General features: G+C 32.8%; 5 protein-coding genes across 6 annotated transcripts in view; 2 read left to right on the forward strand and 3 right to left on the reverse strand.

The window, feature by feature from the left end:
* Window positions 1-30,320, forward strand: part of LOC124359085 (growth hormone secretagogue receptor type 1-like) — a 459,143-nt gene extending 428,823 nt beyond the window's left edge. The window contains exons 6-7 of one of the 2 annotated variants that reach the window (XM_046811520.1): window positions 11,948-12,128; window positions 27,235-30,320. In XM_046811520.1, coding sequence (XP_046667476.1) covers window positions 11,948-12,128; window positions 27,235-27,961 — 908 coding nt within the window. In that variant the 3' untranslated portion in view covers window positions 27,962-30,320. Of the gene's footprint in view, window positions 1-11,947; window positions 12,129-19,880; window positions 23,967-27,234 lie in introns of those variants that run through there. The other variant, XM_046811519.1, reaches the window with a different exon arrangement.
* Window positions 30,321-62,428: 32,108 nt separating this feature from the next.
* LOC124359086 (WD repeat and FYVE domain-containing protein 3-like) lies at window positions 62,429-240,957 on the forward strand. Its single transcript, XM_046811521.1, is given in 61 exon segments — window positions 62,429-62,576; window positions 67,138-67,347; window positions 71,897-72,145; window positions 75,131-75,283; window positions 78,756-78,948; window positions 83,793-83,979; window positions 86,704-86,870; window positions 89,423-89,481; window positions 89,483-89,626; window positions 90,824-90,972; window positions 94,318-94,439; window positions 95,352-95,417; window positions 95,420-95,518; window positions 99,785-99,900; window positions 101,302-101,541; window positions 103,831-103,979; window positions 108,320-108,464; window positions 109,793-109,945; window positions 110,070-110,141; window positions 111,632-111,774; window positions 114,144-114,448; window positions 114,551-114,772; window positions 115,389-115,561; window positions 118,224-118,452; window positions 139,774-139,901; window positions 146,973-147,156; window positions 147,877-148,148; window positions 148,951-149,174; window positions 149,778-149,993; window positions 150,517-150,734; window positions 152,424-152,605; window positions 155,233-155,381; window positions 157,385-157,565; window positions 159,363-159,530; window positions 159,928-160,129; window positions 163,179-163,383; window positions 164,471-164,563; window positions 164,966-165,116; window positions 166,433-166,591; window positions 166,916-167,193; window positions 167,498-167,618; window positions 171,749-171,911; window positions 173,105-173,274; window positions 174,116-174,354; window positions 177,583-177,699; window positions 178,126-178,264; window positions 179,880-180,091; window positions 182,002-182,134; window positions 184,226-184,379; window positions 186,366-186,600; window positions 188,348-188,562; window positions 189,832-190,085; window positions 225,870-226,097; window positions 228,762-228,953; window positions 229,342-229,522; window positions 230,974-231,173; window positions 231,782-231,998; window positions 232,693-232,804; window positions 234,006-234,203; window positions 239,170-239,284; window positions 240,101-240,957. Coding segments are annotated over 60 exon segments (10,350 nt in total). The 5' UTR covers window positions 62,429-62,567; the 3' UTR covers window positions 239,276-239,284; window positions 240,101-240,957.
* LOC124359088 lies at window positions 125,992-135,580 on the reverse strand. Its single transcript, XM_046811524.1, has 5 exons — window positions 135,428-135,580; window positions 131,157-131,247; window positions 128,867-129,086; window positions 126,781-126,892; window positions 125,992-126,261 (listed from the first exon to the last, which is right to left on the reverse strand). The coding sequence occupies exons 1-5, from the start codon at window positions 135,448-135,450 to the stop codon at window positions 126,162-126,164; spliced, it is 546 nt and encodes a 181-aa protein (XP_046667480.1). The 5' UTR covers window positions 135,451-135,580; the 3' UTR covers window positions 125,992-126,161.
* LOC124359087 (probable E3 ubiquitin-protein ligase sinah) lies at window positions 212,105-220,387 on the reverse strand. Its single transcript, XM_046811522.1, has 2 exons — window positions 220,243-220,387; window positions 212,105-213,466 (listed from the first exon to the last, which is right to left on the reverse strand). The coding sequence occupies exons 1-2, from the start codon at window positions 220,243-220,245 to the stop codon at window positions 212,750-212,752; spliced, it is 720 nt and encodes a 239-aa protein (XP_046667478.1). The 5' UTR covers window positions 220,246-220,387; the 3' UTR covers window positions 212,105-212,749.
* A 22,571-nt stretch (window positions 240,958-263,528) lies between the features above and the next one.
* LOC124359089 (E3 ubiquitin-protein ligase sina-like) lies at window positions 263,529-281,273 on the reverse strand. Its single transcript, XM_046811525.1, has 2 exons — window positions 281,220-281,273; window positions 263,529-266,327 (listed from the first exon to the last, which is right to left on the reverse strand). The coding sequence occupies exons 1-2, from the start codon at window positions 281,220-281,222 to the stop codon at window positions 265,614-265,616; spliced, it is 717 nt and encodes a 238-aa protein (XP_046667481.1). The 5' UTR covers window positions 281,223-281,273; the 3' UTR covers window positions 263,529-265,613.
* Window positions 281,274-288,358: the final 7,085 nt, after the last annotated feature.

Below are 288,358 nucleotides of genomic sequence, written 5' to 3' on the forward strand. Positions count from 1 at the left end.
GCCTGGCCGTTGGTGGTGGTCCGGAAGTCACCTTTAAGCCGTTGGTTCCCAGGTTAAGTGTTAGAGAGGACTTTTTAAGCCATAACTTCGCCTGGTAGAAAAATACATCTTTAATTTACTTTATTATCGTTATAAATGCCATTTACATTTCAAAATATCTTGCATATATCAAACATTACTATTTTTCTTGTGTCTAAATTTTTCATATTGTAAGCACTACTAAAAATGAAGGAAATATAATATAAGGAAATAAATTAAGGAAAAAGGACATAAATGAAAGAAATGTAATATAAATATGTAGTCCTGTGATCTTTTCAATGTATATCACACCACTAAATATGATACATTTATCTAAGAGATTAAGGATTTCATCAGGACATCCTTTGTACCTTCATAAGAAATATTTTGTCGGCCCCGTCTGACTACCAAGAACGTAGTTTCGACTGAAATTTTTATTAAATGAATATCTTAATCTCAATGAAAGAAGATAATCGGATAGAAAAAAAGGAATCTTCATCCTAGTACAACGAATTAAGGATGTACAATAAACATTCTTTGTATGTTATGCTCGGCCAGTACATCTGTCGAGTCATCAACAGCAATATTGTTCTATTGGGGAATACATAAAACTCCTACGTAATGACACGTCGACCTGAGCGCCACCCGTAACCGGCACGAGCACGAACAATCCGCCGCAGCTCCGATAACAGATGACGGACTCTCTACCAGTGAATAGCACACAGACAGAGGAGATCAATGGGTAAAACGGCACGGGGCACTGGCAACGTGACGTCTAGCGACAGTTTTATGTGCCGGAGTGAGGCGTTACAATGGCGTGTTTAGTGATCTGGACAGATAAATACGCGGTCGTGACCAAGGTCGCACACGCGCGGGCACACACACAAGTAACCTCCCACAGCGTCGGCTGAACTACTGCTAACTGTAGTCCACAAAGCTAAAACCTCGCCCACCACAAAGGTACCACAGCCGTGACTTCGTAAGTCATAATTCATTTGTCGAAGAACTGAAAGAGCCCTCACGACCACCTAGGAGTGGTTCTGCGTCCATCAACTGCCTTGCTTGGCACAGCCACGCCGCGCAGCCGCTGGTTAGGTCTGACAATCAAAATATCTCTGAAGAATACACACAGTTCAGTATAACCTTCACTGGTAGATCTGTTGGTGTAGAAGCAATGTCACCATGTATTTACGTGATATGGTATCTATAATAAACCTAACTAAATCCTTGTTATTGCATAAGTACTACCTTAACCCTTTACATACTAAGTATTCATTTGGATACATAATAATCACTATCTTTTGATTCAATTTCTCGACACATTCTCCACATTCTGTGCAGTATGCAATTAAACACCAATTCACTCGCACATTTTCGGCACTTTTGACTGCTGTTTATGTGATATATGAATTATTAGCATTTATAACAATTTGTGTGTCTAATACATATTTGAGGGTTGAAATTATTTACACTGCAACTGAGGGAATTTTGGGGAATCATTTACTACTTTCCATGTCCGGAATGACCACACGTAACGTAGCTGGTGGAAAGGGTTGATTCAATGTGGTTGTTAGCTTCAGTTCACCTTCCTCTTAGTGCAACGATGGGGATCTGACACTATCACAGGCTGGATTGACTCTTGGAATCTGGAGTCATGTTCGTCTGAAGAGATTAATAAAAGTCGGTGACGATGGACTTTGCATGATTAAAGTTCAGTGAACCGCAGGTACACATACACTCAGTGAATTCACTTAAATTTTATTAGGGAAACTCATTTATTGCTTTACAAGGTAAATTAAAGAGTCCCGATTTCACTGAGGGGACACGACCTTAGCGACCGGCCGAAAGCAGGATTGGCGAAAAAGGAGCGTGACCTCCGACCCCATTAAGATTGCAGCTCAACACACGCTCTCCCAGTGACATGCCGAATTTGGAAATTTTGAGTCTGCAGGAGTTATCGTAAAAAGGGAGGTGATTCAACCTTTTAAAGAACTCTAGTAATAATGTCACTTTGGTGCTCAACTAGAAATCCGCTTAAGAGTAACAAGTATGAAATCAAAGTACTGCTGTTATTAATAGCTCCATTGATATGATTATTCACATTTGGCGGGAAGATAAACGTATAAATTTAGATTAATCATTTAGACTTATCATAGAATACATCTGTAGTGAAAGCGATGAGGTACGGCACCTCGCAATCCGAGAAATCCTTTAAAATTTATGAGTTTGCATCAATGATTCGTGGATTCTAATTTTCTCCAGATTATCGAAAAAGATAATGTTCACTTCATTTATGATTGATTCAACGCCTACTTTACGTACGGCGAGAGGAATAAATAAGCACAATTTCTGACCAACACACCATTACCAGAGACAGCTCAAACATTAAAGCTGACTCAGAATTCGTGGTGCTGTGGCGGAGATTTTATCTGATGGTAGTTGAACTATGACACAAGACGAGGGACGCCATAATCCACTACGGTCGGCAATAGACGCCGTTTTCACTTTGTGTCGTTTCCACTGGAACAGTAAGTAGATAGTCTGTGTCGTGTGATAGCAAAAATGTCGGTTCGAAATAACTAGTCTTTGAGATAGTAGTACAACGTTAGGGCGAGTAACACTGTTCTCTCATAGCGCGTGATCTCTTGAGGCTAAATTCCACTGTACGGTGCACGGGAGGTCTGTTTAGTTGTGTTTCACACCGTAGTTTGTAGGCGGATGACAACTAAGATATTCAAGAACAGTACGTGTAATGCTAGGCCACCGTATCAGGTGAATGTGTAATACGTTCATTATAAAAATTACTGACATGGATGGCCATTGATAGTTTTGCTCATCCTTTGCTTCTAATCGCTGCAACCCACCCAACTACACGATTCCCAGGTTGCGTTTCTAATAGTAACCTTGGACACCAATAATTGGGATCCACAGTTTCACATGAATTTATAAACTTCTCCCCTTTTTCAGAGCCTTCCTGATGAAATTAAAAGAACTCAGATATTAAAAACTCGATTTTTTCTCTCCACTCTCACGTGCATAAAAAAATATTAACACTAATGTTATCGCACTGAGTACAAAGAGTCTCGTCAACTTATGGATGATTCCGACTTCATACAGTTTAATCAGATCAACCATTTGTAAATACGAGGTGGAGAAAAATTAAAATCAAGCATATAAATAAAAGTACAAGAGGCATTGCACAGTATTGCACCACATTTCCATGCGATAAATGAGTACAACACGTAATGAAGTACATTAAAGGCCATTGGCATCAAAGTATTTGTATAAGGTTCGTTTCAGTCTGCATGTCTGTGGCTGGCGGCATTTAATCTTTGGAAATAGTAGAGCCCATTTATCGCTCACAATAATCGTATTATTTCTTCGTTAGCGTCTCCCGCTCTCTTTAAACATTTGCACTGATTTGTTTCCCTCTCACTGTGTATTTAATGCCAGAACTCAAGAACTGATAATGAAAGTCGACCGACCATTATGTAGTTGTACTCTAGCAACAAACCTTAAATAGTAGTTTTAACAAGTATACATAAATTATCTTTAAACTTGCAGAAAATCATTACAAATAGTAAGGCTGAAGGAGAGATTCAATTCTGTAATTCTTGTTACAACAATTGTCTAGACGTAACTGATGGAACGGACCATGCAATAAACATATATTTAGTATAAATACCTCGGTGGCGAAATATAAGTGTAAATTAAGTATGGCCCAGGACATAAATCAATCACTGCACCTTTTTTCAATTCCAAACCTTTTTTTTAATGATATTTTAAAAGAAAAAATGTTTTTGTTTGTTACTGAGCTTTATTATCGCTATCAATTATGGATCCGTACTCGTAATCGATAGTTAGTACCAAGGTACTTACTTATGGATGTCTGGTGAAATTCGCCTGCAGTTTGTTACAAATCCAGAAAAAGGTATTTGCAAAACTTCACTTAAATAAGCACAGTTTGAATAATCGTACTCTAATTTGTTATTCATTGTAAAAAGGGTTTTATTTGTTAGCAAAGCTCATTTCCATTCTTATTATGTCAAAATAAAATTAAAATTAAAATAGTCTAATCGTGTTGTCCATACAAATTCACCTCCTTTTAGTCATTCTTAGTAACTTGTTTATTGCCTTTTAATCTTAACTTGTAAGCAAAACCAGCGCAAATGATCTCTTCTGAAGTAGATTTAACATAAATTTAGAAAGCTTCTGAAAATTCGAATGTTTTCATTTTATCTTGTATTGAATATGTTATATTGTTATCAATGTTACATAATTTCAGAAAGATTTTTAAAGAGCTTAATTGATACCAGCTTGTGAATGCAATGTATAGGTACAGTACTACCAGTATTACTCCGCAGTAGGCAATAATATCAGGCCATTAATATCCCATCAAATTCTATTTTTATCAACACATTTCAGTTTTTATTTTATTTTAAACAGTAAATTTGTTCTACTTTTGGTATTTTTAACGTTGTGGTCGTATTATCATGTTTAATTTATTAATTTGTTAATAATTAAGGGAATTTGTTACTTCCCTCATTCATTTGATTTATTACAGGATTTGATTGAAAAAATATTCTGTTCGCATGGAATTAATGGTTTAACCCTTTACTTAGCATTTATATTTAGATACATCATCGTGACGGTTACTTTTGTCTGTATTGTCACAAACTTACTATATACTGCCAAGAAAAGAGTTAAATGCAGTTCAACAGAATTAATTATAAATATATTTGCTTAGAACTCCATCTGGCACTCTTTTTATGTCAATGTGAATGAATAAATAAACACGGACTATTGTATGTGTAGTCAAGAATCAGTTTTGTGAGACGAGGAAGCTCATCGAGAGAGCGTCGACCCGATGATTTCTCGATGTCCGGCACATTGTTTCCTACAACAGCGGCCCTTGTAGGGACCGGGCCCCATAAGGCACGGGCGACAGTGTACACTACTGTACACACATTGTCAGCCGGTGACAAGCTGGACAGGAACAATGGTCTCATTATCCGTCGTCTAAAGCCCGGCCCGCACCGGCTCTACGCTTCTCTAATAGGTAAATCAGAGTCGGTTCTGGTCCAGAGATCAAAGAGTAGCGTTATCCATCCGTGCTATCGGCATGCAAGCCCTTCTTTGATGAACCGATAGGAAACTAATTTCTCTTTGTTTGTTATTTGAGTTGTATATTCGAGCTTGTTCCGGATTGGGGTACTACCAATCCCCTCTATTTCAGCCTAGTTGACAGTGCTTATGAATGAGCAACAATGTTCTATTCAGCAATTGTTGGTTGTATAAAACCCTACAAAAAGGGGCATAATCAACTGTTTACGTTAAAAAGTTGCAAAACCTTACCAAGCATGAACCTGAACTAGAATTGAAATATTCAACGTTTACTTATACTTTCTAATGTGTTAAAGTTAACACAACTGTTACAAACTGTTGTATTTTAATAACCGCTAATTTGAATAAATTACGTAGGCACTTACACTATATTTTTAACAAAACACAAAAATTGTTAGGATATTGGTATCATTTTTATAAAACGTAAATAGAGATTGGAAATACATGAATTTACAATACGTGGATTGTAAATACATAGAATTATATGTATTAAAAACACACATAGTATTTATTTTACTAATAATGTTTTATTCATATGGTATCTGTGAAATCCTTTATTTTTATGTACTTCATTTGTTTATCGTTAAAGGTTTTGATTTTTATAAAATATGTTGTGAAAATATTGTTGTGGTTATATTTTAAATTGGGATAAGTATCGCATTGAGTTTTATTTAAAATCATTTGTATTATTAGTAATAGTATCATCTTGGCTCCAATTTATTTTTGTTGATCATGATCACTAGGAATTTCTATGTAGTGATCTAGATAATAATTTCCTTTCTTGTATTTATTTTTTAGCCATGAACCGCACTACCTACATCCTGCACTAGCTACATCCAACAGTCTCTAACCGACCGCAAGCTCGTAGCTACTGTGCGTGGTTTTTTTACTGCGGCTAACTATAAAAAATCCTCCGAATTTACACACACCACGTTATACCGTTAATACCTATTTAGATATAAAATATACTTTACATTAATGAATGTGTTATATGGTACTCTACAATGGCCGCGTGAGCTCACCTTATGAGTTGCATTTATAACACGAAGTAATGATAACAGACCCTGGATCATTAAAGCTTTTATTCGCGGATGGATTGGAGTGAGAATGCTTGTACCCGACTTCATATTGCTGATGCTGCCCGGGGTGATGTCTGATGCTAGCAGTGTAGGTGAGGTTAAAGGTCAGCAACTGATGTGTGTGACTCAGCAGCTTACCGTGTGACCTGCCCTTCCGACCTGGATCATTAAAGCAGTGATAGGCGAATGGAATAGAGTGAGAATGCTTGTACTGAGCTCTTATTGCTGATGTTAAATCTCGTGAGATCTGATGCAAGGAGTATATGCGAGGTTAGAGTTCAGTAACTGATGCGTGTGACTCAGTAGCGTACCGTGTGACTTGCCCTTCCGACCCGGATCATTAAAGCAGTGATAAGCGGATGGAGTAGAGTGAGAATGCTTGTACTGAGCTCTTATTGCTGATGTTAACCCTCGTGAGATCTGATGCAAGGAGTATATGCGAGGTTAGAGTTCAGTAACTGATGCGTGTGACTGACTTGCCCTCCGACCCGGATCATTAAAGCAGTGATCGGATGGAGTAGAGTGAGCTGAGCTCTTATTGCTGATGTTAACCCTCGTGAGATCTGATGCAAGGAGTATATGCGAGGTTAGAGTTCAGTAACTGATGCGTGTGATAGCGCAGTAAGCAGTGATAAGCGACTTGTACTGAGCTCTTATTGCTGATGTTAACCCTCGTGAAATCTGATACTGATGCGACTGTGACTTGCCCTTCCGACCCGGATCATTAAAGCAGTGATAAGCGGATGGAGTAGAGTGAGAATGCTTGTACTGAGCTCTTATTGCTGATGTTAACCCTCGTGAAATCTGATGCAAGGAGTATATGCGAGGTTAGAGGTCAGCAACTGATGCGTGTGACTCAGCAGCGTACCGTGTGACTTGCCCTTCCGACCCGGATTATTGAAGCAGTGATAGGCGGATGGAATAGAGTAAGGATGCTTGTACCCGAGTTCTTATTGCTGATGCTGACCCTCGCAAGATCTAACGCCAGGAGTGTTGGTGAGATTAGAGGTCAGCACCTGGTGTATACGACTCAGCAGCGAATCGTGTGACCTGCCCATCCTTATCTTTAAGTATTTTAAGGACTTCATACGTGTACAGTGTACTTCCCGTGAAAATAATTAATTTGGTATTTGTAAAAGGATTATTTGTTGGTACATAACAATCTGAAAGTAAGATGAAAAGAAGGAGACCAAGGATTGGGAATTTTCTTTATCTAACAGAGGTAAACTGTTGGAATTATCCCACTCCTATGGTTTTTCTTACTTAATTGATATGTCACAACTCTAAACATATAAAGAATCGAAATTATAACTTTTCAGATGTTTTCATTAATTACTTACCAACAATATAATATGAGCGTCGCTATCGCTGACTCACATGGAATGTTTGCATTACGTGATTGAGTTTTAACATTGTAATGAGATAGAGATTGCCATTGTAAAGTACAACTATACTTATTTCCAGATTTACAGCCAATTCTATATCTGATCAAAACGTTTTGATATATAATTTGGATGGATGGATAAGTTCACAATATTCACCTTTGTCGCACTAATTCTTTATCCTTTAAGCCGTTGAGTATTCATCTGTTAACGTATTGCCACCCGACCACAAGGGCCAAAAAATATTTTTAAACTGTCCCTCTGAAATCAGGACAAAAACTTACAGATGTTTCTGTCAGACTCAAATATTACTTTTAAACATTTGATTTTTGTGACTGGAAAGTTCTGAAACTCAGATTTCCGTTGTTTTCAAGATGTGTTATACAGTTGAGACAACCAAACTCAAAAACTTTACAACATTTCTTATAATAGTAGAAAAATAACCCCGCTGAAACTGTTTTTCTCTTTATTTAAACATAACATTATGTGAATGGGTCATATATTTCTAAAACGCCATTATTTATCATTATTATGTTAAATTAGTATACCAAATGTTACGTTCTACTTCGCTCGCAAGTTTCTACCGTATATCAAGAGTGTCGTAGGTATACAAATTATAAATATTTCCTCTTCTGAATTCACTTTAAAATAATTGGAGCTTAGGTTTGCAGTGCAGTTTGTCGAAGCCCTGAATTCGGAAACAGTTCCTACGAATAGTAATGAAGAAAAATAAACTTCTATCTAAAATTTTATAAACTTTAATTTAACACCTTGTTTTAGATAATCATACAGAAATTGTATACAATTGTATACACCAACAGCATTTATAAAATAATATCCCTATTTCCTTGCAATAAACAGAAATCCTGGCTCAACAGACGCGAAACATAAAGCTCTTGACAATTACTGTTATAAATATTAAAATATATAGTTTGCTAATATTCTGTTGGCGTCAAAGAACTGTATTTTATATCAATTACTGAGTCAATATTTATCTTTTACTGTATAGTTAATTCGATCGTAGACAACTTGAATAGTAAAATTGTATTGTGCCGAGCAATAAAATATTCTGTACCAGACAGGAAAGAGCTGAGAAGGACAATCTGACACTAACAAGACTGTTGGCTATTAATTAGCTAAGAGACACTAGTAACCGGCGCTGGTGCGGGGGTTATTGTGGGGGGGATGTCGGGTCAGTGGCACGGCACGGCCCCTAGCCTAACTAGCGGCGTAATGGCACCTTTGCACCCCCTCCCACCACTCCTTACCTTATAATACAATCTTTAATCTTGCAGCCACCTTTTATATAAGGTGGATAAATATTTCTTTGTTTGGAAATTAATTATTTTTTATTTGATTTTAGGTGGTTATATGTAGTGTGTTTTGGTTTCCACAACTATTTTGATCCATAACTATTAATACATGTGTGTGTGTGTGTGTGTGTGTGTGTGTGTGTGTGTGTGTGTGTGTGTGTGTGTGTGTGTGTGTGTGTTTATGTGTGTGTGTTTTCATGATTGTGTTACTCAATCACGTAAAAACTACTAGACCGATTGTACTGAAAATTTACATGAATATTCTTAGGGCCTCGGTTAACCTATAGGCTTCTTCTGCTTAGAAACACTTTTTATGAAGAGGACTCTTCATGATTTGTCACCCAAGGTCAAAAAGGAAAAATCTATTACAGTTTTTCAATTTTTTTAATTTTAAGAGCACAACGTATCGAAAAAAGTTGAATACCCCAAAAATTTCATTATTTAAGTAAAACACTACCAACTTTAATATTTTACCCAATTAGTGATATATATCTACAGATGTAAGGATAATAAAAAAATGATAATGGTTCCATAAAATAATACTTTTTAATCATTACATTGAAAATAATACATAATTTTTGTGTAAAATAATTATCCGGATTTTACTTAAGCCTGAACAGTAACGAAGAAAAAATAGCAATTTAACAATAAACTGTATGTTTTAAACTTAAATTGTTTTATTAGTACCAAAAATATGTACAAAAAAGCACTTTGAGATTTCTTTTAATTTTCAAAGCCGAAAGACAATACAATGATTAAATACTGAATTTGTATAATATTTTGAGACAGAGAAATGTCATACATACTCGACATGCAGACGTTGTGAATTTAAGTTTTTCGTTTTAATTAGAAATAATAATAGGATTTCAAAAAATTACCATAGTTATATGTTGAAATTTTTGAAAGCCGCGTTTTTTTTTAAATAAACTGCCTGGTCTTTATCAATGAAAATTATGACGTAAGGTAAATGATTAACATACCAAAAACATTATACTTCCCCGTTTACCATCTTTAATGTATGCAACATATACTGTGGTGCGGTTTTGCTTCTTCTAAGGATGCTGGTTTTAATTATACGCGTACTTGATTTTTTTACGTACAACATAATCATGTTTTGTGGTAAATATTTACAGACCGAAATAATGACAGTGCAAATAAGAAAGTGAGTGGGAGTGCCGATGGCCGAGCGGTCTAAGTCGTTGGAGTTTGGGTCTGAGTTAGAGATAGCGCTGGTTCAAATCCTGTCTGTGACATGATAAGATCCTCGCATAGGACAGTGGCCCATGAGGACGGACAGAATAAGGCTTAAAAGGGGATCTGGAAAAAAAAAGTTCAAAATTGCCATAAGAGATTAAAACATATATGCTGATCTGTTCGTGCTGTACAATTCATGTAATTAAGGTCAACGTTAAATCTGTGTAAGAAATTACAGTACTTCTGAGAACTTGCTTAACGCAATAAAGCAGAGTATACAACAGTTGAATTAACTAGATTACTCGTTGACCTGTAACAGAGTGACCACTTTGGCTCTGTTTCAAGATTTTGTCTCATTAAAACTTTATTTCATAACTTTTAACTGCATTTCTTCATGACATTACACCAAGTTCAAAAAGTTTGCTCTTGATTAGAAAAAGCAATCGCTGTAAAGGTGAAGAGAAGGTCACCGCGAAAGTAAAAAACTGCACATTTTTTGTAATGTTAGTTTACATCATCTTCCATCCTTTAATATCAACAATGCATGAATAATGTCATAAAATTAAATTATACTGTCGTTATTGAAGATATGTAATTCTTTTTGGACTTATTTTAGCTAAAATTGTAAAGACAAAGGCTTGGCCATCAAACGATACCACGCCATTTGTGAGCCTCTCAAGAATTGTTATGTTTGTAGCAATCTTCGAGCCATGCTCTAATCTTCCTGTTGACTAATGATTGTTTCGATTGTTACAGACAAAGCAGTGTCATTTGTATTGGTCATGGCTCACGCTAGTGCCATGGTCCAAGCTAGAGTCCTCACGATATTAGCCATGAGTTTCGAGCGATACTAGGCCATTTCGAGCCTTTAAAATCTTGCTATGAAAGTAGCAAAAGATAAGCCATGCTCTCATCTTTCTGTTGACTAACGAATGTTTACATTGTTCCAGGCAAAGCAGTACCATATGTAGTGACCATGGTTCAAGCTAGAGTCCTCACGATATTAGCCATGAGCCTCGAGCGATACTACGCTATTTGTGAGCCTTTAACATCTTGCTATGAAAGTAGCGAAAGATAAGCCATGCTCTCATCTTTCTGTTGACTAACGAATGTTTACATTGTTCCAGGCAAAGCAGTACCATATGTAGTGACCATGGTTCAAGCTAGAGTCCTCACGATAATAGCCATGAGCCTCGAGCGATACTACGCTATTTGTGAGCCTTTAAAATCTTGCTATGAAAGTAGCAAAAGATAAGCCATGCTCTCATCTTTCTGTTGACTAACGAATGTTTACATTGTTCCAGGCAAAGCAGTGCCATATGTAGTGACCATGGTTCAAGCTAGAGTCCTCACGATATTAGCCATGAGTTTCGAGCGATACTAGGCCATTTGTGAGCCTTTAAAATCTTGCTATGATAGTACCAAAGGATAAGCCATGCTCTCATCTTTCTGTTGACTAACGAATGTTTACATTGTTCCAGGCAAAGCAGTGCCATATGTAGTGACCATGGTTCAAGCTAGAGTCCTCACGATATTAGCCATGAGTTTCGAGCGATACTAGGCCATTTCGAGCCTTTAAAATCTTGCTATGATAGTACCAAAGGATAAGCCATGCTGTCATCTTTCTGTTGACTAACGAATGTTTACATTGTTCCAGGCAAAGCAGTGCCATATGTAGTGACCATGGTTCAAGCTAGAGTCCTCACGATATTTATTAGCCATGAGTTTCGAGCGATACTACGCCATTTCGAGCCTTTAAAATCTTGCTATGATAGTACCAAAGGATAAGCCATGCTCTCATCTTCATGTTCAATAATGATTGTTCCCATTGTTTCAGGCAAGGCAGTGCCATTTGTAGAGCTGACCGTAGCCCACGCTAGTGTCCTTACGATATTAGCCATCAGTTTCGAGCGATACTACGCCATTTGTGAGCCTCTAAAGGCTGGCTACGTTTGTACCAAAGCACGAGCCATGGTCATCTGTTTACTAGCTTGGGCTCTCGCAGCACTATTTACAAGGTTGGTACTCACATGTATAGATACTGACAACAATGCACTATTACTCTTCCTATCGCTTTCACATTGCTGTCTCTGTGCTTTACCTCCTTCCTTTCCTTGAGTTTTCTTTCAAAAAAGACAAAGGTTGATGATATTACAAGAAATATTCTCTAGTTGTTTATCTTCTTTTTGAAATTTCATTTTGAAACTTTATACAATATACATCGTTAAATGTGTGTGCATAAACTATCACAATAGTGCAAATGTTACAAAAACACAATTTGAGTGAGTATATAATTAATAGACTCAGAAGTGGGTTTTTTTATTTTCAAAGTCAACACAGCTTGAATTTATGGTTCATCAAATATCGTTTTTACCGCAGTTCCCTAAAACTTTGTTTGTTGTAAAGACAAGATCTTTCACATAATTTAACTGATTTCTGGACTTACTTTCTTCTTTTTTTGTAAATACACTTATTTGACAAAAATATCAATTCAGTGCACTAACATTTTTTCAATATCTAAAACAATTTTATAAGTTTGTACTAGATTTCTATCTAAAGTCGTGGAAACTTATGTTACATTAAACTCATAGCGTTGATGTAGGTGTGCATGCTATTTAAATGGCTATTTGAGACTGATATGTTGGTAAGTTTATAAAGTCGAATCGCAACTCAGGACATCTGGCCTATAATACTGTAAGTATTCGATTTGTCGAATTAAATATATATTGCAGCTGAAGCCTTACACTTCACTAACTAAATAATTAATTAATGTTTAAATTCCTCAATATAATAATTTTAATTGGCTATTACTCAATCAGTTCTTCATAATTTTCGGAGTAGTAGTTCCTTACTTTCAAACCGAATATGGTGGGTACTTTCACAAATAAATAGTTTACAGCTATTAGGTTTACTTAAAAATATACGTATTTATTGTTTAAGAACCATCCCAGTGACTGTAATATAGTACTTGTACTTTTATAAGTAAATATTATTTAAGAGATTTACAATATTGTTATGTTTATATACATAGTTTTGTATAGTTAGTTTCAAAGTAGTATTGTAATGGTCATATAAAGTTACGAAACATTCTTATTACGTACTTGGTATTTATTAACGAAGGTAAAAGCTAAATGTGTACATTAATACCTATTGTTATTTTATATTTTTGCAAGAGTTTGAAAAATGTTTTTCTTGTATCACGTCAATATTTAGATCTTCTTAACTAACTAAATAGGTGTGATGAAGAAGTAGCATAAGTATGACTTATGTCAAGTGCTTTTAGAGATTAGGCCGTTTGAAATTTATGTTAAAAATTTAGTGTAGTGTAATAACATAAATTATGCGTTTTTTTTACAACATAAACTGTTGTTACTGTACTTTTTTATAAGAAATAGTCATACAATCTATTCTTTACCCTTTATAATTGTAAAACAAGCAAGTCTGTCATCGATAGTCAGCCTTCAGTCGTTTCCTGCAATTTATACGCATGCACTGTTAGTTGTATTGCGTTCTGAAACCATAGGCAGCCAACACGCTTGCTATAATATTAATTATGTGAACATCAATCTTAATAATACAATTGCATAATAGTTAATGTTTGAACAGAGTGTGTTTCACAAACCCTGTAAGCAATATGAATAGTACTATTAGCACAGAGAATAGTCGTATTTACCGCGTGATCTTGTCTAAACAAGTGAGGTAATTCCGAGTTACATACGACTCAACGATATTATCCCATTACTGATCATGCGACGGTTCCTCTTACCGAATAGTGCAGAAAGTTTAAAGATGACCGAACTGACGTGCACGATGAAGGAGGTCAAGGACCCAAATCTGTCGCTACAGACGACCTTGATGAACAAATTGACGAAGTGCTTACAGGAAAACCCCGTACATGCACAAAACGTGCTTTATCTTTGTAATTTTCAGAATTGTCAAAAACTTCTCTCTATTGTTACAGAAAATTTAGGCTGCAAAAAGATTTGTGCGCGCTGGGTGCCAAAATTGTTGGCTGATACCCACAAAACTTGCCGAATCGCTTCAGCTTTAACATTCCTTGAATTGAGTCTTAAATCTAACATTCGGCCATCTTTAAACTTACGACGCGATTCACGCACAACACCATCACTCACAAGGTTTTCCCCGTAAACACGGCACATTCTCCGATGAATTTTTCCTGCACTATTCCCTTCTGCTTTCAGGAAACGAATAACATTTCTCAATTTACATTTGACCGGCCTCTATAGAGGTAGCCATGTTTATGCGATTGCAGCTCAGCGCAAACTGACCACTTGAACTCGAAGTTATAAAACCACTTGTGTAAGAAACTTCAGCGATAAAAAACTGTGTAAATAGCATTTGATTATTATACTAGTCATAATAGGTACCGAGATGAGAAAATCTTGCACTACAGCTATTTGTACTTAGTAAATTATTTATTTCCATATGTTATATGCACTTGTAAGGCTAGTAAACATACGTTCCTATGGACAATGCAATTAGTTATAATAAATGTAATACCTTCAACACGGTTCTATATACCATGGAGGTTAGTAAGGAAATCTGAATAGCATTATGGCGTCACTCACAGTTAATATATAAAAATTTTATTATAATTTCAACTCGATCAAAAGTAGATGCACGCATACTGTAGACTATTTATTTGCTATGGCAAATAATCTTCTGAAAATATTATGAGATATGCTGTATATTTCTGCAATCTTAAAAACTAAAAAACATAAGAAAATACTTTGGGAATCGTCATAGTACTAATGTTGTGTGGAACAGGTTTGAATTCAAATGTATCGAATCTATATATATAAAAATGAATGTTTGTATGTTTGTCCTTTATGGAATCGTGAACTATTGGACCGATCATGATGAAAATTTGTACGTATATGTATTTTTCCACGGAGAAGGTTTATAAGCTATGCCCATCCCTTTCCCGATTCAGGATTCCGCCCCACTGGTTACAGAAATACCCATAAGAAATGCATTGCAGCAAACATATGTTAACGTCTTTTCAAATTTTTAATCAGCTGTTCTTTGTAAACATATATTACACTTATAGTTTTAAAGCATAGAGTAAGCTTAAGAGAAACGACAAATTTTGTTTAAACTGTTTTTGCAATCACTGTTTAAACATAGACTTTACTATCCAGATAATACAATTCAAATTTGACGTAAAAATTCACCTTTAACTGCAATATTTATTTAATATAAACCATGCTCATGCTTGATCAGAAGAGTAATGCAGATATCATAATTACTATCTTACGTTGGCTACAAATATAAAGAATGTTATAAAATCAACCTTAGTTGTTTTTTTTGACAGAAGTATGGTTCTCAAAACTCCGTGTGTACATATTCTCTCGATCGAGACAACAAAGCAAGCTCAATCGTGGCATCGGAGATATAACTAATTTAATCTAAAATTTATTATAGTAAAAAAAAATTTACTAAGTAATATAAGGACTTCGGTTCTTAAGATTTGCGTGCGAAGCCGTGGGTAACAGCTAGATAGAGAGGCAGGAATATGGTACATACCTTCATAATACGCCCAAGAGGCTCACGATGGAACGACTATCAATTATCTCAGCAATGTTTAGAATGTGATAGAAAAAAGAATAAGTGAATATAGTGTACTGTTTTCAACGGGAAATTGCGTGCGAAGCCGCGGGCAACTTTTGCAAAAAATTATTGAAATGCGCAGCAAAGCGCGCCGGGCCCGCTAGTAATTTATAAAATCCGTCACTCATTTGAAATTAAATTTTAAAATACAGTATGGTCTGCGAGCTTGAAGCCGATTTATATTACAAGCAACAATCGTTTTTCGTGAGATCGATGAAGAAATTTTTTCTAAGAAAAAACTGTCGCCAACCGCGATGGTTTTGTTAAAAGTCAAACAAGGAAAATATTGAGAGGAATAAAGTATTTCACAGCCAGGTTATATTTTATAGCGTGACAAACACTCAAACTGTAAATGAAAAGTAGGGTATCAATGAGAAAAGGAGTATTTGACTAAACTGAAAATGCTTTTTTCAAACTATTTGTTTCACGAAACATTATTTTTAATGGTTCCTATTTCGAGAATTGTGTGTAACCTCTCTTGTGCTAGTACATTAAACACTTCTTAACAAAATTACGTAATCAGATAATATTTTGAGAGCAGTATTAGTAAATATTGTTATTGGTTAAACAATTTTGGCAACGTTTCAATATTTGGCATTTATAATAATAATAATGCATGAAGTTATTAAATGCTTATTATTACGTGTTGTTGAGTTATATACTCTACCAGGAGTATGTTAGCCCCTGTGAGATTACGACACTCGCCCACCAAGCGCTCTCACAGCCCTGATGGTCGCACTGTCCTGTATTAGCGTGTTGTTGAATTATATACTCTGCTCGGAGTGTGTTAGCCCCTGTGAGATTACGACACTCGCCGACCAAGCGCTCTCACAGCCCTGATGATCGCACTGTCCTGTATTGGCGTGTTGTTGAATTATATACTCTGCCCGGAGTGTGTTAGCCCCATGAGATTACGACACTCGCCGACCAAGCGCTCTCACAGCCCTGATGATCGCACTGTCCTGTATTGGCGTGTTGTTGAATTATATACTCTGCCCGGAGTGTGTTAGCCCCTGTGAGATTACGACACTCGCCGACCATGCGCTCTCACAGCCCTGATGGTCGCACTGTCCTGTATTGGCGAGTTGTTGAATTATATACTCTGCCCGGAGTGTGTTAGCCCCTGTGAGATTACGACACTCGCCGACCATGCGCTCTCACAGCCCTGATGGTCGCACTGTCCTGTATTGGCGAGTTGTTGAATTATATACTCTGTCCGGAGTGTGTTAGCCCCTGTGAGATTACGACACTCGCCGACCATGCGCTCTCACAGCCCTGATGGTCGCACTGTCCTGTATTGGCGAGTTGTTGAATTATATACTCTGCCCGGAGTGTGTTAGCCCCTGTGAGATTACGACACTCGCCGACCAAGCGCTCTCACAGCCCTGATGGTCGCCCTGTCCTGTATTGGCGTGTTGTTGAATTATATACTCTGCCCGGAGTGTGTTAGCCCCTGTGAGATTACGACACTCGCCGACCAAGCGCTGTCACAGCCCTGATGATCGCTCTGTCCTGTGTTGGTGTGTTGTTAAGTAATATACTAGTTTAATATATTATTAAGTAAAATTTTAATCAAGTAAAAACCATTTTCATATTTGTAATAATATTTAATTGAAGTATGTATGTTATTCCCTTAAGTTCCAATTCACCAATACACTGTAAAAAAACTCACATAATTATCCAAGTTGTTATTTATTTATAATTTCTTGTGGATTTATACAAATGTACATTTTCCTCGTCTTGGTTAAACTAACTCAAGGGACTGTCTGTAACCCTGTTATATAAAGCCTAACCTTAAATCGATTGTGCCACCTTACATGTTATTTTCCTGAGAATAAAATTAAGCTTCTCCTTATGAGTTTTTATTTTTTTAATATACTAAATAGGAAATATCACTAAAAGTGACATCTCCAACTGTTACCTAAGTAACCTGGGCCAAATACTTCAAACAAATAAAGCACTGAAATGTCATAAATGCGTACGTGCTTGTTTTAAGCCATTTTAAGAAAAGCTTTTATTATTGTTTAACTTAACTGTAAATATGATCCGATCGTTGATTCGAATATTTTGCTATCGCTGATCGAAGGGTCGTGACATTGATATCCCCCTATCTATTGAAGGTTAGCTGTAAACCATGAGTATCCTGAGTTAACCCCAGCCTGAGGCTGTTTATTACGAACTATAGCTGCTCAATCCAATTAACTAACTTTTTATTTCTCGCTAACATCTTATGGCTTGATCAAAGAAATATTTTATGAACCAATTAAAGGAACTACTTCGTTACTGGGAGCAATTAAAGATAAATCGTCAACTTTGTCTTCCCCGTACCTTTGTCCCTGGCCCGTTCCTACACTTTTACTTCTCTGTGCTTATTTTAACTTACTGCCTTCCATCTAACACTGTCAATACCTTTTTTTCTATTTCCTGGCCGTGAAATTAATGTAGCTATTTTATCTTTTGAACAAAGTAGTTTACTGAAATACGTTATATATTTTCAATTTTACTTTACATTCCAATATTGAAAACCCAGTCAAATGTTTCTGTATAGATAAAAGGAAGTGAAATTAACACAAGGCGTCAAATCATTAATATGTCTTCATTAACTCTATATATGCTATTTTCGCACATATAGATATGGATAAATGTTTATAATCAGTTGAAATCAGTGAAATAATTAATTTGCATATTTGTCTAAGCAAATATAGTTTCTTGATATTTGCTTAGTTGTGCTTAAAAAATCCATGTAATGAATTTATATTTATAAACGTAAATAGATACTTAAGATTTATCTTGTATTTTAAAACCTAAATCATTGTATTTTGCTATTAAGTTCATAATTTATGTTTTCGTAATTTTTAAAATGTTTTAGCTATACTATACAGGCATTAAATTTACTGATCATAAATTTTCTAATTTGAATGAAATAAAACAATTAAGTAAAAAAGTTTAGTCTACTGAAAATATAAAATTGTTATATACTTATAACCATAATATTTGATAACTTAAAATATTAAAATTTCAGTTGGTGGAGGATTTGACATACACTGTGATAAATATAGATAAATTGTAACTCTTGATTAAATTTTTTAACTTTGGGTAGTTCTGAATTTATTTTGAAAAGTAGCTAATTAAAAGTGCAGTGGTCGCACGAACGTTTATTATAAAATATTGCTAAAAGCGTTTCTTTTTGGAATTATAAAACAGCGTTTCTATAGTCATGATTATTTTGAAAGCGGGAAGTCATCAGCCACACATGTATTACATAATTTATAATTTAAGTGTAGCTCCGACAGCAATAACATTGCTAACACCAATCATCCTTTTTCGTGTTTTCTTTTAAATTAAGTATAGAAATTTCTACTGACTATAAATCGTTTTGAATGATAAACTTTAAAATTGTTCCTTACAACTTATACTCAAATATATTACTCCACTAGCTACAAACAAATCCATAATAATTTGTATTTGGGTCATAACGAAACCAAATTCAATCTCTTTGTTTTTACAACCAAACATTAAATCGAAAGTCTGTCAAATAATTAAAATTTTTCAAATTTGCACCACTATACGTTTTAAATAGTTTACTGTTTTTCCTTTATTAATTTATTCAAGTCTTTTGTGCACCTATATTCGTCTCAATAGAGAAAAAGCGAATACTTTTAATTACATTTACTTGAATTCATTTTCGTTTGCATTACCTATAACGTTTATTTTGTCCCAGTTATGCATACACCTTGATCAATAAGATAACTCTTGTGGCTGAATGTATCAGTTTTGTACAGTAAAACTATTAGTAGTCATGAAAACGTCATAAATTAATGGAGACAGGAATCGTGCAAGCTGCTTTACTTGCAACTTTGTTAGATAAATTTAAAAATTAAAATTTCGAAAAATGTTTATTAATCCATTATTATGAAGCCTTCTGGGTTAGACGAACATTGTTTTTTTTTTTTTTTTTTTTTTTTTTTTTTTACCTTGAATGGAAATGGTTCATCGGGTTTCTCTTTTCTTTTCTAGCATATAAACAAAGTGTATTATATTGTTTATTCCTGTTACTACATATAATCAGAAAATGAATTGTTAAGCATAGTTGTAGAGTATAGGGCCATGTTGTAACTTGTACTGTCACCATGTTGTAGCCCCATCACCGTGATCACGAACTACAACAGTACGGCCGAGTACAGGGACGGCTCGCTGGTCCCCGTCTGTCTCACGCACGCCCTCACCTTCTGGCCGATCGTCTTCTTCCTCATGATCATCTCCTTGTTCTTCCTGCTGCCGCTGGTCGTGTTGATCATTCTGTACACCGTGATAGCGCGGCACCTCATGGCCGACCCACAGACTTGCTCCACCAGCGACTCCTGCAACAAGCGCGCTCGCCGTCAGGTCGTAATGATGCTCGGCACGGTCGTACTCTCCTTCTTCCTTTGCCTGCTCCCCTTCCGCGTCCTCACCCTCTGGGTTGTCATCCTCCCCAACAGCATCCAGAGCATGGAGCGCTACTACATCTTTCTCTACTTTTCCCGCATCATGCAGTACACCAACTCCGCCGTAAACCCCATCCTCTACAACCTCATGTCCTCCAAGTTCCGCCACGGATTCCAGAGTCTGTGCGGCTGCGGAAGGAGGGCCCGGCGGGACCTACTCCTCCGACACGCCATGACTCTCACCACCACCCTCTCCCAGTCCTCCACTCGCACCCACCACTACCGCGCCTCTCCCGATCTCTCCTGGAGATCCTCCTCTATCGACTCCAGAGGACCCATATGTAGCACTAATGGCTCCTTTAGGAAAAACGTCATAATGAGATCGTCCCTTCTGAAGAGAGACTCTGACCTCCAGGCCAAGATCGACAACAGTGTGCCAGAAAGTTATGTGTAGGTGTGGACGTTCGCCAGATTTCCAGACAGGCCTATTTGTGTAGTAGTATGTGATAGTGACTTGACATTCCTCTGTGTAAATATGCTCCTTTCAATCAGTTGTTTTATGTGTGTGTTATCTTACAGAAGTACGAATTAACTTGCCAATACGTATTTTAAAGCTTGTTTAGAGGATATAGCTGTACAGAACAAAACAACTGTTAAATATCACAAATAAAAATTAATCGATTCAAATAAAAAAATTGGAGGTAAGAATAAATAAGCTACGACTATTAATATCCTTTATATCTTTTCGTTTATTCCAAACATTTAAATAACTTTTAAAAATTAGAAGCAAGTAAGAGAGTGAATAATTGTCAGTGGTAAAATGTATTAAAATATTATTACTTCCAAATTAAAAAGAGTCGTTTACTCAGTATGAGATTATATGCAGGTCCGTATCAATTCGTAAATTGTTTCGTCCTACAAAACGTATACGATTAATGTTCGATTTAAAACGTGAATAAAATATAAGTATGCCAATCAAAATTTAATATTTATAAATAAAATACTTTAAATAGAAAATATATGACTCATTTCAATTGTAATATAAAAAGCGGCTATTTTTACTAAGTTCGTAAACAGGCAGATGTATTTAAACAATTGATATGTAACAGCTTAACTTATATATGTGAGTAAATGTGTATTAATTATATTTTTAGATAGTTTAAGTGATATGTGAGCATTGTGTCTATATTAATACTTGAGAATAAGTATATCCTGTTAGTAAGTTGTTGAGGTAACTCACCTATTCCTGCGCATTTATCATGTGGTTGGGTAATAATAATTTGTCTAGAGTAAAATTATAGCAAACTAATTATATAGTATTTATTTTAGATCAGTATTTTAATTGCAAGACTGTTTAGAATAATAATTATATGTTGTAAGGATGTCACCGCACCATAAGGAGCTAAGCCTTACATAAGTTAAATGGTATTTTGAAGACAATAATGTCAGCCACCGCAGTTTAGAATTAGTTCGTAAATGTTTTTGTAAAATAATTAGATTCAACCAGAGTTTCTTATTATTAAAGGTTTTAAACGCTCTTTGTGTTAAAGAAAAATATATTTGTGGTTTTCTAAAGGAATCTTTTTTAGGCACAGGAGCATGATTTAGCAAAGATAGTGTATTTAAAACAAAGGATGCTTTAAAATCAGTCGTAGAAACTTTCAGGATAGTTGCTTGTCTTTTAAGACCGATTGATTCGGTATACAATTTTTCTTACTGACATCTAAATTTTTGGAACAGTGTTAAAAAATGTTGCTTCCAGTTTTAAAATTATAGTAGTTTCAAATCTGATATCCAATTTCATAAATATCTACATGATAATCAAAAGTCAAAAAGATTGGTACCTTATATGTAAAGACTGTATTGTATAAATAGACGTATTTATTCACTTGAGTGCATAGGAGCGACACAAATGCATTTTCTATACTTTTATCTGGTTTTTTCGAACACTTAATTTTTATTAACAGTTATTCCCTTGTTACAGCCTTCTTGAATTTTGCCATTAATTATTTAAAAGAATCATTATGTTTCATACGATTTAATCTAATAATAATTTCAAACCGACCCAGTTCCTAAATCCATGTATGACGGGTAATCTAAAATGGAAAGCCCACTCAGTCAGCAGGTGAAGATTGATTGTAGACTAATAGACATACTTAGTCTATTTTTAGTTTTTTTCGCATGATGGAACCATATTAAAACGTACAAAAATGTCATAAATACACGTAATATTTTTAATTTTTTGTATAAATATTTCGCACGCTATTGAATGTCCCTCATTGTCAATAGAAAGTAGGTAAAATGCTGATCAACTGTTTTGAACTTCGTTGGAGTTCAGATGACGAAGGACGATGACGATAATCTCTATAGGGCAAAGGCTTGAAGAAAACATATTTCATTTTAACTTATGAATACATATTTTCAAAAATAACACATTTATTTGTAGTTATGTATTATACTTATATTATAATGTGCATATAAGGCATTGTGCTATATAGTTTTTCGGTAAAATGCTATGAAGTCAGGCACAGTTATTGAAAAGGCAACCCGAAATTTCAACTGTTAATTTTCTCAGATTAAGCTATTTAATAAATGAAATTAATTAATTTTTGGTGTGTAAAACTACGCAAATCAACGTGAAAGTTGTATTTACAATAATTTAAAATATAATTAAACACCTACATTTTTATATTAGTACAAGCACAAACCTTATAACTTATTATGATATTTGAATATTTTTTTAAATTAATTAAATAAAAATTAAAAATATAAATTGAAATGTTAATTTTCTTATTTTAAGCTATTTAAAATATTAAATTAATTAATGTTTTGGTGTTTAAAACTATACAAATCAATACACAACTAGTATTTCCAATAATGTAAGATATAATTGAACACCTACATATTTATATTAGTATACGCATAAGCCGAATAATTGTGTATGGTATTTAAATATTTGATGTTAAATTGATGCCTCACTTGCCAATAAATTAGTATAGGTTTTGATATACATGATCAGTAGCATACAACGGGGTTAAACAGGCATGCGAATATTAGCTATCTTCTATGTTAAAAGTTTATTTTGGCAATAGAGCATTAATTTTGTAAGAAGGTTGTATAATGCATGTCCAAACATAAGATTTTACGTATATATATACGTAAAATACGTACGATAAGTTACAATACCTGCAATCCTGTATCTTATTAGTAGGAATTATTTATTTGTTCTACTTAACTTTATTTGTTGGTATATTAACTGAACTCTAGCAACATTTACTATTTTTTTTAATTTGTAATATTTAGGATTTTAATAAACAAACTCTTCAATGACGTACAAGGATTTGTCTAAATTTAAATTTTCCTGATTTTTATAACATATTACAAGTATTAGATGTGTTTTCTAGTGTTTGTAAAAATTTAAATAAAATAACATTTTCCATGTTGTAACTAAACAAATTTAATATTGACGAATATATAGTGTATAATATAAAAATATAAATATTGTTGTTGTTTGCTATAAATTATATGGCCTAATAATATTAATTTTTAAATACTAATGATAGTGCATTTTAAATGTGTATATGGAACTTTTATTGAATATATCTCTGTAATGTCCTCGGGCTTCCCGTTTTAAATACATTCTTAAATTATGAATAAAATATGGTTGTTGAATAAGTATAAATGGTTGGAGAAACAAAACCAAAGAAAAAGTTTAGATGAGTACTTAGCAGTGTAAGCAGTTTGCAGTTAAGTCCTATTGTATTTTATTGTAATTTTAAAATAAATACTAGTCTATTTCTTTGTTTTCATTATTCACCTTTTTTATAATGTTTATAGTTTTAATCTATAATATAAAATTAATTCAATCCAGTACATGACGTTAGTTTAAAAAAATTTTATTTCATATTTAAATCAAGAGTGTGGGATTTGTATATTTCCCTTAACAATTACAGAAGATACAGATTTTGATGCTGATACATCACAAAAATATTAACATTCTTTCTTGGTAATTTAAAATAAGTAATGCTTAAGACAAGTGTAAATAAATTTAGACTCTGGATTAATGTGCATTGCAATTAATTAATATTTTTTTATTAATATGTCCTGATCACTCCTGATAAATATGAACAATTACTTTGCTTCACTTTTTTGTACTGAAATTATCCACCATGCTTTAATCAGACGCACTAAATAAATATTTCAAATAAAAATAACACAATTATTTAAAGTATCACAGGTTAGCATGAGCTATATTTTTCTAAAGTATGAAAGTTCATGAAGGTTTCTATCGTTTTCTTTCAAGTTTTTGTAGGAAATCAATACGGGATAACAATCGTTTAACAAATTTAACTAAATGAAATTTTAGAAATATTATCTTGAAGAATGTCGATATTTTATAATAAATCCGGTATTGTGCATTTATCTATAACATAGTCACTAAACAACAATTATTAAGAATCAGTTTGTCCAAGCCCACTCACTGCATGGTGAAAACAACATTGCATGACAAAGGTAAGTTTGAAAAATGTAGTTGTATCTTTGTATTTTTCACAGTCATTGCATGTGTCGTTTTAAACGATTAAAAATTTAATCGAAAATTGGTTTATTAGTTATGTTCCATGTGCATCTTTAACAGAATTTTCATTTCGTATACATTACCAATTACAAACTTTAATATGTTTTGTGTATTGGTTTGTAAAAGAGCTGTTTGCACATACATAATAATTATTTGCATACAGTTATAGTTTGCATATATTTGTAGGTCTAAATTTCTACTAAACTGTGTAATTCTGAATGTAATATGTAAAGTCAGTTAGGTTTGGAGAGTTTAACGTATTTTTAAAATTCAAGGATTTAATGGCCTCACATGAGTTACAACATTGATTGTAATTCGCGGAAACTGAAATGAAAATGGGAACCAAGTTCACAAACGGTGAAAGAACGTAATCATTAATATCGGTATATCTGCAAGATGGTGTAGTAGTAAATATATGAGAATTATTATATTAGATTGGTCAGAATCAGTTCCTATTTCTTATTGAAATTATATATATATATATATATATATATATATATATATATATATATATATATATATGTGTGTGTCGACATCTTTCGTCTGATCTGTTACTCTACCAAGGATCTGTAAGGTATTGGTGTTCATATCTTCAATGTTCTGCTACCTGCTAAATGAGTTTAAACGTAAATTAAAAATTCTTCAAATAGTTCGGGAAAAAATAAACTCCACCCACGGACTTTTCCCAAAAACCGAATGAAGAGAACCCATAATGATTATATTGACGGTTTATTCATGACCAAGTACACTATACAGTTTAATAATTGTCAATGTTTATAACAAATAACTAAGTATATTTCCATTATTATATCATAAACAGTCACAAGATAATAGTGAATATATCTTGTACTTTCGTTAATTTTTCTTGAGAATGTATTAAAATTTCTAACAATTTACCTCAGTTTGTATCTTACGAGTTCAAAACTTTCATTCAGATGAATTAAATTAGCCTTAATTTGCATTGTTAAGACATATTTTTAAGAGGTTAAATGTAAGAAAGGACCATATAATTTCGCCTCAATAAAGAAGTGTTTCTTTCTTTCTTTTTTTCTTTTTTTTTAAATAAGACAAACATTTATTACACTTAGTTCTTTATGAAAACGAACTGGAAATATTGTGCTTTATATATGAATACAACACTAGTTCTACCGGTCCGCACATGTTTCGGGCCTCATTGTGGAAGTTTAAATCTTGGTTTAACAGAACATCCTTCTTTCTAATTAAATCTATTAATAAACTAAGAAGAAAGGTGTGTATAATTGTCTCTAAGTTGACTCTACTTAACTTCGCGGTCATTTGACGTCAGAACTTTATCTTTGTTCACATTGTATCCATTTTGGGATCATAGTGTTACCAGGAATAGTTTTTCTTTGTGTCAATAGTTTTAATTCATCGAGGTATTTAATTTGAGATATTATTTGATTGGTCGTCTCTTTTACAATCTTTTTGTTATCCCTAATTTTTTGTAAGGGGAATAATTTTTAAATTGATAAAAATGTCCACATATAACGTTATTATTCATCCCCACAGGAATTGTTTTAATTTCTGTAATGTAATTTGGAGATTATGGGGCTTTTGAAACAACCTTGAATAATGGACACATGAACAGAATAACTATTGTTATTCTAAATTCAGCCTTTTACTGTTTTATATCGTGATCAAGTATACTTTTTATTGCCACCAAGAGATCAATTTATTTAGGTATTCGATTATTTTAATGAAGGTTTAATGTTTACCGACTCCTTGCTTGACTATCGCTTTGAGAATAATTTTAAAGTAGAAAACTTGAAAATAAAAATTGCACTCTCGTATTTATGAACAAGAATTGAAATTGTTGTTGGAATATAATCACTATAAGTATCACATTTCTAAACACACATTGATTGTTTCATAGTACCCCGCAGTAACAGAACTACTGCAAATTTTGACATGAAAAAATGTGGCATGTAGTAAAATTCAATGTTATTAAATTTAAATATCTGTATGACCTTATTTTTAGATCAAAGTATGGGAAGTGTCTCATTTTAGTATACAATTAATATGTATGTAGAAGCTTTTTAGATTTCTTCTATTTAATTTTGAACATTTAAATGACGAATTACAAGATGCTTAACATTGTTTTCTGAGTAACCAATACAAATATTGGCACACCGAAAAAGCGTAGTCATATTCCTAAAATTTACGATTCAATGTAAGGGACTAAATGGGTTTGAAGTTGAACATTATTTTTATGAGGATATAACCGTAATGGCCACCAAAATTAATAATCTAATTCTTAAGTTAGATGTCTCAAAATTGATCTTGAATTACCACTACAACAAATGTTGTTCAAACGCTGTTACTGTTTGTCATTAGTCATTAGCTGTCTCAGTGTTGTTTCATTATTTCAAGTTCTTTCAATGATATACAATGTACAGTTTTAAACTGATTTATGTAGCTATGTACGAGTATTTATGTTAGATGAATATTTAATGTTTCGATTGTTGGCAGTCCCATCCTGGTGGTGGCGGAGTACCGGTATGCAGAATATTTCGACGGCTCCATGGTGCCCGTGTGTCTGACCCAGGCCGACTCCTTCTGGCCCGCATTCTTCTTTCTCTTCATCATCTCACTGTTCTTCGGTTTACCGCTGGCCATCCTCATGATCCTGTACTCCGTGATCGCCTGCCACCTGATGGCGAATCCCGGCATCGTGGCGCCCTCCGCTCACAGCGCTGCGCTTCGATACCGCCGCCAGGTCGTCATGATGCTGGGTACCGTCGTGGTATCTTTCTTCCTCTGCCTCCTTCCCTTCCGGGCCTTCACCCTCTGGATCATCATCGAGTCCCCGGAGACCGTCCAGTCCCTCGGAATCGACGGCTACTACAAGATACTGTACTTCTCCCGCATCATGCTCTATCTCAACTCTGCGGTCAACCCCATTCTCTACAACCTCATGTCGTCCAAGTTCCGGGACGGATTCAGGCGTCTTCTGGGCTTCAAGGCGACAGGAAAAGATCTCCTAAACAGGAAAGGAACGATTACCACGACCACCACGACCGTGACGAACAGTTCTCAGAAGAGGCTCTCTACTGACGGCCGCTCCCTCAAGAGGAGTGTTGTCAGAGTCCTCAGCAAAGAGGACCGGAAGCGGTCCATAGACTTAGGTTTCACCACAAAAATAAAACGACTCGGTCAGACTAAAGGTTTTATCAAGTCTGACGAGAGTTTTGTTTAGTTTAATACTATTGGGTGGAGTTTTAATATTACTGTAATCTGAGACAGTATTGTCTCAGAAAATGTAGATATTGTATATCACATATTTTAAGAAGTATTTTAAGGAAGCTTTTAATGGGTTTTATCGCTTGAAATGGGCTTATATAAGAAATAGTGTAACGACATATCTCTTAAAAGTCAATCATTTAAAGGTTTATTTGCAATTGTTTCTTTAAATTTTATTTAAATGAACTACTGCAGCTTCAAACAAACTTTGAGAGAAGAAATTATGGAAAATAAGATTTGAGCAAAGTAACATTGAGTGACATGATTATTAAATGAAGTAGAATATAATTAAAAAATAAACAATAATTTGTGCTAGACCATACTATGAAGGCAAAAACTATAAAATATTTTCTTTTATGTGATTTGGTTATTGATAAAATTATCAAAGCACAATTCTAATATCAGTACAATTGTAATAATCCACAGAATGTATATAAGTATTGTTTATCCAAATGTTTATTCATATAGATATGATGCAAAAAGTACGTAAATGCAGATTTTAATCGGTCACTCAATTGCTCAATAATTGCAATGTGATTATTTTTCAATTCAACTTTCTTTTGTTTTTTCTATGCGTATATATTTATAGAGTTTGATGCGTATTATCTATTTTATATCAATTTTACACCGAAGTCTAGGGCTTTTAGAATGTTTTATAAAAATCTTAAAGGTTTAGCTAGGTTTATCAATAAGATTATTTTATTACAAATAATGCAAGTGTCATGCCAATAAATTTCTTTACATTCTTGCACCTTAATTCATATTTTTTTGTCCTATCATAAGATAGAACCATTCACTATTTCGTCCCAAAACAAGGAGACCTTATTTAGGCATAATACTTTAATTTCTTTAGTATATCAAAATATTTAAATCCAAAACTCGAATTCGACAAAAAATTGTGTTTGGTACCAAGCGATCGAATATAGAAAATGTCAATCATAGAATAAAAAAAAATATAAACGTACACAAATGATTTTTCTTTTTTTTCATTTTGATAAGTATACCTTAATTATTTAATATTAGTTCAATTAATATTTTACAATTAATTGTACTACAGATACGAGACAGACAGGGTGTCACACTGCCGCTGCATTGTGATAGTTTACTATATTTTACTCTCTGTGTAGTTTAGATAACGATTTTCGATGTTATTGTTTTATTTTTATCTGCCCTTCAAATTTCATCTTCCTTAAAGTATGTGTGTATATGTCTAGCTCTTTTATGTGCATTATCATACAAGCATTAAACCAATTTCACTTGCTGTGTTTAATTTATTATTGAGACCAGTTTTGTATACCTACAAGGATGATATTAGTTTTATAAACAGTGATATTATATTTTGATTTGAACTTTTGCAACGATATTCTTTATTTTTTATTCTGAAACAACTGTAAACTTATTCAAAATGAAGATCCTTAAAATCAAAATCAAGGATTTAGAATTATGTTTGATAATCATTACTGATGACAACTAATACATAAAAACGAATACATTGATTTTATTTATTACTGGCCGATTACTGAATATTGAATAATGATGAATAGATTAGTGTTGTACTACAATACTAATCAGTCTTATGGTGGCAGTTAGTAGTCCCAAAGCTGTCTCAATTGAATAATGACGAATAGATTAGTGTTGTACCACTATACTAATCGGTCTCATGGTGACAGTAGTCCCAAAGCTGTCTCAATTGAATAATGACGAATAGATTAGTGTTGTACCACTATACTAATCGGTCTCATGGTGACAGTAGTCCCAAAGCTGTCTCAATTGAATAATGACGAATAGATTAGTGTTGTACCACTATACTAATCGGTCTCATGGTGACAATTAGTAGTCCCAAAGCTGTCTCAATTGAATAATGACGAATAGATTAGTGTTGTACCACTATACTAATCGGTCTAATGGTGACAATTAGTAGTCGCAAAGCTGTCTCAATTCCCCTTCCTTTCCACGTCTACTAATCTTAATTGTGTGTGTGTGGCAACATGTTAAATGACACCATACAGTTTTGCTTTCCTGATTTAACTGCCAAAGTAAATATGTTTGCTCATGTTCAGTGTTACCATGTGCAGTACGTGTACGCTAGCTGCTATCGAAAGTTACCATATATATGTCAAAAATGTGTTTATTTATTTATTTTATACGGAAAGATTAAAGATATTCCTATACGAAAGTAGTGCAGTAAGTTTTGCTCAGAGAAAATATAATGTGTTGTGTAAAATTTTATGTTTATGTTGAATGGAGATGTTATATTTATATAATTAATGTTATTTATTTGTGCTGTTTGTAAATACAGATTTTAATATTGTGGACATGTTGTTTCCTTTGCACCCACCCTGTTTATCTGGTGTAGTGTAGAATTTTCAGAGTAATTCATTTTATTTTCGTATTCAAAAATCGGGTTCCTTCTAGAATTGATTGAAACTACACGGTACTTCTTTAAATCATGGATTCTTTTGGCGCATTTTTGAGTGCTGCGCACTATACACGTGGTGCGAACGCGGTCGACCGAAGGAAAATAATATATAAGCATTTGTCCAGTCATGAAAACACTTATAGCACTAACCAAATGAATACATATAAAGATAAATGTGTACTAAAGATACAATTTACGCAGAGGTCATTTACTCCAAAAACGTCGCAACAAACAATGCGATTTGCCTAAATCTTGGAATTCTCGTATTTGTGTAATCGTACAGTCAGACACGCGCATTTTATATTTTTATTTACACATCATCTCCCGATTTGTTCACAAAAAATATTCTTCATAGGAATCGAGCCAGTCAATTCTAAATCGTGGAACATACATACGGCCATAATTAGACAGTCACCCATACAAAAATACAAAGCAGATACATTTTTATGTATCGTCCAATCTGTCATATGACTATTCGTAGAAGAACTCTTGATAGTCGATACTCGTTTTTGTTCGTTATGCCTGGAACTGTCGGCCATAAACATGCAGTCATACTGATAGTTATACTATATGTTTGCACATACGTCGGTGTTCGCATCAGGAATATTAAAAAAAAAAAAAAAAACGCTTAAGTGGTCAACGTGATTGGAATATGAGAATCGTTATATCAATCATAGTATGAGCATAGAATTGATCAGCATGTTTACAAGAAATATTCATTTAACAAATACATTTACACGTTCTAATATTATGTAGAGTTTTGTAAAATAGATACATTTTTGTGACAATGTAAAATTAATTAATTAGCAGTCGCTGAAATACTGCAAAGAGAAACCAATTGGTAATTTTTAAACGTAGCACAGTGTGCTCAGTATGTCTTTAATTTAATCGTAATATTTGCAAGCATCCGTGGGAAAAAAAGTGCATGGAACATGCATATAAATGTATAGACAAAATTTTGCTTTTAAGGGCACTTTTTTATTTTTTTTATGTATGAAATCCACTCCTGGGAATAGGACATGATAACAGGTACACTCTGTATATGTTTCTTCTTGTTTATATGTATATGACTGAATGACATCAAGGGCACAGACATAACTTGTGACGAAACATCTGTATCTAAAGCTGTATATTTATGTTTACCTATCAATATCATAGAATACAAGATATCTACACTATGACTTATGTGGTTCGGTCTCGATGTGAAATACAAATGCTCTGTTTGTTAATTCCTTTTGTTATTAATAGTCAGTCAACTTGTATAACTGCTGAACTTACGTCATATAAACCAACTTATATTCATTTTCTCGCAACAGACCTACATTTAAAATTAAACCTTTTGGAAAATAAATTAAATTGGGAATGCTATTTGTGTGGACTTCATCAGTGATTCCGGTGTTGTATCAAAGTTCTCATTATGTTAAACTGCATAATGGAAACTAACAAAAATGTATGAAGAATTTGTGCCAACAACACAAAATGTTTCACGTTGCAGAGATGAATTTCATTTGATAAAAACACGAAATTAACAGAACGCTGACGGTGATAGGGCTGTCTCTTGATACCCTTGTCACTCGTCACGCCGGGCCGGGTTTCCGAGATCTTTGCTCTTTTAAAATATGCGTAAATATTTTTAAAGTTACTGTGAATTACAACATATTTACTGAGTGTGTTTGTAAAGAGGTTTGTTTTGATTTAAAACCCCAAACACTATTACGAAAAAAGCAGCAAACATAAAAAAGCTATTACATATTAGTTGCAGCAAACCAACACAGAACATTTTCAGCATGTACACAAAACTGTTATAAAATATTTCACCAGATATAATAACCTTCGACACCAAACACATCATACAGTTATTTGCATGAGTTATTTGGCATACTAATCACTTATTATCATGGAGATTGTTTGTCTTCAATGAGTCGACGCTTTTTCTCCCGAAAGAAGGAATATACAGTTATTTCATCGATTAGGAAATAAAATCACATTTTTCGATAAATTAGGTTTCATAGCAGTCTACAAATAATAAATGTTTTGGAACCTAAGAAGGATACTGCAATGCAAAAGTACGCTGAAATCAAATCTTGTCACAAATGTATTAACGTTGACTTTCCACTCCATAATATTTTTCTTTTGCCTCTACGAATAAAAATATCACAATGTGAAAACCTCATATTGTTTAAAAATTTATTTATTCTGCTATTTTCCCGTTGTCATCATAGTTGCGCATAAGTCAACTTTACTTCACTTCATATGAAGTTTCATGGACAATTTCAAGTCATTAGTTCCGTTTGTCTTCGAGATATCACAGGATAGACAGACAGACAGAAATTAATTTTTTCCAGACTCACTATTTATAGGCTTCGCTAACGCTCAGTCAATGGAGACTGCATATACTGATCAAATAGTGAACTCCATAATTTTGATCTGAAATTTGTTTTTACGACAAGCATATACTTCATATTAAGGGATCTCAGCAAGATCCTTTATACCAACATGTAAATACATTTCATACAAACAACACGATTACTTCTTGTAACTTTGTATAAATAAATATTCAAATCCATGTGAAAAATGGATGGTCAATAATAAATTTAATAATACTTGAAAACCGATTTAAAGTTTGAATAATACTAAAAACAAGATACTAAAAATATAAGAAGTGTCGGAGTAAATGAAAGCGCAATCTTCTGGTCTGGTGTCACTTAGGGGGACGAAATTTATTCTGCATTATCAGAGATGCCACTTCCTTGTCACAATATTTCAAGGGGAAATATATCATCACGGTTTATTGTAAGCCAGGCGTTCTCGGCGTTTCGTTTTAATTCACAGTTTGTTCTTTACTCCCAGGATTTAGTTTACGATTTAACTCAATCAGATCAACACCTTGTGATAACGTTTACAAACTTAAGGTTTCAAAGTGAAACTTTAATATTTAAGTTTGGTATTGATCAGAATAGTTAAATATAAATTTGTATTATATACAAAATTAATGTTTTCTAGGAAGGTTTAGTAGGAATATATGTATATTTAACTAATTTAATGTATTAATCAAATCTTAAGTTTAACAGAAATTAAAATTAAATTTTGTAAAAATAAGATGATAAAAATATGAACCTTATTTATATAGTCTTTCAGAAATTCGTTTTGACCCTAATTATCCAGAAATTTCCTACCCATCACACTAGTGACGTAAGATTTTTCATATGGTATTTTGTATATAAGGACCGATTTTTGAATCACTAAGCTCTGTAGTTATAAAGCTATCGAAATGATAATTTTTAAGTTGTTATAACGTTGACAGTACAACTGTAAAGTAAATTTGTACGACTACTTATGGAACATCATAGTTACAATTCAGTATATTCTTTCGATATAAAGTGAGTTTATGTAGAATTATTTTTAAATCATTTACTTTCCATACTCCATGATAATACATACATTTTAGTATCATATCTGATCTTAGACTTAGATATCTGCTTAGGATAGATTTTTGTTCTTGGTTCGGTTGCGATATAACCGAATCAAACAACGTCGAGTGTCGCTACTACTTAGATGGGTGACCACTGAGCGATCTCGTACTTGCAAGCAGCCCGCCTGCCCGGCCATTGGTGGTTGTTCGGAAGTCACCTTTAAGCCGTTGGTCCCCAGGTTAAGTGTTAGAGAGGGTTTCTTACTTGATGGATTTTCTCAATCACCTTTACAAATGACAATATAACCACCCACGTATCTAAATGTTATTATTTATTTCAATATCTTATCGTAATTCTAATAATAATATCATATTGTATTGTATTTCTAGTAATATCATTTTGCAAGAGCACAAAACACATGGAGCACAAAACACAGGAGCTTCACACAAAAACAATGCCAAATAATAAACCATTTCATTTCTTTGTTTTTTCTAATATATTTTTCTGTATTTTGAATATAAATAAAGGAATTTTATTTTTTCGAATCTTTTCCCGGGTTACCCAATTTTAAGGCGAGTATTTTAGTTATTCCTAGACATCAGAGACATCTAGACTACAAAATATAGTGTAATCTAGGAGAAGAGGTATTCTCACTGTTTCATCGGGTTCCAGACGCTGCACTAAGACGAAGGTAAACTGAAGCTAAACACAACATTCACAAGTACTCATCGGTTACAGTTTTTTTAATGACAATTATAATGAAACATTCTTCCAGACCACCTTCCCTATAGGTAATGACTGATAATTCTTTGTTTGTGGTTCAATATGCATGGTTAAATTTAAAACAATATCATAACTACGGACATGTTCTACCGTTATTTAATTAATAAAATCTGCGACGAGACGTTTCGATACGATATCTGATTATTGCTTCAGGTGTCAAAGCCTAAAACATAACGTTAAGGATAAGTAATTGTGTGTTGGCTGTGTTGCATGATTGGTCTCACAATTTAGGCATACCTTAAGTCTTGTTCTCTACTAAAATAGATTTAAACTAATGCCAAAACTGAAATTTAAATCAAATAATGTGCAACCTTTTTTCATCACAGTTTGAAAAGTGTAATAGCCTCAATATCTATTTCCGAGGTGAAAATCGCGAGTTACCTAACAATGTAATGAATATAGTTCTACTAATATATTACAATGAGAGTCAACAATCTCGACTCTAAAAGGATTAAGGGTATCTTATAACGTCAGTGTTTAAGTTACGGCTTTTACCTTAGTCAACAATAAAGTTGCTCTTTCCTGTTACATTGTTCTTTGTTTGCTCACAATAATAAAAGAATCCGGATTTTGTGATAGTCTTCAAGGGTTTCTTATAACTCAGTAAAACTTTAATATTAATGTTGGTGGCTTAATTTCAACATTACATAAAATAAATGTTAAAGTTAAATAAAAATATAGACAAATTTACAACCTGTACTAAAACATTTAAATATTTCTGTTCTCTTCCACTTACTTCTGATACAAAAACATCTGCAAACATTGCAAAAAATGAATAATATCTTACATTTTTTAAGATACAAAATTATTTTATTCAAAACATTGTAAATATATATTACTTCAACACTTTTAATATCCTTTCCTGCACAGTTGTAGGAAAGGTTGATTTTACATGAGGCTGTCATATCTAAATGATAAACTGAAAATGCAGTTATTTTAGACTTTTAATTTGCACAACATTGGTGGGACAATGACCATCTATGTTGATACGTTAGTATAACCACTTCCAAACCTTTAGAAAATCCATAATCTTGAAATTTAACTTGACAAAAACGTTTTCAACCATATACATTTCTTTGTAAAAATTTTGATGATTAATTCAAAATTATGCTTGTAAACATATTCACTTATAACGGTTTAATTGTACACATAATCTGAAATGGCTACCGTCATGAAACCTTAAAAGTTGTCAAAAAATAAGTAAGAGTAATTGTTGGTTGAAATTGTTTGAAAATTTGATAAAAATTGTGAATTTTTACTACTTACTTGCCTAGTGAAATACTTGATCCAAATTTTGACCAAATTGACCGCAATCTTGAAATGTTTAATTGATTAAGACTGTTAATCGAACTGATCCAAACTATATACAAATGATAATAGGGCTTTACAAAGTTTAGTATTTAGTAAGAACTAGGGTAGTTATAATGTTCTAAATTACTCCCGTAACGTTGTATATTAGTTACAACATTATACGCCCGTTATCTGGAAACTATAACGTGATATCAAAAAACACATCGGGAAATAATTATTGGACGTGACTTGATAATGGCAAGTCTCTTTTTTTAGCTATAATGCACAATAACTTATATAATCTTTCCTCTTTCAAACTTTGAATGGCAGCCATCTTAAAGCTTAAGAGATTTTGAGAAAATTTAAATACTACGAATTGTTCATATTACGTAATATAATGTAAAAATTTATCCGTTTGAGTCTATGTTGGGAATTAACTGAGTTAAAATTTGTGTTCGAATGTGAATGGCCGCCATCTTAAAACTTTTCATTGACCAAGACTGGCTAACAAAATCATAAAAGCTGTGTGTAAATACTGCCCTTGTATCAACCTAAATCTGGATATTTAAGCAATTACGATTACGGCAGTTATCGTCTTTACAAGCTCGCGTTATATTTCATAAGCCCAACACACACGCGTATATATGAAATCTACCTAATACACTTCCTGATCAGAATATATCCTAAAACATTATTAATTGTACAGAATAAAATATTGAAAATGAAAAAGTAACAAGTGTTACTAAATTTATAAGTAACTAAATTATAAACTGTGAATTTTGGATTTCAGAATCAGCCCTCATTCACAAGCTGTATGCAGAACGCTCGCCGCTAACGACTTTTCAATCTCATGACCCCAATGTTGAATGTTTTGATACGTTTAATTGATTTATTCAACAGCAAGTTTTATAGAAATCTGCACATTGCAAACACCTTAATGACGCAATATTTATAAGATTTTTGCTCATCATGGTCCCTACAACTCAAAATAGTTTAACATGAAAGTTTGTAAACATGTGATAACTTGCAACGAACGACTACTATTTCATAAATATTGGTTCACTGTATAAAATACAACTTATTTTTCAAAATGCTTTGTTTTCCGTCCGTTTTTCTTACTGTGTTTTGTACAAAAATTTGTTATTTTAAATTCAAGCCACACCTAAATTTGGTACTTAAATTGCGAGTATTCTTAAGTTTAATAGTAAAGATAAAAGTTTTATTTAAAAACTATAATTAAAACTGTTAGAAGAAATTACGTCTTAAATTTTCAATGAATATGTTTATAGTATAATATTTAAACTATTTCAAAAAACTCATGCTATATTTTAAAAATCTTTTAGAATGATCGAAGCAAAATACCCTGCAATCTCGAATGAGTTTAAATCTATATTCTAGAAACGAATATACCATTCAAATCCATCGCAGCCAATACCTAAGATCTGTGTGATAATTCTAAAGCATTCAATCAGCGTAAACGGCAAAAACGTCTAAGAAGACGATTTAAGACCAAAGACGAAATTTATGAGAAGAATATTTGCCTGGAAGTTTTAACAATTCATTCATTGCTAATTTATGAGTTGCATGAGGGGCTTAGTTAGGATGGAACTTTTATGAAAATTCAGTGAGCTTGTCGGCAAAAGGAAAGGCGATAACAAGCGGCAATGTAGAGGTGACCAGACAACGCCACCGAATGCACAGTGAGTGAGTCTGTGCTTAGCATGCAAATTACAGTTTGGCACCAGCCTTCCGCTTTGAGACCCGTACTTCATTACCCACACTTTCACCACCATTTTTCATTTTATCAAATACCTTTTACCAATACTAATGCTTAATGAGAGGACAGTTTGGTCTAGTGGTCTTGTATTGTTTGTGACTATTTTAAAAATCTACCAATTGGTAGGCCGTGACTACTTAAACACGCTTCTTTGTAAGTGCCTGTAAACTGAAATATAGTTTTGGAACCAAACTGGTGGATTTTCGAGAAAGGAACTCAGGTAGCAACGCTATTTTTCTACAATGCAACACGGACATTAATGTTATAACTTTTATGCCTATGCACATGCACATGTAAATTACGGATTTTCACTGAAATCATTATGAAAATGTTGAATAAGGAATCCAACTAGTACAGCAGATCAAGGGCTTAATGATCTAAAATGCTTACATTCCCAGATGGCTGGAAGTAGCAATAAATCCTGGACTGGGAACTTTCAGAAGATTGAAACGCCCAAAGCTCAAAAACACCAAATGGTGGGAAGCTTCAGAGGCCGAAGCTTTTAAAACTTGGAATCTCCAAAAATCAAGATGTTTGAATTTTGAAACCTCCAAGAAGCCGGAAGCTCTAAGCTCGAGTATTGTGAGAAGTTGAGTGATCTTTTTAACCAAAGACTTCCTGATGCTGAGTATGCAAATTAGACTGAAATCCTCTAGCGCCTCGGAATCCATGGCTCTTGGATTTTCTCAGAGGTTGAGAGCACCCAGTAGCTGTAACGTTCGAGGCTGAGAACTCGCATAGACTAGGCATTGTCAATAGCCATGGAATTCAATGTGCCGAAAGCTCCCAGAAGCCAAGAGCTCTCAGTCTTGGGAACTCGCTGGGTATAGGAGGTTATATGTTGAAAACTTCTATAAACTAGAAGCTTCCAGAGGACTGTGCTTCCAAAGATATGAAGTTCTCAATGGCCGGAAGCATTTACAGTCTAGAGGCCTATAACTAGACTTGGATTTTCCACACAGAGAAAGTGAAGGTTACAAAGTGGAGTCAGGTGGAAGTAAACACACATTTTACATATAAACAGATACATATATACTAAGAATAACGAGATTACGTATTTACTGAGTGCAAATTTGCTCTCAGCTTCTGGAATATTACTATTTATTTGTAAATATACAGTATTACTATCAACTTCCTTAAATTTATTATATTTCATGTCCTAGTAAGATTTATAGTTATTTATTTTTAGAGCATCGTATTTTATGAATAATCTACGTTTAATAAATTAATAATTGTCATATAAAAATATTTAAAACACAAAAGAGTTAATTTCGTAAATTAATATGTTTACATTTAAACCATCTCTAACCCTCTAGACAGAAGTTCGTTTCGTTACAGTAGAACGTGCACAGAGATCTATAGGAGCCAATATTGTTTGTATGCATTTGCCTGGAGCGACTTCAAGTCAATATCAGTGCCAACCAAAGTTCCCAAGCGACAGTCTGCTAACCACAATCTCCCTTTGTTGGAAAATGTTTAAATGGCCGTTCTCTTCCCACGTGACGTTTCCCAGAGTGTATCCACTCCCAGGTACAGCTGATTTAGTGAGTTTCAATAGCCCATTACAAAAGGTGATGCTTGAATGTACCGTATGGATGAAAAATACCTTGGAAATGTTAAAAAATTTCCATGTTACGAACATGTAAACAAAGCATTCAAGGCACCGCAACAAGAAAAGAGCTCAATGAAACTTATGTTCAAAAACGCTTTATATATGTCTGTCACATTGTTTATTAACCTTATTATATGATAAATTTTCATTCGTTTACTGTATGAAATTAATTTGTAAAAAGATTACTATTGGCGATAGATGATTTGCCAGGACAACAGGTTTTCTGAAATTTGGAACTGTTAATTTTACACAAATAAAATACTACGTTTCTAGAATTGGAATCTATCCTCTTAATCAGTTGTCAAAAAACCTTAAGAAATAAAGTTAAGCATGCACTAAGATTAAAACATTTAGTAAATATGTGAGGATGAAGTCATGAATAACAACTGAAAAAGTTGTACCATTTATTGTAAAAAGTTGTCACCGCTCCTCCAAGACATTCCTGATATAAAAAATTAAACAAATAGTAAAAAAGATCTAAAGATAGGTTTTATTAGAAACAGGAGTACACTATAAACATTCAACTTTAGCATTAAACAGTAATTAAATACAAACAACAAATCAAGGACAGACTGATAATAAATGTAGACTAATACAATTAACACATTATTAATACTTTGCTAAAAATTATATTACTCTCCCCAGCTTAAATTTGTGGCGTGTTCTGCAGGTAGCGTGACTAATAGTTTGATGTAAGAACGTATATCTTAAGGGGAACAGGTAGTCCTAATTGAATCATCAGTAGACAATGGTGAATGTATCTTCGCGGCATGGTCCTATGGTGTACCTATGTAAATCTTTGATCAACAACATTTCTGACTGGATCTTGATTTTTCATGTGACTACTACTCTGATGTTGGAGCTAGGTCTCTGATTGGTACTGCTTTCTACCGGTGGTCTGATAATCTGAGTTTGCATACCCAGGATTCGCTTGAATAAGTTTACTTTCTTAGACTAATCGAATGAGGACGGGACCAGGTAGGGAAAGCCATGTTGGAACTGAGTTACCATAGTAAGGTCTCCTAAGGTGCTCGAATATCAACTCTTGTAAGGTGGTATTCGTAGATGTACAAAGAAGGGATCTAATCGAATGGATGGCTTCTGACAGAACTTATTCACAGTGTTTGATTAAATCTTGGCTGCTCAATGCAAATGAGATTATTTTCAAATTATACCATTATGTAAATGCCTCTTAGTGCAGAATCTGACGCTGCCATAGACTTGACTCCTGGAATCTGGAGTCACCTTCGTCTGACTGGAGCTAAACTCGACATTTACATTGGATCAACCCTCCCTATCATAGCTACGTTATGCAGAAAACGCGGTTGTTCCGTGTTTAGAGATCGTATCTAAAATATCCAAGTGCACTCAATTGTGAACATAATGAGACAATGAGAATATCTCTTCACGTAGACTACGTGATCACGTAGATAGCCTGTTCTTGGTTTTTTGAACGGAATAACGTATTTCTGTAGATATATATTTAATAAACATGAGAAAATTAGGGAGAATGAAATTAAAAAAGTATAATAATAAATAAATTATTTTTTTAACAAGCGTTTTACATTTTCGTATACACTAAATACTCTCTTCGACTTAATATATTTTATAATAGGTGAAGTAATGAAGCAACTATTAACGCTGCATTGTGAACATGTTCCGGTATCTATACGCAGCTCCAAATTCATTTTCACAATTAAACAATATAATTTGTAATATATAATCCAAAGCAGGTAATGGATTCATTGTTATTGGGATGTACATGTTATTGGAATACTTCCATATAACAATACATTTTCAATATCTACGTCATGTCCTAACCGTATCTGGATTTACAGGTACACTATTGTTAATTGTTCAAATGCTGCATCAGATGTTGGCGGTATTGATTACAAAATAACACTTGTACTTTTGACACTTTTGACTGTTGCTTTTATGAAAAATTAAACCTGAGCATATTCAAATCTTTAGTGTTTGTTGAAGCTTCCATATAAACCCATATAACATGCTACATTCGCTTGAAATATTTTATTGTAGTCTTAATTTATATATTTAAATCAGCTACTTATGCTGTGTCATGTACATCATTCCGTTTCTCATAACTTCTGGCAAACTTAATTTTTTCTTTATTGAAAAACGCAGAAGTAGTAACACAACCCGTGAAAGCATTTAAAAAAGATTATGTTCTTAACATTTCGGTAGCGATTTTTATAAACTTTTCAATGAAAATATTTTTATTTAACTTTGCCTCGAGATGGTTTTAGAAAATATATTTTACAATCCACATCCGTTATTTTAATGTCATTAATAATACCAAGACATCGATATCGTTTGAAACTATAACATTTTTATTCCAAATTAATAGCTATATCAGCAATAAATTTCTTAGCATCGCGTGCTGATTGGTATGTAAAAATATTGTTGTTAGCTAATTTTTACAAGCATTTCTATCAAGCGACTTTTATTTTTATTATTCAACAAAAATTTCTCTTGAACAATTTGCAGAGGTATATTTTCATCTAATTCAATATCTGCAAATTTATTTTTTAATGCGCGACTCTTCCTTTTAGAAGATTCAATACTGCTTTCTTTATACCCATCAAATACTACGTAAGTGTAACTATTATAAATAATCTTTAAATATCTTAGATAATAGTGACATATCATTGACAACATTTTATTCATTTGCCATCATTTACAACGACACAGTAACATGCCTTCGTCAATCACGTAATGATCATTTTCTGAACGTTTTAAATTAATAGACATTTTCCGGAAACAATTGATAAAAAATGGATCCTTTTGTCTTTTGTAGGTTGCCATCTTCAAATAGAGCAAGCGGATACGGTGCCAGTTCACATAGTTTTTATCAGTTCTTCATCAATTTTGTTTTTTAAACATAAATACGTTCAAACAGCAACATTGGGTCAACAGTTTTTCCTCATAAATCGTTATAAATTTTAATTTTCGCCACCTTTTGCTATTAGAGAATTGATTGAATTTTTAATAATTTCAATTTGCGTATATTTTGTCTCTCTGTTTTCTTCACTGCTTTAGAATTTTCTTCAAAAGCATCGTAACAATTTATCTCCAGTAATTCTGGTAGGAATAATTTTAAAATCTGTATTAGGAAAAGTGTTGTGTTATTTGAAGAAGTCCTCCAATATGTTTACATTGGTATTATCCCTTTCAATTCAAGCATCTGTCGAAGTGTTGATAACTTTTATTCAAAGATACATAACATACTTTTCTATGGTTTTAATAATATCTGGCTATAAATAGCTCTCCTGATCCATTTATATACTACAATTTCAATGGCACCACGTTTAAAAGTACCTCCTTCAACGCTCATTCGTTTCTACAAGGTTTGCTCAATAGCTTGATCACTAGCAATACCAGAAAAAGAATTATCTAAACGTCTAAACGTGAAATATCCTTCCGTAAATTATTTAAACTTTACGTAGGGTCAATTTTATACTGTAATTCTTACATATGTTTCTTACAATAACCAAAATTATATACAAACTTCTTGTACTGCAATGGGAACTAGAATGGCCCCATCTTACGCAAGTCTATTTATGGGCTTATTTGAAAAAGAATTTTTTAGATACACAACGCGTAATACCTTTTGAAATGGCTACGTTATATAGATGATATTTTTTTCATCTGGGATCATGGAGTCGATTCATTAACACAATTTCTTAATGATCTTCAAGATTTCTCTTCTTTAAAATTTTCATGGGTATATTCTAAATCTAAAGTCACGTTTCTAGATTTAGATGTTTTTATTGAATCTGGATTTCTCCAAACTAAATTACACGTAAAAGAGACTAATACTATGAATTGCCTACATTTCTCCAGCTACGTCAAAAAAATCCATTCCAAAAAGTTTGTCATTAAGAGCAAAGAAACTATGCAGCAGCCAATTCTGATTTCTTAAACTACATTGAAAAAACTGAGTAAAACCTTCAAATATTTGGATTACCCCGAAAAAATTTTTTAAAAATAAAATTAATAAACCGAAATGTCAAAAAAATTCATATGATTATTCAAAAGAACCTAAATTTATTACTCAATTCTTCCCTAGTCTACACAAAATTAATTCTATTATAAAAATTGGATTTAATATTCTTCAAAGTTCCCCTGACACTTCAAATATTTTATTTCAAAAGCACCTCGAGTAATTTTTAGAAGACCTCCAAATTTGAAAAACAAGCTTGTTAACACACTAGTTCCAAAATCTATCAACTATACAAGAAATGGATGTGATCCATGTAAAAAATCACGATGTGGAACATGTAAAATTATGAGTTCTTCAAGAGAATTCAATAGCAGTAGTACAGGAATGACCTATCCTATAATTGGCAAAACTGACTGTAATTCAAAAAATGTAATATACCAAATTAATTGTAAGTTTTGCTCCAAACAATATATTGGCCAAACATCGAACCATTTAAGAATCCGTATGACAGGGCATAGGTTTAACATATTCCAGAAAGATGAAGATAAACCATTGGCAAGACATTGTCTAGAACACAAACAAGACAAAATTGAAGAGTGTTTTAAATTAAAAGGAATACACCAAACTACAACTGATTAAAATTAAAGCACATGGAGCAAGCTCATCAAATTATGTTGAAGACAAAAAAATCCATTTGGTCTAAATTTAAGATAACTTTTTAAATAATTTTATAACATTCAAAATTTTCCATAAATTACAAGTTGTATTCCACCCTTTATAGTGCAGTCATTGAAGCATTATTGCTCCGAATTTTTTTACTGTGAACCGAATTGCATACAATTTTGGAATTAGGTTCATCCTACCCTTAAATTCAAAAGTGAAAATGATTTGAACTCCGCAACCACCCTGGGGGTGGTTGCCACCCCCTTCTCAGGGGTGAAGTTTTTCTTTTTTAAAATAACCTCGGATATCGATAGAAGGTCTAATTTTAAGCTTTAAAATCATCTACAAAGTTTTTCGAAAAATTTAATACTTTTTCAAGTTATTGGCAATTGAAAAATTCGCAATTTTTTCACGTTTTTCATCGGTTTTTTGCAAATTTTCTCCAAAAATAAACGTTTTATCGAAATTTTATAGAGAACAAAAGTTTAGTAGGTTAAAAAATAAACAATTTGGTTTTTTTTTTATAAAGATTCTAAGTGCAATATTAAGCTAGATATTAAAGATCAAAGCCGATTTTTATTTTGTCTGAAATTTAATCGATGTGGTCAATGCCATCTAGCGGCGAGCAGATGCATTTTAGGCATTCTAATAAAAAAGGGTTCTGTAGTGCTTGAAAATAAGCTTTAAAATGAGCACTATTAAAAGTCTTTTTGCACGTAAAATAAGTGAGCTGTATTGCAAATAAGATGAGCATCTAATGTTTTTTCTTTTTAAATCAATGGGTTTCATAAGTACAATTTCCGCCAAAATTAAAAGTAATCGTATTCCGTCTAGAATTAAACTTTATTATGAAGAGTTTGATGGATTTTATCAGTTTGGCTGCTTCAGGACACACATATTTTTCAAAAAAGTCACGATTTAAAAAAATTCAAATTTTTTTAAAAAAACCACCTTTTTCATAATATCTAAAAAAAATGACGACAGATACGTATAAAAGTGTAGGGTGACAAATTTAGGTATGTTTCTGACAAACAATTTGGTCTTTTTGTTTTTTATGTCAAACAATTGACGGATATATGATTGTTTTAAGAGCGCGTGGCAGCGCAATCACAGCCTCTCTTAAGCCTTTTAACCCTTCACCGTTTTTAGAAAAGGTTTTTTTTATTATATATTGCAATAAAGGATGTAGCTCTCTTAATTAACTTTACAATGGTTTTTTTATAAATTGTGGATAGCATGAAAATTGAAGGAGTTATGGTCCAAAAACTTATATTTTTTTCTACTTAGTAACTGAACATTTCGGAGTGTGAATAATTTGGAGCAATGTGAAAGTACGCAGTATAGATAGAGACCCAAAACTATTGTAATGTGTATCTATATACATAATATGGCTCATATATTTTGGAAACCTAGGCATGAATACATACCAACGTTATATAATATGTAGGCTATATATAACACATTTGAGTGAATTTTTATAATTTATAAATATTTTATTCAACAAATGGCAATTTTTTACTCTAAATTAATTATTTTTTAAATATGTAATCATATATATTTACTGTTTTAATTTAGGGGTAGTTTTAAGGGTAGAAAAAACTTAAAAATATGATAATCATATTCGAGAGTGTGGGATAAATATTTATATCATTTTCATTTTATCAAAAAAACATTTTTTAACAATTTTTTATCAAGGGGTAGTTTTCAAGGGTTGAAAGGGGGCTAAAAATTAGATAATTATCATAGAGAATATAAAATATTATTTACTCCATACTTACATCTTTTTGTGATCATACCAAAAAGTATGTTTTTTTGTGATTTTTTTCAATTTAGGGGTTTGTTTGCAAGGGTTGTAAGATTTTCAAGGAGTTGAAAATTATTTAAAAATATGAGGTAATTGTGTTAGAAAACACTTTACAATTTCACCACCTTACTATTAGACATGTTTTTTTAGCGATAAAATGGCTCAATGTCAATTTTTTCCATTAAAGGGTTGTTTACACCCCTTAAAAATAATAGGCGGAGTTCAGATCATTTTCACTTTGAAGTTAAGGGTAAGATGAGCCTAATTCCAAAATTTCATGCAAATCGGTTCACAGTAAAAAACATTCGGAGGTAAGACCGTATTTTTCGCTTCAATGACTGCACTATTATAAAAATCAACTGTTCCAACAAGATTGAATTAGAAAAATTTCACGTCAGCTGGACTTTATCAAATGTTATGCACTGTGTTTACATTTATGTTTTATTAATTCTTGTTTACATGTTATAGTTTTTATATTCATTTTTATTTAAAACTTCCTGAAGACGGGGGTATTAAAATCCCCCGAAATATAGAAGTGAAAAATAGTTTTTGTTTTCTTCTATTCAACACAGTGATTAGTAAGTAAGCCATTTGGCAGATACGAAAATCGACTTATGTTTCTGATACATTTGCAATTTACATTATCAGCTTCTTGCCCATAAATAAAACAGTTTTCCCCCAATCGAAGTTAGGTAAATTCATGCTACTTCGGAAGTTTTTTCCGAGGAAAAATAAATAAATTTGATGTACCTTTCTTTATACATTACAATACCATTAATTTATTTTTGCCTACAACTTGTAAGTTTCACAAGCAAGTTTCTTTTTAATTTTTGTTATAAACAAATTCAGTTTGTAAGTAAGGTTCCAATACATCCTGTTACTCGCTTGAAGCAGCTCTTAACGAGATCGCTCCACTACTACTTTTTATAACTTCAACAAAACTTGAACTTGGTTCGCAATATGAACGTAGTTGTTTACATATAACGCAGCTATACTCATCAGTTCTGCTGCTAGTCATTATTTTATTCACTCTTTTAAAACTACTGGAAAAATTCATAAAATAATAATTAATTCATTGTATTTTATTCATTATAGTTATTTTTAAACTTAAATTGATTTTTAATCATAGATTTATCTATTATTTAATTAATTATCCAATAATGAACTGCAGTTATAAATCAAATTAAAAACTACAATACAACAACGAAGCAATACAAAATGTTTTGTAAAACTGTAACAGAATAAAATCGTTTTGAATACAATCTCTATTAAACATATACAAGAATTAGACGTCAAAAACACAGATTCTTCACTGTTATCCGAGTATATACATAACATATACACAGAATGCATCGTTTTATAACTAAACTAGGCGATACATTTCGCTGTACTTTCCACCCATCGCTCCGCTCTCCCCTCCATTTTTACTACCTTTACAAGGGCCCTACGACCCTTAATGTACACTGGTATCCTTACTAAATGTTTCTCTGATTCTATTTAGGTGAAATTACAAATATAAATAAATAATATACTATTTAAAGGAAAACTATACGCTCAAAGATTCGTTTTTATAGTAACTCGTTTAAACAATGTAACGATGGAGAGCACAAACAAAATTTTGGTAAACATTGCAATTTATAATTTAAAAAACAAAATACCACTTCGACCTTAAAAATTCATTCACTGTAATTGTAATCCGAGGTCAAAATCCCCAAGCGCTCCATTATAAAGAGTTCTTTTGAGCTTCTTCGACGCTGAGTTTTTTGGATCTCTTCAGACCAAGATGGTTCCAGATTCCATGAGTGAAGCCTGGCGACAGCGTCAGATGTCCAGCCGCTGCACTTAGCGAGAGAAGAAATTGATCTAAACTCAACATTCACATTAAATAAACCATTCCCAACACAGCTACATTATGTTTATTACAACTATTGACTAGGTTTTTTGGTCTTTCTGAAGAAAATTTTAAGAACCTATGAGGACCTCAAACATACCATAGACCCTACAATGATACATTTTTGGTGAAACAAAAGATTATCTGAGAATACATAAAAACACTGGTGTGCCCATTTTAAAACATTCTAGAAGAACGTTCGTGTTGAGATTAACTGACATTAACTACCAGACTAACTGAATGTGTGGGTCATCAATACTTTAACATACGATACAGGCTCTCACAAAGCCACTTATAACACTTATTTTCATGATTAGGAGCTATAGGTGGACACAATAGTAATCCCAACGCATTCCAGTTCGAATGGGCATGAGGAAACTCGTGTTTAAAAATAATGTATTCTGCTAAACAACAATATCAATAATGTTTTGATGGGTCAAACTAATTTGAATTTGATACACATAAAATATATCCTTTTATCATATATTCTAAAAAAGTACAAGTGACCACAGAAAATAAGATGAAAATAGTAAATTTTTCCACCAGATTATTTTGGAAAATTTCAAGGTTACATACTAGAAAGAACATATTTTATATGATATTGCTGTATATAATTAGCAAGCTTACATCTAAGATAGAATGCCTAGTTCTGATTTTCTAAATAATATAAATAAGGGCAAGTTATTGTCTCCCTCTGATAAAATGCATAAATTAACAATGTACAAAATCTTAAGAGGAATATGATGATAAAACGGAAAATGTTTGATACGAAAAATGTATCGTAGCGCCAATTAATTATATATTATTAGTAGTATGGTGTCATATAGTCTGGATTCGTGACTAAGCAATACTCTTGTGACAATTTCAGTTCATTATACGTTGTTAGGTATCATTTTCCTTGATATGATGATTACAATTTACGTTTACTTCACTTTAGGATAAAATTACAAATAATAAAAATCTGGGTGTTATTGGGGAATTGCACTTCTAATTATTAGAGTGGGGAACGCGGCCGGTCTTAATCTCCTGCACTTTTTAATTTGTGACACACCTTTCCACCAAAGAATAATTTGTCCTTATTGGGTGCCTTGGTTATACTTTCCAGTTAAGTATGTGCATAGTTTAGTGTAAGAAGTGACCTTCATCTTAGCGTAGGGTTAAGGCTGTAGCTCTTTAACCGGGAAGTCACGGTTCCTATTCCAAGGGATATCAATAGAAACTATTTAAAAGTGAGCCGTTTTCTCATAAAAACGTTTAGTGTGATCAATTAAAATAAAAAATTGTTGTATAAAGTAAAATAAAAAATAACATAAAGTTGTTTAAAGAAAAAGGATTTAGAACACACACTTGAATATCACGAACTTTTAAATTTAAATATATCATTAAATTATTATTCATTTAAGATTCATTCTATAACATAAGCCTGGTTTGTTAAAATAAAAATATCAATTTCCACGTAGAATTTTAATGCATTAATTTAACTGTATCAAACTAAAAATTGAGATTTATTACACTGAAGAAACTTTTTCCTACCAAAGTTAAATTATTTGCTTCCTAATTACTTGGACACAAATTCATATGCAAGCTCATGCTCAATATTGAACCACATTAAATGATTAAGTCGAGGTTGACGTAAAGGGGTGTTCTTTATCTTACTCTTATGCTGGATCTTACTCTATACTCTCTCAGCAGATGCTGCGATAAAAGTCGAAGGGATGTAACCTACAGGGAGTAATCATTGTGTGCTGATGGTCAGAGTCCCTTCGGTCCGTTTACATACAAATTGCGCCGATAGTCAATTTACAAAGACAGTCAATGTGCGCCGGCGGTCACTTTTGTACTAGTGCACTTTTAAATATACGAAACAAAATCTTGAAACCCTAGTGTGAGAACACCATTCCCCTTCCACTACATCCCTGGAGAGGACAAATCCACATGATTGAAGAACTCCCATCGGTTTAGCAATTGACCGATAATACAACGTGACACTTTTGGCCAAAATGCTATACTGACTTATTTGACAATTGTACAAAACTTTAATTTTTGCCAGTTACCAAATGCAATCGTGGCCAAAGACAATTAACGCCCATTGGACCATATTCCACAATTTTTAAACTGGCCGCAATTACAAGAGAGCACACTTTAGAGTAAACAAACTTAATTGTAAAAATCAGTTAGGAAACACTGTTACCCATCCATTACAACTCTTCGGAGGACAAACTCACCCGATACGGGAAATCCCTATTGTCTTAGAAATTGCAATCGTGGCCAAACATATAATTCTAGTCCATTGGACAATGTTCTACATTTTTAAAATTGTCCAAACTTACAACAGTACACGTATGTCTTGTAAGGTTTCTAAATATTTGCACGTATTTTGAGTATGTGCATATCAATATTGAGCGTCCCTTACTCTCAGTGTGGTGCAAACTAATAATGCATCTACACTGTGGCATTTTAAGATAACCGGCATATGTGAAATCTACCTCTCTTCCGACTAAGCTGGAATCGAGATTTTAATTCTATTAAGTGCTTAACGTAGGTAGTGTGAAAGGTATAATCCATTGTGAAGTTTAATTCAAATTTATTTTGTCCTGACTTACACCAAAACTTGATCTAAAACTACTGATACAGTATATAAGTTTTTAAATTTATTCCAAACGTAACTTAAGTTCTCTGGTTTTCTCCCGGATAACAAATAAAATGAAAATTCGTAACTGATATCTAAATAAACATGTAATAATGACGACATATATAAGTATTAATTATATATTAATATTGAAATAAATGGCGAATGGAGTAATTATAGTTCTGACATAAATAGTCTAAATAGTCATATTTTCGTTATAGCAAAATAATTCATATTGAAATAAATTTAGATTAAACTGATACAGTAGCCTATACAGTTTACTTATACAGTATACTTTCACTCCTATTTTGAAGGTCTTATTTCAGTGGGGAATTATAGTAGAAATTCTGCTCGCATTTACAAGAAGCAGGGCAAGCTTTTGACGTACACTCAAAAGAGGGTTTCGCTTAAAACATACAGCATTTATACATAGTCTAAGAAACTTCAATAATCGTTGTTACTCAGAGTTGGGTCACATCTGGCGCGCCACGGCCGCCGCCGGCACAGTCGGGAGAAGCAGCTCGTCCTAGGCATATTGTAACGACAGAAACTGACCATCGGCATACTTTACTACCTATATCAGTGAGGTCTTCCACAAACCTACCCCAATTAAAATTCTATCAGCAAATGATATACACCCAGACTATATATTTTTTGAGGAAATAGGCTACACATCTCAGTAAAATCTTTTGCAAATTAAGTTGATACCTAATATCTAATCTTGACGGAAAGTTACTGAAATAAGCCTCTCTTACAGATCATTTTTGTGAAGTATAATGGTTAACAAACAATATTTCTTGACCTTAGTTTTTTGATCTGTAAAAGGTGTGGTGCCATTCCCTTATAAATTGTAATATTTCTCTTCATCTTTAATATATCATGGTGCGGTGAAAAATTAAAACAGTATTAAAAACTAAGATGGTTGTTTAGCTAAGTCGTTTTGTACATTCAACCTGATACTAAGGACAGAATGAAGCACTTGGTCTTCCTTATGGTGAGAAATAGTATTCGTCTTTAACAGATTAATTTCTTTTCTTTTCGTACCCTAGTCATTTCTTGCTGAGGCTTTACTGTTTTACTGCAAACATTTTTCATTCTTCAAGAAGATGAACTCACGCATACTTTGAATAATAAACCATAAGTCATTTAAACTGTTCAGTAATTAAGGTAAGCAAAGCTTAAAACTGTATGATCTTATTACTTACATAAAAACGCTTCAAAAGCTTGTACAAAAGTGATGTTAAAACAATGAATTCATAACAACGCTTCAATGCATTGTTTTAAGTTTGTTTTTGATTATGGAAGAATTATAGAAGAAACATGATTTTTTCAGAACATTTGTCAAATCAAATCAAATCACGTTTATTTTCACACAAAAAAATGAAATACAAAATAAATCTTTACATTGAAATGATAACAAATGTAGCATTTGTATATCTAATTAATATAAAACATACAAAAGTATTCTAGTAATACAATTCAAAATAACTCAAATTAAATAATTAACGTTAAAATAATATAAACAAGACTTATGTCACATAAATAAATCAATATAATGAATAAAGAGATGAAATATACATATATATATATATATATATATATATATATACATATACATGTATATACACATACATATCCATACACGCATACCTAGTAAAAACAGCATTGAATTTGCTACATAATTTCTGGATAAATTCAAATAATGGGAAAAGAGCCTACATGGCCTGTGCGTAGACTCGAGTTGAAATTGTTACGATTCGAATTTTATCTCGAGCAGAGTGTAGATTAATTTTATAAAATTTGTTAATTGAAAGAAGACATCTAAAGCAGAATAAACGACGGATATGACCTGGAATTCCAATAATCAGCAACATAGTGGAGAAAGTAGACAAAAACAAATAAAAATATTGAGTGAACCAAAATTACAAAAAATAGGCTAATTACTTAAGTGAATGGATTTTAGAGTTTGAAGAGGAGAGGAGAGGGGACAGTGCCGTCAGTCAGTTGTCAGACAATCTAGGTCCGTCTGCAGTCAACAGAGATAAGTAACTGGGCCCTCTCACTGCTTATGAGAATCAAAAACTCCTTGGCATGTTTCTTAAAAACCTCAAGAGAGGGAGAGTCGAACAGCTTTAAATTTCTAAAACTATTAGAATAATTTCGATATAAAATGTGTGCTAGATAAAAACTGTTTGTTGTCGCAAATGATTTGTGTTGGTGAATAGTGTTAATTCCGACTATATTTGCATATCTTGTGTTATAAAAATGTGGGATTGTAGAAAAAATTGAGCTGAAATGTTTGTAAATATGACTAAATAAGACTTTAATATAATTTTTTTTAATTGGCAGAATTTCTGTTTCTTGAAACAATAAATCAGAGGGATATCGTCTACACTTCGCAAAACCGGCTTTCAGAATAGATTTCTGAACTATATCTAAACTTTTAATATGTGAAGGAAAAACACACCCCCAAGCTAGAATGCCATAAGAAAAAAGGGATTGCACATAAGCAAAATAAACGATTTTAGTTTCATCAAAACTCAAAATGCTATTTAACTGCCTAAAAGCAAATATATACTTTCTTGCTTTATTTTTTAAGAAATTAATGCGATCTATCCATTTCATTCGAGAATCAAACAACACACCCAAATATTTGACGGCACTTTCTCGATTTTATTACAGGCACAGGCATTGTTATAGTGATTATTACAATTATGAATAATTATCGATTTGAACTTGATTTTATAATTATAACTTGAATTATTGATTTATAATTATAATCGTGTAAGTTGTAATCTGAATTGACATCGTTTAGTGATACAAGAAAGAAATCAGTAACGCTACGTTTTGAGACCTGCAACCTGGTCTCTTCTACATGAGGACAATTAACATACAATACAATGTATGTTAAAATAATACACCATCATCAAACTCTAACCATCATCGAACTCAGTAGGTATCGCTAATACAGAAATCAAGGCTCATAAAAATAAAGTTCCATGCAACATTTCAAGTCTATATAACGTAATAGGTTTTTCTAACGCTAAGCCAATGAGTAGTAAGAAGAGTTCTGATTATTAAATTCTGATCGTGATTTGGTGATGTTTCCCGTTTTTGTAATAGATAGAAACAAATGATTAAATATTAGGGAACTTAACATTTTTGTTAAATATTGAGGTGAATACGAGCTAGAAAATCAGCGGCGCAACGACGAAAGTCTGCAGCTGGGCGCCGCGCCGGTTGCCTACCGTAATTATCAAGAATATAGCATATATTGTACAAAAAATAAGAATACGTTCAATAAGCTCGCACCCCAACCATGAAATTTTGATAGACAATTACTAAACTCCTAACAATTTGCAAACTCACTGCTTGCTGCTCGACTACGTAAAGTTTCTACTAAGGGTGGTACAACCCAAGTTTATTTAACATGAAGTGGTTCTTAGCTTATGTCTTTGTTAAATAAGGGTTTATTTGAAATCTAATTTGATTTTAATAAATAAAACCTCCATTGTTTAGCTTAGGTTTTTAATTATGATTTATTGCCATAATGATTTCGAGTAAAAGTCATGCCATCTATTGAGACATTCAGATTAACGTAAGTATAAGCTTCTTCCTTCACTTTTGTCCAAGATTATGTCAGCGGTATAGTCAAAATCGTGTTCTGTAAGGCTTTCTAGTGGCATTACAAAATTGTTAAGATAAATTAAATTCGCCTTATCATCCAAAGTCCATATTATAATAGTAGTTAGTATTCAGTAGCCATTATAATTAGAAGTATTCTAAACCTTCTTTGATAAGAACTTAAATTATAGTTTAAAATTAAAATATTTGGACAGTTAAGCTTTTTGGTCTTAGAGAGTTGAACTATGCAACATAATGTGCAGGATTTGTTCTTATGATACAACATCTAAAGCTTGTTCTAAGATTGTATAACTGTAATAGTGCCCACTATCCTTCCTCGTGATGGCTATACCATAGAATCTCTCCAGGATGCGGTTCCAACCTCCAATTTAGCAATACTTTTTACTATATTTACCTTAGCTACTCATTTGCCACATTTGTAGGCAATAAGTAGGCTATATACACTTTCAAAGGTTCTCTACTAACACAGTTATATGTTGCATGTAGTAAAATTATAATTATTGATCCCATCTGGCTCACTGAACTGACGAAGTCGAGTACTTTATTTTTAGAAACATCAGGCTGTTAAACATCATTGGTTTAATTCTCATGAGTTTTTGATTTACGAAATTATTCGGTCAATCATCTCATCTTCTTCTATAACCAAATATTCTGCTCATCTTTATCTGGATTGCAATACTACTAAAAAAACTCATGATTTTTGTTCCTGATTTTATGACTGCATTTTACAAGGACATCCTAAAACTAAACAGTTCTTGTACCTAAATTGATGTACTCAACTTTACTATCCTTTAACTGCAATAACAAACTTACAAATTATTTAAATAAGATACAATTATAAATGAAAACCTGACAGATGAAATGCCCCTTCCCCCAGAAGCTACAATAAAGACAAGTATAGTTAAATACTTGATATGGAATATACTGTGGCAATAGCGTAGAGAACACCTACATTTTAAATCTAACTCATAACAATGTTGACCTTGGTATAGGATTAAAATGGATTATAACACTACACAAAGGATTTAGTATGGTGGTGCTATCTTCGCATTACAGAACAGAACTATCACTACCTCAAAAATGTCTACTACGCCACACAATCCTTTTGCAAATGCGTTGTAGAAGATGCTATAAATAAATCGCACGTTTAACGTTGCTACATAATTTTATACATTGTAGATACTCTTTGCTTACCATTGTATCCAAAACTGTATGTAGCAGATTTACCTTTTACCTATATTGATTTCGAATACACAGCATTTTCTGATATATAACTGATTCTCCTATAGTGTTATACAATATTTTTCAAACATATACGAAATGTACGTACATTCAAACACAACTCTAGGGCACGAGTATAAAGTCTAATATCCTACAACTACCTATATTTCTATTACTCGCTATATATGAAAATATGATATTTATATTATATAAGAGTATTTTACACGTGTATTCATATTTGTTAAATATCTTAGCAGTTTCTAAACGTTTTGTATGTTTCATATTTTTTATTCATCTACTGGCCGTTATTGTAATACCCGATGTATTCGTTTCGGCTTATTTTGTAAACATTCATGGGTTTATGTCAATATGGCGAATGGCAGATCAACCATCAGCTGTTGCGTTTGACAAGTGGGCGTGTTTAGTGTAAAAATGTCATCAATAGGATTGTAATTAACAAATAGGTAAGTTAAACCTATCAATAATAATTTTTTTAAGCACAAATATATATTACTGGCAACTTTTCCTTGTGGAACAGATAAGTGTTTTCACTAGTTGGAAGTAGGGGTGTGATAATTGATTTATACGCTTGGGACAGACAGACATAGTCGGTCTGCTAGTACACAACTTATTATTTTAACGCAATTTCAAATTGCAAAAAGACTGCGTTAATTAGGGTTTATTCATTTTTCATCAGTGGAAATGCTCTCCACAGCAATTTATAAATTTTCAGAAATATATTTCATGTTATAGAGCAAAGGAAATGGAGCCATATTAGTGCAAGTGGTTACATTATTATTGTAACATCAGGTTCAAATCAATATAAATAAAATAAAATAGGCTCTAAGAATAAACTAAGGCCTCTAAACTGTTCTAAAAATAAAAAAAATAGCCTGCCATAAGCAATTGGTCATACTTATGGTTCATATTATTCTTGACTTTCGTATGCTATCCCTCTTATGTATTGATAACTAAGCTATACAACTTAGCAAAATAATGGATTTGTGGATCTATATAATTGGTTTGGTGTAGGAATATTCTGATATTTAGCAAAGAACTCACTATACAAAGTTTTATGATAAAATATATTAGGCTTACTTATACATTTTACTTTATATATTCCAAAACCAATCTATTTTTACGTAAACAGTAAGCCCTATACAGCCCTATAGTTATAGTTAAATAATAAAGGGCTGTATATTTGAATTAGCATAATCTGATGAAAATAACAAGATAAAACAATATAAAAATAAATATGAGCTAGGTTATATCAATATAGGATGCTGTGAGTAAAGTACATATAACACATACCGTTAATCGGGGGTTACTTTGCTCCATTTCTTGACACTCAAAATGGAAAATGTTAATTTCTGTTAATTTTTAAATTTTATAAAAATTTTTAACCAATTTTTTAAAAATTATATATGAGTTACTTAATTACTTTATGATAATCTCTTTGTATTATATTTTTAAAAGGCTGATTTATTAATTGTTGAAAATTGGAGCAAAGTCTACCAATGGAAGGGGGTGTACTTTGCTCCAACATATAAAAGTATCAGTAAAACCAACCAAAAACTTATGTTAGGTGCATTGTAGGGTGATAATAGAGTATAGAATGCTCCAGATGTAATTGTAATACTGAATGTATTTTTGTTTTGATGACGAATAAAATAGTAACTTTCACAAATTAATTAGTTGAAAACATAAAAATAGTTTGAAAACAACATCAATTAGTTCCAAAGACTGTGTTTTAGCTCTCTGGTACTTCATAGAAAACCACGCTTGGAAATTTTCTTTGGTGCATTTATTCCTCCAAGTATATTTCCTCCCATGAGTAATTATGGTTGTCTTCTGGGGTAGGCCATTTCCAGGACTTCAGTGAGCGTTTCATCGAACTTATGTTCACTACCTTGTCATTATAACCAGTTATTTTCCCTGGGAAAATTTCACCCTCATATGTGAAAATTACATGCTCACCAACTTCTTTTACAACCTCTTTTCCAACTGTAAAAGCTCAGTTATAGACTTATTTCCTTCAGCCACAGAAATTAGATTATCTTCATCCACCTTCTCCGAATCAAATATTTCTACTTCATTTAAGAGGTCGTCTATGTTATCATCATCGTCGTCATCACAATAGTTATTTATTTTATTTTTCTTTAAGAATGAGAGCTTAGTTGATTTCTTCATTTTTATAGAACATTCCCCTCCATTTGTTTCACTGGCAGATAGTTTTTCTTTTTACACTCTTGTCTGATGTAGAAGGGGAATTAGTACTATTTGGAGTGTTCAAATCATTTCAAGCCAATACTCTTTCCGGCAGGAACTTGCAACGCCTTTCTCCTTTGCTTTTTCCTTGTTGTTTTTTCCGTCCACTGCTTACGTTTTTCTTCCAAGGATTTCAGAAAATGAATCTTCAACTAATCCCTCAGGATCTGTAGTGGTTTGTGGAAGCCTTTTTAATAGTTCTTTCTAAGCTAATTGGATAGATTCCACATTTTTCTAAAACCAGACATCAAATTGTTTTTTTGAAGTTGGTTCTATTTCATCCATAAGCTTTTTCAAAAGACGAGGAAACTGTGACTTTTCAAGATTTCCACTTTTATACCAGCATTTTCCCCTTCCATTCTGTTAAAATCTTTCGCCAAGCTTTCTTCATTGGGGCAAAAAAATGCCACATCAAGTGGCTGTGTTTAGATGTGTACTATTACAGGGTAAGCACACAAACGATATTTCATTTTGTTCACATAGCTGTAATACTTCAGGAGTAATGTGTGAAGACAAGTTATCACCAATAACAATTTTCTTTCCATCTAATTTCTTCAAATGAGGTAAAAGTAAACTTTGGAACCAATCTGTGAATATATTGGAATCAAACCATCCAGAAGTGCTATTATTGTAACGGGCTCCAGTTGGTCCATTTTCAGTCCACAAATCCCATAGTTTACCTGAACGGTAAACAACGTAAGGAGGAAGTAGATCACCTGCGGCACTTCCACACATCATTATTGAAAATACTTGTTTTGCCTGCTATTACAAATCCGTTCTGGATATTTACATCCTCTTTTTGCGATTACTCTTTTCTTTCCAGGGTCGTCTGTAAGGTTTGATTCATCGTAATTAAATGTTCGATGGAGGTACACCAGCTGCAATAGGAGTTAAATTGTCAATGTATTCACAGAGAACATCAGCATCAATCTGAGCCCTACTTCTTTTTTATGTTAGAAGCCAACCTGGAGCCATTCAGTTTTGGATGCCGTTTGAGAAAGGACTGCACCCATTCATTGCCTGGAACATTGTTCTTAAATCTCTTAATTACTCTACCCATTCTATTTAAATATGAATGTACTATCATCCGTAAATCAAAACTTGTTAAAGGAAAAGCCGAATTCACAAAATCCAACAATACACTTTTCAAAAGCATCTACTTCTTCTTGTGAGAACTATTTGTTGATATCCTGGTTTTTTTCACATGTTGAACACCGGTACCTGTTTTGAGCTTGTTAATTAGAGTTCGACGGGGTATTTTATAGATTGCCTCCGCTTCTCGCTGAGTAATTTCTTTATTTTTTAGTGCTTCTAGGCAATGGTTTAGCTTATCTAAACTGTAATCACAATATCGCCTCGATCCTTGTTTTCTTTTGTACGTTCTTGGCATTCTGAAACAAAACCAGATTTTTAGAACTCAGTAGAAGTTGACATCGATTGAAAAACATCCATGTTAACATTGGTGGGTAATATTGACCACATATATCGATGGCTCAGTAACATTTATGTTAAATGTCGATGGTTTTTACACCCGAAAACATCAATGCATATAACATGTTTTGCAAAAAGTAAAAAAATGTAGTGAAGTGGGTAGACTTTGCTCCAAAAAAAACCGTGGAGCAAAGTCTCCCCATAGAATGAAAAATCTAACCTCTCTTAACAAAAAACATGTGCTTAACCTGTATAATGTAATACTAGGCTTCTAATAAGTCAATAATCTTAATAATGCTTAAACTAAGGTAAGAAAAACATAATACTTACTTGAAAATGACGAATAAGTTATTTTGTAGATGTGAAATTTGTTTGTTGAAAATTTAACAGAATAATAATATGATTTTAAAGTCATAGCTGAACAGGCCAATGATGATACAGCTTCATAAGAATAGCTTCAATGTAAAGACAGGATAGCCAACTTACAAAAATCAAATATACCACACTATAAATTCAGTTTGTAATAATTCCCTCAAAATCAAAACAAATGTCTCCCACGGAGCAAAGTCTACCCTGATAGGAGCAAAGTAACCCCAATTTACGGTACATAATTTTAGGAATAGGGGTAGAAGTTATATATCAGGCCAACAAAAGAATTTAATGTATATAAATTTATCGATATCTACCAACAAAATGAAAACAAAAATCACATGGATTTTATCATGTTGTAGCCTAATTTAACAGAGTGGATTTTAGTATTAGTTATTATTTTACGTATAATTTGTAAGTAGAATATACTGTGTGGAAAATTTCTGTTTAAAATGTGATTATTCATCATCTTATATTTTGTGATGTGTTTTAAAATAACCTGGTACATTTTACTGTGTCAAGGTTTTGCTCCAAAAGCTGTAAACTGTAAGGTAGGCCTATGTAAAAAATATGAATCTGGGTAATTCTAAGCAATATATGGGTCAACCTCGATTTTTCTCATATTACAATATAATGTTCCAATAGTCAATCAGAAAAGGAAATGATTAGAATTTCTTGCCGGAAAGCAGTTATAGGGAGCAGGCAACTCATATTATAATATAATGTTCCAATAGTCAATTAGAAAAGGAAATGACTAGAATTTCTTGTTGGAAAGCAGTTATAGGGAGCAGGCAACCGCGAGAATTACCTATTAGTGATCAGGGGCACTGACGTGATCTGGGCTTCAAATTTGGAACTACTCGAGTTAATTTTTTTTCTAAAAGAGCAAGCAGCGCGAAGCGCTGCGCAGCGGGCAAGCATCGTGCGTGATCTTCGTATATACTGAATTGATTCAGGCCAAAGGAATGACACAGATTCCTTTACCAGATTTTTACGGAGATTTTGTATTGGGCGGATTATATTGGTTTACTTTGCTTTCCATCATGTAATATGTGTTTAAAATTGTTTTACATACATTACCTACATTATATTGTAATATGTAATAACAATTTATCAGAAATTTGTAATAAAAAAAAGGATCAAGCACGATGCCTGCCCGCTGCGCAGCGCTTCGCGCTGCTTGCTCTTTTAGAAAAAAAAAATTAACTCGAGTAGTTCCAAATTTGAAGCCCAGATCACGTCAGTGCCCCTGATCACTAATAGGTAACTCTAAGCAATATATGACCGTCTGGCGGTTGCCTGCTCCCTATAACTGCTTTCCGGCAAGAAATTCTAGTCATTTCCTTTTCTAATTGACTATTGGAACATTATATTGTAATATGAGAAAAAATCGAGGTTGACCCATATAAGTATTGCTTAGAATTACCTGAATCTGAAAGTCAGAGTTTAAACAAACTGCTATTTACACATAAAAAACTGTAAACCAGTTGTTTTGTCTCAAAACAGAGATAGCCTACATCTATTTTGATCAGACCTGAAAAACCGAATACTGTATGTACACAATAAAAGTAAATTTATCTCGCAAGGTTCAATATTTTGTTAGTCTCAAAAAAGTGTGAATACAGCCCCGGAAAAAAATAGAAAATCAAATAATTTTATTTGTGAATGTTTTGTATATATATTTTTTTTAATGTAAATAACTAACTTTACTTATTTTGATGTTGTTATTTTACTGTTTTTAATTAAACTAGGCGTAATTAATATGTTTAATATAGATTATTTGAATTACTTATAGTTTTTATTTCATTATTCTTTTTAGTTATGTAATAAACAGAAAAAGAAAACAAAATTATATACCTTAAAATAAGTTAATCAGTAGGTACCGTAAGATATATAAAACCAATTTTCTAAAAAGAATATTTAAATTTAGAAGAACAAAATAAAGAATACAAAACAAAAAACAAAATAAAAGATATTTTACTTTCTGTTTGGATAGCTTGGTATCAGTATTCCAAGTAATAGTATGTAATGTTCGATATTTTACATCCTGCTTTCATGGCCATAAACAAGATGTATATAGTCACAGAGGAACAGTCATGTTGCGTCTAAGGATTGCACTTTAATAACACATCTCTTTACAACACTCTTGGTGATTCTATATAAATAACTTTTAAATTATGACAAATACCTAGACCAGGCAATTCAAAGTGCGACTTCCATCAACCTGGTTTGTACGTTATTCCTGTTTTATAGGTTACTTATTGGTATCGTGGACGTTATTCAATAATAATATTGTGGTTCGAGCAATTGTAATTGAATATTATAAATCTGATCTCAAATACAAAGTAGCCTTTTGTGGGATTACATTACAACTGCATAATTGTGACAACATGTATCAGAAGTAGGCCTATTGCATTAGTTTGTATCACTTATAATTCAGTAGGTTCAGTATAAGAAATTGTCTGTAACTCTTTTCCAATTTTAGCTTAGTGCTGAAATTACATAGAATTAAAAAAGACTTTTTGTAGTGCCTATCTGAGCTCACTTTCTAAACTATTACGCATTTGTATATACAACAAGTAACCTGTAATGGCAGTGTTATGTTACAGATGTCAGTGTGAGACTTCAAGTCATAAACTAAGCTCTTATTCAGGAGTATCATCATAGAATGTATTGGTAATAATGTCTTCAGAACCAAGTGAATTATTGTCTGTCCATTCTTCTTCTTCCTGCTCAGAGTAGCTGTGGGTCACAGAGCCAGGCTTTTTGCTAGCCCTTTTTAAAGTAATAAAGAGCAAGACTTGTCCCAGTTCTGAAATAGTAGCTTACGTTATCCTCATATTACATTGTTAATAATAATTTATTTTATATATTATTTTGTTAATACATTTGAAAAAACTTGTCAGAAAAATTTGCATATTCTTCTTCAGCAGAATGACTAGGCTATCAGGTTAAAAAATATTAAGTGGGTTAAAAATATTAAGTTCAAAGGGATATTAAACTAATTTGACAATTACTAATATAATATTTATCTCCATTTAAAATATGTTTTGAGCTATAATAAGTCGATATAGTATTTTTGTATGTATAAGATGAACAAGTATTCCCTTAGTCCTCTTCAACTTGTCAAATATTTAAATAAACATGGTAGATAGAATATTATAAAATAAAAACAAAATTAATTTCGAGAAGTAATTAAAGTCAGTAATCATTATCGATGGTGATATGAATTCAATAACAATGTATCTTTATCACATTATATGATGGCATGACAATAATGAATCAGTCTTCTATATTAGAAACTGGATTTTTCAGGATCGGTAACGTTGAGTGGGATGTTTTCCATTTTCAGGTAGACACCACACATACTGCCTAGACTGTCACTGATGCCAGAGGTAGGAAGACATTACACACTCTTTTTATACAATTTAGCACTTACATCTTAGAGAAAAACGGGTGTAACGATATTTGTCATAACAATTACAGAAGTTAACAATCTAACAACCGACTGTAACCATTTGATTCGACTAGGCTCTACCAAAAATTGAAAAACTTTCCTCTCAATGTTACCAATGAAGTTAGTTCAATAAATATATTAGGCTATATCCATGTTTTGAATCAGTTTTGTTTGTGGGCTATGACATGTGACTGTTAAGTCATTAGCTTCTTCCAACACTCAATTAAATGTTTAAATCTAGATTGATCGATCCTTAAAAAAGTTAAACTAATCAATCAATAAAGAAGGTCTTCATTGTTGCCATTGAATCAGGTTCATGTGTTGATAGTAGTAGTAGTAGTAGGCATTATAAGTCAGTAAATATAGTGTTCCTACGGGTAATACGACAAAGTTTTCTATATTCTTTTATTGTCTCAATATATTTGTTGGAAACAGCATGAGAGATTGCTCACAATAATAATGACACCACAAAAAAATACCGTAAGATTGCAATAATATCTAGTAGCCAAGCAAACAAAATGATGTACGGGGTCTCTATGTAAAAAGTATTAATTGTTGATTTATGTTTTAAATTATTGTACTCTTTAAAATTATGCTAGATTACATTGTTTCTATAATGCCTGGAAGTGGTAAATAATAATTTTTGTGCTCAGAAATATTTCTCACTTTTGTAGTAGAAAACATAGAGATGCAACTGATTCAAATTTGATGTATTTTCTGTTTTGTTAACAATTATATATTCCTTTTAAAATATAATTGTGGTTCCTTTTGAATATTCCCTTGTAAAACCTCTATATTGTGTGTGACTTCTTTCAGAATATAGATCAAAATCTACACTACCATTTTGGTCAAACAAAATTGTTATACCAAATTGTTCTGTTTTTGAATATTTAAGGTTAGAAAATTATGAGGTTTAGTAGGGAAGTAATAGGAACGTACCAGTACATAATTTTTTGCATGGTGTAAGAGAGTGAAGACATATTGGTACATCTTTAAAAATGATTTGAATCAGCTGCTGTTAGTCACATTAAACAAGAACAGGCTTTTTATTTAGGATTGGCATTAATTGGGGAATGGGTACATTTATGCAGTGAGAAGTGTGCAAGAGAAGCAAGCCAAAACAATAATTCTGAGCAATGACTGGGTCATCTTCAATCTCTTTCATATTTTAGTATGATCAGGCAGTCCATAGAAAGTAATAAAATATCAAATTAACTGGTGTAAAGCCATCTTTGATCTTGCCAAGCATTAAGAAGATTCATTATCCATATGCTGCACATTTTCTTACATTGTCCAACATGAAAAGAGTGAGTATAGTAATATAGCACCTTGAGTTGAGGTGCTCAACTAATCTGAGTTTGATTTTATGATACTATCTTGGAGGATGTTTTTTTGTTTTTCTCTTCCTCCCAGCAAAACAAGGTGACAGCAAATGCACCCCCGTAGCTCGCACTGATGGCCGGGAGAATTTATGATCGGTACTTCCCTGATTTTTGATCATGTTAAATGATTTCGGTTTTATAAGTACCGATTGCCAATGTCACTTGCCAGTAGTGCCTGCAGTGTTGCTAAAAATAGTTTTTCTGCATTAAAATACGAGCAACCCACATGTTATAAAACGTTTTATTTTATTCTCATTATAATATCCTAATAACATATGTATTATAGATATATTAATTTTTTAACTTATTAAAACTGTTTAGATCCAAATTTGTTGAAACCATTTTTTATTGATGAATGTAATTTTATGAACATTGCTCACTCCTGAGTTGGTGTTGCTGATGACGTACCGGTACGTTATTACTCTTGAAATGGTTAAAAAAACTAAGTTTACACTACTCTCCTCTCAATCAGAACAGACTATACACACTTCATGATCTTATCATTCAGAATTGTGACAATTAACTGATTACAACACCTGTAATATTGAAAGTAGTTGCAAGTACTCTAGTGGCTCTATTGCTTGGGGTGGTGTTTATAATACAACACTTTAACTACTAAAAAGTTGTTCTTCTGGAATTGTTAAAAATATATAAGCCTCTATAGTTTCCTACTGACGTTATTTTGAAAGAAACTGAGACGTTCACTGTCTGACAACTATTTTTTTTTAAGAAGGATTCTCTTATTGTTAGAAAAAATATTAAAAAGAGTAGCTGATTAATTTATTTTAGTTTCTTTTAATTAATCAATATGTTCCTCTAGGAATTTTGTACGTCTAGAGCTTCTGAAAGATTCTTCAGGTTTAAATCAGAATTTTCTTGGATAATTTTTTGTAAGTTTGTTTGTATGGTCTTCCCTAGTTTATGTAGGACTAATTCAAATCTGGTGGACTTCCTCCATTCACTTCCAAGCGATGCATCCAATGGAGTACTAGCTAAACCACATGGGATAGGGAGAGACCGGTCCCACATTTATTTGTTCATTTATTTCTTTTAAGGAACAGAACATCAAGTTATAGGCAAATACTAATCAAATAATGAACTATGTATAGAATGACTTGAGTTATAAAAACCTATATGTAGTCATATTTGCTATATTTATGGTCAATGCATTCTTAGATAATTTTATTAAATAGTAGTCCCACTCGCCAGAGGAAAAAGTGATAAACCTTCAAGATCCTATAAAATATTATCCATTTGTGTGGTAGAGGGAGTAGATAGTAAGGTACTCTTGTCCATGGTATTACTAGCAAGAAGAATAAGCTATCGCTGCTCCTGCCTTTTGAATTTCAATTAGGCATAGTTTTTGCTTATTTTGCATTCAAGCTATGGAATTTATTATTAATATATAAAAACACATTTTGTGTTTATAATGTAAGTAAAATTGGAGACAGGTGCAAAAATGATATACAGAATTGTAACATTTCATACAAAAACTAAGTCTTCTGTTTACATATTTGGATGACAGTGTGGTAGACTAATAGAAACATATTTCCTCATTTTGCATTGGCATGCAAATGTCATCTTCTTGTCATTATATTGTTGTCAGAGCAATTGATTCTATCATAAGTGAACAGAATATAATCCCTAGATCCTAGATTGTAAAATAATAATATATTTATCTGTTGTAAGGCATTGTAAAATCATGTATTAATATCGCCATAAAAACTACATTGAAATAAGTTTTGCTTTAATATATTAAAACCAACTAACTAAAGAGGAATTCTCATATATGTGCAAGGCCAGAAGTGTCCAAGAACTGTTACAACAGTGACACTAAGACTTTATTGGTAATAAAATATAAAAGCTCTTAATGAAATGTTTTGAAAATATTAAATCATAATAAAATTGTATTAAGGTATTTAAGAAAAATAAATAAGCAACATATCGTGCAACTATGGTAACAAATCCGTTAGTCTACAGGATAGCTGCAATACATATAGGCTATACAGTGTTTGATTTCTAGATAGCAAAACTGTAACCTCTCAGGGATCTGGAAAAAATTTTGAAAATATGGTTTCTCTAAACAGTGTTTTTATGCATTTCTGAGGTGCAAGTTGATAGTTTCTTGCATAACCAAAAATTTTTAATGAGGACCTGACAAGTACTTCTTAAAACCGTTTCATCTATCTGTGTAATAACTTATAATCAAATGTTGCTAGAGACTTGACTCTTTATACCTTTTTTCATTTAGGACAAGAAGCTGAGAAACCTCTCATTTCACTTAGTCCTAAAAGGATCTTTGCACTTACTTCCAGAGTGACAGGATATTTAGGATAGGTAAGGTTTAGGGTAGGGGTCACATCCTGTTGAGATCCCATAAAGGAGGATAGCAAAGAAGATATAGCCTCCCATAAAGCAGGGGGTAGCACTCCCTCATGTCCAGGCTGACAAAAGCCTTTAACACTAAGGGTGCTCCACCCACTCAAAACAGTTATCTACTGCAATATACCTGTATTAAATTTATCAATTCACTCCAATGTCTCGACATTTGCAGTTAGTGATGTGCTGCTCCTGAACCTCCATAGAGTTACCCAAATATATTGTAAGAGACACGTTAGTTTTTGCTGTACCCTATGTAGGTTCAACTGGAAGTTATAAACCATCCAGAAGTTAACTCTCCTGGGAAAACTTAATACACAGGTTTCTCTTGCTCCAAGGAAGAACCCAGTTGATTTTAGGGTTAAAAATTGTAAAGGCTGAAAAGCTGCAAGTAACTCCATAAAGAAATGCTGTGTTGGCATTACATTCTGTTGTGTTTTTGGATATTTGCTGTATTGGTTTATTTCTCTAAGGTTCAAAGGGCTATAAGTAATGGCAAACAAGAAAAACGCAGATCCTTTTCTGACAGATCCTTTTACAACATAGCTAATGCAACGTCTATTTCTGTTCTTGTACATAACACACATCTGCAAGAGTTCAGATTGTAAAGTTCTCTTTGATTCAGAAACTTTTAGTTTTCCTGGTAAGATTACCAACAATAATGTCAATCTTAAGTGACTATACCATAAATTTATATTAAGCATGGTGATAAACTGGCAAAGGGAAATATTTTTCCAGGAGGAAATGAACATAATGCGCAAGCTGCGCGGGGCTGGTGGCACCAACACCACCGCAGCGCAGGATGAGGCAAACTCAAACCCACAGCACACTGCGCTAGGACTGATGCACCTTAAAAAGCTGTTCTCCGAATATACACATCCTTCTCACCCCCTCACCGACAAGGAGCGGGACGACAAGCTCTATAACATGTTGCCTCTCTTCTGTAAGGTTGGTGTAATATTTTGTTCTGGTAGAGCTGTAATTCTGTGGTGGGATGTTGTGGTATGAATATTCTAACATCAGTAGCCTATAATTACAAGGTACTTGTAACATTTGTTTGGCTCAATTTGTAGTAGTTGAAAATGTCAAGAATATAATTTTTTTTTAGAATTTGAATCTTTTGTCTCACTTCTTTGTACAACTGACAGTAGTTACAGATTCAAAAAGCCAAACTCAGTGCCTTAATTTAGTAGCAAGATTGAAATTATGATTTTAGGTGTCATCTCAGAGTCAGACCAGCAAGTTACAGTTTAATTCTTGATTGTGTGCAGTGTGTTTATGTTGTCTTCCAGTAGATAAGCGTGTCATCTAATCTTCCACTGTTTCAATGGGATTTGTGTACTGACTGAGAAGTTACTCAAACCAAAAATATTAAATGGCATTTTGGAGAAAAATCATTGTCTTTATTTATTAGATAACAAAAATACAAGTACATTAAGCAGTGTTTTTACATGCTAGAGATGGCAACCACAAATTTAAGTAAATGTTGAATTTCTTTATAAATTTTAGCAGCTTAAGTATTTGTCTTATCACTTACACTAGATCTTTCAGCACATGAGCTTGAGGTCAATATTTGACTCGTGGTCATTTTGTTTCTAAATAGTCTGATTAATTAGTCTATGCTCTGCACTCACTTCAGCAGTGTTCAATTTTACCAAAAATATTGTATAACCATAAATATAGTCATATATAATATTATAATCAGGTTAATATTTAGTCCATTTTGCATTTATTATATAAATTTTCCTTTAAATAATATATACATTTTTATAAGAATACTTAAATGTAACTTGAAACAATTTGCCAATATATGCCCACTTGTCTTGTTTAAATTTTACAATAAATCTTAAAATAGCTTCAATATTTTTTATAAGAACAGTTTGATGTGTATAGGGTGATTATATTAGTACAAGTTGTAATACAAACTTCTCATAGGTTTTATAGAAAAGATTTTCCATCAAAACAAAGTTAAATGTATACAAAAAGTGTGAGTATGGGTTACTTAGTTTGCCCATATCATCATCATCATCTGACGTTTCCGTTATCACGGGTCGTCGTACACAGCCTCCTCCACTTTTGTCTGTCATTCCAGGTCTCCTCTTCCTCCACCTGCATTTTCTGTAGTCCCTTTCTCTCTATGTCTTTCCACTCTTGGTCCTCCCATCTTCCTCTCGGTCTTCCTCTTGGTCTTCTTCCTCTTTCCTCCCTCTCCAGTGCTATTCTAGGCATTCTATTATCTCCCATCCTCTTCACATGCCCCATCCACTGTATTCTTCTTCTTTCCATTGTCTCTTGCAGTGAAACTACCTTCAATCTTTCTCTGGTTATTTCGTTCCTTATTCTATCTCTTCTTGTAGTCTTCTCTATCCCTCTTAAAAATTTCATTTATGTAGCTTGCAATCTACTTAAATCATTTTTAGTCCACGTCCACGTCTCTGCTCCATATAATAAAATTGGTTGGAAATAAGATTTATACATTAATACTTTTGATTCTTTCCCTATGTTCCAACTCCACACAATCTTCTTCACCATATTGAAAAACTTTCCACTCTTCCATATTCTGTTTCCTATCTCTTCTCTTATTGTGCCCCTATCTGTTATGATACTTCCTAAATAACAGAAATTCTTCACCTTTTCAAGTCTTTTTCCTTCAACTAACACGTCTTTGTTATTTCCTTCCCTTCTCTCTACTTTCATTACTTTACATTTACAAGTTTGCCCATATATGACCTCTTATTTCCAGAAATTTGTGTGATTATTGCAATTTTTATGTACTATTAGGGCATTAAAACTTTCATTTGTTTGTATTTTTTTCAATCCTTATTAGTAAAACTAAAATATATTTTACTATTTAACATTTATGAATGTAATTAAAGAATACTTTAAGGTTTTTGTTACACTATCTTTTTTGTTATTAGTTTCAATTGTAAATATAGCATTAAAGTTTGATATGTATGTTATCGTTAGGGTCAATGGTTGCGTTCAGGTTGACTGATAATGTCAATCAGCAGTTGGTTACAATAATTACATTCTTACTCATGATTGCTCACACATCAACAATTGTTTAGGATGTTGAAACAGTTGCCTGTCAAAAACAAGGACACATTGTATTGCATATAAGTCAACATCACACTTATCTGTTGGATTAACAAAATATTAATTGTTTGCACTGTGCGTTTCATAACAATTATATGGATGAAGCATAGTATGATATTCAATTGTCTTTTGGTAAAATCAATGTCTATCATTTCTTTATAACGATTTATACAGTTGATTTCACAAAAATTATTAAATTAGTCTAAATTTTGTTATATAAATGTAAGTTATTCTGATTTATGTGTTTATTGGCAATTTTAATGCTTATTAAGAAAAAACAAATTAATTTTGCTAAAACTGTTTAATTTAATTCATTTTAGTATAAATTTCCAAACCATTGAGTTGTTGTAGAACAAAGGTATTCCCAGACAATTATTAAGATTTGTTGAAGTGGTCTATTTTGGAGTATATGTCCACTACTTTTGTACATTGAATTTAGTTTGTTTTATTTTTTTATGAGAACTTGTGTGATACTATAACAGAACTCTTAGATTATTTACTAAGGTACTTTGGGAAGAATTGATGAGCAGTACAACAGTTAACTGTTCTTTCTTTCACAATTGGCATCAGGATTATGTTGGTTTTTCCATTTTCCTGATATTGTATACAAAAATGTTTTTTGAACAAGAAGCAGTGGAAACTTTACTGCTCTTAAACCTATATAATCTTCTTCTGAACTGGTTCAGGAGTGGCAGAATATTCAGGATGGTTAAGGGTAGGGGATTAGATCCCTTAGTTCCCTCCGTGATGTGCAGGAATAGTGGGCACTTTTTCAGCCATGCAACCTTGGGAGAAGTTGAGGTTAGATCTGTTTTTATTTATCTATTTATTCATACTGTAATGCACCATTTCACATATGTGTCTTATATTGATTCAACTAAGAAGAATGCAGTTAGAAAAACTACAATTGGTAACAAAATGAAAATAACAATTGAAAATATAACTAAAGCTAATGTAAGCTATAAACAATAGCAACAATCAAAAATGTACATACAGTACAACCCCGATAAGTCGGCCCCCGTTAACCCGGAAGTCCGGCTAACCCGGACCGATTTTCAATTAAAAAATAAAAACATCAGACAAACATTTCAATAATAAAAACGTAATATGTTTGAGTGGTATAGTATCCGTGAATCTATTTTGCCTCAGTATTTGATGGGACTGTAAGACAGTGAGTGTGTGACTCATGGCACACGGCGGACGAGTGGCGGTCATTGTCCCGGATTCTCGGAAACAATAACAGACACGTATTTCCCTAAATCCTCTCCCACGCTACCGCCACGCCTGGCCCCTCAGTACCGTTCCTACCTCGCTCCGGAGGTCATGGAGATGCAGTGACCAAACTAAACGAACTAATGGCTTATTTCGAGCGGCAGGCAGAAACATCGCCGGCTGAATTGCTCATGTTGAAGAGACTGCGGGATCGCACAGCATGCAAGCGGCAGACGACATTGGCACAACCAAAGCTGACTGAGTTTTTTACCAGGAAATGAAGTTATAAATGTACTGTAAGGATTAATAATAATTAAATGTGCATATGTTTGATGTTTTTACAATTATAATGGGGTTTATCTATAAGTATACCGTATTTTATTAATTCTTCGGCTAACCCGGATTTTCGTTAACCCGGATCGGCCGCGGTCCCGATTAATCCGACTTATCGAGGTTCCACTGTAAATAAATACATGTAATAATAATAGTAATAACAATGATAATATTGATAGCAATAATAATAATAGTAATAAACATGGTAACAACTAATTATTACAAGGATAACAACAACGGTAATAGTGATAATAACAACAACTAAATTTATCACCCAACAGCAGTGATAGTAATAACATTAACATTACATTGTGACAAATATTAATTAATTAGCAGACAAAAAGACAGCAACCATGTTGGAAGGACAATTTAATCTTTGGTGCATAAGAACAGTGTGGCTCTCCCAAGGCCCCATCAAAACACTAAAATCAATGTGACCCTTTAAAGTTGCCAACTAACACCATCAACCACAATGCACTTCAGATTAAGATGATAACGGCCTTAAGATAGCTGCACGTAGATTCCTCCTGAAAGTGTGAAGGGACAGATTAAAGATGTTCACATCAGAATAGTTGTTTCTGTCTCTTATCACTCAAAGCGACTAGGGCCAAGTTCTCACTTACGTTTAGGTTTACTAAAATTGTTAACAGAAGAGAGCTCCTTCACACTAAAACAATCATTGCTCACAGTAATTTAGACACATATTGAACAAGTTATCTCTTTACCCGCCTACATTTCGATGTTTGCGATTGTGATATGCCATTCCTGGATATGCACTGAGTTTAATTCTATGATACGTACATAGTACAATATAATACAATTCTAAATAGATTAAGATATCCACGTATGTTACCAGGTGTTCAGTAACAGCCCCTGTACAGACATGAGTGAGAAGTTCCGTGACATGTCAGCATTCTGTCACCAAGTGTCGCGGCTGATGGTGAGTGAGATACGGCGGCGTGCCAGCAATCAGTCGACTGAGGCGGCTAGCTGCGCTATTGCACACTTCCTGGAGATAGAGGGCAGTGAGGAGGTCAGCAATGGTTGGATGCTGCTGTCCACTCTGAACTTGCTAGCAGCGGCTGCCGACCCGTCACTCATACAAGTATGTACTAAACTACATTCACTACGGCTGTATAAAAATTGTACAGCTTAAAAATGGGTAGTAAATCTTTTTGTGTACATTTATGAGGAAATGTTATTCCATCATAACAATTATAACTAATTTAGAAGTTTATTTTCAGTTACATAACATAACTATATTATAAATAAAATTTCGGTTTGTACAAAAATTAAATTAAAGTAGATCGAAACAGGTTGGCTGTAAAAGGGTTTATCAAGTCAGGACTAATGCTAATGAAAGTTAAACTATACATAAAACAGTAAAATTTAACTAAAAAAACAACAGTTTACATGAATTTCTATGCTGGTAACTCAAGTCCAGTAATTGTGACAGGGCACAAACACTTTCTGAACAGATTGCAATAATGAATATTTTGTAGATTGACAAATACAAGGGCTGCTATTTATGTTTCTGACCTTGGTAACACTGTTTGTTGCTAGGCACCAGCTGACATTTCAAGTGCAAAGTTCAGATTGTTAAACATAACCTCAACCAAAACTTTTTATTATTTCATTGTTGTTAGTGTTATTGACACAGGTTGAAAAATTTATCTTAGGTGAAAATGAAATTAAATCGTGAACATTTTTGTGTAATAATTTTTCATAACTTTCAATGTGGCCTGACACGATGAGAGTACAATTATGGTAATGAAGTGCCTTCCTATAGCACTGTAAAAAACTGGTGTAAAGAATTCAATCGTGGTCGATGATCACTCCAGGACGAATCCCGTGAAGGTCATCCAACATCGGTTATTGTGAAATGAAACATTGATGATGTACATGAGTTGTAAAGCATGATTGTCATGTGACATATCGTGAGATTGAGGCAAATCAATTAGATTTGCATATGAAAAAGGTTTAATTGTGTTGGATACCGCATAACCTGAAAAACGCTCAAAAGGAGGCTTGTGTTGAATGGTGCAAGAAAATGTTGAAGAAATTTGCTCAAAATGCATCAAAAGCAGTTTATAATATCTGCATAGGTGACAAATCATGGATATACTCATATGATCCTGAAACAAAATAGCTATCCCCATATGGGTCTTTCAAGACGAGCCAAATCAACCGACGTTATTCATGGAAAAAAACACATCAAATCATATGATTGCCTGTTTTTGTTCTTTGCTATTAGAGCAACATAGGACAGTCAATTCAGAATGGTATACCTCAATTTGTTTGCCAGAAGTCTTTGAGAAATTTCAAGAAAAGTCAAAGAAAAGACGCATCATTCTTCACGAAAATGCAAGCTGCCACAGACTGACTGAAACAATAGAGTTTTTGACAGGTCAAAACCTTGAATTGATGGGTCATCAACCATACAGCCCTGACTTGGCACCTAATGACTGTTTTTTGTTCCCGAACATCAAGGAAAAACTATGTGGGTAACGGTTTCCTACACATTAAGAAGCAGTTGTTGCATTCAAAACCCATGTCTTAGAGTAGAAGTACCTGAGTTGGAGTGGAAAAAGTGCTTTGAAAATTGGTTCCAACGCATTCACAAGTGTATCATTGTTGTATTTCTATACTTAGGCCAAAAACATTAATAGCAGCATAAGGATAAAATTAAAATTTTTATGTAAAAAATACAATAAATAATTAAAATTCTCAATACAATTTAAGAAACATAGTTTTGTACTAATTTAACTACTGCATTTCAATTTTCAGCAAAAAATATTTCTAATTATGTAATTAATTTCCTAGGAAGTATATATTTATTAATGAAGTTAGAAGAGAATGAGATGAAATAGACAGTAAACTATCATACACTTACAAGTGAATTTAGGTTGAGTCTAAACCTGCCTCCTTCATAGAGATTTTATACCTTACTGTTTATTTGTGTGTTTGTCCTATGTTCACAAAATAATGTCTAACCGGATAGAGTTAACAATTTGGAAATTCTGTATGGACGACTCTTTTACACAAGGAACACACTAATCAATGTTGGTAACTTTTCCACCAAAAGAAAGGCACTTTTTACTGGTAGTAAAGGTGTTTAACCCTTTGAATGCGAAGTGCTTTGGACAGGCTTTTTATATTATTTTCTATATAAATAAGAACAAATATATCGAATTACAAAAATCTGCACCCGTATATAATATTTGGCAAATAGCATTATACCAATCCCATACACCACAAACGTATCCAGTGTATGTACAGTGGTATCCACAGGATATCTAAATTTCCTGATTATGTATATCCATTGTATGTATATTCTCTAACTTTTTTGTGGATATTCTATATACATTCGATAATCCCTTAAATGTATATACAGTGTATATACATTAGATCATCCATGAAATACTTAAATATCTTAAATATCTCACACAAAAGTAGGTTACTAGTAGTATATGTCAGTTATACTCATTCAGTAAAGTCTATATACAATATACTATTTACAAAAGTAAGTTTTTACAAAAGTTACAATAAGTTGCACACGTGAGCAGGCACACTGCCATTACCTTCAAGATATCAGCTGCTGCACATCACCAAATACTATGTAATAACAAAATGTGGATAGGTACATTTTATTGTAAATTTCTTTATCTTTAAGGTGAGACTAAGTACAATGCTGTATGTCAACAATTAGTAACAGAATAATAAAAATATTCAAAAAGTTGATTTAATCGGTCCTCAGCATTTTTCAGACATTTTTCAGACAAAGGGTTAATACTAGGCCTACATGTTTTATATATCTATCAATTAGTACAGTATGCCATGTTAATTTGATGCCTTTTAATGTTGATTTAAAAAAATTAAACCATTTTGAACAATGATACACTGCAAATAACAAATCAACACATGTATACTTGAAATATCAACTACACATACATCTACTTTGTCAAAAATTGTAAAATATTTTAATTTTATTGCATTTGGTTAGCCTCTTTAAAGAGATATTTCATTTATAAAGTTTCTTTGCAATCAATGTAGACTTTTACTGACTCTCTAATCTGTTTATTCTGTACAGATGATGACTTCAGTTTCGTTACCTTCAACTCTAGTCAAATGTCTTTACCTGTTCTTTGATCTACCAGAGATGACAGACCCAGATAACTCTCAAACAGATTGTGAATTCACACCTCGAGAGAGAAGAATCCTTCTGCAGAAGATATTTGTACAGGTATGGTTTTGTCAGTAACAATTGTTAGCAAGACCAGATTTTTATTGCTGCATAATTTTTTTATGTACTTTTTAACCCTTTGAATGCCACAAGGCAAAAAATTTAGTACAAAAGAAATGCACTAGCAACTATATTGCAAGTCATATGCGAAAAATGCCAGGGAATAATAAGAAGTATTACCGGGCTTCCGGAAAAAACAATATATTTTTTTTATTTTTCATACTATTTTTATGAAACAGGTATCAAAATGTTTGTAAAAAAATTGTATTACAATAAAATGTTACAAAACAAATGAAACAACATAAAATAATATTAGTTTTGGCATGTCAAAACCAAAAAATGTATAAAGCAATTTTTATTTTTTAGTTTTTATTTTTTTTGACAAATTAATAAGAAACAATTTTACTATGGGAAGAATTTTTTTAATATTCTTTATAACATTGTTAATGTGAAAAAAAAATAATGGTTAACTTTTTTATATAATTACTATAGTTACATAACAATGCTTGAAATTATGTACATAATGAAAAAATTATTTTTCAGTACCGGTAACACAACACTAAAACAAAAATAATTAATGCATTACTTACATTTATCCTTTGGTTCTAAAGTATATCTAAAATATGGTCTTCATATTTTCCCAAAACATATGTACACACACACACACACACACACACACACACACACACACACACAAGCGCGCGCGCGCGCACGCAAGCACGCACGCGCACGCAAGCACGCACGCACGGGAGATATCAATTTAACAAAATCATTTTAAAGATCCTAACCTCAAAACGATGTAAACACAACCATTTGACCGAACGTATTATTTTAGATATTACGCATACTATACGTAGCGAGTTGTTTACGCGTCAACGATGTTACGCGCCCGGTTGATCACCGCCAGCTGTTGTTGCTTCTATTATTCTGTGTTTTTTTTATCTTCACTAATATAAAGTACTATGTGAACTATTATTTATCTATTGCAGGATAGTTAACAAATAAAACAATATTGGTTGTGAAAAGAATTCATGAAAAATAAAGCGTTAAAAATTACGATAACAGACGGCGACGACGGATCGTCGCCTGGCACTTTTCGCAAAGTAAGTCGGCGACGATCCATCGTCGCCGTGGCACTTTTCGCAAGGGTTTTTGGCGACGATGTATCGTCGCCGTGGCACGCAAAGGGTTAAAGTTAAAACATTTTATATAAAAGTTGTTCCGTTCACCAAGGAAATAGAATATGCAGCATTTTCAATTTCAGGTATGACAAACTCATTTTGCTTTTACATATATTATGGTTTTTGAATCAGGGGACCATTATGTAGTTATTTCTAACATTAAGAGGTATGGCATAGGTCCATGTCTTTGTTTGATCAGATTATGTCTTCAATAAAGAAAAGAAAAGACAGTGTATATTAAGTGCTCATTAACCCTTTGAACCCCGGCAACGAAATATCGCCGCCGAGAAAATACGCGAAGATCCCCGCGGCGACGATGTATCGTCGCCAATGAATATGCGAGAATCCCCGGGCGACGTAATATCGTCGCCATGGTATATGCGTTTAATACATATTTATTTGAAACCGTAAAATACTTATTTTACGAGTATTAATACATATTTATGAGTATTTTAGTAAAATACAAATTTTTTGTTAGTAATATAGTGTATTTAAAATAACATCTATGCTCAAAAAAATATATTACTCTTTGTTGCTACAGCTGTATTTGTTTACAAAGCGGTCTAATGTTACGTATATTGTCTTTGTGCTTGTGAATTGAGTTAAATGTTGTAATTGAGGACTGTTTTTAGTCACTTTTTCTTTAGTTTTAATCTTATAGTAATAATCAGTTCTGTGAACAATGAGTGACAACATTGTAAATCACCCGAGTGAATTGGACAGACAACTGGATGTTGACCTATCAGATATCTGACGTCTCATCAATTTTCAGTGATGACACTGATGTTGATCCTACCTATAGGCCAACTATCTCGGACTCAGATGACGAAGAAATGCCATTTAGTCAGCTATCTACTTCTCGCGGTAACGCCGCCGCTAGGCCTACTCCGGACAATGACCAACCGGCCTCAGTGAGATCGCGGTTGCAAAATCTTTATCTTTAGAGATATCAATATAATTGTTTTTTGTACATACATAAAACTAAATTTAGGAAAATAAAATGTGGGTGCCCATAGTAAAAATCTTTCTTATTTTTGAATTAAAAAATCTTAAAATCTATTTTTTTACCTAAAACACTATAAACATATATTTTAAACTTATTTTAATGTTGTTAAACAATTTTTTATACTTCAGACTAAACTTTTTCTGTGTACACAATTTCATTCTGGACATTTTGGTGTGTAATACAAGACAATAGCATAAAAAAATAGCAAAAATATTAATTTTTACGAACAGTATGGAATATAGCTGTTTCTGCTCCGGGATTCTCTGTAGTTCTTAGGTCAAATGGTTTTGGTACGTTTTTCCCACCATCAATATTTTGGTCTGGGGTTCAAAGGGTTAAGTATCATTTGGAATGGAATCAATTCAAATAAAAACAAATTATTGATTTTAATTAATTAATTTTGTGTTCCATCAAAAGACTAATTTTTCAAAATGTTTCCCTTTTAATTTGTTTATATAGTATTCCGAAAGTATCAACTTTGTTTGCTGTCCGTACAAAATCCATTTATAGAAAAACTAGAGATTTCAACATTGAACGTAATAATTGTCAGTTTTTAAGATAAGTGTATAATTTATAATTTTAAGCAATTTCAAAGTTAAAATAAAATGGTGATGAAACTTAAACCATTCTTTTTTTTACAAGAATTTTATGAAGTCAAACCATTTTTATTTTAAATTAAAATGATCAAATTTAATTTTACAATGTTGCTGTGTATCATGGATTTAAATTGTAAACAAGACTTAAATAATATTTTTTACATTAAATATTTTTAATCTGGATGGATTCGTTATAGATCATCTAAAACTAAACAATGTGTATAAGTGGACTCTAAACAGTACGCTCTTGTTGTAGTTACAATATTATGGGCAGACAATTTCTGATCCACTGAATTGCTGTTACAATTATATAAAACATATAAAAATTATTCATACCAAATTGAATGTATTGGCATTCAAACAAATTGTATAGCCGTAAATATTTGCATTACGTAAGTTTAAGTTACTCAATACAAAGTAAAAGATCACATTAAGTAATTTTTATACAATATTTATATCTATTTGCACATTTCTGGCAGAAAATAGATTTTGTGTGAAACACATTTTGATATTGTATGCTAGATGCTGAAAAAGGAATTTTTCAGTAGATACATTCATAATCTTTTTGTTAAATTGCAGCAGTTTTAGTTCACTCACTAAACAATAAGTGCACAAATTTTGAAACATTATTAACTTCTTCCAATTAAAAAGGTTAATATATTTTCTGTTTTTATGCTTCAATGTGTCAGGTACTAGTGAGGCTGTGCAGCCATGCTTCCCCAGCAGAGGAGCTTTCACGCAAGGACGACTTGACACTGCTGTTCTCTGCCATCACCAGCTGGTGTCCGCAGTACAATGTGTTGTGGCGCAAGTCCGCATCTGAAGTGCTCATGACGATATCCCGACACGGCCTAACGCAACCTGTGGTCAATTATATACACAGTGAGTCAGTTATGTAGGCGTACACATAACTTTACAAAAACAACATTTTTCTACGAACACTTTTTCTTATTTGTCAGGTTTAGTTTTTAGTAAGTTTCTGTTTGAGATTCTTAATAAATAAATTTTTTGATAACTTTCAGAAGTGTGCACAAATAAAATTTGTGAAACCTTTTGTTCTGAATCTGTATTTTTGTTTGATTAATCAAATACCTATAGCCTATTTGCTTTTAGCTGTCAATCTTGGTATGAGTTATGCCTTTCAATACCAATGTCCGGTGATCTGGATGTTTGCTATATGTTCCAAGAATCCCAGTGTCCGGTTTTCCGGATGTGCCAAAAATAAATATTGAGTAATATTTGTAAAGCTGAAATATTTATGTTAGCCATATAAAAATGTTTAGAAAGAAATTACCTTTCAGGAAAAAATTGGTTGTTGGTGATAAAATGTGGATGTCTTTGTTTTATTTTATCAGCTAATGTAGTGGTTACTTAGCTGTAGTGTGTTTCGTGTTTTGTGTAAAGTTCAGAAGTTATTTATCTTCTTGTGAGTGTTGTGACCCAGAATTATATTTTTGCATGGTTTTTATTCCAAAATGAAATACAATAAATCACCATTTACTGAATACACTGTAAGAGGATATGCTTTCGATAAAAATAATATATCAGACAACAGTTTTGAGTAAGATGTGAGTGAGCTCATCTGATTTTGTGGATGGTTCTGATGCGGACCCTGATTGGGACCCAAATCAACCTGAAACATTAGGTGCAAAGCCATTTTACAAGATTTTTCTACTGCTTGACCTTGTCTGTTGAGTAGTAGCGACTCTGATGAATTCAATGATAGTGTTATGATCCCTTATGTCCGCAAGCCCAGAGGTCGTCCATGCATACAAGATATGCATGATTTGAGTGATTCTAATGCTGATGTTGGTTGGGCAAATGTAAATGAAGATGATCAAGGGTTTATACCTAATTTCCCCTTTCAAAACTGGTGTAAAACATTGTCCCCCTCACAACTCACTTGCCATTTTCATATTTAAAACCTTATGTTATTTCGTGCTTGCTTCAAAGAATGATGAAATACATAATCCAGGTTCTCTTGAAGAAAAATTGAATACCTTGCAAACCACAAATGGTACGCGAAAGGTCGAATTTGTCATTATGGGTACGATTATTTAAAAGAAATCACAACAAATATAATTCTTACACTAATTTCTTTCAAAATATACCAACATTTAGAAAATTATATTCACTACAAAATAATAAATAAAGTGGTGGTATGTACCTAAATTTGTTATTATGGGTATAATCATTTTCAAAACTTAAAATTAAAAAAGTTAATTTTGTAATGGATATATTTTATTTTATTAGATTAATTTTACAATAAGTAAGTACTAATTTTGAACTGTTACTGAAATATTGGCTTAGTTTTGGGTTCCAAAAAACATAAAGTGAAACCTAGGTGTCACTGTCAAGCCTAGGTTGTTTGAGTCTGACAGCCCAACAAGTTCTCTAATGTCAAAAATCAGCAAAATGTATGGACATTATTGAATTGAGAGCCTAATACAAAGCTATAATTATCTATAAACTAATATAATAAATGATAGCCACGATATATCACTAATATTGTAACTCCCAAACACTTTTACTACACTATTATTGCTCAATGATCTAGATTGATGCAGGCTTAATGTTTACAGCATATTACATAATTATAAAACCATGAAAATATTTACAAAAACACTACATAGTGATTTTTTTTTTATCCATCATAAGCTCATTTATGAGTAATTAATACTATCTTACGAAATAAATACTTCTCGTGACTAAGTCTAAAGACCTAAATAGAAAGACACCTGTTTCAAAATGGCTAGATGAAGACGATTGTTCTGGAAAGCTTATGACATCACTGTTGCTGAAACAGTAAATCAAATTTCACCATTTTAATTATTAGCAATCCTTTCTGTTTAAAATGGCATATACATAATGGTATATGCTGATATATTACGCTGATATATTTATGGAATTAATACATATGTATATGTGTATAGTAAATGTTCTTTAGTTTATTTTAATATATAAACTTTATTATTTGAGCCCATACTATTGTTTTAACAAATACTTAATAACGTACGTTGTCATCACAGCACAGTCTTGTGATCAGTGTTTTGGTACCGCAATAAGTGGTCAATGGGTTAACACATTGACTGTGTGTGATAGATGCAGCTTACTACTATCCCAGCTGTCGTGCTGGCCCTAAATGACATGCAACTCTGTAGAATGCTGGGCGTTTTTGGTGGTTTTTTAAAATTTATTTGAAAAAAAACAGTAGCAGTCGTGGGACTGCCGATAGAAGTGAAAACGGAACTATTAAGTTGAGAGTAATTAACAATACGTTATAGTAGCAGTACATCTGTAATTGTAAATGTGACGCGTTTTTAATTTTTCAATTTTAAAATCCACGAAAAAATATTATCAAATAACTAGAAATCTATTTTACCACGCTAGTAAGATAAATCTTATACCGTAATAATACTCATTTCATGATGAAGAGGTTAAATATTAAAAACATAATTAAAATGAATAATGCAAAATTTTAAATACAAATATTCGTACAAATATTAAAAATTTTTTAAAAATATATTCGTTGTTTTCATTATTCATTTATCTGTATAAAAATATTAATATGTTTCATACTCACTTTTGAATTTCCCACGTGGTCAATTTAACTTTACTTACGGATAAAGTATATAATTGCAATAACAATTAAACCCACAATATTTTTAAAACTAATAAATTAGTTAAATTAACTTGGTTCTTTCGTAAAGGTATTTATATTGCACAATAAACTAATTTATTGAGTTAATACGGTATCAGTGAGCCAATGCGCCAACTACAGTTCCGGCAGAAACGTTCACTCATCACTTCATACGCTACTACAGGCTAAACTAAACTTCCAATAAAAAAATGATAAATTACAAAAAAAATATTCATCTATTTTCACACAACTTTCTCGCTGACAAATTTTGTCTGACCAAAAAATAAAAAAAATCCTCGCTTACTACTTTTTTCTTGTCATTGTAAACGCTATGTAAAATGTAAACAATAATCAAAATTATTTCAAAATTTTTTTTAATATTTAAAAATGTAACCAATAGATTCCCAATATTAAGAGCTTTAATTTGACGCATCTTACAGAATTTTACGACATTGGCTTCACTTTTAAATCGCGAGAGGAAGCCGTAAAGGTCACTGATTTTCGCAGTCTGTTTTCATACTCCGCTGGGACAGTTTTAACACAGCGAGACTGACTTTTTCATGCAGGTTAGTAGTCCGCGGCCAAGTCTACGGTTAAAAAACACAGCGAGACTGACTTTTTCATGCAGGTTAGTATCATTAGCATGTCGGTGACGCGAACCGAGGATTTTACCCTCTACCAAAACGCTCAACGCGCCTAAAGAAGTTTTCACTTCAAAAAAGTATTTAAGGTATGAGAAAAGTAATAACATGCCCTAATTCAGCTTACTTTCGTCTTTCTTTTAACGTGAGATTGTTAGTGGTTTTTTAAAAAACTACACATAAAAAATGTTTTTGAAAAACATATATTTTTGGAAAAAAAATTATTTTTTGAGACAGTTTTTTTATCTAACTAACTAAACTAAGCATATATACAATTGTTTACAATGACCCATTTACAAATATAAACTGTCCTTTGAATAATACAAATCATGTTTTTATGTTTTGTAGTTTTTTGATAAAAAACTATGCCGTCATATTGATGCGCCGCCGTCATCACTTTCGCTGTCAGCACTGTTTTCAGCATTTGTAACATAATAATATACTATGTAAAATATGAATATATTTTCATTTTATTCATATGAATAGAATATTAGTTGAATAAAGTTAATTTATTATAATACAAATTATAGTTTGATTCACGAAAACAATAACATAACCAAACTTTTAGACTGATGTTTATGTGATAAATTCTTACCTGAAGTATGTGTCTAATCTTCTTCCTTTAAATCAGGATCGATGTCAGAATCGTCAAAAATACTATCAACACCAATAAAACTATCTTCATCTAATACATCACTGATCGCAACGTCGTTCAAGTGGCGAGAAGCCATGATTGCGACATCGACTGCCGGCTGCAACGAACGTCACGTCAGCGGCACGTAAACAAAGCGACCGAAGTTGTTTTGTCATCAAGCTCATACAATACATCTGACGCTTTCTAGCGGTGAATTGTGTTACTAAAAACCCAAATAATATTGTAGAGTAGGCAAAACCCGTTTAAATACGGACAATGTAATATAATACCAATTGAAATGACAACCACGTAAAACTACGGGATTAGCATTCTTCGGAAGTTTCGCCGTTCCGTAAAATTACGGGATTAGCACTCTAAGTGTTAAGTAGGTACATGACATGTGTCATAGTGAAAGTGTTAAAACTGTCTGTATAACTTGATAATCAATCAATCCAGAAAGTAAACTGTGAAATTAAGTATCAGTTATCAAAACATGTCACGATATCAAGATTGAGATAGTTTACAAGATTTAATATATAAAGTAGGTTACATAAACATTTTAGGTTTTAATTCCTGCCACAATCAATTTAACATTGGTCTGCATTAGAAGTGAGTTAGAACTCATAATTTGGTAACTCGACTACTCTAGACCTCATTTCCTTTTCTAATCACGATATTGCAACTGATTTTAACTCTGGTATTGGTCTTGATCATTATGAATAATTTTAATATTATTTTTCAAATTAAGAATTTAAATTGTGTTTGTTATTTATTATTTTTTGTATTTCTAATATGTGTTTTACTACTTCAGGTAAGGGATGTGTGGCGCTGTGTATAGACAACATGCAGAGGGGTCAGGACTTGTCACCCCTGGAGATTGTGGAGATGTTCGTTGCTGTCTTCTGTTTTCTCAAGGACTCCAGTGAAGTGTCTCAGACTCTCCTAGAAGATTTCCGTACCTGCCAGGGCTACATGTTTCTGTCTGATTTTCTACTTAAGTAAGTTCACAATCACTTTTCTTGCCTTACTGTCATAATTCTGTTCCCATTTTGTTCAAAAAATTTTTTATTTTTTTAATTGGTATATTATTTATTAACCCTTTGAGATCTATGGCATCTACTATGTCGACTATATAACACCAGCATAAAGTGCTAGTGTCAACTGTGATGGTGATTCGTATAATAATCTGTATATAAATCAAAAAGAAGTTTTTCTTAAACACACTTTTAAAAATTGTTATAATTTTGTTTTAACAATAACAGTATATGTGTAATATTCTTCAATTTATTTTCAATGAGAATAAAATAATTTTTAATATCTTGTAGATAGATAGCTGTATAGTTGCTTTTCCCCCCAAATGGTTGCAAATTTATGGAATGCATCCCGTACTTTGTGAATGTTATTTTTTGTGAAATGGGACTCTAAAGAGTTATAAACACTATGCAATAATAAAAACTGTAAATCAGTAAACTTTAGCAATCAACTTCACTATATCATAGCAGAGAATGACCTCTTTATGAAAAGAAAGCTTTTTATTATTAAATATAGATATATAATTAGTGTCTCTAAAATCAATGGTACATCTAAGCTATTATGTAAAACTCTAATGGTATGTATGTTTGTATGTTTTACTCAATTATGTAAAAACTACTGAACCGATTGTATTGAAATTTTACATGGTCATTCTTAAGGTCTCAGGTTAACATCCTATTTTGAAAATCCCTCTGAGCTATGCCCCATGTCTTTAAAAGTTGCAAAAAAATCTTATCTTGGTCTCTAAAGTTGCATTACAGCAAACAGATGTTATTAATTGAAAGAGCCTTTTAACACATTGGCCTTGTATCACGGAACGGTTCCGTGACAGCTAGTCTGGGCTCAAAATTTATACCACGGAACCGTTCCGTGACAAGTACAGCTCCATCTAAATAATTTTTTTTTTAAACTCCTTTTTCAACCAAATGTTAGTATAAATTAGACTAATATTGTTGTAACACATAAGACAAACTGCAATACTACAGTTAATTGAAATTTAAATTAATAATAAGTTAACATAAGAATATTAGTGTACTACAAGAGACAGAACATACTATTGACAGAAGTTGTGTCGTTAGCATAAAATATTGTATAACTGCTTAAAATTAATAGTAGATCACTAACTATCAAAGTAAATAACAACAGCCCCAATACAGAATCCTGTGGTAACCTATGTTTGATATAGGCTATATGTGATTTTTCTTTACCTACACCCACAACTTGTTGACGATTTCTAAGAAATGATTTAATTAGATTAAATTTACTCCACTAAATCCATAATAAGCAAACTTATGAAATAGTGTTATGTGATCAACAACATAAAAGCTTACTCAGATACTCAGATTGCAAAATGTTGTCTATGAAAAGGTCTTTGGTTCAAATGCCTCAATGATTGGTTCAGTTATATTGTGAATAATGCTTTTCAGAAAATTACAATTACTTGAATTTTAACAATCATTCATATCAATACTATCAAACTTATGAACAATATTTAGAACTACTACTTCTTGAAAAATAAACTTTTGCATATCAGTTTGATAAGGACTATTTTTATTTAGAAAATAAGATACAGTGTCATTAGTTTATGTGCATATATCACTGGTTATTTTTTTCTATAGACTGAATACAAAAATTATTAAATTCATTTGGAGATAATCCAACAGTGTCTCAAAAAATGTTTGCAACAAAATTTATGATTTTCCAAGCACCTGTGCATTTATTGTTTGATTTTTCTATCTTTTCTACATTATTTGAATACTTGGCCTTGTTGATAGCATACTGATATTCTTTCTTGGTCTTAATGTAGAGCAATCCAGTTGAATCTGTTTTGTATAGTCTGTATGCAGAAAATAAATGCGCATAGATTTCTTACAACAATAAAAGAAAAAGACTTCATATAATTCTTTAATATTTCGACAAATGTCGTTCTCAAAAAGGATAAAAATATGTATCATATATATATATCGTGTGTGTGTGTGTGTGTGTGTGCACGCACGTGTGGGTGTGTGCGTGTATATATACTGTGCATGTTTATATCTTAAAATATTTTATCATAGCTATATATAGCTATATTTTATCATAGTGGTTTAGTGGTTTGAGATTTTTTGCTGGATGCTCCTACTGGCCAGATTTGCTTTAATAATAACAGAACAAAACTATTCAGTATATTACATTCTTAGTTAGTATTTATGGTTGAAGGGAACAATGAGCTAGATTTTAATATTATAATTTAGATAAGATAGGAAGAGCAGGATTACCTTTACAAAAATGGTAGGATATTCCTCTTCTTCATAGAGGGTGTTCTTTTTAATGGCTCTATGAGGAAGAAGAGTAATATTGTTCCAGTCTGGTAAAGGTAAGCCTTTTTATCCTTTTCTGTCTAAATTATTTTTACTATTTAGTTATTATTTGTATAAGAGTCAGCTTTGAATCCAGAATTAAAACCACATTTTTTTGTTGGTATTTAATTTTTGTTTGTATTAGTCCATATGTAATAAAAATAGTGATTTTTTTACTCAGACTATATTCTATATTTTTAGTAACTACAAATAATACAGGAATTGGAGTCAAGACTGCAACTTTGGTACTAGAATTAAATTCTTTTTGGAATCAGCCCATCACTAAGTTGTAACCTTTTTGTAGAAAATAAGTTGTCAGTAATTTTATTGATCTAAATGAATGGGTTGTAGGCTGGAACAGGATAAGTCTGCCGAGGCAGGGGAGGCAATCCGCAACCTGGTGTTGATGGTGGCAAGCCTGTGTATGTGTGGCTACACGGAACTGCGACCTAGCCCCGCCAGCATGGGCTCTCTCTTCCAGATGATGGGCTTTACTTTGCCGCAGCCCCAGGGTAGAGGTGCGCCTTTTGGTAACAATTTTTTTACTCTCCTTAGGGTGTTGCTTCTTGGATGGCTGGACACGAAATGATTGCACTCTGACATCACTAACCAGGTGACATTAAATGCCTCAGGGATATCATGTTCTGCTCTGATTCTAATGAAGAACTGTTAAAAGGTTTTCCACTTGTAATTTCTCCCATTCTCCTAAATGCGACAAATTCAATAGCAACTTAAACCCTGTCCTTTTCACAATTAATGTGAATATCACATTTTATTATTGACAATGATTTAGATTGAGTTATTTTTTATTATTAATCTGCATAAATGGCCGCAAAGAATTTTAAATGATATTCTAAATTAAATTTTTTACTAGAATTTTTTTTAAAATCCCTGTTAGCAGTTCCTCTGTTAAATAATAATAACCATTGAACTCCTTGGGAGTTCATTTATTTAACAACTTACAATGAGGCATATTTGCGTAGTTTGAAATATGTACTTTTTTGAACATTTTTATTATAACTATATGCAACATTTTCCAAAAGTTATCTGCACATCTATGAACTGTAAATAATAAATTATTAGTTTCCAAAACATTGCTGATACTACCTTTTTGGAACAATTTCCATGAGTATGGAAATACCAATATTCAGTATATTGGTATTATAAGTTTTTCATATTAAATTAAAAACCAAATCTCAATGGAAATTGAATCCTTTGTGTTTGGGATGGCATTTAAGAAATTTCCCATCAGGCTGAGTGGCCAGCACTTATGTTTCAGTAGCAACAACTTAGACTACAAAACATTTTTTTTAATGGCAAACTGTGCAAGTTATATGGAAATAAGAAGAAATCATTAGTGACTAGGTGTAGCTGGACAAAGCAAGTTACTGAATATAACTGTGCTGGCAAAGGAATGGTGGCTATCCAAGTGCAAAGTATTATCTTTTTGTAAATAAAATGCAACTTAGCATCTATTATCGTTCTGAAGACAAATCTTACGTAATGCACCAAACAAAAAATTTAATTAAAAAAATAAGTTTGATAAAATATATACGTATAAATTAAAAATACATTTATTTGACTTCTACACTATTGAATAATTGAATAATTAGGTGTAGTAAAAGTTATTACTTACCAAAAAAACTTACCACTTCAGACTAAAGTCCTTTTTTTTACTTTTTACAAATTATATTGATGAAATACCATATTAATTCAAGCATATAAAGAGGCAATAGTTCACTGTTTCCTTTATTGGTGCTATAATCATGACATATTCATTATTTGTGATTCAAGTTATGGTTTTATGTAGTAGAATTAATATTTATGCTGGGAAAGTTGTGTGTTTTAGTTTGCACAGTGAATATATTGTGGGGAGTTACAATTGTTCAAGTTTGTCATGTTTCGTTTTTATGTGTTAATGTCTGTGTTGGGCACGATCATACCATAATGCACCTGAATAACTTACAAAATAGTGTAATGAGGCAAAAAGTGGAACGAGATTTAATTTTGTCAATAAAGTTTGGTAAATACTTGGAATATGTACTGAGAATCGATGCATCTCTAGGTATATATATATCGAAATGACAAGGAAATGAAGTATCTAGCATTATTCCCCCCCTTAAAACTCCCATTTCTAAAGCGATCCCTCTCCTCATTAATAACTCATGGTGGGAGGGGGTTGGGGGATGATCTTAGACATTGCTTACAACAACTAAATTTAAAAAAATGTATACATACTTTTATTTGAGTTTTGTAGAAAAACAAACATGGCTGTGTGCAATTTTTCAACTGCTGAATTGGTTTTGATATTTCTAATATTATTTTTACATAGATGACAAGAATTAACTTTTGGTATATATTCAGTGTTTTGTTATGCATAGATTTTTAAGGTTTAGTTTGAAAAAATATAAAGACAGCGTAATTGTGCAGTGATTTAATTTTGTTTTTTATATACCTACTTTTTTGTCCTAGAGGGTGTGGTTTATTACAGTCTAATAAAGAAGAGGTAAAAATTCCATAACTGCAGTTTTAAAAGTTAAAAAGCCAAAAAACCTTTTATTTATTATTTAAAAATATCAACATTTGTGATGTGATAATAGTGTTTGTAGACTAAACTAGTTGTGACAGGCACCACGGAAGAGAATATTTTGTACAGAGAGGTATTTGTAATCTGCAGACACTTTATTTACATATTATTAGCATGTGGAGTTCTAGTAAATATTCAACTATAGACTCCATAGACCCTATGTTTAATGCAATTAGAATTAGTAACATACTTTTAAAACATAAAAGTTTAATACTTTCATATTGATCAAACATTTCACACTTATGAAACTAATTGTTATGACATATATTGTATTTTTATAACATCTTACCAACTAAAAAATTTGGATTTTTTTAATAGTTATTTTGTAATATAGAATTCCCTAATAATATAAATAGTTCTTTTTCCGATTTAGTCTTCTACACATATTGTTACAATTTGATCATAAATTTTAAATAAAACTATACAGCAAAGAATTAACGACATTGTATTCAATGAATTGATCTAGAACTGATTAACATGTAGGTGCGAGTGTACGGAACATACAAGCGTTCCTGGTACTGCAGACGGTGTTCATCAAGTCCAACTGTCCCAACCCTCTGCTGTACCATCCTGGACGCCATCTCCAGTGTCTATCACTCGGACAACGCCAACTATTTCATCTTGGAGAGTCAGCACACGCTGCCACAGTTTGCGGAGAAGATACATCTTAAGACACTGGAAATACAGGTTTGTACAACATTATATTATGTTTTATTATTATATAGACTATGAACGGGATTTGTAAAGGATTTACGATTAACAATAAATAAATAATTACAACCCATTATCCCAAAATATTCTGTACTAAACTAGACTGGTGCTGTGAGATGGTTCCAGTTCCAACAGTTCTTGCATACTATTATTTTTTAATACATATAACGTTTCGGAATACTTTAATAATTTATTGGAAATTTAAGATATTTTTGGTCATAAATACCCCAACAATATTTACAAATTAATCATAAATGCAACTTCTCTGCTCAAGTGATTTTCATCCATCATAAGTATCTGTTTTGATATGCAGTATACTAACACAAGAGTTATATTTTGTGTATGCTTAGATTCATGAACAGCAATTTAAACTGTATCCCCTCACAAAAGTTACTCTCATTATAGGTGATCAGAGTAAATTATACAATTCAACCAATCAAATCAATCAAAATCACAACAAATACAATAAGTATCACTTCTGAAGTACTTAAATTCATGACTTTTTAAACCATTATATAAAATACAATATTGAAAACTAAAACTTATTGAAATAGTTAATTTAAAAGAGTAAAATAAAAAAATATATTTACAGACATGTGTTTTTATTATACATAACCTTTTAGGGCTTAGGACAAATGACCCTTGTCAATCCCAAATGAACAGTCCCTCTAGGTTTGAAAATCTAATCAATGTCATATTGCTCGATATAATATTGTAATCTAGATCAGAATTGCAACGTTTTCCACTTAACCATGCCAAAACTTCTTGTCACATTTAGTAAACCATTCCAATGTAATTATGAGTTCTAAATAAAATTGTTCCAGTTGTTTTGGCACATGTCCACTGGAGATACAGGTTTTTACATCTTTACGAGGTCTGTAGTCTCAAAACATGCTGTGTATCATTCTGTTCTGGTGAATCACTTAGACGATACTCCAGGAGAATGAACATATAGTTTTGCAGACTGTGGAAAAGATACACCTCAAGACTTTGATTTAGTTACTAAACTTAGTATGTTTAGCCATTTTTATCTTATAATATGTTTTTAACTATCAAATCTTGAATTTTAAAAAATTGTTGTGCCGCTGAATTAACTTTTACACTCTTCAAAAGTGCAAATTACATGAAATTTTCCATGTCCACACATTTAAAAGTAAAAATTTTTGTTTGCAGGAGAAGTTCTTCCAGCTACTAGAGTTTATAGTGTTCCAACTGAACTTTGTTCCATGCAAGGAGCTGATCTCTTTGTCTATACTGCTGAAGAGCCAACACTCTGTCAGCTGCAGCATTATCTGCATGCAGACACTACTCAACATTGTCAAGTGAGTGGCACACAGCAATAGGCATTACACTTGAGGTTATTATAGGGTCATCTACTGCCTGTACAGGAGTATTATCTCATTAGGACTGTATATGTACCTGATGGAGGTTGGCAGAACAAGACTGAAAAGAGATACACTTTTCTAAAAGGTTTTATCAGTATCACAAACTAGTATGTTTCACAAAGTTCTGCATAAAATTATTATTGAATTATTAATTGTTTTGCCATTTACTATTTATGCTAGTAAAATTCTAACTAACAAAAGGGTGTAAAAATTTGTTCAATAAATGCAGATTTTACATGGTGAAACTGCATAAAAATTAAAATTTCAATTATATATTTATTCATAACTATCATAAACCCCTTTTTGAAATAAGATAAGAGTTTAGATCTCCTCCTTTTAATAGCCACATAGCACTATAGTCCCAGTTATTGCAGTTTGAACACAATCCTAGATAAATTACATTAAAATACAAAACCAATATTTAATACATATTATTGTGAGGCCTTTCGATATCCAAGATACCTTCATCAGACACATCACAAAGTATTGTGATGTGTCTGATGAAGGTATCTTGGATATCGAAAGGCCTCACAATAATATGTATTAAATATTGGTTTTGTATTTTAATGTAATTTAACAGTGACCAATATAAGCTCCATCTACAACAATCCTAGATGCTTGTTCCGCCTGTCAGTAGATTATAGAACTATTGCCATCTATAGTTTTTGTTTAATTTATTTGTGATAGTGAAAATTACAAAATAATATCATTAAAAGAACATTTTATTTTGAGAAATTGTAATATATCGTCAACTTCAACTTGGAAAATACTTAGACAAATTAAATTATGACAACTTAAATTAAGCAAAACTTACAACTTCATGCATGTTTGTGAACATGTGTGTGTGTGTGTGTGTGTGTGTGTGTGTGTGCGTGCGTGCGTGCGTGCGTGCGTGCGTGCGTGCGTGTGTGTGTGTTTTCTTTTGTTCAATTTGTTAGTTGTAGTTGGTTTGTGTTCCAAGTGATTGATTTCATTGCTTTTCATTACTTGTAGTATTTAGAATTTATGTTGTATTTCCCAATAGACCAGGGTCTGAGAGCCATTTTGTATTGGCTAGTGAACACACTACCTGGTTTTACCTGAAATCGATGAAGGAATTTCTCGTGAGAAACTAACTATCAGCCATTTTGGTGGAGGATTGTTATGTTCTTAGATCATATTTTTTTGACTTGACACATTTAAAGCTTACCATCAGACATGTAAATAAATTTTATGTCAGCGTAACCTAACCGAATACATGCCCTTAAGCCGTGATTTTCAGTCTCTTTATCTAGTTGTCTGACGATGATATACGATGTGTGTCAAAAAGTATCCGACCTTGACGTCAGGCATGAACTTACGTTACTCAGCAGCAACGGCAATCTGGTCCCCTTCAAAGTACTCCCCTCCACAAGCCACTACCTTATTTCAACGCTCCTCCCACTTCCAGAAACACTCCTTAAATTCATTTTGCGGAATGGCTAACAGGTCCTTTGTCGCATTTTGTTTTATTTGCTCAACATCATCAAATCTTTTTCCTTTCAAAAGAATTTTTAATTTCAGAAATAGCCAGAAGTCACAAGGAGCTATGTCAGGACTATAGGGAGGCTGTCGTAGTTGGTTGATGTCCTGTTTGACCAAAAACTGCTGAATAAGATTTGAGGAATGAGCTGGCACGTTGTCATAGTGCAGGATCCAGTCACGGCTTATCCACAGTTCAGGTCGTTTTCTTCGCACTGCATCTCGTAGCCGCCTTAGGACCTCAAGATAATACTCCTTATTCACTGTCTGGCCTCTTGGAGCATATTCTTGATGAACAACGCCGTCCTGGTAAAAAAAAAAAACTGTCAGCATTGTCTTGACATTGCTTTGACGTTGTCTTGCTTTTCTCAGCCGTTGCTCTTCCACTGTGAAGATTGAGCCTTTGTTTCAGGATCGTAGCCATAAACCCATGACTCATCACCAGTAATAACTTTTTTAAATAGCCCTGGGTCACTTTTTATTAAATCCAGATTGTCCTGTGCGATTTCAAGTTGACAGTTCTCTTGGTTTTCTGTCAGCAGCCGAGGAACAAATTTTGCCGAGACACGGTTCATTTTTAAACCTTCGTGTAAAATTTTACAAACTGACGATTTTGGTATTCCTAAATCTTCTTCCAGCTCTCGGACAGTCAATTGACGGTTTTCATTAATTGCTGCACGAACACGTTCAACATTTTCAACGTTTCTGGCAGTTGAAGGCCTGCCGGATCGGTCATCACTCTCCACTGATATGCGGCCATTTTTAAACCGCCTAAACCACTCTTTTATTTGTGAATCGCCCATAGACACGTCACCATAAACTTTCCGTATCATAGTAATCGTCTCTGATGCGGAATGGCCAAGTTTTTGGCAAAATTTAATGCAAATGCGCTGCTCAACACGTTCAGTCATATTGAAATGCAACGCACACACACAACAGTACTGTACGGAACAGAGTGCTGTGACTCACTGAGTGACCGGGTCGTATTCAATGCCTAATATGGGAAGGAGTAGGCTCGCTCGCTCCTCCCGTCCAATAACCAGTTCGAGCTGGTTGGTTAAGCCGCGGCCGCCTACTGGTCGGCGGTTGGATACTTTTTGGACAGACCTCGTAATTATTATTTTTGTGTTTGGCTTTCAGTTTTAAGTGTTCAGGCTCAACCATAAAAAATAATTTTAGAAAACAAATATCGTTTGATATTCTTAACCGTTTCAATACCCTAACTAAAATACTTTCAATTTTGCTTTTATATTATATATGATAATTACACAAGGACATTAATTGTGTCATGTACATGTTATGTTGTCTCAAGATGGGTTGATAGACAGCTTTCATTAAAAAATTAATTTCATTCATTCATTTAAAAAATTTACAAATGTCGTCATTACTATAACCGTTCTATGAATTTTCTTCACTAAAATGTTATTTACAAACGCAAATAAATCTTTTTGATAACATATTTATGATACAGTAATTGGGAATAAGTTTTGGTAATGGATCAGTACTGTGGCATTCCTTTTAGTTATTGTAGATGACAGTTATTCCACCATGATGTTATCCTATAACAAAATTGGAAACAATTCATCACATTGAGCTTTAAAGGGTTAATCATAAAAAATTATTCTCCTTAAATTTTTTACAGATCTCAGAGAACATCACTGGACCATTTTAATGTGTGAAAAATTCAGAGATTAGAAAATTATTCATTATATAGATGTATATTTTGTTTTAAAATCTATTAACTTGATGGTAAATTGATGGATTATACTGTTTATTTTACAGGCACAATTCTATCTTCAAAGATGTGTATAGAGAAGTTGGTATTCTAGAAGTGTTTGTGACCTGCCTCCAACGTTACGCTAACATCCTCAAGCTTAAAGAACAGGCTGCAGAAAATGGAAATGGTAATTCACTACACGAAACAGTTACTCTTACATTTTATTTTCAGTATTTACTGAATCACTGTCGAGATGTCGAATCTAATTTTATTAATGAAATCCCATTAATTGAAATTTGTTATGAATTTAACAAAAATGCCAGTAGATTCCAGGATCTTTTTACAACTATAAAACATATGTGCTTAGTATGAACCGTTAGCTAGGTGACAGCAATTTATGGTTAATTAGCTTTCTTTGTTTATTCTGGTCACACTAAAAATTTTATATTTCTAATTTTATTTAAATTATGATTTTTCAATTTAGCTCTTTGTTCCATGACATTAATTACGTTTGAATTAAAGTACTCATATAAAGCATCAGTTGTTTACCAAAAAGTTTACTTAAAAAGTAAAAGTATAAAAAGTTCACACAGAAAATAAAAGTCTTATCCTTCTATATTTTTGTAATAATATAGTGTATTTGAAAAGGAAATTCTGTGAATAACATATAAGTGACATGTAGGTTAATAAAATAAATTCTTGGTCCTATAAATTAAAATAAAATGTATGTGGTCTTACATAGACAGGGCACCGGAAGTGACACTCAACATCCGATAAGTTTTACCATCTATAGGGATGGTAAATTATCTAATCACAGCAAAAACTTAAAAATCCCTTTTTTCTTGATTCTTTGTTCTTCCCTCAACATGCCATATAAGACGGCACATGAATGGCACACTTTTTATTCACTTTTGCTAAGATTCTTTGAACAGAAATGTGTACTTTATTATGTTGAAGACAATGAAAATAAGAAAAGAAATTTTAAAATGGTTTTAGTTGACTTTTCATTATACTAAGAAAAGAATAATATGTGCAATAAAAGTTAACTTGAAAATTGAAGTCTATTACTTGTTGTATACTGTATGTCATGTCTGGACAGAATACATAATACGCAGTGATGATGAGCAATTGGCAACCTTGGTGATGAACTGTCTACTGGTCCTGCTCGGGGTAACACCAATAACGCTACAGTGTTCCGAGAATGTGGGGGTTCCAAATGTGTCCATGGGTTGGTTCAATACTTGGACAGTCGACACCAGGCATTAGGTAACATCATATTTAACATTACATATTTAGTTAACATTATATTCTTCACTTAGATGTAGTATTTGTACGTTAGTAAATATTTGTGCATACCCACCTAGTTTATCCATACTTTGATTTTGCTTAAGACTGCTAATATCTAATGTGCTGGCCTGCTATTTGAAGAACAATACTTCACTATTTTTGTGCATGACTATAAATTAATTGAGATTGTATATTCCAAAACTATTTGGCCGAAGTGATGTCTGGTGAGGTTATGCTACTTGACAATGATAGTCAAAAAAGTTACCTTGTTAAATTCTTATTTTAAACAAGAAGCTATCCATTCCAGGATTTAGTCTAATCTAGGCAAGTATTGATCAAACTCTGTAATGTCTGTCATCTAAACTATACTTTATGTAAATTCAGTTCTACCTCTTAAGATGTTCATTCTGTTATAAGTATTTTGTGGTGTATTTTATTGTAAAAATATGTTTTTCTCAAAAATAAATTGTTACACTTTAGTTCAGTGTAATATCGTGAGAGATATTTGCTGATTGTAAAATAATTCTAATACAAATTCATTTTTGTATGTAACTAAGAATACAGATTTTATCACAGATCACCTCTGGGAAGCATTAAACATTTTTTTAACAAAAATACACAACAATTCTTAGTTTGTATACATTCACATAAAGAATATGGATCAGTTATCCAAGGTGAGATCAGTTAATGTAAGTTGAAAGGAGGCAATCATGGATATTTTTAAATTTTGTCACTAAGAATTTTTGTATAATTTTTCAACATATAATTAATTAGATTAACATACATTAAAAGAACTATCCAGTATGAATAAGCCACAATACTCAGTAACAAATATTATTGATTACTATTTAGTATTATAAAATACAAGCTTTGCAAAACTGCCCAGTTTCAAACCAGGGATATTGAAAGTTTAATCATACATGGAAATTTTCATTTTGACGGAAAGAAAATTACATAAATATTATTTTAACAATTATTAATTATTGTAAAAGCCATTTTACAAGAGTTAGTAACAAGGTGATATGTCATCTTCTTTTATAATCATATATTTACCAATTTTATTATAGGGGCCTGAGCCAGGTTGTGGGATAGCCTTCTCCAACATTAAAGCTCTGATCAAAGATTGGGAAAAGAGGACAAGACCCAAGAATTGGAGTAGAGCCTCAGGTTTAAGAATATCCAAAATGTTTATCTCTCCTTACGCAAAAGGGTGGACAGCTCTCCTAGACCAGAATAAGGAGGATATAAGACAGATATAAGACTGATATTAGGAATGTTGACAGGACATGGCCCTCTGAGGAAGCACCTTTTGAAAGTAGGCCTTAGTCAGAGCAGCGAATATAGACTCTGTGGAGAAGAGGAGGAGTCAGCGGAGCACATTTGGTTGGATTGTCCTGCCATCGCAGAGACTCGGAAAAGATACTTGGGAGCATATCTCCTCAGCCCCAAGGACATTAGAGAACAGGAGCCCTTAAATCTGATTGGTTTTTGCAAAAGCCTCGGTCTTTGAGGGCACAAATTAAAGTAAGGGAGGCGCAAAGGTCCCTTTTAGGACTAAGTGCGGGGACAAACTGTCCTTTTCCCTCAGGAAGGAAAAAAAAAATTTATTATATATATATTATTATGTATTACACCAATTGATTTCAACACATACCAATAAAACTGTGTCCTCTTAAAATAACACAAAAGCACAGAATCTTTAGTAATTCTAAATACACATATTATTAAAGAACACAAATAGACATATGTTTTTACTAACTTAAGTAAATTAACGGTTTTAGTTGTTAATTCATTATTTAAGACTGAATTTTCCAACACAACACTATTGTAAAAACACACAGAACATACATAATAAATAAGGTAGTTAAATTAGATTCATGGTTGTGTTTATGTTTATATTTACAACACAAACACACTCCAGCTAGCAGACTATACGAACTGTCCTCTGATCTACAAAGAGATAAACCTACAATCCCAATGATGGGTTAGTGCTGTTTGCAGAATAATGGCAGGACAATCAACTTGTACTGTTAAGTCATTAAATCTTCACTTTTGACATTGCTTATCTTGTTCCTCTATTTACTTAGCGTACTATTGTTGTTATGGTTTAACACTTTTTTGTTTTGAATGGATTATTTATAATTTTTGCATTATTGTTTCAACTGTATAATATATGATTAGCATAAATATATGCAAAAATTAACACCACACAATTTGTTTGTTCTAAACTAATGGCTGTCATTACTTTGTATATTGTATATTACTGTGTAGAAGCCTGCCCTAAACCATCCAATTTATGTAATTTGATAATATGTTTTCTCAATGTATATTTATATGTATATGTATTTTTTTTAACAAGTAAAAATATTTAAAAGTTCACATGTTTGATATATATATATATATATATATATATATATATATATATATATATATATATGCGTGACTGGCTAAAGGTTTTTCTATATCGCTATGGACAATGTCAAATCGATGGCCAGTTACTCGTATGCGTAAAGGATTCGATGTTTGGCCGACTTACTGTTTTTCACAAAATTTACAGTCAAATTGGTAAATAAGGTTTTTAGTGTCACAGTTGATAGTTCCTTTGATAGGATATATACATGATTGGTTACATTACTTTTGAAATTTTGACTTGTAGACATGATCTTACAGGTTCCACAACGAGGTTTTTGGCAAGGTTTACAACCAAAGGACTGTGATTCCTTTAAGTACTGCATAACTTGGTGAGGCCAAGTCTATGTTGTGTGGTGAATAATAAACATCTATTGCTATATCATATTGTTCAGTAGTGATTCGGTTCTATTGATATTAACCCTTTAACTATTAACACATTCGAGTCTACGCTCGAGCCAGACTCGAGCGCTATTGTTTAATCACCCGGCCGGCGCTCGAGCATGACTCGAGCACAGCTTTGCCGATTGATATACGGAGTTGCTCGAGTGATATTCGAGTGCCGTCTGCTGCATTAGAAAGCCAGCTTTGTTGGTTAGTTCAGAAAAATTCCGCTAGGCGCTACTACGTCATACCCGCTTGAGGATTTTGTTTATCCACTGACGTGGCCTGGCGCGCCGTCAGTCTGTCTACGACAACAATCATGGAGAGGCGCGCGTTTCAAAAAACAATGGAAGAGGGCAGTATATTAGCTGAATTAAGAGTTAGATACGGACTCTGATATTGTTGATGACACCGATGATGATCCGGATTTCAGCAGGTTCTACTGCAAGGACTGTAATGTGGCACTCTGCGTACCTGACTGTTTCAAAGAGTATCACACTAAAAAAGATTTTGTGTGATTTTTGTTTAGCATTTGAAATTTTTTGGCAATTAACATTATTTTTAAATATGTATATAGTAAATGCCTTTAAAAAAATTGAAATTACTTTTTTTATTTATTCAAAAGTTAGTTTTCAAGTAACACAAGACATGCGGGAGTTTTTATTTTTCTTCAAAAAAGGTAAGTTTTGAAATTAAAAAAAAAATTAATTAGATTTTATAGGAATAAAGTTTTACATATCAATTTAAAGAGGAAAGATAGAAATTTCAAGAAAATATAATATCATATACATAATATTTAACAGTTTTCTAAAAAAAAAATCTAAAAACCCATTAATTTATGCAGACCAAGCTATAAAAACAGCAAATAGCGAGCCAGACTCCAATGTGTTAATCACGAAACAGATTCGGAAGCACACTAGGTGCTGCCCAAAGTGGTCCTTATAACCATGCAAGAAGTGCTATGGGGCTAAACTGTTTCCACAATAATGTTTCTTTAAGAAATAAAATTTCGTCTGAATACGTGTGCGATCTAGTGGAATAGGTCAGAAACACAGTCGTTTTTGTCATTGCAAGTACTCTTTTTTCATTTCTTTTTAGGCCCGATTTACCGCAATATAATGGTTGTTCCAAGTAACAAGCTGATTTTATTTCTGTTCTGAACAATTCTCTATACATGTTGTAACCTCACTTTTACGTTACTGGTTATATTTTTATTATGTCACAACATTTTATTTTATATTCATATTTTATAGATAAAATAACTTTTGTGCTTTAGTGAAATCTCTGTATAAATACACAAAAAGAATACAAACATGTTAAATTGAGTGTTTTTCATAACACCTCTGTTTCATTAAATCCAAATGACCTAATAAAACTCTCATGTTAAGGTGTTTACAGAGAAAACACCCACCAGCCAAAGGGTTAATGTCTCAGGTGTTTTTGTTGTTACAGGTATAATACGAGAACTGATTTTGACTTCAGGGGGGGAAGATGATATGGGAACCCTTCTGGGAATGATGCACTCAGCTCCTCCATCATCACTTACTCTGAAGTCACACATACTCAAGGTAAACAGGAGTTTTAATTAAACCTAGGGTTAGTTCAAGTTTACCATAGAAAATATGTGAGACTGTGTAACATTTAATCAATGATAGATAGCATAAAAAATGCAAAATGTCGTAGCTCTCATCATTAAATTAAACAAAATTAACTAACTGGGAATAGTAAAGTATGAAATTTCCATAGACATAAAAGTATTTTAGTTTCCATCTGAGTGCGCGATGTGCTAGCACGCGCACACACATGCACATACATGTGCACGTGCAAGCATGCGCACACATGTCTCTGATGTATTTTTAGCAACACTTGAAAGAATCTGTGTGAAATGTTCTTCAATATTTCTAGTCTATGTTATTACATATTATATGTCTTTGGTTGTCATACAAATATCTCTTTCCTAATAATATACAATAAACCAACGGTCAACCCTTCGAAGTACAGTCATAAACTTGCATGTTAAACACAGATTAGGAAAGACACTTTGTGTGACATACAGTGTGATATTGGAGTTATAGAAAACAGCTTCTTTATGCTTCTTGTATGATTTAAACTCGTCTTGAATAGTGTGAGATCTCTTATGGTTAGTTCACTCTGCAATCCACAGCATCCTTTCTTATTTTCAATTGAATCCTCCCTCAATGCAAATTTATAAAATTTATAAATTTACTACCGGAGAACTTACAAAGTCTAACTGGAAATGCACTAAGAAAACCGCTAAGAATTCCTTCTTAAGAAGACAATTTACACAACATAGAAGAGTTCAAGTAAGATGTAAAACTCTCTCTATATGTATATCTTTTACATTATATTCTATTGTAAAACTTGACAAAATTACTGTACTTAATATTCATATAATAAATATTTTTGACTTTGACAAATTCCAATGCAAAGGGATAAATATTCAGTCCTACTGGTGAGCCAGATTCCTTATATTTTCTCAGTGTAAGAAGTTAGGGAAGTTTGTTATATTCTAAGGCTTAATAGTAGTAACTAATGGGTAAAATATAAGATTCCAGAGTACTAAAAGCTGTTCCCTCTTCAGGTAAAGAACACTTTTCTTCAACTTTAAGAACCACACTGTGTAAAATATCACACACTAATCATCCTAAATGTTCAAATCAAAATATAAACTTTAGACAGAGCAATTAACCTTTTTAAACTATAGATTAATGATAAAGTATATAAGTATTTGAGTAACCAGCAAAGTAAACATAAGTATTTATTTCTCTCTAGTATAACCTTCATAGAAATTCAAGTAATAACATTTTTTCATGTTTCCAAGTATTTACCTGCATGATGAAAGTGCTAATCTCCACAGAATAGTACCTATGTGCCAAACCTCCCCTGGACCAGGTTCCCCTCTCCAAATATCAATATCAAACTCACTGATATCTCTCTGTTATGTACAGTCCCTGTTGATGTGCCTGAGGGAGAGTCACCGTACACGCACAGTGTTTCGCAAGGTCGGAGGGTTTGTCTATGTGATGAGCGTACTGGTGTCCATGGAAGGCTGTTTACGTGCTGACCCTTGTCCCCCCTGGGACCAGGTTCCCCTCTCACAAACGCTCAGCCTGCTACATATGGTGTTCAACACCATCACAGTGGCCATGAGGTTCGAACCCGCCAACGCCAAGTTCTTTCATCTGGAGGTGGGTTCATGATATTTACAAGCTTTTTTATTTTAAAGTTGGTTTTTACAAGTAAAATTTTGGGAAGGTAGCACGGTATTTCTGAACATTTGTTATCATTCAGTGTTACCGAAAATCAGTAACACTCCATTTCAAGATTTGCAATCTGATCTCTTCTTCAGGTGAATAAGTAACATAACACATAGTCATCATGAGGATTTAGTTCTGGTTGTTTTATACCTGCCATTAGATTACCTGTACTGAGAACAACAATAACCGACGTGCCAAAACCCTGGAACTGGTTATTGTTTTTGCCTAAATGGCAAACACTTTTTGTGATTTTGAAAGGGTTTTTGTTTATTTTAATCACTGCTCATATATTTTTCAAAATACAGTCATTTTTTTAATAGCAGTGTTTTTAGAAATAAATGTACTTTACAAAAAAAAAAAAAAGAATTGAACATTGAACCATTTAAATTTTAAAGATAAATTGATTGAAGCCTAATGTCACTAGTGATGAAATTAATGACATAATGAATTTCAGTTCATAACAAACACTTGCCAAGGTAATTAGATTAAGATACCAGGAACAGCTTTGTTGTGGAAGAACAGCAATAATTACCACATTAAATATGAAGCATTTAATTAGTCCTCTTTAGCTGTCTGTAGCAACAATTGTAGATTATTAATTTAGGTCAAAGTGTATTGCCAAACTATATTTGCTAAATTGAAACATGGTCTGCACTAATAATAATGCAGAATTGAAACTTGTATTCCTGACTAAAATGTGAAAATTAGAACTCAATGTAGTTGCAAAAGCTGAAGATGTTAATGGAAAATGTACGTTGTTTGGTCTTGTAGATCTACATGACCAGTGAAAAATATGCAAATTTCCTCTTATTGCACCGTTTTGTATGTAAATTATAACAGTTTGGATTCTATTTGATGAATTAAGTTTTCTACTAAAATATAAATATGTTTGGAATAAAAAATTGTATTTATGAAGTTTTGTTATATACAATTTTTTATGGCCAAACAAAAGTACTACTGTGGAATAAAGGCCTAACGTTTTTAGATAACAATTTTGTTTTCATCAAAAAATTATTTATAGGCCTTTAGAAATACAATTATATAAGAGTAAAAAAATGTACAACAATGTAGTTTTATCTTTATTATTTTTAAAGTCACTAGGATTAGGCACAATTAATTCACTAGGCAATGGTTCATTCAAGTTAGATAAAACTTCATCCATATCTACCAAACTAACATTGTCTCCTGATTTCATTCCCAGTACATTTCTAATGCCACTACTGATCAAATACTGATAATAATAGTCATTGTGAAATTTACGATAAATTATTTACCCAGCAATACAAATATTGAACCTATATGAACATATAGGCCAACCTGCAGTTCCTGAAAAATTCAATCAATTCAACAAACTTCTATATTTTTCACTTCAATTATTTATAAAATACTACACAAATGTTTATTCTACACACTAAATAATTATAAATCTAAAAGATACAAATTATGTAATAACAACAGAGAAATTACTATTGCAACCACACAATACGTAACTCCTATCTACTAGGTGAGTCGGTAATTGTGCAACAGAGAAAAGTAAAATAATAGTTCATCGTCTTCAGTGACATTACTGTTCCTTAGAGAAGTTTTTCTTTGTTTTGATACGATTTTAACTAGTTCTAGAGTAGTGAAAACGATAAAGTAAAATATCTAGAAAAATCTTGTTATTGTTTTATGCTTTTAAAGTAACAAAGTTTAAATTATACTGCTAAGGCATACTGGGGTATATTTTACAAAACTTTTGCTTGGATTTGCTGTCTAAAATGAGATTACCAAACCACAATAAGCATAAACAGTTCATAGACTAAAATTCTAGATAATAACTACTTGTGGTGGCAAGGAAAATCAGGACATTGAAGAAGCCTAATGTCACTAGTGATGAAATTAATGACATGATGAATTTCAGTTCATAACAAACACTTGCCAAGGTAATTAGATTAAGATACCAGGAACAGCTTTGTTGTGGAAGAACAGCAATAATTACCACATTAAATATGAAGCATTTAATTAGTCCTCTTTAGCTGTCTGTAGCAACAATTGTAGATTATTAATTTAGGTCAAAGTGTATTGCCAAACTATATTTGCTAAATTGAAACATGGTCTGTACTAATAATAATGCAGAATTGAAACTTGTATTCCTGACTAAAATGTGAAAATTAGAACTCAATGTAGATACAAAAGCTGAAGATGTTAATGGAAAATGTATGTTGTTCGGTCTTGTAGATCTGCATGACCAGTCTGTGTGACACTCTGCGACTACTGGGCTGTTTCTCACTGCGGACTGTCATCGATGACAGTGAGGAGGCTTGTGTATCATCAAAGGAGGAGGAACTGTTCCACAGCCTCTTCACAGGCAACATCTTGGAACCAATGTGAGTCACAATGGCATGCAGGATTTTTAGTACAATTTAAATTTAATATTCTAAGAGTTGCAGTTGGAAAGAATATCCAGAAAGATTGAATCTTTAGCTGATTAATACCTTTCAAGTTGAACCAATTTGAAAAAAAATATTTTGGCTCATATATCTTCATTAGGATTGATGTCCAGAAACAGTGGATCTGTATCCCACTCAAGTGTGAGATATAGATGATCTCAGCAAGGGCCTATTTCTACATATTTAGTTTTAAGGACTTAAGGTCATTAACTGAATAACACCAAATTTGGATGAATAAAAGTAGTGATTCTGGAATGGCTGGTACTGAAGGCTTTCTTCTTTTGTAATGGAACATGTGTGTGAATCCATCCCATTTTATTGTTTATCCATCTCTTTTAACTATATTCTCTGGAAGTTTTCAAAAAAGTTAGAATTACTGATCAGGAGGTGACCAAACTTCTCAATCTCTCTGCGAAAAATTTAAGCATAGGGTTTTCTGCTAACTATTTATTTCTCAATCGACTAAAAAAACCTCAATAGTCCACTTTAGACCCCACAAGAATGAGAGTGCGTTAGTTACTCTCCTTGACAATATACCTATCGAGCATTCTTCAACGGTCTGCTTCCTGGGACTCCACATTGATTCCAGATTTGATTGGTCAAATCACATCAGTCATGTCTGTCAAAGACTTGGTGCCAGCATTTACTCTTTAAGGTACCTAACAAGTTTTCTGTCTAGAGATACCGTTAGGCTGGTGTACTTTGGTTACTTTATGCCCATTTTAACATATGGATTGATTTTCTGGGGGACGGCTTCAGGTAGGTTGATCAGTAGGGTTTTTAAACTGCAGAAGAAGGCTGTTCGACTGATGTGTGGTCTGGGTCATCGTGAGAGCTGTCGGGAGGTTTTCCCTAGGGAAAGCCTAATGACATTGCCATCACTTTATATATATTCGGTTGCCACATTTACATTTAAGAACCTTCAATCCTTCCCATCATTTAACCACGTGTATTCTACAAGAAACAGAGATGCTCTAATCATTCCGCAACACCATAATAACACATTTAAAAAATCAATGTCATATATGGGCCCTAAAATCTTTAATGCTTTGCCTTCTAGTATCACAGCGTGCGAGACTGAGACGTCTTTTAAAAACAACTTAAAAAAATACCTAATAAGACAAGCATTCTACTCCATTAACAAACTGGTGAGCGGTGCTCCAGCCTAGTGGACGATATAGATAAGATTTTTTGTAGTTTAAGTTGTACTATTTTATATTTTAAACTGTTTGTTACTGTTATTTAAATGTGTGATGTTGTATTCTTCTGTCTAGTATTAATCGGTTCTATAATATCTGACCATGTTCCATGCATGTCTCATGTCAACGAACAATAAAGAATTTGATTTGATTTTGATTTGATTTGAACTACTAAATACATTCTCCCTATCTGTATTAAAAATGTTTACGTTGCCTGCTGAATACGTAACTATAGACAAAATTCGTACATTCTTATATCTTATGCATCTGTGAGAAAGGATTGTAGTCTCAGTTGATAAAATCAACAAGTCACTTCACAAAGAGACTGTTACAGTCGACAAGGCTAGCAAAATGATGAAGGAATTTTCAAATACGGTTCAGGAAATCTGAGATGAAGGCATTGGTCCAGCAATCGACTATGCAACAAAACAAGTTCAAGAAATCAGTATCAATGATAATTTTGTTGAAAAAAAAGATGGAAGATCATAAGCCATTGTCTTTTAGATTCAAACAAACAAACGCATGATGACTATCTCGACTCAAAACAGGAGTTTCAGAGGGAACTAAATTTGGTTTATGATCAAATCCTGACAGCAGAACTCACAAAGAGGTATGAAGCAATCAATATCTTCAAAATTCTATTTTCTAATGGGAGAAGCTCTAAAAAAAAGAGCTAATTGATGTTCCCCGTAAAGATGCTGCAGATTAAATATTCTTATGATGTAGATGTAGTTGAGCAATCAAATGAATTGGACATTTTTCGAATGCAAGCTAAAGAACTTATAACTGTGTTGAAAAAGCAACACCACTTGACATTCCTAAAAATATTCAAGAGCTTTCTTTTGATAGATAGATATATAGCCGAATATCCAAATAGCACTTAGAATTTACTTAACACTTCCTGTTACGGTGGCCTCTTGTGAGCAAAGCTTCAGTAAAATAAAGCTCATCAAGAATTATTTAAGATCGTCCGTGGGACAGGAACGTTTGTCAAATTTAGCTATTTTATCGATTGAGTACGAAGAGGTAGCAAAACTTAACTTAGATAAAGTAATTTTGCAAAAATAAAAGCTAGGAAAGTATGATTTAAGTAGATTAACCAAGCTTAATAACAGCATTAAATTAAATTGTATATAGGTATTCCTAGCAACTCAATGTATTTTGAAATAGACTTTGTAAATATAATGAGTTTTTTTATTTAAATGTGTGTTTCTGTTCCTTAATCCTTAATACCTTTGATTCTGGGCTGTAATTTAGTTTCATTCTTTCTTAAATTTCTGTAAATTAGCAGTATTGCCTACCTATATTTATTTGTATATATATATATATATATATATATATATATATATATATATCTTTTTTTTTTTTGCCAAGAAATGCCTTCACATTTTCTTATGACAAGGGAAAATATCAATCTCTTTGTATTGATAAAGAGGGTGGATTCTATGTTTCCTGGGGGATTCTTTTGAGGACGCCATTTTAAATTCTTGCCAGGGGCGCTATATACCTAAGATACACCACTGCTTTATCATACTCATTTAAATACTCAAGAAGTATACACTTTACGAGAAAATGAAAAAGCAGTATTATGGATGCATATTGATTGCGTATTGCATATTAAAACAAGATGTCAACCATAATTCTAAAACAAAAATAAGGGCTTAAAAATGTTTGATGTTTAACATTTATCTTATGGGGTAAAACTCATGGTCTTTTCACTATAACCGGATATTAAATACAGTACTCTACATGCAGAGTTTATATTTGAAAAGTCAGTCACTATGTGATGACATATCTTATAAGTGACCCACAAAAGCCGATAATATTTAATAATTTAATTCTCATGTTTTAAACTTGAGATATATTTTTCTATATAATGTATTAATAGAACTGATGTCAAATTCAGTAGTACATTATGTCCAACATTGAGGGTATTAGGTACGTTAAAGCGTCCATCGTCGATATTTTCGACGACTCGGACTTTCACTAAACGTCATCGTCGAAAATTTCGACTATGAACATTCATCTCTTTAAATTCATTTTACGACGCTAATACCGGTCAAATCGCCGTATAACCTATACAGCTCGAAAGCCCGTGAGTTTTACTTTGTGTTTAGTGGTCTTTGGATTTCTCGTAGTCTGTATTGAACATTAGTCTACATCGTTTTCATCAGCTTTTGTTTCCAGTGAAGCATATAAGCCTTGTTGTTGTTGCTGAGATGCGAAAGAGTAAATTTCACCATTTACAGTGTATTTTGTGCTGTTTTCTTTGCTATATAGTTATCAATTCGTAGTTATATAGTTACTAATTAATTGTTTTGTGTGTGTGTGTTATTGTGACGTTTGTGCTATATTTCAATATCTTATAATATTTTTTGTAAAGATGTTCTGTTTATTTTCTTCAAAGTATACTTTTAGAAGCTATCTCATATATATATATATATATATATATATATATATATATATATATATATAATATCCAATTAGATGGTAATGAATATGAATTCTCTGATTTGTATGTGAACAATATATAACATTTGATAGCAAAATACTAAGAACATTGTTATATCAATGTGTTATATAACTACTGCAATTAGGAAAATTGTCAAATGTGCGCTTTTTAATAAAAATATGTATAAATTAAAAACTATATATATATATATATATATATAAACTGTTTAACATTATACATTTCTGTCTTCAGGACAAAGTTTCCCATAATTTGGCTATTCTAAATTTTCAATATATTCAATATTTCAAATACATGTCCATACTTTTTTGAAAAGTTTTTTATTTTTATTTTATTTTAATTTCTTTACTTCTAAGGTAAGAGAATTATTTTTCTAACTTTATAGTTACACAGTCTGAAAGCTCAGTTCTTTGCAGAAAAAATTGTATACAACACTTTATATTTAACTTAATATTTAGATTTATTATAGATTTTACAAGGAGGGCCTGCAAAACCTCACAAAACAGGTGTGCATTTCATAAAATATGATGGACGCTCGGAGGGTTAATGACATCTGTTCTTTAATGTATCTTCTGGCTCATGATGTTTATATGTCATGTCCTATACAGAATACCCGAGAATGTGCCGCTACAGCTGGTGTATGCATGCATTGTTTTACGAATGCTGTACAACATAGCGTTGGATACATACGACAAGCCGAATCAGAATGTTGTGTCGTTTAAGTCACCCTCCCATAAACGACAAAATATTGAGGTATTGTATTGCCTTATAGTATTTTTAGTATATATTCCTATAGTGAATTTCAGTAGGTATTTATATACATAGACTTATCTCACTACTGAGTTATATAAATTGCATTTCTAATAATATTATACTTAGTTTTTTTATTAAAGATTCCAACTATACTCAAAACATAGCAGTTTCATTGTCCACTAATAGTAGAGCATCCTCCATGATAATTAGAATACTTTAATTACACATTTCAGAAGAACAATTGTGGAAATGTTTTATAATATAAACTTTTTTAATTCCAAATTATTTTTAAATGAAGGGACAATATTAACATTAATAACTCTTGGAACGATACAAATATTTAAATTTTAAAATTTTGTCGATTTGCCTGTAGATGAAATCTGCCTCATTAAATATATACATTTATATTTGAAAATGTTTGTTTATTTCATTAGTCAAATTGAATCTGTACATCCTTCAAAATCATAGCCAATAGAAGCTCAGCAATCAAGACGTGTAGTAACATTTGGGGCTTAAAATAATATTACATAAGCTCTGTTCAATTGTTAAGTGAAAGAAGTTTTAATATTTAGAAATAAACAGTTCAAATACTTTGATATGCATTGGCAATGATATAAACATTTACTTGATTGTATTTTTTTGAGGAAGAAGTGGAACGAGTACCTTTATTATATTACCAACAGGATCCATGCAAATAACATCTTGTACATAATCATTAGGAGTCTCATCTTATCATTTCCCACTGTTTACTTCTACATAGGTGCATTAATTTCCAGTGTTTCTACTTTGAATTTATTCGCAACCTTTCTCAACAATTCATTACTTTTTAAGAGGTGTTGTAAAGATTTATGTGACTACTTTTTTTCCAATCTCCAGTGTAAAACTATGTATGGTAACCATATGGTTTCAAACCAAGGACCAACGTATATATTTTTGTTTTTTCCAAGTGCAGATTTGCAATTATTTATCCCAAGGAACTGTAAGTTCCAACAAAAGATCTGTTTTGAATCAATTTAGTAGCCAATACTTTAGTGACAAAGTTAAGTAGACTAAAATTTAAAGAAAGATTCACATGAACAAAAACTAATTTTGTATTAAGCTCTAATTACTTTAAAATATTTTATTTTGGTACTCCATACATTATTTTTTTAATTTCATTTAATTATTTTTATTGTTCGCTTTGCAGTGTGTCCTTTTAGTTTAAATGCAATTGACACAGGTTAATGCTCCCACTTTTAACCTAAGCAATATGTTATTCAGTAAATGTTAAACTGCAGTGCAATCAAATTTACTCTTAGATTTTGCTCAAGATTGTATTACCATTGCAGAGTCAGCGTTCTCTAGAGTCTCCATCATCTGGCCGTCGGATAAATTCTCTGAACCTGACACCGCCAGCACCTGACCCTGTGGTGGTTCACTCCGGAGTCGTCATAGCCATGCTCCAACTCATACCTTCCATACAGGACTTGGAGGAGACACAGGTATGTTTAAAGCTCTCTATAACATCTCTGCAATGATCTTTATGATAATTCTTTGTTACTTCTTTAGCTGTTAATGAAGTGGAAATAATTTTTGCAATAGGTAACTGTTCTTGTACTATTTCAGCAATCGCTGACTCTGCAAGTGTACATGACTGAGGTGGTTAAATCTCTTGTGCGCAGTGAACGCAACCAACAGGTAATCAAGTTATCATCTGTTACATTTTATTATTTTCGATTTTCTAAACGTACTACACCAGGTAAAATTTAACTTTATTACTGGATGTTACTCTAATGCACTAAATATAGATATCATTCAATTCTAGGATTTGTTGTATTTTTAGACTTTTTTTGTTAAAGTCAACAATTTTTAAAATATTTTGTTTTTAAAATGTTTATTAGATAAATTTTACTTTTTTAACTTGAACTAAATGCTAGTTTTGCCATAAGATACCACAGCTCTTTTTTCACTTGATTCTGACACCAATATTTTTAAATTAATTTATTACTTAATGAATACAATTAAGAGAAATTAATAAAATACACTGAAAAATCATGTGTTGTATCTGATCTACCAAATCTTCAAGTAAGAGCAACGGAACACATCTATTTGCGGACAACTGCTGACCCGCAGTATTTAAATTACCCATTGCTAAAATGTTTTATCGTCTAACTTTTTGTATGAGGATACTTTAATAGAAAAATAATTACTTTAGTTTTATAAGTATTAATTGGCTGGTAAAAAATACTCGGACTCATTTAGCAGTAACAGTAACTGAAACATGTAGCCTACTTGTACCATTTATGAGTACTCTGTAATGTATGATTCTAAATCGGTACGAGTACATTTAGAACTTGTACCTGGTTAATCAAAGTATCGGGTATAAGTAGTAGCCACAAGAAATAGTAAAAACTAACCTCATTTTCGTACTTCCTGTGTAATGGTAAAATTAAGATATTTAGCGTTTTGAACAAAACTGAATTTAAGTGCAGTGTCTTATATTTCGTAAATTAAAATAGTTATAAAATTTGAATTTATGTATTTTTTTTTTTATTTTAAAGTTCCAACATGAATGTTATGTTTGTCACAAATAGACTATAGACATAAGATTATTTTGAAATGAAATGCTCTTAGGGAGGGACAGGTTCTATTTGTTTCTCTCCCCTCCTGCCGTTGGTGCACCCCTGCAGCTGTTAATGTCTAAAACTGTTTTATAAAGGGATATTTAATTTTAGTATTACTACCCATGAGTAAATATCTAATACTATTTGGTTTCTTGGCGATCTGTATAGAGAATTTAGTGTAGGAGAAGAACAGAAATTATTATGTTACAAACAAAAAAATCAAAATCCCTTTGATAAACAAAAGAGCACCCAACACACAACCAACCATTGCACTATCAGATCTCGTTTTTGCTACCACAATGTGCGTGTTCATATTTATGCATATTTATATATGGTATTGTATGGTATAAACAATACGTATGTAGATATTGTCCTAATCTATTGATTTTTCACCACTTATAAATAGTTTAAGGAGACATAATATCTTCACTGTATTATATTGGATAAAGTAAATTGTATGATACTCAAGGTATATAAGTGCTACTGTACTATATGTTTTAGCCTGTCAAAACTTGTATGTAATTTTACCCTATTGCTTGATAATATCTAGTTGTACATGTATAGGTGATGTGCGACTCAGGACAACCATCTCATTTGCTGTCTGTGGGTCACAAAGCCCTGGAGCAGGAAACTCACCCCCTCCACTCCTCCCTCCAGTACATGTTCGAACGACTGGCCACACAAAACCTGGAACCCAAGGACCTCAGGTATTGAACAACAAAAATAAAATTGTCAAAGTTCTCTCATTCTCTAACATTGTATGTTGCTATTTCTTCATTACTAGACATTCTTCAAAGGTCTATATTGTATTATTTGGATCTCCATTTTTGTAATTACATTTTTATACAAAATTAATATTTAATATTAGTATCAGTAGACTGACCTTATAAACTATTTTCTATGGTCCACTGATTGAAAGAACACATAAAGGTACATAATTTTACACATAGTTAGAAGTTTTCTATTTCACTGCAAATCGAAAATATTTAGTATGTAATATATGAGTTCTTTCAATCAGTGGACCTTAGAAGATACTTTTATAGGTAAGTCTGCTGATCTATTTATCAACTAGTAACAATGCTTGGCTTTGAGCCCTATTAATTCAAATCTAATATTTAATATTGTTTAGAATATATATCCCTTATGCTTATTTTACTATTTTATAGGCCATTAATGGAATTAAAATTAAATCTTTTTTAACTTTTGAATACAAATTTAGTAAAAAAAAACTGGTTTGTTCCATTTTCTTGGGCATTTAATATGCTGAAAATAAGAAATTTCTAATAACCAGCCTAAATTTTGTAGGACCGCTTAGAAATATATTGTCAATGTCCTATAAAAATTAGTCAGTGTGAATAAGTCAGTAAATCAGGTCAGTATGGGTTGTTCAGAATGACTCTGCAGTACTTGGTCAATAATCAAACTTTTCTTTACTGTTCAGCATCATCCAGCAGTATGTAATGAATTTGCCATAAAGATTAGTCAGTGTGAATAAGTTAGTAAATCAGGTCAGTATGGGTTGTTCAGGATGACTCTGCAGTACTTGGTCAATAATCAAACTTTTCTTTACTGTTCAGCATCATCCAGCAGTATGTAATGAATTTGCCATAAAGATTAGTCAGTGTGAATAAGTTAGTAAATCAGGTCAGTATGGGTTGTTCAGGATGACACTGCAGTACTTGGTCAATAATCAAACTTTTCTTTACTGTTCAGCATCATCCAACAGTATGTAATGAATTTGCCATAAAGATTAGTCAGTGTGAATAAGTTAGTAAATCAGGTCAGTATGGGTTATTCAGGATGACTCTGCAGTACTTGGTCAATAATCAAACTTTTCTTTACTGTTCAGCATCATCTAGCAGTATGTAATGAATTTGCCATAAAGATTAGTCAGTGTGAATAAGTTAGTAAATCAGGTCAGTATGGGTTGTTCAGGATGACTCTGCAGTACTTGGTCAATAATCAAACTTTTCTTTACTGTTCAGCATCATCCAGCAGTATGTATTGAATTTGCCATAAAGATTGGTCAGTGTGAATTAGTAAATCAGACTTGGTCAATGTATTACTAGTCTACAGTATACTGTTGAGGACCGTTCATCAATACATGGTGAATACATCATATAGAGTAGATTGAATGTATTAGTTAATATTAAAACCGATTGGGTATATACAATCACAAAAAGTACTTGCTCCGCCGGACTCGAACCCGGATCTCTCACTTGCCGGGTGAATGCGCTACCATGTTACAAAAATAATTAAAAAGTGAGGGCTCTGTGGTGTAATGGTAGCACATTCACTCAGCAAGTGAGAGATCCGGTTTCAAGTCCCGGCGGAGCAAGTACTTTTTGTGATTCAATGTTTATTAAAAATTAAATTCAGCTATTGCCATTTATACACATTTAATTAATGTAAACAAAAGTTGTTTGACAGGTATTTGGTCTTCTGATTATATGTTAGTTTGGTTATTTAAACGCATATGTGACAGATACGGCCAAATACAAAATAATTGAATCGTAAAAAGCGAGGGCTCTGTGGTGTAATGATAGCACATTCACCCGGCAAGTGAGAGATCCAGGTTCGAGTCCCGGTGGAGCAAGTACTTTTTGTGATTCAATGTTTATTAAAAATTAAATTCGGCTATTGCCATTTATACACATTTTATATATATATATATATATATATATATATATATATTAAAAAATGAAACTGGTTACTAAGTAAAAACTAAAAATATAACACTTATTTTACTACCCAAAAGTATTTTAGTATTTTTAAACTATCCAACCAAATATTTAAAACGGTTTATAATAAAAAAACAACTTTAATATTTGATTTGAAGACTACTAGAATGATGTTCAATTTCACACCTAGACCTAATAATAAGGTCTCCTAATCATAATCATTATTTAATAAGAGTATAAAATTATTTTTTTTATAAGTTGAATAATTAAGAAAGTATGAAACCTCAAAAATGTAATTTGAATTATATTTTTATATGTAATATAGCTTTGTACATTTTGTAATATTATGCAGTAATACTAGATATATTTAATGGTAATCTGTGGTTTGTTACCAGAGAGTTCCTCCGGCTGGGCTCACCGCTGTGTTGTCTGCCGATGGACACACTGTTCCACTCTGGTAGCCGCAGTGTAGGTGGACCAGTGCCACTCACCCGTATTAAGACTCTGGTCTCCATGACAACTCCTCGATCTCACGGCAACTCCCCTCTCCCACCGTTTGTAGAGATGGACATGGTGGCTGAGGGGTTCGGCTGTCTCTACCTACCCAGTGTTGCACCACAGAGCCCCACAGGACCTTCTGTAGTCAATGTAGCCACACTCACAGCTCCAGACAGTAACGTGGTCGGTGGCATCGGCTCTGGTAAGCTTTTGTAAGAGTTTTAAGCCTCTTCCAATATACACGTTTTTGCTCTTTTTCTTTAGAATATATGTTAACTGCATTACACTCATTGTATTATTGTAGGGGACCGTATATTTCCACCTCAAACGGGGCTGAGCTACTCAACATGGGTCTGTGTAGAACGGTTTAGTGACCCTCGTTCCGACCCCCATTGTGTGCGGCTGTTGACTTTAGTACGTAACCTCCACTCAGCACGAGACGACCACCTTATCTGCCTGGCGATGGTGCTGTCTGCGCGAGACAAGGCCATCATCATCACCACCCAGGAGACACCACTCAATCACAGTGAGACCACTGTTGTTTTTTTATTTCTTTAATATTTGTTAAAATAAAGTTAGTTTTGGCTCATGCAAATATTGTATACTTTATATTGGGATTATTGTCATATAAGCTTTGTTTGACTTATATTTCAATTGAGAACAACTTGAAATAAGTAAATTTGTAATTGTTGATGTTGCATGTATCTTGAAGACTCATTACACTCAATGAAGTAGCACAACATTTAAAAAAATATATTATTGGTAAAAGGCTCAATTGTATCTCATCAACAATATTCCTCTAAATTTTGTTCTAGCATGTGCAGATTGTGAAACCTGGGTAAATATTACAAAACAATTAATAGAGGACAATTAACAGTAGGCTTGTATATTGTCACTTGTGGGTTTATTGTATAGGAATATTGCCTTAACAACGTGTTTTAAAGATTGTTTGGTCAATTAAGTGGAATCTGTAATCTGGAATCTTTTTCGTATTTTAAATAAATCTAAGACTCAAATTTGTTTGTATATAAAATTGTTCATGTATGCTCTAACCAGTATTCTAACTCGGGATATAAACTGTCAGTATTCTTACCCTAACTACTAGTTGTACATCTATAAGTACATAAATTCTTTATCCACAGCGAGTGCAGACTGGGAACCTGAAGGCCATGGGGACTCCTGTGCCAGAGTGTGGTGCCCTGACCTGCTACAGGAGGGTCAATGGCATCATATAGTCCTGGTCCTCAACAGAGCTGTGCTCAAGAACTCCTCCTTTTCTATCTATGTTGACTCTCAACTCATCACAACCCAAAAGGTGCAGTGGATATTGTTAATGGTTACAAAACTAATTATATATATACATATATCTATATATATAAAAGAAAGTCGTGTTAGTTACACTATTTATAAGTCAAGAACGGCTGATCCGATTTTGCTGAAAATTGGTAGGGAGGTAGCTAAGAACTGGGAGAAGGACATAGGATACTTTTTATCCCGTTCCCGTGGTCAGGATTCCGCCCCACTGGTCTCTAAAAGTTACCAAAATACCCGTAAGAAATGCATTGCAGCAAACATATGTTATTAAGTGAAAGAGCCTGTTCAAATTTAATCATCTGTTCTTTGTAAACATATATAATGCGACAAAAGAAATAATATGTTTAAATCATTTAATTACTATTTTTAAATTTCTTTACACCTATAGTTTGAAAGCATAGAGTAAGCTTAAGAGAAACAGCAAATTTTGTTTCAACTGTTTCTGCAATCACTGTTAAACATAGACTTTATTATCCAGATAATACAATTCAAATTTGACGTAAAAAATCACCTTTAACTGCAATATTTATCTAATATTAACCATGCTCATGCATGATTGGAAGAGCAATGCAGATATCAAAATTACTATCTTACGTTGGCTACAAATATAAAGAATGTTATAAAACCAACCTTAGTTGTTTTTTTTTGACAGAAGTATGGTTCTCGAAACTCCGTGTGTACATATTCTCTCGATCGAGACAACAAAGTTATTTCACAGGTGCATATTGAGACTGTTTTAACATTTAAATCTTAAATAGATCATGAGCTTGGAGTATCTTTCAGTGACTATCATTTATCTCAGAAGGGTAATAATGACTTTCAAAAGAAATATGCCTCCCATGTCCCAATTTTTCTGTAGGAAATCGTGTGCGAAGCCGTGGGTATCTGGGTATTTGGTTGCAATTGGTATTTTATTGAAAATCAAGAGTTTTCGTTATAAAATACTACGAATTTATTGACGAACTAGCTGTTACCCGCAGCAAATCGCGCATAATTGCTTTCACTAAGTAATATAAGGACTTTTCTAAAGATTGTGTGCGAAGCCGCGGGTAACAGCTAGTATTAATATAAAATTGATGTAAAAGTTATAAACAATTAAGTTTATCCTATAATTAATTGATAGTTTTACTTATCCTCAGCCTGTGTTAATAGACAGTCTAACTGGAGGTTATTGAAAATCAACTGTATTCACCACTGACACTGGTTAATCCAAGGTTGACCACTGCATGGTGGAATTGATATTGATTAGTTTCCCCTTTACTTTGTATTATGTTGTGATGTTAGAAGAAGTTTGACCTCCTGAACAAGTTTTACTTGAATCATAACAGTTATGATTAGCCATTATAACGACACCTATAGTTATAATATTTTTGAGTAATGCCTTTATATTATGTACCCAAACATATAGCTGCAATTTCTTAAACAAGATTAAAAATAAAATTTTGATCAGAGTTTTTTTAACGTTCTTTTTTATTGTAAAAATCCAGGTGCTGGTAAATATATCTCAAACAAATAATGGTTCCCTTCCTTGCACTGTGCAGAACGATATTTATCCATACACTGCAGCATTGTAGTGTTCAATGACCAACAGCTTACAACAATGTTGTGTTGGTAGTTATTTGCTCTTTTTTTAAATGTTTTTCAGAATCAGAATACTTCATTCATTAACATAGAGTACAGAATTGGTGTAAAATCATTTACAAATTCAAACACAGTTCAATGAAAATAGAGTCAAATTAATATAATATCTCGTTAGAGGTCAATAGAGGATGTTTTCCAGTTAAGGAACTCATCGATGGTATAAAATTGTCTTTCCAGCAACCATGCGATGAGTCAGTGTCTCGTGATGCATGTTTCTTCTCCTCTGGCTACTTCTGGTCGTAGGTTGAGGAACTTGGGCCTCAGGTAGGAAGGCTTCTCTTCAAAGATGGCCAAATGATGTGTTGGAACAGTAAAGTTTGAAGCCTGTCGGATATCATAACTGTGTCTATCAATATCTCTTTGAAGCTTAAGTTCTGTTTTGAAGCTTTGAGTTCTGGCATAAGTGGCCACCTCTAAGATGTACAGGCAAACCACTGTTAGAATCTTCAGTTATCTGAATTTTTATTGACAGCTGTCTATATTATTGAGCTCTGCAATCACTCTGATAGCTTTTTTCTGGTTTATGAGGAAATGCTATGTTATGTTGAAGGATGAGTAATGTGCACATTTTTTATTGAAACTTTTGAAAGACTCAGAGGTATAAACAAAAAAACTTAAAATGGATTGAGGCAGTAAATACACCTTAGCATTTCTTACATTTACAGATGGTGACAAAATTTAATTACCTGAACTTTCACCAGGTTTGATTTTAAACCTGTGTATATTTTGTTTAAATAGACTAAGGAATTGTAAATTTCCCACCAAGGAAAACCATAAATTTAAAAATAGTTTGGAATGGCATCCTGAATTATAGCTAGTTATTTGTATAATCTATTTGAAAATGTTGCACACACTCCAAGATCTTTTCAGGAAACACTCATACATGATTTTAAGTTAATGAATAGGATCGATTTAAAAATAAAAGGAAGTACAAAAACACTATTGATCACTGTCTGGGTTAGGTTTACCATTCTAAAGGAAAAGAATTGAAGGTACCTAAGTTGTGTGTAATTATGTTTCAGCTGCACTATATCTCGCAGAACCCTGGTGGGGGTGCTGCCAACCTGACAGTGGCGTCATCAGTATATGGTTATATTGGTACACCGCCACAGTGGCGCCGCTACTCCAGACTCAGCTGGAAGCAAGGTCCCTGCCACCTGCTGGAGGAAGTGCTGAGTCCTCACATTGTCAATGCCATCTATCAGCGCGGGCCACATTACCTTGGCAGTCTGCAAGCCACGCAGGTTAACGGTATGTTTCAAATTTTGTATTTAATATTGTTGTGTTCAGTACTTTCATGATACCACTGCACACTCCATAAAGTTTGCATTGTATGCACAAAATATTCCCACTTTGTAAAGCTTACGTATTATGGATTTCTCCTGATTGGCAGAGATTGCACAATATACATTTCTTTCTCTGGAATTATTGTGTTTTATTATTATGAATCTTTTTGTCTAAACCATTTGCTTTTTCCAGACCATTAATTTTTTTACAGTGTATGTACAATATTCTTTGCATTTTTCATATAATTTAAATAATTTTTTTCCTCTTCAATTACGTAAACATAAAACTCAGTTTTAGTAAATTTTTTAACACTTTGTACCCTGGGCCCTTGATACATGTTTCGGCGTGGCTCCCTGGGGGTTTTATGATGCTTTTAAAAAATTTTGTGTTATTAAAGTAATTATGTTATAAACTCATACTATAATATCTTTTTAAAGATAGAGATACATACTTGTTTCTAAATGTATACAAATATAAAGTTTATTTTCAAAATAAAATTATTACATACCATTGAATGTTACGTAAAAAATACAAAGAAAGTTTTTGCTACATAGCTTTTTAGTTCAGGTAGTTTGCCTTAGTTTGGTAATTTTTAAAACACAATGTTCTGAATCAAATACAGGATCAAGCACATTTTCGTTTAGATTGTTCATAAAATTGGTCCCAGGTGTGTATCAAAATCATCGTCACTTTCTGACTCGGAGTCAAACAAAAGATCGCGAATTGCATCTCTTTTGATTTCATCACCCATATTATTTAAACTTGAAAATAATAAGTAAAGAATATAAAAGAAAATCTACGGAAAGTCGAGAAGTAAGAAGAAAGCTAGTGTAAATACAAAACAAAACACCTCACATACCTCACATTGCTTGCATTTGCCTTTACTTCATTCAGTAAGAAACTAAAGTTCTGATTATTTACAAACAGGTAAATTCACATTTATAATACATTATAATAACATTTGCTTTAGTATTTGTCGGCAAGATTTGTAGAAAACTTAGTAAGACATCACTAAGACTCACAACAACACAAAACGTGAAACTCTACAAAGCAAACTGACAGTACCGACGATCAGCCGCGACACCTACGATCAGCTATCTAGACTCGTTTGTAGTACGACGATAAATATACGTATTTCATTACTAAAACGTGACCCAGAGATCTCAAAACCAACAAATACGAACTTAGATAACTAATGAACATAATCAAAATGTTTGAATCCAAAAATAAGATGACTGAGCTAAATAATACAATTAAATAACACGACCCGAGCTATACTCGGGCGCCGGTAGCAGGTGCTGCCGACGCGGCCCGACCTATACTCGGGCTCAGGGTACAAAGTGTTAACTTAGTTACAATGTGATGCTGAAATGAAAAGTATTTTTTACAATGTTGTATTTCATGATATAAATTAATTTCACTCTCTTCTCATACCGATTTCTTCAGACAACATTCACTCAAAAAAGATCCAAGTTATTCCAGATAATTTACTTATTAAAGTCCTATCATCAATATTATAGCAAAACTCTTCACATTTTATTAACCTAACGGTTTTCTATTTATACCTTCAACTATGTTGATTTACTGTATTTGTTTGCTGCTTTTTACAGATAAAGGTTTGTAGAGTTTTTATGTGTACTTTTGCGTATATTTAATATATATTTTCCACTAAGTCATTTTCATTATCCATGTTTGTATCATTATCATCACGTAAATGAAGCCAATCGGATATTTGTGCATCGTATATTTCTATGGTACAATGAAAACTAGAAATAAAACCATAAAATACTCCAGGACGGGTGACATGTAAAAACAACACGCAGTAGCTTTCAGCACTGTGTGACTACAGCGAGCTCATCAAGGTGCAAACACTCATAGCAAAGGACTAAGGAAGTGCTGACATCTAGCAGAAAATGCCAGAACTACATGTATGACAGACTGTTGTCATAGAAATGCTTCTTGCACAATATTACGGCAGATAACAGAATAAAAGAGGAACAATATAATGATATTATTACATCATTAGCACACTATTACGCAATCGCTATGACCGTATTATTATGTCATAAATCGTTAACAGATTAAAATTTGTCTTCCATTCAAAAAATTCATCATTCAGTGCCAATTTCAAGTTTTACCAGAAGTTAAAAAATGTGCAAAATGGCTAATATGGACATTTGGAAATGTTCCAAAAGTGTTAACATCCAGTTTTACTTGACATTTGATGATAGGAAGATACGAGGGTTGCTTTTTCAACTTCCAATGTTTAATAAAAATAAATATAATGAGAATAATGAAATAAATTTATTATAAAAAGTTAAATACATATAAGGTCACTTTTCAACATAAAAGCCATTAAAATGGAGTCATTTTTCATACCAGGGTACAAAATTTCCAGTACCATTATTGTATCATCTGTTCGGAAACTATACATTTCTAGCCACCTCTTTAATCCAGGGAATTCATGTAAATTGCTTGGTGCTAGGTCAGGGTTTAGACCAGATTGTCAAAAATATCGTGTTTAAACCTGTCAGGCAGCCATTCTATCAGAACAATCTACTTTGTATTCAGTGAATAGAACATCAATCTAATGTTGAAGCTAGTTTTATTTTACCTTTGCTAACTTTTTCAGGTTTTCAACAAATTTTTGCAATATTTGCAGCTCATTCTCGAGTGGAAGATGTTAACTTAAAATATCGTTGTTTAAATATCAATTCCTTAGTGTCTCGTATATGACATTTTCAACTATTACATATTAAAAATTGTATATTTAAAATTATAAAAATTGCCGACAAAATATGATTTTTTTCTACTTTTGTGCAAATTTTAGAGCACATGCATGACCAGAAGGTATCAACTGATATTTTTCATATTTTTACCCCGTTTTGGTTTTACAATTTAGCAACTTTTCCTAGTTATTATAACTTGTCAAAAAATTATTAATTATATACCTCTATATGTGTTTCTTATGGTCCCTGTATTGTTGTTTATTGGGACTAATGTAAGGACTCTCTCCAGAAAATGTTTTAAATATTGGCTTGAAAAATGTTTGGTAGTGTTATTACTGCTATTAACTGTACACTAAACTATACACACTCCAATGGTGAATTTATTTCATTGAGGAAAATTGCAAAAGTGATAGTTAAAAAGTTTAAAATTGAAGTCCATAGAGACAGTTTTAGCATCCTTATATATTATCTTTATAAATGACCTGTACAATTTTTTATAAACGACACAATAATTCTCAAATATTTAAGAACTTCCAAACGTTTTTAAAGAAATTTTAAATATGGTTCAATTTCATATATATTGTTGTTAAATATTAAGAAAACATAAAACATACTTTTCGAAATAGTTTTGATTTGCTAATTATTAAACTGGCAAAGTCTCTCACATCGGCAATCCTATATGTTTGCATTCAAAAACAGACCACTTGAAATACAAGACTTTTACTATTTGCGTGGTAATTGTAAATTTTGAATCTAGAATGAGTGTACAAACACTAAGTTATATTTTTTGTAATTTTAATCCTTAAATAAATATGAATCGATTTTATCGATTAATTGTAGTAAAATAAAAGACATCTTAATAATACAAAATAAATCACTGTTAGTCATACAAAAACTCAGATTTGGTGAAACATTGTAGACTTATTTTATTTTATTAGTATGGTAATCCACACTGTAATAAATGTTATGTAAAAGATATTGTTCTTGGATGGGAGAACTTCTCCCATCTAAGGAATGTTCTCAGATATTTCGTTCTCTTAGGTACACCTATCTTGTCATTAGAATGACATAGTGGCTTTGTTGAGTATTACAGTTTCTAAACTTAGACCTCACAGTCACACTGAAGAAGGTTAATGAGCTATGAATGGTGGAGTTATCCCTTGATGATAAAGGGACAGAATGAAAACAAGATATTAGTCCAAGACTGAATACTTGGCATGAAGAGTTAAACTATTTTCATGTTACCGCAACTCACACCAAGAGGTAGCTGAGTTGATAGTTATCTCTACCCCACAAACAAGAAGATGCTATTTGGCAAAGTACTCTGCATAATATTAGCCTAAAACTTCAGCATTGCCGGAAACCATGCATTAACACAAACTGGTTATACTCAATTATGTTTACCGTCACCACCATATCTCAGACAGTCTAGACAGTAAAGCCAGATGTTCGGCTGGTTATACATGTTGACCAACAGAGCTTAGTTAATAAATGTATATTTATGTAATAAACAGTATGTAGTAAATTTAAATATATTTATTAGTCAGGTTTATGTAATATAATCATTCCTAATCATCTCCTGTAAATTAAATACAGTTGTACTTAAATATAGAATATTTATACATCATTTTGCTATTTTTAGTAACTCTTGACAGTTTTAACTCTTTGGGAACCAAGAACAGAACTTCGTAGTTGTATCAAGTACAGTGAATTTCCTATCTATTGAAAGATGCAAAGCAATAAATGGTTTATATTTATTCCATAACATATTTTGAAAAATTTTCACACACAGGTAGATTCATACCAAAAGTAAAAAATATGGTAGCTTTATAAAACACATTTGACTTTAAGATTGCAAATTCTATGATTGTTGCTATGCATAGGATTACAAACAGCTTTTTTGTGTTCAAAAATATTAGAAATGTTATGTGTAATTTGATAATCCTGCTTTTTAACTCATAAACAAATATCTTGTAAACGAAACTCAAATAACAAAATCACAAGAAAGCACAAAATCTGGGATTCATTTACAAATAGATTTCTACTCTTTGAATCAACTAAGTGGTTGTTGGTGGCTCTAAGTGGTTGTTTTTGTATGAGAGTAAACAATTAATTATAATGAATTGTAAAAAACTGGGTAGAGAGTAACATAATTTGAGTAGCCTCAAGATATATATATGATATGTTAACATATGTATAAATAACTACGAGGGGTATCCAAAAAGTAAGTTTCCCTGTTCTGTAAAAAGACGCGTACGTAACACAGCGTGCAGCTGTGGGCGGGGATATGTAGCGCGGTTCGGTTGGCAACAGGTGCGCCGGTCACTGGCCCATTGTCACGCTTCTCAGTCAGTTGCTGCCCAAACATCATGGAGACTCCACTGCGTTCTGCTGCCAGTTGCGAAGTCCGTAGTGTTATTCGTTTCTTGACCGCCAAAAACAAAACTGCCGTTGAAATTCATCGTCAGTTGTGTCAAGTGTATGGTGAACATGTTATGTCCGTTCAGATGGTCCGTCGTTGGCGTGCAATGTTTTTGGAAGGAAGAGAAAATGTTCATGACGATGAGCGTAGTGGCCGACCGGCCAATTCTCGGCAACCTGGCGTCATTAATGCTGTACGAGCAGTTATTGACAATGATAAGCGAGTGACTCTCGATGAAATTATGGATAAACTGCCGTCAAGTGTTGAAGTTAGCCGGTCATCTGTGCACAATATCATGACAGAAGATCTTCAGCTTGCAAAAGTGTGTGCAAGATGGGTGCCTCGCTTATTGAGCAATGCCCATAAACAACAACGAATGGCTGCTGCCCAGTCTTTCTTGCGATTGTTTGACGATGAAGATGAAAACCTTTTCAGTAGAATAGTCACTGGTGATGAAACATGGATTCACCACTCAACTCCAGAGACCAAACGCCAGAGTATGGTGTGGCAAAAAAAGGAGAGGCAGCTCCTCAAAAAGCCAAAGTTTTTGAGTCGGCAGGAAATGTAATGGCTACAGTTTTTTGGGACTGCCGTGGAGTGTTATTGATTGACTATTTTCCACGTGGCGAAACCATAAATGCAGAAAGGTATTGTGAAGTTCTCACCAGACTTCGGCGGGCAATACAGAATAAACGGCGCAGACTTTTGTCGCGCACGGTTCTGCTTATTCAAGATAACGCCTGACCACACGCTGCTCGTGCAACAATGGAACTTTTGAGGAAATTTAAGTGGGATGTTTTTGGTCATCCTCCATACTCACCAGATCTTGCGCCTAGCGATTTTCATCTGTTTCCGGAGCTGAAAAGACACCTTGGCGGTCGGCGATTTGCCAACAGCGATGACCTTCAAAATGAGGTGGATACTTGGCTTAAAAATTTGGCGGGTGAATTTTGTGATGCTGGAATAAAAAAACTACTTCCTAGATACCAAGAGTGCTTAAAAAGGGATGGTAACTATGTAGAAAAATAAGGTATGATGTAAAAAGTTGAATAAATGTGTTTCAGTTATTTTTTGAGTCTTTTTAACTTTTTCATAATTAATGGAAACTTACTCTTTGGATACCTCTTGTATAAAGAGGCAGTTTATATCTCTAATTAGTAATAAATCAGACTTGTTGACATAGTTTTATTTCTATGCGGGAAGTAGCACTGAGATCATTCAAAACTAATTAATTAATAACTTCTATGTAACTCAGAACACACATTGAATAAATCAATATTGGTATTCAAATCACATTTTCAAATAATTGCACATCCTTACTTGAAAGTAAACAAGCAATCTATTACTTGCATCACAGAAGTGAACACATGCATTAGCGAAAATATAATTTACTAATGTGATGAAAAGAGTAATGTTTATTGTAACTTATCATTTCAATGTTGGTATTAAAATTCGTTTAGTTTAATTTTGATACATTAACCCTTTTAACAAGTTGGCTACGGCAGATGCATTATGTCTGAGACGTCTTTTTGATCTGTCAGTACAGTATAGAGCTGCAGTGAAGGTGTTAATGTTACATTTGGAAATGAATTACAATAACGTTCAATTATTTAATATAAATTTAAATTAATCATATACTTTTATTTTCAAAAAGCCTGTTTAGTTAAAGAAAAACCTTACTTCAATTTAAAAAATTAATATTCATAAAAATTGCTTGAATTATGGTAATCTATGTCAAACTATATGCATTTTGGGTTATATGATTTTGCAGTGTTAGCTAAGTAACCAAAATAACGTTGTGCAGCAAAAGGGTTAATAACATGATACAAATCTATAGTAAGGTCAGACAAATATATACACTCATAGTGTTCATCAAAGGACAGTACAGTGATAAGTGCACATGGGTTAAGAATAATAAGCATACTTACACATTTTACAAAAATGTCAAACTAATGATACAGACTGGGAAGAGCTGATGACCTTTGAATCTGAGTTAGAGATAGCAGAGGTTCAAATCCTGCCTGTGACTTTTGCACCTTTTATCAGTACCATCGACCTTGTATTGTATCGATTCTCCTCCTTATTCTATTTGATCAGATTCTTGCACAGGCAAATGGGCTATAAAGATGGAGAAAATAAGCTTAAAAGTAGATTTGTCACCCCTTAAAAATATGTATGAAGAGAATAAATCTTTGTATTGCCTTCAAGAGCACATTGATAATTTCCTTATTAGATTCCCATTAAAGTGTCGAGACCAGGCAAAATAAGACCTTGACAAGTTAATTATCTCACTGATCTAAATTCACTAAAATATGGTTAAAAGGGGAGCATATTTCAATTAAACTGCAGCAATTTACTAAAAAATATTTATTTTCAATAAAATATTTCTAAATTAAGCTTACACCACTTAACATTATTAAAATATAATTAAGTCTTTTAAATTTAAAGGAACAGGGCCTTTTTCCTTTGTCCATAAGTGGAAACATGATTTTTGCATTTAACAAAAATTTAATAAAAGGGGATTATGTCTTGCATCGGTCAAAGCTGCGAGCTGAATTCAACCCTTTCTCAGACAGTCGCTGTGTGATGGTTTCCACAGTCGTAGAGTCAAACCTCTTCTCCCTACAAATTGTTTTATCAATATCAGAAATATCATCATTTGAGATTTTATTATATATTTATATATATATATATAAAAATGAATGTTGTGTGTTTGTCCTTTATGGAATCGGAAACTATTTTACCGATCATTATTAAAATTTGTATGTACATGTATTTTACCACGCAGAAGGTTTATATGCTATGCCCATCAATGCAACTCAGCACCAGGCGACGCTGCAAAATTTAAAAGTTATCAAAGCGACTGCGCATTATAAACTGCAATCACGTGACAGTTACGTATTTTAATTGGCTAAACATTATTTGAAGGCACTAGGTTTTGACGTATATTTGCCTTTAAACAAACAGATTTTCTTGATAGGGTAAACTCTACATCGGCATTTAAAATATAATTCACTTGAACCAGAAGTGCTGATACACGGGCAAAGCTTACGATAAGCGTGTGAAGCCGTGGGAAACAGCTAGTGTTACATAAAACAGACTTATTGGCACAAAATGAACATTTATTTTCGAATAACTTACCTAGAAAGAATGACTGTAGCCAGTCGCTGAGTGCCACACATAGTCAGCGCCATCGTGTTGTCTGATATATCGTTTATTTGCAGTTTATTGAAAGGCACATGCTTCCTTGAACCTGAAACAATAGTAGTACCCAATTCTATAATCGTTATTCTGAAGAAACACCATAATCTGTATCTTAAAACAGCATTTAAATTGTATTAGGAAATTGTTTAGGGATGTTTGAATTCTCAATGGAATAGTAGTGTTGTTATTTACAGTGCCAATGGGCAGCGTACATTTGGTACTAAAATCATACCGCGTAAATAAGCTCAATATCACCAAGCAGCTTGTTGTATAGGTTTAATGTTTAGAAGTAGAAATATAAATCGGCAAAAAATCTTTCTTTTAAGATTCTTTACAAGAATGTAATTGAAACAATAAGGATCCAGGTATTGTTTTGATCTAGACCTTCCAGAGAAAACAGATTATATGTCACGTCTCCATTTAAAGGATCTGGTATGCTAGCACTATTTGCTGTCCCTATAGTCCGAGAGCGATAACTGATGAGGGATTACTGTCAGACAGTGTTTATAATATACCTACTGAAGGACATGTAGGGTTTAAAACATTTTTATATACTGTATGCGGCTTTGTAATTGGTTCTACAAAAATTATTATTTAAAATTACCAATTACAGTAATATCAAACTGTATGTAATTTAATATTATAAATTAACTAAGCATTTTTCTTTGTATTAATAATCCTGCTAATTTATTATGTTTATAAAAATATAATGACATTTAAATTTAAAGCTGCAATAAACAGCTGATTCTATTTGTAGACTTGATACTTGCATAATAAACTAATAGAAATCGTCACGCTACTATACACACACATGTGCACGCATGCACACACACACACTCTCACGGCTAGTTATCTAAGTCCAGTGAATCCACTCTTAACTCAAAACAATATGTTAGCAGTTAAACTCATTTCTTTTCTGAAGTTAACTTTTCGCATCTTTGCTTATTTCTCTTCTGTGCTTTGACAAATTGTTTGGTGTATTGCTTGTTTTGTCCAAGCCTAGATAAGAGATATATTGCTCAGTGTATTGCTTCTTCTATCCACATAAAATATAAAATGTAGACTGATAAGATTACCCAAAACTATTAGTAATTCTTCTCAGTTTTCGTATTATTTTAATTAACAACATCTTTAAAAATAATAGTAGTATTAAACAGACAAATGTTTAAGTTAATTGTAGTTGATTGTATTGTTACACGTGCTTAGTTTCATTCTGAGGTTCACACCTTAACCCTTATAACGCTGTATATAAATTTCCGTATTTCCCCCTAGCATGCTAATACAACTCAATTTTTATTTGTTTAAAGTTCTATTTGGATTTAGGTTTTTGAAATTATTGTAGGACAAAAATATATAAAACTTTGATATTTTTTAAGATTTTTATACTTTTTACAAATTAAATTGTATAACAATACCAAACATTGAATTCACCAATTTCAAGTTTTATGAATGTGAAACACATTGGAGCATTTATCTGGTATAGATACAATCACTATTTCAAATAAATAAAATTCTTATTAGTCATCTACAACTGTAAACAATGTGCATACATATATTTTAACATGCGATACAACACAGGAACAAAGCTTACACACCAGTCTCAAGAGTTGATGGGCACTTTTCTCATATGGAAAATCCAATAAAAAATGCCAGTATACAGTCCAAAACAGCAGGTGGTAGCTACAAAAACCAGTTTTGGATCGATAACAGGAAGCAAAGAACAATGAATAAAGCGCAGCTGTTGTCTGACATTTAGTCAACATTCTAGTGTATTCTATCACTGGTTTTACAAACTAAAATTCATGATTAAAACAAAAACTTAAAGTACAATATTTCCCATCATAATTGTTTTGAGTGAATTTTTACCACATGAGATTTCTTGTAATACATGTTCAAAGGGTTAATTTATTTGTTAAATAATATAATTACATTAGCTAAAAAATCCTTTCTCTCATTAAAGCCATTTGTATTTCATGGAATCTAAATATTGTGCTTGAGAATGTTAGCACTATACATTTCCTACCTTTCTCTATGGTCCAGACACTAGGCAGGGCCGTGTCTCTGACAGTCAGGTTGTATTGTCTGGGCTCGGAGCCATTCTTGGAGTCGTAGGAGAAGACAACGTGTGTGGAGTCTGTCACTGACAGTGTAATGAGAGGACACGATTTGTTGTTGCGTTGCCTCGTAGTCTGTCGCCCTCTGTTGTGTTCTATACCTCTCACAGCGTACCAAGTCCCACTTAACTGTAGGGCAATACAGACACAAAGTGTATCTCTACACAATTTGCAGGCACATGATGTATTCATGTCGTACTTAAAGTGACACTTGTTGAGCTGCAAAAGTCCACCATTATTTTTACTCAGAACTCATTAGTTTTTGTAATTATATGTTAAGAAGCATTAATATGTAATGATAGCTATGAAACACTTTTAATTTGTAGTAAGCTTCCAAAGCATATCACAAGAGGTGATGATCTCTCTACTGCAGGGATCTATTCCTGGAACATTCTTAAAATAATGAATACAAAGAATAGAACAGCTGAATTAAAACCAAAAGAGTCAAGATCTCCAAAGGGGCATATCTGCTTTCTTACAGTAATGTAAATTTAGATTGGTCAGATAAGTATCAAATCACCCCTTTTTATATTCAATCCAGAGCCAAAAATTAACGCACAGTGTAGTCTGTGTAGAAATGAACTTTCATGCAGACAGAACGACATTTTTTAGCGCATCAAGTGATAGCTTTACTATGCTCTGCCAATAATATTAACTTTTTAATAATAAGACCATGTAGTTGAGCAAGAAGCATTTTTGGTCTATGTAAAAGACACATTTTGAAGCACAATATTATTTGGGTGTAATCAGATTTACACTATCATAAAATAAAAATTTATGTTGTGTGTTGTCTGAAAAGGCAGAATACAATAATACTGATAGTTTTTTCTCTACAAGTTATTTATCATGTTGTAATCCCCTGTTTATTTTAGATAATCATGTTAAACTTAAACATTTGTTTTGTTATCTGCCAGTTGTGCTTAAATCATCTAACTCTCTCTAGTCTACAGCTCTAGAATTTTTCATGTAACAGTCTACGCGAGATTGCTAAAATTTACACTGGGCTGTCCTACTCTCATCTCATAAAAGTGCCTTGTTGTAGTCCAGTGCAGAACTATTTGTTTTCAAATTATATCATCTCATTTTATTGCTTTATTCAGTTGAATATGGTTTTAAACAGTATAATGTAGTCATAGTTTAGTATAATAGAATATTTTATTTAAACTTATGTTATAATCATTCTAAACATAAGTTGCTTTCCATTTGGAGAATAATTGTGCAAACATACAATTTATATTCATATCCTTAAAATGGACTTGGACTAAAAAACAAATATAATTGTAACTTAAGTTTTTTTAGTTGACACTGTAAAAAATAAGTTTTGTACAAATATATATTTATACAATTTTTCAAACAGAGTGATACAATTATTGTGAATTTGCAGTTGGACAACAATGTACAGTTTTGTTAAATATAATATAAAATGTGAGTTAAAAGTATGGATATACTCTGTTTAGTTTTTGATGAATAAAGATGAAGGGATGGAACTTGGACACCTTTCCAAAAAATAGAAATAGAAGTGAACATTTTAGTTACTGTTAGAACCTTGCCCATTTCCCCAAATTGGAATTTTGATGGGGTGGCTAAAAATTTCAAAAGGTAAAGACCCATTTAGTGACACCTCATTTGAAAGGTCTTTATAAAAGAAGAAGAACAGTGTAAACTAGAGCTTTCTATCTCATCCTAGTACAAAATGGCAGCTCATTGAAATTAATTCAGTTAAAAGTATGGATGGGTCCTGTTCAACTTTCATTGGACAAAGATAGAAAAATTAAACTCAGGGCACCCCTCTAGGAATCAAAAGCAAACCATTTCCCCAAAGTGGCTTTATACAAAATCAGGTTTATCCAGCTATGTAGCAACCAAAAACTGTAATGAAATTTGGTTCCAGCAGGATGGAGCACTTTACATGTCACTTAACAGATCTTTACATTTAAAAGTTTTGAGCTGCCAAAAATCCCATTTTTGTAACAGTGACTAAAAAGTTCACTTCTATTTTTTATAAAGATGTCCTGAGTTACATCCCTCCATCTTTGTCTATCAATCACTAAAAAGAGTTATCAGTATGGCCTTATATTAACATATTGTAATGTTTTTAATAACACCCTGTAAATTTATTAATTTCTTTAAGTCTCTCAGGGTTGGTAAATTATAATTGAAGATGTATTTCAATTTGGCATTGAAAACACTTGAACTTACTTTATTTAAATCCACATTTGTATATGGTGAGATCGGGCAAGTTGGGGTGTTGGGAGAAGATGCAGCATATATCACAGGCAGGGCAGCCAAGCTGTCAACACAATACAACAAATACTTATTGACATTAAATATGAAAAGGTGACTCAGGTAAGGTTTCCTCACGTACATGAGGAGAACGGAGATTTTTAGGCCTACTCAATATATACATATTGATATTGAAGTTCTTAGCTGTTTATTAACGAAATAATCTTAGATAAATGAATCAATAAAGGCATAATCATATTTTTTTCTACATTGCTGCCAGTGAAATAACAGTCAAAACTGAGTTTGTAAATAGTGAAGGTTTAAAACCACACACAAAACGGGAACCGTGTTAGAGGTGTGCTCTTGCTTAATATTATAACATCCATATTGATAAGGGATTACTTTTCAAGTATAAAAACAGGACATAGAAATGTTCTCACTTAACAATTAATGGTGCAAAACCTGTTTCTATTTAAATGTGAATATTTTTTAACAACTTTCATAAATTTCACTAAATCCAAAAAATTATTTTTGACTTTTTAAAAGATTGTTTTGAATTTAGGTTAAGAAAATAAACTATACTATTAAAGTTCAATAGCTCTTTATATATCTTTATTAAAACGTTTTGTGGCCTCTGCATGTAGAAAACACAGCCCTCTTTCAAAGAAAAACCCTTTTAAATATCCCTTTACACATAGTTCAAAGATATTAGTTTTATACTGATTATTATGAAGCCTAGCATTAATGTATTTAACATTGTCTAAATGCTCTGAAATCAATCCATTCAATTTTAAATATCATTACGATAGTCTTATAATATTGTCTTATATGGTTGTGAAAATTATTTCTCATTCATATTACACTAAAGACTTATTATTCCTCTAATTTTCCTCATATAGGTTTAGGACACCTTATATGACTCATTCTGTACATTAGTCAGTAGCATAATCAATGGACCATATCAGTAACATTTTGTCAATAACATTCTTTTCTAAATCAGAAGGCCATCAAAACTTTGCTTTGTTCCTTTATATAGAGCTCAATTTACATTATCAAGGTAAATTGAGTAAATTTTGTAATTTATAACTGTTTAAACCTAAGTAAAGACATATTAAAGATGCTTTTGTACATTCTTTAACAAAGCATTTGGACCTTAATTATAAAAAGATTAAATGTCGAAAAATCTGGTGTAGTAAAAAATTATTTTAAATAATATTAAATAAAAATTTTGTCAAATTAAAGACAGTAAGAATAAATATTTTGAAATTGGTTTTATAAAATGTTGTATTAATTACTGAAATTAAGTGGAGTTTAGTTTTTTCAACACTTTCTCCTCTGCTATATACAGGATAAGATAAGTAAAAACATATTAATAGGATTCAGTACACTACTGAATGGGTCAGACCCAGACAAGGATGAATGAGATGTCCTGTCTCTATAGAAGAGTAAGCCTACATTCCTAACTGTGACAGCCACTAGACCGTGAATGACAAGTAGGCCCAGACCTCAGACAGCTGACACTTGACCAGTCACCGGAATGAGCAATGGGGCCACAACTCTGCTCTTCTTTCTTCCATGGAGAAAACTACTTCCAGGAACTACGACCTGCGTGTAATGCTCCATTTATTCTTAGTTTGTTTGATCGTTCCAAGACTTGCATTATTGGTGTTGTAAAAGATTGTTTAATTAATGACTCATGCTTCTGTTTTTATTAAAATTACATATTGGAATAGGGTATGTGTATTATATATTTGTGTTTGTACTTGAGATAAATATGTAAAAGTATAAAAACAAATTAATATTTTTGTCAATATTTTAGAGGTTTTTAAAAATTTTGATGCATTATGAACATAGTGTCTTTGCAAGTCCTTTACACATTAATTTTTCCCGTATATTCAATCCAAATTCCATGTAAACCGGGTGTATCCATGCCATTTCATTTTTATAACAATTAAATTCCAAATAAAATGTTAAATAATCCCTAAATAAATTCTTATTCAGAAGTGATTAAAGTTTAAATTTTTATCTTATGCCTAATATCTAATTAAAATAACGTCATAGAGAGGAATATGTTATTTATTGTTCTATATTTGACTTTTTTACACATGTTAGATATGAACAATTTCTCAGAAAAATTACATTGGAAACGTTTTGTAAACCAGTTAAACATTCAAGCATTACAATACAACATGTTTTGGGTAAAATGGAATATCTTTACATTTTATGTCATATTATTTGACAAGTTGTCTTCATTAACCTGTAAAAGTTAATAAAAATACCACAGCTATAAAGGTAACAGAATGAAAACCTTAAAAGAATGTTTTATTGATATAAACTAAATGCACAAAATATGAATAAGATTTATAGACAAGTCATATTCAATAGTATTTATAAATCTTTATAGTGTGTGATGTGTACTGCTAAGTTACCAATTTAAACATTTCAATGTGCAAACAATAAAATATTATGGCTTGTATGAATTTTTCATAGAATTAAACTTCACAACCAATACAATACATAACTGCCCTTAAAAGCTATGTGGATAGTCTACAATGGTAGTAAAACATCATTTCTTTGAAGATGATTTGCACATGGCTGCCAAAGCGTTTTCATCAATATTATATTTGTTATCATTAAAGCTATACTTTATTGTTCTAAAATTTGTAAAATTTAAGCCCCATATGTATTCTAATTGACTTTTAAACATCCTTGACTAGTCAAGCTGTAGGCCCATCCTACACAGGCTTGAACAGGATTAGTTCACTGACAAACATTATGGTTAAATATGTACTAAAAATCTCACCATGTCAAACCTTCAATCATATTATTCACAATTAGAACCTAAAGACAATGCTGTAGTCCACATTAGCTAAGTAACATAGCTATTCAGTTATTTCTTTTAATTATATAAGACTTTAATAAACGCCCTGACTTATTGTTTTATGGAAATTTTCTCATTGGTATTCAAAATAAAATTTTAAATGTTTAAAACAAGTGCTGCCCTCTTGTTAACTAACTTTTATGGTTTGTATGTATGTATTTTCATATTAACTTGTTCTCATGTGCATTTTCCTGGCAGCCTAATAGACTAGAATATTTATTAATTTCAAAGACAAAATTGCTCTAGTACAATCTCCATTTCTGGCTTCAACTAATTTATATTTTAGGTTTTAATTTATTAGGGTTTATTATCCTATTGCTACAGTAATTAGTTACTATAACATTTTAGACATGAAATGTTACTGTTTAAAATGCTATGTCATGACTATCAGTGAATGTATAATATAGACTTCAAACTCAGTACATTTATATCCAACTAAACTTTCAGTGCAAATAATATTTATACACTTATTGAGAAGAATATAGGATTTTTCAGGGCATTTACCATTGTACAGTTATACAAGAAATCAGTAATACTACATTTTGGGATGTGCACCACACAAATATTAAATGGACTCTTATTTGCTTGGTTAATAGAAGTACACAATTTATTACAGATTCTTCTACAGTGGCCTTAATGTAAACATAAAATAATCTGTTGTGTACACTATGTGGTATTATAAATTCATATTAAATCAACCCTTCCCACCTTGGCTACTTTGTGTGTATGTGGTAATGTTAGTATAGAATACGAATACAGTTCTCCACAGGGTGAAGGAAATCAATGTTGTCTATAAAACATGCAATGTATTAGTGAATTATAGCATAGTTATGAGAATTATGACGTTTATTTTATGCTGACCCCTATTAGAATATAAAATAGAATTGTATAAAATTTGATTGAGTTACTTTTTTCTGTTCTCTAAAACAATATTTTTGAAATAAACAAAAAATTTATTTAATTGGTAAAGAATAAAAACACGAATTTAATAAAAATTAATACAGTGAAACAATTCAAAATAATAATTTTTTGTGTAAAAAAGTCATAATTTAAATATTTTGTTTATAAGCACCAATGCATAAATAATCAGTATTAAACATATTAAGATAACACTTATACTGTCAACGTAATGTGTTTGTAAAATCTTTGTAAATAATAAATTACAGTTAGTAAAATGATTAAAAATAGGTTTAAGGAAATTCAGTAAACAATTATTTCAGATCACACTCAGATGTTAATACTTAACTATAAATTTTGTAATAGTAAACAATATTAGCAGATGCAAATCAAAATAGTAGTTTTAATGCTATGAATTATTTTCTTAAACTGAATGATTGTCCATTGTGAAATGAGATCAATGACTTACAACAGAGTGTATAGGAGATGCATGGTGTTTGTAGTGAAGACGAAGACACACTCCTGACTGAGCTGGATTGAATGAGTAATCTGAACCCTGGAGGTTATCAGCTGTCTGGCAGTGGCATTGGTTGCCCCTCCTCAGTACTCCCTCCCCTCCTCCCCCCACCTACTAAACTGCCTTTTAGTACAGTCCCTTGTTGTTATTGTCCACCCCTGCTGACATTAGACATGCTTACTGATAAGTCCTCTAAACACAAACAGTGAGCACCATTACATTTGGGTCACTTTTTCTGTAAAGTTCAACGTGCTATTGATTTCTTGTATTGCTAACGTCAATGGTTAGTGTTATCAACAGATCAAACATTTTCCTGTACTGCAACTTCTGAAATTTTACTTATATCTGAATCTGTAAAGTTCACTTTTATTTTTTGTAAATGTTGTGTTAGAGTTGCATTGTAAAAAGTTAATGACCCATCAAGACTGAGCGAAACATATTTACCTCAAATATTGGGATTACATATTAAAAGATCATTTGTTTTAGTTAACCTCAGAAGTGACAATACTAAAAACACAGTGATACACTCACTGTTTTTCACCTCTTGGCGTAGTATAAAACATTCAGTAAAAGTTAGGATGGTATAGCGATTTTCTCACAATGAGTTAACATTCATGTTATGACTCAATATTGTAGTTTTATCAACTTTAGTTGGATTTATTATGTATAAAATATAGAAAAATACTTGATAACCAAACTAAAGTTTCAAAATTCTCTTCTCAGAAAAATAGTAAGAACATTTTTACTTAACTCTCACTGTGCAAGAGGTAAAACTGGGAAATAAGAACGTTTAAAAATAAAATGACCTGAAATATGTGTTAATGATAAATTTATTTTTACATTAAAGATGAATATTTCTCTAACACAGTTTCCTACATTTACACTTAGCTAGTGATAAATAAATAGAACAAAGAAACTCCCACCAATGCGAGTAGCATTGTCTGTACTCTGTTTAATATCTCACATTCAAAGCAGTTACCACTAAGCTTGAATTTCATGTCTAGGAACAAGTTGTAGTAAAGGTGGTCTGGGCTGTACAGCAGCAATTTTAATGACTTTTAATCGAACTGTTCAGATAGCCTGTTCATAGTAATTTTTTGAACCCTGCCGAAACACAGCTAACTTAAGTGGTCTTTTACAATGATTTAATACAGTTTTCAAAACTTATAGAAATTCATCTTAAAGTATTCTTATTGTAAATTATCTGTTCTCTTTATTGTTCCCATACCCTCTCCTAACCAAATCATCATCCTTAACAGAAGGTCTACCATTTCGTGTTTTGTTGTGAACATTTGACTGTCCTTCATTAAACTGCTTAACCCTCTCTCACCATTCTATTTCTCATTGCACTATTACTGTAAATCACTGTAATCTGACCTTATATTTCGGCTTTCTAAACTTGCATTTGGAAACTAAACAAGCAAGTAAACAGAAAACACAAAACTTACTAATCTAAATAAAAGACGTCAGTGAGGAGTGCCGACAGTAGTGCTGCAGTAGCATTATGGTGGGACAGTATATTCGTTGTTTAAAATTTGTTATTGACAGGAAATTATTTTAATGGATAATATGATTTTGCACATTTGCCATTGTTATGTTCAAACAAAATAAAACACTAAATTTTGAGGTTTGAAATCAACCCTTTTCTTCAGTGTCAAAAAATCCTAATACATATAATGCACAAAAACTTAAAAGTGCGGTAAAGAATTGCCACTCAAATGCATAAGTAATTCCTGTCTTGTGCAACATAATGACGAGGAAATTGGGAGATTTCTATCCTCAAAATGTAGTGATATACTTTTTGTAACATTTAACAATGTCAAATATGCAATACCCTTATGAAACAATTTATACTTCCTATACCTTGTACAAACATTGCCTGATGGTTGACCACAGTAACTCGATAAAAAAAGTGGTTTAGATATAAAAAATACAACCAAAGTGTAATAAATATAAAAATTGTCAAAAGTATATATTTACGTAAAATAATTTACAAAGCTACTCAAAAGCTTTGTATTTTATAATTGTTCTAATACAAGGGCTATCCAGAAAGTAACAGGCGTTTTTTAATGGTGCAGCAGTGGGCTGGGCTACAGCCGCCATCTTAGTGTTAAAACACTCTGGCATTCAGTACGCATTGAGCTGTAGTCGCTCTTGGTCTGCACCCCTTTTAATTTTCTCACTATAATTAATTAAAATATGTGTTGCAATTGAAAATTGCCTTTTAACAATGACTGAGCTCTCTGAACATTTCCCACAAATTTCACGAAGTTTACTTCATGAAATTATTATTGTTGGGAAGTTTGGATACCACAAATATTGTGCCAGGTGGGTTCCAAATATCCTTACGGAAGATAAAAAAAAAACAAAGACTTGCTACATTGTTAACTTTCCTTGATGAATACAACAAATATGGTAACAAACTTCTCGATCGTGATTACTGGTGATGAAACATGAGTGAAGCATGTTAATTGTGAAACAAAATATAGTCTATGGATTGGGAGCACACATATTCTCCAAAAACACCAAGAAAATGTCTCCAAACTCTGTCAGCGAGAAAGATTATTGCAACTGTTTTTGGGATGCTAAGGGTGTGATTCTGTTTGATTTCCTTCAATGATCAACACAGAGAGGTACTGTGAAACATTGCAGAAGCTACGGCGAGCAATACAAAACAAGCGTAGGGGAAATTGAGCTCCACGAGAATTTTGTTTTTCCACGATAATGCACATCCCCATACAGCCAATCATACACAACAAATCTTGGATGATTTTGATTTGGAAGCGTTTCATCGTCTACCTTATAGTCCAAATCTGGCACCACCTCTTTCCAGCAATAAAGACCTAGCTTGCAACGCAGCGCTTTGATAGTGAACTTCACGCTGGCGTTGATCAGTGGTTAAGATCTTAGGTGCAGTTTTCTACAAAGCTGGAATCAAAAAAAATTGTGTCATTATAATAAATATCTCAATTTGAATGGGGGTTACATTGAAAAATAGCCTAAGACTGTAGTTTTTAAATGTATATAATAAAATGTTCGTATTTCCGTTGGTTATTTTTTTATTTTTAAACGTTTATTATTTTCTAGTCCTTGTATATTTATATTTTTATGAAAAATTGTTTTTCTACCAGATTATTATCTAATTTTTTTCAGATTTAACAAGTAGAATTTTTTACAAAAAATGTGTAGTATAAATAAAATAACACAAGTAGTGCAGAACATTTTTAGTTTGTAATCACTGTACTATAAACAATTATGTGTGTGTGTGTGTTTCTGATTGAATAATTGTTTATAGTACAGTTTGTATTATAAGCTTGAAATGTTCTGATATACCAACATCTTGGGAGTGTTCACAAAAGGGTGTCACAAACTTCTGTGTGTGATAGTATTCTTCATTTCGAACAAAAAATTTCATATAAACATAGGTTCAGAAATATCTCATTTAGCTACTAGCCACCATTTTGTATTTTTTATAAAAGATTATCTCTAAACTAGTTAAGCTAAAAATCTAAATTTAGCACATAGTTTTTTAAATAGATAAGAGAAATCTTTTTTAATAATTTTATTATTTTCTTTAATATTACAAAATGGCATCTGTTGAAAATGTTTAAAGTCAAACAGCAAAAAACCAGTATAGTTATAAAACGTTTACGTTTACCAACTATATAAATAATTTCATTACAATTCCAACGGTACTAAATAAATCCTGAATAAATTGTTCAAGTGTAAGTGTCTTGTAAATCATACCCGATTTGAGACTAAACTATAAACTAAGATTGTTTAGGTAAATCTCTTTTCCATTTGTGATCAGTCTGGAAGTAAAATTGCAATGAAAGCTCTCTTTAATATTATATACGTATACAATCTGATAATTGCCCATTAACTTTTGTTCAGTAAGAACAGCTATTGCAAAGTTTACCTCTAGCATTATAGCATTACGAATTCCAGAATTGGAAATATGAATTTGTTTATTGCATTGACTTAGTACTCATTTTTAATTATAATATTTTAACAATATTTGTTGTGCTATTTGGTATATATGTGATGTAAGAATTTTTCTCTTTGGTTTATTAAGTGTTTACAACATTGAGGCCAATGTACCTTATGAAGAAACTAACCACACAGCCAGATTTCAGAGACCACAATATAAAACAGGATATTTCTCATCTGGATTATGTGTTTTATGTTTTTTTAGGCAAAGTGATTAAACTATAGTAACATTATAATTATTTTAAGAAGAAACTAAATAAACTCTTAAGCATATTTTATAAACAAGGACATGTTCTGTGTATGTGCAGGCCTCCCAGCCCTGGTGGCAGAAGAGAAGGTGGTGTTTGGTCTGAACGCAAAGGCTGTAACCCACCTCACGCTAGCCAAGATCCGCAAGGTCTACAGCCGAGTTGACAATAAATCTATTGCAAAACAAGTATGTTCTACTGTTTAGTTAGTAAATATTTCCAAATGTGGCATCATTAATGAGGACTGGTTTTGTCTGAGAAGTCTTCAAACTTTAAGATTATATTGTTGTGAACATCTACCATTATTATTTATCAAATACATGTTAAACACAACTTTTTTAGAACTGGTGTCTTCACATTGCAATAGCATTCAAATGGATCCCTAATAGACCAGGAGCTAAGAGCTAATTTGCATTGCATAATTACACAACTTGATTCTACTTGAAATCTATAGAGAAAAGACATATAAATATAATTGTATTATCATTGGACAACTAGATAAAGAGACGGAAAGTCTCCACTTTATCACATTGACTTTGACGGATCAGTCCCAAGCACTATTCAAGATCACTCAATATAGAGTTGCAGTGAAGGTAATGAATGATCTGTACATAGTCAGTTGATGCTAATTTAACATTTATTGACATGTAAGACTTTTCTTAAGTTTTGTCAGTTTCTCCAATACACCGTTTTATCAGAGTATTTTTACATTTTACACGCAATTAGAGTTTGATGATAGTGCATGTCTCTTTGTGATTTAGCTGAGCGTTTACATGGCCCAACTCCTCAATAGGATATCTCGAGAACGATTTCATCTATACACTTGAAATTTTGCATGAAACTTCATTTCTACTTAGATAAGAATGAGTTCAATGATGGGCCTTGTGATTTTGCTGAACGTCATTGAATTATGGATTTTTCCAGAAGAAAATTTGTACTGAGTATAATTATTAATCGTTAGTATAAACAGATAATTGTATTTTTAACAATTCATTAGGATTGAGACACTCAAATCTAAGTTTCTGAGTGAATCATTAACGAATTTGAGACGAGTTGTTTATATTTATTTAGTAGTTTTTAAACATTAACTCCATGTTAAAAGTGGAACCTGAGATTTTCGGCCAACATCTTACTAGTGTGCCATCTTAAAGAACTAGAGTGAGGCAATCAAGATGAGAGCCATATTAGGTGAAGATGAAGAAATGAAGGTAGTTGTTCAAGCTCAGAACCTGGCTGTGCAACATGACAGGGTTTTTATTGGGAGAAGCGTGTAGGGTTCCAAGGGTAATGTGGAAGGCTTCTCTGTATTATTGGTTTCCTGAGCTATTAAAGTTCTATGAGAATGCACTTCAGTGTACACTACCCGTTCTAGGTAATCTCAGGAGATGGAGTTTGATAGAGAGATAAAAAACCAGTTCAGCGTCTCACTACAAGTCGCCAAATCCAAACAAGCTCTCATTACGACAACTGAACAGATAGGGAATCTACCTGGAGTGGATACAGCAAATCATATACCAAACACCACAAGTAAACTCTATATCTAATAACGACAATGACCAAATCCTGGTCGAGGCTCAGATATACCAACCTGACAGCTACTCACCACCAAAACTGCTGAAGAAATCGTCTCGTCTTACACAAGGAAGCATAGCGGTAGGACCAACTAAGCCACCAGTCACAGCACAGAAACTTGAAGAGGGAGAAACGTATGTAAAATTCTTTGAGAAAAATTTTGAACAGATTCAAATTCATACGAGAAAAGGAGGCAATAATTACAATGATACCGATGACAAGCTTTCTGAGGACTCCAATAGAAACAAATCGCCTCAGACTTTTTTAGATCAACCACCCAGGAGCACAAGCAAACTAAAATACTACAAAACAAAGATATTCATAAATTCTCTACTGCACAACCAAAAGAATCCAACTTTCACAGAAAGTTAAAAATCCTGCACCAAAACATAAACCATCTCCAAAGGAAAACTAACAGACTGAATGACCTTCTTGAAACCAAAAAGCCCAGTCTAGTTGTCTTAACAGAACATGGTCTTAGAAGTGAAGAGCTGACCAGCACCAGGATTAATGGCTACACACTGAAAGCGGGTTTCTCAAGAGAAGTTAGTAGAAAAGGGGGTGTGGCAATTTATGTTAATGACAATCTGGGAAATACAGTTGAAAATCTAGACATTTCTGACAAAACAATTGAAAAGGTTTGTGAAATCTGCATGGTGCGCATCAACCTCGGAAAAACTCATTTTTTCCTTTTGGGAGTGTACAGACCGCCAAACAGTAATCTTGACATAGCCCTTGACACCCTGTCTGAGACACTCGACAAGATACCTACATGGAAATGTCCTGTTGTGGTCATGGGAGATATAAACATAGATGCCTTGTCTGAAAATATAGGAAAAATAGAATTAAGAAACATGCTAGCTAGTCACACAACATCCGAAGGCTAAGTCTGCCTCCAACCAGAGTCACTATTAACACAAGATTCAGCTGCTAATCTATTACCTCCTGAACAGCAAGACAAGATATTACACGGGCTTTGATCCGACAAACACTGGGAAAATTCAAATAGACCCCAAAAGCAAAAATTAAATCACAGAGATTAGTAAAGTTACAAATCAAGGAAAGAAATAATCAATAGTAATATACTTCAATAAAAAAAGTAAAAAAAAAAAATAAAAAAGACACTAAAAAAGCATGACAAGTAAAATTACAAAATTAAAAACAAAACACATGAAAATTGGAAAAAATTAAAAATTAAAAAGCATATCCAAAAATGAACTATCAAATCTTATACAAAATTAGTTTTAATTGAAAAATGTTTACATAAAAATTCAGGAAGATTTAAAAAATTAAAGAACTACTTATAAATAAATAAATAAAAATTGAAAAATTTTACAACAACTGTAATGTTAGTGACTGTTTGATAGACAACGACTTTCTAATTCATCAACAAATATTCAGAGAACAACATTATCTATTAACTGGTAATGGAACTCTCTTGTATAAAGCCACAATATTTTTATGTTACAATCAATCCGGTTTATTAGACAATTATTAGCAATAATTGGATATAAAACCAGAAGACATTTTTTGAAAATTGGAGTATATTGATGTTACAGTGATGTTGTGTCTTTTGTGTATGGGAAAATAAAATTAACATCCAAGAGATAAAACACATAAAATTTCAATAGAACAAAGGTTAATTAACATTGTATGGAAATTCATTTCTTGATATTTTGATAACAAAAACAAAAGAAAACATTTTCAATTAAAACAACATATTTTACAATCAAGAAGTTTACTTTCAGTGGACAGTACCAATATAATTAGCCAAATCACCCTCTTTGAAACATGTAAAAATTGGATTAGTAAACCCAAAATTTGTTCCAGAAGATTAATAATTTGTGTATAAAATAACAAAGATAAAATTTTAGAGAAAATTATTCTACATCGATAAAACTTTTGATTAAAAACAACTACCCTCCATTTGAACGAGCTAAGGCTAAAAACAAAAGAAAACACAATTGCAAAAACAATTACAAGAAGACAGTGGACAATCCTAAATTATCTCACACCCTCAACATGTAAACATTGGATTAAACAGGAACATGTCAGAAGAAATTTTGGTAGATAACAAAGATAAAATTTTAGGAGAAAATTATAACATAACTGTTTGATAAAAAACAATACCATCAATTATTGAAGCTAACTTAACAAAATTAAAACCAAAACAGACAATCCTAAAAAACATAACTACATGTAAAAAGGAACATCAGAAAAAATTGTGATATACAAATTTAACTGTGGTTGCAACAATTAATATAAGACTAAATCGCCAAACATCAAGACCTGTGGAAATTAGAGTAACAAGACAATTCGGAACATCAAGACCTGTGGAATTAGAGTATAATTATATATAAAAAAGAAAATATTGAAAAATCTAAATTAGTTGAACATGCAGTAAAAGAAAATCATCATATAAATTTTGATCGTCTAGTGTAGTGTTTAAAGAATCTTCCTGGACTAAAAGAAATAAAATTGAAAGTGCGTGTATGACAGTTTTAAAAGATATTGTAATTGTATTTCCCAACCTTCCATAAATTTCAGTGATATTTTTATACCATTAGTGAAAAAAGAAATCCATTCCAAAATTATTGAATTGCAAACCATATTTTTCTACATAATTCTTTTATAACTTATTAGTTTTTGGTCTTTATAGTTAGTTTTTAAATTTTATTCTATTTTATCATATGTTTCTTCTATTTTACACATATGTTTTTTTCTGTAAACAATGTCAAACTGATGATGCCTTAACCGGCGAAAGCGCTATTTTAATAAATTTTTATGTGGAAGTATACAAAATATGTCTTTTCCATTAAAACCAACTTACTTCCACCAAGGATACAAAGCAGAAAATCTTAACCATCTAAAACAAGTCTTAAAGGATGAATTATGGCAGAATGTATTGAATGTCTTGGATGTTGACGAATCATACAACAATTTTAATCACACACTTAACTGGGCACTCAATGTCACATGTCCCTTGATGAAATTTAGACCCAGAAGACGATCTTACCACAAGACACCTGATCAAGAAGCAAGCAGACTTAAATATATCTACCTCCAGGCTCTGGAAAATGAAGTGAGAAGTGGTGTACTGGCAGACAAGGAAATTACAGCACAAGCAAAGAAAGAATATGACCTTAGACTGAAGCACTCAAGAAAGGAAGCCACATCTAACTTCATTCAGAATGCAGAAAACAAACAAAAAGCCGTCTGGAGTATAATCAATTATGAGAGATGCAAGAACAGTGAGTCTACAAAACCGATTGAATTGACAGTTGATAACAGGTTGATTAAAGATCCACTCCTGGTGGCCGAGCATCTTAACAATCATTTTAGCACAGTTGCAGAAAAAGCCATTAGTAACCACCAAATGCCTAACCTGGAAAAAGAACCACCTGTACTCGCAAATACACCAGCACTGATACTAAATCCAACCACAGTGTCAGAAATATCAAAAATTATCTCTGACCTTAAGGCGAAGCCATCATCAGGATTAGATGAGATCTCCTCAAAATTACTAAAACATTGCAAAGAGGAGACTATCATCCCTCTAACATACATAGTTAACCTATCTTTCAAGGAAGGCGTTTTTCCAAATGCCCTGAAAAAATCTAAGGTAATTCCAAAATTCAAAAAAGGGGACACTACATTAGTAGGAAACTATAGACCAATATCTATTCTATCAACTATATCCAAGGTAATTGAAAAGGCAATGCTTGTCCGACTCATGAGTCATTTGATCAATAACAACATCCTCAGCACTCAACAACACGGCTTTCTAAAAGGGAGATCAACTAACACAGCCCTTACAAACCTAGTTGAGCATATCATTGACCAATTAGAGGAAGGGGCATCGGTCACTGGTTTCCTCTTGGATTATAGCAAAGCTTTTGACACATTAGACCACTCCCTCTTACTGAATAAAATGAAGACAATGGGAATAAAAGGTAATGCTGCAAAGTGGTTCTCAAGCTATCTGACCGACAGAACACGAATAGTTGAACTAATGTACACTATGAAAAACACCACCAGCATAGCAAGATCTTCTTCACTCCCGATCACAAGAGGTGTTCCTCAGGGCTCGGTAATGGGACCAATTCTTTTTATCCTGTTTACAAACGACCTGCCAAAATATCTGCATGAATATGGCCAAACAATGATGTACGCAGATGACACGGCACTCCTGGTTACTGAAAAACAGACAAACAGACTGGAAATCTCATCCTTCGTAACATTCAACATGGCCAAGCAGTACTGTCATCAAAATTACCTGATCCTGAATGAGAACAAAACTCAACAACTAAACTTTGGAAATAGAACTGCAGAGCTACCTGGGCTTCCAGATCTCGAACTTAAAAGCGAAGCAAAATATCTTGGCGTTACAATAGACAATAAACTCACCTGGACATCACACGTAGACCAGCTTTGCGGAAAGTTAAACACCAGCCTATATGCACTCAAAAGAATAAAGAGCTCTAGTGATCTAGAAACAGCTAAAATAGCATATTACTCGCTATTTGAGTCGCATATTAGGTATGGGCTGATAGTGTGGGGAAACTCCTCTGCCAGAAACGTCCAAAGAATATTGGTACTACAAAAGAAAGCAGTAAGAACATTATTAGGTCTTAACCCATATGACACTTGTCGGGGCGCCTTTGAAGAACTAAAAATCCTTACTGTAGTATCACTCTACATCCTTAGAAGTGGTCAAACATGCCACAGAGAAATTTCATCAGAAACTAGGAGATAATCACCAATACAACACCAGGAACACCACAAACTTTGCCATGCCAATTCACCACCTGACTCTCTATGAGAAGAAGCCGTGCTATGCAGGAGCAAGGCTGTTCAACCTCTTGCCTGAGCAGTTAAAAAGGATCCACCAAGAGAAAAACTTCAAGAAACATGTCACCAAATGGTTGCTAGAACACTCCTTCTACACCTTAGAAGAGTTTGTCACCTGGAGGAACACCTAACCACATGAACAAAGAAAATAAAGTCCTTGATTCAAATCATGTATAACTGTATGACGCAAATTCTGTACTCTAAGTCCAAGAATAAAGATTATTGATTTCTGATTTCTGGTTACCTGTTGGGGAAAAAACCATAGTCGCAAGTACTGTGCCAGGTGAAATGGAAGAGATAATCCAACTAGAGGAGAACATTATGTGGAATTCCACACAATTCTGTATGGATTCTCAAAAAGTTTACAAGGACTGGGAAAGCTATACACCAGGATAGACGAATTCAAGCACAGCACACAGAATTCTTATTGCATCAAATTTATGTATGACCCCATTGCAGCGACAAACATGTAGAAAAATTTTGTGCTTGGCAATAAATTGTATATCTCTAAAAATAATTTTTAAAAAACACCAGGCAAAACCTAAGAAAAGCGTTTTTTACTTAAATGTTTATGCAAGACTATTGACTTGTCTATATAAGATCAGTGTACAAAGTTTTGTATTTGTCCATTTATAATTTTATTCTTTTCAAGAAAGGATAGAATATTATGTATTTTTACTATATATGATGAATAAACAGTTGTTGTTTTTAGGTATGTAAAGAAGACTTTATTTTTCAAAATTGCACTTGATTACTTACTCTAATTTTAAAACATTTAATGCTTAGACTTATGTAACCGCATCTACATTGAAGTAATAAAATGTTTTATATTACAGTTGGGCATGTCAAGCCATGAGAACGCCACACCTATCCGTGTGCTCCACAACTCCGCCGGACACCTGAGTGGGCCGGCTCGCAGTCTGGGAGGAGTGGTGGTCGGCTACCTAGGAGTGCGGGTCTTCACTCCTCGACCTGTTACCAAGATGATAGAAAACGTGGGAGGTTGTTCTGTCCTACTGGGTAACTTGAATATTTTGCTCTTTTTATGAAAATAAAAGTATTATTGATTAATAAATAGATAGGAAATAATTGTATGAACATTCTTGTTAGTACTGCATTAACATTTTTTTACTTAACTATTATCAACAAATTAAAATTTGAAGTATATAACTGTCTGCTAAGTTTTTCTATTAAAGCTGCTAAGTTAGACTAATAGCCATACCATTTGAAAATCATAGTGAAATGCATTATTGTAGCTGTCTGCAAAACAAAATGTAAGGGAGTATTAAGGTATTCAATGCATAGGATGAACATGTCGTGTAGCTCGTAACCTGTAAATGCAAATAAACTTATTTTTGTGTAATAAATTTTTGAATAAAGAGATATTTAATATAAATATCATACATCACTACAAAATTACGTCATACACATTTTAGGATCAAGGTAAAGAAAAAACACAAATTATATTAATGATATTGTATACTAATATGTGTAATAGTTACATATCACTTCAAAAATATGTCATATAAGTTGCAGAATTATTTTTTTTTTAACACAGGAATGTTATTCTGAATATAATATAATATACACCACTTTCAAAATTGTATCATTCAAATTGCAGGTTCGAGGTAACGGAAAACGCAAATGGTATTCTATGACTGACATAATAGTTTACAATACTAGACAAATACAACATATAAGTTGTGGAGTAAATGTACTTAAATACAAATGTTTTTACAGGGCTAATCGCTATGGCGCAGGATGTGGAGAGTCTATACGCCGGTGTGAAGGCATTAGTCTGTGTAGTTCGAGGCAATCGCAGTGTACAGCAGGAAATGGACCGTCGTCGTGGCTACCAGACTCTGGCTATGCTCTTGCGAAAGAAACGGTCTCTCCTCAACTCCCACATCTTGCACCTGGCCTTCAGTCTGGTCGGCACAGTGGACTCGGGCCGTGAGAGTTCCTCCATCCCTCATCCTGTTAGTTTCCAGGACCTACTGTGTGACCTGGAGGTAATTACAGTTTAACTTGTGAGCTCACATCACTCCTATGTAGATATTAAATAGTAGAAGAAAATGCATATTGTCATTTTAATTCAAATATACTTAATTCATCATTTGTACATTATCAAATGACAACTCAAATACAGAATGGCATAACTCATCTAAGAAATAAATTAATGCTATATGGATAATACAATTATCATAACTAGTCTATCCTGATATATCTTTATTGTTATTATAAAATTTTATCAATTGATTGAAAATATATAACATTTAAAAAGTTATTTTCCATTATATAAATTTGTCAAATAAGTATATAGCTTTTCCACTTAACTAATTCTTGAAGTGGGTTTTAAACAATTAAAAATTTTCTGTTGAGAGAATTTCCTTTGGAATTTTGTATATGAACATTATATCAAGGTCACTCATTTGTAACTTATATCAAATGTTGTATTACAGAACTTGGAGGGCCAGAAGACTATTCAAATTCTAATCATTCAAACTAGTTTATTGTTTTTCTTGCTTTTATAGTCATCACAGCAATAAAATTAATCTTCACTGAATTGAATTTGGTTGCAAAGCTGAGCATTTAGCACCAATATTTATTTTTCCATACTATTTTAATGGGACATGATTTTTTTCATGAGTCAAATTGAACCTTTTAGCCCAAATATTATAACAGTTTTTTTTTTATATAAAGACATTTAGTTTACACCAAAAGCCTTGATTTTTGTAATAACTCTGCAAAGATGAATTGTAACATCAGGTCACAATTTGAAATTTTCTTGCAAGTCTTACATTATTGTGATAGGTGTGGCCAGCAGAGCTGCAACGCTCTCTGCTGGAACATTTGTACGAGCTGGTGACAGAGTCCAGTGAGAAGAGGCACAACCTAAACACCATGCGTGACATGCAGCTGGTACAGAGACTGCTGAGGGTACTGCCCGATGTTATCAGTCCGCCGACCAGACAGGTCCTGCTGGCTCTGCTGGGAGCTGTGCTGGCAGGGCAACCACTGCCTCAAGACCTGCTTGCGTAAGTCATGTTTATTTTATTCTTTGTGTACTAAATATAATTTAGGTTTTAAGTCTTATTTTAATAGTAAATGTGGAGTTTAAAATTATATTACATCAGCACATTCAGTTTAGAACTTATAAGCTTAGTGACACTTTTTAAAATTTATATATGGCCTTTGGTGTTATTTATCATAACCGAACTGTTTGATGCAAATACAAATATTTATTTGAAGTAACAGTTAAATAGACAGTTAACAATTTGGTAACAGACTACACTAAACAGGTTGTTCAAACCAGAGGAGAAGGTGAGAGACTGAGGAAAATAAATATTGGCTAATTCTGTAGCATGCACATTTGAAAACAATAAACTGGTTGAGGACGGTAGTAAGGGGGTAGGGGCAGGCACAATTGCTGTGGTCTTGATTGTAAGATACACCTAAGTACTGCTTAAAATGCCTACAACTCCTTGGAGAACAATCGTAACATTTTTCCGTTATTCCTGTTTTCAGGAAAGATGTCAGAGCTGTGGCAAAAATTTTGTTTGATTTGTAATTATTGGAGAAAAAACCTGATTGCACCATCTTGCAATTGTTTTAACAGGTGTGTTGTGATTTTCCTGCAGATTTGGTCAATTCATGACGGCTACACTGCCTAGCAGTGCAGTGAGTGAGCGAGACATTGTACTACAGGAATGCTCACCACGCAGTCGCCAGCCATCTGTGGATATGACAGAGGTGGAAGCACCCCCAGACACCGCCAACTGGATACTGCTGCGTAACCGCTGCCTCCAACTTCTCCATGGCCTTCTTTTCACACCAAGGAATACTGTCAACAATACGTCAGTATTATTTGGTTCTTTTATTTACTATAACTGAAAGAATGAGTCTTAGATTTTTGTTTGTTACCATTTCCTTCGTACCACTAATGTCCTTTCTGGTGATTTTCATGTATGTTTCATGGAATCCTAACTAAAAGGTTCGTTCAATATATTTTTGGTCCATAACTGGCGTTGTATACAAACAATCAAAATACATTTCGTTTTAATTACTTTCATTTTCCAAAATCTTATAGAACAATTTATAAATAGTTTTAAGATGTAATCAAAACAGAAATGTACATATTTAATAATTTAATAGTATTTATTTCTACATTATTTATTTATTAATTCTTGATGTTTTGATACATCATATGTTAATTCTATCACTGTCAACTTTATAAATCTTTCAGAATGTACGACATCATTCAAAGATTTAAAATGTTTAAGTGACACCAAGAATATATTTATGCATGCCATGACGGTAAAAATTTTGGTCTGGACTTATAACAGAACAGTATAAGACATTGGCTAACAACTTGTCTAGATTCTGCGAGGAGGTGGTGAATGTGCTGGGTATGGACTGGCCACTGTTGTACATGCAAGGTCACCTGCATCCATCTACTGTAGTGTGGGGACTGCGGGTACTAGTGGTGCTGGGTTCCATCCCTGCTCTACTGGCCAAGTTCAGGGAGGGTACAAGTAATGGTGGTTGGCTACAAGACACAGAGCTAGTCCTACATAACAAAATGGGTGTGGTTTTAGGTAAGTTTCAATAGGCTCAGTGGTAAACTAAAGGCGAAAAATGTATTCGTTCTGAAGGGAAACCATGTCTGCAATGTAGAGTTTGTGAATGCAAAGTTTCAGAACCAAAATGTAGATTACACAAGTGGTATTTTACAACACTTAGAAAACATCTTTCACATGAATTTTTTGGGTAGGTAAGCTGCAAAAATTTATAAAATTATCAAGTAAAAGGTAATTTATTTAACAACTAAGTACAAAATACAACATGATGAATACATTAAAGTATTAGTTATTCCTCTCCTGTAGCATTTCCATGACCCTTCTCATTCCTAGTGGGCGCTATTTCTGCAACTATCCATGTGGGAATTGTTGAATGTTCATGTTTTGTTTATTTCAGTCATCTGTTTGTCTAAAATTACGTTTTATACATTTGTCTATAGCTTGTAAACAGGCTTAAATACAAACATATACAAGGATGAATCAAATTATTAAGCAGACTTTTTTACAACATTTATTGGTAAAGTAAATTTAATTTTGAATACATTTGATTTTCAACACATTTTCGTCTTTTATTTACACATTTTCCTTACCAAACCAAAAATGTATTAATGTCAACATTAAAGAATGAAGCTGGCTATGTCTAACCAATTGTGCACAAACATTGCCACTGTTTCATCATCGTTAAAGTGGTGAACTCCCTATAAGTTTGTTCCAATTTTGCTTGAGCTGTGTGTGGCGAAGCATTGTCATTGAGCAGAATTACATTTCAAATAGACAGTTTTTAATTTTTTACCAGTATACCAATTTCACAGCATTAAGCAGTTGTAGTAGTATGCATCATTGATTCTACACCATTCATGAAGAAAATCAATGAAGTTTACACCTTTGCAGTTCCAAAAAATCGTAGCAAGAACTATTCTTGCAGAATAACGGATCTTGGATCTGTGATCAGCGTAAATGCCTCTTGTTTTTCACTGACTCTCAGCCATTGCAGAATTGTTTGTGCCAGTTTTAGACTTGGGTCTTGAAAGCATCTTTCAGTGAATTTTACAATTACTTTTGGCAGGTTTATGCCCTCTTGCAACAAAAAATTGGTAATAATATGTTACTCAAAAGACGTGTGCATCTCTTGCTCAGATTTGATGCTACTAACACCCCTCTGGTCTGGTGAGCCACACCACTCCCTCCCCTCATCTAAACATCTCCACCCAACATAGATGTAAAAGTCGCACCACACATACACATGCAACATACACATACACATCTATGGAAGTGATCTTAAATTGTAAATATTTAATTACTAAGAAATGTATTTTTAATTTCATTTATCTACTAATAAGCACAAGACCAATTCAAACGTTCCACTGTGCTATATTTAGATATGAAACATCTAAATAGCTGAAAGTCCTGCTACATTTAATGGGAAGATGAAATAGTTACACAGAAATACGCTAGATAGTAGCACAATGCTGAGAAATTACATCAGTTATTTTTACTGCAACATACTGACTGACTCGGCCATTAACTCAGGAGGTAGAACAAGTGCAGCTGGCCGATATTGGCTATTTCCGGGAGATGATTAAAGTTTAGAATTATCACAGAGATAAAATAATCTAAAATGTTGTAGCTTGAAATCTACAGCTGTAAATAAACTATCTAATCCAAACCATCTAGTTAACTTATATAATACTAAACATGTTACTGCAGGTTATCAACTGGGTACAGCAGTGCCCAAGTCCCGAGATGTACATAGCGATGCTCTCACTGTCCCAGGCTTCCAGCATCTCGCCCATTTGCTAACCCAACACATAGACATCGCTCAGGTTTACTTCCTGCTCATGGCCCTCATGATGGGACAGCCAGTCAAGCTCCTGCCTGCAGACCCCAAGGTATGCAACTTGATCTGTTAATAAAAACTGACTCTCGTCTTAATAAGCAGGATTTGAAATATATTTTTAATCAATTTTAGTTTTGAGTACCCAAAAGTTCTGACGTTGGTTCTGTTTGGTTCCATTTCCACATTATACTATAAATAAATAAAGCTCAACATTTATTAAAATACTTGTATATCAAACCATCAGCAGCTCTAGTGGCAGTGATATCTTGAAAGCAGTACCGTATGAACATTACTACTTATTGACATTCTCGGATTAAATTCTTATGTTATAACTTTAGGGTTGTCATTTTAATTCAGAAAAAATCTTTTATTTGCTTACTTAATTAGAATTCCAAAATAGATAAAACTATCTAAACAAAATACAAGTGATTTTTAACATTACTTAAAAAATGAAATTGAAAACTTTTGCATACTATTCTGCTTAAAGACCACTTTCTTATCACAACAGTCATACTAGCTTATCAATTTGCTCTCTCATTATTATCTGTTTAAGAAGAAATTTTCTCTCTTAGTGGGAAAACCATAGTGTCTTTTGGTATTTTAATTTCCGTAACATTCAGCTTTTAGAATTCATAGATATTAATAAAGGAATTCATAGGTCAACAAGAGGCAATGGGGTTTCTTGGGGGAATGATTTCTGTTTTAGTTGCTGAAAATAATAGATGCTGATACATTATTGGGAGTTTATTTTACTATCTTTCAAATATTACTTACCTAGCACTCATTCTATTTCCACTGTTTCCAAAACTGAAAGTTTTTCTGGTGGAATATTCTTTCAGATACATAAAACCTTGATGTAAGAAATAACTTCATGCCTTCAATCATTAAAAACTGATGACTATTAAACCAGCAATGAAAAAATGTGTCTTGTAATAAAAAATATGCCATAATTAAAATGCCATAATGACATTTTGTACTGATAGGATTGATTAATTGAAAATAATTTTGTTTATATATGTACTGGGCGGCAAAAAAAAGAATGGTCACTTTTTAATAAATATAATTTTGTAATTTTCATCATATTTTTTACTTATTTATATTTACAGAATCCAATTTACATCTCAAGTACAGAAAATGTGTTGAAACAATGTTCATTCACTTGCGAAAAGTAACTTCTGGAAGATGGCGCCGCCTTTTTTATTCATGCAAGTCAAGAAGCCTTTCTTCAAAATTCTCATTAACTCTCATTCATTGTAATTAACTTTCATCTTTATATAATGAATTGGGATTTTCCAGTGCAATACCTGCAGTTGTGCTTGTTGATGTACCTGTTGAAATAAAATTGAGTTTTATGTGACATTATGAGCACATCTTCAGAGTGCAAAACATCTATTATTCTTTCACGAAACCTTTTTCAGTGCTCATAATCACGTTTATAAAGCTTATGAGTGATCATTATTTTATACGGGTGAAACTTCAACTCATGTAAAATGCACTGCAGTGAGTGGTGGCTAAGATCCAATGTTGCAGTCACCAAGTGCACCAACAAGGACTCTGAAACAGTTTAACATTCTCAACATTCCCAGGAGTAGTCCCAGAACGGGGTTACCAAGTAGGTTTGACATTAATTACAGGCTGTGTAGTGCAAAATGCAGTTACAAAACATTATCCATCAAGCATTGGCCCATCACGTGTCATATTATGAAAACATTGCCAAAGACAAATAATTCACTGAAGGAAGATCCTTGGAGCATTGGAAATATTTTCATTTAATACCACTTGTGAAGTATAACACATATTCCAATATTAAATTAATTTTGTGTTTGTGAAGTTGCCTGAAGATGGAATTCTTGATTCTGAAAGGCCTCGCAAAATTAAATTAATATTGGAATATGTTTTATAATGTTGCTGCCAATGGAATCCCTCTGCAGGATGCTGACATGCTGCATGGTCCACATAATCCTATCACACAAGGAACCTGAGTGAGCGGTTGTTGTTCCGGGAGGAGGTCTCGCAACGTAGCACCCGCCATGGCTATCTGCTAAACTTTCGTAGAGTCGGATATGAAGTCGGAAGAAGGAGTTTCTCATACTTCGGCCCTAAGTTGTACAGCGACCTCCCCCTTAGCCTAAAAGAATGCAGTCGTTACTCATTTAAAAGGAAACTTAAAGACTTTTTGATTGTTGACAATTAACTTAGTTAAGCTATTAGTATGTAAGAATAACAAATTTTACAGTTTTTACCACTGCATTATTTTAAATTAGCCACTAGATTTTATTGTACTTGTTTAAATTAAGTTTAGTTTAGTTTTTGTTATCTAGTTTTTAAGGCATTCAGTGACTTGAGTTGTTCTGAAAAACAGTAACTGTATTGAGAAACGCGTATAAATAAAGGCATTTTTATTTATTTATTTAATTCAATAATAGTAGTATTAAATAAAAACATTCATTGTTCCACTGCACCATATTTAGTCAAACTGGGTGTTAAGGCCAACTACCTGACGGTTACAGACCTATTCACCCTTCCACTTTCACGCAGTTCAAATTTGACCCTACTGTATGCACTGTTACCGTTATATGTCAAAGCTATAACATTTTACATTTAAGTGCACTCATATTATATAGTAATGTATTGTTTATTTTTGTTTATATAAATGATGAGATAATGTTGGTATTACAGTTAGACCTGGATAATGTGTGGAGTTTCATGTTTGGTATCCCGGCGAGTCAGTCAGTAACAGCTCTCAGTGGACGAGTGACCCTGTGTCCTCAGGCTGTCACTGTGCTGCTTGCCATGGTCCACACCATGCTCAACCAGGACTATAAAGGGTTAGTATAAAGGAAATTCCTAAAATGATCTTACATTCCGACATTTAATGTTCAATAAACTAATCCCGGCTCAAGAGCTAGATACTTAAGTAGAGTCAGTTAATTCAATAATTGTAGCTGTTACTTATTCAAATATTGATAATTAACCCTTAAAGAACGGCATACAGACATACCTGTATTTTTGTTCTAATTTATTGTATTTATTAATTCTAATTAACATAGCAATTACCAGGTGGTGCGAGTGTGCAGAAATGCATACAAATGTTGATTTATGATCCTCGGGAAGCCAACCAAAATGCATGTTGCTCCAACAATTAATCAATAACCAGTTTTATTTTCTATGTGCCCTTCCATCTGGTGAACTGTGGCACAGTATGCGGATATAGCTATACACTGTGACTGATAGCTGCCGGCCACTATTCACATCTGAGCGTCTAAGATGATTATATGACTCTAATCTCCACACAATCGCTTATGTTGTTATTGCTTTGTGCTTCTTTATATTTAGATGTTGAAATTGAGGAATTAGTGTATCAGAGTGAACTTGTAAGCATTCCAAAAGTGTATGAAATTATTTTATAGTTAGTAAATAAATAAATAAAGCCGTGGGTAGTTCTGACTTTGAAGATTTTGTTACCGATGCATTGAACTGTACTTTTTAGTGTAATTATGAAAACGATGAAGATTCAGAAGTTAAAGACATTTTACTTCACAATGAAAGTCAATCTGAAAGTGATGATGAGGACATTCATCCACCACAACTACATATTCCGGATGAGCATGACTGGATCAATGTTACTACTATAGATCCTGGACCAAGCAAAGTCATTCTTATTTGCAATGTTAATGCTGGACCAAATTTGCCATTACATATCAATGTAAACTCCAAGCCTATTTTAGTAATTTCAACTTTATTTCAATTATGATAATATTGCATGTTACATTTTTGAGAAAACAAAGTTGTTCGGAAATGTAACTCAGCTGTATATAACTATAAAATGTTTGTAACTAATTTTAAAAACAGTTACTTTGGTGAAAATGTTATATCAGTGCTGTTAAGTCAGCTTTGAATTTACAGTAGAACATGTAGTGATGGATAGTTACATATTACTTTTTCTATAATTTAAAGTCTAAGTTTTAAATAGTATACATTATGAAAATTTCACATTTTTTTAAATAAATGTGATGAAATACCTCATTTGAATCGTGATTTATTTTACATATGTAACCACAAAAACTATAAATATTTAGTGCTTTAGTTTATGTTTAAAGTTTCAAATAAAATAAACGTTTGCCATTTCATAAATTTACATTTCTAAGGAATTTTTAGGCCATCACATTAGGCTGGATATGAAAAGTTTACTGATGTTTTTAGATTTAGTACCTAGTTCTGAGTTGGGCACTAAGCAATACGGATTTTCTGAGTAACTATGAAGAAAGAGATTTTTTTTAATTACATGATGGGTGGGATGCAGATTTAATTTATCATGCTATCTATAAATGTAATTCACAAATATATATATCATATTACTATTACGCTTTAATTGTAAGTTATAAACAATTATAATTTTTTAAATTAGTAATAATTTTTCATGACAGGTAGATAGATGTTGTAACACAAGTTAAAAAGTAGCAAAAAGAGGGTTTGTGTTAGAGATGGACCCAAAACCTTTTACCTATATTTCCTGAATAATTACCTATATTTAAGTAGCAGTTTTTTTAAGAGGATACTTTACATCCAGTAGTTGGAAGAACAGCTGTTGTAAATTGGCCAGCCTTCTGCCTCTTCTTTTTATTCCAAAAGTCGCAGATTGCAGTTGTAATAAATATAATGTTTATTTGTCAGATTTTGGATTATCATTCTATTTAGTAATTATAAATATGACTGGTTTGACTTTAAACACTTTTAAAACATTTATGTGTTATGGTATAAATGGTGATCTGAAAAAAGGAGATATTAATAAGACTCATTGAAAAAGAAATAACAACAATTTGTAATGTAGTTCGGAGACGCTGCCGGAGTGGCTGCGGGACTATCCAGTGACTATTATCCAGTTCCTGTTCTTCCTGTACCACAACATGGCAGAGCTGATGCCGGTGCTGATGAGTGCTGAAGTTCTGAGTGCTCTGGCACAGACTCTGTTCCCCCCACCACGCAGCCAGGTCTCTACCCCTGCCGAGGAGGTATTGTCTATCTTATGATATTTCATGTAGATGGTTTAATTCTTTAGAAATATAATTCAACAAAGTATGTAAATATAGTGTGGTTTTTTTAAGTAAGTTACAACAAAACATTTATAACCAATTTAAAAAAAAACAAACCTCAGATCTAATCAATGACTCGGACAATATGTCACAAAGACATTATGGAAAATCATAAACAATGAAACGAAAGAAAACCTCCAGGTGTGAGAACCAATGGAAGCTCCAAGTTGAACAGGAAACATTAGAAGCCACCCAAGAAATTCCACTTTAATAATTATTTTGCTAACTGTAGCTTAAATTAATAATATCAGAACCAATATAAACAATAACACACCAATACCTCAACTAACCAATCAAGAACTGCACCTTCAGGAAACCGCGGAAGCTGAAATACAAAAAGCTATATGCTCTTTAAAACAAAACAAAAGTCATCTGGAATTGATGAAATATCAGGAAAACTAGTAAAATCATGTAAAAATGAACTAACCCACCCCCTTAAAAAGCTACAAACACTAGACATTAAGAGGAAAACAGCACAATGGTTATGTAGATACTTAAACAATAGACAACAGCTTTAGTAGACACACAAAATGGCACAAATCACAGAATACATTCTGAAAGATTCCCATTAAGAAGAGGAGTGCCACAGGGCTCAGTCCTTGGCCTGTACTGTTCCTTCTGCTCACAAATGACTTTCCAGACCAACTAGGAAATCTCTACAAAATTATGCAGATGATATAGTTATCACCATATCTAACAAATCAATAGATGCACTCAAGCTACATGCCAGTACAGCCCTTGCCAGAACAAAAACATACTGCAACAAAAATGAGCTAGCACTTAATGAAAACAAAACTGTACAAAATACAGTCAATTACACCTGTAAGAACTAAGATGTAAACTTAACTCTTCTGGGTGTACAACTGAACCCAACACCAAATACCTTGGAATCATTGTAGATGCAAAGCTCTCATGGCAGCAACACATAACAGCCCTATGTAAGAAACTCTGCTCTGGAAACTATGTGATTAGAAGAATAATGCATATAAATTACCTGCAAGCAATAAAATCTGTTTTACTCCCTCTTTAAAAGCCACCTTATGTGTGGTATGTATGTGATTATGTGTGGTGGGGATAAATCCCCAACATTAATTTGGAGAGAGCCCTGGCACTTCAAAAAAGGACAGTATGATGCCTGGCAACTATCAGAGTGCAACAAAGCTGTCTAGAAACTTTCAGATGATTGAAAGTTCTCACTGTGATGTCACTCTACATATGTTAGGCAATCATCCATGTAGTCTCCAACCCTCAAATAAGAAACGAAGATTTACAAAAACATCCCACAAGAAACACCTCCAATTTCACTCTCCCAATACACCAACTCGCCCTGTATGAAAAGAAGCCATTCTACAAGGGAGCACTCTTCTTCGTCAAACTCCCGGACAACATAAAACACACTAGCTAGAAATCTGAGAAAACCCCTAACAACTTGTCTACAGGACAGACCCTATTACAGAAAAACAATTTATGTCACATCAACTTTAGCCTCAATCTCTGTTCCTTGATGCATTGTACTGTTCTCCACGAATCCGTCAATAAAGACTATTGTCTTTTGGTTATTGCCTATTGTCTTTAAAATAATTAATATCTGAAACTTTCTGTTCCATTAATGTGTAGGCATAATAGCTCTCACGTAATTTGTAATTACAAATAGTTCTTTTAAATAAGGACTTTGCTAGCAGTTGGACTCCCATAACCATAATACGCATCTTGCAGACATTCTCCCTGGATGGAGCAATGGTACGTTCACCTTCCAGAGACAGCATCCTCAGCAACCATCCAGCCCGCAAGTTTGTCATGGATTTTTTGAGGGTAATCGTGGTGGACTCTCTGTCTCTTCCAGTTAATGCCAAAATTACCCCTGCTGTAGACTTGGTGTTGGAGGTAAGGAGCTAAATGTGTTGTGCATATCAAACGGGGCCACAATATTTGACAATGTACATAAATACATTTTTATGATTTATTAAAGATCTAAAAAAGGAATGAGAGTTGTTTAGAAAGTAAGCTCCTTAAACAATAAAACATTGCATGTACCTTTTACAGCTTTTTATTACGTACCTTTGAAAGAACAACTCTGAAACTATTTTTAACATATATGTAACATTAAAATTTGAGCACTTATCTTATTGTACAAGGTTTACAGTACCAATTTATATTTTCATATACCTATTCTAAATTAAAAACATTTTCAACCTAACATTAACCAAAAGGAATTATTCCTACAACATTATTGGAGTTATATCTGAGCCTAAGAAATTTACTCATAATGTTGTATCGGCAGGCTGCCCCTGAGGGATCTACAGTGAGTCAGCAGGCAAGGTTTCAGACCGAGGTGTTGTCTACACTGATGGAACACTTGCTGGCTGCTGATGTGCTGATAGGTGAACAAGCAGCATTGCCTGTGGTGGCTGGTGGCAATGCTGCCAACATCACACCTAATGTCTGCTACCTCACGGCCAGGATCGTGGACAAGTTATGGCAAGGTAAACTTCATATATTTCTTCTAAATATGTTAGTTTTAAATTAGAAATATTAGATAACATAGCTATAGTGGGAAGAGTTGATTCTATATGATTGTTGAGTGTGTTTGAACTAGAGCTAACTCAATATTCGCATAGAAGTATTAGAATTAAATCTTGTCTTCAGAAAATTAGTATTAAAGATTGGTTTTATTATTTTTATTTTCAAAGGGTCCTCATAAAAGTACTAAGGGTTTCCAGTGGTGGAGTGTGAGCTAAGACGAGGTTAAAGGTACAGATCTAGAGTTTTTTACAAATATCTTAAAAGACTTAAGTTTTATGCAAATACCATTTAGTATTAAAAGAAAGAGGATAAAATTGTGTACTAAAATGATCCTACAGGTGTATGTGTATTTGTTGTTGAATTAATATTATTCGTTAATATGTGTGTAGGGAAATGTCTTAAAAGCTTAAATTCCTAAAATATGATTGTTTTAGCCTCCCATAATTCAAACTAATAGAATATTTTCTCCTAATCACATTTTTTATGGGATGATTTAATTTGACTGGTCTGGTTTTGAAAACTGGTACATTTGTCCTAACAAATATACTAAAATACTCCGGTTGTGGAGGGGAGTGATCGAAGAAGGGGAGGGAGGTTCAGAGGTACAGTATTATTTCAGCTCTTGGGAGCAAAAAAAAACCATTAAACCCAAACCTATTAAGTTTAGTGGAAAAAGTGTTAAGTATTGAATAAAATAAAATTTCAAGCTAAGAAGGCATTATGCATAGTTTTTGTACAATCGGCTTGTTAAGATGTACAGTATTAAAATTTTAGCAGATAAATCTTTATATTTGAAGTATGTTTATTCTTTGACCATTTCAAAGTAACAGTGCACAAGGATATTTTAAATATTAAAATAAAACATCAGTCAAATAAATTAAGACTTGAGTTTCAAGAACCAAGATCATCTCTATCGTTGCCATCTTATCTGGGTATAGATATACACAAGCAATAATTGCTACACACACTCTGACACTATATTACAGATGTTTTCGGTAACCACATTATTACCCTCACATGGTATTAAGTACAGCATTAAAAAATTGTCTTTACTCATTGCCAGGAGCTCGATCCAACTTTGCAGGGGTAGTAATATATCCCAAATTCTCTCTAGTTCCTCATTTCTAGCTCCAATTCAGAGGGGCAATTAGTGTTTGTGCCTGATGATAATGCTCTGCACAAGTGCTGCTTTGCTGTCTCTTTTGTTAGTGTAAGTGGAGACAAGTCAGACTTCATATTGGTGGTTGACTTCAAGAAAGCTGAGTTCCAAAATTTGTTGACGTCAATCTGATTGGATGGGATGTAGTGTGCATCTTTCTAGATGGATTCTGGATGGTATACATTCTTTCCCTTGTCTTTCCTATTATATCATGAGTAGCATCAGGATCAGTAGCATTAGCTATCTAATTCATTGCATTTGATTGTTCAAATAGTTACATGATTTCTTGTCTTTCTGTTAGTATTACAGCCACTGAAAGTATGAAAAAAGTGTATGAAAAGTCATATTGACATTAAAGTAACTGGGAAACAAATGTGTTCTCTCAAGTGTTAATGCCATCAAAAGGCAAGATCAACATCTTTTCCAATAAAAGCAACTTTAGTGTTTTAGTTTTCTCAACCGCACTTTCTATAATTACGGTCGGCGTTCTAGCAAACACTTGGTTTCAATACTTCTATCTTACTAATTTTGCAAAACAAATCTGAACCAATCAGATCTTGCTATCATTAGCTAGCAAGTGTTCATGTTGAATAATGGTTTTCATATTCAGGTTTAAATTTATTCCCTCAGACTTTTTTTTAGCTGACTTTTTTTTCTATTTGTCGACTTAGCAACTAATAATCATCTTATTATACTCATGGAAAATTACAGTACATAGTGAGTGATACTTTGACTTGGCATAGTTCAAATATGCATATTTTACATACTGAAAGTGAGCGAGCATACCAGTAACTGCAACCTTGTACAACAGAGAATTGTTTCATAATGGTGACTGACTATTAAATGTACTGGATCAAATATTGCTTCATGTATGCTGCTCTATTCATTTGTAATTTTGGACTGTTTTGAAATGAAGCTAGTGAAGTTGAGAACCATGATCAGATTGGACGTGTTTATGTTCTCATCTACTATTGACATTGTAAAAAATTGTGTGTGATCTAGAAAATATGCACGAATCTCACTGGCAAAGGTACATGACCAGTCTAACACAGTGACTAGCTAGGTGGGAGGGAGAGGGAAGGAGGCAAATTTAGCTCTGTGCAGGCTGATGCCAGAGAACGGTTCATGGCACTGAGCTACAGTGGTACAGTCTAGTTCGCATTGTGAGGTTTTCTAGACATCCCACCCTACTCATTGTGTAATAATGATTAGAAATAAAAAATATATAACATTCTGTGAGATTTAAGGTGTTACGTTAAGCTTTCATGATCATGTTCAAGAAATTTATCCCTTTAGGATAGTTCCCTGTGCATATACCACAAATAATGTTGATTATACTATAAATATATATAGGACTGTATTCATGCAATTTTATTCTCTTTCAATTAATACTGAATAGTTTTTGTGCTAAACTTAAAAGTTTTTTAAATGTTTGTGTCAACTGTAAACCGTCCTCTCCCCTTAGCTAATGCTCTGGTTACTTTTACTATGTTTATTAGGATTCCTTTAAGCTACTAATGTACCAATTTTTAAAGCTATTAGAATTTTTCACCTAATTGCTGTTTTAATGGCTAATTTAACTAAACTTGATGCATTTTTGAAGTTTTGGTTAGAAATCCTCCCAATCTGTTGTATTAAAATTCTGTCTTGGTCAAGAGAAAACCTTATTGTGGTATAGTGATTTCCTCTGATATAACAATAAGACTAAGCTGGAAAATTTACCAAAAAAAGTCATTACATAAAATTCAATAACATGTATTATTGTTTTTTATGTAATGTTTCATAGGGAGCACATGAAAGAATAAAAAATCCATGTTGTAAAGACATAAATAAGTGTGTATTTTCTGCAGGTATGCTGTTGAAGGACCCACACGAGGTGTTTGACTTCATTCTGAAGCTGATAGCTCAAGCCAAGCGACGGCCAGGATCAGTACCGCTGGAAGGCCTGTATCACTGCCTCAACCGCACCATCTTGTTCCTACTGTCTCGTGGCACAGACTCCATTGCTGACCAGATGCCAGTGCTGGAGACCCTGCACAAACTTACCAACCACAGGTCAGCACCAACTTTAGGTTAATTAAAGAATAGAATTTCTACTTGTATTTGAATCTGTTGGAAGAACAATACGTATATAATGCTACTCCACCCTCTGCATCTCTTCTCCATTTTGGTAAAATCTCACCAACCATATTCAGGGTTGTTTGGTCATCCAATTCTAAGTAATACTTTGTACTGGCGTTTTCTCCAAGAAACTGTTTTCTGCATTAAATAGCCCCAGAACACTGTTGACTGGTTTTTCACCAAGAAAGATATTTAGAAAATTTCAGCATATTTATATGTAATAATAAGTTATGCAGGTAATTTTTCTTTAACATCTTTAATGACCAATTTTCAAGCACAAATCATTATTCTTAATCACAAATGCTATGTAAGCTTCTTTTATTACATATTTACATTTATCCTCTCTTGCATAATACCTTTAAACTGGTTTTAACCATGACAAAATCATTAAGTAGATTTTATGATGAACAGTATTCATATCCAATTTTGTAAAATTTGTTGCTATGAATTTGTAAATTCAAGGGAAACTTCATTTATTCATTCTTATAATCAAGTACTTTTTGTGAATTAATATTCTTTGTTATAAAATTAGGCCATTGCTGTTTATACCAATGTAATGATTTTATTTTCATGTATAAAAACTTTACTAATAGTAGTCTAATGGTGTTTTTGATATATATATATATATATATATATATATATATATATATATATATATATAGACTACTATTAGTAAAGTTTTTATACATGAAAATAAAATCATTACATTGGTATATATATATCAAAAACACCATTAGACTACTATTAGTAAAGTTTTGTGTAATTGCTACACACACTATATATATATATAGTTTGATAGAGTATATATTTTCTTTCTAGCAAAAAGACTGAATAGTTACTTAGTATACCTCAGAATTAACCCTGTTTATCAAACTCATATCAATGGTCTAACCAGAGTCACACATAAGGCCCTTGTACTTCAATAAGATTGAATTTAGTGAATTTTTTCATATAAGCGTAATAAGAGTTCAATTATTTGTGAACTGGATCATTTTTTTACAGTATCTCTCTTTTTTTCCAGGGGGTTAGTTTTTGGAGCTGGAAATCATGAGTTAGACTTCATAGGGTGCCTCACTTACTGTCTTCTCCAATTGACTTGTGACCAAAGAATCATGTAAGTAATATTACTATTTTATCAATTTATTGTCAGCACACTTAATGACATCGTTGTGCTAGTAAGCATTATTGTTATTGTCAAAGTTATAATGGTATTAACCATATTTTTTAAGATTTCAGAGTAGTTCTGAATTTATAACGTCAAGTTTACACGAGATTTAAATTAGACCCAGTCATTATTGAAGTTGAAAAAAATAGAAAAATGGACTCAAAAATTTTGTTTTAATTTGTAATTCTTTGTGCAGTACATTAATACAATAAATGAATGATATTCTTTTGCACACACTGATGAGGAACATACGCACGAAAATTGTCCATTGTTATAAATAAATAGGTGTTTATATTTGTTGGAAAATAACATGTAAATGAATGTTGAAAGAGAACTTCAAATTGTGTTCAGGCTAGACTCTAATGCAAAGACAACTTGGCATGTCAACCCAAATGAAGAAACCGAAGAATTGACGGCCAAACAAGGACACAACTTGATGGCAGTTGCAGCTAAACGAGTCTGGGATGAGCTTTATGTCTCTAAAAAGCCTGCCATTGAGGAGGTAACTCAATATACCATATGTTTATGTAGTTGAATAAAAAGTATTTCTGTAAGCAAGTTTGAGTGGATTTCATTGGATGAGGCTGTCTTTCTTTGTACAAATTAAATATTAAGTTATTAAGTTATATTAAGTTAATTAAATGAAATAACTTATTCAATTAAATATAAAAATCTTTAAAATACATTAACTCTATGTTCTTTGAGTGATGATTTGGAGGAGATTAACTCTTTGGTGTCAGCGGTATTTGACTCAGATCGCTTATGAGTAGCGGTGCTGTACTAACTCAGACCGCTCATGAGTAGCGGTGCTGCACTGACTCAGACCGCTCGTGAGTAGTGGTGCTGTACTGACTCAGGCTGCTTTGGCTAGCTTGCAGGATTTTGCACAAAGCTTTGTGCATTGTCCCTTATTATTATAATGCATCTAGCTCACTTATTACTTATTTGATTGGTTTGAAGTGGGGGTTTTCTATTAATATTCTAATAGCTATATTTTGAGCCAATCAAACATACTGTTTGACCAAGTAAAAGTTTTTATAACTTTGGATCAATTTGAAATTGTTGTTTTTTTCTAGGAATAATCAAATGTCCTGTTATAAAATGAACACAAAATTAATTGTTTATCAAATATTAAACCTTATATGGCTTTGCTAGTATTTGGAAATAATGAGTCAATTCTTTTAGTCAACACACTTTAGTAAATACTGCTGACAGAAGTTATTTTTACTCACTAAACAAAAAATTCATTCAGGCAAGATTAAATGTAAACAAAAAACATAAGAACTGTCAATGTTTTTTTTTTTAAAAAATATAATTTGTTATTAAGTGAACGGTAAAACTTTGACTTATATTGGTTCATTGGCTATCTATTAATAAATAAAGAACAGAGTATTAAAGCACCAAAGAGCAGGTGTCTTATATGCTAATCGGCTACCCTAGGTATGCTGGGACAAACTTTGTTCTAACCGACCCAAAGGGTAAAGGATCACATTTACTGTACAGTGAAATCGTCACCTGGCGCCCATATGGCTATCTGGCAATACTTGAATAGCTAAAATATATAATAATAAACTTCTACTGTTGAGTCCAAAGCCCTTTCAATGATCAGGATGAAACGATGAATATTTACTTGCCTTGATAAATACATATCAAGTCATATAACTGACTATGTAGATAGCAATACATTTGAAGTAGCTAATTTAATTGCTGTAATCTGACAAAGGGCATATTTAATTGGTCCTTGTCCGACTTTGGTTCCGGCCCTAAGGTGGTCAGATGAAATAGACACTGTAGAAATGTTTGCCATGTCGCTGACAGGTGTTCAAGATGACGATGCAGAACAGCAAGGCACCCGAGCTGGCAGTGGTCAGGGAACACATACAAGAGGCAGCGACCAAACTGTGGCTCAACTATGTGGACTCTGAGCGCAAGGCTAGCTACCGCAATCCCTGGGAGCTACACAACCAGATACAATCGGTATTAGTTGTACAATTAATTTTTTACCATTTATTTGCTTGTATTGTTCAAAGTTCATTAAAATCAATTTACTTTTACAAAATAAGGTCAAAAATAAATATTTATATTTATAATAAAATGTATTATTGGTTTTTTTGTTAAAAATTTATGCATAATTAGATTATTTATTAAATGGAGTTCAAATAAAATGACTGATTTAATTAATGAATTGATTATAAATGACAGCATTACAATGAAAATATTCTTGGAAACATTTTAAAGAATTCTTTTGCTTAAGAGTCTGAACGTTTAACTTCCTCATATATACATATGGATTGTTTGTAGAAAATCCAGAAAGTGACAGGTGGCCTGACAAGGCTAGCAAGTCGTACGAAGGTGAAGAAGGATGAGACTATCAAGGTCCGGCCACAGCTGTCGGATGCAGAGATCGAGGCCTGCACATTAACCCATGTAGCACTTGTCAAGGAGCTAGTGGAGCTGCAGAATAAGACGTACAGCCAGAGCCAACAGCACATGCAGAGATATGTACTTGAGGAGTGGCTGCAAACAGAAACAGAGTTAACACGAGAAAGAGGACTCTGGGGACCTTACGAACCTAGCAGGTTAGTTCACTTGTTATGACTGCAATAGTTCTCTCATCAAGCTACAGACTAAAGAAGTGATTACAAAAAAAGACAAAACTTTTGTTATATGGATAACATAAGCTCAGCAGGTCAGTTTAATTGTTAGAATCGAGCACAAATTCTCTGATCCAGCTATATGCAGAAACAGGGCTGACACCACAAAGAATCCTGGGATTTAATCCCAATAAGGTTTCAATTGGTTTAATGTTGTACAAATACTCACATCGTGATCTTCTCATATACTGTTGATTGTTATATAAAATATTGGATTTTTTAATTTTAGGCTTGACAAGTGGATGCTAGACATGACAGAAGGACCTTGCAGGATGAGGAAGAAAATGATGAAGAATGAGCTGTTCTACTTGCACTATCCTTACAGACCTGAGCTGGACTCTGGTGATAATGTAAGTTAGTATACACAAAAACATACATGTAAGATTTAGGAGGCTATTGCCATACTGTATTTGTAGATTTGGATATATTTCAAACTTCCTAAAAAATGGCTGCCTGCCTACAATATCCATAACAGTTAAAAGTTTAGTTTTAAGTCCTGTAGAGTGACAAGAATAAAGGTCACCTACAAACACCAGCTCTAACTAAAAACCATGAGTCTGTTAAAATGTAAAAATAAACACGACAACTATCTCAAGATTGAAACTATTTGACAAAGAAGACACTGACCTCGTTGCAGAAGGCATCAATACATATTACTATTATCAATTAATATTGATGTTTATTAAACTAGCAAATACATAAATCAACATCTTTATTTATTCAAGAATAATTGCCTAGGAGGCCCATCCACACACTCAAAAGTAATATTCAGTTTACATAAGTAATCTAAATATTGACAACCTAGATAGTTACGTCAGAACCAAATAACAGTTTACACATATTTCAGTACAACACCAGCTGCCAGATAGACAAGTGTGTCATGGAGTGAAAACCCGAGACCTGCTGAAATATACACATAGTGAACTGACCTCTGACACTGTCACTCCAAGTAGTACTTTTACTAGTGTATTTAGTATTATTTCTCCTGTGGTGTACAGTATATTACTGTAGCTACTACCTATTAAAAATTGAGTAAGAAAATAAATTATCTATTTGTATAAACAGTCCACACTGCTACCATTTGACAGAATCAACTAACCAATAATCGAATTTAAAATCTGTAACACAAAGAAAAAGCTTTTTATTTATCTAGACTACAGCAATCAGTTACTGATAGAATAAAAACATTGTATACCTTTTATCCTTCAGGACAACAGCAATTAGTCAAAGCTATAGTAAAAAAATAAAAACTGTATACTATATATCCTTCAGGACAACAGCAATCAAAGACATAGCTAGAATAAAAATCCATATTTTCATGTACTTAATCTCAACAACAGACTAAAGCAATCAGTCACCATATACAATATTCTAAACAATTTTATTCTTAAAGGACTAGAAAAAGTCAACATTTCCTTGTGGGATCTGTGAGATTTAAGTTAAATACCAAGGCATACAATGCACTAGCTCCTTTAAAAAGTAGTTCCACCCAAGATGTTTAACATGAATATTTAAAAAATGCAATAACTTCAGTAAATATGGGCTTGTGATACCTGCAAATCTAATAAAAATGTAACAAATATTGAAAATTTGAAAACAAAAACTCAAAATTTGTTATCAGAAGAAGTATTTGACCCAGATAAATCACTAACATTAGCTGGTGAACTTGGAAATACACTATTAAGTGAAAATAACTATCTTAAACAGCAGCTGTATAAAATCGAAGAGGAAAAATCACACCAAGAACTTGAACTTGAAGATAACCTTAACCTAGTAAACGAGATAGTAAAAGATCTTAGAGGAGAAAATGAGAACTTACATTACGAAGTATTATCCTTGCAAAACAAACTTCAACAAGAGCGTGCACTAAGATAAGATTTTATCTTAGTGCATAATTCATAATCTGATTGGTATCAAACAATCAGATTATGAAAGGCACATAAATGAGCTGTCATCTTTGAACAAGACTTTAAAACACAAAACATTAAAGAAATTATGATAGAGGTAAACAGAGAGTCAGATGTTTCTTTAGCTCAACCTATCAGCTAAAAAAGAAAAATTAAATCTCTTAAATTCAAAACTTCAAAGTTCAGAATTTTCTATCCAGATGAAAATATCAAAAGTCTACTCTAAACTATAATCCGGATACAGTACAAATGTAGAAAACTATAAGCCTATATCAGTTGTTCCAACTTTCTCAGAGGTATGTGTAAAAACTAGTTCTCAAGAGATTCCTAGAACATTGTATGCAAAACAGTTTGCTGGCCACCAACCAACATGGTTTCACAAAGAAAAAAATCAACTTCAACAGCAATGATCAAACTGCTAGAATTTATAATAGACAACATCGAAGATGATGAGCTCACAAAAGCAATTCTTCTTGATTTTACTAAGGCGTTTGATTTTCTTAGTGATGAACTTATTGTAAAGAAGTTGGAAAACCTAGGTGTAAGAGGGGTAGCAAAGAAGTGGTTTTAAAGCTATCTGGAGGAAAGTAACAACTTGTGGAACTCAGGCAAACAATACGAGGTGTTACTACAGAAATAAGATCAAACCACTTGCCAATTCAGAGAGGTGTGCCACAAGGCTCAGTTCTAGGACCAGTCCTATTTATATGATATGCTCCAACACATAATGGTAGCTGTATCTTCTTGATGTATGCAGACGACACCACTCTGCTGTTGCATGGGAAATCGGATGACATGCTAGCAGTAGCCTCTTTACATAGCTCTCAACATTGCGTATGAATTCCAGTCATGGAAATGAACTGATGGTAAATCGATCAAAAACCAGCCAGGTAGCATTAGAGGAAAAACAGCCAGAAAGAATACTGCTTTTGGAAAGAAGCTATTAGAGTCAAGACTTTAATACCTGGAGAGCGGTAGAGAAATGAACTGGTGGTAAATCGATCAAAAACCAGCCAGGTAGCGTTAGGGGAAAAACAGCTAAAGTAGCAGTCATCCCAGATGTTAAGATGAAAACAGAAGCAAAGTTTCTGGGTATTACAATAGTTCAGTATATGACCAGGACACTGCATCTTCATAACCTTAGTAAAAAAACTCAATACAAGTATTCATGTTATAAAACAAATAAAATCATTAAGCAGCAGATAATGGCATATTTCTCAGTTTTTCAATCACATCTGAAATATGGCTTAGTTGTTTGGGGTAGTACATAAGTAAAACACCTTGAAAGAATACTGCTTTTGGAAAAAAGATATTAGAGTCAAGACTTCAATACCTGGAGAGCGGTAGAGAATCTTTCAAGGACCTAAGAATTCTTACAGTTGCTTCATTGTACATCATAGAAGTAACAATGTATGTTGATGGCGAAGATTTAACAAGAAATAAACACATACACCATCACAACACAAAACATGGAGATCTCTAACTTTGCTATAAGCTATCTAACTTTGTATGAGAAGAAAACCACCAGAGCTGCAATCAAAGACAGGCAAAGCATTAAAAATAGTACTGACCGATTGGCTGATCACCTGCCCATTTTACACACTGGAAGAATTCCTGACAACAATACTTTTACAAATATGACCAAAAACACATAACATTTAATTATGACACCATTTGTAATCTTAAGGATTTCAATTTAGTAAAATCAATGTCAATCTAAAACCTATTGCTTTATTAAACATATTATAATTTGTAAAATTTGTATGACACCATTTCTAAGCTCTATGCTTTTGGAATAAAGACGATCTAACTCTATTGGGTCTTCTATGGATAGATTATCATCAAAATTGATTCTCGTTAGTCGTCACAATGTGACACAGTAATAATGGGTGCAGTGAGATGTTAATATGTAGGTTTAACTAGAAGGTATAAACCAGTCAGAAGTGAACCCTCCTGAAAAGGGATGGACGTCTAAATAAAAAAAGTGTTTTCTCAATGTTAAACTCCATAAGGATTCTCAACAATTTGAGCTCTAATATTTCCGTTTTTAAGGGAAGTATACAGTGCCAAGAAAAAAAATTGTTTTTAAATTAGTTTTGCAAATGAAAATAATAATAAAATAACAGAGTGTTGTGTATAAAAAAACAAAGTTGACCCCGCCATATTGGAATATGGCAACATTTTTTTCAATTTTGATGTACATATTTTTACATGCCTCCAAAAATAAGAAAAGTTTCCACATTTAAAGTTAACTGTCAGATTTATAGTTTCCAAGATTACTGTTGTGGCCCATTTAAAAAAGCCACTCTGTATAATCTTCAACATACAAATTTATGAATTTTTCAAAGTATATAGAAATCCTTTATTATTATGGCAACCATATCAATCAATCAAAATTCTTTAAATCTTGTATATATTATCAAGGTACAATATATCAATCACAGATATTATTCAATTCAATTGCAGCATTAAGAAAAATTTCAAGTAGTAAAAGGTAGTTCTCTCGAGTTTATAGGATTGCAATAAAACGAAAGTAAATAACTAACTGTTAACTATTTTGTTGTCTGTTACAGAAGTCAATAAAGTACAAGGTAGCCAGCAGTTGGGACAGTAAGGAGTATTACCACAAGTATAGGCCCACCAGTCTGCTAGACAGAGAATACCTGCCAGAGCCCACTCCTGACTCTACCACCTCGGACATTGTCATAGACCACGAAGACAGGACTGACAGCATAGGTACTCTTCACTTTCCTAAAGGCAGAAGCAAGATGATGGCTAGTTTTGTATTGGGTATATTAATATTCAATTCAAGACAAAAAATATTAAGTTTGGAAACAATAACATTGTAATTACGTACAATTTAATAAAAAAAATGTTTCAGTTGATTCTTATAATGGAAATGATAATTGTAAGTTTGGTTCATTAACTTGGATAATTATGGAGCTGAAAATAAAATCTTTAATTCTTAAGTAACAGTATGTCCAGTTCTATGATCTTGGCCTTATATCCAAACCATAATTAATATTTATGTAATCAACAAATTTTATATTGAAATCTCGTAGTAAAATATTTTGCTAATAATTTTGCGTATAACCTAACTTATACGACTGTCATGTTTCAAAATACACCAAAAGTTATGATACACTGTTTTAATTTTAACATATCAAATACCGTACATTGTTCTTTATTCTTCATAATTCTGATGTTTTGTTATTTTGTTAAACCATAAATATGTTTCTGTACAATGATTACACTTGATTTAAAATAGCAAAATATTTTTATATTGGTGTCCATATTTTTAAAATAAAAAATGTAAAGAAAGATATGAAAAGTATATTATTTATTTAATAATTAAATATGAGTGTAAAAATATAAGTACAATATTAGAGCTAGTCATATTTTGGTTATGTCATTATCAGATTTTTGTACATGTTGTATTTTTATTGTAATTGCTGGATTTTTTATATTTTTGCTAATGTTTTGAATAATAATAATTTATCCATTATTTTCTTGCTGAAATTTACTATTGAATCGTTCGATATAATATACATAAATATTGTTAAAATGGCAATATTTATATTACAGCAAATAATATTGTATAAAGCATATCTAATTTTGGTATTTTACTCCACTCTGAATTAAATAAACTTATTGAACAACCTTATAAAAGCAAATCAGTTTGTATCAATTTGTATCTTCTAACATCCTCAATCAATGGAATGACGATATTCTTAGAAGTGATAAACTTCAGAAACAATTAAAAATCTAGAAGAAAATATGATCTCTTAGAATCTAAATGCAAAAATGAGTGTTCAAAAAGTAAGTCTCTTGTAGAGGATATACTACATATTTGCTAGTCAGTTCCGTGGTATTCATAAGGTAATAAAATGAATTTTGTCAACTAACAAGATTGTGTTGTAATATTTCAGTGTCATCAGGAATACAGGACATGAGCTCAGCTCTGCGTAGGGCTGTCAAACGTTCCATATCGGAGCCAGAGGATGGTATTGATGAGACTGAGGGAGAGAGTGGAGTTAATGAAGAGGACTCTGCACCAGACAACCAGTCCATCCTGCGACAGCTGGAAGAGAATGAGAAGGTATTTGGGCGGAATCTTTCCTTAATCTTTTTTAATCTTAGTAAAAGTAATGAAGATTTTCTCTGGTACATAAATACTTAAATATTGGGGTGAGTAAAAATAATGAAGATTTTCTCTGGTACTTAAATACTTAAATATTGTGGTGGTCAAAATATTTGACTGTTCAGTTCATCTTTTCAAATGCTTTGTCTTTCCACTGTCTATGTCTTATTATTTTACATAGAACAATTTTCTGAGGTATTTATTTGGGGTGCTTAAGGAAAAAGTTATACAAACTCGTATTTTTGAACACTTTGAGTATGGATTCTGTAATTTTACAAATCGCCAAAACTCCCAAAGAATCCACCAGAGAATTTCTATCTTTAATAATTAATGTACTTATACATCATTATTATTTTTAATGTAAATAGAATAATATTTTAACTAGAAATTATTCGCTTTCTATAAAAAAAGTACTTGTAATTAATTACCTTTTTATATATAAATCACGTACTTCTTCTATTTTCCCATCATGCAATTAAAACAGTTTTATCATCATCAGGTTTTTTTATTTTAGAATCTAACTAAATAAAGATTTGTAGTTTTGTTCAAAATAAAATAATAAACCAAATAAATTGGTTTCCTACTGTTAAATTATATTCTTTTTTCCATCTTAAAAATGCTCAAACAATATTTTTAAACTATTTTTACTTGTTTATATAAAATTATGCAAATATAAGTATGTATTTTTAAGTTTATCATCATAAATTTAGAACCAATTTAAATTAGGTTAGGAAAAAATTTAGATGATTTGTACAGTTCATTTTATACAGTTGATTATAATTTCTGTTTCTTTGGACAGATCAGCCACATGTTCAGGTGTGCCCGAATACAAGGACTGGACACTGTAGAGGGGCTATTATTGTTTGGCAAGGAGCACCTCTATGTTATTGATGGCTTTACACTCCTCAAAACCCGGGAGATCCGAGACATTGAGTCTCTCCCACCTGATTGCCATGAACCGATCCTGCCAGCCTCCGGAGCACCTCGCCAGACCAACACCAAGAAACACTGTTCCAAGTTTGCCTATGATGACATCAGGTATGTTTCCTCAACTGTGTTATAAAAGTTAGGCATATGTTCATGTCACATGTTGTATTTAAAATTAAAATTATTCCAAATTCATTTTAGTAAAATTTAAACCGGTTTCATTCCTTTTTAATCAAACTCGTTCTTCATCTACAAGGCTGAGTACAAAGCTTAATTAGTACAAAACTGTATGGTAGTAGTTTGTAGATAATAGAAATTAATTGTTGTAGGTACCAATAAATCAAATCATTTTAATTTTAACTTACATTTCAGTTTTTTGTTTGAAGTTTGTTTTTGATGATGAAAGGACTGGGAAGGAAACAGGATTTTCTGGACATTTGCCATTATTCAGTGATCAAATCAAATCAAATCAAATCAAAATATTCTTTATTACATGTTCATCAAGAACAGAAATGGTGTCAGTTTTACAATGATGTTGTACATAACTTGTTAAAACTTATTGAGATGTTTTTTGGACAGTCTATCCATGTTGAAGGAACTCATTTATGGTGTAGAAAGGCCGTTCGGCCAGCCAGCTGTGGAGTCCTATCTTCAATTTAATCCCATTTCTTGATCTTAGGTTTCTGGGCAGTCGATTGAGGAATTTAATTCCCGTATACGTTGATACAATAGATACACTACAATAATCAGTAACACTACGTTTCAAAATCTGCAAACTGATCTCTTCTTCAGATAAGTGACTAAACCAATTCATGACTACAACCTAGGCTAAAGTAAACAAACATACCAGCATGTTGTTACATGCATAAGTCAGGAACCACAACAGCCATGTTGTGAGTCTATTCCATGCACAACAGTAATAGTAATAGAAACTAGTAGTAATGTAATAGAAACTAAACACTAATTATTAAAACTACAGAATACAGGTCACAACAGGTCTGCACTCACAGGTTAACTAAATAGAACTGACCAGAGGCCAAAGTAAATGGCAATCGTCACAGCAGAAACAAAATGGTGGAAAAAAAGAAGGGTCGGGAGTGGGCTTTTTTATATTTGGTTCATGCTAGATGAACATTTTAAAACCAGATAATCCCAGCACATAAGGGATTGACATAAAACATAAAATTTATCATTATTCTGACTGACTGTCTCAGGAATGGTTTTTCTGGTTCGTTTCCACTTTTTTATTATTGATTGAGGGTATTCATTGCATCTAAGGTCCGGTTAACTTTTTTAAATTCTTTTTAGTCCATCTTTATTTGAGCACAAGTTCTTTGCTCTGTCAAATAATTCCTGCCCACTTCTTTTATGACAGACTATTGATGGTTTCATTGATAAATTAAATATTGTCCTGTGTGTTTACTTTTAAAAGTCGTACCCTTAAGGACATCCCTATCTCTTAAGACACACACATCCAAAATAGAAAGCTTGTTTAGGACTTCCACATCAATTGTGAGGTGTAAACGTTGGGAAGGATAAAAGAACGCAAAGGAATTAAGAGAAAAGGGCTAACAGAAAAGTCCAAAACTGCATATCATTGTTCACTCACCAAAAGACCATCATGTGAATTGGGATGAAGCTAATATATTAAATTTTTAGTTAGTGCATGTTTTACAGTTAGTGTGCATAGAATAGGCACACAGCATGACCGTTATGGTTCCTGACTTATGCATGTAACAACGCTCTGGTATGTTTTGTTTACTTTAGCCTAGGTTGTAGTCATGCATTAGTTTAGTCATTTACCTGAGGAAGAGATCAGATTGCAGATCTCGAAACGTAGTGTTACTGTACTTATTCTTTTGTATCACTGAACGATGGCAAATGTCCGCAAAATCCGTTTTCTTCTTAACTGTCACTATTAAACATGTCATTGTACAGCATCTTTGAATTCTGATAACATAAATTGTAACATTAGATTAGACCTATCAAATTACCCTTGCACCCCAAAATCTTGAGATTTGCAGTTAGTGATGTGCTACTCCTGGACATCCATAAGGTTACCCAGTTGTAAGGGATACATCGGTTTTTGCTGTGCCCAGTGGGTAGGTTCAACTGGAAGTTATGAACTAGCCAGAAGTGATCCCTTCTGAGTTAAAAAGTTTAGTTACAATCAAGCTTACTCTATGCTTTCACAATATAAATGTAATTAAATTGAAAATAGTGGTTACATTAATTTAACATATAGCTGTGCTGTTATAAAACAGTGTTTACACAGAACAGTTGATTACATTTAACAGCCTATTTCCATTAATATTTTGCAACTTTAGAGATAAAAATAGGATTTTTCGCTAATTTAGAGACCAGTGGGGGTATTCCAGAGTGATTTTTGAAGTAAGAATAAACCTATATTTATACCAGGGACTCTAAAAATGTCCATGTAAAATTTCATTACAATTGGTTAAATAGTTTACGCATGAAGCAAAACAAACAGTCACTTTCACATTTATAATATTATTAAATTATTAAGATATAATAGTAAACTATTAAATTTAGTGTATAAAAAAGCCACATGATAAAAAAAAGGAATTCCTGTGTTAAAAAGGATTAAAAATTATCATGCCAATAATGCGTTAATGTAACCAATTAATTAACATCCTCTTTTATAATCTAAGTATTTTTGTATGTTACCCTACCACAAAAATACTTTAGATAATAATGAAATGTCTAATTAAATATATATTTACATCAACAACCAATGGATTGTCACCATGTCCCCTTTCTAAATAATTAATTAAAATCAGCCCTTGCATAAGATTAACTCTGAAACTTCTGACGGCTGAAAATCTACAAGTTAAATCAGCTTGGGATAACCAATTTTTGATGGAAACATGTTTTTCTGTTAGTTAAGTAATATTTATGACGCTATTCGATGTATACTTAATGTATATTAAATGAATAAAGAGATTTTCAATTCAGTTCAACTATTGGAATCAAGAAAATATCAACTACCGTATACCAAAAACTTGTATATAGCTTTCAAATTATATCGTTAAAAGAGCAAATGCTCCTTATCTTTTCCCTCGGATATAGCGACAAGTGGTGGAAGACAAGACATGACATATTTATTAAACATTCCAATTTTCGCAACATTCTTTCCCTAAGACTAGTCCCCAGGTAAATGCTTCACTTGACAAAAGTAGAGAGCAATAACAATTTGGATGCTGTGTTTATTTATCATAGGTCACTGCACATTTATTTATTTTTTAATGAAAGAACTAGGATTTTTGTCTTACTAATAATTAAAATATTAAAATCCACCAATCACAAGTTATGTTTCAGGGAGGTGCACAAGAGGAGGTATTTGCTGCAGCCAATGGCATTGGAAGTGTTCTCAGGGGATGGTAGGAACTATTTATTGGCTTTCCCTCGCAAGGTTCGCAACAAAGTTTACCAAAGGTAAATACTTTATATCTAGATTCTATATAAATTAAACAATTATTTATTTATTTACACATTCATGAAGAATATTTACAAAGTCTAAGCATTCAAGTAAATTTTATAATCCTGGAAATTACATGCCATGAGTTTCTTGTTTTCTAATTTGCTTATGCAATAAATTTCACCAAAGGTATATAATTTACATCTAGATTTTATACCAAACAATCGGTCAATTATTTCTTTATTCACATATTCATGAAGAATATTTACAGAGACATAGAATTCAGATAAATTTTCTAGTCATGGCAATTAGATGGTATGAGTTTATTGTTTTCTGTTGTGTGTCAACGCAGTCAGGAAAGGCCAGAATAAGGTGTAGGCCTAACCTCAAGTACTAATATAACGCAACCTGACAATATAATTTTGTACCCGTAAATGTTGTAGGTTCATGGCGTTTGCCACTGGTATAGCTGACAGTGCCCAGCAATCAGTGGCAGGCCAGAAGAGGACTGCTAATGTAGAGCAAGGGGCAGGTCTACTGTCCAACCTGATCGGAGAGACCTCTGTCACTCAGCGCTGGGTGGTAAGTGCCAATTTCAATACTTATTACTTTATGTTGTGAGTAAGAATCAATCTGTTCTAAGAATTTTCTATTCCAATTCCAATCCGTTCTAGATTTCAGATCATTTATTTTATTCAAATTCGTAGTTATAGACAATCTCAATTAATCATAGTGTTACTTAAGAGCTTAATGTTTAAATCTTGTGATGTGTTGGTTCCTAATGACTGTTCTCAGTTAAGCAATTTCTTGAGAAAAAGAATTCAGTCCCAGAATCAATGCAAAACATCAGTTTTTTGGTCTCAGCCGGTTCTTTTTCTCATGCTTTCATTTGTAGTGCAATAAAAATACAAATTCGCTGATTAATTAATATGATTACTTAAAAGATTGATTGGTATTTGGATCCTTTATTATTATTTATTCAGCATTAATTTCTATTTAGCTTGTGAAAAATTTTTAAGTTGTAATGTAATGCAAAATTTCTATTCAATCTTCAATTCTTTTTACTCGGCCACAGAATTTAATTTTAAAATAGAAAATGTAACAAATAATTATAAATCAGGACCTAATACTCTTGTCTGAAAGTGACAAGAATAAACCATGATTTATAATAAATAAATGACTATAATAAATAATTTTTCTCTGGAAAGAACACATTGGAAAACAAAATCATATAGTTGATCACTGTATAGATCACTAAAATAAAAAAGCTGCTATTTATGAGACCAAATGTAAAAAAAACAACTTTAGGACCAGGTCCTACTGATAAAACTCACCATAGACTATGTGTTCCAATCATCAGTCAGGATCAAATTAGGTTCAGCCTCTATCATTTTCACTTTCATCCATCAATCGAATTTCACTAGAATTTTCACTTTGTGTTTCTTATCATCTGTCTGAATATTATAATTATTATTATTATTGTTTCATCATTTGTCATCAACTTCTGTTCGGCCCTCACTTGACATTTTGTGCTACTGAAATAATGTTGCTTGTGAAATACATCGCGTTCTAAAAGCCTGTTAATTGGTAAATATTATTGTAGCACTTTCAGTAAGATTCACACACAAAGATATTACATACCACTGATAAAAATTATTTTATTCCGTTTTCTTGACACCAAAAAAATAGCACAGGTTTTTGGACTATTGCGCTTGTCCAATTGGCTGCACAACGTTTTCCTTTAGGCCAGTGGCTGGGAAAGGATACAGGTCAAAATTCAATGTAATATCTGGAGAACTGACCATGGTTGGCAGGAAGAAATCAGTGTCTTTATTTTTATTCTTGAATCTCATATATTGTTATTTCAATATCATTTTAACTCAAGACAAAACAAAGATTCAACTGAAAAATTTACTGAGATTCAGTTTTCTTTTACCCCACAAAACGTTCAATAAGCACAGTAAATCTTTTTGCCTACTAATATACATTTCAGCCTTATTTTCAAATAAAATAATTGTTTTTGCTAATTGAATGTTATTATTGCATTATGTTAAACAAGTTTTTAGATGCTGTTATTTTCAAGAGTCAATAGTTCAAACCTAAGAAGTGCGTGAAATATTGTTGACAGAAGTGCGTGAAACATTGTACAACACTTTTAGTAGCCAAATGTTTGATGATGACATTTTTTGTCATCTAGAGAGGAGAGATCTCCAATTTCCAGTACCTGATGCATCTGAACACTCTGGCTGGCCGGAGTTATAATGACTTGATGCAGTATCCAGTGTTCCCATGGATCTTGGCAGATTACGACTCAGATCAGCTGGACCTTTCGCATCCCTCCACTTTCCGTGACTTCTCCAAGCCTATGGGTGCCCAGAGTCCAGAGCGGCTTGACCAGTTCAAAAAAAGGTATGTAGAAAAATTTTAAAAGAATAATTATCCTTTTTTTCTTATTTATTTCTTTTATCACCTCGTACTAGTAGTTTGTAGATTTAATTATCAGGGAAAGAGAGAGTAAGAAGGAGAGACTATCCAGCGTATCCCTTACAATAAATTCATCAATATGATTCATCATATATTTTGATCTTTGGTTTCAAGCTGCCTATGTTGAATATTAGATATAAATATTTAATCCATATTGCAATTGACCTATTCAGGGCAGGTCCAATATTCAGCTTGGAAACAAAGAGCAAACACTTAATAGTTGATACTGTGATACCAAACTTTAGGCATGATCAAAGTAATCTCCTCCAGCGTCAATCCACTTTTGAAGTCGAATTTTCCATTCGTTGAAAATACTCAGCCACTGAATTTTTGGAATGGAGTCAAAATATTTACAAATCTCATTATCAATTTTGTCTTCCAAAGAAAAGCAGCACTGCACAAAGGATTCTTCAGATTTAAAAATTATCAGAAGCCTCACATAGCGAGATCAGGTAAATAAGAGAGGACCACCATAATTTTTATGCATTTTCTGCAAAAAAACTAAGTTTTGCAGCAGTTTGAAAAGAGGCATTGTCATGGGTGCAAAATTAACCCCTTAGTGTTCAAAAACTTCTTGCATTACTAAATAAATTTTAGAAGTTCAAATTTTTGTTTGATTAACAAATGTCTGCTCACTGTAACATAGTCAATGTGGACGGTCCAGTTGGGGCCAGCAGACCTGTGCACACAGTAAAGACAGTCCTAATTGGAGCCATGGTGCAAACACTAAAATACAATGAATCAATAATTTCTACATTTTTTAATCCTCATTCTTTTTGCCAAAGTGGATGGGTTAAGACTTTTCTCATAATATTATTTTTAATTCTGAATTTAGTTCCTATGAACTGCAGTGCATGCCATAGTGCACTCTGCTTCACTAGACTACTCAAGAACAACAATGTAACTTGATTCAAATATTCAGCCAATTAAAAATAAACTAGGCATGTTTTGGATAAATGAGCTTAATCATGGTCCTCACCCCACCGTGAAAATTGTAAAACTGTGATTAAGCTGTGAATTTCATTTACCCTGAAATACCTTTAATAAGTCGTGAATTTAATGTACAAACTGTGGAAATCTCTACAACTTGTGATTAAATGAATCAACATCTGTTGTCACTGCTGTTATGTCGTAAGGCCCTATTCACATGTGAGTGAAAATTAAGCAAGCCTAATCGTAATGACTCATGGCAATCAGTCTTGACGCAATTTAATAGTATAACTGATCAAATTGAGTGGTTTGTTCGAACAAGCACGACCTGGCCGACCGCAGAGTGCAGTCAAAAACAATCGCCACCACTACTACATCGCAACTGACAGCGACATGTTACAGTCCCTGTGACATAGTAGTGTTGGGGGAGCATTGAATGGTTCACACTGGCTACCAGCTGTCGCAGCCGATCGCCAAAGCTCCTGGGTGTACCAATCTTTCTCGGAATACGGATCTCGGTGAATTTGGTTTGGAGAGGAGTCCATAGATGCCCAAAAATATATAAACACTAGCTTACTTTTTGTTGTTGTTGTTGTTGCCTACTAATAATTGTTTACTTGACAATTTACTATTGTTATTTATTCTACAATTATAGTACTCGATAAGTAGATTTTCTCACCAGTGCTATAAGTTTTGCATGGATAGGAAAATGCATATAATATTACTGATTTAGTTATTTTACTGGGAGCAAATCAAAATTATACCTAAATTTCAGTACCAATTTTGCGGAATAAAATGTTGTGCCCTTATCAGCAATGATCATGTTCTCCTACTTGGTTTTGATGGATCCTTTTATCCAACATTTTATTGTCTGTCTCATCTGTATATTATGTGTGATTGATCAGGTACAAGGAGTGGGATGATCCACACGGAGAAACTCCGCCCTACCACTATGGCACGCACTACTCGTCAGCAATGATTGTGTGCTCGTATCTGGTCAGGATGGAGCCTTTTACCCAACATTTCCTCCGACTACAGGTATAACAAGTTTACATACTAACTTGATCCATTCATAGTGGAAGTTTCAGCCACAAATATAAAAAAACTATAATATCAAAATCTAATGCATAGCTGAACACTAACCAAACTTAATGTGGTTTTATGCTGGATAAAATTTATTAATATTAGGTTTCATCTATGTCTCTTTTTAAATGTATAATTACGACTGTACAATAATATTGTAATGAATAAGAAAGTTAATTTGATAATATACCCACTAATTGATAAAATCAAACTTCTATAATAATAAATAAAATATATTTCTGGTGCCTGGGAGATTAATCATAAAATCATGTAGAAAATTCCTGTTAGTGAAAAAATTAAAATTTTTCAAGTTTTTAGAATAAGGTTATTTTTATACTGGGCCATTCCATGTCAAATAAACACATTATTAATACAATGTTTATATAACCCTTTAGAGTTGGCTAAAAATGTGTGTGCTTGTACTGAGACTACAAAAAATTCTAAATTAAAAATTTGTATCTCTAACGTTTCCCAAAATACGGCTATGTAAAGTTTCCAAAACTATTATTTTAAAAACCAGACACATATAACTCGTTTTATTTTTAAACAATTACTTAAATATCATCTCTTATTTATATTTAGCCAGTCAAAAGACAACACTAATAAACTTTCACAGAAAATTTTGTATAGCCTACTTTAAATTATATACTTTTTATAAAAAATCCTGAATTAAACATAATATTTTTTTAAATTTTGAATTTGAATTTAATTTAATTTATTCACGTATTTATACCTTACAATCATTTATATGTACAGTGAAAAATCCCCTCAAAGACTATATGATCTGTTTGTGGGGACAAGTACTTTTATCAGGCTGTTGGTATCTTACTTAACTATGAATAACTGTACAATACCATTATATAAATAGCAAACTTATGTCTATTTCAACTCGATTTAGCTATTAGATAACGGTAGTCAATGTGAAAGGACTAATAAAATTATTCACTTTCTAGTAATTTAAAGTGGTCAGCTTTTTAATAAATGTTATCATTGTAAATTATTTAATATTAAATAAATAAAATTATAAACTAACTATTTATAATTTAAAAAATTTAAATCTGTTTTACTTTTATAAATAATTATTTACATTAATCAAATAATGATTTTTTTATGTTTTTTATTTAAGTTATTTTAAATGTTTGTTGGTATATGGACACCAAAAGCCTATAAGGTTACTGGGGTATATTATCAGATTTACAATTGATGTCTGAAAAACCGGAATAAAGCATACTCGTATAATATGTGTATATATATATATATATATATATATATATATATATATATATATATATATATATTGAAGCCTATTGGTATGACAGAAGATATATATATATATATATATATATACAAACACACACACACATGCACATGCATGCACACGTGGACTCAACATGTCAATAGATCAATTTCTTTATTTACATATTGTTCAAGGATAGTAGTAGAGTCACATATGTTAAAAAACAATAGTTAAATATATAAAAATTAATATTGTTGACAATATATGATGTCAGGATGTGCCTTGAAATCTCCATTCTGCCCTGCATGCTTTCAGGAATTGTTCAAGGATGTAAACTGGGTTTACACGGAAGTTGTGGAGTTTCCTCACACGCAGAGAAACACTTACACACGTACATACATATAAACATGAAAATCATCCATAATAAGGTGTTTGTAATTATACCTGCCAGCCTAACACTTCTGTTGTTTATTTTGATGAAATAATTGTGACCATATAAAATGCATTAAGTGTATTCACAACAGGCTGATTGTGAATATCAAGTGTCAGAAATATTTTTTTTAAATCATTTCGTGTCCCTTATTTATATTCTATTATGTATTTTACAACACAAAAAAAAGTTCATGAACAAATTTTATATTATTTACTTTAAGAAAAATTTGATCAAAATCTTAATATGTATCTTAAGGACATTTAATTCAGTATAACCCATGTTTTATTGTATATTATTGGAAAGTGCATAACAAATATTGTAAATTGATACCCCTCCCAGCGTTTATCTCTATTAGTGTAATCTGTTATCTTTATAGGGAGGACACTTTGACTTGGCTGACAGGATGTTCAACAGTGTGCGGGAGGCTTGGCTCTCTGCCTCCAGACACAATATGGCTGACGTCAAGGAGCTGATACCTGAGTTCTTCTACCTGCCAGAGTTCCTGTGTAACTCCAACAACTTTGACTTGGGTATACGTTATGTGTTGTTGACAAAAATAACAATATACAGATACAAAACTGAGTCATTACATTTGAATATTTAAATTTTCTTCTTTTTCAGTTAGAAAATCTAATGTATAGTTTTCTACAAGGAAAGGTAAAGAAATTTGACATGGTGATTCTAGTGCTTTTTTAAAATAAACAATGCCTAAAACTTTTAGCTATAGACACATAAAGAAAGATCACACACACACACACACACACACACACTTATTAGCTTCAAGTTGTTGTATTTGTTATATTGGATTGTTTAAAGTAGAAAGACTACAATTTACTAAGGGAAAATTGCCTTCTGTAACATTAATTTGGTTCTTTTTTATTTGTTCACATATTTAAAAAAATATAATACTTTAATAGACAGCATAATGGACAGTCAATATCATTATTACTTTCATACATATATTGAGACAAGGCACAGGATGGTGCCTTGATACATAGTACACCGTAACACCCACTCTACATCTATATGTTCTGACAACACTGCTCAATCATTTTCATCATCGTAATAGCCTTTTTCTTTACAATCACCAATCACACAAATTTTAAGTATCATGTCCACCAACTACGTAAAAAATTAGTTTACTAAATGTAAGACTAATCTAGCAAATGTAAACAACATGAAATAGAATCAGCTGATTTCTTTTACTATTTTAGTACTCTGATCTATCAGCTGATCTATTTTACTGATCTGAAACAGATGACCAGCCACACTGACTTAGTAGAAAATCATAACAGAAAATAAACAGAGAAAACAAACCACTGTACTTTATTAGACACAACAAAAAAAGTGTTTCTACATTATTTTCTTCACTAGTTTACATATGTATATGAACAATTACTACCCACTTAAAAGAAATATTGTTTAGAGATATAGCAGATCCTACAGAGTGATCAGCACTACTGCGGGTGGCACATTGCATGCTTTCACATGAAGTTCGGGATTACTAGTCAAAGGGTTAACATCCAGCACCAGTATAGATGATTTTCATTTCTTAATAAAATAATATGTATAATAAGTAAGTAAATGAACTAAGAATAATAACACCTATGCCAATTATTTATTGATGTTAATTGAAATATATTATATTTTACCCTTGCACCCTTGACATGAAAGAAAACAATGAACATGGATTCGCTTTGGATTTACTCATTCTAGCCTTTTTAGAATCTGATGATTCCATAGTGTGTCATTCAGAAGTATACATAATTTCCAGATTGTATCTTCCACTTGTTATCGAACCTTCTTCAATGTCTTTACAAGTAGACATTTACCACTGCTTTTGATCGTCTGTCAAAACTTTCGGGAAAATTTGATGCAGATCCACCTTGCTGAATTTTCAGTGATAATGGTGTGCACTGTTATCTTTACCAATATCAATTCAATTGATAGTTCTCGTTACATTTAATCACAGAACTAAATTCAGCAGTTGTTCAATATTCTTGGTTCTTGGCGTCATGCATGGAGCTTGTCCTCTATATTTTTTAGCCATGTGTTGAAGATCTTGTGCCAATTAAAAACTGCAATGTTTTACACACTTTCGTCTTTGAACACTTGGCATAACATGCCACTAAAAACTCAATCTAGCCTAAACAATTGTTTATAGATGACTGACGCCTAGTGTATTATGAAAGTCAGACCTCTCCCCCTACTAAGCCTGCTTAGTGCGAGTCACTACAACTCATATCAAAAAATAATTGTTCCCGATAGTTTTTTACAAACCTCGCAATGGCACCACAAAACATGAACACAGACTAACTAATCAATCATCACTGGTCTATTTCACTTAGAAGAAGAACCATGTATTGGGAATCACAGTATGTAAGTAGAAAATAAGCAATGCATTTATATGCTGCTTTGACCTTTGTAAATATTATCATGGTGGTAGTGAATGTGTTAATGTGGACTCTTAGTAATACGAATTAGCCACCTAAAGTATTTGTTGTTGACTCTTACAGGATGCAAGCAAAATGGTGTGCAGTTAGGTGATGTAGTTCTGCCACCCTGGGCCAAGGAGGACCCAAGGGAGTTCATCCGCGTACACAGACAGGCACTGGAGTGCGACTATGTGAGCCAACACCTCCATGAATGGATAGACCTCATCTTTGGCCACAAACAACAAGGTCCTGCTGCCGTCGACAGTGTCAACCTCTTCCATCACCTCTTCTATGAGGGCAATGTGGACATTTACAGGTAAGTGAGAGTTCATCCATGTACACTGAAAGGCAAAGGAACAACTGAGTAAGCCAACACTTGCATAAGTGTGCAGACTTCATGTATGGCCACAAGCAATAGTGTCCTGCTGCCTCGACAATTTCAATATCTTCTGTCAACTCTTCTACAAAGGACAATATTTTAATCATATCTCCTAGTTCTTTTTATTACTGGAGTGAAAAGACAAGACATTGCCAATTTCAATGCATTATATCAGTAGAATAAGATTTAAAAGTCATTTATGTTACTTGTAGTTGTATATAATACTAGCTGTTTCCCGCGGCTTTGCACGCTTATCGTAAGCTTTGCCCGTGGTTGAGCACTTTCTGGTTCAAGCGAAATATGTTTACAACACCGATGTAGAATTGCCCTTGTTGCCATGATCAGGAAAATCTGTCAATAGTGTATGTTTTTATATTTGTATCCTTACATGTACTTTATTATAAAGTGGTCTTCTATTCAATTTGTAAGTTCAATCAATAATTTATTTTTAAGACAAATATACACCATCTTAGCGCCTTCAAATAGTTTTTGGCTACTTAATATATGTAACTGTGTCGTGATTGCAGTTTATAACTTGCAGGCACTTTAAAAACTTTCATGTTTTGTAGCACTGCCTGGTGGCGAATTACACCAATGGGCATAGAATATAAACCTTCTCCATCGAAAAATGCATATACATACAAATTTTCATAACGATCGGTCAAATAGTTCACGATTCCATACAGGACAAACACACAAACATTCATTTATATATATATAGAAGATAAGGAGTATGTTCCATCAGTAGTATTGTGTGAAAAGCTATGTTGAGGTTGCATTTGAAATTTCAAGTCTATGGCTCATTTCATTTTTGAGATGCCTCACAGACAGACAAACAGATAACACAAACAGTTAAATTTTATTTCTCCTAGCAGACAAAAGAAAAATTCTATTAGCCTATCAAGTGATAGGCTTCATTGCTCTGAGCTGAATCTCATTGATTGACATACACCATAACAGAACTCTTCTTCCCTGTGTAAAAATGAAGTTTCATGTAGAACTTAGTCTATAAATGAAATCTTTCTCAAGATATCTTGCTGATAGTTAGTAAAGGTGAATCGTTCAAACAGGAACTCCATAACTGGAAAGGTTATGGAACTGATACAACGTTAAAGTTTCACTGGAACTGTCACAGCACAGCAACCTTTGTAATTTAGTTGTGGGTATGATCGTTGCAACTAGAACTACCTCATATGAACAAATAAAGGTTCCATTGGAACTGTCATAAAAACAAATATAATAAATTAATTTTATGTGTGTGAAAAAAATTATATATAATCGTATTTAGGTTGTTTACAAATTTATTTATTCCGCAGTTTTCTCCCGTAAGGCAAAAATGTTCCCTAATGCTCAGCTAAATTCCATGGAGTGATAGGCACAATACCCCAACTCGATATTTGTTGTATAGAAATGAAGTTTCATTCAAAATTTCAAGTCTACAAATTTGTTTATTTTCAAGATATCATGCGAACAGACAGAAATGAAATTTTTCCTTGAGTGTTAGGCTTTGCTCAACAACAGATTTAACTTACAAATTAAGTTCATTTTTGGCAAAGAGCTGATAATTTTTGAATGGTGTGTACTATATATATTTATAATAATAGTATTATTTTATTCTTATAACTGGATTTTTGAAACTCCTGATCTTATCACAGTATAGTTACCTTATTTTTGTTGGTTTCAGTATCGACGATCCTCTCAAGAAGAATGCCACAATCGGCTTCATAAACAACTTTGGCCAGATACCAAAACAGCTGTTCAAGAAGCCGCACCCTGCCAAAAAGCTGAATCATCGTTCCTCAGTGCTAGATCCAGGACCTCTTAATACCCCTCTCATGTCAGAGAGACTGTTCTACCACAATCTGGACAACCTGAAGCCTTCCCTTCAACCAATTAAAGGTAAATATTACCCCAATTATATTAGCATAGTTGATAATACACAGGGACAGAAGAGAATTAGTATCTTCGTGCATTACTATGAAATCTGCCTCATCTATTTGTGAACGACAGCTTATCGGCATTACCTAAATTACTGATCGCAAAAACGTGATTTTTTTTGTAATTTGAGTATGAAAAAGCATAGATAGATTACTAAATTAGCAAATCATCATGATTTTGTCAATAATATATTGCTTTCAGTTAGTATTTTTCTTTAATTTGTCATTCAAAATTGTCTTGATATTGACAAGTATTAAATTCCTATGTATTTATTGTGTTTGGGCTGCAGAACACTACACACACACAGCAAGGTAACATGGTAAGATTATTGCTGTAAAAAATGTTTCTTCAATCTATACATATATTTCCCAGTTTAATTAACAAAATATGCCCCAAAATATTGATTTGTAAAGATGTAACTTTTTGTACATTACTTTTGTAATGGTTATCAAAAACGCTCTTAAAGTCACAGATTTTGTTGTTGCAAAGATCACTGAATGTCACTCCTCAGAAGTAGACACTTGTCTTGTAATCGTCAAATTTTTATATTACATTCGAGTACTGTATTCAGAAGATACAAGACAGATTTCGTAGACCTTCTGGAACTTTCTGGGGTTATGTTGTAAAATTCTAAACACCCCAATATACTTACTGCACTTACAAGTCTGTCATTATTTCAACTTCAATTTATCTGCTTTTAACTTTAACAAAGTAATTATTAGCTTTTTACTAACTTCTTAAACTTAACTATTGTATGTTTAGTACTATTTGTGACCATATTATGACAGTCACATTATTTATAAACAACTCTTAAAACCAACTTTGTTTTCTTATATGGAAAAGTCAGGGAATTTCTTCAAGCCAGTTTGCTGAATAAGAAAATACTATTTTAGTAGCAATTTTGGTTTGAATTGGCTAAAAATTATAAGCCAATATATACAGATTGGCTGACTGACGCTGGTGCTAGAGTGGGAAATTCGAATGAATGAGCAGTAGGATGGATGGAATAAATTGTATGAAAGTAACCTAGATGTCATGTACGAATCCAAAATTTTAGTCTATTTTCTTCCTTGACAATTGCTATAACATGTACATGTTCGAAAGCAATAAAATTGTTATTATTATTATTACATCAAATATACACAAATATTCTAAATTCTAAAAATGTTGATTAAGCCTTATAATGCATATATGGAACCTGAAAATTAACTAAAGCATAATTCTTTACAGAACTAAAAGGTCCTGTGGGTCAAATCCTACAGTTTGAGAAGACAGTGCAGGCAGTAGAGCAGAATAAGGTGTTGGTGCCACCTACATGGTCACGTTACGTGGCGTGGGGTTTTGCTGACCACAGTCTGCGGATCGGCAGCTATGATAGTGACAAGGCAGCCATGGTGTGTGAGGAGGTGATGCAAGGCAGTGGTGAAGTGGTTGCCTGTGTCTGTCCTAGCAGCAAGATCATTGTCACTGCAGGCACTAGTTCGGTGAGTACATCCTACAAGCGTTGTGTAGTTTTACTTAAGTTTTCAAGTCCACAGGTTATCCAAGCAATAATACATATCTGTCTTCAATTCCCCACATAGTTTTGAGAAGGATCCTTAAAATATTTTGTCGTAATTTTACTTAACAATTACTTGCTAAAACATATCAAACTACGTTTTGTTATGAGAGAGGAGATTTTCAAGTTTTTCTTGATCACTGGTAGTTTTTGTGATGTATTACACAATACAGTTAATTTATCAACAATGGACTGTTCATTACAGTTCAAACAATGAACGATGGTCTTTCTATCATTTCTTTTTTTATCCTGTCATAACTTTGAGCTGAGGATGTGTTAAAGATGATTCAGTTTATGTGCCTCCATTTCCTATTGCTTCCGGATGAACCACAATATTGGATAATAGCATTATCACTAGCAACAGTGAATCCAGATATTAAATAGGATAAATTCTACTATTAGTACACATATGTTAAGTATTCAAAATTACCACTTTTTTAACATACAAGGGCTATTCAGAAAGTAAGAAACGTTTTTACCTGACACCACCAAATTTTACCTGGTGCACGCAAATTATGTATGTATTGGTATGCTCTTGCTCGGCACCTCAGTCAGCACCAGTCTTGACAATGGGAACATACCTGAACTGCCCGTTTTTGAAGTGAAAACTTCTTTAGGCGCGTTGAGCGTTTTGGTAGAGGGTAAAATCCTCGTTTCGCGTCACCGACATGCTAATGATACTAACCTGCATGAAAAAGTCAGTCTCGCTGTGTATTTTAACCGTAGACTTGGCCGCGGACTACTAACCTGCATGAAAAAGTCAGTCTCGCTGTCCCGGCGGAGTATGAAAACAGACTGCGAAAATCAGTGACCTTTACGGCTTCCTCTCGCGATTTAAAAGTGAAGCCAATGTCGTACAATTCTGTAAGATGCGTCAAATTAAAGCTCTTAATATTGGCAATCTATTGGTTACATTTTTAAATATTAAAAAAATTTTGAAATAATTTTGATTATTGTTTACATTTTACATAGCGTTTACAATGACAAGAAAAAAGTAGTAAGCGAGGATTTTTTTTATTTTTTGGTCAGACAAAATTTGTCAGCGAGAAAGTTGTGTGAAAATAGATGAATATTTTTTTTGTAATTTATCATTTTTTTATTGGAAGTTTAGTTTAGCCTGTAGTAGCGTATGAAGTGATGAGTGAACGTTTCTGCCGGAACTGTAGTTGGCGCATTGGCTCACTGACACCGTATTAACTCAATAAATTAGTTTATTGTGCAATAAAAATACCTTTACGAAAGAACCAAGTTCATTTAACTAATTTATTAGTTTTAAAAATATTGTGGGTTTAATTGTTATTGAAATTATATACTTTATCCGTAGCAATAACTGTATTATTTACAACGGTGTTCAACTCACTGTTGTTCACACTCGGTGTTTACTCACTTGTATTCTATGTTTAACTAACTATTAATATTGAGCAATTACAACATATTTTTATACAGATAAATGAATAATGAAAACAACGAATATATTTTTAAACATTTTTAATATTTGTACGAATATTTGTATTTAAAATTTAGCATTATTCATTTTAATTATGTTTTTAATATTTAACCTCTTTATCATGAAATGAGTATTATTACGGTATAAGATTTATCTTACTAGCGTGGTAAAATAGATTTCTAGTTATTTGATAATATTTTTTCGTAGATTTTAAAATTGGAAAATTAAAAACGCGTCACATTTACAATTACAGATGTACTGCTACTATAACGTATTGTTAATTACTCTCAACTTAATAGTTCCGTTTTCACTTCTATCGGCAAGTCCCACGACTCGTGGGGGTTCACAGCACCTAATCTAATAGCACCTAATCTCACAGCACCTAAAATTTAACCGTCTAATAGCACCGATTCTCATAGCACCTAATATTATAGTACCTAATCTCACAGCACCTAAGAAATGCCCGAGAGTCGCACGGCACCTAAAGATCGTGCTGGAGTTTTATAGCACCTAATATCACACCACCTAAAAAGGGAGTGGTGGGATCGCCGGAGGGGTAGGCGCCACCACTGTTCGTGGCCAGTGGGCGACCGTCCCGTTGAGGTTCGCGAGGTTAGGGTGGAGAGCTCTGAGTTGGTTATTGACACGTGCTGTGCGGGTTGCATTAACGCGCTCTCGGAAGAATTGAAGGCGGTGGACGTTTCGTTTAGGAATTTATATTATGACCTATTATATTATTTTTACCGAATTCCGGCGACCTCTCTCACACACACTAAACATCTCACTTAAAACGTCTACCACATTAAAATATACCCCTTTATTACATCATGAAAAAGTTTGACGGCTTAGGTAGTATTAATCTATATATTATAGCGAAAGTGAGATATTTTAGATATGTTTATTGATTGTGATAATCAAAAATATGAAGAAAAACACAGTTTTTCTTTTAAATTTAAGCTTTCTCCAATTTAACTCCTCCTAATTCAAAAAAATAATTACAGTTAAAAATATAATATATCATTTGTTGTATGTCTCTTAAAGAACGACATACTGATAATTCAGAGTTCTAAGTTAATAATTAAAGGCGTCTAACAAGTTTTTTGGGGAAACTCATTAGACTTGTATTTATTTATAAATCACGCAATGCTTATTACTAATAGTCTTTACTTATGAGTGAGGGTGCAGAACAAGCGAGGTACACAGTAACTGTGCCGGAACCTTACTACATTATGCTTAATGAAACACACATACCAACTTGCCCCGTGTGCCAAAATCACAAGATAAAATATCGACAGTTTTTATTTTCACACAAACCACAACAGAAAATGTTTAATATTAGGCTTTTATGATTCTGGTAAATATATTAATTTAAGAAAAAGGCAATTAAATTTTCCATTTACCCAAAACAAACATTTAATTAAACTTATATTTTGTAAATTCACTAACAGATAATTTGAGGGAAATTAATATTCCTCAAAGCGAAGCGGCCGAATACCTTCCATAATCCTATCACCATCGTCTTTGTTATCGGTGTTATAATTTTCACTGTTTACCTCATGTTCACTGACACAGTCTTCCGACGAATTTTCTGTCCCTCAGTCAAAATATTAGTAGTCTCTCTACAGCCTCCCCCAGCAATCATTCATTGGTTCAAGCGTTATCAATAACTATTTTTGTATTCTCTACAACTTTCATCCAACAATCAGGCGTAGTCTTTTCCAAAATCTTCTTTTTAAATTTTGTGATAGAATTAATAGTGAACGACTTATTATTTTTGCGATATGTAAATTAATTTATTAGCCCATATTAGTTCAATCGCGCGTGGAGCTTGACTGTCACTAGAAGTTTCAACTTTTTCATGGTCTGAACTAAAGTGACTCCTTTTCTAGTAAACCATCCTGTAATTTCTGCCTTTATATCTTTTGCTCACAGGTGCTTTAAATATTTATTTTTAATTATACAGTGTATTATACATAGCAATAACTACATCTTTCATTAATATAATCCACCCATAAGGGTAGAAATGGACTTGGAATTCTTAGAAGACCTTCCCTATGTCCTATGTACATAAAATATGGCGCACACGCATGCCTCATAACTTTCACAGAAAATCAATAGCGTCTTTATGAAGATTAACTACCATAGCGACTGAAATATAAAATTGCAAACCCTAGAAAAATTATATTATTATTTTTCATCATCCCCGCTATCCGCAAAAAGTTTAAATTTCACACACACACACACACACACACACACACACGCACACGCACGCACGCACGCACGCACGCACAGTTCTCGTCATATAAATTGATTATACAACGTATGTTAAGAAGAAGATAAACCTAGATTACTCGTTTTCATGGAAGTAGTACCCGCTATAAAAAAACTACGTTTTGCTTTGTAAACTTCCCTTCCTTACTTCCTTGTAAAACTTCCTTTGTAAACTCGGGGAGCCCATTGTCTTGATAATGTTTTTTAGTCTGCCTAGATCAGGTTATTTCATGCTACATCTTTATTTTCTTTCTCGGATCGTAATGGGCTTATTTTAAATATTCAAAAGAATACTTTGTCTGAAACATCTAAAACCTTGCTAAATCCAAAAAGTACAAGTGACACATTTTATTTTAATTTTTCCAGAATCCTCTATTGATGATCTGACAAACCATGTGTTTTCACATGATTGGAATGTCGTACTTAGTAATGGGAAGAGTATTCTCTACCCAAAAACTCGTTCATGCATATTTCTCCATTTCAGTTCATAAATAAACATTTTACTCTACAGTGAAAAAACAACGTTTCCACAGTTAGTGAGATTAAAGGTCGAAATCAAAATTATTGGTATAGTGGGGAACTGGACCAAATGAAAGAAATTTTTGTTTTTGGAGAAATCGACAAAACTTTCTACTAGTGACAGGCTTCGTGTTAACTATTTAAATCTCTAGAAATGTTATAAAAAAGTCCGTAGAAGATGCGAACTCACAATGTCGCAAAAATATAAAATAGCAGTAACCAATATAAGGCCTGGGGCGTTTTCGGTGCAGATTAAACGAAAATACAACCATTTAGAATCTCAATCGACATTATCAATAAATATCACTCCAGGTAACTTAAACCATTTGTTTTATCAATTCGGTTAACACCAAATGAAGGGTAGTATCAAAAAGCCTCATGTTAATAGAATGAACTTAATAAGAAATTACCATATTTTGAAAGGAAGAAAAACATTTATCTTTGTAGAAGTCTCAATTGATGAGGTCATTAAAGCTGTCAAAAGAGTTAAAAACTCAGAAAGCAAAGACATTTATAACAAATCTAACAATATATTTTAACGAATTTACCATACGTTTTTTGAACCCATTAACTGTATGTATATCTGCCCGATTTTTAAGAAAGGGTCTAGGAGTTATCCTGAGAGCTATTGCCCAGTATAAATTTTACCTGTCCTGTAATAATAGAAACTGTTTTACATGATGAACCTTTTGCGTATCTGGAAAATAATATCAATCTAAATTTATTACAATAGAAGAGGTAAATACACCATTGATGCAGTTTATTCACTAATTAAGGAGGTCCTAAACACTTTGAGATTAAAGCCTTTGCTCAGGTAACATATTTTGACTTGGTCAGAGCCTTAAAACTACTTAACTATTACGGTTTATTAATGGGAATCGGGCTTAAAGAGTTAAAGAGTTCTTTAAAGACTATTTATCTAACCGCAGGCGAAAAGTTTGTTTCTATTAATGGAAATCGGTAACAACAATTTGGTTGATCGGGATTGTTTACCTAATTCCAGTCCTGGGCCTATTATGTTTTTATTATATATAAATTAATTTCCTCTACCTATTATGGTTGTTAGGTTAAAATCTCTTTTATATGCTAACGACACACAACTCTTTAGAATATCCATACAAACTTTGACAAACTACAAGTTCTTGTCATTGAATCAGTTGAGAAAGCCTCAATGTGGTTTAGATCAAATGAATCTTTACTAAATGAAGTCAAAACTCAAAACATTTGTTTATTTTACGACAAACCCCTACAATTGACACACCAAATTATTTCTTTTCTTGTGCTAAATTTCTAGGTAATATTTTGGTAGAGTAATTTTCTTACTTTAGACGTATTATAAATTGTGTTACTGAAAAATATTTTAAATCTGCATACTATGCCTATTTTTAAATCAATAGCAAGGTATGGGCCTAATATTATTGGATAATAGCGCTAAAAATTAATGAAAATCGTTATCTTGAAAAACAAAGCTATCAGAATAATAACAAAATCACAACCACTAGAACACTGTGAACCACTTTTTAATAAGCTTTGGTGGAAACTTTTTAAAAATTTATATATTTTTTGACTCAGTATTGTATATTACAAAAAACATGTCATCATTAATTTTGACTAGCAACTTGCATAATTATAATAGCAGAAATAAATATAATATTGTTATTGAGCATTGCAGATTAAACAAAAAACAAAATAGGCATGTTATAATTACTCAGAAGACAAATTGCAATATTTGTTGTATTTTTTCACGAGGCACTCCTGCTGCGTGCCTCGTAACTGTGCAGTGTGCCTGATTCAAAGGTCTACACATGTGGTCTTTCCTTGTGCCTTGTGCCAGTGCACTGAGTGCTGAGACACACTGCATGGTTGCCAGGTTAATCTCCAATGCCAACGTTATGTAGGCAAGTGAGCCAGGGCACTAATTAGAGTTTATTTCTGATAATAATAATTTTTTGATATTCAATAAAAAAACCGAGATTTGAAAGCCTATTTTTGTTCTATATTATAAAATTTTATTTCTTTCCTATGTAATACATCCTGTATAAATAGATTACAATGAAAGGATATGTTATTAATAGTATCATATGGAACATTTTAAGAGGTATTGAGATTGCGGTCCTAAACAATTAATAACTTTGATCCTCAAAAAATCAGGAAGATTAATTTTAACAACATAATCAGTCTACAAGTAGACTGCGGCAAAAACTTCTTACGACGCAGTGGGAGGACGCTGAGAGTAGTCGATCTCACTCAGTATATACCAGCAACAAAAAGTGTTAATATACGTTTTGATGTTGTCGTCTTGCACTGTATGTCATGTTATATGGGTCTTCTGAAGCCTTACTGTATACTTGTTCTCAGTTTTTTTTTCAAGTAATGTTCTAATAGTCCTCATCCTCTTTTAAGATTCACGACTTGTTTAACATGGTCTCATACATTCATTTTTAATCTATGAATGTTCAGCTTTGACAATGTAATTTAAAAATTAAATTTAAATTTGTTATGCAATCGTTACTAAGAGAGATATTCGCGCCAATACACCAAAATTCAGAGATAGCAGGCTGATTAATAATTTTTATAAAGACTCATAACAAGTTGTTATTTTCTTTGAACAACCAAAACAAGACACGCTCTTATAAGTGCGTTACTGGCGCAATCTGTAATAAGATATATATCCCACTAATATTATAAATGCAAAAGTTTGAATGTTTGGATATTTTTGGATGTTTGTATGTTTAGATGTTAAGATGTTTGTCCTCGAATCACGCTGAAACTGCTATACGGATTGTGCTGAAATTTGGAACCGGTATCAGCTTTTGGTCTGAATTAACACTTAGAGTAGCTGTTAACACTTTCAGCTGAAGTTTATCAAAGAGGCAGAAAACATGTGTTTACATTTAGATTTGAGTAAATACTGAATTATTGTAAAGTGCTTAATCAGTAGTGTAATGTAGATTGCAAATACGAAGTTATTTAATTTTAAATTTAGATTGCGCCAATGATCAATAATCCATCTAATACAATAGAAAATGCTATTTATACGCTGTTTATAACAACTACCTTATTGTATAAAGCTGTGAATGTTTGCACATAACGTAATCTAATCTGGTTAGTTCCTTTAACATTGTGTATGGCCTTTTTACTGTAGTTTATTGAAAAATCAAATGGAGATAATATTGCCCTAATACTTGAAGCATATACCCCTAATACATATTTAGCGATCGGTTTAAAAATATCAAAATCACTTAATCATAAAAAATTTAACCTAAGTTAGATTCCGAAACCAACGTATGAGACCATTGTTTTGGTTAGCGCAACAGCATAAACCAATTGTGGAACTGTAAATAGATTAGACCGGGGGTGAATTTTAAAACGACCAGAAACAGACCCATATTGACCGCAGGGCCCGCAGAAATTTTTTGAGTTGTACGATTACACTTTCGTCATTGGGGATAAAAAGGCTAACTCTTATTGTTACTGAAGCCATTGAAGAACGTCAATAAATTAACATGGAATGTGGGAGGGAAATTAGTAATCTTATAAAAAACTGTTTCAACTTTACGACTTCAGGATCCCAAATCTCTGTTCTTTAAACTTAAATCTAAATTGGATCAGGAGATTGGAATAGCTTTGAGTGACTATCGATTATCTCTAGACTGTTTATTATGTTATAGAAAAAAGAATACATATATATATATATTGTCCAGTTTTTTCAACAGAAAATTGCGTGCGAAGCCGCGGGTAACTGCTAGTATATATATATATATAAATTTTGCTGTCTACGTATCTACTGATCAAGCACCGTTCTGAAATTTAATTTTGTATTAAATGTTTCTGCCTGTTTTACGAACATGAACTGAGTGTCAACAACTTTTAAATACTCAGTTAAAATTCGATTATGAAAACAATATTAGAATAGTTTTCAAATTGTAAAATATTCCAGGCAACTATTTTGATCCACCTTTTCTTATAAAATTTTCTTAAAGTTCTTAAACATTTCAACGGATTACTAAAAATTTGGTCGAAATAAGAATATGTTGTGATTCATTTTTTATGTGTAATATGTAGGTCTTATTTGTAATCGTACTATGGATATTATTTCATATAAGCCCATAAGCCAGATTGAAAGAATTTAGACATCTTCACTTTTTTTAAATGTAGCCTATACTCATGCCATTTATAGACAACAATATGCAATTTTTAATAGAATATTTAAAATAATATTCTTAAATCAATTTTTCAAGTTCAAGTTAAAGTTCAATCTTTTTTTATTATCTAAAAATACATAATATAAATAAAATTTACCTCCCAGTGCACCTCAAGCCGCGCGTGCGGGAGTTCAGTTGAATCATAAATTACAATTATCTTAGTGTTCATTGTCCAATTCATATTTCCATAACATTGTCTTCACTTAAACTAAATTCATAAACTAGAGCCAAAAGCAGTGTAAATCTAATAAATGGTATACCACGAGATTATTATAATATTACTTAGAATAAAGCAGCATTATACAATATGTACAAAAAATATGTAATTATAAGCATTACAAATTTATAAGCAATAATAAATAGAAAAAAATTGTATGGGCTCCTTAAATTCACCCATTTGTTCCTTAAAAAGTAATATCAAATTTTTAAATTGAGCCTTAACGGGTATCCTCCATTTTGACAAAAACTTCTTCTTGCAATTTGGCCAAAACGTCCTTAGTAATTGTTTATTTTTTGCTATTTACTCTTACCTGAGCAGCAGTTCTTACACATCCATGATTCACGACGTACTTGTCCCATGCAATTCCATGTGCTTTCTAATATCAGCACAAACGAAGTGTAGATTTGTTTTACATTGAGAACAAACAGGCACTCACATCAGGCAGAAGATCGTCGCAAACGGCACAATCACTCATCTTGATAACACGGAGAACACCATTGAGTTAAATTATTAAAAACTAATATAATCCATTTTTGTACAGTTTGATTTTTTTTACTATAACAAAGCTCAGGTTAGTTCCGTTATTTTATGGAATGAATTATAGAAATTGCAGTTTGACTTATAAGTTTATATAGTAATATTATAAAATAAATATATTTTTTAATGCAATGTAAAGAACCGCCTATTTATTAACGCTTTATGAAGAATCGAAAGGCTTTATTGAAATGGTTTGTTGTGCTGTCCGTCTGTGCGATAACTCTTATTATAAAGGCCCTAGTGACTTCAAACTTGGTATATATGCTCTTATTGGTCTAAATAAGAACTCTATTGATTTTAAGTTAACGAAGAATCGTCTGTGCGCTACCACTTATGTTACCACTCTGTCGAGTCTTTCAAATGCTTCTAACATCGTTCGGGTTATTTTAAGTAATCTCGTATTTGGTTCACACAAAAACATCATATATGTATAGTACTTGTATTCATTATAAAACACTTATCTAGCAGTTTGGCATGAAATAGCTAGATTTTTCGGCTGAAAGTATAAAACTCGTGAGTCAAATTTCACTGTTTATAGAACATTGGGAGGTTAAAAAAGCTAAACTATAGTTCTTCTAATGGTTGAAATTCCCTATGGATGTTACATTTTTAATCCAAATAAATTTGCTTTTTATGTAAGTCATGATACTTACGTGTTATAAAATATTTACTTTGTCTGACGTAGGGAAATTGCAGAATAAGTGATGAATGATTTAAGGCTTTGCCTATTTTTATATAGATTTGAATGCAAATTATTACCGGTTTTCAGTGCACGGAATATACGATTTGAACACATTTAATTCCAATGACGATAAAAAACTTATATAAAAATGTAAAACACAATGAAATATTAGATGAACAATAATTTTACATTATTGGATTATGTGCAAGATTTGCGGTTTGGCCTAAACATTCATTCAAATTCAAGGTAAATAATTTTTGGTGCCATTATTAGTTGTAATCAACAACCGCCGCACGCCATGCGCACGGATCCTTCTCTTGTGCGAGGAGACAATTGTCTATCTCGGGTCGCCTCGCCTTGTGCTGTCGACTGCTCGCCCCCTGCTGTAGAGGACAGTAATGGCGGGTCGTCGGGAGCGGGGTGAGGGGCAAGGTTGGATTCTCCTCCATCCCCTCTGTCCCCACCAAGGGTGCGGCTTCATAGCACCTAATCTTTTAGCACCTAATCTCATACCACCTACAGAAAAAAAGTCGTCATTTTAGGTGCTGTGATATTAGGCGCTATAAGGTTAGGTACTGTGCAACGATCCACGGTTCGTTTAGGTGCCGTGAGACTGTTTCAAGTTTCAGTGTCACAGCACCTCTCGCTTTGTTCCAAAGGGGGCCTTGGTGGGGACAGAGGGGATGGAGGAGAACCCAACCTTTGCCCCTCACCCCGCTCCCGACGACCCGCCATTACTGTCCTCTACAGCAGGGCGAGCAGTCGACAGCACAAGGCGAGGCGACACGAGATAGACAATTGTCTCCTCGCACAAGAGAAACCGTGCGCATGGCGTGCGGCGGTTTGTTTGATTACAACTAATAATGGAACAAAAAAGTATTTACCTTGAATCTGAATGAATGTTTAGGCCAAACCGCAAATCTTGCACATAATCCAATAATGTCAATTATTTGTTCATCTAATTTCATTGTGTTTTACATTTTTTATATAAGTTTTTATCGTCATTGGAATTAAATGTGTTCAAATCGTATATACCGTGCGCTGAAAACCGGTAATAATTTGCATTCAAATCTATATAAAAATAGGCAAAGCCTTAAATCATTAATCACTTATTCTGCAATTTCCCTACGTCAGACAAAGTAAATATTTTATACACGTAATTATCATGACTTACATAAAAAGCAAATTTATTTGGATTAAAAATGTAACATCCATAGGGAATTTCAACCATTAGAAGAACTATAGTTTAGCTTTTTAACTCCCAATGTTCTATATAACAGTAAAATTTTGACTCACGAGTTGTATACTTTCAGCCGAAAAAAATCTCTAGCTATTTCATGCCAAACTGCTAGGATAAGTGTTATAATGAAATACAAGTACTATACATATATGATGTTTTTGTGAACCAAATACGAGATTACTTAAAATAACCCGAACGATGTTTAGAAGCATTGAAAGACTCGACAGAGTGTAACATAAGTGGTAGCGCACCAGGACGATTCTTTCTTTATCTTAAAATCAATAGAGTTCTTATTTAGACCAATAAGAGCATATGTACAAGTTTGAAGTCACTAGGGCCTTTATAATAAGAGCTATCGCACAGACGGACGCACAACAAACCATTTCAAATAAAGCCTTTCGATTCTTCATAAAGCGTTAATAAATAAGCGGCTTATTACATTGCATTAAAATATATATTTATTTTATAATTACTACATTTACTTATAAGTCAAATTGTAATTTCTATAATTCATTCCATAAAATAACGAAACTAACCTGAGCAGTTTATAGTAACAAAATCAAACCTGACAAAAATAGATTATATTTGTTTTTAATATTTAACGCAATGCTGTTTGAGCAAAATTGATTTAAGAATATTATTTTAATATTTTATTAAACAGTGCATAATTTTGTCAATCAAATTCCATGAGTATACATGTTAAAAAGGAGAAGATGTCTAAAGTCTTTCAACCTGGCTTATGTGCTTATATGAAATAATATCCATACTACGATTACAAATAAGGCCTACATATTATACATAAAAATGAATCACAAAACATGCTTATTTTAAGAACGGCGAGACAAATTTTTGGTAATCCGTTGAAATGTGAAGAAATTTTTATAAGAAGAGGTGGATCAGAATAGCTGCCTGGAATATTTTACAATTTGAAAACTATTCTAATATTATTGTTTTCATAATCGAATTTTAACTGAGTATTTTAACAGTTGTTGACACTTTCAGTTCATGTTCGTAAAACAGGCAGAAAGAACATTTTAGTACAAATTAAATTTCAGAACAGTGCTTGATCAGTAGATATGTACCCAGCAAAAAATTTATATATATAGTGGAAGACGACAACACTCAATAGGGGTAGTAGCACGGTATTCACTCCCCTGCTCTAGATTGTGCCTCCACGGGCTCCACCTCCTCCACTCCTCACACGCGCATCCCACCGGTCATGCTATAACTTCCCTCATTACTAATCACCAAACTGTTGGACCGATTTCCATTAATACAAACTAACTTTTCGCCTGCGCTTAGATAGTCTTTAAGGAACTCTTTAAAAGCCGGACTCCTATTAATACAGTAATATTTTAAGATTTAAAGGCTCAGGTCAAAATATGTTGCCTGAGCAAAGGCTGTAATCTCAAAAAGTGTTTAGGACCTCCTTAATTAGTGAATAAACATGCATCAATGGTGTATTTTACCTCTTCTATTGTAATAAAATTTAGATTGTTGTTATTTTCAAGATACGCAAAAAGTTGATCATGTACAACAGTTTCTATTATTACAGGACAGTTTATAATATATATACTGGGCAATAACTCTCAGGGAGACTCCTAGACCCTTTCTTAAGAATCGGGCAGATATACATATAGTTAATGGGTTCAAAAAACGTATGGTAAATTCGTTAAAATGTTATAATTTTAGATGAGTTATAAATGTCTTTGCTTTCTGAGTTTTAACTCTATTGACAGCTTTAATGACCTCATCAATCGAGACTTCTACAAAGATAAATGTGTTTCTTTCAAATGGTAATTTCTTATTAAGCTCATTCTATTAACATGAGGTTTTTTTATACTACCATTTATTTGGTGTTAACCGAATTTATAAAACAAATGGTTTAAGTTATCTGGAGAGATATTTATTGATAATGCTGATTGAAATACTAAATTTTTCTATTTTCATTTATCAAATCCCCAGGCCTTATATTTGTTACTGCTATTTTCTATTTTTGCGACATTATGAGTAAGCTTTGCCTCTTCTACGGACTTTTTATAACATTTCTCGAGATTTATATAGTTAACATGAAGCCTATCACTAGTAGAAAGTTTTGTAGATTTCTCCAAAAAACAAAAGTTTCTTTCATTTGGTCCATTTCCCCACTATACCAATCGTTTTGATTCGACCTTTAATCTCACTAACTGTGGAACGTTGTTTTTTCACTGTAGAGTAAAATGTTTGTTTATTAACTAAAATGGAGAAATACGCATGAACGAATTTTTTGGGTAGAGAAATACTCTTCCAGTTACTAAGCAAGACATTCCAATCATGTGAAAACAAATGGTTTGTCAGACCATCAATAGAGGATTCTGGAAGAATTAAAATAAAATGTGTCACTTTTACTTTTGGAATTTAGCAAGGTTTTAGATGTTTCAGACAAAGTATTCTTTTGAATATTTAAAATAAGCCCATTACGATCCGAGAAAGAAAAATAAAGATGTTGCATGAAGATAACCTGATCTAGGCAGACTAAAATAAACATTATCAAGACAATTGGCTCCCCGAGTTGGTTTGCCATTAATGCACAACCACACATGTATGTCAAACTTTACATTCATAGGATACCGGGAAGTTTACAAAGCAAAACGTAGTTTTTATAGCGGGTACAACTTCCATGTAAACCAGTAATCTGGGTTTATCTTCTTTAATATACGTTTTGTAATCAATTTATATGACTCGGGAACTGGTGTGTGTGTGTGTGTGTGTGTGTGTGTGTGTGTGTGTGTGTTTGTGTGTGTGTGTGAAATTTAACTTTTTTTCGGGTAACGGGAAGATGAAAATTAATAATATACTTTTTCTAGGGTTTGCAATTATATTTCAGTCGCTATGGTTAGTTAATCTTTATAAAGACGCTAATGTTTTTCTGTGCAAGTCATGAGGCATGTGTGTGCCACATTTTATGTACATAGGACATAGGGAAGTTCTTCTAAGAATTCCAAGTCCATTTATACCCCTATGGGTGGATTATATTAATGAAAGATGTAGTTATTGCTATGTATAATACACTGTATAATTTAAAATAAATAAGTAAAGCACCTAGGAGCAAAAGATATAAGGCAGAAATTACAGGATGGTTTACTAGAAAGGAAACACTTTAGTTCAGATATGATAAAGCCGAACTTCTATTGACAGTCAAGCTCCACGCGATAGAAACTAATATGGGCTCAAATTAATTACATATCGCAAAAATTAATAAGTCGTTCACTATTTACTTCTATCACATAATTTGTAAAGAAAGCTTTTGAAAAGACTACACCTGATTGTTGGATGAAAGTTGTAGAAAATACAAAAATAGTTATTGAACGCTTGGACCAATGAATGATTGGTGGAGGAGGCTGTAGAGAGACTCCTTATATTTTGACTGGAGGACAGAAATTCGTCGGAAGGCAGTGTCAGTGAACATGAGGTAGACAGTAAAAATATAAACACCGATAACAAAGACGATGATGATAAGATTATGGAAGGTATTCGGCCGCTTCGCTTTGAGGAATATTAACTTCCCTCAAGTTATCTGTTAGTGAACTTACAAATATAAGTTTTAATTTTAATGTTTGTTTTGGGTAAATGAATAATTTAATTACCTTTCCTTAAATTAATATATTTACCAGAATCATACAAGCCTAGTTTAAACATTTTCCTGTTGTGGTTTGTGTGAAAAATAAAACTGTCGATATTTTATCTTGTGTTTTTTGGCACACGGGGAAAGTTGGTATGATTCATTAAGCCATAATGTAGTAAGGTTCCGGCACAGTTTACTGTTTACCTCGCTTGTTCTGCACCCTCACTCATAAGTAAAGACAATTAGTAATAAGCATTTCGTGATTTACAAATAAATACAAGTCTAATGAGTTTCCCAAAAAAAACTTGTTATTTCTTTAATTATTAACTTAGAACTCTGAATTATCAGTATGTCCGTTCTTTAAGAGACATACAACAAATGATATATTATATTTTTAAACTGTAAATATTTTTGAATTAATGAGGAGTTAAGTTTGAGAAAGCTTAAATTTAAAACAAAAAACTGTGTTTTTCTTCATATTTTTGATTATCACAATCAATAAAAATATCTCACTTTCGCTATAATATATGGATTAATACTACCTAAACCGTCAAAACTTTTTCAGATGTAATAAAGGGGTAAATTTTAATGTGGTAGACGTTTTAAGTGAGATGTTTAGTATGTGTTCTTCCAGCGAGCGCGTTAATGCAACCCGCACAGCGACTCAACGGACGGTCGCCCACTGGCCACGGACAGTGGTGGCGGCCTACCCCTCCGGCGATCCCCACCACTACCCTTTTAGGTGGTGTGATATTAGGTGCTATAAAACTCCAGCACGATCTTTTAGGTGCCGTGCGACTCTCGGGCATTTCCTTAGGTGCTGTGAGATTAGGTACTATAATATTAGGTGCTATGAGAATCGGTGCTATTAGACGGTTAAATTTTAGGTGCTGTGAGATTAGGTGCTATTAGATTAGGTGCTGTGAACCCCCACGCCACCAAGGCCCCTTTGGAACAAAGCGAGAGGTGCTGTGACACTGAAACTTGAAAACAGTCTCACGGCACCTAAACGAACCGTGGATCGTTTGCACAGTACCTAACCTTATAGCGCCTAATATCACAGCACCTAAATGACGACTTTTTTTCTGTAGGTGGTATGAGATTAGGTGCTAAAAGATTAGGTGCTATGAAGCCGCACCCCACGACTGCTACTGTGTTTTTTTTTGTTTTTTTTCTAATTTGAAATAAAATGTGTGCTGCAATTGAAAATCCCATCAGTTGTGAAGTGCAGTTTGTAATTCATTTTTTGTTGGCAAAAAATTTAAAACCAATAAAAATTCATCGGGAACTGTGTGAAGTATAGGGAAACAACGTAATAATAGAAAGTGGTGCATTCAGCTTGGCAGAACAAATGTTCATGATCAAGAGAAGAGTAAAAGTCTGAGCATTGTGACTGACAATCTGGTCACTAAAGTTGACGAAAAGATTCGTGAAAACTGCTGTTTCACAATAACTGAGCTTTCTCTATATTTCCCACAGGTTTCACAGAATTTTTTTGTTTCAAAATATTTCACAGAATGTAGGCTACCACAAATTTTGTGCAAGATGGGTGCCAAAATGTTTACATAAAGAACATCGGATGGGGGCAGCTTTAACGCTTTGGAGGCCTACCACAGCCATAGTGATGCACTACTGGATCAAATCATAACAGGAGATGAAAACTGGGTGAAACATGTCAATTGTGAGAAAATAACAGTTCATGGATAGGGGGCAGAAAAAGTATATTTTTCTCAGAAAAACAAATTTTGTTTTTTGAGTAGTAGTTTATCACTTTTCACAGCATGTATTTCTAAAGCATAAAAATCAGTAACAAAAGTTAAATATTTTAAATAATTTATACTGTTTTATTTAGATAAAAATATGAGTGCAAGAGCTGTTTAACCGGAAAAGAAGTATAAGCCATTCTACTGACATATAGTAGCAACTCATAGCTCTGAAAGAGTTCATATTTTTGATTGCAGACATTGAGGTATTAACATTTAAATCTCTGAAATCCAGAGTCATTTATCCCGGAGAAGTACAATCTACTGAAAGATAACTTCGGTCCTTGGCATTTACATAGCTGTAGTTAGTGCAATATTAACATTTAAACCTTCCAGAGCCATTTACCTGGAGAAGTACAAGCTATTCATTCTATTTCTAAAAATCATCTTGAACCTGTACCTTTTGGATTTTTAAAATTTAACTAAGCCAAAAATGTTAAATTTGGTTTCAAAATTGTAACCCCGACTTATTAATAAGAAAGTGATAAATCCTTCAACTGGGGTTGTATACTCACAGTGTCATTCTATTCATAATAATATTGTAAATGCAAAAGTGCCTTTGTTTGTTTGTTTTGTTTTGACGGGCAATCCAATCAACATGAACATTTTTGCGGTTCCTGAGATGAGTATAGGCCTATGCTTATTTCGAAAATCCATCCGGACTACACCCAACTGGTCTTTAAAGTAGCGAAAATTCCCATCTTGGTCTCTAAAGTTGTGTAATATTAATTGAATGAGCTGTCAAATGTAATCAACTGTTCTGTGTAAACATTGTTTATTAATTTCAATTCGTTTACATTTATAGTGAGTACATTTTCAAGCAGTCAACAATAACTATACTAGATGAAATTTGGTACTTACGTATTATATCGACCACTCTATTATTATTTTAAAACATCAACATATTTGGTAATTTAAAAGCATGATTGTTGTTAAGGTAACTGCCCACAATAGACGTCGCTGTTATCTTATCTCAATACCTGTCCCTTCCCCCCTGGTCAAGGTTCAGCGACCAGCCCAGCCGCTCCAGCGATAAAGATAATAGTGGTATCCATTTGATGGATAAATCTTGATTCAAGATATAAATTAGGTACATTAACAAAAGGAGTGATTTTTAAGATAACTATTTAAACAATGAATTACTACATTTTGTGCAGATACCAAACTAAGGCTTTTTCTTAAGAATCTCTGATTTTTTAAACTATTCCGAGAAATAAATTCATTTGTAATGATTACGCTACTAACCAGTGAAACCTACGTCTCCCAAAACAATAATTCATCCATTGATATAGAATGTTAATGAGTCTGCTCATTATAGATAATGTTTTTTAATTCTCAAAAGGTTTGTTGTTAAAATAAGTTTGCTTATCGTTACATATTTTAAAAAAACAGATGGGTTGTATCGTTTTGAAGGGTTAACATTATTATTTGGTAACATAACTAAATTTTGTTTTTGTTAAAGTTAATTCGTTAAATAAGCAATGTCTTATCTATTGAACTTTACATTTCAAAGTAGAATGAGCCATCATTCTATCTATTGCATGTTTGGATGGGGAAATGTTATATTCTCCTATTAAGGCGATTTCATTCATTGAAGTTGCATATTTTGTCTTCCAAAATTCTACAATGGTGTTCCACCAGCTAAATTATGTAAATATTACTTTTTGTTAACTTAACGAAATACTGTAAACTATAGCATTACAGACCTAGCTTATTCAACAGTGAAACACTATGAGGTGTTCGACTCATTAAGGATTTTATTATGCTTTATTATGAAGTAAGCATTTGATCTTTGGAGTACTGAAAGAGTGAGTTCTTGTGATCAGAGAGCAAACTACTTTTCAAGCCTTAGTAATCAATATTTATTACAATTTTCTAATAAGTTTAATAATTACTGTAATTATGGCTTTTTATAGTCTAATGATATTTTGTAAATTAGACATAGTAAAAAAGTCATCATGTGAGTAACTATTAGTCTTATGAGAAAACCTAGTACAATTGTTTAATGTTTTTAAATTGTTAATATGAAGAACATTTTCATTGAAAATAATACAGGTGTTTTCAAACTTGTGCATTTATTTAAATTGTGGGATAAAAAAAAATTATTTCTTAACATACACTTATGACTCAAAAGACCCAAATCTATATTCCATATGTCAAGCCTTAGCACACAATATTTACAAAGAGTTTGTACATTTTTTGTGAATAGTATTGTAGTTTTCTATGATTTCTCATAATTAGCTAAGAAAACAAGGAAAAATTTTAAGAGTACCTGAAATACTTTACATCATATAAGGATAAAGTTTGAGGATAGCAAAAGAACTTGTGCAGTATTACTTTTCAATTGTGTAAGATGTTTGAGCTGATGAATGAAAAACTTAAGTAAAGTCTTTACATCTAAAGTAATTTGTGATTGTATAGGAATTATTTTTTTCTCAGTGTATGAAAAAATTGTATATACTTTGTTCCGTTCTTTAAGATGACCCTGAGAACTGCTTACTTTCTTACCTGAAGCTCAAAGAACGAACGCCATGTTATATGTTTATACAGTATACATATTTATATACATATATATAAACATGCTTACTGGCAGTGATGATCAATGACGATAGCAATCCGTGTCCACATAAGAAAGAATGATGTTTGATAACGCATTCCAACATTTTGGTCATATCTTGACGTTTGTTTAGTCTGGTGACAATTATTCAAGTTTACCTCACAATCTTTCTTATATAATATGCTATTTGATTTAAAATTTACCATATTATTGTGAAGTATCACTTTGGTTATTGAACATGTTTATACAGAATTTTAAGTAATACATTATTTACAAAATAATCATTGAATGTGTATAATATTCAACTTTAATTTTAAACAATTTAATTACAAACCATTTATGTAAAGAATTTTTGTTTTATATTCTAAAAAAGGTGGGATACCAGTGATTTTATAAACACCTCACATTTATACTTAACATCTCACAGCTAAGTTGTTGACCACGCATGATGTTGACAACAAGCTTCATCACGTCACTAACAACCTCTCACCAATAATTAGAAATCAAATTCTCTACTTCTTTCAATGTAAACTACCACCTGGACAAAGTGCTTTTTATACAGCACTTATAGCTGCAAATATAAATGAAAATAACTTCTGTCGAGTTCTTAGTTACACTTTTTCTATGGAAAGTGTGAATAAATGTTTAAAATTACATTTTCTTGTTTAAGGAAACACAATTATTGAGCACCTTTAAAATTGAATATTCATATGGTTTGACACTGGTGTTCTTTATATAAATTCTGTATTTTAATATATGAAATAATGCATGATATCAGAATCAGAATCAGAATCATTTTTATTGCCATTTTTCTTTACAGAATTGACAAAGTCAGTCATAAAAACAATACATATTACAATAATGTACAGTTAAAAAACAAAAAACAACACAGTAAAATATACTGGCCTACAAAAGTATGGACATTTCATATGATGGGATAAACGCTAAGCATTAATAGCTACCTCTGAATTCAGAAACTCGTTTACAGAGTAGAAGGCCTGAGTGATGAGCCATTTGGAAATTTTTGATTTAAAAGTTTGTAAATCTAACACCCTCAACATTTCGGGAAGCTTGTTAAAGAGCTTGATTTGCAAATATTTATGACTCTTGCTGTATTTGGTTAATCTCATTGTAGGCAAAACTAAGTCATTAGCATGTCGTGTGTGATAATTATGTATATTGTTAAAACTTGTAAAATCTTCTACGTTTTCTCGTACATGAATTAAATTTTGAAAAATAAAAATGCATGGAAGAGTCATTATATTATTGTTAATAAAATATGATTTACAGCTATCCCTATAACCTAGACAAAACATAATTCTTATAGCTCTTTTCTGCCACAGGAAAACTCTTTCTGCACCTACACTATTACCCCATAAAATGTTAGCATACAACAAATGAGAATGAAAAAAACTAAAGTAAGCAATTTTAAGTAACTTATTACTAACACAGCTCTTTAGTTTACGTAGTAAAAAACAAACTCTTGACAACTTTGAAATTACATTATTTGTATGCTCATGCCAGATAAGCTTAGAATCTAAAGTTATCCCTAAGAGCTTCACCGGTTTCAATATAGAGTCTTGCATTTCAATACTTCTTAGAGAGAATAGTATGTTTTCAGTTTTATTATCATTCATTTTTAAGAGATTAGACTCAAACCACATAGAAGCTGTATTGATTACTCTATTAGTGTTACTAAGAACATCATGTACACAGTTGCCCTTTACTATTATAGATGTATCATCCGCGTACAATACGGTATTACAGTTCAAATTGTAAAGTTTTAAGGATATGCCTTAAAAAGTATTTAAATAAGCTTTTATTTAAAAAGATTGTAAATATCTAAATTTAAAAATGTTTTAAATTGTATTTTGAAACATTCTGAACATACCAATATACAACTTAACAATGTTAACCCTTTGAATGCCGACGTCCGATTTTACCGGACGTTCGGGAAAAAGTCTCTAAAAATTGTAACTTTTAATATTTTTAAATAATATCATATTGAAATGTTTTTGAAGAATCGTTCTTTTCAAAATAAATTGTTATAATACACTTCTGATCAAACTTTAAATTATGAACTCACATATTATAAACATTTTTTGGTTGCCATAGCTACCGGAAACAATGTGACAATAGTTTCTTAAAAGTTGTATAACTTACTCATTATTGAAGATAATAATATAAATTTCTCAAGATTTACAGACAATTGCATACACTTTCCAGTGATATGGACTAAGAAAAGGATATGAACTTTTTTGGTCATAATGATTTGGTTGAAAAATGAAATTTAAAAAGAATTTTGAATTTTTTTTAGGTAAGTCCATTTTTGGTATTCCTAAATTTAGTGTTATGGTAACTTTGTTATTTTATGTTAATTAAACAGAGTTTTCAGAGAAAAATAAAAAAAGAATCATGTTGATAGCTTATTAAATAATCGAACTGTGAATTTTTTACTAAAACCTTGCAAAATGCCCACAAAAGGGCTGGCACTTTTAGGTACACCCACTAGAAAAATACCTGGCACTTTTCAATATACCCACTCAATAAATACTTGGCACTCAAAGGATTAAATTAATGCTATTTGTTTCTGTGAAGAGTTCACAAACAGCTATAACAACATGTAATATAATATAGATGTATATATCAAATTGGTATGATAAATTTATTTTTAACGAATAAATTGTGCATATCTGTAGATGTCACAGTGTTCACTGACGAAGTTTTGTAATGCCACAATATTAAGAAAAGTTAGCAAGCAATTCATTTGAAAAAGTTAAATGTAGTTTCTTCAACTATAATGCTGTGAAACCTTGTAATATTGCTCCTTGTTTACTTTTTCTGCTAAGTTCACATTGTTATTGTAGTTATAATAATTTATGATGAAAATTAAACTTTCATTGTAATTCAAACATTTTTATTTAATTCATACCAAGTTTGCAATTGTATAATTTCATTTCATAAATAATAATTAAAATACATTCATTATACATTGAATAATGCAAAATCTGTTCTAGTTAAACTGAATAATAGTATATTTATTCAAATGATATATAATCTTCTTATACTATGTATAATCGAGGCGAAGTAACTAATGGAAGTTATAATAGAGGTGAAATAACTAAATAACTGTCTTAAAAATTAAAAACTGTCCATAGTTGTGTTATAACACCAATTTTAAAATATTCTACTATGTAGCGTTTAATTTTCAGTAACCATAATCTTGAAAATTACAATTTTTAAGAATCAACAGCCTTCATATATTTAACATCAAGAACATAAATGGCTGCTTTGTAAATATTTAAAAGATATTGGCAGAAGTATTTGTCCAAAGAGCAATGAATAAATCTTATTGCAATGTACTTTTGGAGATTTACATTAAGTTACCAACATTTAATGTTGTAAAGCAACAATATCTATTTGTCAGATTAGTGCACTTTAATTTTACTAGAATACATTCAAAGTTTTTAATAGGATGCGTATGTCAATGTATAACAAATTGAGTCACAATATGTTAGTCAGTATAAAGTGTATAAAAGTTGGATTTATTCTTTTGTAAGATACAATTTGTATGTCAAAATGTTACTTTCTTCATAGTGTTTCAATATGTCTGTATGAAATATAAGACTGTTTTCAGTGTCTGCACTGTCTTTTGGGACAAACTTTATTTTGGTGTTTGCAACATATGATTTTTCTTTTGATGTAAACTCAACTTTCATCTGAAATACATCTTCTTCTATCTCCCCATTGGGCACCCAAATAAGTTGTATGGAAAATGTCTTGAGTTTGGAATTGCTCATAGTTTTTTCCCAAAAAACCTGACCGAACTGAACCCTCGCATATGATCGATTAATGTTACCTTGGAATAAGAAACAAGTTCGTTCAATGTTTGTTGAAGCCAGCTGATGATTGTTTGTAACATGAGTTTTCAGTTCTTTAGCTTGTCCAGACCACGAACACCGTACACAATTGGTAGGTCTGTATCCACACCATTTCTCGTGGTATTCTAAGTCCATTGTTAAAAGAGAGCAGCCCTTGTGGCTGCAGATAGAAGGTAAGCTGGCAATAATCTGTGAGAGGATGGTGTGTTTCTCCTGGGAGAAGTTTGCGCTACAGATGGGGCACTGGCTGAGGTTGTCATCACAGTCAGAGCAGACCGCGTGACCATTAACACAGAGAGCGGATGAGACATTCAGTCGGGTATAACAAACAGGGCATGTTGCTATTTCAATGATAGACTGCAATACTTTCTCACTATCTACCTGGAAAACATAAAGTATATTTACTTTAAGAAAATACTGAGAACACCGTTAATAATTAACCTTATTATTGTAATTATTACAATAATAAGGTTTTTAAATAGTTGTACAAACCTTACAATTATTAAAGAATATAATTATTTACTTAATTTCAAAATTTTTTTATTAAAATTACATATTACATCAATGACCAGTTTATGAGTAATCCACTAGAAAAACCAGTAATCCCAAGTTGTACCAACATTCAAACCCTCTTCACTGAGGTTTGCAATGTTTAATAAATCTGTAGTTACATACACACCAGGATTTTATCCCTTTATATGGTAAAAAGTCTGTTTTACCTCTTGACATATGCAATATTTCATATATCTAATGAGTAACTTGAAAGAAGGCGGTATTCTAATCAAATACTGTATTACCAATTGTTTTCAGTCTCACTTCCATTTACAGAATCAATCAATAAAATCAGACTTTTATTAGAAATTCTTTCAGAAATGTGCATATATGTCAAACAGGTACATACGTTTTTTTAAGTTCTAGTTTACAGTATCAATCATATTGCTTCGAAGTATTCTTTATTGAGTAAAATAGTCACTCCATCAGCCAGTCTTGAAGGTTTTGTCATTTAAAACAAAGTCTTGTTATAAAGTATTATTTTCTTAAAGTGGTATTACTTTTAAAATATCACGATTAGTGTTGTGTACAAATTGAATCTTGAATCCACCAAATCTTTGAACGAGTGCTCAGTTCTTGCTGTGCCTTTTGTTCTTCAAATTTTAGTCATGAAAGCAACAACTCATAGAATTATGTTGGTGCCTGGTCCATGTGTTTATTCCCCCAGCTACTGTAAATATTCTGTACCACAAAGTCAAAGAAACCCAATTTTGAGTAACTTACCTTGCACATATCCACCACTTTGTTACTCCATTGAATTTTATAGCAATGTTTACATAATATCCAGAATACAATAAATGGTTTGAATTTGTCAATGGCACCATCTGTAGTAAAAGTTAAACAATACTAATATCATTGGTATTTGCACTACACTACTAACTCTGCTTTAATAATGCAATACCCAAGAATGCCCAAGAAGACGATGCCAAAAGGGAGAAATGCTGCATACTGGTGGACAGAGATATCGCTGGTCTAGGGAGACGATGTCATAGGGTCCTGACCATGGTGGGAAGGAGAGCAGGTGATGTTGTAGATGAAGCTTACTTGGAATAAAGACGTACAAGAAGAGAACTTAAATTTGCAATAAAGAGCAAGCGCCTCAAGTGGGAAGAGCTTAGACGTGACATTAACGCAGACCCCTGGGGTCTGGAATACAGGATTGTAATGCGAAAGCTCTGATCTCTGTCGGCCAGCCTCATGATGGATACTGAAAAGATAGAGCAAGTTATCGACACTCTCTTTCTAACTCATCCTATGAGAGTTATGAGGGTGCATGCAATGCCAGTTCTGGGCGTGCTGCTGTTTACAAAAGAACAATCAAAGCAAGCTGCAAGAATATTTCGAAACAAGAAGGCTCCAGGGGCAGATGGCATACCCGGTGAAGTGCTGAAGGTGGCTGTGGAAGTGTGCCCGGAAATACTCCTGAGAATGTACAGCCGCTGCTTGGAGGAGGGTGTTTTCCCAAAAATCTGGAAAAGACCATGTCTAGTCTTCATCAGCAAAGGCAAAGGCGATCAAAGGGATCGAAGCTCCACAGCAGCTCTACAGCAGGCCCTCTGTATGCTCAATGTTGCAAGGAATCTTTTTGAGAAACTTCTCAGGCCACGTCTGACAAGGGTAATTCAGTAGGCTGGCAATCTCTCCGCATGGCAGTATGGGTTCAGGCGGGGGAAGTCAACCAATGGTGCCATCAAAGAAGTGGTAAGTGCATTTCAGGTAGCGCAGCAGAGGAACCACAACTCCATTGAGATAGTTTTGTTGGACATTCTGGACATCAAGAATGCTTTTAATTCAACACGATGGATTGACATGCTGAAGGCCTTGGAGAAACATTTCAGGTTCCCAGAGTATCTGCTCAGGATGGTGCAAAACTACCTGACAGATCGGCAGCTGGTGATGACATCAGATGGTGAAAGCAGGAGGGAGATCACAAGCAGGTCGCTCATGGTTCCATCTTGGGCCCCGACTTGTGGAACGTTTCCTACAATGGAATTTTGCATTTGCAGTGCCTCCGGAGGCTATCCTGATGGGATATGCAGATGACATCGCTGCAGTTATTGTTTCTTGTAGCACAACATGGTAATGTGACGTGTGAGCTCATGGCTACGAGAACATGGGTTAACACTAGCGACTGAAAAGACTGAGTTTGTTCTTCTCACACGAGAAACAATTCCTACAGCCATCCAACTCCAAGTTGGAAGAGTTGAAATACGTACAAAGCTTGCAGTGAAGTACCTTGGTATGTACCTGGATACCAAACTCTTATTTTGGGAGTATATCTGGTATTTATCAAAAAAAGGCTACCAAGGTAACAGCAGTGTAGAGCCGACTTGTGGGGAATATCAGGGCCCCAACCGTAGGGTGAAGGCAACTCTTGATGTCGAGTTAAGGAAGCAGAGTGAGTTGCAAACGTTGTGAGTATGCAGAGATAGCAAGTTCGCTGGGGTGCTGTATTCCATGGAATTTGGACAGAAACGTTGATTGCTAACATCACTGAGTGGATGGAGAGGCAGTATGTAAGGTCGATTTCTTTCTCACTCGGTTCTTGTCGGGCCACAGTTATTTTGGATCATACTTGCACAGGATGGTGAAACAGGAGTTGCCTGCCTGCGTTTTTGGAGTTAGAAACACCTCAGGATGATGCAGAACATAACTTTTTAAGGTACAGACGATGGACAGAAGAAAGGTGGGAGCTGATGATACAGTTGCAAGAAGATCTTCAACCACAGACTATCATTGGTGTTATGCTCCGAGGACAGGAATGCTGGAATATGGTTGCAAAATAGGTGGAGAAAATCCTAAGTGTGAATAAGGTGACTCTAGATCGTGAACAACTAATCAATTAAAGAAAAAAAAAACTAAGAAATCGGATGAGAGCTTGAATAAGGCTCAAATAAAAGGCCTAGTCAAAGTATTGGGAACATCATTTTCAGGCTCATCCAAGGGGCGTGGTTTTTAGTGGGTATGCTTTCAGGAAAAACCTGTCGGAAGCCCCCCCCCCACTTGTTCGCTTTGTTACGGTAAGACCCAGCGTTCGTGCAGAAATGCATTTTTCACACCCTCTCAAAAAACACTAATAACTCTTGAATTGCTTGGAGTTTACCATTTCCATACGAACTACTAATCTATACAGTGCGTATCTAAAAGATTGGGCTGGTTATGCATTTTCAGATTTTATATGTGTTTCTATCCCAAAGACTAAGAGTAATTTTTTACATTTTCCACTTTATATAGCAGCTATACGCCATTTTTTCTTTTATTAAAATAATTTTATCTTTGTTGTTGTTACAAATGCAAATATTAGGCCGCCATTTCGAAAATATTAAAACAATTTCTAAGAAAGGGTACAATTTCTCTTAATCTCCTAATCAGGTACACTATTTTTCCCAGTTTAACTAACATTTTCTATATGTGTATGCCATGATAGTTTTGTTTTAATATACATGCATATTATAAGTATATTCTCATATAGAAGGTTAAGCTTATTGGGATACCTGTACATCCCAGAGTATCAGTTATATGTGACTAAAAATCATTTCATTATGGATGGGTATTAAAGATGACAAGAACACAAAAAATATGTATAATTTTTTCTTAAAAATCTAATTTGGATTATTACAAACATTTTTAAATAAACAGTAGCCAAATTGGTTTAGACATTTTCAAGTACTGTGATTAATGAACATCTTTTAATTTTTATTCATATGAATTAATTAGTATAATATTTTGTAATGTAACACATGATATATTCTTTAGGAGCTAAATAAATTTACTACCTAATAGCTATACTAAATGTTTTATTTCCCCAAAATTAGTACATTTTCAAAGCGATTTTTTTTTCAACAAAATTGTAAATCAACGTAATAAATATTTGTACATAAATGTGTATTTATCAAAACGTTTGCAGTTCTTTATAAAAACAATGATGTACCCTTGCTCAATGCTTGGAAATGGTCTGTTATAAAAAGGAAAACTAAAAACATTTTGAAAAGGTAGATTGGCATCAATTATTATCTCTAACCTTTGTATTGGTACTAACCCCTTTGATGATAATTAATCAGTTAATCAGTGGTGGTGGGCAGGCCTATTGAATCATTCTTAGAAGTCATAGTAATTGTAATTTAAATGCAAAATTCTAATAATTTGATCAAAGTGCCTCTATTGCACTATAAATATTTTAACAGAAATCTGTAGAAATAAATGTAAAAGAATAATTGAATATGGTGTTATACATTGCCTACATATAAATAACCAAACAACCTTCCCTCCTATAACCCAAGAAAAAGGGTTATATATCTTGGTTAATTTGGTAGAACCCTTCGTGACAAATTAGCAAAATATATATATATATATATATATATATATATATATATTTCAAGTTTCAAGCTTGATTCAATCTCAAGATATATCACTCTATGTTATAGGCTTTACTAACACTCAGCCAAATCCCATGGAGGGTCATGCACCATCGTTGAACTCCAGCTTGTCTGTTGTAAATAAGCCGATAAAACTAAAAATCAAAGTACATGGTAGAATGTAACAAATGCCTTACCAACCAATCCACCAAATATCACGTGTTAAAATGTCATACGAATGAGCTCAGTCTGTTTCCATTTTAACAGCATTCCATTTCACTAGTGTTGTCAGTACAGGTACCAGCTTAGCCTTCATATTATGCTGTCGTTATTAGTCTTAGACCTATATCAATAAGGTTGTTCAATTTTACAATGAATTATCTGCATTCCAGCTGCTAAGACCTTTTCTGATTACTGGGTCTAGACTTCTGTCCAGACTGTGAATGGCCTTTTTTATTGTAAAACAGGAAAGTTTACGTTATCAGCATTGTGTATGTTTTGATCAAAGGAGTTATTCAGAGTTACATAGTAGACTTCTATTGTTTACCATTGTTCACCATGTGTTCCAGACAAGTTGCTATAATCAGTGACTGTTTTTATCCCTTGATTTTGAGAGGAAATTACAGGAGTTTTCATTGTAATGACTTTCATTGATTTAGTTAGTATTATTGTGATAATCTAACCTTCAAACTAGCAATGTTATATCTACTTTTTAGTTCTCACATAATTTTTTTAGCCATTTGTAAGCTTTTATATAAAATTGTTACAAATCAATATTTGACATGCTACATTATATTATCGTTATTTCAGAATACTTGAAGGAACAATAGAGCCTTCATACTATCTTATTGTTTTATTTCAATTCCAAAATATGTATAATAAGTATAGAAGGTTTTTCTTGTTAAAAATTTGTACAGTTTTATTGCAACCTCCATATACAAATTAGTATGTTGTACTTAATTCCTGTCATTATTAACAATAATTTAATGAGAAAGTGTAATAATACACCACTAATTATTTAATCTAGATACATCACCGTATGGCATTGTTTTCAGTAAATGCCCTAAAATAATAATATTAATTTTCCAATTTTACAAAAAATCATTTAAGCATTTTCAAATGATCAATATACATTTTTTTAAAGATTTTTATACACTTGTACTATTTTATATTATATGTATAAAATTTGTATATAAATGTAATCCTAAAATACACGCTCGCGCTTGCACACACACACACACACACACAATTTATACTGTATAATATACTATATATTGTATACTTTTATATTGTATTATATTATATATATATATATATAATTATATAATATATGTGTGTGTATATATATTATAATAAAATATAATATACAATACAATAACATACAAATAACTACAAACATTTTATAGTTACCTACAATCTTTAGAATAATTGTATTTCAGTTATAATTATTTTTAGTGCAAACTATCCTAGCACATTATTTTTAACTGGTTTTGGCATTTTAAACTGTATTATACTATTAAATGATCAATTATGGTTTGATTTATAATTATTTTCATAAACTATTTTGGAATTATTCATAGTATTCTTTTAGTGTGATTGACATGAAAACAGACAAATCAATAAAGATGTTTGTTCAAAACCCATCTTCAGAATGTCGCTTCATAAAGGAAAAATATAATTTTCTTCCAATAATTATGTAACCTAATAATAAACCGTGTACAAAAGTTTATTAACAATAGATAAAATAACTTATTTATATTTGTAATTAATGTAATTTAATATTTTAATTCTAAACAACAAAAGTTTGTTTGTATTAAAATAGTATTTTGAGTTACTAAATTGATTAAAGTAAAATTAGCAATTTTAGAAAATATTTTGAATTTGTTATAAAATCTCATTTTTATTATCTATTACATACATTATATTATAAATTTAGTAATTTTAAAAAATCTTTTGAAATCCATCTATTAAAATATTTTACTTCTATAGGCCTGTTGTATATTTATAATGTGTTTGTTGTGGTAAGACATATTATTATAATATTTAGAATCAAGTTTAAATAAAATCACTGAAAAATGGCAAATGTCCTTCACAACACTGTTTTCTTCATAATCTTTCCATTCTCAAAAACAAACTTTAGACAACGAATTTTAAAGTATTAGTTTAGTGTGCAATTTAAAAGATTTACTCATCTGCTATATTAGTTGGGTGATTAAGATAGAGGTTTATACAAATATGTAAATGTCTTACCATGATGTTAGCTGATTGTGTCAATGGTATACTGCAGTTAGTTGTGTGCTTGTTGAATCTGGCAGCACGCCCAGTTCGAGGACTTTAGCTGTGCGCGTGTCCTTGAGTGTGTGGTGATAGGCGGGAGGGGTGGCGGGGTAGCATTATGCGCTGCGTCCCGGAAACATTTCCTGTGACTCACGGGTAAAACCCTCCTTTCAGGAATCGTATTGGCCCGAATAACTCATCACACTCGCTAAAATCAGTCTGTTTTGTAAAAGTGCTGATTGTGGTGGAATTAAATAATATGAGAAAACCAAGTAATAGGAATAATAGGACTTATCCTTGTTTTTGAGTTGTTATAGTGCTGTCTAACGTGTTTTTGAAAATAACGTATTTGTCAATTTTATCTGTAAATCAAAATCGTGAGTTTAAAGTCGCCAAAGAGATTGTTGCGCCTTCATCTCAGCGGCTAGCACGTAAACGCAACCCGCCACACAGATAGCGTTTGTTTGTTGAGAGGGTATTATCTGGGCTCTACGAGCACAGCTAAATTCCTCTAACTTTTTTTTTTGTACTCTGACTTATCAGCTCCGACTTATCACTTGGTGTTGTTTTCAGGATTTGAGTTTGGGGTGGCATATGTGTATCATCTCATACTCGCGGGTGGAGTTTAGATCGTCCTTATCAGTATATAATATTCTCTTCTGCCATTTTAATACATCCTCGTCACTAGTAACGCCGAATTGTCTATATGTTCCAAAATTTGTATCAATCGCGACCGGTGCTGATGGCAGCGAAAGAAAGTCAACCTTCGAGATAATACAGATCATTGAAATATAAAAACTCCTAGAGGTTTGATCACGAGCGCTTGAGAGAGAGTATGAGCACTGCCGTGCGGGTCAATGACCTTGATCTCGACCACGTGCCCCCGGCCAGACAACTACGAATACAATACAATTTACAATAAATTCCCTAACCATAACAGCTACAACATGCACTGAATACGGGAGAGGTCTGCGTTTAATACAAAAAAATACCCAAATATGTTAAATATAAACACATGTAAGGTACTCGTATGTTAAATAAACAGTTACTGGATAGCGACAATATTGTAGATTAACGCCTATTGTTATTTCTATGATATTCGTTTTAATAGTTTTACAATAAAATGTAATCTGTGGTGCGTCGAAATTTATATTTTGGTATGGTACGATAAAAGAACCCTTATCGGCTCGGGGCGACGCGGCGTTTTTGCGTGTATACGAACGGTCAGATATCAGTACCTACAATCAAGAATTGAAACTACAACTAAGAAACGTTCATTTGAATTTCACTATTAATGTTGTTTAATTAACCCCAACTGTAAACAAAGGTATCACTTGAGGGCAACGCGAAATTTTTTCGTGGTGTACGCCGTGTTTACTTGAACATCACAGCCCCTCCCAAAGAACATTTGAATAGACTGGAACTCTTGTTATCGTCAACGTAGGCAACAATCCTTGTCAGTAAACCTTTCTAACGGCTCCAGTTATGCGACATCAGATAATGGGACAATGTATAAGTAATTTCCATCTTTATCTTGGCATCGTCTGATTAATAACTTCTTTAATCACTAGGGTAATATTGTATTTTGATTTCTCAAAATACAAATGTAACTTTTTCACAAATTTTAATTTAAGTGTATCTTGAGTGTATCTGCAGAAGAGTGATCTAAATTAGACTACTTTATCGTTTAGCTGTGTTAGGAATAATAAGAAAATAAGCTCTTATCTTCTTGGTTATGTAATTATTGCAATGTTTTGTTTCTTTACTCATTTTAAAAACTTTATTAGTCAGTTATACCCGAACCAGTACAGAAACGAGACCAACGAAAATTGTAGTAATTCATTGCTCCTAAAAATATTAAACACGACTTAAACCTTAAATCTTTAGAAATTATGAGAAAGTGCTTATTGAATTTTTCTGCTAGTAGTATTCTGTAGCAGTGTATCCACTTACAACTTTTTAATGAATTCATGCAATTTTAGATTTGTTGATAAATGCTACATAGTTTAATAAACATTAAAGAAGATAGTTGTTATAAACTAAGAGTTGTAAAATTTGTTACTTGAAAAAGCAATATAAAGTGTTCTTGTGAACACGATAACTACTTTAAATGCTTACTTTTTGGACCAAACTTGGTAGGCCTATTTACAGATAGGCCAAGGGATCCGAGCGCGCAGCCGAGGCTCTATTAGCCATCCACGAAACACTGACCTCACCTATGCGCTGTCATTCTGTGATTGATTTAAAAGAACTGAACTATTGGAACACCATCTATTTGAATATATCCACGAGAAAACTGAATAAATCAGTAAATATTCTTGCCTCTTGGGCCACGAAAATACCGAAGTATGGACTCTAAGGAAAAGTTAATTCGACTTGCACTTTTTATCAGTACCAACGACCTTGTACTGTACCGAATCTCTCTCTTATTCTGCTTGATAAGATCCTCGCACAGGCCAGTGGCCCATGAGGATGGGCAGAGTAAGGCTTCTCCTTTTGATTAAAAAAATATATATATAAACAAAACAGTCACTGTGTCTGTGGGGGGGGGGGTGAATCCCCCCACTCCTATCTACGTCCCTGCCGTTAGGCTTTTACCTAGGGAAAATAAGGGTCTGAGCCCTAGTAGCTATTGCTGCATGTCAGTCCTGTAGTGTAGTGTTGGTGAAGTCGGTCCAGTCGTCCACAGGAAGATGCAATTGGGGGACCTCCTGGGCACGAAGCTCCCGGATGTGATCCCACGGAGAGGACTCTGCGGATTCCTCAAGACTCGATGTTAGGCCTTCCACGAAGCTGCTGATGGTAGGGACGTTGGTCGAAGCTCTGACGACGGTGTTCCTCACGAACCAGGCCGGCCCAGTGGCCTGCCGGAGACACACGCTCTGGACTGCGAGCAGTTTTCTCCGGGCGGTCTAGCAGGTTAGATGGTAACATGCTAGGGCCGCGTAGGTAATCACTGGTCTTATAAGGGCCTTGTAGAGCAGGACCTTCGTCCTGGTCGGTAGCTTCGTGGAGTTGAGCAGGGGGCCGATGCTGGCCAAGCCCTGCCTCACTAGACCGCAGATCCTCTTGACGTGGGGAGTGAAGGTCAGTCAGGTGTCCAGGAGTACCCCCAGGTACTTGACTATCGTCTTTCATGGTATGTTGTCTCCGTTGAGTGACAGGTGACGGCCGTCCGCTTGCTTCCTTGTCCTTGTGAAGTTGATCGCTTCACCGTGTCAACGTTGACCTTGATCCGCCACTTGGTCAACCAGGGCTCCAGTAGATGCAGCTGCCGCTGGATGTAGAATCCTGCCATCCTCAGGTTGGCAGAGATGTCCGTGAGGAGTACGACATCGGCGTACAGGGACAGCTGCACTCTTGGAGCGACTGGGAAGTCCTTGGCCCGATCCTGTACCTGTGGTACACCAAATGTCACTGGACGGGTCGTGGAGACGGATCGGGCAATGCTAACGGAGAAGGTCTGGCGGTGGATGTATCTGCGGAGCTGCTAGACTGTATAAATTAAATTTGTATTAATTTATAACACTTTTTACAATACACAATACATTTTTTTAACTTTGACAATGTTTTTTATAAACATATATTTGATAAAATAATAGCCCATATAATTGTGAGGTGAAAGGAAGCGACAGGTAAACTTTAAGAACCAAAAATAAACAGAAAAATTGGGTTTGGGGTTATTTTTATTATATGTTGGAGGTATTTAAAATTTATTACACTTGATGTTTTCAAATGATTTTAGAGTTTTGGACATTTTTCATTGTTATATGTTATAATGTAGAACACTATATTTTGTGGACCTCTTCTTCAGGTATCAAATACATCCTAAAGATATAAGCCTAAACATATACAAAAACTTAAAGACTAAAAAGTGTGGTGTTGAACTTGCTACTGTCTAAATTTGACAACAGTATGTTGTACGTCAAAATATCAAGTATGCAGGCTACCTGACTGGTGGAAAACCCCTTTTTTATAAAACCTTAAAACATTTTGTTAACGTCCAGGAGTTTAACCCAAGACCTCTCGGTGAGAGAGGCAAAGTCTTACTCCAATAAATCATTTACATTTATTTATAAGACTAAAGTAAAGGATCTATTGTTACATGAATAATTTATATGAGAAATTTTTCTATAATGACTGAGGTGGGCTTTTATTCTTTAACTGTTCATGAAATCTTGTTGTGATATGTGATAAAATAATACTAATTGTATTTTCTTTGTAAAAATTAACTCTGTATTTAGATTTTTTAACAGTAACTACAGAAAAACCAAACTCATATCAAAATTAACAATTCCATCAGTCCTCGCAGTATCTTCTTGCCTACCACTTAACACTTATCCTGCATCAAAATCCACACTCAGACAAGGTTTAGATTTTATTCGATAGTTTGTAGAAATGCTGCATTTATAGAATACTTAATCTTAGTACTGATTAAACGTCATCTTTTGGAAGGTATTCTTTTAAATAGTTTTTATTTGGATAAATGGTCTTATTTGTTATATGTATTATATTGTTTGAATTTGGTGGGATTTATAAATGTTCAAGAAATAATAAAGTAAAACTAATAGCTTCAGTGTCTATTTTATATGAAATTGTATTGTCTCTAGAGATGTTACTATATCATTTGTGGAGTGCAAAGTGTCAACATTCCTTCCTGTAAGTCATCTTAAGTACTGTACAACTTTGCACAAATTAACCTTCACAACTATTATGACATCTTCAGCTCTTCAATGTAAGAGTTTTTAATACAACAATGTATATTTTAGTTATTAATATAAGTGATTCATAATGGAAGAGATATAGGAATTAATAATTAATTTGTGTGAAATTCATTTTAATATTAAATATAGACCAAACCATATTTCACTGATTTGAAACACAATTAATAGTCTAAAAGTGTTTAATTGAATTAAATTAGCATTCAATTATATATGGGTAAAAGAAACTAAATTACATGCAGCTCTGTAACAAATTGTACTAACATCCAAATTATAGAGTTTTGTCATGAACTGAAATTTTAACACTTAGTACCAAATACAGTAACAAATATAATACATGTTAGATTGTACAGAAAACTTGGCTTTGGCTTTAGCAATTGATACATGATGTAATATATAAGAGTTACTAATATAAACCCCTTTTCGTGCAAAATATAATTTTAACACAACGTTTGTGTTATATAACACATTTTATAGAGGAATTTAAAAAATAGGGATCTTTGTTTTTTTCCCTTTTTACTGAAAACTTCCATATCCTATATTTTTGCCTTCACATCCCGTAGACCCTAGTGATGGGGTCACCCTCCTCCTGGGTACATCACTGTTATTAATTTATTAAAATTTGTCTTAAAGTGATAAAATGTGATTAAATGCTTATTTTAAGTAATTTAACATATTTGTACCAAAAACAGTTAAACGTGTTACATATCACTAGCCAATTAATTCTACTCCACAATTTCATTGACATTCATTGTGAATAATCTAATCATGGCAAAATACTCGATTCATAAAACCTGGGTGTTCACGAGTATGTATATTACAAGTTTCAATGCTCACTTTTTCCAAATGATTAATCTCCAAGTTTTGTGTGTTGTACAGGTGGTAACAATGTGGGAGTATACACACAAACAGTTGATAGTACTGCAGTGTCTGTATGGCCACAACGATGCAGTGACATGTCTTGCCTGCAGCCCTGCCTATAATGTAATCGTGTCTGGGTCCCGTGATGCCACCGCCATTGTCTGGGATCTCTCTCGTCGCATATTTGTGAGGCAGCTTCGGGACCATGCTGCCCCAATTGCTGCTGTCGCTGTCAACGATCTCACGGTAAATTTTGAACAAGCATTGTGTTTTCAGTTGTACTAGGTATTATCACTATCCTTAAATTAGCCTATCATATGGTAAAACTTTAAAATTCTGTATTCAAACTTTGTGTAAGTTTAATCTGTTGCAATATCCCAAATTCGATCTTTGAACAAACCTTTTAACATTTTCAGGACTTATTAATAAAAACAATCTCTATCTGGTTTCATTTAAATTCCCACTCGAAGAACACTTTTAGTTTTAACACTGGATCTGTCAAACGACTAGTAGTGAGACTAGTCGCTTAAAAATGTTTCTTCATTGTCAAGCAACTAATCACTAGTTGATTTGTAGTCATCTTTTTAATCAAATGTTCACTATCTAAATTCAGATTTAAGTAGGACAAGTTGTATACCAGAATAATTGATAAGTTTCACAGTTTAATTTGATGTACGGTTTATTTAATAGTAATGAATAATAAGTTCGCACATAAATCATAAAGTTGCAATCATAGCTGTTTGTTTGCTGTTTCTGCTCGCCCTCTTCGACAAAATTAAAAATAACAGGATTTTTATTTCTACTTTTGACACTGAAAATTTTGTTTGGGAATAATAATTTGGTTACATCACTGCATTACAAATATTTTCCTGAACAAAAGCATCAGTATTAAATATCTGTTTATTACCCTTTGGTCTGAAGAATGACATCCATTGCAAACACACTTAGCAGCATTTCTATAATGTCAAACAACTAGTCTTGGGTAGTCACTACTATATTGTTATTTTTTATTTTATTGTAGTTTTGATTTTATCAAGTAGCATCAAACTTTTCTTTTTGAAATCTGCCATCAAGTGGTATAAAAAATTTACAGTTCCTAAATATATTAATTGGATTGAAGATGTCTAATAATGTTTGAATGTTGATATTTAGTTTTTTGTAAAATCTCATAATTTTACGATTTTTTAGAAAAACTAAATACTCTTTGGAGAGTTGAATTTTGCTTATGTTTTGCATAAAACAACCTTTTAGGGGATATTTTGTATAATTTGACAAATAAACAAAATTATTTTTATGTTGTTTATGTTGTGTTATTTTTATGTTGTGTTTATAAGTCTGTACTTTCGAAATATTTTGTTTACTTTCTTTTTTTTTAACAGCCTGGTGTAGCCATAAGGACCGTGTTGTACACTGAGTACTTACACAGAAAATAGTCTCTGTCTGTATTGATCTGGGCTTTGAGGGTTTAAACTATTTAGTATATAAATTGTTCATACTATTGTTCTTTAAATATGGAGCAAAATACAAGGTGTGTATTACTTTAATTTTCCCCTTCAATACTTTTTTTTATTTTTAAGTCAAAATCCTACTTTAATGTAAATTTAAAACTTGTTGTTTATGCAATATCACAATGTCTGGAATGGGTTAGCCAGGTGTTGTCATGACAAAGAAAGCTAGCTAGGCAATGACTGGGTTAAAGATATATTTTAGGTTATCACGTACTCTCTGACATAGCGACTTGTGCTGGCATTTGGCTGCATCTAAGGTGCATCAACGGAGAGGAAGTGGCTTGTGTTTACCCATTGGAGAAACAATTAACTAGCCTCTCTAGAACTAAATGTTTGATTTTGGCAAAAATGCATATGTTTACTAAAATATAAATATAATGAGTTTGGTTACAGATACATAAGTAAAATTTTCAGGACTTTTAGTCCCTTTGTTGCTGTACAATAATGTTTGTTGCTTTCTCAAAAATATTTGTTTTTTACACCATTTTAGTAAGTAAAACAAACAATTAAAAGCAGCTGCCAATATTTTATTACTTTTTTGTTTATCTGTTCCAACTTTTTTTTATAAAAAAACATCATAATGTTTTTACAATGAAGACCAGTTTTGATTGTATTACTTAATTATAAGGCATAATAACAAAGCAATCAAAATTCACTTACAAAAGCATTTGATGTTTTATCTGAAGCTGCAGATTTAATTATCTGAAAGATAAGATAAAAATGTTTGTTACATGCAGTTGTTGCTATTAAAATTATAATTAAAATAAACTTTATATTACATACAATTACCATTCATTTACTTTTCATAATTCACTTTTGTGTGAATATCTTTGAAACAATTTTCTATATGGAGTGCGACCTGGCATTTCTGGAGTAATACAAATTCTCTTGTTCCAGGAGTTAGCAGATAAAAACATTTTGACTCATTCAACAACTGTAAACAGTAGTTAACAATAGTCATTGGGAACACAATTTACAGAACGTTTAAGTGATAAAAATTGAGCACATGGCAAAATGTAAACAATAACAAAACAAGTTATTAGTTGTGGTTTCAATGTGCCAACACAATAAAACAAAATGGAACGATTGCTCTTAAGGATGCAAGAGGGCACACAACTGCAATCTAGCCAAGAAAACAAATAATTACATGATCGTTAGCGTCTAAAAAGAGCACAACGAGTGCAGCTTGGGGAAGATATTTAGTCCTGTTCACCGGCAACAAGTAACCCTCGTGTGTTCCCCAATGGGTGTGTAGGCTGTGCTTACCGCATACAACAGGTCGTTTGTAGCATTCTCATAGTGTTGTGAAAGGGATAGCCAGAATGTTGTCATGACAAAGTATACCAGACGGGCAGTGATTAAGTTAAAAATATAATTTAGATGATTACGTTCTGTCTTCCAGGGAGACATAGCGACATGTGCTGGGACTTGGCTGCACCTGTGGAGCATCAACGGAGAGGAGCTGGCTTGTGTTAACACGTGTGTAGGCCGGGCTGACCGTATGCAACAGATCCTGTGTGTGGCATTCTCACAGTGTCGGGAATGGGACAGCCAGAATGTTGTCATGACTGGCTCTACAGACGGAGTTGTCAGGGTGAGTGGAGTGCAATCCAGTTATCTATTTTCAATTTATTTCCTTGACTACAAAATTTTACTTAATCATGCTTTTTTTGTAATGATTTAGACAAAATAGGGGTTTATTTCCTGACTTAATTTGATAAATCAGTTAGGGTGATTTAATTATAAGCATGGCATTAGTTTCATCATTGCTTCAAAATTCTAAATCTCTTATTATTAAAATGCCATGAACAAAGAATTTAATAAAAATATTACATTTATTGTACCTTAAAACAAGTTCTTTTAGTAAAAATATATATTTTTGTAGTGAATTACAGTGCAATACTAGAGCCTTATTGGCTAAGGTACAAATACTTCAGTAAAACCAATTTGTACCTTTAAATACATAAGTGTAAATTTTACAGATGTGGTCAGTGGAGTATGTACAAGTACCAAAGGAGGAAGGTAGCTCGCCGGCTGATGCTGTGGAGGAAGAGAAGCAGAAGGAAGAGATTCCTCAGGAGTCGGATGGCCCCAAGCACAGGGTCCACCAGCAGATGGTCAAGCAGATGAGCATATCTGCCGAGTTCACCACGACTGATGAAGGTAGTTTATAAGTACAACTGGTACTTACAAGAAGTCCTCAATTTCTAAAACTAGAAGGTTTTCTGTTAATATATTATAAATAAAAATGTAACTAGTAGATTCAAACTGTTAATATAGAATGAAATGTACTACAGCAAAATGTACTTTAATGCAAATAGTTATTAAAGATGATATATCTATAATTATTATAGATATACGTTAATTATTTTTAAAATGTACTAGAAAAAATAAAAATTATTTAAGTTGAGTACCAGCAGGCATGGAGGTATTTTACCTTCATTTTCACTTACACCAAGCGTTTTATACAGCTGCAATATGTAAATTTGTGTGTTTGTGTCTGTGTTTTAATATTTATTTGAATTGTTTAGTGTGTTTATTTAAATTTATTATTGTTACTGACTTACTGTTGATTGCTGAAATATATTATAGTTTTAGTTGAATAGTTTAAAATTGTTACTTTTTGTTATTTATAATATTGTGAACTAGTTCTGTTTTTCAATTACCTTTGTAGTTATTATTTCCAATATGCATTATTAATCTGTATAATGATTGAAGCTGCAATTATTGGGGCATTTTTGATTATGATGACTTTTGATAGACTTAGGTTATTTTATTTCTGTCACCTCGTCTAGTGTATAATATATTATTTAAGTCATTTTTATGATCCTATCCAATGTATACAAAACGTTTATTCCATGAATAAAGAGATTTCAATTTAATACAACTAGAGGTGGCAGAACTGTAGTCTTTCAGGGGTGGGAGGGTATTGAATACTTCCTAGAAGAAAGGGGTTTTGGGGCTCTTTCCGAGAAAAGTTTTAAAATATGAAATCTCTTAACAGTTTTTTTTTTTACATTTCTGAGTTGCAGGGGAAATTAATCCACACATACTTGAAATGCTTATTATTATTAGAAAAATATCAGGACGTCGTTCCACTGCAATCCTCTTCAAATCGAGTACTGCTTATAAGTACAGCTAAACATCTTTTGTAGACACTATTGTTATTTATGAAAGGTTAGGTCAATTCACTTACTTTAAACATTGTTAAAGTAAGTAATTCCTAGTATTAATTTATGTTCCCATTAACATCCCTGTCCTAAATATTTTAACATCCTTGCTTCCTGTAATGGATAGAAGATAAATATTTTAACATCCTTGCTTCCTGTAACAGATAGAAGATAAATATTTTAAATTGAATAAAACATGGGGAATGAATTATTTGATTTACATGTTTTGTATTAACACAGTTAAATATTTATAACACTACATCCTAACTTACCTTTCCTCATTCATGTCTTTAAAGAAAATATAAAAATACATTGAGAAACTGCTGTTATAAAGATGTGCATATAAAAAAAGCAGACTTTGACCACATTTCATAATAATTTAGTCTCTTTCATTAATTTACATATTTAAAACAAGATTTTCTAATTGTAAAGTTTTATTTGCAGGAAAACTAATTGCCAAGAGTGGTTCAGAGAGCAGTCTATCAGAAGATGGCAATGAGAACAAGAAGGAAAAGAAAAGAAAAAATAAGAAAGAGCCAGATGTGCAGTCTGAGGAGAAAGAGATGTGTAGTGATGAAGAGAGGGAACCGAGGCCAGCACCCGTGGTGAGGAGACGCAGGTCTTCTACACGCGGCAATCCTCAGGTGAGAGTGAAGTAGGACTGGGTGGAAATTAGGAACTGTGAAGTCTCCATATCATTCAACTTATAGACCAGTGACTGTAAGACACTGGTATATTACTCACATTGGCATATTACTCAGCATCAACCAACATTACTCCATTTGGGGAGTGATGGTCCAGGAGTGATTAACCCACCAATCCACCAACAAATACCAATAACCAATAATCATAGATGATAAAATGAAAGCTGCCATCAGTGTAAATAGCTCTCTGTAGAACACAAAATCTTTTTAAAAATATGATTTAAAGTGCAAAGCTCAGATCAAATTGGTCAAATTTCTATGTCAAAAGATTTTATAACGGTTTAGTTTTGTATGTTTTTCCAATTACAAAAAATTTAAAATGTATTTTTAATTGTTTTTGTGGTATGAATGATTGAAATTGTACAAATAGCCTAATAACAAATATTGTGGTGCTTATAAGTTAAATTTATCACATAACTTTCAAAGCAGTTATCAGATTCAAAAAATAAGTTTTAGCGTATTTCTCAAAATTAGCCCATCTGATGTTTTACCAGTTTAATAATAGTTTATATTCAGTTGTACATCAGTAACCAGATGATGTTATACAGTTCCGCAAGTCAGAGTGTGCTCCAAGCCGACCACTCGGGCTGGTAGAAGGGGATAGTGTAGATGATCCGAGTGGGCTGAGACCTAGCAAGTCCGACACCAGTCTGACTGACAGCTTTGTGGTGGTGACAGCTGACGGGGAGGCCAGGGAGGAGGAGCCAGCCCCTACCCCTCCCCTGCGACGTAACCGCATCAACAATCATCATATCCTCAGACAAGGTTATCCAACCCATACATTTGATTTTGATTTTATGTTTCAATCAAAGCATTTTGTAGCGTCAGTAGATTTAATCCATGGTGCACTTCAGATAATTTAATAGTAGTTATTTGTTAAAATTTAGTATTGAACTCTGCTAGTCAGGGACAATTCTTAGATGTTTTTATAAATAATTATTTGATCTGAGTCAGTTTTATCTTTTATCTTATGCCTGTTGTTTAATTTTACTACCAATATTTTGATACCTTTTACTATTGGTACTTTTGTTACTTTTTGTAGTTCTTGCTTTTCCTCCTCTGTTTTTATTATTTCCTCTACTATCCCTCAAAAATAATAAATTTAGAGTTTAACTAAATTAAATCAATTTGTATTGGTAAAGGTGTTAAAACAACTTACCTATAAAAATAATGTTAACTATATAACAAATTTCATTAGGAAGTATATTTAATAATTACTATAATCTGTTAAAGTTTTGGGCTCTTGTTTCAATGACATATGTTGATTTTATCTAGTTATGTTCGAAGCTTCTTCTTTTGGAATAACATGCGAGTATCAATAACTAAATTTTAGGTATGTGAAATCAGTAAAGAATGTTTCAATAGTTTTTGCATTTTGATTTTACTGTTAAAAGATAAAATTAAAATGTCACTTCAATACAAGATGCAATAACATTGACAATGTATATATTTTCATTAGGATTCGTGTGGCAGCGGCAGTTGGTGTTTCGCAGTAAATTGACGATGCACACAGCCTATGATCGCAAGGACAATACAGAACCTGCCTCCATCACTGCCTTAGCAGTCTCCAGGTCTGTACCAATACTGCAGGAACTCATTGTTATGGTTAATGTAAGAGTAATGGCTGACTACATTGTTAATTGGTTATATCAGAAAGATCTTTATCAATTACTTTCTTTGAAAGCAATTTCTAAACTTAAGAGGGTATTCTGCTTGTATCAAGTGATTAATTTGTTCATTAAATAGACCAGTTGTATTCATTCGGACAGTTATTTTTAACTTATTGGCATATAACCGAAATATTGAATTTTAGAATTTGATTATGAAGATTTAAGATCTTTAAAAACTCTAGTCAGACTTTCCTTGTACTTCATGTCAGTATGGTGGATGATGTGACAGTCAGAGGGGATTAAATATGGTGGTGCACCAGTTTCATTGCCATCCCATGTAGAATATCTACTTCTCTGATATGCACACTGTTTATTCAGGCAAAAATACAGTCAATATTACACACCAGAGCAAAAACCAGCTAGAGGACATAAAATCTGATGTAAGAAAAACTTATCCATTCACTCAATCCATCACTTTGTGTCTTTTGACGATTTAAAGTCGATTTTGACTTTAAGCACTGTCAAGACAGTTGTTAAGTTCAAAGTTAGCCTTCCAGTTGTTAGAATGGAAGCAGACAATTTCTGTCTTAAACAGTTTTATTTGATTTTACAGCTTAAAAATTAGGTTCTGAGGGCAATAAGGTAATGTTAGATTCAGTCACAATTGACAATTTCATAACCATTATGAACTCTCTAAACTGTTCTGTAAAAATGTCAGCAGTGTAAATATGAAATAGATTTCGAGAGCTGCTTTTTGCACCTTCGCTCATGAAATTCTAATAAAGTACAAAAGAACAATCTAAAACTTTTATTTAGTTAATTATATTGCATATAAACAGCTTCATACTGAAATTTACAGTGGGATATATGACATTGTTGAGCCTAGTATTGTATAAATCACAAATAATAAAAGTTATTTGGTTGGCACTTGTAAAAAACTCCAGTCCACAATTAAAAAAGACATTTTCTATCTGATTAACATTTTTAACCAGCTGATTTCACTCTATTGAGATAAAAAAAAAATGGGTATGATATCCAAGAGTATTTTCTTGATAGGTTAGTAAACCTATGAATGGCATCATTTCAAATTAGTATATTTTTATGTCACTATCTTATAACTATTTCCTATTTTAGTACTTTTGTATATTGATGTTGCTTGCAGAGACCACCGCACTGTGTATGTGGGTGACACCAGAGGACGAGTGTTCTCGTGGAGTGTATCAGACCAGCCTGGTCGGGGCGTGGCTGACCACTGGCTCAAGGACGAGGGGGCGGACTGCTGTGCCTCGTGTGGAGTTCGCTTCTCTATCTACGAGCGACGACACCACTGCCGCAACTGTGGCCAGGTCTTCTGCTCCAAGTTAGTGAAGTCAACGGTCTTACAATTAGATCAGAAATAATACTAAATATTAATATAGCAATGTCTCATATTGGTTCAATGTTAAAGAAACTATCACTAGAGGGGCTGGAAAAAATTAACTTAGCACGGTATCTTTAGAACTAACTGACCAAGAGTCTTGAAATTTTTTATGAAGCTTTATTACTATGTAGGCAACATTGGGCAATGGTGCATGACACTCAGTGGGATCTGACTGAGCGTTTGTGAATATTTCTACATTGGTCTTATGGGTGGCATGAGAAAATAGTAAAAATGAATTCGTAAACTAACTGAGAATAACCATATAATATTTTAACGTGTGATAAATATTAACACATATAGTCTAATTATACGCAAGGTATCTTGAAAAAGATTTCATCTTCAAATTTTGCATGAAACTTCATTTATACATAGATAAGAATGAGTTATTTGATGGTGCATGTCCATTGATGGGATTTGGCTGAGTGTTAGTGAATATTTCTACATTGGTCTTATGGGTGGCATGAGAAAATAGTAAAAATGAATTCGTAAACTAACTGAGAATAACCATATAATATTTTAACGTGTGATAAATATTAACACATATAGTCTAATTATTCGCAAGGTATCTTGAAAAAGATTTCATCTTCAAATTTTGCATGAAACTTCATTTATACATAGATAAGAATGAGTTATTTGATGGTGCATGTCCATTGATGGGATTTGGCTGAGTGTTAGTGAATATTTCTACATTGGTCTTATGGGTGGCATGAGAAAATAGTAAAAATAAACTCGTAAACTAACTGAGAATAACCATATAATATTTTAACGTGTGATAAATATTAACACATATAGTCTAATTATACGCAAGGTATCTTGAAAAAGATTTCATCTTCAAATTTTGCATGAAACTTCATTTATACATAGATAGGAATGAGTTATTTGATGGTGCATGTCCATTGATGGGATCTGGCTGAGCGTTAGTGAATATTTCTACATTGGTCTTATGGGTGGCATGAGAAAATAGTAAAAATAAATTCGTAAACTAACTGAGAATAACCATATAATATTTTAACGTGTGATAAATATTAACACATATAGTCTAATTATACGCAAGGTATCTTGAAAAAGATTTCATCTTCAAATTTTGCATGAAACTTCATTTACACATAGATAGGAATGAGTTATTTGATGGTGCATGTCCATTGATGGGATTTGGCTGAGTGAGCATTTTTCAAGCCTTTCACTCAGTACCCTAACACAATTTCTCTTCTGTCTGCCGGAGGGATATAAACATTTCTTTTCTGTATGGGTTTTGTTTGTTAATGTGTACACAGAACATCTCAAGAATGATATTTAAACCTATTATAGACTTGAAATAATTTTGTTTACAACCCCAGTGAAACCTGTTAAGTGGTGTACTCCTACTTTGTTATATGTAGTATGTTTCCAAAATTTATCTCCAAGTTCAATGCAATGCAATGCAATGAACAACAATGCTTACAATGTTCATTCTTACTGTGAGTTCTCCTATATAATTAATTGCATGCTACATCTATTTCATTTTGTATAGGGTCAGTAGGATTTGCATAATTTATTATATTCTATTCGGAATTGTTGTTATGAGTACCATTCTCTCTTAACTTAGATACTGCAAGTCTTTTTCTAAATTTATAGAAGATATAGAAGAGATTCTAAAGAATAGACGAATTTAATTTGGACGAATAAAATTGGACGAATTAAAGCCAGACATCATGGCAATTTCTGAGCACAAAATGAGTGAAAAAACGAACTAAATATATTACAAGTTCCGGTTATAATATATGTTCTTATTATTCTAGATCTTCAGTGGGCGGAGGAGTAATGATATTATCCAAAACACATCTCAATACTAAAAAATTAATAATTCCTTCAGTTCAAAAATTTGTTGATTGACAAAATATTTGAATGCTGTCTGGTTGAGGTATTACTAGAAAATTTTTAACTGTGTATTATGCTGTATCTACAGATCCCCAATACCAATGTTTTTCCACAAATTTTTATGTCAAATTGAAGTTTTATGTTCTATTTTAACTAACAAATACAAAAATGTAATATTAACTGGGGACCTGAACATTAATGTTTTAAAAAGAGATAATTATTACAAAGACTTTGTGAGTGTACTTAAATCACACAATTTAGAATATAAAGTTTGACTTTCCGACAAGAGTAACATTACAATCAGAGACAGCTATAGATAATATAATTAGTAATATTAAAGATTATGAACAGCAAGTAACAGGACTCATAAACACACATCTCAGACCATGATGCTCAATTACTTGAGATTTTTAACTTAAATATAAAAAAGAAAATTTCAAAAAAATATTGCAGGAATTTTAATCCAAATAATATTGTTACCTTTAGTAAATGTTTATCTCAGGAATCCTTTTATGGAGGTATATCAGTCAACAATTAACACTAAGTATGAAACCTTTTTAAATATTTTTATGTACCATTTTAGTAATAGTTTCCCAAAACTTATGGTAGATATCAAAAGATAAAAAAATTGATCAATGGATCACTGACGAAATAAAAATGTAAGAAAAAACGAAATCCCATCAACTTGAAAAAGAATTTAGAAAAAATAAGGATGAACATTCTAAACTTTTAATCAAACATTCCAAACAAAAATTAAAAAACTGTATAAATAGGAATAAGAAACATTTTTTTTTATAATAAATTAAGTAATTCTAAAAACAAATCTAAAATGACTTGGAATCTGATTAAAACTGAGATAAATAAAGAATCAACTGCAAAGCATAATATTAACATTGAACAAGATGGAATTTTAGTAAAGAACCCTATTCAGATAGCAAATTTTATTCAATGATTTCTTTGTATCAGTAGTTGAAAAAATCTGTTTTACCAAAGATTCCTCAGGGTAATAGTAACTTACTGTTAGAAGACAATTTTTCAACCCAATCTAGGTTTAAGTTTAAAACCATAACAGAAGAAAATCTTAAAAAAAATAGTTAACTAACTCCTTTGAAAATAAATTTTCTGCTGGCAATGATGATATTTCCAATGATATTGTAAAAAAAGTCTCCCTGTTATATTGAAACCCTTATTGCATGTGATAAAAACTCTTCTATTATCTCTGGAATATTCCCTGAATCATTAAAAATTGCTAGAGTAGTTCCCATTTTTAAAAAAGGAAATCCTAATGATGTGTCATGCTATCGTCCTGTGTCATTGCTACCCATCTTTTCAAAAATACTTGAAAGAGTTGTTCTCACTTTCAGCTAGTAGATTATTTAGTAGAACACCAACTCCTAGATAAAGAACAACACGGTTTTCAGTCAGGTCGATCAACAATTACTGCAGGAATTGAGTTCATCCAAACAATAATCGAATCAGTTGATAAAGGGGAAAAAGTTTTAGTGTGATGACTAGAGCCTTTGACAGTGTGTCTCATAAAAAACTTTTAAAGTCATTAGAAAAAAACTAGGTAGGGATTACTGGAAAACAATTGGAATGGTTTGAATCTTATCTCAAAAATAGACAGCAGTATGTTGAGAATTGAACATTCAATATCAGAATTTTCAGAAAAATACATTTACATCCGCAAGTTCAATTCCCAGAGGACGAATAATTAAACATGGTGTGCGCAGGGGTCTGTCCTGGGACCTCTCTTGTTTCTTTGCTACTTGAAGGGTTTACCTGAGCGATCCCTGTTGGTAGTACTATTTGTTTGTTTGCTGACGATTCGAATATAACAATATCAGGAGACACTAAAGAAAATGTTGAAGTTTCATCATTTATTACTTTGTCAATTGTCAAAGAATTTTTGGATCATAAAAATCTCCTACTAAAACTCAAGTAATTCTAATTTTATATCATTTTGTACAAAAACAAACAAGGAATAAAATAAACCCACAAGTAGCTATAAATAACGAAATAATAGAACAAAGTTGAAGTAACAACAATTTTTAGGGCTTTTAATTGACGAAAACCTAAGTTGGGATAAGGCACACTGATCATGTGGTAGGCAAAATGTCAACAGGCTTATTTGCTCTGAGACAATTGGCAAAGTACTGTAGCTTGGAAACATTAAAAATAATATATATTTTTCTTTAGTTCACTCACATCTTGCTTATGGGATAAGCATATATGGAGCAACAAAAAAGGGGAAATTTAGATAGAATTTTAATACAACAAAAAGAAATCATTAAGAATTATGTGCAAATTAAAAAGAGAAGGACTCAGTTAAACATCTTTTTGCTAATCTAAAAATATTAACTGTATATGGGCTCTATATTTTAGAAAACTATGACTTGCGTAAAACAGAACTTTGACCCGATTTTATCTGTAAATTAATCATATTCACAACACTCGATTAAATAGACAGGTTGAAACACATAATTTAGATTTTTTTAAGAGAAAAAAACTAAATATATGGGAACAAAGTTTTTGTATATGCTACCAAGGCATATTTTACTGGAAAATAATTTATCTAAATTCAAATCTAAAGCGAAAGATTATTTAATAAATTTATCTCTTTATTCGCTAGATGAATATTTTCTCAGCTAGAATTAAGCAATTCTGAACCTAACTGTTGTAAGGAATCAAGGAGGGGCCATTCTATGTTTGGTATAATAACATAATATATTTTAATATAAATAAAATCTATATTAAAGTCCTATCTAGTATTAAGTCTTGACCATTTGTAATTTGACGCTATTTATTGTACCTTTGTACATAATATGAATAAAGAATGTTTGAATCTTGAATCTTGAATTTCAGTAAATTTCTGTTGTTGAGTTTTCCCCCAACAATCATAACCAGAGGATGGTGAAGAGCTCTTTCAGCTTGTCTATAAACTTGGTGAAATGTAACCCCTGGTATAACAAGACCACTCACTTTAATCCTTCCCTGAAATGTCTTCAAATATTTGTGAGAAATTAAAAGAGTAATTTTATGTTTAAAGGTGCAGCAGATTCGAATCAGAGATATCACGGCTGAGGATACTGAAGCCCGTGAGAGTGTGTCAGGGCTGCCACGCATCTCTACGCTCTCAGCACAAGGACTCATAGACCTACCTGGTAATGTAACTGTACTGGGTACGCCAAAAACCGATCTGCGTTCAGTAGCGTTCTGTACACACTAGTATATTGCTTGTTTTATAATGTGGATTGAACTCTTATTATTTGAACACTGTTATGAAAGCTAACTTAATGGACAAAACTGTGAATGTATCATGTGGCAATATGTATTGAGAAAGATTTAATCTTTAGACTTTAAATTTTTGCATAAAACTTAATTTCTACTAGGACAAGAATGAGTTCTATGGTGGTGCATGTCGATCCATGGTTTTTGACTGAGCCTCATTGAAGCTTAATACTCAGTAGGCCGTCACAATTTCTAATTTGTTTGCCAGGGGAATGTAACAATTTTGTTTCTGTATGATTGTCTGTCGGTTTGTTCCAGGCCATCTCAAAAATTTAATGAGCTGTGGATTTTTAATTTTGCATGCCATATCAGAGAAGCCTGTTACATGGCATGTGGTGTGGCGTATACCTAATGTGTATATAGAACCATAGCAAATTGCAATGCCACCATATGTTTTACATGATCATTTTGCTATAGTACAAGTGAAAATTATGTTGTGTTTTAATTTTTTAAATTAATTTATGATTGTCCGTAATATAGTACTCTGGAATTTTATATATATAGTATATGTATATTCGGATGTTAAATTCAAAATTTTATATTATGAGAAATAAAACCGGTATGTATCTAATATATTCTTCTCTCACATATGAAGAATAATATATTTACATAAATATGTATTAGTTTATCTCATTGTAAGTGATAAACTAATATGTGAAATAATTTAATTTCAGAACTGTTTGTTACAGATTCCCATTTTGTAAACTGGTCAAGTGAAGCCCAGAGTGTTGTTGTGAAGCTTAGCTGCAGTTTTAGTTAGTTGTCAGCTTTGTCTGTGTACTTAGAATCGACAATAAGGTTATGTTGTTGAGCCATGGCCACTTATCAAAGGAGTTCTAGCTATAGTGTTGTATGACAATATCAACCATTTATTTTAAAGAAAATTTGTTTTTCTGGTTAAAAAAACCATCCTTCTGAGTACTTCTGGTGAAAAGTATTGAAGCCAATACAAACATTTTTCTAATATAAAATCATTCGAGAGTTGTAGCTAGAGAGATTGGTTACATCTTCAAAGATCTGTGTAAAACCAACAATATTTTATATTTTAGTGATTCATAGTACAGACCCTAGCATTAATTGTCTTACACTAAATAGACCTTCCCGAAGGCTAAATTGTTGGTATAAAAAGATCAGCAGTTTAAATATTATCTGTGTACACATTGTCCATGTAAGACTTTCATAGATTTTTTTTACTCTCCAAGAATACGCCTTTTTTGAGTATCTTTTTAACTCGTACAAATTAAGCATGAAAAAAAACTTAATCACCAGTTTCTCATACATTAGTGTGTGTAGCTATAAATTTGAAGTGAATTATTAAATTTTTACAACAGCATAGTTATACCATTAAAACTGATAAATATCTAGTTGATAAGTGGACCTGGCTTGTTTATACATTATATTGCATAGTGCTTTGAAATGATTCATTATAAATTGAATTGTTACCAATTGTATTGATGATTCCTATAAGTGCTGGTGTAGTAAGTTGTGCAATTTTATGTTATGATTAGGAGCGTGTTAAATGTTATAATATACATATTTTAATTTATTAGGAATAATTCATTGCGTTATTTAACTTTATTTTGCACACAATATATTTATTTTGTATTGTTTTAGCAAAAGTTAAACTTTATTAAGTCAGTTACATTAATTTAAAAGTTCTGTACACCATTTTTTAGTGTGTTTATAATATAAATAATCCAGATTCGTCAATCTTTTAAGTGATTGCTTGTTTATTTTAAATATTGTTTCAAAGCATGAAATTTATACTTAACTATTCAATAGTATACAATGATTTTTGAACAAGCTATAGTTAATGAAACTTTTATAACGCCCAAAGTAAGTTGTTTTATAATTGGATTTAGCCCCTTAAGTGTACACCTATACTACTTCCTTAAAAATAGAGTGGACTGTCTGTGTGTTACTTAATCTTACAATGGAACTAAATTGTAATTTTCATAATCGGCCCAATTGGTATAAGTTAATGTTTTTTTTAACATCATTGTGGTAGCTGATAAAAAACATTTTATTGTTCAGTTTTATTTATAATTTTTAAAATACAGCAGCTCTTGATTATCCAACACAACATCTGGAAGCAAGCAAGTTGGCAACTTTAAGTTTGATAAAACTGCTATGCTTTAGTAAAATATTTACAATTCATTTCATGGTAGTTTTACCCCCAAAAAAAGAATATGGTCCAAATTTAATTGTGGTGGCATGATATGAACTGTATTGTCAATCTCCTCTCTCTAAAAATTGGTCATTACAGATATTGTCATTTAAAGTTGAGTTATGAATTTAAAAATTAATACACACTTAGTTTTATTTGGATTTAAGTACAAAAAAAGAATACAACGTTCTATTTCATAGTTTATTAATATTGCATGGTACCTTTGCTATTTGGTTTAGATAAATCACTTAGTGTGGCCTGTTATGAATTTCCTAATCAACGTTTGCAAATTTGCTTGTATAAAATTGAACCGAATAATCAGTTATGGTGAAAATTCATCATTTAAATAACATGTCTGTGAATTGTCTAGCCCAATAAACTATTCCTTTTTTCGTTAAAAAAATGCTCAGCACATGTTTTCTTAATATCTTGATGCGCTAACACCTTTCCATCAGATAACAACAATAAAGAATTTTGAACAATGTAAAAATGTTCATGCTTTTATTTTGTTAATTCATAAACAGTGTTCATTTCTAGTTACGTTCATTTTGAATACTTCAAATATTTGTATTGTTATTGCTAGAATATGGTACTTATTAATAGTTATAATATTAGGCCCTAGTAGGGAAGAACCTTAATTTGTAGATTTTAAATAATCAGCAAAATGGTTATGTCTTTTAACCCTCCATCGGGCGCTAAACGGAGTTTTCCTCCGTGTATGTTTTATTATTAAAAATAGTACTACTTTTCTGATGTCGGCAGTCGTTTCCCGCAGTGTACTTCACGAGCATCTTTCGGGGAAACGAAACAATAGCCTCCCGCTTTTATTTATCAAAATGTGTCAGTATGAGGTCTACTTCCGTGCGTGACTGGACGATTCCTCCGTGAGCGCCCGATGGTGTGTTTGTAGTGCTTGGACGAAATCACCGTGAGCGCCTTATTGTGTTTAGTTTTTATGTTGTAATAATCCGTGTGCGCCTAAATGTGTGACCTGTGATGGTTTCTTTTTAAATTTTATATATTTTATTTGAATTTTGTGAAATGGAGAATGAAGACGAGAGACTTGTTAGTACAGTACCAGTGTACTAGGGAACATTTCAGTAATGATTATGGAGTGAACATTGTCGCTATAACAACCAGAAGGAAAATGTTTTGAAATTTTGTGCAGTGTGTAAACAAATTTTTAGTAAAGAATAAATTTTTATTTCAGAGCAATAATTGACATTACAATTGTATAATATCTCAAGAATTGAAGTAAGTTGTTTTTGTAAGAAGTTAAAAACTAAGTTAATTTCCATACATATTTACAGAAGGTTAAACATTTTTACAATTAATTGCATTATTCCTTAAAATTAATCATGTTGTTATTATACAATAACATTTTTTAAGATTTTGAATTTCTTATTTGGAAAATTCATTACATAAGAGTGTAATTTTTATTAAATTTCTAAAAATGAATATATTACATTGTAATTAAATCAGTATGAATATTTAAACAAATAAAAACAGTTTAAACGATTATGATATCCATTATTCGCCAACCTGGAGGAAACCTCCGTGAGCGCCTGATGGTGTTTCTAATTTTAAGCGCCCGATGGAGGGTTAATAACTGGACTGACTAAACTGTTCTGTGGTTTCATTCTGCTGGTCAGAGTGTTACATACCATCAGGATTTCTTTGGTTCTCTGTCCATTTGATTTCATTGGAAATAATTAATCATTGCTGTCTAATTCACAGAAAATTGGCTAAATACACTTTTTGTAAGGTGTTAAAAATAGTCATATTTGTATAGTCAGTAAATATTTCTTCAGATAAAATAAAAAGAAAAAAGATTATTATTTTCTTTATTAACAATAACATAGATAAACAATATTTACAGTTCACTGCTATACAAACATGCCACATTGCACCACAACTAATATAAAAATAGGGAGAAGTAATATTTTACACTATTCCGCCAACCAATTATTTTGCATACAATTGATAAAATTAGGGGAGAGTTCACAGCCTGTTCAGTGCTGGTGTCTAACAGACAATAGTACAATTACATAGTCGAAGTTTCATGGCAAGAGTGTCTCAACCCAGTATTATATGGTACCTCCATTATCAGTGGATCACTGTAGCCATAGTATGCCAATAGGTTAACAAATTCACTGCTGGTCTATAATGAATGTTTGGGTAGCTTGCCTAAATCTGATACAGTAATGCGTTTAGTGCAGTCAATGTGTGATCTAGTACCTAAACGACATATTACCAAAGAATATTTATAATTTAATTTCTATATAACTAGTATCAATTTGTAAAATTAAGTACCATTTTGGAATTCTCCTTCTGCAACGCTACGGTCGCTGTCTTGCACTTGCACACTGTATACCTACATCTCTTAAGAAGCCACAAACGTAATTATGGAAAAGTGAATCGTTTTTACATTTGTTAATGCATATTTCAAATGCCCCCGTTAGTTGAGAATCCTGCTGACAGTGAATTTGTTATTTGTTTTCTTGACACTAAAGGTGTGAAAGTAATTGTAATTCACCATCAGTATTGGGAAGTGTATAGACAAAACATTATGGAGTGATGGAATTGTATTCAAATGGAAAAGAGCTTTAAAAGATTGCCAAAAGAATGTTCATTATGGGAAACAGAGTGTACAACTCCCAATGATCACAACCGATTTGGTACTGAGTGATTAAGCAAAATAGAACAGAGATTTCCAATTTCTTCGTTATCAGATGAGTTTTCCCAAGTTTTTAAAAGTGTTCTATGACATTTTTATTGAGAAACATGTTTTGCTTTATACAATGTCCATCCAATATAAAATACTAAAACAGTATCAATATTTCATAGTTTAATTATTGAGCACATAAATAATCATGCCTAACGTAAAATAAAACCATTATTTAAATGTATATGCACCAAGTTAGAAGGAATGTAAAATTTTGTGTTAGTAATGAATATTGTTCACTTATTGGGTAGTTTTTTGTTTGTATTTATCCTTGTTTAAACCTATTTTCTACCAGACAAAGTCCGTGTAACTTTTGTCAAACTAAGACATGATTTCAACACAGGAGCTTGTTTAAAACTGTGTCTGAAACTTTTAGTAGTAGTAACTCACAGACAGGCACATACTAGTAAAAACTGTTGGGCATTATTTTAAGCAAAATTTACAAAAACTGAAGCACTAAAAGGGTTTTAAACATATTCATTACAACAAATTACATTAGTACTACATAAAGGTTTAATAACATTTATTTCAGCATTTTTATTATATAAATATATTTATATAATATTAACTTTTATTATAAACGCTTTAAAAGTGTTGTCATTTGAAGTTTTAATTTTATTTGGTTTATATTTAACTACAATGAATATAAGCTGATTGTAGTAATTTTTTATCAGTAGTGTTTTAATAAATGTTGACTTAAATAGATAAAAGATTTTTGTGCAGACACGTTTCCAACAGCATAACTAATTTAGACTATCATATTTTTCTATTATTAATCTTATATAATTTTTTGTACTCTAAATTTCATTTTCCTACATTCTCTCAGTCTTAGTAAATCAGATATATTCACGGGTTTACAACTATATTATATTTGTACTATTATAATTTATAATTGATTGATATTGTTAATATCACGTTAAAAGAATAACCAAATGTAAGACAGCTAAATAATGCAATGTAATAAAACAATTTTTATTTTTTTATTGGGCATTACTTACATATGCCATTTTAAGAAGTCTTTCCTTTATTTTTACAGTTTATACGTTTGACTGATTTTCCTAGTCAATATAAGTTTACAGTCAACAAGGTTTTCTCTTAGTTAGGTAAAACTCATTACAATATAATCTATATATTTTTTACCGTTCTGTGATTTCATTCATCGAAATTAGGAAAGTATTATTTTAACATTGAATCTCAAATTATTATGGATGAATATTTTATTGTTCATAATTTGGATTTATTGGATATTTTTATAGCATTGTTGATAGATGAGTAGACATGTCCTGTGTATGTTAAATCATAAGCAATACTACAATAATTCATTGTTGATTAGTTTTTGTTTTATTATTGTTATTTAAGTTCTTTTTTGAGGATTTGTTATTTTATTTTAAGTAAGGTATTATTATTGTAAATGAATCAGTGCACATTTTGCAAAAATGTTAGTTTTAGTAAGTGTTTGCCTTGTATGTTTCTGTTAAAATTTAGCTTTTGCTTGTAATAGAATAGTTATTTTTTGTAATTGTTTGAAAATGTAAACTAATCATAACATTCCAGCAGACGTTTGTACATTGATCCTTGATTATTGTAATGTGTAAAAATATTTGTATATAGCGTACATGTAGGTAAAATATATTGTATATTTTGTCTAAATGTTAGGAGTAGGATCTATACTGTCGCGAAAGACATATTTTTAGCTTCTTTTAAAATAATTACTAATATACAGTACCAATCGTGATTGTTTCTTTCTGATCAATAGTATTAAAATGGTTTTAATTTAGATAGTTGATAATTTTCTATTTATTGAAAATTTCCTCAATAGACGTTAAAATGTTTTGCAAAACTTGCATACATGGTCTGTTTGAAAAGTGGCCTTCTTTTGCTGTCCGAGTAGTACGTGACTGACCATCTCAGACTGGATATGAGGTTAGAGGGGAGATCCTTCTAAGACTACTGCCATCTTTCCTCTCAAATGTGACCATCTTTGAATCACCTTACTTAACCACTCTCTCAGCTGAGTATCTCCTTGAAGCTTGTCATCAAAAGTTATGTGTATCATGGAGATTGCAGTATATAAAAAGCAGAATGGGTGAATTTCTAACAAATCCTCAGCTAACTCTTTGCTCATAACTTCAGTCATAGTAAAATATGTCATAAACACTTGTAACAAGATACTAAACACAAGCATTGTGACTCACTGCTTGAGCAGACAGCAGCAAATTCCTGGCAATAGTTGGTCGCATAATAATCGGCCAGTAAAGAGAGGTCAGATGCTTTACCAACAGACCTTGTATGAATGGCTATCATGGAAAGTTCTCTAATTTGGTTCATAATAATATGAAACTTGAGTTATAAATTTTGAGGAAAATTGAAGTTAGAGCACAATTGGCTTGGTTGGGAATATTACATTAGGAGTTCAGCTAATGAATGCTGAAAGTAAAGATATGGTTTTTGTGGAAGTCATTTGTATAACCCTGTGCAAGTAAAAACTCAGCCTTCATGACTTGTATTAGGTGTAAAAACTAAAAAAGTTTGCGGTATATCAAATCCAGACTGAATGGAGCCTGGGGATTTGTGTGGCAAGGAAGTTTTTGGTGATGAAGAATATTTTCTCAAAGTGCACTGGTTTTTTTTACGCAACTTTCTTTTTGTCGATGAGCACTTTGGAGACGACCTTCCGGCACACGTGCAAAGTTTTCATAACAATCTCACAAGTAAGTTTCAGTATGTCTGTCTTAATTAATGTAACAGTAAATGGACACTCAATTATAATCTGTGTTCAATTTTTTTCAGTTATGTCATATGTAGTCTGTAGTGCTCAGCAATGGCCATCTGACATAGACTTTGTTATTGACCTCTTCCTGGTCTTTCTTTAAGTCACTGAAACACTTGTTGATTTGACAGGCAATCTTCTTTTAAAGCTTTCTTCAATAGTTTCCACTTTGGTCTTTCCATATTTAATACAAAATTTAATTGCCATCTTTGCTCTATGGAGTATTGTATTTTGACATACAGGGGATCAGAAAACGACTTCCTCAGTAAACCTGTCGGGACGAGAGGAGAAAACCGAGGGACCCAACATTCATTAGCTGACTTTCCTCTCAATCATTTTCAATCAATTTGAACACGCTGTAAGATATATTTTCAATAGAAAAATCACTAGTATTACTTTCAGGACAAACCTTATATACAACATAATATATGACTTAAGGTTACTGTAAATCAGTAATATATGTTAACACTGCTGGGCAGCACAACATCCAGAATTAATTTATACTAATTCATACAAAAGTTAAAAAATCCTAGTAGCTTATCTCTAGAGCCCAAAGGATACCAGAGATTAGGAACCCACAAATCTAATTGGTTTTTGCAGAAACATTTGATTGTTAAGGGTTAAACATTAATGAGATAGTTGCAAGGATTAAGTGCAGATTCCTAGACTTTTTCTCTAATCTATACACATAAAAAAAATAAGAATGAAATAAAATTTTATTTGAAATATGGTAAACAGTTTGTGCTTTCAGAAAGATCGTAGAAAGATTGGTAGAGACATTCATTCTTGAGAATTGGAGTTTATATTTTTAAACTTCAATATTCCAAAATGGAGGAATAAGAAAAGGTCATAAAAGGCTAGAGTGGATTAAACAACGGAGTAACTTTTTTGTCAAACTCTCTTGCATATGTGAGTCATTCATTTTGAATACACCAATACAAAAATAACTTTTGAAAAAATGTACAAAACTAAACTCTGACTGGACCCAAGGAAGGTCATGTCTTATCTGTTACATTTACCAATGATACAATGTTGCAAGATCCTGAGTTGTAACAAATTTCATGGAACATAATTAAGATACATTGAATGGAAAAACTATTGTAAAAACAACAAAATTTTTGTTTTAAAGTTACTAAAAATATTAATAGTTTACTGAAAGTAAACTTCAGCAGAATAAAAGATAATGGAGAAGAGACAAAAAGACATGACCTGGGTTTGTAATCAGGCACCTGTAGTAAGAGGTGAGTAAACTGGTATAGTATTATTCAGGCCTCCTGTTGTTACAGGTATTTATGATGAGACTTGTCCACAATATTCTGGATCGCAATTCTCAGTCAGACACATGACATTGTAAGATATGAGTGAGATGGTAAGGTAACATACAGGCCTACTGCTGTAAAGGGTAATTGTGATGAGACTTGTCCACAATATTCTGGGTTGCAATTCTCAGTCAGACACACAACATTGTAAGATATGAGCTAGATGGTAAGGTAACATGCAGGCCTACTGCTGTTACGGATATTTGTCATGAGACTTGACCACAATGTTCTGGGTCGTAATTCTCAGTCAGACACACAACATTGTGTGAGATGAGAGACATGGTAAGGTAACATACAGGCCTACTGCTGTGATGGGTATTTGTCATGAGACCTAACCACAATATTCTGGGTTGCAATTCTCAGTCACACCTGGCATTGTAAGATATGAGCTAGATGGTAAGGTAACATGCAGGCCTACTGCTGTTACGGATATTTGTCATGAGACTTGACCACAATATTCTGGGTTGCAATTCTCAGTCAGACACACAACATTGTAAGATATGAGCTAGATGGTAAGGTAACATACAGGCCTACTGCTGTTACGGATATTTGTCATGAGACTTGACCACAATGTTCTGGGTCGTAATTCTCAGTCAGACACACACAACATTGTGTGAGATGAGAGACATGGTAAGGTAACATACAGGCCTACTGCTTGTGATGGGTATTTGTCATGAGACCTAAACCACAATATTCTGGGTTGCAATTCTCAGTCACACCTGGCATTGTAAGATATGAGCTAGATGGTAAGGTAAACATACAGGCCTACTGCTGTTACGGATATTTGTCATGAGACTTGACCACAATGTTTCTGGGTCGTAATTCTCAGTCAGACACACAACATTGTAAAGATATGAGTGAGATGGTTAAGGTAACATACAGGCCTACTGCTGTGATGGGTATTTGTCATGAGACCTAACCACAATATTCTGGGTTGCAATTCTCAGTCACACCTGGCATTGTAAGATATGAGCTAGATGGTAAGGTAACATACAGGCCTACTGCTGTTACGGATATTTGTCATGAGACTTGACCACAATATTCTGGGTCGTAATTCTCAGTCAGACACACAACATTGTAAGATATGAGTGAGATGTTAAGGTAACATACAGGCCTACTGCTGTGATGGGTATTTGTCATGAGACCTAACCACAATATTCTGGGTTGCAATTCTCAGTCACACCTGGCATTGTAAGATATGAGCTAGATGGTAAGGTAACATGCAGGCCTACTGCTGTTACGGATATTTGTCATGAGACTTGACCACAATGTTCTGGGTCGTAATTCTCAGTCAGACACACAACATTGTAAGATATGAGCTAGATGGTAAGGTAACATACAGGCCTACTGCTGTTACGGATATTTGTCATGAGACTTGACCACAATATTCTGGGTTGCAATTCTCAGTCAGACACACAACATTGTAAGATATGAGCTAAATGGTAAGGTAACATACAGGCCTATACGGATATTTGGACATGCAGGCCTACTGCTGTTACGGATATTTGTCATGAGACTTGACCACAATGTTCTGGGTCGTAATTCTCAGTCAGACACACAACATTGTAAGATATGAGCTAGATGGTAAGGTAACATACAGGCCTACTGCTGTTACGGATATTTGTCATGAGACTTGACCACAATGTTCTGGGTCGTAATTCTCAGTCAGACACACAACATTGTAAGATATGAGTGAGATGTTAAGGTAACATACAGGCCTACTGCTGTGATGGGTATTTGTCATGAGACCTAACCACAATATTCTGGGTTGCAATTCTCAGTCACACCTGGCATTGTAAGATATGAGCTAGATGGTAAGGTAACATACAGGCCTACTGCTGTAACAGGTATGCAATGAGACTTGAGCACAAAATTCTGATCGGAAATTCTCAGTCACACACATGATATTGTAAAAGATGAGTGTTCTGGTAACATTGATCATCAGTGATAATCAAATCAGTACCTAAAATTTTAACCTCTTGGTTTTAACAAAAGTTTGGGGAAACTGACATGTAAAAGAAAGGTCTAGACAAATGTAATTTTTCTTTTTGCAGACAAGACATAATATATTGCTGATATTGAGTTAAAAGTATGTACTTTGACACCAGTGATACAGGTACAACTATTAAAGACTCATCCATACAATCTATACTACTATGAGTATATCACAATCCTTGAATATTACTCATAAAATCACCCTGTCATGTGTCCGGTGAGTTGTATTTTACTGAAGCCCTTACCAGTTTCTGCTTACTTATCACAACGGCTGAATGGGACGTAAAAACAGTTTCTGTCTCTTACATTATATGGCTTATCATTCACAAACACATTGATTAGATAAATATAAAACATACTGTACTAGCAAAGTTGAACACTAATCAAAACTCATATATGAATATATTCTATATCACGAGATTTTCCTCCAAAGCTCCAAATTTATTTATCATTCAGAGTGAGTTGAGGTTTTTCAATGGTGTATTGTCATACTTTTTAGTTCAACTCTTCCTTAATTCTGTTAATTATGAATTGACACAACTGTTGTGACAGTTTTCTAATGTTCCACGTTTGTTGACTCAATGATCCTGAATTAAACCATTTGTTATTTTCTCGATGAGCTTTTACTGTAGTTGTAATTCATATTTTAACATATACAACTAACTCTCTCTACTATTTGATATATCATAATTTAATTTGAGATGATTTCTAAAAAATATTACTGATAAGACTGTTTTAAAATTATGATCTGCAATAAATAGTAAACAGTAAAAGGGATTGCTGATTAAATTTTATATGTTCAGCATTAAATCAAAATTTATTTTTTATGAGAAACAATTTTTCAGACTTCTCTATAAGATTTGAATTGCTACAAATCTGATAGCATTGGAAGCTTCAATCATAGTGTGTTTGTGTGGACTCACCATCAAGTAACAGTGGGAATGATCACTTTGAAATTTATGATACAGGCAAAAACATATTTTGTAAGTAAAGTTGCATCAAAATCAAAGTTAGAGTTGAAATGTTCTTTAGAGCAATCTTTGAATAGAGCAACTTTAAATTTTAAAAAGTACAGTCTGATAATGTACGTATGAACAATTGTGACTTTAATTTGTTGCATAAATGACAAAGAAACACTGGAGAACTCACGATTCTGTCATGTAATAAAACACTTCACATTGAACAAATATTATAGAAGGCTAGTAACCCTAAACATTGTCCGCTCATATCTACAAGATATCAAGAACCTCAATTTTATGTTATTTTTTTATATAGTTGCCTCATACATGACACACTTTTAATGGCAAGTTAAAAAAAAGTCAAAGTATGCTTTAACAACATAAATGACAGAATTTTAAACAAAGTCTGAATTCCAAGAAGCTGCTTGTACATTGGGCTGCTTGTACCTTCCAGTTGAACCTACACTGTGTACAGCAAAGAGCTATGTGTCATTTATACCTGGGCAATCCCATGGATGTCCAAGAGCAGCTCATCAATACCCAATATTACCAATATTAATGTTGAGATATTGCGGTGAAAGGATTGATCGATAGGTGTAGCTTACTGTGAAAATGACTGTTGGAGAGATTAGTGCTCACTTGTGGTAAAAGTTGTTGGTAGTTTAAACATAGGGATTACTACCCCGTACCTGCTTTGACTGGAACAGAGCTAGCAACCCCTTCTTTCAAGGAAACATAACTGAGATATAATGCCCAGTATCATGAATCACAGCGGGAGGCGGCCTCTACCCTCAACCTTACTTGTACTGAGTATCCTATCACTCCAGAAATAAGAACAAACTATCTTCTTAGGACTAAGTGCAATAAAAGGTTGCTTGTGCTTCTTGCCTCAAGTGTACAAATATAAAAGCTTTTAAAACATGTTTCTCATTATTTCAAATAATTAGTAGTTTCAATATATTCACTTTGAAATTCAACCTTATAAAGTAAGTCATGCTTTGAGATCGTAATTTGACTAGTCTTCGGACTACTTTGACTTGAACTGTTTCTTCATGAGAGGAATGATCAAATTCTTCCCAGTCCCACTGGTAAAATTTTAAGTAACAAGGTCTCTGTAAGACAACAGATAGTCATCTATGGATGATACTTTTCACTGGATGTTTAAAAAAAGTTTATAATGCCCTGCATGCTAAACTCGTACTGAACCATAGACCACTCAGAAGTGATTGTTTCTCCTAAGCTTACCAATCCATCGCTCAATCCATCTGTTAGAGATCTATAATTGGAGCTGCGGGTTGTTAGGTATACATACTAAATTCTTTTAACATTTAAAACATATTGAATGGGATTATACAAAACCCATTAAAAGTTTAGATTGTATGTATTGTTTGCAATATAAGAGAAACTTCGAACAAAATCAATACATTATGGTAGTGGACATTTGTACTATATAGAAATTGGCCTAATACAGTGGCTTAACTATAAGGCAATGAGGGGTATAAAACCTCTCCCTCCAAGAGCTCTAAAATTTAAAAATATATATAACAGAAATCCAACTTGTTTGATTAGCAGCAATTCAATGTTTTACTTTGGATTAAGCCTACCCAATAACCCCCTCCCCCTCTTCAGTCAGATTCATCTCCCCTCCCCAAATAGGAAAGTTCTAGTTATGCCACTGGCCTAAAAATCTTGTTCCTTGTAGAAGTAATGGATCAAACCCAGAAACATCATGCTATTTTATAACACTGACTCTTTAAAATAACCTCAAAATTTTAATAATTAGTTTACAAAGAATAACCACTTTTAAAAGTCAATTGTTTGTTGTTAATTGAATTCTGTAAATTAATATTATACTCTGTTTAGGTTTTATATGTTGTAGGAAAGTCTTCATCATTGTAGGCAAACATGAGGCAAGACTAATTGTTTTGAATAATAATGTTAATCATAAATAAGTAGAAGTAGTTGGTAATGACTAAACATAAACTGCATTATTTTTTACAACAACAAACTGAAATGTTTCCAAGATCAACTGTATATATTTTGTGTAGTTTGCAAAGTGTATGTCAATGTTAGATAAGTATATAGTAGAACTTTTTGTGTTATTTTATAACTAATTTTGTGATGGAGCACAGATTGTAGTACATCAGTTATTGAAATGTTTGGTTTTCTTGTTGTCTATCTACTTGTAATATTTTGGTGTAAATATTACGTACCTTACATGTTTAGTTTTATTTTCATATCAGTGTTCTTCATAAGAACTTGAACTTTCTCTGTATTCTTTTTAATTTTTCATTTGCAAAGGGTCTAAATGTCTGGAACAGAGTACAATATTGTTTGTATAAAATAATACAATGTTACTCAGTGATTCCCAATTTGCAGAGGAATTTAAAAAATGCATAAATAGATTTTAAAATAATTTGTTTGACATCAATCAATCAATCAATCAATCTTTATTTACATATACCATAGAGTATAGTATTGCGTCAAAAACATTACATTGTAAGAAAAAACACAGGTTTTACATTTACATACATACAAAAATTTTACTGTACATAGGTAAAAAAAGTGTTAAAATTTCAAGGTTATGATTATAACATCATAAAAGTTGCTATAGTTTCTTTTTTTTTGTCAATGGGTTCTCCAGGTTCAGGAACTCTCGTACTGTGTAGATGGATCGGTCCAGTAGCCAGTCTGACAGTGCGGTTTTCAGTTTTTTCTCAGGCAGCCTCTTGAAATTCTCAGGCAGTCGATTGTAGAAGGTGGCTCCTTTATAGAAGGCTTCCTCTCGTATAGACTAAGGTGGTGAGCGTCAAGCAGAAAGTTGTGTCTGTACCTGGTGTTATAAGAATGCTGTTCTTCCATTCTAGTTTGGCCCGATTTTACTGTAAAGAGCACAGTTTCAAGGATGTAGAGTGAGGCCACTGTCAGTACTTTGAGCTCCTTAAAAGCCTCTCTGCAAGAGTCTCTGGGGCCCAGTCCGTTCAGAGTTCTTATTGCTCTTTTTTGTATGATCAGTACTCTTTGCAGATTTGTGTCACTTGTACCTCCCCAGGCTACCAGTCCGTATCGAAGCTGGGACTCAAAGAGTGAATAGTAGGCAGTTAGTGCTGTTTTATGGTCGCTGATCTGTTTCATTCTTCTAATAACAAAGAGACTGGAGTTCAATTTATTGCATAACTGGTTTATGTGAGGTGTCCATGTTAGGGTATTATCTAAAAATTATGCCTAAGTATTTATTTATACTGACAGTTGTGATGTCCTGGGAGCCCCTGATGGTTGTTTTGGGGTTGTTGTGAAGATGAGTTGGCAGGTTTTGCTTTCATTTAAGACAAGGTCATTTTGGTAGCAGTATTGCTTTGCCATGTTATAAGCCACATAGGAATTTATTTCCAATTGTTCTTTATTTTTGTCAGCAACAATCAACGCTGTGTCATCCGCAAACATGACCACCTCGCAGAAGTTTTCTAGGTATTTTGGAAAATCGTTTGCTAGAAGAATGTACAGGACAGGACCAAGCACTGACCCTTGTGGCACTCCTCTAGTTATTGGTAGTACTTGTGATTTCATCTTTTGTAGGACGTGATTGTCTTCATAGGTGATCTCTACCAACTGTTTCCTGTCACTTATATAGCTTTGAAACCATTGTGCTTCTTTTCCAGAAATACCGAGAACCCTTAGTTTCTTTATTATCAGTTTGTGGTCCAGGCAATCAAATGCTTTGCTGAAGTCCAGCAAGATTGTTGAGGCAATGTAGCCTTGTTCTAGCTTCTCTATGAGGCCTTCTATGAGTTGCGTAATGGCTGTTGTTGTTGACCTGTTCTTGATGAAGCCGTGCTGTTTAGAGGTAAAAAGGTTATGCTGATGAAGATGCTCTGTGAGTCTGTTGAGAACTACTCTTTCAAGAATTTTTGAGAAGTTTTGGTATTAAGGAGATTGGGCGGTAGCTGGTTGCTTCAGTGGTTTTTCCACTTTTGTATTTTGGATATATTTTAGACGTTTTTAAAGTGCTAGGAAATACTCCTTCGTTAAGAGATTTATTTATTAGGTTTGTTAGAGGGGCTGCTAGTTCATTCTTACAGTATTTAATTAATTTAGATGAGATCTCGTCTTCTCCAGCCGAAGTTTTGGGTTTCATTGAATCTATAGTTTTTCTTATCTCTTCTTCAGTTGCCTTGTAAAGCTGGAGGTTTTTGAGCCAATATATTTTCAACAGGGTCTTCTATTGTGCCATGTTCTTCCCTTTCGTTCTGTTTCAGTGTTCTATCTGCAATTGTCACAAAAAAAACTGTTTAAGTAGTTTGCTATTCTATTGGGTGAGCTGTGCATGCCTCCTTCTATATTCAGGTTTTCTAAAACTGAAGTCTCACTCTTTTTCTTCCTCTCTGAATTTATTACTTTCCATAAGCTTTTGATTTGTTCTCTGCTTGCTCTATAAGGTGTACATTGTGCTTTTTCCTCAGATCTTTCAGTTTGAGGTCATAGTTTTTCTTTCTGAGAGCTGTGTTATTTTTGTCTTCTATATTACCAGTGAGGATTTCTCGGTTTAATGCCTCTAAATATGATCTTTTAAGTTCTTCACATTCGGCATCCCATACTCTTTTTACTCGTGTTTTCTTTATTTGTACTGTTTTATGTGGGCATACCGCGTCCAGAGTAAACCGCAAGACACTATCCAGAGCAGTGAAGGCAGCCTCTGTATTTTCTTTAGATATTACATCTGCCCAGTTTTGGGTTGCTAAGATTGTTCGTATTTCCTCCATTTTGTGCATATTTATAACCCTTTGTTTAGACTTTATTGGAATATGATTGTCAATGTTTACGGTTACACGACACAGTTGAGCAGTGTGGTCTGAAAGCCCTGTGGTGATCACACTATGGGATACTTGATCCTCACTTATGTTTGTGCAGATGGCATCAATAGAGGTCTGGCTGTGGTGGGGTGATTCTAGTAGGAGTTAGTTTTAATCTCTTAATATTGAATCCCTCTAGAGCTTCCATTAAGCTTTGGCTTTCTTAATGGTGTCTATGGGTTGCCAACAGATATAGGCACATAATGCACATGTGTGGGACTCCAACCACAGTGCAGCAGTGGAATTTCAAAACAATGCTTATGTAAAAACACACCTTGTAGTTTTGATGATTTTTCAGAGTAAAAAACGAAATAGTAAATGATAATTACTCTTTTTAAATAGTTCTCACTCCCACAGAAATCAAAACTTGCTTATAGTCCAGTACCAATTGTTTATAGAAACTTTTAAGAGTAACAAGTACAGTTAGCTGTACTTGAGGAATTTAGCTGTGCTCGTAGGGCCCAGATACTACCCTCTCAACAAACAAACGCTATCTGTGTGGCGGGTTGCGTTTACGTGCTAGCCGCTGAGATGAAGGCGCAACAATCTCTTTGGCGACTTTAAACTCACGATTTTTATTTACAGATAAAATTGACAAATACGTTATTTTCAAAAACACGTTAGACAGCACTATAACAACTGAAAAACAAGGATAAGTCCTATTATTCCTATTATTTGGTTTTCTCTTATTATTTAATTCCACCACAATCAGCACTTTTACAAAACAGACTGATTTTAACAAGTGAAGCAACATTTTCTAAGACAAACTTCATTAAAAATAAATTCCCGGTAGATTTACCGACAACCATCTCTGAGGTTTAATTACAATACCCTGCACAAACTTTAGTCCTGACTTCGGACGGATAGTTTAAGGCAAAAATATTAATTTTTCTAATTAATATGTTAAAAAACCCATGGTACTTCCTTTAGTTTCTAACATTTGTTTATAATTTAATAAAATAATGTTACAAAATCCATTTGTTTGATACTGTATCCACAAATATTTAAATAGTACAGTTTATTATTTCAGTTTTAAGCCCATAGGGGTATTTTCCTTCCAGACTGCAACTATCATGTTATATTTTTAAATAAGGATCCCTAATGAAAGTAACTGGTGTCCTCTGTTCTAGAATATTCAGCTACAACTGAATTCATGTGAGTGATTTTTCTATTGGAGACTTTCTGATCACATGCCAACTCAGAGCTTCATATAGTTAAAATAATAGTTGCTTTGTACCTTTGAACACTGATTCTTGACTAAACCTGGAATGCTAGTTTCAAGTAGGTACTGAATCATTTTATAATTTTCATTAAAATTAAATTAATTTGAGTAAAATGAGTTTTTACCAAAAACAAAGACGAATTGAATTTCTTTCATTGACAAGTCAGATATTTAAAGGAAAATGTTTCTGCTGATTTGAGAGCTTTCTACGTGAACTAAGAAACTAACTTTATTATTTTTACTAAAACACAACACAGCTAGAATTTTCAAGTGTGGAAAATGTCAATTAGGAAGTGATCACATGGTACTCTTTACTAACGTGTATGAACGTAAATAACAAACAATCAATTTTGATTATATCTTTATACTTAGTGTTTTGGTCAATATAGGTATATTTATAGGTAATGTGACTGGATCAGTACAGTACTACATAAAAAACCTTTACATACTATTGTGGCAAAAATTGATGATTATCTATGAATCACAAATTTGTATAGTAGATTATTAATTATTGGTGTTATTTCAAATGTATTAAATATTTACATCTAATTAAAATTATTACCCAATTGGGATATATTTAAATTATACGGATATTCAGTAACAATAATCAGTTATTCCAACCATGTAGGAAAATTATTATTAACTAATTCATTGATCAACCGATTTCAAAACAGACATGTAAACTTGTAATAGGAATATTAATTTAAATATATTCACACCGTTTATGAGAAACAAATTTCTTATACAAAATTAGCTGTGTAAACCTTAATTCAATCAATTATGTTTAACAAAAAAATATAAATACAATACCTTACAATATCTAATACAAGACTGTGAAAAGTAATTTAAAACATATAAGGTTATATAATGTAGATGTTTTAAGAATGATAGCCTACTTTTGTTATATAGCAAACAATAACTGGAACTGTTGAAAGCACAAAGAAGAGAATATCATCATTATAAAGTGATCTAACTTTATTTGTACTCTGTTTCAGTAACATTATATGTAATACTTTAAACTTGAAGGCCAGTTTCGAATTGGAAGTATCCATGACGAATAGAAATTAAATGTTAAAGTGTATCTTATTTTATTAATTTCTGTATATGACTTATTAACAATGTCTGTGGATGAAGGAAGGTTCTAAGCTGGAGTGTTCAGCTTGACAATATTGTACAGAAATGATGTTTGTAGAATTAGATATATTGTATTTATTTTATGAAACACATTGTTTTGAAGCTTTATTAACACAAATGGATAGTGTTCAATAAACTTGATTGTTTATGCTTTAAAGGATTATTTATTTCGTAACTCCAGGACATAATGATAAATAATGAGGGCGTAGTTCACCTTGTTGATTTTAAACAAGAGTGGTTCCATAACTCCATCCACAGTCAAAAGGGAGATCAGTATTGTGTTTAGAAACAAATAGTAGTGTCTCTTGAAAAATTTACACCAATTTTCAGCTGTTTTAGATTATTACATTGTGGTCAGCTTATATCATACAAGGTCCAAAAATTGATTCATTTAGATAAATATATTTTTAAGAAAACTTTACACACGTTTCAGTAGCAAGAGGAATTCATTTATGTGTATGAGACATGGATTCCTAACAACAATCCTGAAACCAAATAATAACAATAAATGAATAATTTGAAAGATACATTGAAATTTGATATAATCTTCATTCATATTCTACTTAATTATAAGCTATTTTTAACTTATTTGTTAAACTCTGTGTCTTATCACCAAATAAGATATTTTATATCTATCTATTCAATGGCCGCAGTTGCTGTGTTAAAATAAAATAGCTGTCAAGCTATAATGTATGTAACACCTAAACTGCTGGTCTATATTGAATGAACTTGGGTACTCTTATAATAGGCAGCGCACTGTAAACATTCTGACGTTTAAGTGTGTTAAGCTACAATAACTATGTAGTTATAATAATGTCAGTATGTTGAACTACATTAACTGTATAGCTATATCCAGCAGGGATCACTTCTGGCTGGTTTATACCTACCAGTTGAACCTACCACTGGGCACAGCAAAAACCGATGTGCCACTTCAATCCGGGCAACTTTATGGATGTCCAGTAGCGGCACATCACTAACCGCAAATGTTGAGATTCTGGGGTTCATGGGCAATTCGATAGGTCTAGTCTACTGTGGAAGATGACTGTTGGAGTTGGTGGGGTTTGTTCCCTTACCTCAGAGGTTCTTGTTAACCTCAACAAGGGTGTGCCAACCCCCCCTGCCTACTTTGACTGGAGAGGCTGGTTCAGAGCTGGCCTCCCCTTATTCCGGGATGACTTTGAGATGTAGTGCCCTAATTCTTCCTCATGGATCTCGATAGGAGGCGGCCCCTACTCCCTAACCTTACCCATCCTGAATATCCTATCACTCCGGAAGCAGTGCAAAGGTTCTTACAGGACTAAGTGCAATTTACAAGCTTCTTGTCCTAAGAGAAAAAAAAAAAAACTGTATAGCTATAATGTATTTATCACCTTCACTGCTGGTCTGTATTGAATGAACTTAGTACTCTTAAGAGCCAGCACATCGTAAGGCTTCTGCCGTAGTCATTGTGTTAAGCTACAATAACTATGTAGTTATATAATAGTTTTACAGCTTTAACAATGGTCTATGTTGAAAGAACTTGAGTACTCTTCACAACCAACACTCCGTGAGGCTTTTGCCATAGCCCATTATTTAAATCAGAGCCGCAGCTGGTGGTGTGCGGAGGGGTTCTTTTGCCCCAGCGGGAAACCGGGGTTCCACAAGCGGCAAAAATAATAATTGTAAAGGTGGCAAAAAAAATAGAAGGTTTAGTCACTGCGTTACAATAGTTTACGCATTGTTATGTCAGTGTCCGTGCAAATTGTTTTACTTGGAGATAAAAAAAATATAGATTCCTATGTTTGAACATTAACCACTGACTAAGTAGTAGAGTTACATTACAAGAGTTATTAAATAGTTATACATTATAGTTATATTAAAAGTTAGCTTGTTTATTTCTCCGTTTAGATGTGTAAAGTAAATTTAAATTTTAACTAAACTGCAAATTTAAAAATTTATAACTCGGAAACTTAAGAACTGATTAAGACCAAAATTTATAAATGATAAGTACAATATGAATATTAAGTATGTAATTTTAAAATTACTGTATATGAATAAAGTTGTTATTAAATTACCGTCTCTTAACTTTTATTCTTGACCCGGATGTAAAAAAAGTTTGAATTGATTACGTTAAATGGGGTTTTTAAAACCATTATCTTAAGCATATAATTTTATAAACTGTTATTTAAAACGATGAATTTTAACACAAATTTAATGTGTTTTGTTAACGTACCGCAGCCGTTGCCTGCTTGTTTTAACACACAAATTTCCAGACTACCGAGGCAGTAAGAATTGGATAAGAAATATATGCTTTAAAGTTCAACATTGTTTCTTTATCATGAAACACACACACATTGTTTCTTTTGAGATGACATGCATTTCAAATGCTATACTGCTGTCTTCAAACCCAAATTTTTGATATTTATTGTATTTGTAAAAATACAACATGTATAAAAATATTTTATACCATATTTATTCTAAAAAAAAAGTAAAATTTTAAAAATAGTTTTGATTTAGTCCTCTATGTTTCTTGAAATGTTTCACCTTAACTATAAATATGTGTAAAATGTTTTAAGTTTTACAAAATATATGTTTATGTTTCTTTGTTTTGTTTTTTGTTCTCTTAGGATAAGAAGTTAGGACCTCTTAGAACATCTTAATACACTTAGTCCAAAAGACCTTAGCGCTTGCTTCCGAAGTAGCAGAATATTCAGGATGGGGATAGTGACCGCCTCATGTTGAGAACTGTGAGAAGGGATAACGGGCACTATATCTCAGCCATAACAACTTGAAATAAGGGGAGGCCAGCTCTGCACCAGCCTCTTCAATTAAAGCAGGCAGTTGTAATGTCCTTATGTTCAAGCTAGGCTGTCTTAATATAATGTAATGTCAACGGACACACATGGAAGGGGCAGACTATCTGAAGCTAGTGTTGCAAGTACAGTTTTTTTAAACATCTACTCCAAGCTTTTGAATGGCCGCAGCACACAGAGGGCTTGTATCGAGATGACGTGAGCATCTGTCTCAGGACATCACAAGCCACTTGAAACCTTGTCTAAGTCAAATTTGATTTCTCTCATCAACCATTGGAAGCAAAAGGTCCATCCTTGCACATACAATGGCATATTAAACTAACCGTACTTTAGTCACGTGCATAGTACGTTTGTTTAATTTATTTTGTGTCGCTGTTCCCTTCAAAATGTCAGAAGAATTTATTGACGAATTGGAATATGTGGACAAAGCTTTGGTAATAGTTGAGGCAAAGATAGTGTTATATGACTACTATCACTAGAAAAGATCATTACAGCCAGGATGAAACCATTATGGTTTGGTTACACCACTATTGTATAATGATAAAAAAAAACATTGGCTGACAGTTCTCTAGAAGGTTTAAAAAACAGAGGAACTGGCCAAAGAAATAGAAAGTGTTAAGCATGGCCTTAAAATGGAAACAATTTAAAAATGTTACACCTTAATCAACTTTAAAAAATTATATTTATGAACAATACCTAGACAAAGATTACTCAAACATCACAACATAACTCCAAATCTACCCTACTCTTCCAGTCTCTGTCACTTCAATGGAGAGCAAGCTGAAGTTAATTAAAAATTATTTAAGAAGCCCTATGAATCAGATTGACAAATTTAAGTACGTATCAATTGAATATCAAAGAGCATAAATATCAGATTTAGTACAATCAATATTTTGCAACCAAAAATATAGAAAATGTAAATTGAAATAAGTTAAAAACATATTCATTCTTTCTTTATCACGTGGTAATTTATTATCAAGTTTCCATGCAGAGTTTAATGTTCTTTTCTATAAAAATTTGTGTCCTTGTATTGGGCATAAAAGCTGCCATATTGTCTTAATTTGATAGAATGTCAAATATTAGATCTGTTGGTTGTGCCATTGTGAAAATTTTGAAAATAGTAAGTAGTAAGTAAGTAATATGTCTTAATGTATTATTAAGATAACATCAATTTATTTTTATTTTTAAAATGTACGTAATTTAACTGCAGAGATCAAAAGTAACATAAAGAAAAGTATTTTGGTTTGTCCTCATCTTTATAATAAAAAGTATTAAACATCATTTTCATCATGATTATATCATATTGATACAAACTACTGTGAATATAATAATAATTATTATTACTTCTGAATTATTTACCAACTGATTTAGAAGCAGAATAAAAGTAAACTTTTAAAATTTACAGAATTTATTTTTGGGAAAGGGCGTCAGTTTTGGGACACTAGCCCCCTCTGGAAAAATATGTAGCTGCAGCTCTGATTTAAGTTACAATAACTGTCTAATTATAATAGTTAACATCTTCACTGCTGGTTTATATTGAGTCAACTTGAGTACTCTTTAACATCCAGCACTCTGTGATACTTGTGTTGCAGTTAATATGTTAAGCTACAATAACTGTATAGCTATAATGCAGTTAACACCTTCACACTACTGATCTATATTGGATGAACTTCAGTACTCTTAAAAGTCAGCACACTGTAAGGTGTCTGCCGTAGACAGCTATAATAACTATGTAGCTATAACAGTTAACCTCTTCACTGCTGGTTTATATTGAGTGAACTTGAGTACTCTTAACAGCCAGCACATCATGAGGTATCTGCTGCAGTCAACATGTTTACTAAATTAACTGTCTAGCTATAATAGCTACCATCTTGATTGCTAGTCTATATTGAATGACTTTACATGCTCTTAACAGCCAGCATACCATTAGGATTCTGTCGCAGTCAATCTGTTAAGCTACAATAATTGTCTAGCTATAATGTAGTGAACACCTTCACTGCTGTTCTGTATTGAATGGACTTGAGAACTTTTAACAGCCAACACATCGTGAGGTTTCTGCCGTTGTGTATGTGTTAAACTACAATAACTGTTTAGCTATAATAGTTAAAATCTTCACTGATGGTCTATATTAAATGAACTTGAACACTTAAGAGCCAAAACAGTCTAAATAAAGGTAAAAACATATCATATTTGAAACACCTTTTTTATTTTTTATTCGTATGTACAATTTAATTGTTTCATTACTAATGACAACACTGCTATATATTGGATATTACAACACCAACCATACTGAATCAAATAACATATCAACTATTACTATTAAAGAGGCATGGTAAATTATTGTAAAAATTTTTTTTAAAACTCATTGTCCATCATTTACATTGTCACAAAATACTGAGTTGAATTCAGTCATTTTCCTTACATCTACAATTATTATTAAAATTATTTGATGTTGTGACTATTCATTTAACAACAAATTCTTCAATATTCAAGGCCATACCTCTTATTTCAAGTGAGGTCACCCGTGTGACATTGCACGGTTACTGGCGAGTGGTGACAGGATTGTTGAGTATGGCAGTATTGATAGAGTCACCATCGTGCATAATTTGTTTTGAAACCTTGGCTAATCACAGTATAAAGCCTTAAATCTTCAAAGATATATTTAATTTTATCACAGAACAGAATTTATGTAAACATCTCAGTGGGGCGTGGATGTCAATAAAAGACACAATGGTTTCATACCATTAAAAGCTGGTTGTTTTAGCATAGTTAATTACTAAGAATGGTTGTGTTTATACAGTTGGAGAAGTCTCATTTTACATGTAGCCAATATAATTGCATCCATTTGGTATGCTGTTATTAAAAACACTGAGGAATTGATTAAATGTAAGGAAATGGTAAGAATTATCTGATTTTAACAAAGTTACATGCATTGCTCACAATTGGTTGAATGAACTTGCTGTAGTGTACACAAAGAGGCACTAGTGGTGAAAGGTATCAGCCAAAACATGAAAAAAGAAGACTATGGCTTGATTAAATCACAGTCAAAAATATATCATTATCATTTGTTTTATGTGAAAAATGGGTGGTGAACCTAAATAACCTATGGGAGTGCCGATGGCCTAGGGGTCTAAGTCATTGGAGTTTGGGTCTGAGTTAGAGATAGCGCAGGTTCAAATCCTGTCTGTGACCGTTGCACTTTTTATCAGTACCATCAACCTTGTACTGTATCGACTCTCCCCCTCATTCTGTTTGATAAGATCCTCGCACAGGCCAGTGGCCCATGAGGACGGACAGAATAAGGCTTAAAAGGGGATCGGTCTCTCCTTTTAATAAAAAAAAAAAAACCTAAATAGTTGCTACTCCATTGTGTAGGTCAGGGGTCAAGGTGCTTACAAGATTGTAGATTGTTTGAACTTCATGGGAAAATTCAATTGTTTTTGACAGAGCTGTGAGATGAAGGAAAGAGCAAAGCAAACAATTTTTACGTGACTGCCTAATAATGACGGGTGATTCAGAATCTTACATACCTGATATCTTCACCTCTCTCAGCACTCTTAAACCCGCACTTTAATGAAAAGATGTACATCTGGCTAATTATTGCTTTTTTTATAATGATATAGTTTTAGAACTGTCTTAAACAAAAAGTGTCTATAGTGAGAAAAACTTAATGTTCTTCTGAATTCAAAGACAGATGATCCAAGCCTTTCTGATACAGCAGTGAATTTTTAGGGGGTTTTCAGCACTACATACCTATGGGAATTTTCCTGACCCTAGAGTATTTGTTGTTAAATTATTCACACAAAACAAATAAAGAGATCGACTCGCTGTGGAAAGTAACTAATGACTGAAAGTTTCCTAATTTAATCCTGACAGGTTTAATCACTTGTTCGGTTAGAACAGTGCCATAAGATATATTAATACTTTAGCAGGGATGGCAATTTAATTTTTCAGTGGTCTTTAATTAAATTAAAATTTCAGTATCCTAATATCTTACTATAATAGCTAAGCTATAACAAGGTAATTTGTACTGTTTACACGATCAGAGTAAAGGGTATTTTTGTACTGCTATATTGTGTTTTTTTATTATTTCCATGTGTTCAAGCATAAAATTCGCTAGCAACCCTATAGTATTTACATACAGGCATTACAAGCTGTGTCATACTTCAGTTAGGTCAAATAATGTATTTTAAATATATATTTTTATGAGTTTTACAGTTTTTACAATTATTGAATGATACTCGACATAAGATGTATACATTTTTTACCTCAATCTTTTGTAAGATACAATTTATATGATAGACTGCCATTGTCTTCAAAGTGTTGTATTATATCTTTGTGAAAAATAAGGCAGTTTTCAGTGCCTAAACTGTTTTCAGGATCAAATTTTATCCTGGTGCTTGCAACATACGAGGTTTCCTTAGATGCAAACTTGACTTTCATCTGAAACACATCTCCCACTATATCTCCATTGGGCACCCAGAGAAGTTGTATGGAAAACAACTTTTCTTTGGGATTGTTCCTTGTTATTTCCCAAAAAACCTGATCATGCTGAAGTCTTGCGTAGGACTTTCTAAAGTTACTTATTAAGTGACAAGTTTTGTCAGTGTCATTTGATGCAAGTTTATGATTACTTGTAACATGAGCTTTCAGTGTTTTAGCCGGACCAGACCACGCACACCGTTCACATTTGGTAGGTCTGTATCCACACCATTTCTCATGGTTTACTAAATCTCTAGTTAGAATGGAGCAGCCCTTATGACCGCAGATGAAAGGTAGTGCTTCAAGAATCTGTGAGAGGATGGTGTGTTTCTCCTGGGAGAAGCTAGCGCTACAGATGGGGCACTGGCTAAGGTTGTCATCACAATCAGAGCAGACTGCGTGGCCATTAACACAGACACTGGGTGAGTTGCACAGTCGAGAGAAGCAAACAGGGCACGTTGCGATTTCAATGATGGATAACAATGCATTCTCACTATCTACCTGAAAAACAAAGTTTATTTACTTTCAGAGTTTACCCATTAATGTTACTTAAATAATAAAGTGACAATAGTTATTGTAGTAATCTTTCTAAAATAAAAGATTACATAGATGATGCATTTGCTTTGCTAGTAGTTTGTAATTTCAGAGTTACAAAATGCCATTGCCACATAGTGCTGTAATTTTAATTTGCATCTTTAGATCTATGATATACATTGTTACAAATGTGAAAAGAAAACTAAAAATATGGATTCTAAAATTGTTCAAACTCAAAATGGATTATATAGAATGGCAGCAAAGTGTTCAAAATGTAAAAGAAATCAAAGTAAATTTATAAAGAATCTGTTGAAAAACAATTATTTTTTTATTGAAGAATAAAGAAAAAATTTAGATTGAAGCTAGGGAAATTCATAGGCCTGTAAGAGACAATTTTGAAAGAGAGAAACTATAACTCTAGGAATCAATGATTTGTGGGCAGCAGATTTAGTAATAATGTCAGATTATTCAAATGAAAATGAAGGATTATTTTTATGAAGGATATATTTAATATGTGAAATGTTATAGATACTTTTCAAACTATGTTTAGTCAAGAGCAATTAAAAGAAAAAACAGAAAAGTGTCTCAAACGTGTTTGAGGATATAATAAAAGTCAACCATAAACCTCCTAATCTTTTACATACAGATAAAGGTTTAAAGTTCAAAAATAAAGAATTTAATGAAGTTTTGAGAAAATACATTTTTCAATCAACAAAACATCACCCTGAACAAATTTATTACACTGAAAATGATGCAAAATTTAGTATTGTAGAAGGATGTAACAGAACTCAAAATACAAGAATAAGCGTTCTTATTAAAATTAATACAAACTTTAAATGGATCAACATTCTTCAACAAATCGTAAAAAATTATAAAAATACTGTTCACAGCACAATTAAAAGAGGTCTAAAGATGTAGATAAAGATCCAGAAAAATATTATTAGAACATTTTCAAGTATACTCCACCAAAAATTCACAAGGAGACTAAATTTAATAGAAAACAAACATAAAAACAATTGGTCTAGAAAAATCTTTATAAAATTAATAATTACAAATCCTGTAAATTATAGGGTTAAATATTTAAGTCATGAAAAAAAAGAAACTTTTATGAATATCAGTTGAAAAAGTAAAAACTAAGTTTAGTAAACATTTTATCTATAAATGGAGACTCAAAAGGAATGTTCAAGGTGTAAAGAACTAAAAGATTTTGAAGAGTTTTCTATAGATAAAAGTAAAAAAGATGGATTTAAAAACAAATACATTTTGTAAACAAATAAACAATATAAATGTATAGAATACAAATGCAGGTGCATTGTCAAGACGTTTACACGTATTTAAATTTATTTATTTATTTACATTCTGTTGTACATTATCATAGAGATAAGAACAAGGGTCATGGAAGTCTAGTATAGAATATTTTGTCAAGTTAATATAAAACTGTTAGACTTTCATTGTTATTAGTCCACTCATAAAATTCTTTCAGTTGGTAAAACGGATGCTCCAGTAACCATTGGGTGGTAGTTAGCTGCTTGTGTAGTGCATCCTTGCTTAAATTTATGGTACACTTTGGCTAGTTTAAGTGCTGTCGGGAATATTCCAGAATTAAAAGATTTATTTATTATGTTAATTAAAGGCCCAATTAGTTCTTCTTTACAAACTTTCAAAAGTTTTGTTGAGACATTATTATATCCAGCTGAGGTTTTAGTTTTCAATGATTGGATAATTTTATCTATTTCTTTTCGGGTTGTGTGGTGCAGTATGAAATTTGGTATGTCTGGGTTTGGGGCTGGTAGGATTTTGTGGTTTCTTGGCTGTTTACTGTTTAGTATAGTATCTTCAGCTACATTTATGAAAAAGTTATTGAGATGATCTGCAATTTTTGTGGGATCTCTTATGAGTTTTCCCTGTATGTCTAGTGCTGCGGGAAGGTGCTTTTCCTCTTTTGGCTTTCTCTCTGAGTTTATAACCTGCCAGACTGCACTGGATTTATTATCTTCTGATGAAATTGTTTTTATGTTATCTTGGCGTCTAAGATGTTTTAGTTGTAGGTCGTACTCTTTTTTTAGAAGGGCTACATTTCTTTTGTCAGTTTCATCTCCTGTAGTGTTGTACAAATCTTGGACTTCAGTGAATTGCCTCCTCAGATGAACTGCTATGGGGTCAGTTAAAGTTTGTATGGCCCGCTTGGTCCTTTTTTTCAATTCTATTATAGGGCAAGTTGAATTGATGGTAAAAGAAAGTGCACTGTTAAAGTTATTGTAGGATTCTTCTACATCATTCGTATGGAAGACTGATGTCCAGTCTTGCTGACGGAGCAAAGTTTTTAAGTTAAACAGATTTCTGTTGCTCATGTTTCTGCGCTCAGTAGCAGGTGGGGGTGGTATGTGTTTATTCCATTGAATGGTGCAGAGCTGACCAGTGTGATCCGAGATGGCCGTATTTATGACCTCAACGTGAATCTTTTCCGGTTCAAGGTTAGTACAAACGCAGTCAATGGATGTCCTTGAAGTCGGCGTTATCCTTGTAGGTGGTAAGTCAAGACAATGGATGTTGTGACTAGTCAGGATTTCATTCATTAAAGTGTAGTCATTCTTTTTGGTCAGGCTCTCAATGTTAATATCACCCATTATCAATACTGGTTGGTTCGTTGGTATGCTTTCCAGTGCTTCAGCTAGAATTTCCAGGCTACCTTCCAGGTTTCCATTTGTTTTGTAAACTCCAACAAGAAAGAGATGGGACCTACCAAGGGTAATCTTAGCAATAGCTATTTCGCATACCAATTCTGTACTGCAATTGTATGTGTCAATTATGTCAACATGATGGTTTAAAGATTCTTTTGCAAATATAGCAACTACTCCCTTTTGGTGGTGTTCCCTACAGTATTCGGCAGTGAGTATATACCCAATAAGTCTTGTATTTTGCAGTGATTCAATTTTTTGTCCATGTTAGGATCACAAAGTCTGGTTTTAATTCAAAAATAAGGGTGTTTAGGCGCTCTATTTTGTTGGATATCCTGTCGGTGTTTTGGTGTAGGAAAGTGAGGGTTCTTTCTTTTGTCTGTTCTTGTGCAGGTTGTACATTCTGTTGTGATGTGCAAACATGTTTGTGATTAATGGTTTGTTCAAGGAGATAATTTGGATTGTTTATTGCTTCCTTGATGTAATGAGGCATTTTCTGAAAACTCTTGATTTGTATTTGAGATTTCCCATTTTCCGGTGAGCAGGGGCTAAAAAAGAATTGTTTACTTGATGTTCATTGTTTGAATTAGATTCTTCAATAAGTTTCAGGAATAGATCTTTTGGTTGTAGATAAAGAGTATGATGGTGAAAAGTGTACTTGGTCTTTGTAGATTTTGTCTATTATCTTATAATATTCAATATTTTCAGCAAAAAATCCCTCAAATGTTTCATTTGGTGCTTTAACTCTAGCTGTGCAGGGTGGTGTCTTTATAGGTTGCTGAGGGGGTTTGTTCAGATTTTCAGCTTCATTTATTCCCCATTATTCTCTATATATTAATAAATATAGAGAATTAACAAGAAAATTTAGCGAAAGTAATATTAAAACTTTCTTAAAACTTTTAGGATCAGAAAGTTGGATAGATGTTTATATGTCTGGTGTCAATGACAAGTTTCATACTTTCCATTCTATTTTTTTGCATTATTTTAACATTTGTTTCCCTAAAGTATCTAGTCTAAGACCTAATTGCATATCCAAAAACAATTGGGTGACAGAAGAGATTAAAAACGAAAGAACAGATTTAATTGAGCAAGAAAAGATATATAGAAAGAACAAACAAAATAATAACTTAAAGCAGCTAAAAATTAAAAAACGTGATCTTAAACTAAAAATTATTTAAGCTAAAAAAAGATTTTTTGATAACAAAATAAAATGTTTAAGTAACATTAACAAAACAACCTGGAAGTTAATTAACATGCAAACTGGTAAAAATAAGAATTTAAAAGAAAACATTATGTTGCTTGATAAAGAAAAACTGTTGTTGGTTCCAGGTAGAGTTTGCAATGTTTTTAACAACTTCTTCATCAATGTTGTGGATCAGCAGATATCCCATGGTGATGAAGATGTGCCTAAATCCTCAAATTATTGTAATAGAGATTGGAATCCAAATTTAAAAGTATTTCGATTCAGTCAAGTTACACAACAGCAAGTTAAAAAAATTGTCAGTTCATTTAACAATAAATATTCTACTGGTTTTGATGAAGTACCAATTGTAATAATAAAAAAAGCAATAAGGCATTTATTAAGACCGTTAACACACACAATCAACTCTTCTCTAATATCTGGTAAATTCCCAGATGAACTGAAAACGGCTAAAGTAATTCCTATTTACAAAAAGGGAGATCCTCAGGTGCCGGAGAGCTACAGGCCAGTATCATTATTATCAACGTTTTCTAAAATATTTGAGAAAGTTGTTAATGAACAACTGTTAAATTATCTGTCGGAAAATGATCTTCTTGATAATCAACAACATGGTTTTCGTCCAGGCAGGTCAACAATTACTGCATCAGTAGAATTTGTGCAAAATTTAATAGAGGAATTAGATAAAGGTAATAGACCTTTAGGAATTTTTATGGATTTGACTAGAGCGTTTGACAGCGTAATTCATGACGAACTTATAAATGTTCTGGAAGATTTAGGCTTAAAAAATAAAGAAATAAATTGGTTTCACTCTTACATCAGTAACCGTAATCAATACGTTGAATTATCATACTTAATAAATAAAGACAAAATCAATTTTGTATCCGAAAAAAAGCTCATAAAGTATGGCGTACCACAAGGTTCAATTTTGGGTCCCTTACTATTTATTTGCTATATAACAGGATTTTCTACAGTAGCAGGGGAAAACAAAATGTGTTTATACGCTGATGATGCAAGCGTAATTGTCAAAGGAAAGGATCCTAAGCTAATTGAAACATCATCTCTTAATTGTTTGAATAAAATTAACTCTTTTTTAACTAAAAAAAATGTGTTACTTAACCCCGGCAAAACACATTTTTATACCCTTTAAAACACACCAATCAAAGTTTAATTTTCAATATGACATTAAGATATAATGATATAATGGAGGTAGAGGAAACTTGTTTCCTAGGTCTAATAATAGATCAAAATTTAAGCTGGAATCAACATGTACAAACCATAATAAAAAAAGCATCATCTGGCCTGTACGCCCTTAGGCAAATGGCAAACCTTTGTAACCAGGATACTTTAAAACAAATTTATTTTTCTTTAATACATTCCCATATAAGCTACGGGATCAGTGTATATGGAGCTACTTCAAATAAAAACCTTGAAAAAATTCTTATACTACAAAAAAAATCAATACGGTTAATTCTAAATTTACCATGGCAAGCAACCATTAAACATTTATTTGCACAATTAAGACTTTTAACTGTTTACAGTCAATACATATACGATACAATAACTTACACAAAATTTAAAAATATACCTAACTATACCACTCAAAGATATAATACTAGGAGTGGTATAATTTTTTAAAATCATAAATTAGAACTGTTTAAAAAGAAAACTGAATACGCCGGTACACGATTTATTCAATACATTCCTATTGACATAAAAAAAATTGAAGGAATCAATCCGTTTAGAAATAAATTAAAAAATTATCTCATCATTTCATTCTTCATTTATTCTTCAATCATCATTTTATTCTTTTGAAGAATTTTTTGAGGGCTTGGGCCATTAAACAAAAATAAAAATTGAGTTGATTTTAGTTGTTTAAATTAACAATATTTATGTTAAGTTAACATAAGATTTTAGATAGGTTAACCTGTATCTGTGATGATATTAGTCTATCTGTATTTGTGACACTATTCTGACTGTATTTATAATATTACAGCTTTGAATAAAGATCTATGACTATGACTATGACTATTGAAGAGTTTTGTTCTCTATGTACCATCATTTTCACTTGGATCATTTGAGAGTCTTCGTTATCACTTGCTGGAAGTGAAGAGTGTGTATTTAGTTTAGTCAGGTTCTGGTTATGTTTAGCTGCTCCTGCGAAGGTTGAATGTTCTTGCATTTTTTTTACTTGCATGGAGATGCTGAATTTATTTTTAGTTTTCTTATTTTGACATTTCAGCCTGTTATGACGTTGAGTGGAGTTGTATTTTCTTTCCTGTTTACTTAAATGCTCAGAACAGTTTTGTGTTTGTTTTTGGAGGTTTTTCAGCTCTTGCTTGAGTAGGTTGTACTTTTCCTTGAGTTGGGCTATCTCTATCACCAGCGGGGTGGACTGTGCTGTTGAAAATTGTGAAGAATCTGTTTGAGTAGCACTTTCCTTAAGATTTTTTTCTTCATTGTGGAAATATTCGTGTAAGTTTATTTTCCTTTTTAACATCAGTATTTCTTTTTTCCTGCTCCTGGTTTTTTTGTTCAAATTCATTTAGTGTCCTTGTTAGTGTTCTGTCAAAATACATTATATACTCCATTGGTAGTAAATAAATTAAATATAGAATACAATAATAAAAAGACATAAATGGAATTCAAATTCAAAATCTCCTTATTCACACATGTACAGGGTAAAAGAATAGCGTCAATATAAATTTATATATTTCCATTAATTGTGGTTAACATTTAGTCTTGCACGAGACATTTTTTTGTACCACATGAGGGGTTTTCTTTCAAATGGATGGTATGCCATCATCTGATTGGTACAATCAACACCACTCATATGAACGTTATATTTCACTATTGGGAGAGGTTTAGGCTTAGTACAACCTCTTTTGTCCACAAAATCCTCCATGTTAATTTCGTGTACAATGTATAGAGATGTATAAGAGAGTCCTCTTTTCTTTCCATTTCCCAATCATCACACTATTTGCAAGGCGTGCGTTTGTCTCACCCGCCTTCAATGATTGATTAGGGTGTGTTCACAAAGAAAGCTGGTTACAAGTACTTATTTTCAGCGCTTGCTCCAAGCACTTGAGAATTTTGTTGTGTGTACACAACAAACGCTTGCATTTCAAGCTTAGTGTTTTTTCAGCTCTCGTTGAGACAATGTCTTCATCAAATGATGAAGAATTATTTTTACTTGAAAAGGTCGAGTTAAAAATTCATAGGTAGGTAGGTAGGTTTGGGGAATACCACCATCTATTTCCTCAATTGAAATTTGACAAAGTGAGGTTTTTTTCTTATATGAGAATGAAGTTACCACGTCTATTTACATCCTCAAGAAAATTCGCGTTTTAGTCAAGTGGGGAAATTGGCATAAGCAACCTATCCATACCGAAGAACGACTAGTTATTTTATATTTTATTAAAGCGTTTGTCCCAAATAGCCCCTATTCTAAAGACTTGACATCCATACTGCACAGTTGTTTGTGACTGACTGGATAGGTCAACAAGAGCTGGAAAACAAGTACATAACGTTCTTGCGTGCTTGTCAGAACTTGTAGCAAACGCTTGCTAGCCGGGACAGGCTTTGTCTGTGAACGCACACGCTTGATACAATGTAGACTTTTCTTACGCCAGTTGGAGCTTGCAAGCGCTTGCTAACAAGCGCTTGTAACCAGCTTTCTTTGTGAACGCACCCATAGTTACTTCTTGAGGTGTAAACTTTCGACCAACATGTACTGTCCCTGTGCAATATGATTTTTCAGCTAATAATTTAGAAGCACGGGTGAAACTGGTTTCATAATTGTCCAGATACACTAAATAGCCTTGCCCAAAATAATCCTTCAAAAGGTGTAGAACAACCATCTCCATATGCTCTGCATCATTACGATAGTATCTGATTTCCTTGAGAAGTCTTAGAATAAATCCCTGATGCTCTAAGGTGTATAATCTGACATCAAACTTGTGCCTTTTACCCTTTATGTATTGAGGGAAGTGCAATCTTCCTCTACATAGTACCATAGCCTCATCAAGTGATAATTCTTTTTAAGGATAATAAACACTTTCCATTTTTATCATTGTTCATATGACAAACTGAATCTTATCAATGATGTTTACATTACCAGACTCAAGAGTATTGTTGTTAATTTTGCAAATATGCAAACAAGGCATAATGGACAAGAACCTGTCCCTTGACATGAAATTGCTAAAACGCTTGGAAATTGGATAAATAATATCCAATTCCATTAGGTAAGTCCATTAGTCTTGTATTTGATTCTTTTTATTGCGCCTGTCTGCAATAAAATGCCTAAAAATGTTTTCAGCTCAGGTACAGTGATGTCGTCTTTCTACGCATTGATTCTTGATTTAAGTGTTAAGGCTGGTTTACTGTAAGTATAATTAATTGAATGCATAAGCATTTGCAAATTCTTTCTAGGAAAATATTTTCAAGTAGGAATGTAAAAAAAATCTATTGGGAAATCAATCCCAGGGACTGGTACTAACCAAGATTCAGTTTTTACGAATTCAATAGGTTGCATACCTGTTCTTGTTATATTCAAAGTTGGAATCTCAATAACAGTAGACTTGTTATAACTTTCAGAATGATCATATGAAGAATCTGAGGAACAATCAACAACTCTTTTTGTGAAGTCCATATAACCACCACTGCCATAGTTTTGTTCATTGTTGGTGTGAAAGCTACTCTGACCTTGGCACTGCAGGATAAATTTTTATACAAAAAGAAAAAAACAGGCACAAATAATGTACAGAAAGACTTACAAACTTTACCATAAAAACAACATACTCAATAAAAAACATTCAAAGATTACACTGGGCTCCTATTGAAGCTAAAACGTACGGCGTAAACGTGAATGAAGCCGATCGCAATAAAGCGCTAGTCACAACCAAAAACTGCGGCAGAGAATTCACCCCATCTACAACCATTGGCTGAACTACATTGACTACTGACATTGTTAGTACAACAAGGCGACTGGTGCTGCGTGCGCAGGTCCGGCGGAATGTGTTAATATTAAGTTTCTAATTTTAAAATATTTCAAATTCATTAATTTTTTTATTGAATTCTTGTATATATATATATATAAATGTATTATATACTCGTTTTTTTTAAAGTATGCATATAATTCTTAGTTAAATCAATATTTTGTATTTTACATAAAAGAAGTCTGTGTTCTCTCTTCATTAATTATTTTGTCAGTATTTATCACTATGTAAACTAAGTATCATCAAATTACTTTCTTCAGAATCTTCAATGATGTGTATTAATTGTTGAATTGCTGAAATCTTTTATTGTTTGGTGTGCTCCATCCGTGTATAGAGGAAGTATATGATGTGTATTAATTGTTGAATTGCTGAAATCTTTTATTGTTTGGTGTGCTCCATCCGTGTATAGAGGAAGTATCCATTGCAGACTTACTAGTCTCACCATCACATAAACTTACATTGTTTACTAGGTATTTTAAAGAGGCAAAGGCATCCCTTTTTTCCCGTGGTTGTCCTTGGTTGGATTGGACTGGCATGCTTTTTTCATTATCTTAGGATAATTGATTGTACTGTGTATCTAACCGCAATGAATCATGAATCTCCACGGCCATAAGACGTTCTTTTCTATTTCTGTTCATGTGGAGTACATGTTTAGTGAAATTTTCTCTTGTCAGCAAATTGTTAATAGGGATAAATTTTACTGATTTTGCCTTATCCAGGGCTGTATTGAGCTTTGGCGAGCCATGAAAAAGATATTCGGCCGAGCCTCGTCACCGTCCGTCGACACATTCCCTTCAAATAGATGTGTAGAGAGGCCTGGCTGATTATCTTTTCCTGGGCCCACCAAACAAGAAGCAAACAAGTACAATTTATCAATGACTGTGCTAAAATGTTAAATCACTAGCAGAATAAAATTAAAATTCTTGAAAAGAAAGTAAGCTCCCAAGAAGCTAAAAAAAAATAGAGTCGCTTACTTATACAAATAATGAATCTCAAACCGTAACTTGCTGGTCAAACTTGCACAGCTGAAGGTAAGACAGGATAGTTTGGAACACGCTGTTAAAGACTTGACTGCACAAATTCAAAATACATGTCTGTAATCACTCTTAACTAAAAACTTCAAACCATATCTAAAAAACAAAGCCACAAAATAATTAAAAACAATATAAAAGGTAAACAAAATAAGACAACATCTAAGAGGGAAGAAGAACTGTTTCAGTGTTTCATTGCAAATAACTAAATGTAAAAGAATTTGAGAAATAGCACACAAGGACTGAGGAGGATGGCAATCAAAAAACTGTCACCAATAATTATTGACCCATTACAGATAAATATGACTACTGCTGACTGCAAGTGGACTCAACTGACCAGTAAACACAGATTGGGGGACACTGCCAAACCCCGACACAAAAACTGAAAACCTCAAATACAGAAGTTAAAATCACAGAAACTGAGCAAATAAGTATCACAAGTTCCTCAGACACCCCAGTTCAAGATAGTGACAGAAATATTGTGGAAGTACAAGTACACCACCAGAACAAGTACTCACCAGAAAAACTGTCCCAACATTCATTGGCAAGGGAAACTAGTGAGGTAACTATACACAGCTATTTTTTAGAAATGGGCTACAAAAAGAAGAAATTGATGAAAGAAGCATTCACCTTCAGGATCGTCTACAATCAAAACTGTCTACTCTAGCAACAAACAAAGTGGAAATAGTCTCCCACCACAAAAACTCTCCTCATTGCTGATTAGCAATGTTCAGAAATTTTCAACTCCAAAAATACAATCAGAAAGAAGCTATCCAAAACCAACCTGTAATCTTCCATACCAATACATGCAGGAAACGAACATTAAAATTAATAAACATCTCCTAGAAGAAACAAAACCAGATTTAGTCATTGTTAATGAGCTTAGAATTAAAACTTACCAACTAACATTAGATTAAAAAATTACTTCTAAAAAGAGAAGTGTCACTATTTATGTAAGAGAAGGACTTGATATTTCCACTCAAGAGATACTCATAGAAAGCAATACTGAACTAATCTTTGAAATTGGTATGGTCAAACTAGTTCAGGGAAAACAGCTATTCATCCTAGGGGTATATAGAACACCAGCAGGAAACTTGGAGGAAGCCTTGAATCTTCCATCTATCATCAACAATAGAAGAAACAAATGCAGAGAATCACAAAATAATCATAATGAGGGATATAAATGTTGGTAGTGTGAAAATAGACAGAAACAGTTGAATGCTAAATAACACCTTAACACATTGACTGTAGCAGACACACTAGTGCGAAGTAGCCTCCAGACACATGAGAAGAACACTCAGTATAGACCAGCAGTGAAGCTATTAAACAGCCACAACATCACACGACTTCCACTTCCTCCAACCTGAGACACAGCTACAGTATCATCCAAGGACGTAGCCAGGATTTTATTTTGGGGGTGCTGAACAGTACACTCAGGACTTGGTTCTGCGGGAACAACAGACAAAAAAAAATTAAAAGAGTAAAAAACAAATAACAAAATCTATAGTTTTATTATTGCTTGGAAATAGAACAGAAAGCTTATTACAATATAATTGATCAGTTAATATAGTTAAAGTTAAGAGAACCAGCTTCCTAGGTGCGCTCGCCGTTACATTCAGTACTTCTTCTGGTGAAGTATTGACATTTCCGTAGTAAACAGACAAGAGTGGAAGATCGGTTAATCTTACATTATTCATTAATCTTGTTTCTTAGACAGTTTTGAATGCTTTTCATTGTCGTAAATGATCATACTGTGTACTGTGTACATCATAGCTGTGCATGTTTAAACTGAAAACAAATCGAATGATTACCTAAGACTTCAAGCTAGGTTTCATAAAATTAATGGTTTTTAACTAATCAGAGTTTGTCTTCCTTATACAAATTTATAATTAAAGATGAGCAATAAATGTAAGTCAAGTTAAAAAGCATAACAAATGAAAAATGAATATTTGTGTTGTAAATGGTATGGTAATAGTTTTTGTATGGTTGTTTGAAGGGGGTTTGTATTCTATTATTCAGATGGTTGGTAAGCCTAACTGATTTTTCACTGCACACAGTGTTTATTGAAAACAGCTGTTTAGTGAAATATAGAAAATAACAGACAAGATTTGTCTAAAAATGACTGTTAATTACATTTTTATGACTGATTGCACAATAGCATATTAGGTTCAAATTCAATCATATTTTACAATCTTATAAAAATCATCATATATAAGTAATTGAACAACCTACTCTGAACCTAATTAACTTTTTAACACAACTTAATTTACGCTAACTAAAAATAATATAATAAATAACTTAATATTGTTTTATGTAATAGGAATGTAAATGTAAAAACTCAGTTTTTGAAGTAGCTTTTAATTTAAGAAATGTATTCAATAATGCATTTAAATCACACACTTCCTACAATGATTTCAACACTGGTGTTGCTCTGCGCATATAAACTTTGTTGGTGACTTGTTCCCATATAAAAAAGGCCTATGGTGCCAAGTTTCGAGACAGTGCGAGTAAGTGCACTTCCATGGTTAGAGCAAAATCAGTGTAATTATTCTTATTGCTATCATGCTCATTGATTCATATTTGTATTTGATCTATTTCTTTTTTTCTTTTTTGTTACATAGATTGTTTGCCGCAGTTGTATGATTTTAGTTGACATTATTAAATATCATATGGTAATAGTGAAATTGTAATCCAAAACAATAAACTATTTGTAGTGAATGTATATAAACCAAAGTTTGTAGAATTTACATGTTTTAGTACAATAAATATTATATTCATGAATTTGAAATTGGTGCCATGAGATACATGACAGACACTAGGGCCCCAAAGTTCTGGTGAGCTAGGGAAAGTATCATAACACTAGAGCATGTTATAATCTCACTTTGTAACCTTCTTTTAATGCAGATTTTCCACTTTATATTTTTAATACTTTACTCTATATGTTTTACACAATATTTAACACCTCATACAACAATGTGGTCAGTTTTCAGCTGAAATCTACCAGGAATATTGTTTGTAGTACATAGAGCATTATGCTCAACCTACAGATGATAAACATTATATAGTTAAAGTCAAGTAATTCTTCAATATTATTCTATGATTTCTATATAATATAATTTTTTCTCTTGTTATAATGAAAAATAAATATCAACAATTAAGGTGTTTTAAGAAAACCACAAGTTATTTTCACAATAATTATCATCACCTGAGAGTAAAGTTAAAAATTAAAACAGAATTTAAGGTACCATTAATTCTATTATTTCAAAATTGTCACTGTGGTCCAGAAGCAGAGAGCTATTTTGCATACAACCTGGTTTTTATTTAAATCAATAGAGAAATATTCCTAGGAAAGAAATAGATCCTCAGCTATGATGGGTTTGGTGTAGTTAAAAATATGAAATGAACATTTTTTTCTCTGATCGTATTCTTTTCAGCTTGATACACTTAAAACCAACTGTCAGACACGTAAATAAATAGTAGCGTCAGTGTCAGCTAATCATATACAGACCCTTTCAGTGACAACTTCCAGTCTCCTTATGTAGTTGTCTGACGATAATATTACTATTATCTAATGTCATAGGCTGTCCAAGTGAGGCACCCATGTCAGGTTTTTGTCTAGGGTAACACCCAGAAACATAATATGATTCTTCATTTCCACATTTGGGATGTGTTCAACTATCTCTGCTCGCCTTCCAAAAGCAACATGTAGTGTTTACTGCCAGATCATTTTTACTACAGTATTCATATGCTTTTTTTACTGAAGTGAGACAAGATGATGTTAGATTTTCTGACTTGGAGTTTTTTAGGACCAGGGTGGTGTCATCCGCGTACATAAGAGTGTGACATTGATTTCCTATGTACTGGGGCATATCGTTTGTGAAAAGGATGAACAAGACTGGGCCGAGAACTGATCCTTGTGGTACTCCTCGGTTGAATGGTAAGGGACCTGACTTGGTTTTTCCTGTTACCCCATTTGTTGTTTGTTTGAGTTCAACTAGCTGACTTCGACCCATGATATAACTTCCGAACCACTTTTTAGCTGTTCCTGTTATTCCAAGAAATTCTAGTTCTGGCTACTTTGCAGTAAAACGCATTGCAAGTTCTTGTGATACAAACACTGCCAGGACTGGGTACTTTGCAGTTTTTGAGTCCCATCTCCGCTATGGTCTGGTTGTGTGGGGTGGAACCTCAAAGACTAACTTAGAGAGAGTCCTTAAAATTCAGAAGAAAGCCATCAGAGCCCTAGCAGAATTACACTACAATGACAGCTGCAGAACAGCATTTAAAACTTTTAAAATCTTGACTGTTGTGAATCTCTATATTGAAGCAGTGATCTCCAGCACCTGTAATAAAAACCCTCAAAAAAACAGTGATGTCCATCAGTACAACACAAGGGGTGCTGAACTATATCACCTACCGACCCACCACATGTTACTGTACGAGAGAAAACCAATCTACATTGGAAGAAAACTGCACAACCACCTACCACCGGAGATAAGGAAACTTCAAGGCAAGAACTTCCAGCACATGCTAAGGAAATGGCTTGAAGATCACCCATTCTACTCATTGGAGGAATTCTTTGAACTCAACTAAAACTTTTATATATATTAAGCACTGTAAAAGATATTTTGACGCCCTTACAATTCTCCAAGGAATTTGTAAATAAAGATTGTATTGTATTGTATTGTAATGTCTGATTTATAATGAAGTGTATCTCTCAATAAAGTTGTCTTAACAACTAACTCTAACAATGGTATGACATTGTAAACGTATCTTAAAAATATAGGTGTTATAACTATTGTCTACTGTCTAAATGACATACAAGTATAACACTTTTTAAATTATCAGTACTTCTGTTATAGCATACAAAAATATATTCATAAGTATAAATAATCTGTAATTTGAAAGTTTAAAACGTGGAAGGTCCTTTTACAATATACAATAATAAACCTTACCATGATGTTGGCTGAATGTTTTAGTGCTACTCTACAATTTACTGTATTATGTGCTTGTTGAGAGTACTCTTATCTGTGGCTTATCAATCAGTAGTGCATCTAGAATTGGAGATTGGGAGAGCAAAAATCATAATATTATATTTCAAGTGTGGTGGAGGTAAATAGAATTACCTCCTTTTTTTGAATTGTCTATTTTAAAGGAAAATACAATATGTTTAGAAAATGTGGACGAAACTTATACGAAATTGATTAATGGATCTTATAAACAAAAAATTGTCCTCTACTAATCTATTTCTTCTGAGTTACATATACATCTAATAGAGGGTTGTATTGTTTCACCCCACAGGGATTGGGGAAGCCTTAACCCTCCCCTGAATACACCACTGTACTCAATGACACATATCTTATCATTTAAATTCTTTGCCTTATCTTTGTCAAAGCATTATAAGATGATTGGGACCTTTTAACAACATTATGCACTTCAAACTCTCTTGTTTACTGTTCTGTAGTATGGTGTTTACTATTCTGTGGAATGGTAAAAATCCTATTAGTCCGGTAAAATAAGGATGCAACTGCATATTAAGACATATTAAGACAAAACCAAACCGTCACTGATTACTACAATTTATTGTGTTTATGTTTTTTATAATTTGTGTTGTGAGTAAAATGAAGTTAATTCCATAAAGCAATAGACCTGATTTTAAGAATATTGTTATTTCGAGGTAAATAAACAAGTGATCAACTCTTGGCACAATTGCTAGATTGATGAAGAAATATCAGAAAACAGTATTGGGATTGCTCAGTAAACAAAGTGTTATTGTTTATTAATTAAATAAGCATGAAAATTCAAAAGTAGGAGAAATAACTTTATTTCATTCACTCCAACAAATATGTACCTCATTTTACGTATTTTTTCCATGCATACAAAACAATCAAGTAATACAGTTTTTATTTTGTTAACCATGATCGTTATTTTGTAGCAATGTAATTTCCAATTTTATTTCTACTCATTGGGTTTATCGTAATAGAGAATTAGATATCAGCGAGATGTAAACACCAACTATGATGTGTGTGAACTGTGGATTTAAAAAAATATCAAGCAAAGAGTAACAATATAATAACACATTATAAGCGATTAAAAGAATTACTACATATTTTGATATCAAATGTTGATATCAAATGTTAAGAATAGTTACACTAGGTTTAGTTTTAGATTATAAAAATTGATTGATATTTCAGACTCCTAAATTTAAATTTGATTTAGTATGAAATCTGCTCAAATCAACAACAGTTTTGCCAGTGGGTTAATTTAAATTAAAGAAATGCTAATTTTGTTTTTTATATACAATATATTAAGTAGAATATAGTTTTTTCAAAGCATAAATATTATATATATATATATATATATATATATATATATATATATATATATATATACCTATTATATGTACCACTTCTATAAGCTTTCATCATCGAGTAGATTTTGTCCTCTAGTAGGTATCATCCACTAAACTCCTAGATTTTCGGAATTCCAGACAGTAAAAATTGTGTATAAAATGATTTCTACTTAAGTAAACCTCGATCCTTTCAGTAACGAAATTTATCAAAACATTCTTTTGTACATGTATGTTCCACGAAATATGTGTTCCTACTTCGATTAATACCCATTCATTGAAAAAAACCACATAAGTTACATTCATGTAACTTAAGAATATACTTTTGTCCAATAAAATACATAGTAGATCAATAAATGTGATTGATTTAAAATGTCTTTCATAGAACGTCTATAATTAAATGTCAGAGGCTCAGAGGACGTTTTAAAAATGTTTTATCTAGGGACTCAACCTTTATAGTACTACACGAGCCTCCTTGGCCATAGTCCCTTGTACTCCTCGTACATACCAAATTTGGTAAAAATTAATACCAATCGTTGTTTCCACTTCCGAGGGAAAGTTCCTTCTTTGAGACATGTGTCGTAGACCGCCAGGAACAATGCCGGTGCTGCCTTAATAGCTCTTTTCAAGGCGATAATAATAATATCTTTATTGCATTTAAACAATTCCTGACATTGTATTGCAATCATTAACAATTAATTATTAATTATGCTATGCAACATTAATAATGTGTTAGAACACATTTTGTAAAAAAAACTATGTACACGTTTTCAATCAGTCAGAAATACATTTTAAACCTTCATACAGACACATCCATTCTGACATCAGATCCAGCTGTTGAATTTTGATTTTTAAATTTCCCAGCGGCTCATCATGAATTCTTCAACAGGGTAAAACGCTTTATACACCAGAAGGCGCTTGAGACGAGTTTTAAATTGATTTGTGTTGTTTGAATTGTTTACACTTTCAGGGAGTCAGTCTGTGTTGCTGTGTTCTGAAGTTGTCCCTGCCTCTGGTTTCATATTGAACTTCCCTGCCACGAACCAAGATACACTTGGAGAAGCAGTACATGATCACCTCAGAAATATAGAGGCAGGGTAAAGTCAGCAATCCCAACTCCCTGAAAGATTCCTTGCACGACTCTCTAAAGTTTAACTTTTAAAAACTCGCTCCATTTTGCTATTGGAACAACCTCCCCAGAGTCTTATTCCGTACGCTAAATGTGCATGAATAAGGCTATAATAAACCACCTTTAAGACTCTTGGGGAACAGAACATTGCTAGTTTTCGCAATGCAAATATGCCTGAGGAAGCTTTAGCACAAACGTTATCTACATGATCGTTCCAGGTCAGTCCCCTGTCAAAGAGCATTCCCAAAAACATCATGGAATTAGTTTCCTCTAAAAGGTCTTTATCCACAAAAACAGCAGGCTTCTCTGCATCTGGCTGACGGAGAGAGAAATGAACAACATTTGATTTCGACTGGTTGGTTTTCAAGTTTATTTCCGAAAAGAACTGTATAACTGAATTTAATTCTGTGAATGATGTGATCTCCAAATCTTTAAGAGATTTATTTTTTAAGCAGAGAGTCGTGTCGTCAGCATACTGAATCAGTTTCCCATTGTGGATTACTGAATTAAATCTGCTGACGTATATCAGAAATAAAAGGGGCCCTAGGATTGAACCCTGAGGGACACAATGAGCCATTTTGATTTTTTCAGAAACAACATTTGAAATTTCTACGCACTGATCTCGATCCTTGAGGTAAGAAGTGAGCCATAAGTGCGGGAGGCCCTGGACACCACATTTATCTAACTGGTACAACAGTGTCTCATGGTGTACGCAGTCAAAGCGTTGGAAAGGTTTGAGAAATACGCTAAGCACGTACTCTCGTCTCTCCAAACCATCGACAACATTTTCTACAAGATTATTTACTGCATCAATTGTGGATTTGTTTTTTTCTAAATCCAAATTGTTCAGGGTTCAGAATTTCGTTGTCTTCTAGAAAGCTACGATTCTTTCATAGAAAACCTTTTCAAAGATTTTGCTGAACACTGGAAGGATCGAAATAGGACGGTAGTTGCTTTTTAAGCAGGGGTCGTCCTTTTTGAAGATTGGAATGACTTTAACGGGTTTTAAAAGATATGGAAAATTTCCAGTGTCAAATGAGAGATCTGTTTTGTTAGTGGTCTCAAAATATGCCTAAAAGCGATGTTCGGGATACCATCCAAACCCGGTGCTTTATTGTTCCCGACTCGGTAACATGCTTCTATTAGCTTGTTCTCCGTTATAGGCGGGATTTCTTCCAGTTCGCACTGCAGTGTGTGTGTGTGTGTGTGTGTGTGTGTGTGTGTGTGTGTGTGTGTGTGTGTCTGTGTCTGTGTTCATAACTCTTAAGATTGGGTATATTAATTCATAACACTTTAAAATATTTAGAAACTCCATCATCTTGAAGTCAAATGTGTTACAGGCATATAAAGTTGCTTGTACAAACATATCAATCCGAAATTATGTTGGTATTCACTGACAATTCAATTATACACGTCTAAAACTTTTAAGGCCCAATCTTGAAGCCTTAGAGTTATAAAAAATAGTAAGAATGAATGTTGTCTGAAATTGCTGGACGTGTATATTTCGGGGGCCAACTCCAACTCAAACCATATCTCTTAAGATGCAAGTAAAAGTAACTATCAACAACAAAATCCTGCTTTGTACTCTAAAATTCTTCAGCTAAAACCTGCAGTAAATAATGACAAACCAAAACCTAGGCCTATCGTTGGCATAAAGGCTCTTGCGCCAAACAGTAACAAGCTCACATGTGTGAAGAAATTAAATTGGATTTTCATCTCTAGGCTTGATCCGAGCGTTGTAAAGGAAAATGTCAAAGAATATCTCACTAGTGGAGGTATTACTGACAGTTCTTGTGAAGATGTTGTGTCTCGTTTCACCACCTATAAATCTTTTAAAATAGGTGTAACTGATGAGCAAAAGGATAAGGTGTTGGATCCGGGATTTTGGTTGGAAGGGGTGTTAGTGAAAGAGTATGTTCAAAAGAGGCGAAATTTGAACAACAGGCATTTTTTGTTCGCAAATTAAGGTCAGGTCCAAGTGAAGATAAATCTAATCTTCCTGCTACAAATAGGCCTAGTCAAATATCTATGGATCCTAAACCTAGAGTAGAAGAATTTGTGTTCTTCGGTTGGAATGTGCAAGGATTGTTATCCAAACTGAACATAATTGAATCTCTGACTAAGGACATAGGACCTGATGCTATGTGTTTTTGTGAGCATTGGTTGACCTCTGAGGAAATGCTATTTTAAATAACTAATGTATAGTTAACTTATTACAGAGCTTGTTGCAAGTGTGTGAGAGGATTTACCATTGCAATTGATGGCTATGACCTCAGGGCTTCCTTCTGCTGACCTCAATATAAGCGTGGAGGTGTGGCTCTCTTCCTAAAATCTGGAATTGAAAGTAAGTTGCCGACTAATATTGATAGTTTTGCATGCATATCTGACTTTGAAGTGTGTGGGCTATTTATTGCATGTTACAAGATAGTTCTTATTGATGTATATAGAGTTCCTGATGAAAGAAAAGATTCTATTGACAATGTTATTGCTAAGTTGCATGATGTGGTGAATTATATATTTATGACATATTCTAACTGCAATATTGTGATTGCAGGGGACTATAATATAAATACTTTACAGCCTCATAGCTATGATTCTCAAGAATTCTTTAGCTTACTAGGTATGTGTGGTATGAGACACACCATAACTGAAGTTACTAGACCATCCGTTTCAGCAGGTAGACTTGGTCACTTTAATGTAGGCTTATGCATTGACAATTTTTTGACAAATGTCCACTCTGATCACTGTTCGGCTAGTGTCATACCGACTCTTTCCACTTCAGATCATGATGCAATCACTTCGAAATTAGCCGTTGATCAGGTAGAGTTTTATCAAGCGATGAAAGAACCAAAAACTGTATTTTGTAGGCAAATGTCAGATCTTGGTTTAAAAAATTTTATCTTCTTGCTGAGCACAGTAAGTTGGCTTTTCATGTACTCTTGTACAGAACCTACTGATATGGCGTACTGTATCTTTTCCTGTTTTTTAAATGTAGTAAATGCGTCATACCCCTTAACTAAGAAAATAGTAAAGTTTAAAAAACATTTCAATTAAAAAAAATGGTATACAGAAGAACTTCATAAATTGAAAGAAGCCTGTCTTGACTATTATTATGCTGCCAAAGACTCACAGTGTATTAATGTTAAAACTGAATGATCTCAAACTTAGGTATAAACAAAAGTTACAGGCTACAAAACGTGCGTACTACTCAAATCTCATAGAAAGCTCATCAAATAAATCAAAACAACTTGGTCTCTTGTGAAGGACTTGACTCACATTAGTACTAAAACCAGATTTACTCTTAGTGATTCTGGCCTAACATCTGAAGGTTTTAACAACTTTTTTTGTCGACAGTGTGAATGACGTCATCAATGCTATACCATATAATGGAAAATGTTTTTCGTCCTTTCTCAGTACCAATATACCAAGCCATTTCAGCTTTACTCAATTGACAGTGGAAGATGTATATGGTGAAATAATAAGTCTTAAAAATAGTAGTTCTCTGGATGTATATGGACTGAAATCTCTAATCATCAAACAAGCTGCCTACTACATTTGCGAACCATTGACTTGTCTCTTTAATAGGTGCATTGAAGTAGGTACATTTCCCAACTGTTTAAAATTCTCTAAGGTTGTGCCTGTACATAAAAAAGGCAGCAAGTCAGAGTACAGTAATTTTAGGCCTATAAGCATTATTACTGTCCTATCAAAAATATTTGAGGTTTTATTAAATCAACAAATTGTACATTATTTTGAATTACACTCTCTATTCAGCATGTGTCAGTATGGTTTTAGAGCAGAGCGCAGTACAGTGGACGCGGTTTTATCATACACTCTTAAATGCTCTGAAGGCTTAGAAAACAAGATTAGTGTAGGTGGAAGGATGTATGATTTTACCAAAGCCTTCGACACTGTTTCTCACAAAATTCTTCTGCAGAAATTAAAGCACTATGGATTTCAAGATTCAAGTATTGCACTCATGAAATCTTACCTCGATGAACATTATCAGGCTGTTTGTTTGGAGGGCAGTGTATCAACTTTTCAGTTGATGGAGCATGGAGTCCCACAGGGCTCAGTGTTGGGACCACTGTTATTCATAATTTATGCCAATGACCTACCCAATGCTATTCAGAGTGAATCAGTAGATGCTTACCAGTTTGCTGATAACTTAGTACTTGCTGTATGTGAGAGGGGTAGCATGGCATTGAATTTGAGATTGGATGGATTATCGAACATCATACAAAATTGATCTGAAGCAAATAGTCTCTGCCTCAACGACGCTAAAATGGTGGACACAAATCGCACTAGAAATATGCATTCTGAAGCTGACAAGTTCCTTGGTGTGCACCTTGAATCTAATTTGGGATGGGAGACACACATTAGCTCGCTCGTCAAGAAAATCTGTAGTGGAATATTTACTCTCATAGTCCTTTATCGCACCATCTCAATTTAGGCCTTGCTTACTGTATACTTTGCCCATATTCATAGCCACTTGGCATATGGAACCATTCACTGGGAAACCATTCTACTGCTATTCATCTACTGGTTTTTCAAAAGAGAGTATTAAGGGTAATGACAGGAGCCCCATCTAGAGCACATTGTAGACCAATCTTCAA

This window comes from Homalodisca vitripennis, chromosome 4, assembly GCF_021130785.1.
Source record: "Homalodisca vitripennis isolate AUS2020 chromosome 4, UT_GWSS_2.1, whole genome shotgun sequence".
Classification (NCBI taxonomy): Eukaryota; Metazoa; Arthropoda; class Insecta; order Hemiptera; family Cicadellidae; genus Homalodisca; species Homalodisca vitripennis.

Coding starts and splice junctions, on each gene's coding strand:
- LOC124359088 (XM_046811524.1), bottom strand. CDS start 135,450: ATGCATCTCCTATACACTCTGTT. Junction 131,248..135,427: donor CATCTCCTATACACTCTGTT/GTAAGTCATTGA, acceptor TTGTGTTGACAG/CTTGGCTGCCCTGCCTGTGA. Junction 129,087..131,156: donor CAAATGTGGATTTAAATAAA/GTAAGTTCAAGT, acceptor ATTGCCCTACAG/TTAAGTGGGACTTGGTACGC.